The sequence below is a fragment of the Sinohyriopsis cumingii genome, chromosome 7 (genome assembly GCF_028554795.1).
Source record: "Sinohyriopsis cumingii isolate HCF-2022 chromosome 7, ASM2855479v2, whole genome shotgun sequence".
NCBI lineage: Eukaryota > Metazoa > Mollusca > Bivalvia > Unionida > Unionidae > Sinohyriopsis > Sinohyriopsis cumingii.
In genome coordinates, this window is record NC_142967.1 from 74696385 (window position 1) to 74984742 (window position 288358).

A 288358-nucleotide genomic window follows, 5' to 3' on the forward strand; every position below is an offset into this window, starting at 1 on the left:
AGGAACTATTTTGTAATTATGTTGCCGGCCTCAAATGCGTCGAAGATGTGTTACAGTGGAACACATGACATATCTGACGGGAGCTGAAGGAAATCTAGGAAACGTTACCGAATCCAGTGAAAGATTTACAGAATTTATGGATCTAGCAGGCGCAGAATAACACCATTGTAGGTCGCGAGCACAGCCTGAAGAGGAGAAACAGGATGACCCAACATTTACGAGAAAAGAAAACCATGCCACGTTACTAGAATCATTCAGGTAGTAAAGCCATTACTCAAAAAAGTGCATGTGAACCCGGTGATATAGCTGCATCCAAATCCTACATGGGCACAAATACATGCACTCACACAGAAAAAAACAATATGAATCCGAAGAGTTTCTTTTAGGCTATGGAATAACAAACGAAGATACGAAAGGGGTCTTGGTCATGGTAGACTGTGTGTGGTCTTGAAAACACTTGTGGGGTCCGTTCGCGCGTGAAACAATGCACCAGAAGTTATTTGCTAGGCCCCATTAATTTTATCAGCGGTTGCTCACCGACACCATCTGGTTTCATGCGCTGATTCCTGAATATATTGAGGACATCGATGATGAATATACGATACCGATAATGAATTCTGAAGCGATTCATCTTTGTTATGATACAGTGCGCTGTTGTAAATACAACTCTTAGCGTTATCTCCATGATTACAATTTCATCAACGCAATATAATTCAATATAATTTGTCGACAAAAATTGCCGTGGAAGTATGTCGCACAATCGAGATTACTTTGGCGTCATTTTGCGTTTATTACTCACCCTAATCACAAATCACGGCCGTTTCGTAATCTTTTCCCAAATAACTATTTTGTGTTTTGGAAAACAGTGAAGCTACCTGAAATACTATTCGACTTTACCTGGAATTGATCAATGAAAAGATTTGACGGTGAACAACAATGGTGATCGGCAAGGACTCTAAACTTTATACGTGATTACGAACCCAAACTCATCTTTGCGATTTCAATCGAATCTGCACCGTACGCGGTTAATATACCGGTAACACGGACGTAAAAAACCATTATCAGTTGGACCGATGATATTAACGAAAATCCAGAGGATAAATTACCTTTACCCATGGGATACCATTATAAGCCAGACGTTATTGGCATTACATCAACAACTCTCATCAATCTAACCTGTACAACTATTAGCGGAAGCTATGAATGCGGACCTCCATGCGTGTCACTGTTAAAGATTACATACTATTTCGGTTTTCACCAATTGCAGTACCAGGTGATTTGGTATCGATTACTCCTGTTCTCTCTCATGTATATTCCAAGATTTAATGGCTGGTTGGCACATATTCGTTTTACACGTATTTACCAAGTCTAGCAAATGGTAGATCTTTGTGGAGAGACCTTTAAAAGACAACTGTACATTAAAGATCGATCTGATCCTTAAATATCAAGAGAGTCATACTTGGACATGTGATACCAGTGCATGTGGTTAATTGGTGATAACGTACAGTGATTACTGACAAAAGTTGTAGTGCGACTTGATAATATAATTAAAGACATTGCTGGGAATCAACATAAACGTTTTGGTATGCAGGCAATTCAATCGATACTATCTTACAGGTTAGAGAATTGTTAATTCGTACTCTACGGAGATTCGAATCCAGGTCCGCGGGTAAACAACACCCATCGCCTTGCCTGCACACACGAGCCCATATTCCCTCACGACTAAGCACACATCACCAAAATATGATGTTACTCAATCGGCATTATATGCACTCGTGTGTAGTATACACACTCGCATGACGACCTAGTAATTGTATATACACAGTCGTTCCGGATTCCTATGAAAGAAATCAAGCTATATAGAATTAATTATAGAGAGTTATAAATATACACCAGACAGTTAGGAAAGTGTTATCCATGGATTCCTGTTGACGAATGCTTGATAATAGTAGGCAGAATACAAATTTTTATACAAATAATACTACCATACAGGATAGAGAATTTTTAATTCGTTCTCTATTTTAGTTAGAGCCTATAACATTACATTATCAGACTAACAACAAACTTAATGCATGAATTATTCCATGTTAGGAACGAACCATTCAATGATTCATGAGACCAGCATTCCATGTTACAAACAACATATATCAACCATGTAAAGATCCACGACAACAGCATTCCATATATTATTGTGTATATAACATTAAAACTTTAGATGTATGACAATGATATTTCGCATGCTAATAAATGAATTATTCGAAAAACATTTAATGGAATCGTAAAATGTTCTGCCAGTATCATATTTACTTCAATACAGCAACGTTTGATTGAATCGAATTCATTCTACATCTCAGGTATTTCCTCTCGCTTCTGGAGATCAGAATCTCAATTTGCTCTAAGAAGGTAAAATCCCTGAAATATCTATCCTCTAGGCTTTCAGTCGAACACAATGACAGGTGGATGCTCGATTCTATGGTTTGAAGCCCACATAAATGAAGGATTTTCTCTAAGCTGGACAGGGCGTTATTGACAGCAATCTTTAGATTGTTCAATATCTCGATGTAAAATCGATCTGTTTCTGACCTCCTCATCTCATCGATGACCCACCTAACGGCTAGAAGTGTGGTCATGTCCTCTTTGACGGACTTCGCCTGAAAAGAAGCACATTAAGTCAAATCCTTCTATCTGTATTTATTAGTTCAAATAACATTTACACACATACAGATTCTGCATAATTGTACGATTGAAAGGTGACAATAAATCATAAATAAAACCACGCTACTGTTTTGTGCTTGTTAAGAGATCATTTCCAGCAGATGTTAATCTTCCTCATCTGTACAATTTAACATATTTGAAGCCTACATGAAGCGAGCTCGTATTTCACGAAGGTATCTTGAACCTTGCGATGATGGATTTGACCGTTCGCCCTGTCAACCTTATAGCTGAGAACCGCATTTGCTCAGTAGTTAGCGTGTAGGTCTTGCGGCATAAGGCTGTGTGTTCTAATCCTACTACTGAGTCAGTCGTGTCCGATGTATTAGTGTGTCTGGCTCTAAAGCCAAACTCCAAATTATAGCCAACAAAAGATAAAGATCCTCATCGTTTTAAATTCTTCAACTCTTCTACAATTTCGTGTTGACCGCTAGTTCTTGATAGTCTTAGCCGTTATGTCTTAATGGACGTAACCGTTATGTCCTTATAGCCTTAATCCTTACGACTTTATTGTCTTAACTGTATTTTTGTCTTATCCGTTATATCATTATAATCATAACCATTTTATCTTTATTGTCTTTACCGGTTCTTTTTACAATTTTAACCATTATGTGTTTCTGTGGTAAATAACAATGACGGAATTTTCTTTGCTTGCCCCTCTTGTTGTATGCCAAGCATCTTCGGACCGTTCAGTCGTTGGTCAAGCCTGAATATAACGAAGGTCATGAGCCAAGTAGACTTCCCAAGCATTGACTAAGAAAGAAATTTACAAACAGTTTCACTGAAAACAAACACATCGACAGCAAAAACTCGCTCTCGCATATGATAATCGAATGGGGCGGTTCCCTAATGCAATTTCAAAAGAAAACGCGTGACCTTATTCACAGACAAATGTCTACTTAGTAAATAGTTGTATAAGTATGGATGAGTTTATTATTATGCATATGCTTATCATTGTACACATAACTATACACTTGCGTTGACTTTATTTTCTAGGATAAAGTTTAGTGTATTCCTTGCACACTCTACAACAGGGTACTGGGAAGACTGCACTCGACTGGACCACTGGAAAAAGTAGGAAAACATTACCTACGTGACATTTATTACGCCAAGAAATAATAAAATTATTAAAGCCTATGTTTATTTTTATATGCTTGAAGAGTTTATGAAAAAAAGACTTTTCCTTGATTGTCTTTAAATACTTGTAAGGGAATACCAAAGGATGATTACCTCAAATTAAAGAGCATCTATTTCAAAAACAAAGCTTTCATAGTGATTGGGATCAAAGTGTTTAAGCTAGTTTCTTTGTCTAGCCACTTATTTAAAACAAATTCAACCACGAACATCTAAATGGGATTAAAGTAAGATTATCTTGTTTACATTATGCGCATTATTTTCTCATCGTTACAAGCAAATTAGAATTTTTGTTTGTCTTGTTTGACTCGTATTTCTAATGGTGAAAATTCAATAGAAATTGGAATGCTAAAAGTCAGGACACAGACTACATGGTTTTTCATTCTGTGTTTCTTTGTTGTTTTTGCTTTGTTTTGTTTTGCTTTTCTTGTTTTTGATTTCTTTACATATGCAGTGTTTAGGACTTTTTGCTTAAAAGGTTCCTTTAAAATATTGCTTTCTTGCCATTAAAAAAAGAACATTTTAACAAATCTTTTCTAGTGGTCTTTCGTTTACCACCTGTATACTTACAGTCAGAATTTAGATGTAAAAATTGTATTTAGCTTGTTAAGTATAGTATATGATCACCCCTCCCCCCTCCAGTGAGCAATGCTGGCATCTCAGTCAATGCTCACCAGGTGTAGAATCATGCTAAACCAAGTGTGTGTGTGTATATATATATATATATATATATATATATATATATATATATATATATATATATATATATATATATATATATATATATATAAACATAATGTAAGAAAGTCACATATATACATACATAGTGTTCAATTAGCTTTATTTAAGATAGTATAGTATAAGTACCTACAAATTTTTCTTTTATATCTGTGACGTAGTATTTGGCCAACTTCAAACTCTGCACGAGATGAAACAAAGGCTTTTCCAATGGATTTTCGTCGGTCTTTCGTGCATCCAAATGTCCGCACATGTTTGTATTCTCGATCGATCTGGCTTTTGATTGACTGGCACCCAAGATGAGCAGGCACATTGTTGGCAAAAATAAATATTCTACAAAGAAATTACAACATGTATCGTTTAATAGAAAATGTAACAAATAAATAAACTTGATAAACTATACATGTATAGTACAGACCATAGATGTGTGATGAATAACATACCTCAATAATAAAGATCATAGATCGGTCACGAATACCATACCTCTGTAACACAGATCAGAGATCTGTGATGAATACCATACCTCTGTAACACAGATCAGAGATCTGTGATGAATATCATTCATCTACAGCACAGATCACAGAGCTGCCATGAATACCATATAACTATAACACAGATCATAGATCTGTGATGAATACCATACCTCTATACTAAAGATCATAGAGGTCTTTGTGGAATACCTCACCCCTGCAACACAGATCAGAGATCTGTGATGAATATCATTCAGCTATAATACAGATCACGGAGCTGTCATGAATACCAAAGCATCTGAAGAAGTGGCAGCAGTACAGAAAAAATTGAAAATTCTTTGTTGTTAATGCGAAACCAGTTTTTGGAAACTAGTTACCAAGCCAGATTTTTTTCTCCGGTTGCCAGGTAAATTATTGCCATTGCCCAACAATATATATATATATATATATATATATATATATATATATATATATATATATATATATATATATATATATATGTTTCTTGCCAATACTTTTAATCGTCTATCCTACCATAACAAAGAACACATGTATGACTATGGGTACATCTAGTTCATCAATAGTACTAAAAGAAAAGTAGACAGTTTTTTCTTTATAAAAATACAAGGTATAGGAACAATATATAGAATAAGTTGTTACCTACCTCAACTGTTTATGAACAAAAATATATTTTTAAAAATTAATCAACAATTCTTCTGCTTTGAAAACTATTAATATAATTAACAGGCTAGAATAATGCTAGATGGTCCATCAAATCAACCAATGCTGAGAGACAATGTTGACAAGACAAACAGACGCAAAACGTTTACCTCTTCAGATTGAAAACAATGCATATAATCTTTACAAATGATACAATATATTTTCAAATAACAATAACTTACTTTGAGTCATTTTCTTGTACAACAGTAATGAAATAAACTTTTAAAAGAAAATAAATTAATAGATGAATCGCACAATATTGTAAATAAATTTAAATCTTTTGGAGTAATGGAAATAAACCCTATCAAGAAAATGAAATAATTTTGTTTTATTTATACATACTCGCACGGGAAAATTCCAACCAACATCGGCTAGGAGATTCAGAGATTGGAAAGAAGAGATCCTACTCCAATTCTAAAGTTAATCCTGACATCCAATGATACATGGTAGTGACTGGAAAATAAGAGATTCCCAAGAACGCAGAGTTTATTTTCTTCCTGCCATTCCCCTTCGGCCCCAGCCCTTTTCCCGGAAAAAATATCAACGTAATGAGTGTATTAAATTATCCCTGCAGCACTACGTTTAATTTAGAATCCATGAAGAATATTAATCGGGTAATCCGAAACTAGGTCCGTGTCGAAGCAAGGTACGTACCTTTCTTTCCAGTTATGTACTCCACGTCAAAGTATCTTGAACCAGTGCTGTCATTGTCTTTAGACAAAAGGCCTATGTGAAAGAAACTTTATGTCAAGTGTGATCTGTAATGTGTTTTAAATATCGCTTTTTAACACGGACATTAATTAGGTCTCATTAAGTGCATCCTTGTCGTTTTATTCCACAGAAGTGGGCGATTAATTCCAGGTGTTATCCGTTATTTTATATATATTTTTGCCGATATTATTTTAGTCCTAACTATCACAGCGGATTTATATAAAAAGAAATTACAATGTAAATAAACATTTAACATATGTGCTGGTTCGTGATGCGTGAAGACTAATTTCTTTCTCAATTAAATCCTCCAGGTAAAATATGTGAGTGACTTTTAAATAGTCTGCAATACTGTAAACTATGATAATGTGAACATTATCATTCGTGTTTAACCAGGTAAGCTTAGCACGCTTTAGCGGAAGATAGGGTAATACTACTGCCAGGATATTAATATTTCGATAAAGACAATGGCTGGATCGGAAATTCTGACATGAACTGGCTTATTCCCGTTTGTTTGACATCTCAACATCTTTTTTGCACATTCAACTCTTTTTGAACATTGGAATTTCACACACTGTTTGAGTATAGCTTTGTGTGTTTAAAAATAGTTATCGTAAGTATTTGAAAGTTGAATGTAATTTCTTTCTTTGTCGTGGCATCAAGATCATGATGTAAGCTATCTGATTCGGCAGCAAAAAGTGTTTATCACAATAAGCAAAGAAAAAAGCCCATTGATCTCTTAAAATTGAAACAATAAATTATTAAACTTTTGTCCTCGATTCTGTTGGTGGTTTTTATTTTCTTTTTCTGATTTTTAAACCCAATTTCACAAGAATGTCCTCCTATTTTGAATTATTTATATTTAACATCGACTGGCTATTTACATAGGTAAATAAGTTTCATTCTTAAAACAAAATTAAAAATATGAAAATCATGAAACTGGTGTTTTTAATCTAGCTGTTTCTTCAAAATTCAGCTCGTAATAATTCTCGTTAATTGCCATCTCGTTTACAACATAAACATATATCTAAATAAAACTGTCGGGGTAACTTGTAGAGGTAACATTGAATATTGACCCGCGTAGAAAATGTTGTAGAGTGTACGGGTCAGTATTCTGTATTACGTCGTCTCCGTATATTGCAGAGAGAGAGAGAGAGAGAGAATCAGATTTTCTCTGATGTTTCAGTCAGTGTCACTAGACTAAACGACGGTCACAAATGAAATTTAACTTTAAATATTCTTGTTTAATATTTAATGTTTGCTTCCTTCAGCAGCCAGCAATGATTATATTTGAGACTTTTTTTTAACGTTAAGCTAAATATCAATCACATAACCCCTTTATCATAATGGATAAGGCCTAATAGTTCGTATAGATCAAAAACAAGGGGCGTGAAACTGCAAACAAAGTGAATTATTGCATTTTCTCGAAAATGGGTTGTTTGTACCTTTAACTGCATACGGAAAATTATCGAGAAGACTGGATATTCATGAATGAAGGTCGGTTTGTCTTATTGTCAACTAAACTTGAACCGCATTTAGTTTCTCTCTCCCCGTCTGTATCCAAATACACACACACACACACACACACACACACACATACACACACGTCATCATCATCATCATCATCATCATCATCATCATCACTGCATTCAAAGTCTGAGCGAGGAATGATCTCTTTGTAGACGTTGTGATATTGATAGATTTCACATCCTGCACCGTTGTACATGAATGCTTCGTAAAGCGTTCCTTGTGTCCCGATTCAGATATATTTAAGAGAAATGTGCAATGTCTTTCCCTCAATGCACGATCGATATGATTTACTTAAAAAAGTGGGAATTACCGACTTAAAGTTTACATTGTAATCATCTATAATATGGAAAATAAGACAAATTTACATGTTTGAAACGTAAATTAAGATGGTCGCTATCTTTGTCAAGAGTCAAGGCCCGGATCCTATCCATTCTGAAAGGTATTTCAGCAACTTTTATGTAAATTTACCCAAATCCTCTGTCATAAGCCATATGTGATAATACGCCGGATTGGAAAAAGTCATATGCGATAATACACCTGATTGAAAAAAGCTTTGTGTGTGGTTTTCCACTTAGCAGTGTGGAAATGTAAGGGAATCGGGATGCAAATCTTCTACATACACCAAGCTTGTCCTGAATCTTGAGACGAACAATAACTATTTAGTACAATTACAAAACCTGCAGTTGAATTTACGATTTAGAATGCGTGTACGTAAATTACATCGGGTGCTTGGATTTCGCAAACAAGCTCGGATGGCTCGTTATATACAAATGAATCCGAATCAGTGAACAGATGAAAAGAATGGGTTTGAGCAATGCTTTTTTTAAGCTTCTGAATAATTCCGTAATCGGCAAAGCGATGGAGAATTTGCGAAAGAGAATTCGAGTCGACCTTGTTCGGACTGCGATATAACGTAAGCTTCTAAGGCTAACTGGTGATACACCGTTTTGAATTCCAGAAGATCTTTGTCGGTGGACACCTTGTCGTACATAAGAGACACATCGACACTGAAGCTGACAAAAACTTCTGTGGCGCGTCAGTGGTTGACTTGTCAAAGTTGCTGAAATACGTTTTATTACGGCGATATAAAACCGCTTTACCAGGATTATGTCAAGTTCTTTATGCAGACACCGATGTTTATCTGGATATTGCATCAGATATTTGCGAACGACACACATCCAAAAGATCATCCATTTGTATGTAAAAAGAAGATCTGAGATATTCTTTACCTGGATCGAGTAGTAATAACCTTGGCCATGCTAAAGGTCCGAGTGGGTAAATACGTTAAAGTGCATCTGCGACATTTGCTGAATATTTAAACGTCAACGGCTCCACTTCCTATTATTGACTGGATAAATCTACAATGGTTAACGCGTGCTTTCATGCCGCGTTCCCGCAAAGGATCACGAAGAAGAAAGAAATGGTTAACATCTTTTGGTATTTTCACTTCAAACCAAGGACGGAGAAATCTTTATTTAAGTAGGTAGGTAAATATGCCACGGGTCTTGTTTCTATTCGAACAAGTTAATATCTTTCGAGATTAAATTAGAGACATCGATGCTCTGTCCTTATCTGTGCAGGAGAGACGGCTCCATGATCAAAAGATATTTCGTGCTTCTTTCTTGGAAACAGAAAAGCTCAGTAAGGGTAATATAAGTTGTGAGATCTAATAAAGAAATGATTTTTCTTAAAAATATACTTTATAACTATGCCTATGTAGAAGTTTGCTGCAACAAATATGTTGGAGACACCTCTGTTGTGGTTGAAATTTCGGCCTTTGGATATGTGTCTTATGAGCCAAAGACCCTATCGTCATAATCGCATGAGAAAAGACGCGAATAGTTTTCGAATACATGAAAAAGACAACGTCTTTTGATCTATCAAGGTGTCAGGCAGTTCCCATCTGACTCTGCTTGACATCTTTATATAAGGCTTAGTGTTTCTTTTCACTTCATAAGGGCGTCTTCAGTCAAGGAAACATGTCTGCTGATAATAGCATATAACTTCACAATGAACATTGTACACGCATTATCCTAAATTCTACCATTGCACTCTTAAGACATTTTTCAGCTCATATCCAGTGCCACATTGGACCAATGTCCTCTTTTTTATTCGACCATCATTTCCCGCTGACAGATCCGATTAAACTAACGAAAAATGCGCATATACGGGAATCTGTGGGTTACATGGAGGGATCTAAAAGCCTTTTACGAGAGGGCAATTAAAAAATTTCAAAATTCCTGAATTGGGAATAATCTGTTGAAACGCGATTTCAAGCAAAAGGAGCAATTCCTGAAGTAAGCATGATATTGCAACACTGGCAGGCGACTAACTGTCTTTCACACAGTTTACAAGCGCTATAGTGTGTATGTATTATACCTGTGATTGACACCTGATATTTAAACTCACTTTCTCAGTCTGAGTATCCAATTATTAAATGACATTTTCTATTCAATCTTAGGTATATGGTGCATACATTGGCAAATTGCACTTTCATCCGCATGGAGACTTTCAAATCTTCTGTCTCTCGGCGAATATTTGACACCATAATTCAGCCCAATATCATTTGGAGCTGCATCAGGGATATATGGAGGATGCGGCAGTTTTTGGATGAAGCTCTTCTTCGGTACGTCTCTCAGGACAGCGGATGTATGCCCCAGTGCATTGTCATGGAGTGGTGGTCCACGGACAGATGATTTAGTAGCGTATTACAACTTTTGGCAACACTTCTGATGCACAAAAATATGCATTGACACTAGCAGATTTAAGCACAGGTACCTGGACGACCTGGCCTTTTGAATCGAACAAAATGCGCTTAAAACTCGTGACAGTCTAACTACGAGGAGCGATTTGTGGTCCCTGTTCTACTATGTTGACATCTCTTAGTCTCATCCCAACACATTTAATTGTTAAGACTTAGAAGTCACACGCTGGTTTTCTAATGATGTTTTATGCTTTGTGTATCCCTGTCTACCCATAAGGTGTTATAAGTTTGTTTGTCTCCAAGAAGAATAAAGATAAAAATTTGGTCAGGGTTAGTCTAAGTTTTGTTCATCATATGATAGAACTTAAATTATCCCATTCAAGTTTGGTCGATTGTACTCCCTTCCCTATACCTGGGCTGGCATTGGGCCTGGTTTCTATCCTTCCTTCCTTTGAACCTAGGGGAGTACTATCCACCCTGGGGACTATTTGAGTCTGGTTCAATAAGTGCATTCATTTTTAATTATCTGTGACAATCTCATTCAAACGTCTTTGGCCACTCTTTTCATATATGGCGTGTAAACTGTTTGGCGATTTCAACCAGAACCTGATTTTGATCTGGCTTCAATAAATGAGGTATCCACTTTGACAAACGTTCCTGAGCTTTAAGTGATTCTTCGGATAGTTACAAAACTGACGAATTGATGCCCGTGATAACAAAATTATTTTCCAATGTGTATCAAGGATCTTCAGCAACTGCCCCTTCAATGCAGTCACATACCGCTCACGAACTGCATACACCGGCCTTCCAGAACGTATGTAATCTTCCATGGATTCGCGACCATCTTTACAACGATGAAATTACCTTAAAATTGTAGGATATGACAGAGAATTGCATCAGCAAACTTTAGCTTTATGTCAGTACCTAAGATCACCCGTAATTTTCAGAGTGTTTTCTGACCAGCAATATAAGTGTTGTCCATCTTCGACATTTGTACATCACTGTCATTAACCTATGTTGCGTCACACGTAGGTGTTTGGCGTGATGCATGTGCAGATGTAAAATATGTTATAGAGCGTTAGTTAGTTTCTCTATCGATCGGCATTAATGGTATTGACATATATAAAGAACCAAATAATTCTAACAAAATATTCAGAACTTTCAAATTCCCCTAATATTTCTAACTTTATTACTATTTTTAATTTACTTATTTTACTTTTTACATTTAATCTGCAGCTGGTAAATGGTTCCTTTACGAGCACAAAACCTCTGGCAAGCGAGATGAATGAGGTATTTGCTTTCTTCACCGATGTTTCTAGTAAATACAATTAGTGCTCCGAAATTTAAAAAAAGTAAGAAGCAAGCATAAATATCATGATCACCCAAAAAGCACGGATCTAATTCATTATGGTATTTCTTTCTTTGATTTCTTTAGCAGATTGACACTGGACACCGTTCGATTCGGGTTTTTTTCTTTTCTTTCTAATCCCTCACCGGTGCCATTGCCACAACCAACATTTCATATTAAGTCAATGTATCACTCTTTGGTTTTTTTATCCGTCATTGGAATTACGGGGAACGCGGTAACAGTAATGAATGACGCATTGGTGTTTAAGCGGAAATGATCATGGATTGGTATAGATCTGTCAAACATGACACGTTAATGAACCAGTAATTGACACGTTACAATGCCATAAAGGCATAAGTTCAGTAAGTGTGTACTATTTCGCGTGCATTTTTGAATTCATAATAGCAGCAGCATTATATATCATCCGTAGAAAGACTGTTGTAATATCCCCCTTCTGTCTTTCAGTTACCTCATCTCCTCCTATATCACTTCATGTAAATTCATGAAAATAATGACCTTCTTCATATTCCAGCTATGTGCAAGCGAAGTAATTTTCTTGTCTTCCTTAGGGAGTGTGTTTTAAAGATCAAATTTGCAAATCTATCAGCTACAATAATGTTTTCAAATATTCTTTGAGAAACGTTTGTTTATGCACTTAAAGTTGGAACGATAATAATTAATGAGTTTTGGAGTTAGGACCCTTGGTTCACAGTCCTGTATAAACCCGATGTCATGCCAAGCCATGGGAGAAACTATTGTTTTCAACTTGGCACTTCCTCCATCAGTAATACTGGCTGCTATATATAGCCTATAGTGTGCTGAAAATGGCTTTAAACTCACAACAACAACGTATGTAAAAGTAATCAAGTTTATTTAGTGTTAGTCGGACAAAATGTGTTTTATTAACAGAAATGAATGATTTATTTATTCAAGGTCGGTATAATCGACTAGTATCTTCCTACCATCTGTGTAAATCTGTTACTGCGGTCACGGGTAGTTTAACATACTCTAGTCATTAGTCTAACCTAACACCCCCCAACATATGAGAAATGTCAAAGCATTCAAGGAAAAATGAATAGCTTTCAAATTCAAGGATATCTGTATTGACGACGAAAGAAAATTTAATTGTGGCATATATAAAGAGGATCTTCCAGCGAAACGTAAGCTTTAATCGTAATGAATGAATCAGGAAATTAAAATAGAAATTCTGTTTACAGTATGATATCAACTTTTTGCAAGGGAAACAGTGGGAAATAAAATAGTTAATCTGTTCTTAACACCATGATTCAAAACCAAAAACATTAAAATTGTTCCTTGATGAAATAAATTGGTTTGCACTTCAAATGAGTTATGTTATAAACAGCTGTTATCAATTATTAGTAAATGAATTAAAATATATGGACCGCATGCATTTTTTACTAAGTCACCTTTGATATATTCAATATTTAGGTTTATACATATTCGACTAAGGCATTGTAACACCGCACACATTTTGTCGTTTTAACTAAACAAAAAAGAAGACAAGATAGAATTGGTTCGTTTGTTGTTAACCAGTAACTGGAACTCTTCCGGGGAACATTCTATAATTTTTCTATCAGCATTGTGTAGCATTTCGAAGCGGATGTCAAATATCGAGCGAAAGAGATCTTATAAAAAAATGCGCATACCCGACATGGAATATTTGAAATAAGCAAGCGGATTTGCTTTTTTGCATTTTAGATACACACAAGATTTTATTTTCCTAAAACGTTTGCCTACATTTAGAGAACTAATCTGATGACGTTTCAAAATCCATGAATGTATGAGGTAATACACCCGGAATGTTACTAAGGAAGATCTGATATACCTTTGAACATGTCAGGATGGCATGTATTTGCAATATGAAAAATAACGAAAGACACGACAAAGTGCCTCAAATATGTCTTTTCAAATGTTAATTGAACTTGAAGAACATTTAAAACAAAGCAAAACTTATTTATTGCAAAAACAAACTGGGATCAAAATGAATTTGTTTTACTCAATTAGGCCTGCTCAAATCTATTCAACGTGATCAAGGGCCAAGTTTCATATCTGGAATTTTCCAGCAAATTATGTAAGAATTAGGCATCCAACAATTAAATTCTTCTGCCTATCACCCTGAGAGTCAAAGAGCATTTTAAATATTGCATCAGACTTTGAAAAAGAATATGATTTGATCATATTGTTTTGATACGGGTAAAGATTGGGATGAAGGCATTCATTTACTATTGTTTGCTGTTAGGGAATCAGTTCAATAATCTTTAGGATTCAGTCCCTTTGAATTGGTGTTTGGACACACTGTGCGTGGACCATTGAAGTTGTTAAACGAGAAACATCTTTCTAATGAAGATACTGAAATTAATCTTCTCGATTATGTTTTATAATTTTAAGTAAAAGTTGTCAAAGGCTTTTGAGATTGCAAGAGCAAATCTGCACTCTACTCAATCAAAAATGCAATTAAGGTATGATAAAAACTCAACGGAAATGAGTTTTCAGTCTGGTGATAGAGTTCTGGCTCTCTTGCCAATACCACAAATTCCTCTTCAGGCCAAGTATTATAGTCCCTACACGGTTGAAAAGAAAGTAAACGATTTAAATTATATCACAAATACTCGTGGGAATCGAAAACAAAAAGAACTTTGCCACATAAACATGTTAATGGAGTATAGCCAGGATAAACATGCAATTAATTTAGTTGTACCTGTCCCACTCAGTGAATATTTAAGTGAAAGAATACCATTGGACTCTACTGATTTTGGAGTGACAAATCTTCAGAATTCAGAAATTATGAATGATCTGGACCAGAAACTTTCATATTTGCAACAACAAGAAAAGAATTCCATGCGCATGTTAGTAAAAAGTAACTGATGCGATTTTTATGTATGGCTGGATACTGCCGGACATTTATTTCCAATTTTTCCATAATTGCTGAACCCCTGACAAATTTACTGAGCAAGAAAACAAAGTTTCATTGGACTGAGAAATGTCAGGACCTTTTGGCAAGTTAAAAGCCATACTTTAATGCGCGCCAGTTCTTACAGCTTTAAATTTCAGCCAATCATTAAAACGGTTGATCCAAGTGTAGTTGGGTTTGGAGCAGTAATGATTCAAAGCAGTAAAAATGGTGTTGATCATCCAGTGTGCTATGTTTTTAAAAAACTAAATAAGCACCAAAGAAATTATTCAACAATCGAGAAGGAATGTTCGGCTTTGATATTACTATTACAAAATTTTGAAGTTTATATTAGTTCAGCTCCTTCTTCGATTATTGTGTTTAGTGATCACAACCCCCGTACTTTCATCGGCAAGATGAAAAAAAAAAACAAATAATACTAAGGTGGATTTTGTTGTTAAAGGAATATAATATTGACACCAGGCACATCAAGGGAAAAGAAAATTTAATAGCAGATACGCTTTCCCTTGTATAGAAATGTATTATTTCATATACACTTTGTATAATTGATAAGAGTTCTTATGTTATTCTTTTTAAACCTCATATAATTAATCTATAGTAAAAAGAAAGCTTTATTATATAAATCTTTCATTTTCTTTTATATGGTGAGTTTACGTATATTTGATTTAATTTATTTTTTATTTAATTTAATTGTTTGTTAGTTTTATTTTTTTAAATTCCATTACATGTTATTGTAGTATAATTTTATTTACTGGATTTTACATTGTCCAGAAATTTAATTCGGTAGCAAACGTCTAATGATAAAAACTTTGTATATAATGATGACCTAGTTCCTGACCTTGATTCAGAACCAGTAAGAGTTGTGCTAAACAACTTTTTTAAAAATATTTTTAATTCTTTATCAGAGTAAGATTCATAAAATGAGATCAAGCCATATCTGGTGTACGTGACAAAAAAGGTTTTTCCAGAGGACTGACCCACATCCGGGCATCTGATTAGCATTGTAGCTAGATTTATTAGTGATGTTTTGAGAATGCTTAGTTATTAGTGCCTTAACACTTGAGAAGTTAAAGTGTTTTATGTTGTGACCAGTTTTGGGGCTAATTATTTTTCCATGGAAATACTTGTGCTCTAAATTAATTCTTGGACAAGGATAGTTATCGACATTTACACAGAATTCAAACACTGGAACATTATTTTCTGTGATTCAGCAAACAACTGTTGACACATCAGTGCGAAGCTTACCACAGAATACATCAACTTCCATTTTGGATTTCATCAGGATTCAAATTCAGTTTCATTAGGACTTGTTATTACTTCTATTTTTTATTCTTGGAATATTTTTGGGTTTGATTTATAGAACCGTAAGGTTTTTTCTCATTATCACCTTGCTTCTCTAGGGAAAATAATAATTTTTAAATTTTACAGAGCTTGTTGTCTTCATTTATTTTTTGCTACGTTTTGTAAGAGCCTAAACACGTAATATATATATATATATATATATATATATATATATATATATATATATATATATATATATATATATATATATACACATGTTTGTGACTGCATTTAACGAAACTTAAAAGTCTGGATAAGCAGCATATGGCAGGTAAAGCTTTCCCAAGGTAATGCAAAATTTACATTAACTACGCTATTTTCTATTGCAGAACTGTTCTTGTGATTAGCAATTGTATAAGTGGTTTCCTTTATATTTCCTAGTAATGGACAGAAGTCGCAACCAACTCATTTTACGTACAGTCTATCCTAGAGTTCATAGGGATATGATACAACTAAGTAAAAAGTAATGTAATATTAACGAATTCATGATGTAATGAAAAACATTATTTTTAGCTGAGAAGCAAATGTTTTAATTACAAAAGCGGAATACCTTGAGCAACTGTACTTTATTTATGTTACAAGATTTTGTTAATTCATTTACTTTACATCTTAAAAAGAATAAATCACCAACAATTTGAAGTTGTATCCAGACAATGAACAATATTCAGGCTTAACTCTTTACAAATACATAGAGCTCAAACCTATTTCATAAAAAAAAACAGCTGGATATCATTCCGGAAAAAAAACACAGACTACATCCTATCTAACTAGTACACATTTTTTAAATCACCCATACAAGGAAATACTGTGCTCGTATGTATATATGTATGTATGTATGTATCAATGTATGCATGTATGTATGTATGTATGTATGTATGTATGGTGATTACAATTAATTTTTACAATAAGCTCCTGTAAAGATCTGACGTTAGACTCACTAATATATTTAAGAATTTAATGTTGTTTTTCAGAGTGTATCGTGGTATAAACTGTCATTTGCTGAATCATACAGCAAATAACGCCCGAACATTAAACTCTTATATTGCAATTCTGGATAGTTTTATTTATTTTTATTGTTATTTTGTTGGGGTGTTTTTTCTTCAAAAAAGATATGCATTATCAGTTTTAGCATATGAATTTTTTTGAGTGCGTCTGTTACGTAGCTATTCATAAAACAGGGGATTCTCCATCTGCAAGGTAATAGCTACGTCAACATCAAACAAAATAATTTACCAATGGTAGGCGCTCTAAGTTTTAAACATTCTACAGCATGGTCTAATCTTTTACCTAAATTGGCGTATATGATATGAGTTGAAATTCATTGTGACTTGGCCGAATTGTTATTGTCCAGACAAGTGACCAACCAATTTTCGCTTCTTTAAATCTATTTTCCTGTTAATAAACAGTTTAGGCTAACTACATGGGGCTACTTGTAAATGAAAGTAAGACTATCGATAAATGGTTATAGTAATGGAGGTCCAATAGTCAAACAGTGCAAGACATAGACACTGACAGTTATGATGGGAGTGTACAAACAGTGCAAGACATAGACACTGACAGTTATGATGGGAGTGTACAAACAGTGCAAGACATAGACACTGACAGTTATGATGGGAGTGTAGCGGATCTCCCACCCACCTCACATCTTAACTATCAACATCAGCGTCTTACATTGTAATGTCTTGGACTGTGAATCCAATTGATGTAAGTAATGTTAGTCTTTGAACACCCCACCCTCCCAATCCCTATATCCATTTACCTCTAGTTTTAAATTCATTTGTAACAAGCTGCAGTGAAAGTACTGTAGTCCTAATGTTCTTAGCAGATTTTGAATTTCCCGCTTTTCTTTGTCAAATGTAGTCAAAGAAACAATTATTTATATTCAGATAAGTAGCAAAGGTGTGTTATTTGATTATATCAGATCAATTTTCTAAATAAGATAAACACCAACCGATTTTAATTTGATTTAAAGGCATGCAATGTGTATGCCTTCGAATTCAGTTACTTTGCAAGTCTCTTTTTTTTAGACGTTAGTATAATGTAGTTCTCTGTACAATTTATGCAGAAATAAACACAACTGTGTCTGATCAAATGGTTATGTTCTGACCATTGGAAAACTTCACTACATTTATCAACTTATGCAACTGCAATTATAATATGAAATATATTAGTGAATCTCATGACAAATCTTTTCAGAAGTTTATAATAAATGCTTGTGTAATCACTGTTAAGATCTGATAATGTTTCTTCACTACCAAACAAAACGAATGAACGAATCATTACATATTCATTGCGAGGTCAATGTTGTAGGCCCTGCTGAAAATGAAAGTATTATTGGATAAATTGAACCTTATTATTGGATAAATTGAACCTTATTAAGTTTTTATTTCTATGCATACTTAATATGCTATAAATAAGAATGAAGCTAAAGAACTGTGTTAGTTCCACACCCGGCGAACTGACAAGACATACTGCTATTGGTTTATAACTGTGTAGAATTCAATGGTAGAATTTCGGATTCGACACTTGAATATCTTTTTTCAAAACTTTTACATTTGGGTACAGAATTAACAAGTTGTCTACCACTGACATTAAGTATTTAGTACCTCGGAGATTTTACATCGCTGGTTTAAGAAAATGTGATGTACTACTTTATTCAGTGTTTAAATTTTGAATCGTGACATCACGTGATTTCCTAATGTTGAGGTCATGTAGCCTATTACATTTGCCATCCCATGATGCTCCTTGCACAAGGTCAGGCTCACAACATTGGATAACTGATGCCAGTTGAGAAATTCACGAAGGCAGAAATAACACTGAAATGTATTGGCAATAAAGAAACAGCATTAAAATAATTACTTCCAGTTGTGTCACCGACAGCTTTTTTTTATCATATTAGCCAAAACAATGTCAATTAAAGAAGTATTTGATGTTGTTATAAGTATCGATATGCATTACAATAATTTTCAGCCATCATGTGTGAGCTGGGTGTGAGGGAGAGGGTAAGATGTGTGTGTGTGTGTGTGTGTGTGTGTGTGTGTGTGTGTGTGTGTGAGAGAGAGAGAGAGAGAGAGATTCTGTATGTATGTGTGTGTCTTTTTGTGTACGTGTCAGTGTGTGAAACATGATTTTTTTCAATGAAAGTTTGATTGATTGTGTTTTACCGTTATTGTACATTAAGTTTTGACATTTTATAAATAACCTGTTATGTCACTAAAAATAAATGTGTAATAGAATTCATTAATAGTACAGATAACCGTTTCAAGTAGGTGGAATTAAGCCGGTAATAGACATATATTTATACAATGCAATTTTTGAAGGCTTGGTCAAAATCCTTGATGGCAAGCATTAACAAGTATATACGTAATTATAAGAAGTAAGATTAATGCTTTAAAACATCAAACGCATGTTTAGTTTCAAAATAATTTATTCCTATTTGATATGCTCTGAAGAGAAAACATCATATACAATTGGTAGTAACAATTGTATATCAGTTACACTTTGGTGATATATAGGTATATATCTCAATTCTTTTTTGCATGATATATGTGTTTATATAGGTAAATTGTCACACCTGCAAACTGTGCAGTTGACTCATGTAATTTGATTTTGATAACCGTAAACTATAAACTTGAATATCATTATGATGAAAAAAATACTCCATTTGGCTGAAATGATGCACTGATAGTACATCTTTTAGAGGTAGTTCCATATAGACAAGCTACAGTCTTTCACAACAAGCAATATCTGAGCCAGTGAACTGGGCATTAGATACAGTTTAAAATTCTCAGAACTGCATGAGTAGTATTTTGATATACTCATGTACTGTCACACTTTAAGCAGCAGTTCTAATAAGTCATAGACAACCCTAGGATTCATGTATATATGGTCAGTAGTAGTGAATGGGGACGATTCAGCGACAGTGGGAATTAGCATTCCAGACCCCACCCCCCGGGACTGTTTAGCGACTATGTAAATTTAACATTACGAAAAACCCTGGGACTGTTTAGCGACAAGGGAAATTAACATGGAACATAGATTTTGGGACTGTTGAGCGTCAAGGGGAATTGAACATGGGACTGTATACCGTCAAGGGAATTTAAACAGGGTGGGACTGTATAGTGTCAAGGGAAATTTAACATGGGATTTTTTTTTTAAATTAAAAAAATAAAAAATAAAAATAGGGTAGGCAATGGAAAGTCAATCTCTTTTCGAGACCTATGAGTGGCCCTGAAAAGGACCTTTGGGTTTATGTTAATGTATTCATTAACATAAAGGGCACCGCATTGGTCTTCTTCTTGTCCTTAGGCTGCGTCTCACTGTAGGACCGTAAATCTGGACTCTTTTGAGGCATCCTTGTCTTTCTACGTAGATCCTACGTATCCACAGACTGGTGTCTGTCCTGTGGACAAGTGTCCACTTGGATCGGACATACATGGGTATGTCCGTCCGGAACATCATTGAAGACACAAGCGTAGAAGATTGCACATCGGTCCACATCTTGAGGCGCCGAGAACAGGTGAATCAATGCAGTGAACTGCGCTTATTTATAGGTAGAGGTAGGATTGAAACGGATTGAGTTTGTTGACCAATTCAAACACGCGTTACAGAATTCAGTCAGGCCGCATCCAATCCGAAGAGAGCAGTGTGTGACGTCACGTGGTCTATATAGATTTGCTAGCGCCTGTGTGCAGTCAATCTATGCGACAGTGATTGAACATGACGGAAACTCAGAAAACGATTTACTTGGTGCACCAGCAGTGGAGACCGCCCAAGGGAACCCGGGCTTACTTTCAGAAGAGGTAAATTGGGATTTTGTGGATTTTCTTACCTCGCAAAAATTTGTTCCGGAACCTTCGTCACCTTCATTACCGCAAGTGGAGAATTTTAGACAGAGACAGAAAGAAGAATTGGAGAAATTTATACAACGACAAAAGGAAGCGGAACAAGCTTTTCTCCTACAGCAACAGCAGCAAGAAGAAGAGGTAAGAAAAAAACAACAACAAGAAGAAGTAGCAGCAAAGAAACAAGAGGGTGAAAATCAAACGGTCACGGTACTGTTGGACATTTTAGCGGAGTTAATAAGTCTGAAACAAATGTATCAGACTTCTTTATTACGACCGAAGAGAATACGACCTTCCCGAGCTAAACACGTCAACCCTGTGACTAAGCCTGCCGTACCACCCTTAGTGATTTCAACCAAATCATCATCAACAGTACTCAGTCCAGAAGTAGGCCTTGGCCGTGGCAAAGGCATAAGGCAGTTAAAGTTGATTGCTTAAACTCATCCCTGCACCAAAAAAAGGCCCTTTTCAGGGCCACCCACGTCTCTCGAAAAGAGATCGACTTTCAATTGCCAATAACTCAAAAAAAGAAAAAGAACCATTTTACCCCTATAGTACGTGTCTGTGTATGAGTGCGTGAGTGTACGTTCTTATTTTAAAATCAAAAGCCAAAGACACTTACCTTATATAATTAATTTATTCTTTTATCAATAGTTACAATCCAATTCACAATTCACAACATAGTACTTCAAAAAGTTCATTCACTTCTTCTGTCTCATTGTTTAGTCTCTCTGTTTTTTAAATTTCTTCACAGTCACATTCTTTTCCTCCTCTTCCTTTTCACTTTCTTCCCTTCTTCTTTTCTTCTCCTGTTTCTTTTTCTTTACCTGGCTGCTTTCTTCCTCTGAAGAATCCCTCTCTTCTGAAGAAGAATCCCTCTTTTCTTCTGACTCCTCTTGTTTCTTTTTTGGGCAATCTGGAGACCAATGTCCTTTTTCTTGACAATAATAACAGGTATCTTGACTTTTGTCTTTTCTAACCCCTTTTTTCCATTTTGACGGTCTGGACACTCTGAAGACCAATGCCCTTTCTTCTGACAGATATAGCAAGTATCTTGACTTTTATCTCGAAAGGAAGGAGAGTAGTCCGTCGGCTGGTCTGAAGAGAATTTTCTAATGACCCCTCGCAAAGCTCTGATGAAACGTTCGATTTGGCTAGTCTCTTCCGTCGTTGTGCTCGGTTAGAGAGTGAAATGAATAGTGAAAAGACAAGACACACACCCTTTTATATACGCTGGTCTGCCATGACTATAAATTAGCCCATGGTGTTTAAACTTTAGTCATTTGACGTTTTTCACTCAAGATGAAACGATCCTATTCATTCGAGAAGAAAGAAGAAGAAAGTAAGGGGCAGAAACGTGATCTATCGCCTCGTACCAGGGCTGAAGTCTTGGCACAAATTCATGCCAGTGATTTTGAAGAGGACATGAGTGAACCAGAATCCGAACCCTCTAAACAAAGTTCACCACCCTTAGTCAACCCTGAAAAGTACTATTTCATTCGAGAGACGGAAAAGCGCTCCTCTAGAACATTTAGAACCACGGCTTACAAATACACAGTGAAGTTTAAAGATTTCAAGGCTGAAGTACCTTTAGAGAAAGCAGAAGGGTTCATCACTGGGGTGTGGGATTCTTTGCTCACCACACTCAAGCGACAATGTCAACCCAAAGAAGACGATCGCTTGAGACTTTCCATACAACACGACGGTTTGAAATCCCGTTTGGATCGAGTTTAGCAGACCCGCAGAACTAACTGCTTCCAAAGTCATGGACAAGATTCAACACGTGCAACAATCTAATGACCAGTTTGACATCACCGATGGAAAAGCCACACTGGACATGACCCACGTCTCTCCTCCTCAAGGGACCGGACAACGCAATAAGGTGTTACTGGTGAACTACCTTTGCAGCACCAAAAAGAGTATCGTCCAAATTCACAATTCTCAAGACCAGATGTGTTTAGCCCGAGCCATCGTGGTGGGACGAACCTATGCCAACAAGAACGACACGGTAGAATGGAAAAGAACCTGGAAAACTATTCAACGATCGGAACGAGCCAAACAACGAAACGAAGCAGAACTCCTGTTGCAACAAGCTGACCTATCCAAAGACACACCCTGCGGCATTCCTGAAATGCAAAAATTGCAAGATGTCCTAGCTCCACGCTACACCTTGAAAGTGCACCCTCAGGAAGTGCGTGGGCCTCTGTTGTTTCGAGGCCAAGACTTTAAGGACGGAAAATACATTCATGTCTATTATCACGATGACCATTTCGATACCATTACCAGTATCACTGCATTCCTGGGATACGGTTATTACTGTGAGAAATGTGACCATGGTTATAATAATCGAGAGCAACACAAACATTGCGGATTGAAATGCTCAGGATGTTTGGCCTCTCCACCCTGTCTGAGCGAAGGACAAGAAAGAGTACATTGTCCTGCTTGTCTGCGCACGTTTGTCAGCCCTGCCTGTTACCAACAACATCTGAAGACGCAAGGTTCACAGCAGAAATGTGCTTGTCAGCTCCTGAGATTGTGCCCTACCTGTGGACAAGGCATACGTACCAATACTGTCAAGGCACACGTATGTCGAGGAAAGAAAAAATGTCACATTTGTCATCACATCGTGGACTTGGAACACCAGTGCTACCAAAATACCAACCTCCACCAGAGAAAGAGGATGGTCACAAGAAGAAGAAAGGCAATTTCATCTTTTTCGATTTCGAATGCATGCAAGAGACCGGCATTCACATTCCTAATTTCTGCGTGGCTCATCGAGCGTGCGAGAAGTGCATTCAAGAACCTATCTTCAGTCGTTGCCCTCAATGCAGCAAGATTCCTGGAGGGAGTGAAAAAATCTTTCGAGGACCGAACACGCTAGCCGATTTCGCTCGATGGGTCTTAGACCCCATCGACAAGACGTGGAGTCAAGAGGACATCGAATGTTACGGAGATTGTCATCGTCATGCCACAGTGATGGCTCACAATTTCTCCGGATACGATGGACAGTTTCTTTTGAGGTACTATACGGAACATGGCACCGAACGTCCTAAAGTCACTTTGAACGAAGCCAAAATCATTTTCATGCAAGTGGGACAAGTGCAGTTTAAAGATTCGATGAGCTATTTGGCCATGCCTTTGAGTCGAATACCTAAAACGTTTGGAATGACAGAAATGGCTAAAGGGTACTTTCCACACTTTTTCAATACGGAAGCCAATCAACACGCCGTTCTACCCCATTTGCCTGAGGCTCACTATTACGATCCCGACAGCATGCGTACCGACCAACGAGAAGCTTTCTACGCTTGGTACCAGGCTCACGCCTCGGACCCTTTCGACTTTCAGGAAGAAATGCTAAAGTATTGTCGTTCTAACGTGGACATTTTACGGCGATGCTGTGGAAAATTTCGAGAACTGTTCATGGAACACGGAGGGGTCGATCCTTTGAAAGAAGCTTGCACCATTGCCAAAGCGTGTTCCTTAGTGTATCAACAACGATTCATGCCTGAAAACACCGTGGCTGTCATCAGTGCTCAAACGACCCACTATGTCTAACGTCAATACTCGGTCAAAGCCCTACGCTGGTTACATTACTTGTGCGACAAGGAAGACAAATGGATTCAGCATGCCCGCAACGGAGGAGGTGAAAAGACCATCGGAACGTATTCGGTCGATGGCTGAGACTTAGAAAACCCCAAGATCGTGTACGAGTTTAACGGTTGCTTATTTCACGGATGTCCCGTCTGTTACCCTGACCGTAGCACTGAAAATCAGTTTTTACAACGAACCATGGAAGACTTGTACCTGGACACTTGTCAGCGACGCCTAAAGTTAGAACAGCAAGGATACCAAGTGGTGGAAATGTGGGAACACGAGTACGATCACCGTTTGAAAATCGATCCCGAGTTTAAACGCCTCGTGGAAAGTTACCAGTTCATGGACCCCCTGAACCCGAGGATAGTTTGTACGGAGGAAGGACCAATGCCACCTGTTTGCTGTACCAAGCCGACGAAGAGAAAGGAGAAGAAATGAAATACTTGGACGTGTGTTCGCTGTATCCCTACGTGTGCTAATATTGTCGCTTTCCTGTAGGGCACCCACAATTGTTGACGGAACACATCGACCTGAAAAACATTCGACAATACGAAGGCTTGATCAAGTGCAAAGTTTTGCCTCCCACGGACTTGTACCATCCTCTGTTACCTCACCATTGCCAAGGCAAACTGATGTTTCCTTTGTGCCGTACTTGTGCCGAAACGTGCAACCAAGATCAGCCTTGTCAGCACACCCAGGAAGAACGCACCTTGACGGGAACCTGGGTCAGCGTAGAATTGTTCAAAGCTCTGGACATGGTATACCAACTGTTAGAAGTGTACGAAATTTGTCACTTTCCCAAGACACAACAATACCACAACGGTGACCCCAGTACGAAAGGCATTTTCGCCGACTACATGGATGCCTTTTTGAAACTGAAGCAAGAAGTCAGCGGCTATCCGTCCTGGTGTCACACTCCCGAAGACCAAATACATTTCAAAGAGAAATACTACGAACAAGAAGGCATCTCTTTAGACCACATCGAGAAAAACGAAGGCAGGCGATCGTTTGCCAAAGTGATGTTAAATTGCTTGTGGGGTAAAATGGCACAACGCCCGTGTTTACCCAAGACGGAGTATTTGACCGAACCTTCCCGCTACTTCCAGATGATTCACGACAAAACCGAATACATGAAAGACGTGGACGTCGTTCGTGAGGATTTGATCTTGGTCAATTACGAATAAGATCTGGACTTTGTACAAGACGACCCTTTTGGAAATGTCATCATTGCGGCTTACGTGACAGCCCATGCTCGCTTAAAATTGTACGAAGCTTTAGAACTGTTAGGGGAACGCGTCCTGTACTTTGACACGGACAGTTGCATTTACATCCATCACCCGAGTCAACAGCACCCTGACATCGAAGGAGACCGTTTAGGAGCCTGGACAGAGAAGCATCCCGACGACAAGATTCTAAGTTTCGTCAGTGGCGGTCCCAAAAATTACGGCTACGAATACCGGGACAAACAAGGAGAAGTGCACACGAAGTGCAAAGTGAAAGGACTGACTCTGAATTATCGTACCAGTCGTGTGGTCAACTTTGGGGTATTGAAAGAAGCCTTGCAATCTGGAGAGGATGAACACTTTAAAGTGACCACCTATCAACCGAACAAGATTGTACGTTTACCGACTCACCACATCATCAGTCGACCCTTGGAAAAAGTCTATCAAATCGTGTACCAGAAGCGAGTGCGACTGCCCAACCACTTTACTTTGCCGTATGGACATGTTGGTATAAAACATTGGTTGTAAGCGGATAGCCACCCACCAGAAGGATGACTTTGCCACAGCAATAATCGAGTGAGAAACCCGATTAGAACTCCAAGTTCAAAGCCTACCATTTTCCGGTTTTCTTGCCTGACTATTGTGATTGTGCCCGTCGATTGGACACGTTTCAAGCATGGCCTACGGATAGGAAAGGATTACCTTCTTTGCATATTTTAGCTAGAACAGGATTTGTCTACTTGGGACCTGAGTCAGGATTGGGATACGAAGTACAGTGTTTCGCTTGCGGACTGAAGTTACGAATGGATCTGTGTATCTACAAAGATTCAGGTATTCTGGAACATACTCGATGGTCTCCGCACTGTCCTTACCTTTCTATGGCCTTTCCACCCATGACACTACGGTATAATGATGACGGCACCTTAGAGACGGTACCTTCCAAAACTAGATATAAAAAACATAAAAAAGGAACGATGTACAAGCTTGAGACTGCATTGAGACTAGTATAATAAGGGACTATGGTCAAGATCGATAGTTCATTGTGACTACCAAGACCAAGCGAACAAGATGAATACTTTCAGAGAAACACAAAACAAGTTTAGAAAGGCACAATTCAAGTGTGGGGCTTCTGAAGTTGAATGCGATTGTGAGCCTTGCGATGGGTACGATGCTGTACCTTGTGACCTTAGCGATGCCGTAAAGAATCATGGGAACTTTGTTCTCACTACCCCTATCATGGAAAGTGATGCTGTGCGTGCCAAACCTGAGGGATGCGAAAGCGATGCCGCTCGTCCTCTTGGACACTTTACTGGGTTTCATTTTAAATGTGGATGTCAACCTTCACGTCTACCCCCCTACGGATGTCATCCAGCTCTGAGCAAACTCCTGTCCATGTCACCCAACCCTCATCGAAACGAACCTGTGAAAGACGAATATTCGTTTCCTGTGCGTTTGTCGGAATACTGCGACTTTGAAAATCGTCGTCAATCGTTCAAAGGAAAATGGCCTAAGTATCTGGGAGGACCGACCCCCGAAGAATTAGCCAGAGCCGGATTGTTCTACTTGGGCGAAGGAGATAAAGTCAAGTGCTTCAGTTGCGGTGTGTCACTTCACCACTGGGAACCACAAGATTCGGCCTACGTAGAACATGCTCGATGGTCACCGAATTGTCATTACTTACCCTTAGTGGGACCGAGACATTGAAGTAACTTACCATGTCGTTGACGAAGAAGAAACCAGATTGGTTAGGAGTCAAATGTTGGACATCACCGAGACCAGTATTTAAACTTCATTTCAAAAACGATATTGAATCATTACCTAAAGAACTGCAAGAGAAGATTTACAAAGAAGTTTGGCAGGGGTTTGCCAGAGTGAAATCTCAATGGGTCACTGTAGAACTTTTGTGTCGAGAAATTCATAAGAGGAAAGTGAAGAAAGTCAACCAGCGTGTTAGATTTATTTGGGTGAAGTGTGCATTCGTCCTATTATATCACTCTAGACCGTTTACATCAAAAGAGTTCAATGACATTCTTGGACGTTACCCTGAACGGAAGTGGCCAGAAATTACTCACTATGTGGACTACTTTTGCTCTAGGAGAAGATTGTGAATTGTACGGACTGACCTATTCATGGATACTTTACAAGAGAACATTCGTGCTTTGCCTGTGGAGTTAAGAGAACGCATTTACCGAGAGCTGGTCAAAATACAAGACAAACGTAAAGAACAGTTGCATCCGTTACGTCACCAGATCTTTAACCACTGGTACCTGAATGGTATAAAAGAACTGATTCATCAGAAATTGTTTCAGTGGTCAGACATTGTTCAAAATTTTGAGGTCGCCAATGATCGACATGTTCATAATTTTGGTTACTTCGAGATTCACCTAGTGCAACGCATTGAGGAAGACAAGTTAAAGGATTACCAACATATTTTATGTGGAATCTACTTAGAGGAAGAGGAAACTTCTAAACAAACTCTGACGTTTAGGTTACAGTATGCAAGATTTAGATTCCCTACTGGAGAACGAAGACGTCTGGCTAGAAAGTACGTGTATTGCATCCGAAAAAAAAGAGAGTATAAAAACAGGCTGTCATGCCACGACTTATGTCACATGTAATTGAACAGATTCCGTGGAAGGAACTCAATGACCATATTCAAACCGTGGATCATTACCATCGATTATTACAAGAACTGTATTCATTCAATTTGGGACGACGCATAGTGTGTGTCTTAGTGACTTGTTTTCTGGGATTTCGTTTACCAGCCGATTCTTTGTGGACTCTTTACGAACAGTATTTACCACCCCATTCAACATGAAACTGGTGCCTTTAAATGTTCACGAGAGACTCATTTTGCTCAAAGCCTTACGTTTTCATCTGGATACTTCTCGACCTCTACGGGAGGACACTTGTGTGACCTTACCCCCTATAGAACTGGTCAGAACATTACCCAAAACATGTTGTACAGACACTTGTCTCTATTCCACGTTGATGGTTCTCATGTGCCTTTTATCGTTGTACTTAAGCCTTTGGCTTTTATGTATTTTTGTCTTTCGTGTTCATGTTTAAAACATTCAATGAACGTGTCCTGAAAAAAAGTATATAAACTCTCGTCTTGTTTGTTTTCGTGTCACAAGTGACATTCCTAACACTATGGCTACCTCTGCTGTCTCTGCTCCCTCTTCCTCTACTGTCAAAGTCATCGACGAACACTTAGATCGTGCCAGTTGGGAGGCTTTGTATCTTCGCCATCCCTTTAACATGCTCATTGCTGGACCTAGCGGTTCAGGCAAAACCGAATTCGTCAAACATTTGATCGAACATAAACATCATTTGATCGATCGGCCACCTCAGCGGATCGTGTGGTGTTACAAAGAGTGGCAATCGGCGTACAGCCTCTTGCGAGAAAGTCAAGGCGATTCCAATGTGTTTGTGGAAGGCATTCCTAAAGAAGACGACGGCATCGTCTCTGACTCCCGTCAAACCCATTTGGTCATTTTTGACGACATGTTAGGAGAAGACGAAGAAGAAATTAAACTGTGGTTCACGCGCAAAGGGCATCACCGTAATGCCAGTGTCGTTTACATCACCCAAAATTTGTTTCAACAAAGTAAAGCCCATCGCACCATCAGTCTCAATGCGCATTACGTGGTCTTGTTTAAAAGCCCTCGAGATAAATCGCAAGTGCAAGTCTTAGCCAAACAGTTAGGAACGCCTTGGTTGACTCAGGCGTACGACGATGCCACTCAAACTCCACACGCCTATTTACTCGTCGATTTGAAACCTACGACTCCCGAGGATTTGCGATTTCGTACCCACTTGTTTCACCACTGGTGCCAAGACGGAGGGCCTGTCCTGTACACGTCTCCGTCCTCGACTTCATTTCACTCCCCATAAAAAAATCTATAAAAACCTCAGACCCTTTTTCGTCTGTCTCACTCTCAGTGCGAACATGACGTCCCTTCAGTCGCATCTTCCCGTCAAATTGATTCGTGCCTTGTATGGCATCAGTCGAGAAAAAGATCCACAAACACGAGCTCGTGTCTTAGAAGCTAGTCTCAAAGAAGTCTTACGATGGTTCACGGTGACGGCACGTCAATTACTCCAAGGAATCATTCAGATTCCTCATCAAACCAAACGCTTTTTCGATCGAAACAAAGTCGCTTTGGTCCAACTGGCCGATCCCCGCATCGACACTCAAACCAAAAAACAAATCATTTTGAAACCTGGAGGGAGCGGTACTCTAGGAGGGGTCATCATTCCCTCACTCTTAAGATGGGATCCTAATGCCCCCAAAGTTATACCCAAGACAAAAGTCCAACGAAGCCCCAAGAAGAAAAAGAAAAAGACCAGGTCCCCAAGGAGAACTTCTCCAGTGGCAGGACCCTCCTCTGACCAGACACCACCCCGGAAAAAGAAAAGAAGCCCCCAGAAAAAGAAACAGAAAAAAAGTCCCCAGAAAAAGAAAAGTCCACAGAAGAAAACTAGTCGCAAGAGAGGTACTTGGGCCAGGACGCAACCTTACACTCGCAAACCACTACCTGCCACGACGGTGACTGCGTCTCCGGCAGCCTCACGTTCATCCACTTCTCCGTTGATGACACCAAGAACTGAAGAGTGCTTGGAGACGTTGATCACACCAAGAACTTCTCCGTTGATGACCCCAAGAACTTCCCCAGTGGCAGGACCCTCCAATTTAGTGGCAGTGGCTGCTGCTCACAAAGTACCTTCTCCCAAAATCAAAGTCCAAGAAAGATCGGGCATTTTACAAAGTTTACTGGATTTGTCCAAGCAAGAACTGGCTCGATTTAGTCCGTTACGTACCCCTGCACGACGTGTCATGCCTGTCCTGAAGTTGATACGACGTAAAGACAATCAGTGGAGACGCGTTCCAGTATAGAAAAGGCCTGTGACCAAGTCGGGGGTATCAGTGTTTTTGGTGCTGAAGACTCAAAGATGTCACCCTCCAGAAAACATCCCTCTTCTAAACAGCCCCAAGGAAAGAAAAGAAAAGGACTGCCTCCTCGTTTAGTCAAACATGGGGACATGTTATCTGTCCTGTCCAAAGCTTCTCCACCTCTACGAAAAAAACTCATTCAATCAGCCTCCAAAGAGGTCATCGATACCGTGTGCGAATGTTGTTTGAACGTGTTGAAAGGCACGACCCTTTTGTCCAAACACCAGAAGCAATGCTTAGGCAAACATCGTCACGTTCTGCGCCAAATGATTCAAAAGAAAATTCCCATTCGTCAAAAGAAGAAGATGTTGGTCCAACGTGGAGGCATTTTACCCCTCTTGTTTGGCTCCTTACTGAAAGGAGTCTTGGGAACCATGTTGGGAGGACTGGTGGGAGCAAGATAAAAAGGCCCTCGGAAGTCCCAAGATCTCAGAATCGACCCCTGACAACCCCATAGAAGGACGAAAACTAGCTTTAGTGCCTTACAAACGATGGATGGAATAACATCGTTGGCAAGAACAACGCACCCCGCATTTACCTCCCAATCCCAATTTGAGCGAGATGTCCCAGTTACAACACGAATTGCAGTCCTTGATGGATCGCCAAGATTTGTCCGAAACAGAAAAATCGCAAAAGTACGGTCAACTCTTGCAACGACTGCAACTCTTTCACCAAAAAGCCTCAGACGAAACAGCTCTTCCCACTCTGAAAGATTTTAAGACCTTGATGAAAAGTTCAGCACCATCACAAGTACCACCACCACTACTACCAGTGACCAAGACAGAAAAAGGAGAAGAAGAAGAAGGGTTTCAAACTCCACCAGAAAAAGTACGCAAGTTAACAACACCACCTACCTCCAGAATTGGATGGATTAAAAAGATGATGACCACCCCTTCTTCATCACAAGAGAAAATGAAAGTGAAGACAGAAGTGAAGACAGAAGTGAAACAAGAACCGATATCCTCCGCTCAGACATCCTCCTCTTCAACACCTATTGCCGGTCGCACACGCAAAGCATTGCAATCCAAGAAAGTACCCCAAGAGAAAAAGAGTAGCATCCTCCAAGAGTGGGTGCATTATTAACACACCAACCAACAAATGGAAAAAGTCTTAGCCAGCATTTACTACGATCCCTCCCATCCTGCAGGTTACGCAGGAGTTCAAAAATTGTATCGTGCTGCCAAAACTCGACTGAAAAGTCTCCGTTTACCTCAAGTGCAACGATGGTTACAAGAACAAGCTACCTACACTTTACACAAACCCATTCGACGCAAGTTTTCCAGAAGTCGCACCCGAGTGGAAGGCATCGATCATCAACGGCAAGCCGATTTAGCCGATGTCTCTCATTTGGCCAGCTACAATCGTGGCTACAAATATTTGTTTTGTGTTATCGACGTCTTTTCCAAATTTTCCTGGGTCGTGCCCTTGACTTCCAAATCGAGCAGCTAGTTAGTGCGAGCCCTGCAACGGGTGTTGAAACAAAGTGGTCGTCACCCTCTTCGATGGCAAACGGACAAAGGTACCGAATTTCTGAACCAAGCTTTCCAAAAAGAATTAAAGAAACGTGACATTCATTTTTTTACCACCGAGAATCCTGAAACCAAAGCCAGCATCGTGGAACGTTTTCAACGCACTTTGAAAGAACGCATGTGGAAATATTTTACGCATCACCACACTCTGAAGTACATCGACATCTTACCGCACCTGGTGCAAGCGCACAACCAATCTTACCATCGAAGCATCGGACGTGCACCGCAAGAAGTGACTCCCGAGAACGAAGTGTTGGTGTTTGAGCGCCTGTTTGGTACGTCCCCGACGAGGGCTGTCCCCAAGAAAAGTGGAATGTTGGCCGTAGGAGATTGGGTGCGCATTGGCAAAACCAAACGCACTTTCGACAAAGGTTACTTACCTAACTGGACGACCGAATTGTTTCGTGTCACTGGACGAGTGCATGGCCGTCATCCTGCCGTCTATAAATTGGAAGACATGAACGGAGAAGTGCTCAAAGGAACGTTTTATTTGCCCGAGTTACAACGTGTCACCAAAAAAGAAGACGACGTGTACGACATCGAAAACATTCTCGAACGCAGAACCCGTAAAGTAGGCAAACGACGTGTCAAAGAAGTCAAAGTACGTTGGAAAGGATATCCACCAGTTTTGATTCTTGGATCGACGCTTCGCAAGTCATCGACTATAAAAAGAAGTGACCATCATGCCCTTTCACACAGACGCAGCTACTACGGCTACCAATCCTTCACCCAGTTCTTCTCTACAAGATTTGCAAAAACAACCCTTGTGGGTGTGGTGCGGAGAACGTGTGCCTAAAACGCAAATCGTCTTTTTCTGCCAAATCTTCGTGGTGTATTGTGTCATCGGGGAAGCCATTGCCAATTTGAGTTTGCAACAAGGAGACAAATATTGTGGACCATTTTATTGAGCAGTTGCATCGGTTACCTGCTTCCCAATCCCTCCATGAAATTCTCTTCGAACGGGAACCACGGGAACCTTGTGTCCAGTGCCAGTGCCAGTCACCACTCCAATAACAACAACAACGACCCCATTTTAGGCGGAGACACGCGTCTGACGTCCAGTAACCCCTCGGACAGCCACAGAACTCTGGAATTATGAGTCACCAAAACCAATTTTACTTAACCTTACCCAGTGACAGTTCCATGGAGGTGTTTCCCAACAACACGTTGTGCTGTTACACGGCCAAATTACCTCAGGCCATCCCATTAGATCACGAAGCCCATTGGGAAGTGGCTTTAGTAGAAATCATTCACCTGACCCAAGTCCTCAATGTCCTTCCCAATCAAAATTTTTTTGATGTGGAAGTTCATGACGAACCATTGCAACAGTACTTGGATACCTATGGCAAATATGACAAGAAAACCCCTGGCACAAAAAATCAAAAGTACACCACCTATCACTTGTTCATTCCTCCAGGCTATTATTTTAGTGGTCAACATTTGGTCAGCACCATAGCCTCCAGGTTTAATGTCGTGTTTCTTAAAGCTTTGGAAAGTGTCAAAAAAAGTGTCACCATGGAATACCACAAAGCAGCTCGTCGCTTCTTGATGAAATTTGACGGGAGTAAAATCCTGTCCATTTTATTTTGTCCTGAATTGTATGACATGTTGGGCGGAGACATGGACATGAGAATGGCCATGATCAAGAAAAAGGAATTACCAATCATTTACGACAACGAGTCTTTTAGCAAGTTATTTCGTGCCCCGGTAGAACTGAACCAAGGACTGAATTTGATGTTCGTGTATTCCGATGTGGTGGAGTACAACGTGGTGGGACACACCTCCGTGCCGTTACTGCGTGTCATTCCTTTCAAAGTGGATTCTGCCATGAACGCTGACGAGGAAGGTGGAAACACTTATCACGTCCACCGCGAATTTGTACATCCTCACTATTTGCCTGTCAGCAAGTCGTATTTGAACACGGTCAACATTGCTATAAAAGGAGATCTGGGACAAAATATTTCATTCACCAAAGGAAAAGTCACGGTGAAACTCCATTTTCGAAAACGGTTCTCTCACGACTCGTAAGTCATGTATCCAGTGTACCGAGGGGTTGCTCGACAGCGAGGACACGGTTTAGGAGATATGTTAAAATCGGCCTTTCGTTCGGTGGCCCCGGTGTTGAAACCGATGGTGACACGAGGATTGCACGCCTTGAAAGATGCGGCACTGACACAAGGCAAAGAATTTCTCCAAAATGTCATCATCGACAAACAAAACCCTAAAGAAGCCTTCATGAGGGCAGGCAAAAATGTCTTGCTGCAAACGGGCAAAGACCTTTTGGGCCGACGAGACACACCTATAAATACCCTGCACGCTACCGAGTCAAGCATTCAGCAAGGACAAGGCAGAAAGAGACGACGAAGAAAACACCCTTTCACCAGACTTCACACGTCTAAAGCTAGAAAGGCAAAGAAAAGAAGAACCGTTCGAGACTTAGACGTTTTCGATTATTGAAAAAACAGACAAAATGATGCACCGAGAGTCTTGCGCCTGTTCCAAGTCGGAACTGGATCTGTTTGCCATGCCCCCCACCATGATGACCATGCAAGAATCCCAGTGGGTGGAATTTCATCCCGTCTCCTCTTTGACGGATTCCGCTCCCATCGAGTTTGAAATCAAAGGACAACCCGAAGATTACATCGATCTGAATAGCATTTACCTGTATTTGAAAGTGAAAGTGATCGAACCACCCAACGCTAACATAGACAATGATGATGTAGTAGCTCCCGTCAATAATTTCATGCATTCCTTGTTTAGCGAAGAGGACTTGTACTTGAATAACAAACTGGTCAGCAGCAGCATGGATACTTACCCTTACCGAGCGTACCTGGAAAATCTCTTGACGTACGGAAAAGAAGCCAGGAACACTCACCTGGATGCCTGCGTGGTATGGAAACCTGACAAAGCGACTAAGTTCAACAGCCTTACAGTTGCTGGGGTTGCTCAAAATACAACGGGATTTGTAGAACGACGAACGAAAATTCATCTAAGTCGTAATTTAGAACTGATGGATCGCTTGCATCTAGACATGTGGTTACAAGAGAAGTATTTGCTGAACGGGGTGGATATCCGCTTGAGACTGAATCGCAGCAGTGCCGCTTTCCATTTGATGGCTGCTGCTCATGCCACTTACAAAACCATCATCCAAGAAGCCAGACTCTACGTGCGTCGTATGGAAGTGTTACCTAAAGTGGGAAACGACGTTAGTCAGACGTTGAGCAGAACGACTGCCAAGTATCCGATACGAAGAGTGGAAGTGAAATCGTTCACCATTCCTGCTGGACAGCGATCCATGATCGAAGATCATCTGTTCCAAGGACAGTTACCCAAGCGTTTGATTGTTGGTATCGTCAAGAATTCAGCCTTCAACGGAGCCTACCATGAAAATCCTTTTGACTTTCAACATTACAATGTGTCCAAGATTGAAGTCAGTCGCGATGGCAAGACCTTGTGTACCCGACCCTTTAAGCCTAACTTTGGTGCCACGAAGAATTATTTGAGGTCGTACCTGTACGTACGACGATTACGCAGGAGGCTACGCTTTGTGGGCTTTCGATTTCACTCCAGACCAAGGCAGCGACGAGGGACATTTCCACTCTATAAAATCCGGCCAGATTCGTGTGGAAATTCAGTTTGCGAGTGCACTACCCCCAGAGAACACAGTCAACGTCATCCTGTATGCCGAATTTGACAATACCATAGAAATCAACAGTTTGAGAGAAGTCATTCTAGATTATTAGAAGCTATGGAAGACTGTTATCCCTCTTTACCTAGTGGAGAAGCTTTGAAGATGGAATGTGAGGAGACTGTGGAAGAAGAATGCCAAGACAAAGACGAAGAAGTTATCATGATGAAGTCAAGATGGCCAGAACAAGAAGCCCATTTAGTTTCCTGTTTTGCTACAGTCCTGGCAGATATAATGAAAGAATTGATCAAGAAAGAGTGCTATGGATGTCACAACGATCATCCCAGTCAAATTCAACACGACAAATGTCTGATGTTGAGTCAAGAAGAAAAGTTGGACGAATATCTGGACAAAGCTTGGGGTCACATTGAGATAGAATTCGTGTTGAACGAGTGGTATAAAGGCTTGGATAAACATTCTTCTCCTCCATTAACGTCTCTGGAGTGCCGTCGCATCGAATCTCTCTTGGACCAGAGTAAGAAGTCGGATCTAAACGCCTTTTACTTGTCAGACATTTTCAAGCAAAAAGTCAGGATCGAATTGATGACTTATCATTACCTGTGAAGAAAAAAAAACAACACACAAATGGATACCTGGGAGCTTTATTACCTTTTGAACCACAGTTCGTACACTGCTTCTTGGAATCCTGTCGTCTGTGCTAAAGATGAACTCCCTCATCGCAAACCTCAAGACCATCTAGCTTATGTGATCAACACGGACGACAGTCATCTCCCAGGAACCCACTGGGTAGCCGTCTACTTTCCTCAGGAAGGATGTGTGGAATATTTCGATTCGTATGGATTGCCTCCTTTGGAAGACGATATCATCGACTTTATGAGAAGAAATGCTCAGACCACCCGATTCAATAATGTGAAATTACAAGGCACAGATTCCTTGGTGTGTGGACAATATTGTGTGTATTTTCTGCATCATTGCAGCCTGGGCTATTCCTTAGAACATTTAGTGACTCATTTTGATCCTCGTTCTTCTTCAAGAAACGATGTGAAAGTAAATCAATGGTTTTGTGACCATTATGCTTATCTTTTGTCTCTAGCTAGGAAACGTAGTGTCCATCAATGGCCTAATGACTTCCAACAGTGGAAATCACAATTTCATTCACAACGTTGCCAACCCTGTCCAAAGTAATGTGTGAATTGAAAAAAAAAATATTTGTGATTTGAAAAAAAATGTTTGATGTTATATTGTTGGATTATTGTTAAAAATGTTAGAGTTGTTTGTTAGTGTTAAGTGATTTTTGAATTAAAAAAATGTTGTGTTTTGAAAAAAATGCGTTTGTCGTTTGTTTGGGTATAAGAATGTTGATTCATGCTCTTTGACTTCTTACTATCCCTCTCATAACACTCATTGAACGTTGCAGCTCGAAAACCGTGGAGGGATGTTTTCCTTCACGTCCGCGCTTTGACTTTAAGAACCGGGGTAGTTTCCAGTCTAACCATCCATTGTCGACTCATCCTCCTGCGAAGATGTGCTCCAAACTAGCTAAGCTAAACGAAGCCTACGTGAATTTGCATAGGGTCAGACACAGTCTGATACCGAAGCCAGAAGAGATAGAGAATGTGAGAATGTTAAAAGTCACTGAAGACCTGATAGAAGAGCTCTTCAGAGAAGAAGTGAACAGGGAGAAAGAAGAATGGACAGAGAAGTACAGACTTCAGAGACAGCAGGAACAGCAACAACAACAGCAGCAGCAGCAGCAACCTGAACCTGACAGAGGCTTTGTCGATTGTCGTATCGACACCAAAGAGTTCTTCTCTTTCCGAAGAAGCAGACCTATCGTCAGAAAGTCTATCCTCAGAGGACGTCGTATTCTTAGATACTAAAAGATTGCCATAGCAAACAAAAAGAAAACAGCCCTTTTCAGGGCTACCCAATACTCTAGAAAAGAAATAACAATCGATTTGCCAATGTGTGTATGTAGAGTAATGTGAATATAAACACTGACTCTTTTTTATAGTGTGAGTGTATGTGTTTGTGTATATGATTGTGTGTTTGTAAGTGCTCACGTACGTTTGTGTGGATAGTAGATTAAGATCATGTTTTTTGCTGTTTGAGGTGTGGGGAGAGTAGATTTGGGGTTTGATTGGATTGCTTTGCGTATGTGAATAGTATATTATTTGTTTAATAAAATTTTTTAGATTAGTGATGGGCAGTATAAAAAAGTGAGTGTTTCTTTTAGGTCCGCGCGTTGTTTGGTTATGATCTAGGTAAGATCAATTTTGTTTTAGGGGGATGTTTTCCATCACGTCCGCGCTTTCAGTATAAATTGAAACTCGCTGGGCAGTCTAGCTACCATTGATATATTTAACGTCCATTAGTACAACTGGACTCGATTTGAACAATAGGCTTTGGCGTTTCTAACAACATGGACCTGTGACGTCGGGCTCCTCCTGGACTCATGCCTTCCCTCCCTTGCCACGGACAGACATTGTAATTAAGTAATGCGGTCATCGCATATAAACACGGGGATGTAGTGGCACCATTCCTACAAACCCGATCAAATAAATAGCCTGGTCATCAGGCATTAACAAGACGCAAAAGTAATATTACGTAAGCGTCTATAATTCAATATTCATTCATTCAGTCTAGCTACCCTGTTCATTCGTTAACAAGACAATGAATACCAGAATAAGCAAACTTCTTGAACTCCAGACACATCTGGAATATGTCAGGCGCCTGTTAAATGAACTGGCCGCGGAGGCCATAGTAGAAGAGGAAAGAATAAAGAAGGAAGAGGAGGAGAGAAGACAGAGGAAAGAGGAGGAAAAGAAAATAGGAGAGAGGATGGCTTACAAGATACCAGAGACAGAGGATTGGGGTGCTGAAGCCAATCATCCTCCCTCTGCGCTTTCAAGAAAAAAGATAAAAGGAGACTGGGGAAGAAGATGTGTGTGTGGTGCCAGGCCTGGAAGGTGCTATCATTAACCAGGTGTCACTGGAGTTCAAAAACAAACAGCCCTTTTCAGGGCTACCCAATACTCTAGAAAAGAAATAACAATCGATTTGCCAATGCGTGTATGTAGAGTAGTGTGAATATAAACACTGACTCTTTTTCATAGTGTGAGTGTATAAGTTAATGTATATGATTGTGTGTTAATAAGGGCTAGCATAGGTTAGTGTGAATAGTAGATTAGGATTTCATTTTAATGCTTTGCGTGTGTGGATAGTAGATTCGGGGTTTGAATAGGATTTGATTTTGATGCTTGGTTTGTGTGAATGGTAGATTTTGGATTGTTTATTGCTGCTTCACGTATGTGGATAGTAGATCATACGAAATGAGAAAAGTAGGGGATGTTTTCCTTCACGTCCGCGCGTTGTTTGGTCATGATCTAGGTAATATCAATTTTACCAATATTTTACCAATATCAATAATACCAATCGTGGCTGGAGTCACATACTGCTTGGTTTGACACCTGGGGCATTTCAATCCAACTAAGAAACACGAGTGTGTGGTGTGACTATTCCCACTCATGTCTATTAGCCTTTCAGTCAGGTTGTTAAGGACTAGTTAGTCCAACACCTGAGTGGCTAAATTAAAAAGTACTCTTTGAGTACATAAAAGCCTGGGGGATGAGGCTCCTTTTCCTTCCCCCAGGAGTAATTAAAAATCACGCAGTGCGTGAATAAAAAAGTGGTACATGTTCAAAAGAACGAAAACCACTATAATCCAACTAACTAACTAACTAACTCAATTTTATGTCTTAGGGGGATGTTTTCCGTCACGTCCGCGCTTTCACTATAAGAGCCCACAGTATTCGTCGTTCAAACCATTCTACAAAGAATTCAAAAAGAAGATGGCTTCGAACCAGCTTGATAAAATGAAAACATTGCAAGACGTCCTGGACAATTTGGGTATGATGGAGCAAATGTTAGTGAGGTTAAACGAGGATCACTATTCTTATAGCCCACATCGAGTGAAGATGAAGATTAACAACTTAAGAAAAGTAAAGGAAATGATAAGTGCTGTGATGAAAGAAATAAAGGAGGAGAAGGAGGATGAAGAGGAAAGGATAAGGATAAGAGAATGGAATGAAAAAATTGAAAAAGAAGAAGAAAAATGATAAGAGGAAGAAAGAAGAGGAGGAGAAGAAGAAAGAAGAGAAAAAAAGGAAGAAAAGAAAGAAAAGAAGAGAAAGAGTGTAGGACAGAAAATAAGAAGTTGGTGGAGAAATAGAAGAAATTAGAAGAAGAAACCCAAAGGCCCTTTTCAGGGCTACCCACATTTCTCGAAAAGAGATTGACTTTCCATTGCTTACCCCATTTTTATTTTTTATTTTTTTAATTTTTTTTTAAAAAAAATCCCATGTTAAATTTCCCTTGATGCTATACAGTCCCACCCTGTTTAAATTCCCTTGACGGTATACAGTCCCATGTTCAATTCCCCTTGACGCTCAACAGTCCCAAAATCTATTTCCCATGTTAATTTCCCTTGTCGCTAAACAGTCCCAGGGTTTTTCGTAATGTTAAATTTACACAGTCGCTAAACAGTCCCGGGGGGGGGGGGGGTGTCTGTAATGCTAATTTCCATTGTCGCTGAATCGTCCCCATTCACTACTGTCAGTTATATATTTAAAGTTCTCTGTAAACATAAGGTTAAAATATGGAAACTTCTTTAAAGATTGCACCAGTAGTCTCTGCATGCTGGATTACTTTAATTGATATGGTAATGTTCTAACTTAAATGGTAGCAGTTTATAAATTTGCATTTCAAAGAGCATATATTCATTTATGTTTCACGTAGGTGCGACTGTATTGGCGAATTTTACATATTAGTGGTCTCTCTTCAACATTTGCAATCGACAAAAATGCATACAAATATACAAATGTTAATATTGTTTTACATCAGGTAAGATCTATCATGAAGTCAACAAAACTTTCTTATCTATTGTAATAGAAAAAATCTTTTTAGGTCATCAACGTTTAATAGCAGCCAGGTAAACCTAGCACCTAACTTATAGCAGATAAAAAAAATTTCATGTCAACATTGCCCTGTTAACAGCTACATACCGATAATAATTCCTGGCAAAACGAATCAGTGATTTAAGCATACATTTTTTGTAGTACTCATATCTATACTTGACCTATCCAGATTTCCTTTCATGGCTATCACATTGTAACTAACAAAATATTATTTTTTTAAAAGACAAGATAGGCAGAAACGGCAAGATGAAAAGCTTCAAAATTTGCATCGCATAAATAGGAATCAATCGAATTCCTACCACCCCGACCGCATTACATGTTCCATTAATGCGTGTTAAAATACAAGTACGCTGCATGACAGTAAAGTCGGTATTTTCGAAAATATTTAAACAACGGTAAAACACAATCTATAAGACTTTCATTTAACTAAAATCGTCTCTTACATAATGTCTGAAAACGATATATTGACACTTTAAACAAGCGCGTTGTACTTCTTTAATGAACAGTGTTGCGACAACGGAAAACCCGGTGATGACACGGCTGGAAATAAGTGACTTAATGTTTTTTCTTCATTGACAACTCTTTTCTGTTCCACCATTTTGAATTTCTCTTTCGGTACCGGTTCTGACCTCGTGTGCAGAGCATAATATTGGCGCTCTATAGTTTCGTATTTTCTATTAGAATTTTAAAGAGAAAGAATTTCCCCGGATTTGCTCACTGTTTATACTTGCTACTTAAAAAATACCTTGTTTATCTTAGATATTGTTTAAAGAAACTTTAATTCCCTTTAGTTTTGTGTATGATTGATGGGTGTAATATGGGTTATAGAGTATACAGCTTGACTGACCTTACTCCAGATGTGCATCTATCAAAAACTGCTAGCTCCGCTTTGTCATTTTCACTTCCTGGACTTCAGCGGTAGATTGTAAAAAAAAAAAAAAAAAAAAAAAAAAAAAAAAAAATGCACGATAACTTTTTTTTACATTTTATATATGTAGTAATTCATCCATTGCACTTTCAAAAGCTAATTGGGCAAAATTCATTTTCACTATTTTAATAGGTGCTAAATATAGTGTACTTTCGACTAATTCAGGCTACAATTTTTTAGCATGAGGGATCAGTCATATTAGTTACCAGTGTGCTTAGATCAAATACAATTTCCATAAGTACATTATCCAAAGAAATTTCAGCAAAATTATATCAAAACAGAATAGAGGTATGTCATCATTTTCTTCACTGTGCATGTTTCAAATGCAAACAACTTCACCTTACATACGTCACTCTCTCAAAAGTATATAAAAATTGGTGAGCTCCCCCAGTCGCAAAGCAATGTAGGCTAACAGATTTCTTGAGGTATTTTTGAAATGAATTGATGTTAGGTACTGTTATGTTGAGGGAGAAAAAAAAGGAAAGAATCAAGATAAAGTTGGATTTTACTTTACTTATTTTCAATAAAAAAGTAAATTTATTACTTGAATTATTCCATATTTTCAAAATTTTAAATAATTAATACTTTTTATTTTTGTTAGATTTAATTCGTTTAAAAATAATTCCATATAGTATATGTAACCAATCATACATGGTAACGTACACAATATGGCGCTAATTTGTAGCATATATTGGTTTGGAATTATTTTTTTGTTGTTGAAATAATTGAAGAAAATTAAGTATTATTGTTGGCACTGTTTTTCGATTGCATGTGTTCTGTAGGTAAGTAAAGTTTTATGAAATGTGTGATAATGAATAATGTACATGTATTTGTAGTAAACGTGCGAATATGAGACATGCAACAACACGAATTCAAAATAGAATATTGATAGTTGGGTAAGGCCCCAGTTGTAGCTCGAGAAAATACAAAGTCAATCTGTCGCGGTCTGCAATCCTTTATTAACATTTCCTCTCTAAATTGACTACCCGTGAGTCAAACAGCTATTGATCTCCTAAACAGACCTATATTACAATTCACTTGGGTATGGGCATTTAATCATTTTAAATTAAATATAAATTATTCTTGTAAAATTTAACACTAATTTTCTTTCACCAAAGTCTATTAAATACTGGTTATTGAATGCTGTGCACCATTACTGTTAGCAATAAACTTCCAGGCGAAAATTATCAATCGCTATGGACTTTTACAATGGTGTCCATGTACTTAACTTGGGTCAAAATAAGAGCGCATCGAGTGGAATCGTCACAGTCGAGGGTAGTATGAATTTGTTTATCAATATGAGTAGCTTTCAGTGTGAAATCATAGTATGTGACATTTAATCCGGATTGTACTGGATCACACCTTTAGGTTCATTTTGTTAAAAAAAATGTCATTAACATTGATTTTGTCATATGCACCTCTTGGGGCATATAAATAATGACTTTCCGAAGGAATATGGATGTATACGAATCCAAATGAAGTGAATACTTGTCACTTAAAGGTATGCTGAATCAAATTCTAAAAGATTACCACCATTAATAGTCGGTGTTGAATGCCTACATGACCCACGTGACTTGTACTATAATGCCTGCATGCAGATTGTTCACCCCTGTATTGCATTTTTTACAGCTTTCTTTCAGCTTCAGTCATTAATATTGGAAAATAAGATGGCAAGCCAGACATTTTCTTTTGGGAAATTACTTGCTTTGTACAAAGGGTTTTATCTGGTTTTATGGTGTTTGTACTTTTTATGCAGTGATATCAGTTTATAAAAATAGCCATTCAGACAAGGCAAACAGGCATAATGGCGTTAAGTGATCTTTTCCGTGTTATTGTTCTTATTATTATTCTTACTGAAAACCATGTACCAGGCATTAAATTTGTTCATCGATGTGAATTCCAATATTTAGTAACAGTGGTGCTTAAGCCTGCAGACTGTATAAAACACATAATCAGTTTTGGTGAATCCTTCTAGAACAGTATAATACACAAATTGTATTTCATCACCAATAGATATACCCAAAATATTTTGAGATAAAAATTCCAAGGGAACTGCCACCTCCTGCCCAATTAAATAATGTTGATGAAGTATTCATATATGTGATTAATGTTTGAACATATAAACATATAAACAGAGAGGGATGTATGAAGGAAAGTGACTATTTCTTTTTTTTAGCACATGAAATTACACTGGGCTTAGTTGATGTGATATTATGCAAGTAGAATCTAGAAATGTTGCATATATATTCCATCAATTTAAAAACAATATGGTTATTTTGTTTGTTTATTTTTTGTTTCATTTTTGTTTTTATTTTTCTATTATGCATTAGTGATTTTATTAACCTTTTCTGAATCTGATGTGTTAATTGGTAACAAAGTTAAGAAAAGAAGAGAGAAAATTTATGTGTTTATTTCAATGTCCATTTTACAAACAAATCATAATTTCGAATGACAGTTTAGAACATATAAGAATGTTCATTAGAGTTATGGTGTTGAAAAGAGCAGCACTGGTTGATTATATTTATACTACATGGATAATACATTTCCTTAACTAAAAGATATATACAATTACATTTTGTTGGGACGTATAACTGGATGCATGTATTGATGGAAACGCAAATACAAAAACGCTATCCCTAATGACAATCACCACCCTTAAAATTATATACATTTTACACACAAAAACTAACCGAAGGAAACAAAATAGATATAAATGATTTCTTTAATATGTAGATAAAAGAGTAGATTTGAAACCAATACAAAACGATGACAAAGAAATAAAATGTGCATAATTATTACTGTACACACTCATATATTATAGTAAAATATATCAAAACATTATATAGTGAAGGAAGTGCAAATAAACACAACATTATTTTTACCTATATGTCATGAATTACTGCATGTTACTAAGCATCTCTGTGCTTTTAACCGCTCCAGTGGCCTTGTGGTTAGAATGTTAGCCTGGATGCGGGAGGTTGTGGGTTCGATCCCTGGCCGGGTCATACCAAAGACTTACAAAAATGGTACTAACAGCTGCCTCGCTTTGTGTTCAGCTTCAACAGGTTAGTGTTAGGACTGGTCGTCCAGGTGTCAGGATAATGCGACTGGGTGGGACATCATGCTACATGTCTGCGGCATGATGCCCCACTGCTAGACATCACTATAAACTACCACATTGCAGACATCGTAGTGATATGACTGAAAAATTGTTAAAGCTATGTTAAAAATCGAAATCACATCACATCACATCACTCTGTGCTTTTTCCGAAAGCAATATGGCGGCAGCCAGGCACAGTGATGTCATGGTCTGTTTTTAGGAAAAAGTAGAATTCAGTACAAGCACCATTCTACACTGTATCTTACATGGGATTTTATTCTACAATGTAGCTTACATGAGATTTTATCCTACACTATATCTTATATGGGATTTTATCCTACAGTGTATCTTACATGGGATTTTATTCTACAATGTATCTTACATGGGATTTTGTCCTACAGTGTATCTTACATGAGACTGCAAGAGAAAACTATTTAATCCAGTAAAGTTACAAGAGACTAATATAAGGCCTGCTTATTTCCACTTGCAACCAAAAATGTGAAAGTATCTTCAGTTAGCAGAAAAATATTAGTAATACAGGGTACTGGTAGAGCATGGCCCAGCACACTCAACCCAAATCGAAATATACTTGGCCCAAATTAATAGGCCAATTGCCCAAATGTTTGGTACGTGCAACCCAAGGGAAAGTATTCTCATCCAAAATTTTGTTCCACTTGAGTCAAGTTCATAGATTGACTTGACTGGCTTGTAATTACCTGTCCAAATGCAGTATATCTAACGTAATGTTATAATGATGTGCATTTTAATGTGGTTCCCATGTGCAGTCAAACCTATCATAGCAGACATCTCTGGAAAATGAGCATAGTGGCTTACTAGGACAGGTAGTTGATGAATAAATGTTGAAGTCTACAATAGTTTGGTATTGGAAGTCCTCAAAAGTTGATCGTGACAGAAAGTTGCCTCATAGGAGTGTTCATGAAGAATAGTTTGAATATATTGTGTTACAGCTTACTACATTGATCACTTGACCCAAGGGAAATTCTGCTTGGCTTACAAATTTCTGCACTTGGCCCAAGTTGGTAGATTGACTTGACTGACTTGTAATCATATGTCCAAATGCAGTATATCTAAATTCATGTTATAATGATGTGTATTATAGTGAGGTTCCCATGTACAGTCAAACCTTTCAAAGCAGACATGTCTGCAGGAGTCACGCTATCAGGTGAAGTGGGCAACTAAGTTGCCTAAGAAATGAAAACTTCAACTTTTTCTGTTAGGAAAGCAAAAATAACCTTACCCTGTGATTTTTTACATGTACATTCATTGAACGTAGCTTTTGAGATGCTCCCTTGCCTTAGCCTGTTATTTCCATTGTTGTATTGTAATTCAAGGCAAAACGTAGGCATCAAGCCATCAAATAGCTGATGTTAATTTTGAATGCACCAATAGACAAACTCCTGCACATTCACAGGCATGTGTTTTAATAGCTAATTAACCATTAACCCTTTCCCAACTAAGTTATAACAGATATGTGTTATATATGTCTCTAGTTATCGCAACGATCATTTGCCAATTTACACCACAGGGACCTGTATCATTGCTTACAACTGTTCCTGTTATACATGTACTAATATAATAAATATTATTCTATGTACACGTATAACTGTTAGTTCAATTTTAAGCAATGATATGACACCCTGTGATTTATGCAAGTTATCAATTGATGATAAAAGCATACAGATTTTTGTTTCAAAACTTAAACAATAGTATGTAAATAGCAATTTGTATTTTAAGAACAACTGCCACATGTGCATTATTTTCTTCATAAAATCAGTTTGAAACCGTAAGTTACCTTGTCAGAGGGAAATAATGGTGGACATCGCTGAGTCAGATTGTCTGTTTCATAAATATTTGGGCAGATATATTAAGGAAAATATTCAATTCATAGAAAGCTAAGTCTAAATATTATTCTATTGAAGATTAAGCATATATTGCAATTATGTAGGTCCCAAATATATGGGACACTGCTATGTTGTGGAATTCAAGAAGTGCTGTAAAGTCAAAGTTATTTTCACTCATTTTTGGGGAAAATACAGTATAAAAAAAACAGTGAAGCAAACACTAATTAACTATTGCCTGATGTTACTGCACATATATAGACAAAAAATAAAATGGTAAATCTGCAATCCTATCAATGGACTGTTTTAACGAAGCTAGAATGTGATTGCTATGTTAAGAAAGTCCCTCTTTCTAAAACCATATGCACTTGCATGTTGGATGTTTCAGTTCAGTTGCAAGAAATGATTCAGTTCATTCATATATACCGTGTGTGGCTTACTAAGGCAGGTAGTTGATGAATAAATATCTACAATAGTTTGGTGTCAGGAATCCTAAAAGAGTGATTGTGACAGGTAATTGCCTCATAGGAGTGACCTTGAATATTTGTGCAGTAGCTTACTACATTGATTTTTTTTTAGTATAACAGATGAAAATATATAGCTTTGGTTTAAGAAAGGTATGACTCTCCTTATCAGTTTTTAAAATAGGTGCTATATTTTTTGCGTTTTTAAAAAACAAACAGATCAAACAGCAACTTTTTCTTCAGGTAACACTCAATACTGTTCAGTTATTTTGTATGTATACATATTATTAATTACTTGTTTAATCTAACTATTTGATCACTGTTACAGTGACCTTTCATGAAAACTTTAAAATGTACAGATAGCTTCACTCAGTGGTCCATATACAGATATATTTTTCATTATGCTCGTCCAACGTATTGGTATGACATAAACCTGGTAACACAAACCAAATTTAAAAATACTTCCCTTTTGCTGTAATTTCCTCTGTTTCTTTTTTTAAAGTAAACCATGGATGAAGTTGATGCCCCACTTAACGTCCGTCGACAAAAGCCAAAAAACCGGTTTCAGGTGGAGTTAGATGCAAAGATGCGTGAAAGACGTTCAAAAGGATTGGCAGCAGATATCAGCGAAGAAAGTGAGCCCATTGATGAAGATGATGATGAGGAAGACGAAAGCGATGAGGGTTATTTGTTATTTTTATTATCCCTATACCTAAGTGTCTAGACTGGAGATTTTGTGATACCTTCTCTTTCTGTCCACTCATCAATTAGTCCATTACTATATCTTAAATTACTACGTGCAAATGGATACTGACCATGGTAACCTTCATGCTTTTGTTTGCTTAATATATGGAAGGAGTTTGGTCACATTTACTGGATTTGAGTAATATGTCTAGAGTTATGGACAAATTCTTTAAACCTAACTCTTCATTACTGACCACTACTTAATTACATTCTGATAATGAGTCAATTTACAGCTTCTTCATTACTGACCATTACTTAATTACATTTTGATAATGAGTCAATTTACAGCTTCTTCAAGCCTACCTTGGCGGATAGTAAACATTGCAGCCACTTTTGTGTCCATATATATCCATATGTCTGTCTAAAATTTGTTCATACCCTAGATTAAGCTCAGTGTTAAAGGTATTATGTTCATACCCTAGATTAAGCTCAGTGTTAAAGGTATTATGTTGTCAGGTTTTTCAAGTACTGTTGGCTACACTGTCTTGTTACTCATTATGTGGATCTAGTTGTGTGTACATCAGCAGTTTACCAAAAGCTTGTGGTCAAGCTAAACGTACATGCCATGGTCATCTTGTTGGTATCCTTGCATATGAAGGTCTTGAGTTTCATTACATTAGTTTTTCCCTGCCAGTTTTGAGTTATGCACTGTTTCCTATTTCAGACTTCTTGTCACAGTACCGCAGCACACTCAAGGCTAGACCAGATCGTCCGTCTTCAGCAAAGCGGCGACAAGAGCCACCATCTCTTGGGGATACACTTCGGCCAGGTGAAGCAGCCAAATGGTTGAAGAAGACAGATGACAAGAAACAGAAGACCATTAAGGAGAATGTTCCGCCTGTAAAGGTAGCCTCACCTAAATCATCATTGACTGAAAAGCCTATGACAAAAGAGGAACTTCTCTTTGGGAGAAAAACGCCAACAAATGAACCGTAAGTAGGCACATTAATAATTTATGGAATCTGTTTTGCTGTGTGAAAGTTAGGGGGTTTTTAAAGTGAAAAGCTTGACATTAATGATTCAGTCTTGTAGCATGCACCCTGTGAATCAAATAGAATGCCATACTGTATTCTGAAATGCTTCAGGCCTTTATTCTTAAATGCTTCAGGCCTGTATTCTGAAATGCTTCAGGCCTTTATTATGAAATGCATCAGACCTTTATTTTGAAATGCTTCAGGCCTTTATTCTGAAATGCTTCAGGCCTGTATTCTCAAAAAAAACATTAACCTCTAACTTTTTATTTGTGTGCTTTAGGCTTGTATTCTCCGATGTTATAACACTAAACTACATAATTCCATGCTGCAGGCCTGTATTATCAAATGTTTTAATACTAAATACTAATATATGCTTCATGCCAGTATTTTCCAATGTTATAACACTAAACTCTAACTTAATTATGTTCTTTAGGCCTATATTTTCAAATGTTATAACACCAAAGTCTAATTCAAGGTCAGAGTCCTGTGAACTCTGACCTTCTGTAAATTTGTTCAGAACAAAGCTCAATGAAAAGAAGTGTTCTGATTTTTTTTTAAAACTTTGGTTTCATTTCATACTTGCACTAATTCTGTCATAAGTAGGGCTTGAAAAACCCACTCTGCTTATGAGTCATGGGTGGGTAAGGTAGAGCAGCTCTTTTTGAAACAAAATCAAATAGATATAGTCACATTATAATGTCTTATCATGACGGATAAGTGGCAATTTAAAAGTGTTTCTAGGCCTAATGTAAATAACTTTTGCTATAGACGTTCAAATTTATAACTTGAACTGAAGTTTTGTGCTCAAACATTGAAGAGACTATAACAGTAGGACTGAGAGTCTATTACGGGACATGTAATTAAAATGTTAACATAATTTCCAAATACTGCACCAAAATATTAACTAAATGTGTCAAAATTCTGCTTTATGTTTTCTAGCTCTACTTTTACTTGTTCCTTAAAGCCTTCCTATATTCAGAAATTGCCTCCATGCTTTCAAATAGAGGGGGGATATTCCCCATCAGTATTTAGATCTAGAACAGACTCTGAGAGCCACAAAATTAAATCCACTTCCTAATCACTGTCATTTTAGGCCAGTTATTAGTTGTACTGGTCATAGACCAAAAAACTATGGTGATGGTCTGTTGTTCTGTTGTCTATCCATCTATTAGCAAAAGTTTGTTTTGACTATTTCCTCTAAACTACTTGGAGGATTGCCCTGAAACTTGCTTTCATCCCTTGGAGTAGATGGTCCTAAATTAAACTGGTGCCTCTTGGACATTTAATATATCCTCCACAGTGGTCATCTTTGTTATCACTACTTCTGAATTGATGGTGATAACATCATGGGGTTTTCAGAAACAATTTCTTATGATGTTTAGTCCTAAATGAAAATGCCATTCAGACTTTCAGTGGCCATTTTGAAAGTCTTGTTATAATTATTTCTCATGAATTAATTGTTAAGTCAAAATTGGGTATTCACTTATAATAAAGACTTTTTATTATGTCTGGTTGGTCATAAATGAAAATCGTTCTAATCTGACTAAAATAGGCTGCTACATTGCCAATCTTCAAAATCTGATCAATACTTCTCAAAGATGGCTGGTCATATTAATATTGTGCTTTACCAAAAGATATCTTATGGTGTCTGTTTGTTACTAAATCAAAATGGTGCCAGTCTGGTATCAAATAAGGTCACCATGACACCCATCCTGAAAATCATTTTAACAGCACCTCTCCAAAATGGAAACTTGTATCAACATGGGGTTTCCACCAAAAGACTTCGTATGAGGCCTTGTTGATAATAATAATAATAATGATGCTGAGCTAAGGTCCACTACAGCAGCTAATTTTAAAATATTATTATAACTGCTGAATATTAGAGATGTTTTCAACACTCAGCAGTTAAAAAGAAGAAATGATCTTATCTTAAACTTTGGGAAATTCTTTCCAGCCAGTTGAGTGTCAGTCCCTTCAAGGGACTCTTGATTTTTACATTAATTTTGTTTCAGAAGTATATGCTATGAAATAAGAGCAACACCTAGTTGAGACCATGTTTTTAATACCAATCTCATCTTTTAATAGGGAGGTTTTCCTGTAAACAGTCACCACTGATATCAGTACAAATGAATTTTATCCTGACTTATGACTGTTTGATAGGGTTATAAGTATACTAAATTCACCAGATTTTCTTCTCTATTGTAAAAGGAAAAACAAAGACCAAAGCTGGCTGCCTCCTTCCTTCCAAAGAAGTAGTCCTACACTAGAGCAGATTACTACACCAGGAAACAGGGCCCAGTCCCCAGGTGCTAGATCCCAGTCTCCTTATGGTAACACTACATTTAGCTGAAATTACTTTTTTTAATCATTGAGCTTCCCATGTTGTGTTTAAAATGATCAGTATGACCTCTGACAAGTATACTACACATCTCTCTTGATAACTCGCGCACATCGGGGTCCACAAACATAGACTGCACTATAAATGAGGAGCGAGTTATCGAGAGACCTCCAAAAATTGAAAAAAATCGCTTTGACATGGAGAAAAGTGGGGGAGGGGGCAGCGTTAGGTAACTGGGCTGTTTAATGACTGAATCCTCATTTTACAATCACGTTGATAATAATTTTTAATAATGCGCTTTTTCTAATGAAGTTGTTCATTATTCTGTTTAAATAACATTTTTTTCCTCAAAATATCCAACATATGAAAGATCATTCCAACTGATTTGAACAACCATCATGTGTACGCGAAAAATCTGTGTATTACGTCATTGCTTTTTGTTTTCTTGATAAGTCTGGTTCCCATAGTGGTATTTAATCGGTAGTCCACAATTTGGGAAGTAGACTAACTGCTGATACACCACCAAACAAGATTCCTTTTTTTCCCAAAACATGTGACATTTATTTCGTGACACGTCTACGTCGAAACTCAATTTTGTATTGTTCAATTAGTACAGTGTTAATGTCATGATTTCCCTGAGGATATCTCTAAATGCCAGTTCAAGAATTCTCTGAAACTCGCTTGCCCACAATGGTCCGTATCTGTGAAATCAAGCTCTTTTTATTATGAAGTATTCTTTTCGCTTTGCTGCCTTGTTATCTTTGATCACAGTTATGAAAGAGTCGGATAATTTAAGGTAGTTTCTGTTACTTACACAATAACATTTATTACAGTGTTCGATTGATCAAAAGAAGTGAGTTCACCCGACATACGACCAAGGCCGCTAGATTTTAAGTTAGTCCGGTATTTGTGTGTTTTAACATTTCTTTTATTCCACCTCCTTTTCTTAATATTCAAATGACATAATTAACGTGATAATATAAAAAAGGCCAGTTTTTAATTCAGTGCAACAATACAACAAATACTTCTGCAAGTTAGTTATCAAAACATGGTCGACACTTAATTAGGTTCTCAGAGAAACGCTTGCGGACATAGCTGTTATGGTAGATAGATGCATTTTACGTTTAATTACAAGAGGACACATTGCACTTATGACAATTACACTTAAAAGGAAATAAAAGATGGAACTAGAACACAAATTTCAATTGATAAAAAAATTATTTAATTTGTATTTATTTATTAAAGTACTGCCTCCACTCGACGTAAGTGACATTTTCTTTGATCGAAATTTCCTTACATATCATTAATTGCAGTGTACTAGGAATGTCGTTTGGAAAGGAAATGTAAAATATTATATGAGTTATTTTTAAATTTGATATTTCATAGTGTTGATTAAAATTTCCAGGGCCTATCTATCATTTTCAACGATAAAATGAGTGATACATCAAAGTTTCCATTACCAATTTTGATCACGATTTTCTTCAAGTTCAACAAATATGGATAATTTTGGGGGGTATTTTCGGGTTTAAAATATGGGATCCATGCCTGGCACCGCGTTATAAGTGGGTTCGCGAGTTATCAGGGCACGAGTTACTGAGGGAGTGGTGTATTACTATTACTGTCTCTGACAAGTATAATATTACCTATGACAAGTATATATTACTAATAATATCTTGGACAAGTATATGTTACTAATATTATCTCTCACAAGTATACTGTTACAAATATAATCTTTTAATGTATATGTCTTTGTTGCATAAGTTGTCTGCATTTTTTGTGGACAAAAATTAAATTTGATCCTTTATGGAGAAATGGACCTAATAATCATTTGTATTGTATTCTGTTTTAAAAGTTGTTAATATTGCTAATTATTTTATATTATTAAAGTAATATGGTTATCAGTGATATACTAATGAATATATTAGTATTTGATATAATAATATAGTAGTAAGATTGTTTTGAAAGCTAATAAACCACTCCTGCCAGATATGTATTGTTCATACTTTGCTAAATGTCTTGCTTCCACATTTTCTTGGTTCATTTTTTACCAAATGAGGTTCAGTCTTTAGCAACAGTTTGGATAGGGTGATGGTGAGCAGATTTTGTTAATATTTCTTAATTACAGTATGTACTTGCTTTTAAGTCAAGTCAAACAGCAAACAACAAAAGATCCTGATCTGCCATGGCATAATGCACATGCAGAGCAGGGTCTGTGTTGTTTATTCCACCAAATACTCCTTACAAATTGCACAGACCCAGATCTGCTGGTGCATTATGTGATGGGAGATCTGGGTCTGTGCAGCCTGCATTTTGGGCTCATCCTTTTAGTGAGTATATTTGTTACTGTTCCTTGGCAATTTACCATATACATCCCAATGGTCTGTGGATACTATTGTTGACTTTCTTTGTGATTAGATGTTTTCTGTATGACAAATATGCTTGACTGGGGACCTTTAACCTAATGTTTAATTGATTTTTTTTGCTTGGGGACTTTTAACCTAATACTTTATTACTGTTTGACTGGGGACATTCAGTTTAATACTTCATTAATGTTGAAAGATTTTCACATATAGTGGATTTTAATAACATTTGGTGTGAAGTTTTATTCCAGCAAGACTTCTGATTACCATATATACTTGCTTATACGTTGAGTCTAACTGCATACAATATAGACCCTGCTTTGGCATTACACCATGCTCTGGGACATGAGGTTCTGTGTTGTTGGAGGGGCCCTGAGTGGCCGAGTGGTCTAAAGCGTTCTCCATTACGGATCACTGCCATCTCACCTCTGTCTGCATGGGTTCAAGTCCAGGATTCGGCAAATGTGGATATGTGAGAAAGCATGCCAGTAGCTTCTCGTGGGTCAGTGGTTCTTCCCTGGGTTTTCCCGGGTTCTTCCTCCACCATTAATACTGGCCGCCATGCATAGCCTATCGTGTGCTGAAAAATAGCATTAAACCCACAACAACAACAATAACTGTGTTGTTGGTTGTAGTGATTACTCCAAACAAACTATGTAAACCCAGATCTACCAGCATATAATGTGATGGCAGATCTGGATCTGTGCTGTTTGTACTTGGACTCAATATTTAACTGAATATATACAATATTATGGATGATATGCAGTTTTACCAGTTTTGTAAGTACCATAACCTTTGACTTAAACCAATTGTGAACACACTAACAGCCACATTTTTCATTGACATGAATTGTATTTAGCACAAAGCTTTATTCTTTCACGAATTTTGATACTGTTTATGTATGTGTGTGATTTGGATTTTTAACATAGCTTTAACAATTTGTCAGTCATATTGCTTCAGTATCTGCATTGTGACAGTTTATAGTGATGTCTAGCACTGGGGCATTGTGCCGCAGACATGTACCATGATGTCCCACCCAGTCACATTATCTTGACACCAGGTTGACCAGTCTTAACACTAACTTCTTAATGCTGAGCACCAAGTGAGACAGCTGTTAGTACCATTTTTTGTAAGTGTTTGGCATGACTCGTTCAGGGATTGAACCACAACCTCCTGCATCCGAGGCAGATGCTCTAACCACTAGGCCACCAGAGCAGTAATTTTGATGCTGCATATAAAGAGTGGAATTTGTAGATTTTTTTATGACTAGTATTTAATGATTCCATTTAAAATTTTCATTAACTTAATGAGCTTATTTTGGTCAATAATGAATTACTTCAAAGTTCTCAAAGTATTTCAGTCATTGTGAATCATTTACAGAGTTATAGCCTGTCAGGTACTAAGAATACTTTTCAGAATGATATACTAATAATACATATCATATTGATATACTAAGAATACTTATCACAGTGATATGCTGTGAATACATATCACAGTGATATACTAAGAATACATATTCCAGTGATATACTAAGAATACATATTACGGTGACATACTATGAATGTTTATTAAAGTGGGGGCCCTGAGTAGCCGAGTGGTCTAAAGTGCAGACCATTATGGATCACTGCCATCTCACCTCTGTTGACATGGGTTTGAGTCTTGAGCTCAGCCATTAATGGTATGTGAGAAAGCTTGCCAGTAGTTTCTCGTGGGTTGGTGGTTCTTTTCAGGGTTTTCATGGGTTCTTCCTCCACTATTTATACTGGATGCCATGTATAGCCTATCTTGTGCTGAAAAATGACATTTAGCGCTACAACAACAACAACTTATCACAGTGATATGTGAAGCTTATATACCTAGATATCGACTGCTCCAATGGTCTAGTGGTTAGAGCATCCACCTCATGCGGGAGGTTGTGGGATCAATCCCTGGCCAAGTTATACCAAAGACTTACAAAAATGGTACTAACAGCTGCCTCGCTTGGCGCTCAGCATTAAGAGCTTAGTGTTAGGACTGGTTGGCCTGGTGTCAGGATAATGTGACTGGGTGAGACATCATGCTACATGTCTGTGGCATGATGCAATGGTGCTAGACATCACTATAAACTGTCACACTGCAGACATCATAGCAATATGACTTCAAAATTGCTAAAGCTACATTAAAAATTCAAATCACACACACACTACACCTAGATATCAGTAGCCATTAACAATTTAGTTGCAACTAATATAATATTTGCATGTACAGGATATTCAGAACATGAATGTGTTTTATCTTAACATGACTGTTGTTTTTATTATGACCATTTTCTTCTCCAGATTTTATAGGTTCTAAAGGAGGCAGGAAGACCCCTCAGGATCAGCTGCAAACTATTTCAGAGGGTCTTACCCCAGCCCCCAGACCAAGATTTCCAAGTCCATCAGATAAAACACATTCTAGGGAGTCCACTCCAAGGTTACCCATAATCACCTTTTATGTTATAGCTCAGTAGAGTGCTTACTATGCAACCTTGATAGTTTGGTTTCATTTCTGTTAGCGATTTATGTTATGATTACGATCACCTTACACTCTGTTCAATAAAGTTCACTCAGCATGTAAGATCTAAAGGCATCACCATAAAAAGATGCAGGTTACCCTTTGTATACAGTCACAGTTGAGTTGTCATGGAGGAAAGTTGCTCTCTATCGTGAACCGACTGGCTTATAAGACACTGCATGGCACAATATTGTTACAAAATCTGTGAACAAAAAAAAAAAACATAATGCAGAATGAATGCAAAGTAAATAGTGGATGAACTCAAATGAAATTTTGATTGGAATTTGAAGGAAATGCAGAATTATGACTGATAAATGTAATGTGAATGCATTCATTAATGGATCTAAAGGTCTATTTACACATAGTTCAGGCTGCCACTAAATTTCCATGGTTGAAAGTCCTTTTGCTTGATAATTTTGCATCAGAGTCTGTGTAATTAATGATTTTTGTGAAATTGCACTGACAGCCCCATTGAAGTAATGAGACATCATCACCAGTAGTGATATTGGTACAGTTTTTTTTTTAATGAAATCAATTTAGAAATAAAATTTGGTGACTAATACTGTACAACTAAACTTTTACATTTCTTGCTGTTATGGTTATGTTTGATTTATTGTAAATTAAATGCTTTTTTTTTTTTTACATTTTATGCATTTTTTATATGTTGAAGCAAACATAGAACAAGACAAACTATGAGAGCAATAGTTCTCTCCCTTTAACACTATCATAATTGGAAATCTCAACTTTGGTAAATATATTCCAAGTGGAGAACAATGAAAGGAAATGGTGAGCTAATGTGATAGCTGCAAAATTAGAATACATTTATGAGAACTTAGACAAAAGAAATATGACAAGATGACAGCTGGAATGTAGACATGAATGGTATGCAAACTAAAATGCCAATGAAGTGCAGTGAAGCACATGTAAAATGTGAACAAATGCAGACTTGATCATATTGGCATTTTGAGGATCTTTAATTATCTGCTGTTCCTTTTATCTCATTATTGTCTTACATTTTTTGTTATTCACACCTTATTTGAAACATTTCGGTGACTTATTTCCATCTACTTAATCAATCAAAGTTCATACAAAGTTTTGCTTTGATCTTTAAAGTTATAAGTTATCATTTTATCACATCTCACCACATTTTGGCTACAATACAAACCAACAAACAAAATATCTAAACTCACATTGCTTTCCACATGAACCAAGTATTTATGAACGACTCTGGCAAGTTTCTATCCTGGAGATGGTGGTGGGATGCATTTAAAAAAGAGAACAGCAATATAATCTGCAATAATTCATGAGTTTAATTTGCGGTGCTTACTTGCTCTAAAGAAGAAGGATGGGGAGGGTATCAATAACTTGCTTGTTAAAATTTTAATAATCCATGTAATATCAGATATATTAAGGCCTTGTAAAATAATCTTGACCGAAGTAAACAAACATTTCACATTCACTGTGAAAAACTGATGAAAGCTTGATCAGGTATGTTTCCATTTGCTGCCATTGTTTCCTATCTTGATAAATTTAGATTGGTAACCTGAATAATATTTCTTGACAATGAATACTCAGAATACACTGAAGTTTCTGGTTTGAAATGCACAGCCTAAAAACATGAGGTGACACACGCAGGTCACAAAATCACTCTCTTTAAAGCCTCTTTTGCTATGTATTTTGTGTGGATTTGTGTTTTTTTGATGAGTTATCAATATTTGTCTGAAAGTGTTCAGAATTTATGAATTACTCACTTTCAATATTGCAGGACACTTTCTGTAAGTTCTTCACCCAGATCTGACCAGCAAACACCCAGAATAACTCCAAGAATCAAGCCAAAAACTGATTTGTTTGGTAAAACAGAACAAGTTGAAGTCAGCCTTGAAAGTGATGATGAGAAAAAGAACACAGCTGCCAGAAATCGGCGTAGATTTCCTGATTCGAAAGCATCAGAGAAGAAGGACCCTTTTTCCAAAGAGCCATCTCCATTTGTTGGGAGAAAGACACCCATTGATCAAAAGACACTTCCAGGACGACAATCACCTACTGGGCGACAAACACCTACTGGACGACAAACACCTACTGGGCGACAAACACCTACAGAGCAACAGACACCCATTAGGCAACAAACACCATCTGGGAGACTTACACCAGGGCAAAAATTTGTAATGGGTAGGAAAACACCAGACATTGAGACAAATAAAGAAAAAGAGGTTGAAAAGAAAAGGTTTACAAAAGAGCCATCTGTTCTTGATTTTCTACAAGAGGACATACAATCACAAAAAAAGAAAACACCATCTCGGTTTGATAAGAAAGAAAGAGAGAAACCTCTACAGAAATCTGAATCCAATGATTCTATTACAGAGGAGCTTGCGCCCTCCAAGTTGCGCAAACAGCAGAAAAGCCCATCCTTTGACAGAACAGGATCGGAGAGTTCTCTTTGTGATGAGATAGAGAAGGATCCTATCATAGCCAGAGAACCTGAGAAGCCAACAAGTCAAAAGTCAGTTCTCGTTTTTTTATTTATTTTCATATATACATATATGTATGTACAAACATGAAACATTTATAAGCTATGCAGATGCATTTCTTTGGCATTTGTGTTTTAAGCTGAAATGTCACTGTTTATTATTTATCATCTTAGTGTGGACGATTCATAGATTTATCTAGTGCCAGCCTTTAAGCTAGGATACTCATCATTTATCATTTATCTCATTCTTTACCTTTTTCATATTTCTTTAGGATTTGCATGTAACTACTTGTGTATTCATTAGCATCTCATCATTATCTCCACAGACCTTTTTTTTTTAAAGTCATACATTTCGTTGTCTAAAGTCATCTATGAATACACAGAACATGAAAGTTATGAGAGAGCCTGACAAGTAGTTATTTCTCCAGTTGTTATTAAATCTGAGGGACAGTTGTTTCAATTTCCAAATTTGTTTTGCATTGAAATTTCAATAATGTAAAATGAAACAAGCAGAATACATGCTTTATATTTGTGTAATTTATTCACAGTGAATGTCATCTGCTTTGTTGTTGTTCTTGTTGTTGTTGTAGGGTTTAATGCCATTTTTCAGCACAAGATAGGCTATACATGGCATCCAGTATTGATGGTGGAGGAAGAACCCGGGGGAAAGCCCCCGGAAAGTACCACCAACCCACAAGAAGCTACTGGCAAGCCTTCTGTTTTGTGGGCAGGTGAGAGAGAGAGCATGTGGAAAGCAGGTTAGGGCTGTTCCAGTAAAATATGCATGGGACCCAGGGAAGGCACTTTTAATATAGAATATTCACCTACTTATGCAATTCAGAATTTTTGAACTCTTCAGGTGCTCTAAGTACCCTAGCATATATTTTTGTTTTAAAAAGTGCCTTCCCTGAGTACCATGTTTGTTTTAAAAAGTGCCTTCCCTGAGTACCATGTTTGTTTTAAAAAGTGCCTTCCCTGAGGACCATGTTTGTTTAAATGGAATAGCCATTATAAAAAAATTTAAGTTTCAAGTCAGAAAATAAATGTATTTTTAGTGTGTTATTTTGGCTATTTAAATGTATTACGCAAGATATATTTATAGCAGATGTATTCAGATATCACTAAATATGCATTTTGACACGTTACAAATTTTTAAAGTGAAAAAAAAATGGTGAAAATGTATCATGCAGATGAATGTTGAAAAAAGAACAAAAAGGGACAAAGTTGCCAAAACAGATGTTCCACACTGTCCAGTCTCACCTGCATCGATGTACTGATTTAAGCTCCTGCCAAAACTTTTGCAAAAGAGAATCACACAAACTTTGACACTGTCACCATCGTCAAAGCTGGAAAGCTGATAACTTTATCTCAGTCGGTTGTGGAGACAACTGGACTTCTAAGGCATCATTGAAAGTGATATAAGTGTGTATGTTTGTGAGAGAGAGTTGCTTTAAACCCACAACAACAACACCATTGAACTAAGAAGTACATATGCTTTTTCAAAATTCACTTCCAGGTGAATGTTTTTCATGAAAAGTTTGAACAGTACTTATTTTCGTCATAACTTTTAGTTTCAAAATCAACAAGATTAATTAATTAATTTATTATTAATTAGGATTTCAATGTCAGAATGAAAGATAGAGTGCTTGTTGAAAACTCAGTTAAAATTGGTTGAAATTATGAAACTACCCGGCTTTTTCTGATATTTCAGGAGAGCCATTCACTAATCTGTCAAATTAATATGTTAACATCCCAAGAAAATGGATGTATGCTTGCAAAAAAATAAATACAACCTCGCTTGAATCTTTTATGTAATTTTCATAAAATAAGTAAGATTAAATTCATTATATCTATGAGATAGAGTTGTATGGACAGAAGTCTGATCTCAGTGGCTATAAACTTATGTGCCAAAAGTCTGTTATTTCATGCTCAGAAATGAGAATGCAAGTATTTATGAAAACACTCTGCTGTGTGTGTGGTTTTCAAGTATTCATGAAAACACTCTGTTGTGTGTGTTATTTTCAAGAAAACCACAGTTAACAATTTTTTGGGTTAACTGCTTTAGCCACACAATCATAGCACTAAATGACAGTTCTGTTTTGAGAGAAAGAGATGTTAACTTGAAGAGCCCAACTTGTGTTCATGTGTTTCAGTCTTTCTTTTATATAATAAAAGCCCAATCAGTTACAGAATGACAAGTAAGGAAGCTTTATTTATATCCAGAGTTGCTTTAGTGTTACTCTCTGACATCAAAAGTTTATCTCTGTGCAGACATCTTTAATGTGTTTTGAACAGCATGGGTTTTTTATATTCACCATCACAATTATTAAAAGCATAAACACCTCTACTTAAGTACCAGAAGAATGAAGTTTATTGGTACAATATTTTACCTGATTTTATTTAAATGAAATTCAAACATAATGCATGTGCTGTCTTTACAATAGGTGCTGCTTCCAGCTTGAAAGTGAGAAGTTTAGATTGATCTCTATTGGGAAAAGGAATAATTGATGAAATGTGCCTAATTTACAGCCAGCACAAATACATAAGAAAAGAATATACAAAGAGTTCTTATATTTTACCACTGAATTTCCAATTATGTGCTAACCCTCAAGAAATAATGGTGGTACATGTATATGGTATCAACAGTAGCAGTTTTGTAGTACTCAGTCCTGGATGAAATTCTGATGCATTGGGGTCTTCTGTAAAATTTGTCAAGGACCTGACATCAGAAAGTTTTCTGTGCAGAGGCTCTCGATGCTAATAGTCAACCTGGGGAAAGGTGTCATTTATTGTATGTGAGGCTATGGAACTGAAATATTACTTGCTGGTGTATAACCAAACAGTTGATTGCAGAACTGTTATGACTTTCACATATGAAACTTAATTATGGTTCAAAAGTAAAAACAAAATGGGGCATAGGCATAGAAAATTTCATGTACTGAAACTCATTTACTCACATAGAAAACTGCATGTACATAAAACATAAATACTCACAGAGAACTGTATGTACATAAAACATAAATACTCACCGAGAGAACTGCATGTACCCCTCAAAGATCAATACTCACTTAAAAAACTGCATGTTCCTCAGTCATAAATATTCACATAGAGAACTGCATGAATCTGAGACAAATATTCACACAGAGAACTGCAGGCACTGAAACATAAATATTGAACATCGAGAACTGTATTTCAAAACAAATACTCACATGGAGAACTGTATATACTTCAAACATAAATATTCACATGGAGAACTGCATATACTTCAAACATAAATACTCACATGGAGAACTGCATATACTTCAAACATGAATACTGACATAGAGAACTGCATATACTTCAAACATAAATATTCACATGGAGAACTGCATATACTTCAAACATAAATACTCATGTGGAGAACTGCATATACTTCAAACATGAATACTGACATGGAGAACTGTATATACTTCAAACATAAATACTGACATAGAGAACTGCATATACTTCAAACATAAATACATGGAGAACTGCATATACTTCAAACATAAATACTGACATAGAGAACTGCATATACTTCAAACATAAATACATGGAGAACTGCATATACTTCAGACATAAATACTCGTGGAGAACTGCATATAATTCAAACATAAATACTCACATGGAGAACTGCATGCTCCTCAGACATAAATACTCACATAGAGAAATACATCTTAAATGGGAAGATTCTATCATGTGTATTTGTAATTTACTGCTTGCAAAACTTGTGTTCCTTTGGTAAGTATTTTTAAATGTACAATGTACACACAAGGACAAAGTTTTCTATTTTTGGCAGTCATGCACTCAAGTCTTGTGACCCTACCCCCTTGATGTAAACTGACTCTAACTATAAACAAAATCAATTATATATGGTAAACAGAGTTACCATACTGTAGCTTTCAGATATATAATCATTTTCTCACTACCATGGCCAAGAATGTGCTGGTGTGCCATATGAACCTTTACAGACTTATTGCAAAACACCTCTTAAACCATATGACCATTTTCAAGCTGTATCTAGGATAAAACTTTGTCATGCCAATAATGATTATATAATGCAAATAGTTTGTTTGGTTCAGTTTATTAGCAACTATATTTAGAATTTTTCCTGGGGCCCTGAGAGGCCATGTGATCTATAGTGCTAACCATATGAATCACTGCCATCTCACCTCTGTTTATGTGGGTTTCAATCTCTTGCTCAACAATTGTGGGTATGTGAGAAAGCTTACCAGTAGCTTCCCATCGATCAGTGGTTCTTCCTGGGGTTTTCCCCATGTTTTTCCTCCACCAGTTATACTGGTTGCTATGTATAGCCTATTTTGTGCTGAAAAACAGCATTAAACCCCATAACAACAACAAAACATTCCCTTCCTAACTACAGTGGAATTTAATTTTGTCAAATATTAAAGTCTAAATGTCTAAGACACTAGCTTTTGCAATCATGCAAAAACGTTTCTTTTTCATTTGATACATTTGATACTGATAATTTTTTCCCCCCAGTTGTGTGAAAGTGAGTAGTTTCTCAAATAAGGGAAGTATCTCATTTCAGTCCGAGAGAAACCGATATATCTTTATTAGAATAGCAACTTTACTGTATGAAATACATATTGGCACCAGTTTTTTTACCTGCTTTGGTCACTAATAAGTTCACTCAGTAATGTGTACTTGACCCATTATATGGTCTCTTACTGGATGAAAAAAGTTGTTTAATTTCCACAGAAAATTTACTGGTTTACTAGTTCCCACTTTATGGTAAGTTTATGCAATGCTTTTTGCTCATTGTATATTATTACAGACCAGGAAGACTTAGCTAATTTCAATAAATATTAATGTTGTTACTGGTGTTTCTTTCAGATCAAGGTTTTTGTGATGCAAGACTGATTTCACCTGCTCTGTTGCTAAAATGTTCATATAAATAACATGTACCTGACCTATTTGTGAATTCTGTGACTCACTGTCTAATATTACAGGCTAATAGTCACAAAATGTAGCTATTTGCATTGTTTATTAATATCAACTTGACAGTAAGTTTATGTGATACTGGATGTATTCACTATCAGAGACTATGGTTTTGCTGTGCATTTACAGGTGTCAACACTATGGGCAGAATTTACGGTTTTGCTGTGCATTTACAGGTGTCAACACTATGGGTAGAATTTACAGTTTTGCTGTGCATTTACAGGTGTCAACACTATGGGCAGACCTTATGGTTTTGCTGTGCGTTTACAGGTGTCAACACTATGGGCAGACCTTATGGTTTTGCTGTGCGTTTACAGGTGTCAACACTATGGGCAGACCTTATGGTTTTCCTTTGCGTTTACAGGTGTCAACACTATGGGAAGACCTTACAGTTTTGCTGTGCGTTTACAGGTGTCAACACTATGGGCAGACCTTACGGTTTTGCTGGGCTATAGCGTTGACTAGACATAGAATATAGTTTAAGGGAAAGTGAATAAGCACACCTGCAGAGAGGAGATTATCATTAGTATTGCCTTTGATACTTCCTTAATGTCTTCTGGCAGAACTGAAAGTGGCGATTTCACTGGTGCAGCAAGTCACACGTAGCTCTGCCTTTACCTCTTCAACTGGAACAAACAGTTTTGGTGGTACTGTTAGAGCTAATTCTGCCTTGATATGATGGCCCCATCTATGAGATTTGATACAGACTGACATCAGTCAACACCAGCTCAGATGATGCCTCAGCTTGTATTGACTGGTTACAGGGATCACCTAACCCATTCCAGCATCATGATCTTGGCATCGGAAGGAAAGAAATGACAGCCATGTTCCGTCATGAGCAGGCTTTTTATAAGATATGGGTCATTTATAGTGTACACCAAATCCAATCAAACCTACATCTGTGCCTGAGGGGACTGCTTACATGATGCAATTTGTATGCATCCCATCACGGCAGACCTTCACAGAGAACAGTCCATCCAGTATAGTGCCATTGTATAGCTATGTCAATCCATGACCAGTTTCTACCCTGCTCCCCTGTTGATATTATGCAATTGCTGACCTACATCAAATGCTTCCAGGACTGCCCATTATGACTTACTATTATTGTACTGGTTATTGTAACTTTTCATTCCCAGTACCCCAGACCAAGGACAGTAAGGTCAGCAATTGGTATTATGACCAGGGCACCAAAAGAACAGAAACGGTGGCTCTATTCTTGCAGGACTGCACTCTGACACCAGATGTGGCTCAGAACCTGGCAACACCAATTCCACCTTTGTATTGTCAAGAGGACAGGTCATGGTGATCTAAATATCATGTGTTATGTCTATCATAACAATGACTTCAGAATTGCAGATCACATGGTCTCAGTTCAGTGTGAAACACATATCAGTCCATGGCAAAATAGTACTACAGTGCCTAGGTACCACTACAGCCTAAAATAGTACTACATTGCCTAGGTACCACTACAGGCCAGAATAGTACTACAGTGCCTAGGTACCACTACAGGCCAGAATAGTACTACAGTGCCTAGGTACCACTACAGGCCAGAATAGCACTACAATACCAAGGTACCATTACAGCCTAAAATAGTACTACATTACCTAGGTACCACTACAGGCCAGAATAGTACTACAGTGCCTAAGTACCACTACAGGCCCGAAAAGCACTACAGTACCTAGGTAACATTACAGCCTAAAAAAGTACAATAGTGCTAAGGTACCACTACAGGCCAAAATAGTACTACAGTGCCTAAGTACCACTACAGGCCAGAAAAGCACTACAGTACCTAGGTACCATCACAGCCTAAAATAGTACAACAGTGGCTAAGTACCACTACAGACCAGAATAGTACTAAGGTGCCTAAGTACCACTACAAGCCCATGTTTTTGTATTTACAACTGATGGTTCTTGTCTCCATAAAGTCATAATTATTGTCTGATACATGTATATATGTGAACATTTTACTCAAGCCTTTAGTGGTCCAGACAAGTACATACACACAGCGTTCATTATTCATGCCGTAATGTTGAAGTTTGTAGAGAAGTTAAAGCTACTAAAATCATATTGCTCTTTTGTGTAAGAACCGTATGAAAATGGGTAACAGGATAGGGCGTACTTATTTTATTGTACATGCAGTCACATTAGTCTTTTAATCTCCACCATGATACCTGATAAAACTTAATTTCAGACATTTTTTTAATTAAAATTTGTAAAAAATATTAGAGGAAAAGACTTCATTTTTGAGACTTTATTTTATACCCCAAACAGGTTTCATTCAATTTCAGATCTAATTAAATTGCAAATACACACAAAAGAAATACCACAATGAAATTTTTGTCTCTGTTTTCATTAATTTCATTCCTTATCTTTGGTTGTTCAGTCATTTATTGCTAATTGTTTATCATTATGGTTTTATTACATACCATTTATGGATTATTGTATATCATTTATCATTTATTATCTGTTGTTTGGCATTTAATTTTTTTGCTCTGCAATGTTTTACACATAACTCTTGTAATTTATTCTATGTTCATTTGTTATTTGTTTAATGTTTATTTTCTGTTTGTTCTTGATTCCATTTGGAATTTAAAGGGTACAAAATATTTCAGGCTCTGTTCTGTATAATATATAGTACGTCAGTCTATGTATATATATATATATATATATATATATATATAGAGAGAGAGAGAGAGAGAGAGAGAGAGAGAGCATCAGCTTTCTGTGGAATTAAAATTCACTTCTGGGAGTGCAAGACAAATTTATGAATTTTTTTACTGACTATTAAAGATGAATTAAACGAATACTTAAAACAAATCTCAACAGCACAGTTCACATTTTGACAATATGCTGGGCAGCAAAACTAAACTATCAAGGTACTGCTTTTGTAGTTGCAGTGATACACACACACACACACACACACACACACAAAACTGTTCAGTATTAGGGCTAATATGGCAGAAAGGTGGACATTTAAATTTTGAATGACTCATGAGCCCCTAGTCAGCAATGCCAACAGATGAAATACATAAACAGCTCACTGTAAACTATGTAACAATTAATTGCTATTAATAATAAATAAACTTTTCAAGTAATTTCTGGATATACATTTTTCAATTACACTTCATTCATAAATTAATAAATTAATTTGGCCTGTCAACAAATGCCTTCTTTATTTCATTGTATGAGAGCTAATGTCTAAATATGAGAGTCTCTTTTCAGTGAGTAGTCCCTTGTACTCATTTTTATTCATTTCTCTCTTCTTCTATTCCTCCTTCCTCTTCCCTCCTGCACCCTTCCTCTGCTGCTCCTTGTACTCCTCCTTTCTGCACCCCTTCAATACCAATTCTTGTTCTTCCTCCTTCCCTCTCTTGAGAGTTTATTGCTGTCTTTTATGTGCATCCTGGGAGCTTCCTCTAGAAGCTGTCTATTTCATTCCCAGTTCAATTCCTTTTCACCCTTTTTTATGAGTCTTGTTCGTTCAGAGTGGGCTTTTCTCCCAGAATTCTTTCTGATACTTCACTGTGTCCTCCACTCCTTTCAAATGTCAGGAAACCACTGATTAATTTTACACAGGTACGACTAGATATTTCATTGTCCCCTTTACTGACTGAGACACTAGCTCCTATTACTGGTAGATTTTTTAATTCCAATTGGCTAGTATGCCTTGTTTGATAGTTGGCAGCGCTTAGCACAAATCTTCTTACATGTAACTGTGAGCACAGTAATTTTGCCATCTTTGCGACACAAGAGCTTAAATCCCTTTGAAGCAACTAGCCAACTCAATTATCTAATTACTAAATAAACACATAGCTGGCCATCTGTTGTTGGCCTCACACCCTTTAGCCAACTGTCATAAACTTATGAAACCCTTTAGCCAGCAAGAAAATTAAAACCATGACCATAAAGATCGAACATGCTGAAGTTGTGTTCTTTCCCATTATTCAAGCTAAACGTCAATCATCCTTAATTTAAATATATTTCTCTTTTCTAAATCTGTGTCTATAGTATGATGTTTTAAAGGTGATGACTTTCCAAGTTGAAGTAGGATATACCAAGCTTTAATTGATAAGTAATGCATTATTCTTAATACAGTTATAAGAAAAGATATAAGAAACTTAAATATTTATACTCATTGCCTGTCCTGGTCTTATATAAAATTGAACTGTGGATCACTGATGCAGGAATCAAAAGTTTTCTGGATATCTTTTCAGGCCTGCTAAGCAGAGGTCAGAGACCGGAGCTAATGAAAATGCAATCAGAACTGTGGAGGAAGCACAGAATAAAGAAACATTGTTGAAACTAATTCAACCTGAGGAGAAGAAGAAAAAAAGGCATGTTCTGAAAAATTCTGATTACATTGTTAGATTATGATTGCTTAGGATTACAGTAAACTTAAGGTGATATTTTGGGGTTATTTATTTGTGATTTGTTCCATGTTTTCACAATATAAATGTAATGTTCAAAAGGAATGTAAGAAATTCAGGCTTCTAAAGAGAAGTATTAATAACTAAATTTAAATGTGATTTAGTTTTAATGAAGTGGATTAGCAGAAGTAAAACACTTTTAGTTTCACTTTTTGCATAAAATAACCAGACCTGTATGAATTGATAAAACATTCTGCATGATCTTTGGTGTAAAATAACCAGGCTTGTATGAATCGATAAAACACTCTGTATGATCTTTCGGCGTAGGATGATCAGGCCTGTATTAATCGATGAAACACTCTGTATGATCTTTTGGTATAGAATGATCAGGCCTGTATGAATCGATAAAACACTCTGCATGATCTCTTGCTGTAGAATAATCAGGCCTGTATGAACTGATAAAATGCTTAGCATGATCTCTTGGTGTAGAATGATCAGGCCTGTATTAATCAATAAAACACTCTGGATGATCTTTTGGTGTAGAATGATCAGGCCTGTATGAATCAATAAAACACTCTGTATGATCTTTTTGAGTAGAATGATCAGGCCTGTATGAATCGATAAAACATTCTGTATGATCTTTTTGAGTAGAATGATCAGGCCTGTATGAATCGATAAAACACACTGCATGATCTTTTGGTGTAAAATAATCAGGCCTGTATGAACTGATAAAACACTCTGCATGATCTCTTGGTGTAGAATGATCAGGCCTGTATTAATCGATAAAACACTCTGTATGATCTTTTGGTGTACAATAATCAGGCCTGTATGAATCGATAAAACACTCTGTATGATCTTTTGGTGTAGAATGATCAGGCCTGTATGAATCGATAAAACATTCTGTATGATCTTTTTTAGTAGAATGATCAGGCCTGTATGAATCGATAAAACACACTGCATGATCTTTTGGTGTAAAATAATCAGGCCTGTATGAATCAATAAAACATTCTGTATGATCTTTTGATGTAGAATGATCAGGCCTGTATGAATCGATAAAACACACTGCATGATCTTTTGGTGTAAAATAATCAGGCCTGTATAAATTGATAAAACATTCTGTATGATCTTTTGATGTAGAATGATCAGGCCTGTATGAATCGATAAAACACACTGCATGATCTTTTGGTGTAAAATAATCAGGCCTGTATGAATCGATAAAACATTCTGTATGATCTTTTGATGTAGAATGATCAGGCCTGTATGAATTGATAAAACACACTGCATGATCTTTTGGTGTAAAATAATCAGGCCTGTATGAATTGATAAAACACTCTGTATGATCTTTTGGTGTAGAATAATCAGGCCTGTATGAATCGATAAAACACTCTGCATGATCTTTTGGTGTAAAATAATCAGGCCTGTATGAATCAATAAAACATTCTGTATGATCTTTTGGTGTAGAATAATCAGACCTGTATGAATTGATAAAACACTCTGTATGATCTTTTGGCGTAGAATAATCAGGCCTGTATGAATTGATAAAACGTTCTGTATGATCTTTTGGTGTAGAATGATCAGGCCTGTATGAATCAATAAAACACTCTGCATAATCTTTTGGTGTAAAATAATCAGGCCTGTATGAATCAATAAAAGACACTGCATGATCTTTTGGTGTAGAATAATCAGGCCTGTATGAATCAATAAAACATTCTGCATGATCTTTTGGTGTAGAATGATCAGGCCTGTATGAATCGATAAAACATTCTGTATGATCTTTTGGTATAAAATAATCAGGCCTGTATGAATCGATAAAACATTCTGTATGATCTTTTGATGTAGAATGATCAGGCCTGTATGAATTGATAAAACACACTGCATGATCTTTTGGTGTAAAATAATCAGGCCTGTATGAATCGATAAAACACTCTGTATGATCTTTTGGCGTAGAATAATCAGGCCTGTATGAATCAATAAAACACTCTGTATGATCTTTTGATGTAGAATGATCAGGCCTGTATGAATCGATAAAACATTCTGTATGATCTTTTTGAGTAGAATGATCAGGCCTGTATGAATCGATAAAACACACTGCATGATCTTTTGGTGTAAAATAATCAGGCCTGTATGAATCGATAAAACATTCTGTATGATCTTTTGATGTAGAATGATCAGGCCTGTATGAATTGATAAAACACACTGCATGGTCTTTTGGTGTAAAATAATCAGGCCTGTATGAATCGATAAAACACTGTATGATCTTTTGGCGTAGAATAATCAGGCCTGTATGAATCGATAAAACACTCTGCATGATCTTTTGGTGTAAAATAATCAGGCCTGTATGAATCAATAAAACATTCTGTATGATCTTTTGGTGTAGAATAATCAGACCTGTATGAATTGATAAAACACTCTGTATGATCTTTTGGCGTAGAATAATCAGGCCTGTATGAATTGATAAAACGTTCTGTATGATCTTTTGGTGTAGAATGATCAGGCCTGTATGAATCAATAAAACACTCTGCATAATCTTTTGGTATAAAATAATCAGGCCTGTATGAATCAATAAAAGACACTGCATGATCTTTTGGTGTAGAATAATCAGGCCTGTATGAATCAATAAAACATTCTGCATGATCTTTTGGTGTAGAATGATCAGGCCTGTATGAATCGATAAAACATTCTGTATGATCTTTTGGTATAAAATAATCAGGCCTGTATGAATCGATAAAACATTCTGTATGATCTTTTGATGTAGAATGATCAGGCCTGTATGAATTGATAAAACACACTGCATGATCTTTTGGTGTAAAATAATCAGGCCTGTATGAATCGATAAAAGACTCTGTATGATCTTTTGGCATAGAATAATCAGGCCTGTATGAATCGATAAAACACTCTGTATGATCTTTTGATGTAGAATGATCAGGCCTGTATGAATCGATAAAACATTCTGTATGATCTTTTTGAGTAGAATGATCAGGCCTGTGTGAATCGATAAAACACACTGCATGATCTTTTGGTGTAAAATAATCAGGCCTGTATGAATCGATAAAACATTCTGTATGATCTTTTGATGTAGAATGATCAGGCCTGTATGAATTGATAAAACACACTGCATGATCTTTTGGTGTAAAATAATCAGGCCTGTATAAATTGATAAAACATTCTGTATGATCTTTTGATGTAGAATGATCAGGCCTGTATGAATCGATAAAACACACTGCATGATCTTTTGGTGTAAAATAATCAGGCCTGTATGAATCGATAAAACATTCTGTATGATCTTTTGATGTAGAATGATCAGGCCTGTATGAATCGATAAAACACACTGCATGATCTTTTGGTGTAAAATAATCAGGCCTGTATGAATCGATAAAACACTCTGTATGATCTTTTGGCATAGAATAATCAGGCCTGTATGAATCGATAAAACACTCTGCATGATCTTTTGGTGTAAAATAATCAGGCCTGTATGAATCAATAAAACATTCTGTATGATCTTTTGGTGTAGAATAATCAGGCCTGTATGAATTGATAAAACACTCTGTATGATCTTTTGGCGTAGAATAATCAGGCCTGTATGAATCAATAAAACACTCTGCATAATCTTTTGGTGTAAAATAATCAGGCCTGTATAAATCAATAAAACATTCTGTATGATCTTTTGGTGTAGAATAATCAGGCCTGTATGAATTGATAAAACACTCTGTATGATCTTTTGGCGTAGAATAATCAGGCCTGTATGAATTGATAAAACGTTCTGTATGATCTTTTGGTGTAGAATGATCAGGCCTGTATGAATCAATAAAACACTCTGCATAATCTTTTGGTGTAAAATAATCAGGCCTGTATGAATCAATAAAAGACACTGCATGATCTTTTGGTGTAGAATAATCAGGCCTGTATGAATCAATAAAACATTCTGCATGATCTTTTGGTGTAGAATGATCAGGCCTGTATGAATCGATAAAACATTCTGTATGATCTTTTGGTGTAAAATAATCAGGCCTGTATGAATTGATAAAACATTCTGTATGATCTTTTGGTGTAAAATAATCAGGCCTGTATGAATCAATAAAACATTCTGTATGATATTTTGGTGTAGAATGATCAGGCCTGAATGAATCGATAAACACACTGCATGATCTTTTTGTGTAGAATAATCAGGCCTGTATAAATTGATAAAACATTCTGTATGATCTTCTGGTGTAGAATGATCAGGCCTGTAACATTCTGTATGATATTTTGGTGTACAATGATCAGGCCTGTATGAATCAATAAATCACACTGCATGATCTTTCGGTGTAAAATAATCAGGCCTGTATGAATCAATAAAACATTCTGCATGATCTTTTGGTGTAGAATAATCAGGCCTGTATTAATTAATACAAAACATATGTTATAACAGTATTTTTCACCAAATGCAAATTATAGCATATTTTAGCAATTTTTAAAACCTTACAAATATAAAATTTCACATATTTTTCTCTCCGACTTGGATATCTTCAACAAAGTAAGGAGGAATGTTAACAAGAATTTCAAGATATTCACATGCAAACTTTGCCAACAACTTATGAACACTCCATTAAATATCATCAAAGAACTTTGCCAACAACATATGAATATTCAATTAAATAGCATCATATAATTTTATGATGTCTTATGAAATCTAAAGTATTGAAATTCAGAAATATATGTAAGAATTTGGCAGTGTAGACAGACTTGTTTCTACCTTGAACCTTTAAAACTCTGGTATAAGTACAAAACTGCTGTAATTGTGATCTTTTCAGTGTAGACAGAATAGTTTGTACCTAGAGCTCTTAAACTATCATGCAAGTACAAAATCTTCTGTAACAGGGATCTTTGCTGTGTAGACAGTCTAGTTTCTTCATAGAGCTTTAAAACTATGGTGTTAGCTAGATCTGAATTGGTGTCAGCACAAAATCTGCTGTAACAATGATAATAGAGTGTGACCCTGCTATAACACAGTAGTTGGGAGCCATAGAACCCGACCGTGTTATAGACTGAACCGTGTTATAAGCAACCAGGTAAGTTAGCAGAAGAAAATGTACCCAAAAAATTGGGGGTGGGGATTTGGGTAATAAATGCGGGCAGTAAAATACATGCTTCATCGGCAGAGTTACCATCTTAATTTGATGTATATTAAATGAGAAATACACCTGTAGTGAGAACAAAGACATTTATAATAGTTTACTTTATTTAGAGAACCATGAATTGGTACATATGTGTGAATCCTGTTTATATATAAATGTCTAATGTATAGCATGAATAGAGTATCAAACACCGTGTACTCGCCCGCGAACCTCATCATATACATTGAATCCAAAATACAAGTGATTCCATCTAAAATATGCATACACACAGCTTTGAAATATTCATTATTTTTGTAACAGGTCATATTGGTCTGAATTCAGTGGAAAAGCTTAGCACAATCACATAACAAGTGATGAAGCACATTTACTTTTCAGTACGTTCCAAGTTGGTGAAAGTTAGCTTGCGTTTCAAGCTGCTGTTTGTAGCGTTTAGTAAGCATAACATTTTTCCATACAAAAAGGAAACTCTCACAGCACAGTTAACATGTTCCAGTCATGTTGGAAATTACAAAAATCCATCAGATTCCATCACTTTTATTTAAGTTTGGTACTGACTTCCCTTGAAGAAAAGTTCTTTGCTGTTATTGAAAGATTGTAGTCTGCTTTCTTTGATGAAGGGTGCATGCGCTATTGAAGTCACTGCTAAAGGACATGTTTGGAGAACCAAACAAATGCCCATTTCTTATTGTGGCGGCAACATCAAATAATTGTATTGCATGACTGAGGCTGATTTTTTTTCTTCCATTTACTGAGTATGTTTTCATAACAATCAGTGCTTCAAAGGTAATCTGTTTCCTTTGAAATTTCAGCAAACTATTTTATCTGGGTACATTTTTAAAAAGGAATTGGCCATCGTTTGGACTATTCTAGTTACTGTCATTCCATGCCTATTGAATAAACCAATAAGTAAGATGTAATTTTTTTTTTACATTTGTGGTAACAGCGTGATGCTGCCTTCCACACATGCGTCTGAAAATTAAGAAAGGTTCAACAGACGATAGAGATGCAGGTGTTCCGATGACAGGGATTATTACAGAAAATGTGCGTGTTCTGAAGGATTTAATTCTGAGTGAAAAGAAGAGGAATTTTACTTACCATCCACATACAAATGTCAGTCTTTGTAAATATATTAATTACCAGCGAGTAGCCGAAAATCCGATGAAAGATAGATTATGAGATAATACTTCACCTGGTTGATCTCCGTTACCAGAAATGTCAACAACAAAAAAGTGGATATTTCACAACACACAGAACTCATGCTAGATGTCAAGATAAGCGGATTATGATATAACAATGCGCTGTTTAGATGGTTTGTCAATATGAACAAAGAATTTTTGTATGTAACAGTAGATAAATTTCAGTGCATTTTATATCCAGTTTGCAGCTAACTTTCATGGGGCCTCTGAATTTCTGCACTCCAAGCCAATGGTTGCATATAAAAGTTTAAACAGCCAACAATGTCGCCAATAAAAAAAGACACATGGTATGTTTTGCAGCCAATAAGGACAAACAATCCAAGTTTGCAACACTGGTGAAGACCTACGCGATCCCAGAATAAACATTTTATGCATTTTTTTCCGTACTTTTAAGAAGAAAAAAATACTTTTTCATGTATGAGAAAAATACATATAAAATTTCAGGAGCCAAGCCATGATCTTCTTCTATTATTCATATGTGATCTCTTCCCCAAAATGATAAACTTTTTAGGTTTTGTTTTTTTACTTTTTAAGAAAGAATTTTGTATGCACAAGAAAAATACATGTATAAGAAATTTCAGGAGCCACGCCATGACCGTGTTATATCCGAATTCGTGTTATAATGGAGCGCGCTATAGCAGGGTCACATTGTATATGCAGTATTCTAAGCCAAATTCTGATGTCAGAAGATATGTAAAAGTTTCAGATGGCTAATGCAGTCTGTTACCTCGAAGGTTTTGATTTGATCCTACTCAAAACTTACAATTGCAAAAATTATGGCTACACAGTGATGAAAATCTTAAGTCTAACAATACTATATTTTTGACATGTATACCAATTACTATTATAGACATGTATACCAATTACTATTATAGATCTCAGGATGACAGTGACATAAAGCGCCCAAAGCCACGACATTCTCTTCCTGGATCGGCAAAATCTTCTCAAATAAATCTTGACACAGAGGCATTTAACAGTACCATGTCCATCAGGCAGGCAATTTATGAAGAATGGAGGAGAGAAAAGAAGAAAAAGACATTGAAGGAGCTTGAAGAGAAAAGAAAGAAAGAGGCTGAATTGGAGATGAAAAAGAAAAAGGTATTAGTAGTGGTAGTAAACATTTATCTGGGCAATTACAAAACATCATGAGTTTTTTCCTTGGCCATTACAAAAAATGTTCATAGGCTGTTACAAAACTTTCCTGGGCCTTTGCAATACTGTCTTAACACAAAAATTGAACTCCATGCTAAACTTTTAACAAGTTGTGATCTTTTACAACTTCTTAGAGCCAGGTTAGAGTCATGACAGTTTCAGACATATCTTATTTTTCCAATTTCTACATGCTTGCCATGATATTGTGAACCCAGAGGATTAGTTTTTAAAGTTTGTACTGGACATTTTGATTCAAGGTACATTATTTTTATTAGATGGGTTTGTGGCATGGTTTTTTCATAACCAGTCTTGTCATATTTTTGTTTATTTCCAGTGTTTCCTCAACTGGAACACAGAGAATGAGGTCTTGAAATTGTCACAAAAGTACTGATTCTTATTTTATCCTAAAGTTGGTTATTCTCAATTTCTTATTCAGTACTGGTCTCAAAGTTGGTCATATTCAGTATCTCTCTTAAGTTGGTAATACTCATCATCTATCTTAAAGCTGGTAATGCACAATACTTGTCATAAAACTGGTACTTTTCAGTACCTGTCTTAAAGTTGGTAATATCTAGTATATATCTTCAAGTTGGCAATACCTAGCATCTATCTTAAAGTTGGTAATGCTTAGGATCTGTCTTAAACTTTGTAATACTCAGTATTTGTCTTATAATCTGATAATACTCAATATCTGTCATAAACTTGGTAATATTCAGTGTAAGTCTTAAACTTGGTAATATTCAATATAAGCCTTATAAACTTGATGATACTCAGTATCTGTCTTAAACTTAGTAATACTCAGAATCTGTCTTAAACTTGGTAATACTCAGTATATGTCTTAAACTTGATAATACTCAGTATATGTCTTAAACTTAGTAATACTCAGTATATGTCTTAAACTTGATAATACTCAGTATATGTCTTAAACTTATAATACTCAGTATATGTCTTAAACTTATAATACTCAGTATATGTCTTAAACTTGATAATACTCAGTATATGTCTTAAACTTGATAATACTCAGTATCTGTCTTAAACTTGGTAATATTCAGTATAAGTTTTAAAACGTTGATAATACTCAGAATGTGTTTTAAAGTTGGTGTGTGTGTGTGTGTTTTGGGTTTTTAACTTAGCTTTAACAATTTTCCAGTTATATCATTATGGTGTCTGCATTGTCAGTTTATAGTGATGTCTAGCACTTTGGCATCGTGCCACAGGCAGACATGTAGCATGATGTCTCCCACCCAGTCACATTATCTTGACACCAGGCTGACCAGTCCTAACACATCCCTCTTAATGCTGAGTGCCAAGCAAGGCATCTGTTAGTAACATTTTTAAAAGCCTTTGGTATGACTTGGCTGGGGTTCAGACCTGTACCTCCACACCAAAGGCATGTGCTCTAACCAGTTAGACCACCAGAATCTGTCCTATAGTTGGTAACACTCAGTATCTGTCTTAAAATTGGTAATACTCTGCATCTGTCTTAAAGCTAGTAGTATTCATCATCTATCTCAAAGTTGGCAATATTCAGTATCTCTCTTAAATTTGGTAATACTCAGTACCTGTAGTATACTTGTATCCTTAATTGACATTATCCTTAATCTTAAAATTGTATCCTTAATTGACAACTATCATTTATATAGTGATTAATTTACATGTGAGTAAATAGATTTTATAAATGTTGTCTTTTATGAACAGGTTCACTTATAAAGAATTGTCTGCTAATACAGGTTTCACTTTAATTAAAAAGTCTGTTTTAGTCTCCTGGATTTTCCTCTTTATCCATTGTAAAATCCAGGCATGTGTTGTGATTTCCAACAAAATTGAGATTGTTAGTGTAATTTTGGCAACAACTGGATTGTCAGTTATGAAGAATATGATTGTGTATATGATACAATATTGTCATACTAATTTCAATATATTATTTATGGCTGATTATACCATGGTTCATGTTTCATGAAGGAGAAGGAAGAAAAGATTAAAGAAAACCAGGATACATTTAAGACTTGGATGGAACAGAAAGAGGAATTATTAAAACAACAAGCAAAGGAGAAAAGGAAAAAAGAGAAAGAGGCAGAAGATAAAAAGAAGAAAGAAGAAGAAGAAAAGATAAATGAAGCAAAGAAGGTATAAATATTTTTGTCATTCTGGATTTTCCCTTGAGCACAAAACCTGCATCGCTGACTCAAGTTTCTCTTTTGTGACTCTTTTTGAAAAATGTTTGCAGTTACAGTTTGGACATTACCTTTGACAAATTTCTTGCTATGTATTGCACAGAAAGTCCTTATAACTTATTGCTATGTATTGCACAGAAAGTCCTTATAACTTATTGATATGTATTACAGAGAACGTTCTCATAACTTATTGCTATGTAATTGCACAGAAAGTCCTCATAACTTATTGTTATGCATTGCACAGAAAGTCCTCATAACTTATTGCTATTTATTGTACAGAAAGTCCTCATAACTTATTGCTATGTATTGCACAGAAAGTCCTCATAACTTATTGCTATGTAATTGCACAGAAAGTCCTCATAACTTATTGCTATGTATTACACAGAAAGTCCTCATAACTTATTGCTATGTATTGCACAGAAAGTCCTCATAACTTATTGCTATGTATTACACAGAAAGTCCTTATAACTTATTGTTATGTAATTGCACAGAAAGTCCTTATAACTTATTGCTATGTATTGCACAGAAAGTCCTCATAAGTTATTGCTATGTAATTGCACAGAAAGTCCTCATAACTTATTGCTATGTATTGCACAGAAAGTCCTCATAACTTATTGCTATGTATTGCACAGAAAGTCCTTATAACTTAGTGTTATGTATTGCACAGAAAGCCCTCATAACTTAATGTTATGTAATTGCACAGAAAGTCCTTATAACTTATTGCTATGTATTGCACAGAAAGTCCTCATAACTTATTGCTATGTATTGACAGAAAGTCCTTATAACTTATTGTTATGTATTGCACAGAAAGCCCTCATAACTTATTGTTATGTAATTGCACAGAAAGTCCTTATAACTTATTGCTATGTATTGCACAGAAAGTCCTCATAACTTAATGTTATGTATTGCACAGAATGTCCTCATAAGTTGTTGCTAGGTATTGCGCAGAAAGTCATTGTAACTTATTGCTACTTATTGCACAGAAAGTCCTCATAATTTATTTCTCCAGGACTCTCATTTAGAAAATTAAATTCACTAGGACTCAAAAACCTTTTTTACTTTATGAAATATGGTTACTGTCTTTGGAAAATTACAGATTACTGTGATTATAATTGATGGTTGAATGATCATGATGAACTAGTTATCGATCTTTAAATTTTATTTGGTTCCAATTAGATTCGTCGGAAAGCCAAAATTCTAGAGATCTAATTATTTCTGGAGATATTAATTCAGTTAAGTCTCATTTCTGCACTTTGTAGAATTTGCATTGAAAGCACATGGTTATAACTGACATGAACGAAAGTATATTCATCAACAGAGACTTGATACCAGTAAAGGAACATTCTGTATTTGCTCCATGGTTGCATACGGATTAAAACGCCATCAAGCATCACCAAGCTTCACATAAAAACAGTAATCGGTCATTGCACATATTAATATCTTGCTATTTAATATATTTGTTTTAAGTATTATTCTGTACACTATCACATCCATGTTTTTGTAGAACTTTTTAATTTGGAAAGAGAGGAAAGATGAAGTAATTCAAGAAAATAACAAGAAACAACAAGAGGAACAAAAGGAAAAAGAAAAGGATAAGGCGTCAAAAAAAAAGGAAAAAGAAAAAGAGAATGAAACTGCATTTAAAACATGGTAAGCCATTCAATAAATAATACAGAGCTTGAAAATCTGTATGCTTTGTTTCTATAGCAGCCATTTGCCATCTTTGAACTGTTATTTGCTGAACAAAAATATCTGTTTTATATGGTCAGGGAATTTCTCACATGCTTCCATGAAAAATCCATACACTCTCTACTTCTTTGATTGGCAAATCATAGTCAGGTAATGAACACTTATGTTCTTTGATTGGCAAATCATAGTCAGGTAATGAACACTTATGTTCTTTGATTGGCAAATCATAGTCAGGTAATGAACACTTATGTTCTTTGATTGGCAAATCATAGTCAGGTAATGAACACTTGTGTTCTTTGATTGGCAAATCATAGTCAGGTAATGAACACTTATGTTCTTTGATTGGCAAATCATAGTCAGGTAATGAACACTTATGTTCTTTGATTGGCAAATCATAGTCAGGTAATGAACACTTATGTTCTTTGATTGGCAAATCATAGTCAGGTAATGAACACTTATGTTCTTTGATTGGCAATTCATAGTCAGGTAATGAACACTTATGTTCTTTGATTGGCAATTCATAGTCAGGTAATGAACACTTATGTTCTTTGATTGGCAAATCATAGTCAGGTAATGAACACTTATGTTCTTTGATTGGCAAATCATAGTCAGGTAATGAACACTTATGTTCTTTGATTGGCAAATCATAGTCAGGTGATGAACACTTATGTTCTTTGATTGGCAAATCATAGTCAGGTAATGAACACTTATGTTCTTTGATTGGCAAATCATAGTCAGGTAATGAACACTTGTGTTCTTCCATCCCTTTGAAGTGACTGCAGTTATGCATGACTTTAAAAATCTAATTGCATAGGGGCTCAAAATAGGATTTATCTCCAAAGTATATGGCATCCAGTAACACCAAATTTGATTGTTGGGATTTCCTCTGAGCAGCTTGATATAATGATACCGGTATTTGAGATATTCTCTGACCAGTTTGATATAATGATATTTGGGACGTCCTGTGACCAGTGTCTATTTGCTACAAGTATGTGCAAGGATATATATATATATATATATATATATATATATATATATATATATATATATATAAAACTTACAAAGACAAAACAAACACTAAACACAAAATCTAAGAAACATTCTGTATTCCTACTTGTTAGAATCATTACAGGGCAGTTACAACAAGGGATATACAAATGAAAAGCTATGTAGCAATAATAAATGAGCAAGTTATTGTGTCTGTCAAACACAGAACCAACATGTTTTGACCTAATTTGAGGCTGTGGACAAAGGACACAAAATCATGGTCATTCACAAAATTTGCTAAAGAAATTATATCACGGTAAAGTTATGCATGAAGGTACTAAAAGATGTTAAGAGAATGGTGTAGCAAGATAATGGACAAGAACAAGAATAAGAATAATAATAATAATAATTGTCGCAGAATAGAGACCAACATTTTACTAAATGAATGAGACAAACACAATGTGAGAAAGATGGAAATTTATGAAATGAATTAATAAAGAAAAAAATATGTGATGTAAAAATATAATGATTCTCTCATGCTGTCAACATACGACTGACTCAAATCACTCTACACAACATTCACACATTGAAAATAAACCAAAAATATTAAATCAATATAAAGTACAGATCCAAAAAACCTCATGGACTGCAGATATGCTTCAAACAGTATTTTACACTACAAGAGAGATTCACATAATCTCGAATATGAACTCCTATTAAGATTCAAAATAATTTTATGAACACAACTAAGATTCAGAATAATCTTATGAACATAAAAATGCAATTGGAACAATAATTGAACCAAACATATGCTTCTAGACCCCTTGTACAGTCGCACAATTCCTTGGGTTGGCCCACACTCTTATCGGCCGCTCGCACCCTTATGGATCCACCACATATACAGTCATACATGTACACATACAGACAACATACAGCACCCTTTTGAATTTGCTATGTCTACGTCCATGGCACAGACATACGTACATACATACATATCGAGAGCACGCAGCCTTAAATACTCTGGAAACTCCAGACAGCTCTAAACAGCTTCAGACAGCTTCAGACATCTCTAGTCATATTCACAGTCACAATCACAGTGACAGTCACAATCAGCTACAATAAAACCAAATTGGTCATTATAATAGTTTCTGTAAAATCTCTAGATATATGATAATACTTTAACCTCTAATAGTGACTTGTAATTGAAAGTTCAAATCTGCGTTGTAATAAATGCATTATTACGCGATAAGACATTACAAACCGAATAAGCTTCACATATCAAATGAAATCTAAATTTAACACTTACCCCTATGGCTGGAGAATAATGGAGAGTGTACACTCCTTGACGTGATCCAAAACAACCAGTGTCGGTTTTAGAAATTGATCTTACTTAAATCCATAGGAGAGTGAGCAAAAGTCAGGGTAAAATACCCGTGCATATCATGTTATTAATGTTCCTTTGTCACAAGTAATTTCTGGTGAAGTACATGTTAATACAGTCGCTTACCAGGAAAAAACACGTATTCACCCTAGATAATGTTGTACGCATGTACAATAAGAAATAGTCAAATAGTTCTAAGGCAAAACCAAGTTAATTTTTTCTTCCTAATTCTGTGACAATAATAATAATAATATATGTAATTGATTGGATAAATATTATTTCAAAACTGTTGTATATTTGAAAAACTGATGACTGGCAGTAATTTTGATAAGACATCATGATTGTTAGATTTTTCTTTAAGGCCAAACTCCCCATCAGCCTTCAGTTGTGTGTCAAGTATCGTTCCTTACATGTGTGTTCTATGTCTGTCCACCCCAGGATTGGTATGTTTCGATTGGTAACATCTCAAGGGCCTTGACTGAATATCCAATCAAGTTCTGATGGTTAGTGACTTACACACTGATTGTGTTGTGAATTTGATCCAGTGAAGTTCTAATGGTTAGTGACTTACACACTGATTGTGTTATGAATTTGATCCAATCAAGTTCTAATGGTTAGTGACTTACACACTGACTGTGTTGTGAATTTGATCCAATCAAGTTCTAATGGTTAGTGACTTACACACTGATTGTGTTATGAATTTGATCCAATTAAGTTCTAATGGTTAGTGACTTACACACTGATTGTGTTATGAATATGGCTTTTGTGATTTTTCATTTACTTTCTCAGGTTTCGTCAACATAGTGAGTTGCACAAATTGTGCATGTCAGTAAACAGATTGAATTTTTGGCTCTTCATCCTAACTTTTGATTGATTGGGTAGCTAGGTCCTGAACGATTTGGTTTCAGGCATATGTTTGCAAATTAGGCAACTGTTGTCTTTGCAACATAATGCTGTCATGTGAAGTCACCTTGGAATGTAGCAGATGGTCATTGAGATGTTTTTAGGTCTACAGAAAGCAATCAGATAAACTTTGTGAGATACACCTTTCAGATGTTTAGACGATTCAGCATGATTCCAATGCTAATAAATGACATGCTGTAGGTTTGGGATGGAAAGTTACTATGAAGAGGACATGCTTGTCAATTTTTGGGGTTTTATTTTTCAGGAAGCTCCTCTATCAAGGAGCCTAGTATTTGTGAATAATCTTTCAAATACAGCTCCTTCTGTATCCAAAATATAAACAGCTTTAGACTGTTTCATAATCCATTATAAAGTTGGTCCTTAAAAATGTTTCTATGTATTTTGAAAATCAGTTTTAAAAAATCATTCATTTTTATACTACAAAGGTATATGAAACCTAAAGTTAGATCACTTTTATATTTCTTTCATTTCTGCATATCAGACCAATTTATTATTATTGTTATTAGAGTTCAGTCAAATGTTTGACGTTCAGTTTTCCTTTGTGAAAGTCCTGAATGAGTTTGATTTTCAACATTCATTGTCATCATTTGGGGGGAGATTTGTGGTCCCTTTTGGTTTGAACTTGCTTTCATTTCTGGGGAACTTTGGTCTCTTATTGTCTGATTGACTTACTTTCATTTCTGGAGAGTTGTGGTCCTGTATTGTTTGGCAGACATGCATTCATTTCTGGGGAATTGTGGTACCAAATTTTCTGGCAAACTAGGAGTAGTGGTCCCTTTTTGTTTGACAAATTTACTTTCATTTCTGGTGATTTGTGGTCCCTTATCGTCTGACAGACTTATTTTCATTTTTTTGCATTAGGGTTAGGGACTACATTTTTACAACATTTTTGGAAGTAATGTCCCCTGACGGTCTGGCACATTAAGCTTTGTTAACACAGTAACTCTGTTCCCAATAAATTTCAACCAAATTTGGTATGCATGTTAATAATAAGCAGATCTCAAATGAAATTGGCTGTCAGCATCTAGAATTGTCATTTGGTGGCATTATAGATCAGACTGTTTAAGGCAGCTATCTCTGACCAGTTTGGTTACTGGTAATCAAGATCATCATTTGCTGGAGTTATGGTTCCTCATTCCCAGACATACTCAATTTCATTTCCATGCAAGAATTTTGTTTAATATGATGGTATCTCAACCAAATTTGGAGCATTTTCCATTATAATGTTTCAACCAATTTGGAGTGCAGCTTTATATAGGCAAATATGCGAATTACAGATTGTTATATTCTTTGACATTATTTTGTTATCTTATGATCCTGATTATCTAGTGTACTTCGTGTGATTTCTGCACAATAAATTGGTTTATGCGTATGCAGTCTCAATCAAATTTGGTGTGCTGCTTTTCATTTGTAATGAATTTGCAGGTTTGTATGAGTTCCTGAATTTTACACCACTTCATGCTATTATGGCTTCTCAACTTAAAAAACACTTTTTTTATTAATTTCTTGATGAGATTTCAACCAGTTTTTATATCAACCTTTGTTTTAAGTTGGTCCCTTTGTCATCTATTGCTATACACAAAACTTAACAATGTGTCCTGCCTTCTTACTATACACTAGACTTTACACTGTGTCCTGCCTTCTTACTATACACTAAACACTGTGTCCTGCCTTCTTACTATACACAGACTTTACACTGTGTCCTGCCTTCTTACTATACACTAGACTTAACACTGTGTCCTGCCTTCTTACTGTATACTAGACTTAACACTGTGTCCTACCTTCTTACTATACACTTTACACTGTGTCCTGCCTTCTTACTATACACAAGACTTTACACTGTGTCCTGCCTTCTTACTATACACAAGACTTAAAAATGTGTCCTGCCTTATTACTGTATACTAGACTTAACACTGTGTCCTGCCTTCTTACTGTACACAAGACTTAACACTGTGTCCTGCCTTCTTACTATACACAAGACTTAACACTGTGTCCTGCCTTCTTACTATACACAAGACTTAACACTGTGTCCTGCCTTCTTACTATACACAAGACTTAACACTGTGTCCTGCCTTCTTACTATACACAAGACTTAACACTGTGTCCTGCCTTCTTACTATACACAAGATTTAACACTGTCCTGTCCTCTTACTATACACTAGACTTAACACTGTGTCCTGCCTTCTTACTAGACACAATACTTAACACTGTGTCCTGCCTTCTTACTATACTCAAAACTTTACACTGTGTCCTGCCTTCTTACTATACTCAAAACTTTACTCTGTGTCCTGCCTTCTTACTATACTCAAAACTTTACTCTGTGTCCTGCCTTCTTACTATACTCAAAACTTTACACAATATCCTGCTTTCTACTACAGAACACAAGACTTTACACTGTTTGCTTACTATTATACTCATGATTTTACACTGTGTCCTGCTTTCTACTGTACACAAGACTTTACACTGTGTCCAGCTTTTTACTACACAAAGACTTTACACTGTGTTTTGAAAAAGGCATCCTATGAAAATACTGCAGACAAAATCTCCTCCCCCCACCTGGGTGGTTTCCAAACATGGAAGTTGCTTCAGTTTCACATGATTTCATGCTTGCATATAAATATTTGTTTATAACCTTTCAAGCTATGATGAAAAAGTACTAATACAGGTATCAAGAATGATGCAGGTCAACTGTTAAAATGATCATAAGGCAGTACTAGGTAAGATGTCATTGGAAGAGCATGTCCTTATATGTATGAAAGAGATAAATAAAAAATTCAGAAGACAATATGCAAATGTATTAGGTTATAAAGGTGGTATTAGAGTTATTTGCCTTGACCAGTATCTTGAACTTTATAAAGGTATTTCTCAATTTTAAGATATAACTATGTCAAATACATTGAACTTACTGTATTTCATGGAAGTTTTAACTGTCAAAGATTTCATTTTTACTAAAACCATGAATTTAAAATACCACTGAACACTGATATTTTTTCCGGAAAATATAGGACCCTCCACAATTTTAAAGTTGTAAGGGCCAATAAAAATTCAATTTTTCACAGAAACATGATAGTGATTCCCATGAAAGTAATCAAATTGACAGCCTTATAAATAATGTGGTGGTTGGCAAACCATTCCTTTCGAAGCTAGATCAGTTGAACAAAACCTGATGTATCATAGAAAGTCCACCAAAAACAGAGCTAGTTTCAATATACATCCCAACTTACTTTAGCATACACCCACGCTACTACAGTATATGTACCACAAAGAACAATCATCTTTGTCAGAGCTGAAAAACCATTTCAGAGTTTTACTTATCACTGGTGAGTTGGTTAAGACTTTGAGTTGTTATATTTTCTTGTATATTGATAAATTTCTTTAAACATATTATTGCTCCTCAGGCTTTGCAAAAGATGATTTATTCAACTGTACTCAAAGTGCCATATTATGTGCCATCAGAGTGAAAGTGTCATCTTATAGGCCTGCAAAGTTAAAGTGTCATTTTATATGCCTGCAAAGTTTAAGTGTCATTTTTTATGCCTGCAAAGTTAAAGTGTCATTTTATGTGCCTGCAAAGTAAAAGTTTCATTTTATGTGCCTGCAAAGTTAAAGTTTCATTTTATGTGCCTGCAAAGATAAAGTGTCATTTTATATGCCTGCAAAGTTAAAAGTGTCATTTTATATGCCTGCAAAGATAAAGTGTCATTTTATATGCCTGCAAAGTTAAAGTGTCATTTTTTTATGTCTGCAAAGTTAAAAGTGTCATTTTATATGCCTACAAAGTTAAAGTGTCATCTTATAAGCCTGCAAAGTTAAAGTGTCATTTTATATGCCTGCAAAGTTAAAGTGTCATTTTATATGCCTGCAAAGTTTAAGTGTCATTTTTTATGCCTGCAAAGTTAAAGTGTCATTTTATGTGCCTGCAAAGATAAAGTGTCATTTTATATGCCTGCAAAGTAAAAGTATCATTTTATATGCCTGCAAAGTTAAGGTGTTATCTTATAGGCCTACAAAGATAAAGTGTCATTTTATATGCCTGCAAAGTTAAGGTGTTATCTTATAGGCCTGCAAAGTTAAAGTGTCGTTTTATGTGCCTGCAAAGATAAAGTGTCATTTTTGTGCCTGAAAAGATAAATTGTCATTTTTGTGCCTGCAAAGTTAAGGTGTCATTTTATGTGCCCATGGAAAAAAAGTTTCATCTTATGTGTCTTTGTAAGTTAAAGTGTCATTTTATTTGCCTGGAAAGTTGACTGCCATTGTGTGTGCCTGCAAAGTTGCGTGCCATTTTGTGATTATTGCCTACAAAGATAAAGTGCCATTTTATGTGTCTGGAAAGTTGAGTACCATTTTATATACATGCAAAGATGAAATGTCAGTTTATTTGCCAGCAAAGATAAAGTGTCATTTTATGTGCCTGCAATGTTAAAGTGTCATTTTATGTGTCTACAATAATAAAGTGTCATCATATGTGCCTGCAGAATTAAAGTTTCATCTTATGTATCTGCAAAGTTAAAGTATCATTTTCTTTGCATGGAAAGTTAACTACCATTTTATGTGCCTGCAGAGATAAAGCATAATTTTATGTGCCTGCCACATTGAGTGCCATTTTATGTGCCTACAAAAAGAAAGTGACATTGTATGTGCCTGGCAAGTTGAGTACCATTTTATATGCCTGCAAAGATAAAGTTTCATTTTATGTGCTTGCAAAGTTGTGTCATTGTATGTGCCTGCAATGTTAAGTGTTAACCCCCCATATTGCAATGAATCTCAGTTTCTTGTATTCCATGGTCACTACAAACTAAGAATTAAAAACTTGATATACTGTAGCTTGGACTTTCCCCAATCCACAAAATGAATTGCCAGTTAATTGTCCTTTTCTCGATACCATAACTCTTACTGTTGTACAGTAGAATGGCCTCATAAAAGAAGTGTTCTCTATTGAGGAGGACAAAATGGTAAAAATTTACTACAATAAAACCTGTCTTGTAAAATCTTCCCCTTCTGCCAAAAAAAATTATGCTCCTCTAGTTTTGTGGTCACTCATGACATATCATAACATTATATAATCATGAAATCTGTGCATTGAGAATCTGTTCTTTCAAGACAGATGGTCTCTCATAACAGTGATCTTGCAAGACATGTGCATTATTTTGGTGTTAGGCATGGTGGCCTATTAACAGAGATGGCCTTTCTTGACAGTAACATCTATGGAGGGGGATCACACTATTTGGTAGTGGCTGTTCCCACATCTTTCATTTGCTGAGGTAGTGAATATTACACTGTTAATTGGAATCTAATTTCCATTTTTTCTTAGTCATTATTAATACAATCTTCTCAGAGACAAAGATGGTATTAAAAAGACTGATTTAATAGGCAAAAAAGCTATGTACCAAGAAATCTATAGTGGCTTGTCTGCTGGCATAAACTATGCCATCAAATTTTATTTCCATATTATGGCCAAACTCACAGACACACACACATGCATATACACATGCATGTACACAAACTCACATCTGACCTGTGAATTTAGTTTTGATGTTGGCATTCTTTTCCAGGAAAGAAAGAAAAGATAAAAAGTTAATTGAAGAGCACACACAAAAATACCAGAAAAACAAAGAGGTAAAACAGAAAGTTGCAATAACAGAGGAAAAGAAAGAAACCGATGCCAACCAAAGTTATGAGGAATGGATGAAGAAAAAGGTATGACCTGTTGAAATGCTTGGCACATTACCTGACTTCTGTGGTATGAGTTTCTCTTCAAGTCTGTCTCTCTTTCAAATCTCACCAACCTGTATCTCAGACATTTTCACTCATTCGGGGATTTTCTACGCTAGCTTTTAATTTTGGCTAGTTGAAACAATTGGTTGGAGTGTTTACAAAGTTCTGAACAGATCAGACAAAAAAACAGCTGAGATAAACAGCTGCTACTCTATTGATTTTGGATATGATGCTTTATTTTTACAGCATGTAACTTAGAGAAAATTAGTAGCAATAACTTACCTTGAATCGGCATGTGTTTTGACATGGTGGCTCCTATTAAAAGCAAGTATTTGCCCATAATTGTACTACTTGGTGTTTTGCAAAATTACTTATTTAACTTTCATGTTTTTTATTTATTTTTAGCTGCTCTGATTTCTTCAAAAACACTTTGACTAGTTGTTGTGATTGGTTTGTTTAAAGCCATTGTCAAAAAGCCTGAGGGGCCTGAAGTGGCTGAGTGGTCTAAAGCGCTCTCTGTTATGGATCACTGCCATCTCACCTCTGTCTATCTATAAATTACTGTTACAGCTAACAAGTAGTTTCTATGCTGCCCCATCCCCCTCCTTCAGAAAAAATGGGGTAGGCGGAATAAGTCTAGTTTCCATGGTATTCCAGAAGACTTTTTAGTCTTGTTTTGTGTGATTGTTAATTTTTCCACTACTCTATTAAATATATATTAATGCTGTGCTCATTTTCTTATTTTAAAAGTAATGATGTACCGGTATGTACATAAATATAAATTTATGCTCAATTCCCATGAAAGTTGCAAGACCAGAGATGATCAATAATTTCTTACTGTTTTTTAACACTGTCAAGAAAAACATGAAATTCTTTCCCAAATTCTATGCAGTTAATGTGCAATGAGCACTTGAGCTTTTCTCAGCTAACACCATAAGAAATTAAAACATCATGTATGAAAGTAAAGGTTTGAAAGTATAACCACAGATGTACATCTGCAATCTGATGACATGATAAAGTAATCACCATTTCTTATGTTTGTTAGCATTCAGGTGGGTAGGCATTATATCCAAGATCATAAAGATGTAGTGGGTTTCTATATTGCTAGAGAACACTGCCCCTTCTTCCTCTCCACTAAATTTTGATAACATCAGTTGAATCAATTTTGTATATTCTGTAGTTATGTGTTTATTTAAATGGAAGTTATCCCTAATTATTTTTTGGGGTGTGTGGGGTGGATGAATTAAAACTAGACAAGATTAAGAGGTCATCTGTAAAAGAGACTTTTTTAACTGACATTCAAGAAGAAAGTTATTTGGTATTTGTGACCATATGTACCTTAAAGTATCTTATGTACATTTCGTATACAGCTCCATTAATTTTGAATATATTTTATGTCCTTTAGGAAGAACAAGAAGCTAAAGAAAGGGAAAGAAAACGGAAGCAGAAAAAACTGCAAGAAATGGGAGAACTATATATTCCTGCATGGAGCCCTCCCAATCGCACAATTCCCTTTGGAAGATAGTCTGTTCTGACTGGGAAATGACCCCTGACTTTCAAACTGATGTAACTTTTGGCTGCAGATTATTCAATTCCAGTTATAAGAATGAAAATATATCCCTTCCTAGAATTTAAATCTATGTAATGTGTACAAATGATCAGATATAACAAGTGTGAAGTAAGCTACTGCCAAATTTCATGTGCAGTTGTCCATTTTGAGATTGATACTTTTAAGTTGAAAAGAATTACTGGTAGCCAAATTTCATTATTTTTTTATTGTGGATTTTATTGATGGGCATGTATGAGGAAAATTTTCTACTTTAATACTTTTTTCCAGCATTTTTAACTTCAGTTTTGGGCACTGACTCATCCTATTAAGCAAACGGTCAGTCGGGTCAAAACCAATTTTATGATCACACTAGATTAAGTAACACCATCAGATTGTAGTTTTGTATACAAAAATTCTTATTAATTCTGTTGACAAGGCCATTGATATATTAAATATTATTATGTAAAATAATTTGTATTCAAAACTATAAAACCCCAGATTTTGGTATTTTTGTAACAGTTGTCATTAAAACCAGTGATCATGAATTTTTACCAGTAGCTCATGGTAGATACATTGGATGGTTCTATAATTACAGAAGTGATTTTACCAGAATAAATGCTATAAATTATTTTCTGAAATTTTAAGTTATGGATCCTGTATTCAGTTTAACTGAAGTTCTGTTCTTTTTCTTAATGTTTTTTTCTTTTCATTATTCTAGTGTCTTACCATGGTATTCAGATGTCTTCATTGACGGTTCCATAATTTTAAACAATGTACTAGATTTTATTTTAAGGAATTTTAGGTAATTGTTACATAATTATACTGCTTGAATATCTTAACGTCCTTGGGATGTAATGGGTATATGGTATACACTACGGATGTAATGGGTATATGGTATACAATACGGATGTAATAGGTATATGGTATACACTACGGATGTAATGGGTATATGGTATACACTATGGATGTAATGGGTATATGGTATACACTACAGATGTAATGGGTATATGGTATACAATACGGATGTAATAGGTATATGGTATACACTACGGATGTAATGGGTATATGGTATACACTATGGATGTAATGGGTATATGGTATACACTATGGATGTAATGGGTATATGGTATACACTACGGATGTAATGGGTATATGGTATACAATACGGATGTAATAGGTATATGGTATACACTACGGATGTAATGGGTATATGGTATACACTATGGATGTAATGGGTATATGGTATACACTACGGATGTAATGGGTATATGGTATACACTACGGATGTAATGGGTATATGGTATACACTACGGATGTAATGGGTATATGGTATACACTATGGATGTAATGGGTATATGGTATACACTACGGATGTAATGGGTATATGGTATACACTACGGATGTAATGGGTATATGGTATACACTACGCATGTAATGTGTATATGGTATACACTACGGATGTAATGTATATATTGTATACACTACGGATGTAATGGGTATATGGTATACACTACGGATGTAATGTGTATATGGTATACAATACGGATGTAATGTATATATTGTATACACTACGGATGTAATGGGTATATGGTATACACTACAGATGTAATGGGTATATGGTATACACTATGCATGTAATGGGTATATGGTATACACTACAGATGTAATGGGTATATGGTATACACTATGGACGTAATGGGTATATGGTATACACTACGGATGTAATGTATATATTGTATACACTACGGATGTAATGGGTATATGGTATACACTACGGATGTAATGGGTATATGGTATACACTATGCATGTAATGGGTATATGGTATACACTACAGATGTAATGTGTATATGGTATACACTACGGATGTAATGTATATATGGTATACACTACGGATGTAATGGGTATATGGTATACACTACGGATGTAATGGGTATATGGTATACACTACGGATGTAATGTGTATATGGTATACACTACGCATGTAATGTGTATATGGTATACACTACGGATGTAATGTATATATGGTATACACTACGGATGTAATAGGTATATGGTATACACTACGGATGTAATGGGTATATGGTATACACTACGGATGTAATGGGTATATGGTATACACTACGGATGTAATGGGTATATGGTATACAATACTGATGTAATGTATATATGGTATACACTACAGATGTAATGGGTATATGGTATACACTACGGATGTAATGGGTATGTGGTATACAATACTGATGTAATGGGTATATGGTATACACTACAGATGTAATGTATATATGGTATACACTACGGATGTAATGGGTATATGGTATACACTACGGATGTAATGGGTATGTGGTATACACTACGGAGGATCAGCGATGGCCCACACATGCAAGAGAGTGACCTAACATGCAATGATTCCATTTTAGGACCATGACATTTTTATGGAATTAAGCCTAACTAACAATGGATGTACTTCTTCATAGTGTACATACACATTTTACATGATAAAACTTAATACAAACTCATTCTTAGTATAGTCTGTTGATTTTGGAAAACAATATCATCTAAAGTGTGCATGATATCAGTGGATCTCATGAGACTTGAAGCAATTAGTGAAATCTTGTCATGTCACAGACTTATGAGAGATGATACAACTTTCCTGATCATCTTACTGTATTGATGATGGTCTTTGTATAGCTTTAATGAAAGCGTATTCATTTTAATTAATCGTTGGGATCAAGTATTAAAGTATAAGAAGATAATTTATATGGGGTGCTGCATAATGCATTATGATATTCTGTCCTATTTTGGATACACAAAATGAACATGACTGTTTACATTAGATTTACTCATCAGTATAAATAATAAAAATCATCCTTCATTATGGAGAACACTGTGGATACACCAGGTTCCAATAGTCTGGTCTTACAGCCACATTAAAGACTTTATCCATCTCAGTCTATAAACGCAATGTAGGTCAAAATGGCATCAGACAATATGGTCAGCCATATCAATACAGTCAGTACACTTTGGGATGTGATTACTGTGGTGAGACCAAACATTCAGCAATGGAATGCAGGCACAGAGAAGCCAATACAGTGCCATCAGTGTGGTAGCTTTGGACATAAAGCCAAAACTCACACTAAATTTATGGAATAGGAAAAGGGCAATGAGGCCATCTCAACTCCACAGGAAGACACTATTCAAGGGGAGGACCAATCTATCTATCAAGGACTGTCATATACACCATGCATCCCTTGTCAAAACAGATTTGATCCCCTTGCTGATGGATGTTCTGAATGTGGAAACTTACCAGCTACTTGTACATATTGAAATGTGACTGATAGTTCAGATTTATACAATGATTATAAAAGTAGAAAATGCAGTTGTAGAAAAACTAATTTTTTATACAGTAATGACAGTTGTAATAATGATCATTGTGAACATAGTTTTAATACTTTTAATGACTCCTTGAGTGCCTCTTATAGCATTGATGTTAGTCTCATGAATTTAGGAGTTTCTAGTATGGGTTTACACATAGGTCATTTAAATATTCAGGGTTTTTGTGGAAAGATTGATCAAGTGAAGTTACTGCTAACCTCTCCAAATAATAATATCCATTTATTTGGACTCTCTGAAACAATTTTGACAGAAAATCAGGGTGAAAATTTCTTGTATATCAATGGCTATGACAAACCTTATCAAAGGGATAGGAAAGCAGGCGGTGGTGGGCTCCTTGTGTATGTTAGAACTGGTACTATTTCTAAAAGACAGAAAGACCTAGAAATACAAATAGAATCCATTTGGCTACAGATCACTCTAGAAAAAGCTAAGCCCTATTTAATAGGTTTTGTGTACATCATCACATACTGATTGGTGTGAATATTTTGAACTTTAAGTAGATAAAATTTTAAATGAAGAAAAAGAATTTACATTCTAGGCAATATAAATAGAGACCTTCTCAGTGATCAAATAAAAGTGAATTGGATGGATTTTATTACTTCGTTAGGTATATAGCAACTAGTAAATGAACCACCAGAGTTATATCTATCTCTGAAACACTTTTAGATCATATTTATACCAAGACGAAGATTGGCATAAGTGACCACTTTGCAATTTTTCTAATACGTAACGTCAGTGGCAAATCAGAAACAAAATAATATCCATAAATCCATTACTTATAGATCTTTTCAAAACTTTGATACTGTTAAATTCCTGTAAGATCTGAAACAGATTCTATGGAATACAGTCCAAATCTTTGAAGATATTGATGATGTTTTAGATACATGGACAGATCTGTTCATCAGAATAGTGAACAAACATGCCCCTTTAAAAACACACAGGATAAAGAAAGACCACCAGCCAGGCTGGATCTCCCCAGAAATTTTAGACGCAATAAAGCAAAGAGACTAACTAAAATAAGTAGGAAATCAAGTTGAATATAGATTTCGGAGGAATAAAGTTAATAAAATGATACGTCAAGCCAAACAAGCGCACTACAAAAAAGTGCTGGATGAAAACCAAAATAACCCGAAAGCTATCTGGAAAGTGTTTACAGAGTTTGGTGCAGGGAAATGTAAGAGTAAAACTGAAATTTTATGCCTCAATCATGATGGCATTTATACCGATATTCCAACGGACATCTAAAATATTTTTAATGACTTTTTCATTCAAATTGCTGAAAAGCTTAAAGAACCCAGAACTTCATCTGATCATCTGGAACTCAAACATTTTTGTGCTAAAAAACTACCAAACAATATAAAGTTTGAAATTCATGAAATGAGTCCAGTTTTTGTGTTGAAATATGTTAAAAGCATGGATGATTGCAAAGCTACAGGACATGATATGATTGGACCGAGGCTACTAACGGTAGGTGCACCTGCATTTGTAGAAAGTATAGCTTTCATTTGCATAAAGCTGGAACAAAAGATGATGTAAATAACAACAGACCCATCTCTATCCTTCCTTGTCTCTCCAGATTACTAGAAAAATATGTACATGATTCTTTTCTCAACTATTTGAATACTTATGATCTTATTCATGATAATCAGTCTGGCTTTCGCCATAATCGCTCCTGTGAAACTGCACTTGTATCTTTGATTGATAAATGGCTTAAAGCATTAGATCAAGGAGAAATGGTAGTCACTATTATAGTTGATTTTCATAAAGCTTTTGATCTTGTAGACCATGAAATTTTGCTTGAAAAACTAAAAATCTATCTATGCAGTGAAAACTCCCTAAACTGGTTTACTTCTTTTTTAACCAATAGCATCCAAAAAGTATCTTTAAATGGTCAACTTTATCAAAGTAAAAATATTAATTGTGGAGTTCCACAGAGCTCTATTGTTGGACCTCTTTTATTAATTCTATTTATAAGTGACTTACCTCTTAAGATTGGAACTTCAGTTTCTTTCATTGACTTCTATGCAGATGATACTACACTGTCTGAGATGGGTAAAACCAAAACGGTACTTAAAATAACTTACAAGATGCTCTCAATTGTGCAGGGAAAACAGTATGATCATAAATACAGAAAAAAACAAAAGCCCTACTAGCTACAATGCAACAAAAACGAGCAAGCTGGATAGTGACATACTCCAGGTTCTGTTTGACAATGTGAGCCTTAATATGACCTCTCATGATAAAATTCTTGGTGTATTTGTAGATAACAATCTTATTTGATCTATTCACATTAAACATGTTTCAAAAAAGGTTAATTCTTTTCTTTGGCTACTGATGAATATCAAAATGTACATTCCTCTTCAGTATAGGGTCATCTTTTATAAAACTTATATATATATATATATATATATATATATATATATATATATATATATATATATATATATATATCTGGACTACTGTAATGTAATTTGGGGTAATAGCTCTAATTCAAACATAACAACATCTTTAAGACGCCAGAAGAGCGCTTGTCATTTAATTCTAGATCAATGTATAGACAATGTCCAGGATGCAATGAATAATATAAAGATTTTAACAATACATGAAAGAATATTTCTTAGAAAGGCCAAATTGATGTATAAAGTATCCAGTAATGCCATTACTGTCTATCTAAGCAATATCTTTCACCAAAGAGATGCTGATGGTACTCCAAATTTAAGGTTCATAAGAAGTAAAAATTACATTATATATAGCAAGGCCAAAGAAGGAATTGTTTAAAAAGGTTTTCAATATACTGGTCCACTGGTATGGAACAACATCCCCAGTGACATAATGCAGGCTCCTAGTATTTCTTGTCATAATCAGTGTCTCAAATGGATGAAATCTTTAGACAATTGAACAGTTCTAGTACAATAAATACTGGCTGATTTTCTGTAATTTTGCATCATTTTCAAGTTGAATTTTTCAATGCAGGATGATATTTTATATTTTATGTTTATGTGTTCACAGATGCCTGTGCATATGCTCCAGGCTTGATACTTTGATTTTTAAAATCACTTAATTACCTAGTGTCAAGCCCAATTTTTCACATCATGTTGTTTATACTGTGTATATTGTACATAACAGAGAGAAGCCTCAAGGTAGATCAGTTCTGTAACTAATTAAGTTACCTTCTCTAAATAAAGTCTTTATGATTAATAATTATTATTATTACTATTCAACACTTTTGCTGACCAAAGCATTTTACAAATTACACTTTACAAACTGGATGATTGGAAATTAAAGATGGCCTGCAATTTCAATGTAACAACTGATAGGTAGTTAGTATGCTTGTGAATATTGCTGAGAAGGCTGTTAAAAATTTGTTGTACGAATTTGAAACAATGTGTAATTATTTGAATAATGCAATTGTTTTAATCCTAAAACTAATGTTAACTTCTTAAGAATTGGGGTGGGTGGGGGACATTAATGTGATGCAATAAAGTAGTTCCAGTTTTTTGGACTGTCATAACATGGAATTGGAAAATGCTACAAGGTGATATAGATGTCCTTATCAGACTATTGGAAAATGATTTGTTGAAGCTAAATAGCAATTAGTGGTAAAATATACAAAATATATATACAAATAAAGAATGCTTTTCATTTTAATAGATTGTAAATTTAAACATTTTAAACATTAAATGCTTGTGAATGTACTGAATTCCACATGTTAGCAAGATACAATTTTACAAGTATGTAGTTCTGAAAACTTTATCACGTCAGTTTTGTGAAAAAGTTTTTTTAGAATATACAGGTTCCTTGTTAATTTGCAAAAATGTTGTGCCATCTCAAATTTTGGCATTTACAGTGTGTTATTGATGGATCTTATAGGAGGATATGCTATGTTTAACTTTATTATACATTGATGAATCAACTTTGAACTATTAAATCGATGTAAGTGTAAATTTGTATTCATCTTCAAACCGGACATAAAAACTTGATTCAAGTTCTGCGTTTAACTTTATTATATGTTGATGAACAGACGTTAAACTATTAAATCGATGTAAGTGTAAATTTTTATTCAACTTGAAATCGGACATATAAACTTTGAACTATTGAATCGATGTAAGTGTAAATTTTTATTCAACTTAAAACCAGACTTAAAAACTTGATACAAGTTATGCGTTTAGCTTTATTACATGTTGCTGAATAAACTTTGAATTATTAAATCGATATAAGTGTAAATTTTTATTTCATTTTGAAACCGGACATAAAAACTTGACACAAGGTATATGAGTAGATTTCTTGCTGTAAAACATATCTTTTAATTGTATCATTTAGTTTTATTTGCATTGACATAAGAGGATTGATAAGAACACTGTGATTGACTATGTACTGTAGTTTTTTTCTATACATTGTAGTGTCTTAAATGTTCACACCATGTATATTATCATAAATACTCAAAGCATGATAGGCAAAATAAATTTGAAGACAAAATTATGCCATTCTTTTTTGTTTTGATTATGAATGGCAGGTTAATCAGCAATTTGAACATTGCTGCCAATTGACTGGTTGTTGTTTTAACACAATAACCCCTGGAGCTTTTTGTCTTTTTTGCCTAAAAATCGAGTAGGAAACACATTTTGAAAGCTATTTCTGAATAGACTCAAAAACACCAAATCCCTGGTCATCTTTCAATAACATACTGCCTAGTGGTGTTAGAAACATCGATTTTCATTGGCTGTTTGACTCGCACATGAGCAGAAGGGTAAAAGTTGGACTTTTTTTTTTTTTTTTTTTTTTTGGCTAAACAGAGCCATTATTTTTGTATGGAGACCACTCTTTATTCCAAATGCCCATCTTATCCTACTGTTTGCAAAGGCTCATCTGTCTGTTTGCAGTTCATACTGGTTTGCCTTAGATCTGAGACCAAAAAGTCTAAAATCCGGACACAAAATCAGATTCTGACCACGGGCAAATTTTGGGTAAAAAAAAGTCAGGTCCAGAAAATGAGGTTTTTCTATCTGTATTTTGTAGTGCAACTAGATATTTCAGATTATTTGGTATCATTGTAGAGCTACATCTGTCTACCTTTCTATAATACCACCCATTTTAGTGTATCATGCATGACCATGACGCTACAGAGCTCGGCAGTAGGCTACTACCTCCTGCCCCGTAAAGTCGTCGCTAGGGGTTAATGTGTTAATTAGTAAAGAATATTAATAAGTCACTAAAAGAGAAAAAAATGCTAACTTATTTTCACAAAATAACGCAAAGTGTAAAGTCAAGATGACATCATATTAAAAGGTAAGCAGAGTGAAAGGTAAGCAGAGTGGGAGAGAGTTTCAACAGTTCTCACCAACAAATTGTATAAATTTGTTTCCAGATTACAATCAACTGATGAGTGCCTCAGTATTGGTATAGTGATACCAAGTCTGTTTAGAGTTGTTTCAATGGATTTGACTTGCAGTAGCTAATTTTAGTGAGGCATAACTTACATTTTTGGGTTTTTGAAGTTACAAAATAAATAGACAATTCAGTTAATCATTTTTGTAGGATTTAAATTTAGGCAATAAATTTAAGCAAAGTTAATGCAATATATGTCATGGAAAATAGCAGGTGGCACTCAACAGGTATTATGTATTTCTGACAGTGACAGGTGTAAGGGGAAGTTTTTAGCATACTGAGGCAGAAATTTCTTTACATATTGTAATTGTGGAAATAGGACATGATCTAAGCACACATATACAACCAAAATGGCTAATAATCTGTGCTTGAAAATTCAGCTTCATCTAGTCCAGAGTACACTTACTTCAGCAGTTATTAAAACGGAAAATTAATTTTGCCAGATTATGCAATACCATCTCCTGAAAGTGCAATGAATGAATTACAAAATGTGTACAAAGTTTAAAAATGTCATCTGGTCTATTTTTACCTTTTGAAATCCATTAAGTGAAAATGACCAAGCAGCGCTAGCAGTTTTTGACAAATGCACATCTAAAGGCCAAGTTTATACTCTTATAATCCAAAATACACATATCAGCCATACACCAAAATAAACAGAATTAAATGGTCTTTTAGCAATATGTCAGTGAGAAAAGGTCTTTTTTAAATGACCAGGATTACCGTTGAGGAAAGTCCCAGGAAATTCTTTATCTTAAAAACTAAACCCTATTCAAAGTATGAAGCTTTCAAGTGCAATCAAGTCAGATTAAGAAATGTAGAACTCAGGATCAGCCATTTTATCTCAGCCGTTTATTCATGTTGATTCCTGAAATTCGTAGCCTAGCAGTTTCCAGTGTTTTTCTCTCTCTCACATGAGCATATATACATAAAGGTGCACATGCCAGTACAAATACATATTTTTGATCATGATTGCTGGTTCATTTTGGAAAGACAGTAATAACTGATGTGACTTGAACCAATATGCTTGCTTCATTACTATTTAGGTGTTGTGGATTATGCACTTTATTTCTGCCACTTTAAAATTCCTTTATTCACAGTCTGCAATCCTTTTTCCTTTTCGTAATATAAAACTTGTTTTCAAATCTTATCAAGGCAGATATCTGCCATATAATTGGGGATATTAGCAGGATTATTTTCACACTGGAGTAAACAGAATTAGCATAATTTTGTCACTAAATATCTTTTACCTATGATGCTTTGAAAATTTTAAATAATGTCCATTATGTGAAATGTCAGCACATGTAAACTTTATATTTTTTTCTTCTAATTTTATTTCATAATTGCTCAAGGTGTCTGTGAATAATTTTTATATGTTTATTTGATAGTTATATTTTGTCATTCAGGACTAATATTCCATTCTTCACATGACAGCTGTTACTTTGTATATTTAAAAATACATTTATCACCTGTTCCCCTGTCATGTAATGTGCATCTCATTGCAAGTTAAGTAAAACTGGTCTTTAAAAATTTGTCAGTATACCTTGTTTTGATTTAATACTTTCAGTCCATACAAAGTACACACCTGCCTTTTTGGTCAAAACTTTTATAAAAATAGCCACTCCTTAGCAAAAATGCCTTTTTCATAATCTCATGGAAGAAAGGCAGCTGCTGGAATCTGTGTAGATCATCCAGATTTTCTCAGAACTTATCACCATGCCTGCCTGACAAACTGTTATGGCTTTGTGGATTAAATAAGTCTCAAAAATGGATCTTGCATCAGCCCTTTTGGATGCAGCCATTTTGGGAAGGAAAGGTGTAACCATCAGCAAGAGAGTGCCAACATTGACAAATCGAGCCAGCTCTTCCAGTCTATATATATATATGTATGCAGTTCATCACATTTTCAGTGTGTGCTAATGATGCAGACTGTATCCTCATTAAATTTATCCAGAGTACAGTTTCTTAGTACAATGATGGTATGACTGATACAAATTGATGAACATGAAATATCTCTACACATTTCACATTTTTAGGTGAATTATCAAAATTATTGTTTTTGCAACATAATTTCTGTTGGAGTATCATTTTAATGCAAGTAGTATTTATTGTATACCTGTATGTGTAGTTGTCTGTGTGTAGTCACTCCAAGTAAAAAGTTAGCACATGTAAGTGCACTTCATTATATTCTGTGTATGGTTTGATTATTCTAAAAGATGTTGGTAAACATATTAATGAGAAATTAAAAGTCTTTTTGAAGACCTAATACTTTTCTTTTGTAGTAAATTAACAGTAATTAATAGATTTTTTATTCTCAGCTGCAGTTTCCATATTTAGTCTTTAAAAAGTCTATATCTAGTAAATGTGATTGGTTTGTTGTTTACTGCATGCCAAGACAGGTAGGTTATTTAATGCCAATGCTTTCAGAGTGAAGTCCCTTGACCAAAGAGACACCATGGTTACCAACCTTGGCTTATGTTTGGATTTCAGCCTGCATCCTTCCAATTGCAGTCTGGCATGCTGATCAGTGAGTCACCATGGCGTCTGCCTCCATTAGTCACATCAATATGGCATGCAAGAAGGTGTATCAAGCCAATTTTATACCTCAGCCCACAGGGTGTGTAAAAGATGGGCAACATAGCTACACAGATTAGTTTAATTGACTCAGTCATTGGCTTTCATTGACTTATTTAGAGATAAGACTGTTTATGTAGAGGTTAAAGTATTATGCTTAGCAAAATAAAGACAAATATTATTTAAAATTTACAAGATCAGCCACAGCAATATGGGCCAGGTGACCTACTTCAAGCTCACTTGGTCTAGTTTATTGTATTTATCCCTTTTAGCCTACATTTACTGAAACCTCTTTAGACGAGAATCTCATTAAGGAGAAATCCCCTTATAACTGAATTATGTTTCTTCTCCTAATAGTGTCCTTGTTTTATTTCAGTAAGTTCTGTAGTTGTTGTTGTTGTTATAGGGTTTAACGCCATTTTTCAGCACAAGATAAGCTATACACGGTGGCCAGTATTAACGGTGGAGGAAGAACCCGGGAAAACCCTAGAAAGAACCACCGACCCACGAGAAGCTACCGGCAAGCTTTCTCACATATCCACATTGGCCAAGCCCGAGACTTGAACCTACGCAGATAGAGGTAAGACGGCAGTGATCCGTGACGGAGAGCGCTTTAGACCACTCGGGGCCCCCAGTAAGTTCTGTAAACTGAAACAGTATTACTCTGAAATCTAGTGCTGGGTTACAATGAAAAAGTTTTTTACCACTGTATATATCTGAACATACCATGGGTTCATTCCATGGTATACCGTAATTATATTAGGGACCAACAATTTAATGTTCTGGGGCAGGTGTGTGGCACTATTTTTCATTTTGGTCCGTCAGTAGCTAGATAAAACAGCTTACTTTCATTTTTAGCAAAATACAATCATATTGAATCCATTAAATTATTATTCAGGAAAAATAATTATCCGAGACAAAAGAAAAGATGTCTCATCTCAAAAGAAAACCCACCCCCTCCCATGGGTCAGTACTTTACAGTAGATGAATTTGATATGTGTTAATTGTTGTAAATGTTGTAATAAATAAAAAACTTAGTAAAGAGATATAATTAAGCTTGTGCAACAGTGGACACTGATACAAATGTGTTATGATTTGGATTTTTAACGTAGCTTTAACAATTCTTCAGCCATATCACTATGATGTCTGCAATGATGCTGTTTATAGTGATGTCTAGCACTGGGACATCATGCCGCAGACATGTAGCATGATGTCCCACCCAGTCACGTTATCCTGACACCAGGCCAACCAGTCCTAACACAAACCTTTTAATGCTGAGCGCCTAGCGAGGCAGCTGTTAGTGCCATTTTTGTAAGTCTTTGGTATGGCTTGGCAGGGGATCAAACCCATGACCTCACAGTAGCAGGTAAACAGATCTGTGTGATGTTACTGGAAAATAATGAAGCTCTGTAACTATCTAGCGTTTAGATCACAGTCTAGAACAATGAGTAGCTCTTCAATGATTCAAAGGCAAGCCTATCAAAACATGACAGACAGACACGACTCATTCCCTCAAACTTATGAACAAATATCTCGGGTGAAAAATGACTGCATCCATACAGTTTCACGAATCCATATCGACTTTTGATGTTACATGCAGAATGCAAAAAGGATTGTTCACCTTTTGCATGAAAGTTATGAAACTTTAAAATTTCTATCTCTTGCAAAGCTTGGGAGTGCAAGATCAAAATTATTTAAATAGTCGTTATGACTTTAATTTGAAATATGCACAAATGTAAGATTTGTTTTACCAGATGACAAAAACACTGTTCACCAAATCGCAAAATATTGTTATGAACGATTTTCAAATACATTCAAATGCCTTGGTGGTTGTGATGTCTTTGCCTTGTATGGCATGGGTTATAAGGTGTTATTATAAATGTTACATAAAAAAGATAATGGATAGTATAGTATATACATGGTATGCACAAAACCTGTGGTCATAATACTCAAAAATAAAACTCAAGTATTATGTGAAAAGTAGGTCTCAGGCCTTTTTTGTGTTGGTGTGGTACCAGCAATGTATACAACCATCTCACTTAATGAATCTAACATGAATAGTTAAAACACAAACTGAGCCAAAGATGGTAGAGCACAGTGACCTACTTTTGTGATAAGGGTGTATTGGTCATCTCACATCTGTCTGCACAAGTTCAGGTCTCACCTCAACCAACATGGGTATGTGAGAAAGTTTGCAAGTAGGTTCAAATTGGTTAGTGGTCTCCTTCTAACCAATACACTTGGCTGCCATGTGACTATCATGTACTGAAAAATGGCATTTATGCCCATAAACCAACAAACCAATGACCAAGTTTTTGTTTTTTCCAGATATAAATATGCAGCATAAAACAACCGTGTGAAATGCAAAAAACTTCCGCCAAGAATGTAGAGTACAACCAACATAAATCTCAGACTGCCAATCCTAACAAAACCTTTTCTGTTAGGCAATCAATATTTTTCCTCAAGTTATACCAATTTTTCAGTAAGGGGTAACAAAATATCATATACTGTAATTGTCAAGTTGGAAAAAATGCATTAAAAGGTTAAAAAGTGTAACTGGAATCTGGTGTAGTGACAGTAAATATTTTGTTCAACTAAAAAGATTTTACTGTACACTTCAACCTTAATTACCTCCAGTACAGTTTCAACAATCTGCAGTTTCAAACCCCTTGGAGTGGTTTCTTGGTCCCAACTTGAATTTTCCTTTTTACTTTTTCAATTTCACATGGCAACAGTAATCTCTCTTGCCAGAAGACATACTCAAAATAAAACATATCCAATCAACGTAACTGTTGCCCTTCCAGTTATTCCTTTTAATTCATTTGTGCTATTCAACTTTTTAAGAGGTTATTGTCCCTTTCGTCTTGAACCTGTATTGTTTGTTGGATGCCATTTTGGAAAATTCTAAAAGCTAGGTGATCATGCAGACATTTCACATGAAATGTATGCCCACTTTAAAGCAGTCTGGTTCTCTGACAAACACCACTGATTCTAATTTGAAACAGATCAGTATAAAACATGGGCAAGCCAGTATTGGGATTTTACTGCAATTATATTTCAGTAATTTCTGCTATTATTCCACCAGTCCATATTTTAAGGGTCATTACAATAGGACTTGTGGTCAAGTCATAAGGGTTAACAGGACTGACAGGAATAAAGTTAGCCACCATAATTCCCTCCAGTGGGGTTAGGTGTTATGAATTCCACTCTAAACTGTTGCATAGGACCTTGCAAAAACAATAGTTGAGATGGAGTTAAGACTACGTATGTATAAGCTTTGATATGCATGGAAGCCAACAGCTTCACAAGGGTGGTACAATAGTTCTCAACTCTGTAGTTATAAACCAGAGATTAGGACAGGCGATAAAGCTGTTCTCATGACTGGGGGCAAAATTTTCCGTACTGTTGTGCAAGTAAACCAAAAATTGATCAAGAGTCTGCCAACAAGAAGGGTTAAAAAATAAAACGGGGGTAAAACAATATAAGTTGTAAATATTTTACTCTTCATTTATCACAACAAAATTTATGTTTAAAGTCACTGGAAATAGGATGCATTTTACAGCCTTTTTTGAATCCACATTTTGCAAAAACATTTACTACTCCCTACCTTTGAATATTGTGAAATACCTATTCAGAGAATCACCAGCATAATACAAAATATTCTTCAAAAGCATCTATAAGATAAAAGTAAATGACAAACATCAAGCACAAGTTATGCTAAACTTAAGTGCTTCACTCATACTCTGGTCACAGTCTCGGTAGTGAATATTTAATTTCTCTTTTGTTTTGATTGTTCATTCAAAATTGCATGTCTGTGACATCCTTGTATTCTTATGCAAGAGAATGCTTTCAAAACCATCTGGAAAGAAAGCTGTCCACATGTGAATCAATATCAACAGAAAAACTGTTTTTTGAGCTTTAAGTCCTTTAGGTACAAAAACGATTCATGGCCATTTTTATTTGAAGACAAAAATTTACTTCATCTACCTAACATTTACACCTGTCACTTGCATGATGAGAGCTTAAATTATTAGGTCTATTAATTCATGAAAACAGTCTTCTGACCTGAGTTTGTGAACATATGGAATCTGCACTATTAATATCACTGATGTGTATGCAGTAGTATTTTATTCGTCTTTTTATTATCAACTGCACAAATAATTGTAAATTACAGCAATCATTCATCAAACAATATTAATATAAGAATTAAAATAAATTGTATGGTTGTAAACTTTATGCAAATGAATAACGAACTGTCAATTACTGCTATCATTCATTTAGATAAAGGTTAAATGTATGCTGTTATATGATTATTTTATGAAACATGGCAACTGTTTATCAAAATTTGGAATGGATGTTTAAAGGCATTACTGTTTTGCAAGACAATTTTTCATTTCATTAAGTGGCGAGTTCCAGTATACCCTCTACATAACCAATACACCAGATTTCTATTAAATTTCTTAATTGATTTAATATGAAAACTCTATCAACGTCTTGTTTAAAATATTGTTCCAAGACCTCTGGCTGAAGCAAATGCCATTAGGGTCATTGCAGCTTGTCTTGCCTCTAGATATAGCTTTGCTTCTTCAATCCAATCTGCAGCCACACGTCGTGGAGCTCCTTGCAACTGGTTCATCAGGCGGACAGCATTCTCAAACTCCCCCCTTTCTAGCCAAAACTTTGCACTAGCTAAGATCGAAAATGTATTAAGATCATCTACATCCACTTCTGTGTCTTTACATTTTGTATAAATAGAGTCAAAAATGAAAACTGACTGAAGGTAAGACAGAAAATATCTCAGCAATGACCCTCCAGTTTCATCGACCATTGACACTCTCCTGCAAATTTTCTGCACTTTTGGGAATCTGGCTCTCAGATTATCCTCTGTCCACACACCTTTTGTCAAAATCTGCTCAGGGATTTTCTCTACAACATTCATAACAAATGGATGGTTTCCAGAAGCCTCAGAAATTGCCTTCACCTCGTTACTCAGAGGTCTCAGCTGCTCTTCCATTTTAGCACCTTCTGGGTTTCCCAGTCGGATAGCACCATTCAGGGCAACACAGGCAAGCCATAGTGTTTGAGCCTGCTGGGCCATTTTTTCACTCTCAGCACGCACTAATGGAAAAAGGAAAAAAAATTAAAATGTCAGAACTGTGAAAAAATATGTTGAAAAATTTGTAAATGAACAAACGATATATTTTGGTAGCAACAAAATAAAATGTATATTGACATCTGTATTGTTTTTCAGCACAAGTAACGTCCAGATCTTATAAGCTATTGTGCATAGTCCAATTGATTTCAAAATTCTTTTTGTGGTGAGCTTATAATTTATTTTTATACAAGTGTATGCATAGGAACTACACAGATTTTAGATTATCCCTCTATTATTGTATACATACTTTCATTGTTAAATGAAAATTGGCTGAGAATTTATTATAATGAAATAAGAATATTTTTTTCTGGATGACTGTAATTAGTTTTGTTTGATGATAGGGCAAAAAAACAGATCAATGAAAGTCTTGATCTCTTACCAAGTAATGATGACACAAAAACAATAATACAAAGTTGCAATATAAAATCCCCACTATATAAATCATAACAGTGGCTTGATCTAATAAATCACCAACAGAATGATTGACAGATTTTAACTATACTCAATCTGATGCTGTTCATTCAAGCCAGAATTCAGTGTGTACCCTTATTTTATAAACATGAACTGCTTTACTTTGAAAATGTTGACGATGACTTGTTGTCACAACATGCCCTGTCATTAATGTCTATGTAGATTATAGTCCTACAATGTGAGACATCAACTCTGGTACGTGTGACGGGGATGGAAGAGGGGCAAAGCCTTCCTGTCAAACTAATCAATGTAGCTTGTTTGTACCCTGTCCACAGTGCAACTGGAGGCAAAATAAGCTCATACAGTTGGCAGCCAATACTGACACTGTCTCACAGTTTAGAGCCTAGCTGCCTTACCTGTACTAAGGTTCCTCTGACGCCTTTTTTTTACTGAGGCAAACCCATTCAAAATCATCGTTGCATTTTTCAAGCTCAATTCATCACTATTTCAGTTATTTGATGAGCAACTATAGCAGGGGAAGGTCAAAGTTGGTTGACTATATTTTTCTTTATCAAAATGAATATGTCTGATCACAATGAGCAGAATTTTGTTTAAGAAACTCGAAAGCTTGTTAACACAATTCACATTTCCTACTATGGATTTTCAACCAAATGAAATGGTGGAAAAAGATATCAGAGAAAGTATAGTATAAATAAAGCAATTAGATTTGAAACTCTGCATTATCTACTCAGAACACACTGGAACCAAAGATGTAATTCAGTTCACAACAGCAACACTATAAAGGAGCAATACAGGTCATTTCTACATCTCTTAAAAAATAGAACATGCATTATTCATTAAAATTGTGCCTAATCTTTACTCAGTGTGTGATTTTATCTGCACTGATTCACAATTTGTGTGTGAAATTTACATTTTAGCAGGATTTTCACAAACATCCTGGAGGCAACCCTGCAGATGGGATCAACAAGTTTCCTAATGCACCAATTACAAAAAATTCACCACTTGGCATCGTAAATCTTGGAGGATGATTGCCTTCTAAAGTCTGACTGTTCATCCCGGTTAGTTTGTACCCCCCTAACGATTTCAAAAATGAGAACATTTAATGTGATAAAAAGTGCACAGAACTAAGTCAATTTAATCATTGATTTATGATTTCTAACCTGACTCTGACCAGAATGGCATTAATGCTGGCATCCCCTGCACCATTTCATGCTTAATGGACTTTCCATACTAACATGGCACCATATTGCATACACTATAGGCTAGTTTATTTCCCTCAGACAACATAATGACGTAGTTCATCCTGTTCGGTAACTGTTGAATAATTGCGTAAATTACATAATGTTGAGAGTTTGGAATTATATCCCTCTGCATACATGGACATAGAAATTAAACTGCTTGTTAAATCCACATGAAAAGAAAATTTGTAGTTGTCATTATTTTCCTTTGCTTGATTCCACATTGTAAATATCGGAAGCAGACGACTTATGTATGTACATATATAGTCGTGATACACCCCTTTGCTGGAAATGGACTTGTCCAGAAACTGGAAATGGATCTGAGCATGTCCGTCTATTACACCGAAAACTTCCATTAAGCATGAAACACGCATATGATGCCTGTGTTAGGGCCACTCAACTCAAAGTCAGTTAGAAACTATAAATCAATGATTTGATTGACTGAGTTCCTTGCACTTTTTATCACCTTAAATGTTTTCATTATTTAAATCGGTAGGGGGTTACAAACAAACGGGTTTGTATTATCAGACTATAGCTTGAACAATGTATTTGGCAACCTGGCATGAAAACTGGTTCTGGAGGATAAATCATTTGATCTTAGCAAGGCATGAAGGTCAAGGATTTGAGGAGTGTTGTGCACAAGGGACCCTCTGTGCTGCAAAAAAACAAAAACAGATCACTCGTGGAATACCCAACCGACAGATCATTGAACTTTGATCTCTGAGGTCAGGATAAGCCATGACTTGGAAGTATTTATCTGTGAAGAACCTGAGGGATTACTGTGAAAGGTGGAATGAATAAGTGTACAGTAGATCTCATTTTAGACTGAAGGCATCCACTACATATGCCCTCCGGTTTGACAGTGGAGCCTCCCACTGGCTTTCTCTGCAAATGAAAAGGTGTCTCTGCTTAAAACTGCTGTAGAGACCATTCCATGAGCACAGTTTGGACAAGCTATCCACCAAAACATTCCTCTGACCTTGAATATGGCAGAATATAAGCGTAATCTCCCCTTAAAGCTTTCCAATGAAGGTTCCAAATTTCCAAGCAGAGTTTTAAAGAAACAGAATTTCCCAGGATTTCTTCACCGGTTATGCTGGCTATATAATAAAGACTTTGTCTATCTTAGGTGTTGTTACAAGAATTTTTAATTCCCTTTATTTTGATGTATGACTGATGGGTATAATTTAGGTTCTATAGTATACAGCCTGGGCTCAAGATGTGCTCGTATAAAAAAACTGCTAGCTCCACATGGTCATTTTCACATCCTGGACTTCAGAGGTAAATTGAAGAAAAAAGAGCCAATAATGTTTTCTACTTTTTAGATATTTTGTAATTCGTTCATTACACATTCAGAAGCTGCTATTGCCTACTTCAGCAAAATTCGTTTTCCCATTATAATAACTACTAAAGTTAGTGTACTTTTGATAAACTATGTTAATTTGTCAAGCACATGGGAGCATCCATTTTGTTATACTGTGTGCTTAGATCGTGTAATTTCCACAAGTACAGTATCCAAAGAAATATCAGCCACATTACATAAAATTAGCATAGAGGTATGCTAACATTATCTCTACTGTGCATGTTACAAATGCAAACAACTTCACCTTATGTACGTCACTCTCTGAAAAGTACATAATAACTGGTGAGCACCCCCTAAGGAGCATCACTGCCTCCTCAGCAGCTCAGGTACACCATGACTGACATGTCTGCAGTGACCATGATACTAATGCTTTATGCTGATAATGTACCCATTCAGTGCAACAAAAAAACAGCTCATAGAAAATCAATCTGGGAGGGGTATCAACCTGATCCCTTCTCTCAGACTGGTTATCAACATTCAAACACCATTCCCCATACTGAAAGGAAATAAAAAGAAAGGGTAGCTATAAAATCGTGCTCTTCCTCCTGCTGTCAGGCACTTACACCAGTGGTCAAAACTCTGTACATGGTCCAAAAACTATTGACTAACGCACAAAATATGTTGCCCAGATATCCATGCCCGATGCACAATGCTCTGTAAACAAAACCAAAAACAAGATTGCTACTATACACCATGCCTAGTGATTGATACCTATCAATGTCCAGTGCTAAGTGATCAGAACCCAGTGACAGGTTGTTGCTGCCCATTGCCTGATTAAAGACTTCCTTACACTAGAAAATACCAAACAGCCCTTACCATGAGATCACCTTTAGTGAATGTAGAAAGCCTCCTACCTCCAAACACCTCTCTCACTGAATCATTAACCTTCCATATATTGGAAAGTGCCATCATTAAACCAGGTGATTTCTGTACAGTGGGAAGTGCCATAGGCACAAGCAATTTTCATATACTGGGATGTGCCATAGCCAAATTTCTCACAAAGTCAGGTGACTTCTGCATAATGGGAAAGGCCACCATTAAAATAGGCAGTATCTGTACACCAAGAATAACTGAAGCCATAGCCACCTCCTGTGAATAGAGGGGATCCTCCTCAAAACATGACGAAGTGGGTGTCTTTTCTCCCTAGCCATACAAGCCCAGTGACTTCCACCATGTCCCAAACCTCACTGAGCCGCAAACTAACAAATGGGGCAATGGTCAATGTATACAAATGCTATGAATGCAAGGCAGGTGGTGTGAGTATCCCTTACTGCCTTTTATGCCCGTATTTGCCAAAATCTTCGGGAAATATATAAATATAACAAGAACTGGAACAATATAAGGGTAGGCAGTACTTACCCTGACACCAGTTACTACTGAGGTGTAACACAAGAAGCACAACTTCACTAGCACTAGCAATGTACTCAGAATCCTCAAATCAACAAAATTAGATACTGATACAGAGAAATAAAGCAAAGACTGGAGAGAAATAAATACAACACAAAAAAGGACACAACTGACAGTACAAATGCCAGAAAATATCTGCATTGACAAAGTGTTGTGCATACGATACACTTATATTTATTAAATGCATGAACTCCAAAGAAGATGTCCCAATGATAAGTGGACAAAAGTATCAGACTGTGATCATGTTGCATTTTATTCTACACCTCCAATTACTAAATGAAGGAGAGAATAATGTCCCTGGTCTGAGTCCATCATAAGGACAACAACTGCAATAACTGTATATCATGCATTACTGCTATTAAAAAATAAACATATTGGACAAAATGCAATGAAATCAATAACTCAATAACTACTTGAAAAGACTTAACGAAGTACCTTTAAACCCTATAAAGTCATTATTTCTGGAATAGTCATAACTTTTTAACTGATATCTCCATTATTATTCAATGCCAGTTTGCTATGATAGCATAAGCCAAGTAAAAACAAAGACAAAGCTTTAGCCTAATATAGCTTACTGTCTACAGCTGCCTCAATGCCTTTAAGCCGGGCAATCCAGCCGACCATCTCAGTGTGGAAAGAGGACCGTTCCTCAAGAAGCTTAGTGTGAAGCACTCTCTCAAACTGTGCCTCCAGCTCTTTTTCACGAACACGCAGCACTTCTTGCAAGTGCTCACTGTGTGCAGCTGCCTGTCGAGCTAGGTGGTGACGTAGGTCCTCCTCAAACTGAACTTGTGCTGCAGCATCCTGAACAAAGGAAATGACAAAAATTTCAGATAGATAGAAAACTGGTATTGTAAAGTGCTGACCAAAGCTGATTCATTCCACTTATAACGAGATGGCAGCATGGCTCCCTTTTTTTTTTAAATTTAAGGTGACCTAAATACATGCTCTTGGTAAAGCCAATGATTCATATCCCAAGCTGATTTTTAATCCCAGCACTGTGTTTAATGTTGCCTTAACTTCCAAAATTATCTAAAACATACTGCAGTGTTATATTTGTTAACAAAAATAAAGAAAAGCTATCAAGTTCAGACAAGTTAAAAGATTTTTTAACACAGTCAGAATTGTTTAATGTCTGGAGGAAGTAACATGTAGCTAGTTTGACATTTTCCGAGAATTTGTTAATGTGATCCTGCTTTTATCGCTATGTTATTCGTTGGACCCAGAGCATTGCTTTATAGCAGGTTTAACCTGTACGTGAATATGAACTGATGGTTGGGCCTTCTGAAAAGTAAGTGTGCCAGATATGGCTGCATTACAGCCCTTCATAGTAGAAACTCTCTTAAAAAAAAGAAGAGAAAATCAGCCACTGTTCTCATAGAGGAACAGTTGGGATTAAAGTGTTTTCTACTGTAGCAAACACAAAGGATTCTCCACCTGGCATCATATACAATGGACATGCAGCATCTCCTGGCCTGAATAATAAACTTTGCAACTGCTCTAAAACTTGTTCCTGCAGATAGATCATAGAGATAAACCAAGGACACTTAGTGGACTATTTATTGTGTAGGAGAATTCCTGTGTTGTAACAAAAGGTCCCTCTCTTGAATCAACATCTTGGGCTGGTCTACCAGCAGGTTGAGAATATAACTGAACCATGAACGTTGAGGCCAAAGAAGGCCTATCAAAATGAACAGGGTAGTGGAGGTCCTGACTTAAAAGATGCTTGAAGGTTGGGAAAATGCAAGCCAACAGTGATCCCACTTCATCCATTGTCCAGTCTCTTTGGTCTGGGACAGGGAAGATATAAAAGATCTTGTTGTTTAGTCTTGTCACAAACAGCTACGGTCTGGTGCAGAGACCATGAGGGCTGCCTACCTCTCCTCAACAGACTCTGCCAAAAATATCTTTATTGTCAGGGATGTAATGAACTCATAGGGAAATACTTTCTGAGTTGCCAGTGATGTGAACAGAATGTCTCCTCTCCCGAGGTACATTACCATTGACATGTTATTGGAGACCGCACAGTGACTCCTTATTGTGTCCATGCATCCCTGTAGTGATAGAAATAACCCCTCATTTCCAAATGTTTATGAGGAAGGTAGTTTCTTTCCAAGACAATGAACTCTGAAGAACTAGGCCTTCTGGCTCCAAGTGAGCACCCTATCCTGAATCTGATGTGTCTGTGAACAGATAGGTTTGGGTGTGTGTTACATATATTTGATTTATTTATATTTAATTTTTTGTAAGTTTTAAAATATTTTTATTTTTAACTTCATTACATGTCAAAATAATGTAGTTTTGTTTACTAGGAATTGATATTTTGACCGAAAATAGTTTGACCTTGACTCTTCAGTTGTGAACACCTAAAGCTGACCTATATTTAGAAATCAGTGAAAGAAGTAAACAACTTTTTATTTTTATCCTATTTTTAGAGTAAACTGATTGTTTGTCAAGGTCATACTGGGACTAAGTGCTTTTATATGTAAATACTTCTCCAAGGTTTTGGAAAGTTGACCCTCCTCTGGGAATTTGTTTCACATTTCGAGTTACTGTATAATCATTGTTTATAGAGATTTTTCTCAGTCAGGGCTTTTACTTTACACTGGGAAGTGTCTGTTGTGTCAGTTGGGAGTTACAATTTAATTTTTATTCGACTTATTTGGATTCTAAGGATAATTATTTTTCCTGGTGCTCATCAGAATTAGCGCTCATCCAGAATTCTTGGATAAAGACATTTCATTAATTCAAACACTGGATTATTGTTTGTGAATAACACAGAACTGTAGACCTTGCAACACCACAAAGGATACAGTATACATCATCGCCTTCCATCTTGGATTTTTCGTTGGGACTCGAACTTGAATTCATTAGAACATTTCATTATTAGGACTTCTAAAATTTGATTCATGGATTAGTCTTGCATTATTTTGGATTTGATTCTTAAAACCATAAGTTTTTATTTTTCTATTTTTACAGTATTTTTCCAGAGAAATAAATTATTTGTTAAATTTTTCAAATCTTGTTGTTTTCACTCTTTCTTGTGTTACCGTTTATTTGAGCCTAAACATGTAACATAAGAATTGGGGGCTCATCCGTAATCTGAACCCGGGACCTCTTGCAATCGAGCCTAAACACGTAACAAGTGTGTGCTTGGGGGCTCCAGTTTGTCCACCAGCTCATGTGGTCGTGAAAAATCCAATCCTAGAGAAATCTGAGCTGTCAGGGGTTCCTGGTATAGTTTCCAATTTGCCAAAAGGAAGAACTGGAAGGGAGCACAAAAGGCAGTCTTCCACGTCACTGTGGAGTTCAAGGTCACAAGAAAAGATAGATATGGGCAAACCACCAAGGTCTTGCTCCCAGTATTTCCAACAGGGCCAGGATCCTATCTGCTCGGTCCCATGAGACACAGACTAATCCCCCATTTGTGAGGAAATTCATCCCCATGTATCCAAGGGTCAAACAAATTCCAATCGCTCTGGACTGGGTTAAGAAAGGACCAGTTGTGTATCGATGGACCAGCATTGGGACTGAATTTGTCTGACTATGAAAGGCAACTGTGGATCAATCTGTCATCAGAATATTACAGGATAGGAAACCTGAGTGACCTTTGGTGGATGGTGGCTAATCCCATTATTCTGGTAAAATCTCTGGGCATGGTGGCAAGAATGAATGGCAGAGTGTGGAAATGGAAAACATATGAGTCCAAGCGAAATTGGAGGTATTTCCTGCAAGGAAGAAAACAAGGATGTGAAGGATCTCATCCTGGAGGTTGATGGAGACCATTCAGTTGCAAGGTCTTATGGTATACCTGAATGAGATTGTGGTCCTTGCCTGGAATGGTTCCTTGTACACAAACTTTTGTAGGCAAGGAAGACTGATAAAAGCCAAAGATTTCCCCTCTTTTTAGGGGGCTACTAGGAAATATCTGGGAGTGGAATCTTGGAGACTGGTTATTTAGCAACCTCTCTACTGTTCCCTTCTGCAGTAACAGAGTCCTCCTATTCCTTTAGCTGCACTAGATTCTGACTAGTGGAATTCATAGGGGTCCTTGCCAAAGAAGCATGTTCACAAAACTGAAGCCAGTATGCTTGTTTATACAAAGAGGAGACCCATATATCGGCCATTATGCTTAACTAAAACAAGGTTATTCAAGCACCTAGGAATTGATGGAATAGGAATGCAATGCAGGAAAGGGAACAAGTCCCTTGCAGTGCACCCACCACCTTGTTTTAAAAGGTCATGCAAACATAATTCCTGTGCCTTTCTGGTGACCCCATCTACCACCTGATGAGCGAGAGGAGATTTAAATTGGGGTCGTGTCTTGGACTGGGGATGCATAGCTTTAAATAACTTTCTGATGGCCCCTGGGGTGATTTGGATGATAACTCTTCTTGTCTGGTTTTTATGAGTCAAGAGCAGATGCGAGGGAAGAGTACTGTGTGTCCATCAATTCTTAGGAAGCTATGGAAGGAAGATCTCTCCTATCAGGGAAGAAACCAAAGGTTTTTACTTATTACAGTAATGACCTTCAAAGTGTCCAAAGTAAAGGTCCCTGCTGAGGTGAAGCAGCTCTGTTGAGTGTCCACAGATATGAACACATGCTTAGATCTTTCGCAACTGTCTCCAACATGAACCCATTTTCAGATGAAGGGCAATAACTCTTGCTCATTACCTCCCTTTGATACCAGCAGGTGTCGCCAGTATTTAGCTGAGCGAGACACTAAATTTGCTTTCTCCTTCAAATAAGTTCCCCAATCACATTACGTTAGGAGAATAAGTAACAGTTGGAGGGGATCCGGCCTCTACCTTGGGTATCCTTCTGGAGACCGGATTCCCCCACATGAAAGATAACCCGTCCTCCTTGATAGTGAAGCGTGATATCCTGTGTTCTGCCTCACAGAGATTGCTTGAATCTTCAGAGCAGTAAGCCATGTGAGAAGAGACATTGCTCATGCCATGACTTGTCTCTTTGTGTCTCAAGTAGTGCTTTGAGGGTGCAGACAGGATCTTGCATGACTGCCGCTCTAGACTTGTCTATGGAAAAGAGAGGACGAATGATGACTCGGTTACCTATGGACAGCAACCGATTCTTGGCAACTGGCCTGGTTGTGTAAAGAAGACTACCAAACAATCAGAACTGAACAGAAGATAGTCTGTGTCAACTGAAAGAGCATGTACCTGACCCTGCATGCGAAAGCTAAAGCTATCAGGAAGCATGTCTTGTATGATAGAACTTTAATGAAGTATAAGCGAGCGGTTCAAACTTGCTTGAGTTGAGCCAAGTTAGAACATAAGACAAATTCCATTTGGAAACAATGTTATGGATTTTGGTTGCTGGAGATAAAAATTGTCTAACAGATCTGAGAAATCTTTATCATGCCCAATGTCACATCTACCATGATGTTGGAATGTGTCCAAGGTCATAGATCCCTGAGAGTGCAAACAGAATCTTGCATGTCTGGTGTTCTCGAACTGGCTATGGCAGAAAGCAAGCAGGGACACCGGTTGACTACCAACAGATGGTAATCTGTTTTGGGCTATGAATCCCGATGGTATCACGAGAACCACCGAACCTTCCGATCTGAACTGAAGAGAATTCCAGTGAACAAAGGGTGATACAGCCCTCTTACCCTGCATGCTGGATTATGAGTACACCCAACCAAATGAACTACAGTGGCATAATGTAAAGTGAAGACCTTTAAAAAACTATTCCTCTTTTAGGAGGCAATAATAATTAAATTAATAAAAAGGAAAAAAATTGCATATGTACATCTAATCACATAGTTTTTTTTGTACAGTACAAAGAAATATGCATACTGTTTCTTATCATCTGTATAAGAAATATGTATGCCATTCTCTGTCAACATATAAATACATATTAAGGTGGAAAGGCACACATTTATGCATCTTAAAAATGTTGTTCATAAAACACTAGCACACATTAATTTCACCAGTAACATGACAATAAGTACCCAGTAACATGACTGACCCATTTCTCTTTCTCTATGGCAAACTCATTTTGCAGCCTCTCTGCCTCTTGTGCCAAGTGTTGCTTTTCAATTTTCTCATCCTCCTTCTGCTGATCCTCTAGTGCCCTCTGCACACGCTGCTGTTCCAGTGCTATCTGTTCTGCCAACTGCTTCTGAAGTTGCTCAATACGACGGTGAGCATGGGCAATCATGGAGTTTAATTCATCTTCTGTAAGCTTCACACCTGTAAGTTTCAACAGACAGATCTCAGTTTCCACAAAAATGAAATACACATAAATAGCAATACATATCATTACACGAAATTTCTAATTCTTTTCAAATTTAAACCAAAATATGTCCATTCTAACTGTACTTCTTGATGAAACCAAAGCTTATCAAGAGAAAATCACTGATGGACTTTTATAAAGCCTGGCATGCTCCAGCACAAGAAAAATAAATTAGGCCCCCATTTCACTCAATTTGTAAACTTTCTCCATCTTCCTTATAATACTTAAGAAAATATTAGTATTTTAATTAGATTCACCTTTCAAATTTGGTTCTTGAACAAATATCATGTATATTATACAATAATAAATGTTATTGTTGTTATTATTATTATTAGTAGTAGTATTGCTGCTTTCTGGATATGCAGTGATTGAACAATTCAACAGGATTTGACCTGCGTAAGAAGGAAGAATTCCAGTTACAAGTACATTCTGCTGGGTGTATACTTGTCTCTTTATACATTTTAAACAGGATGGGACATTGTCGTAGCATTCTTCTCTCTGTAGATAAATAACAAAACAGCAGCAGCAGCACCACCACCACCAATAATAATAATAATAAAAGGTACACCACTCCCTCATTTTAGCATGATGGAATAACTCATGAAATTTCTCAGATACAAGTGTTGATTCTAAAGTTTGCTTATAGTAAAGACAAAAACATTGGCTCCAATTTGTTTAACAAGAATAAAATACAATAAACATTGGTAAATTAAAGCCAATATATCACTCATTTTTTGTCATCAAAAAAACCATTCAGTGCACAGAAATCTGAAATTACAAGATTTGCATAATTGAGAATTTTTTTTATTTTGTACGATTTTCCTCAACAAATGAACTATTGAACTAAACTTAATGTTTAAAAATCATTATTTTTATTAGATTTACCATACCCTTGACCTTTAAACCTCCAAATCAACCAACTTCTTTATGCAACCTTAAATGCAAGTCATCCATCCATATAATTTGTTTACTGAACTTACTGTAGAACAAGAGTTACTGTGCAAACCCACTGATCCATACCAAAAACATTTTAACCTAAACCCAACAAGTCCCTTCTATACCAAAAATACATGCCCTAACCAAACTTTAGTTAATGTATGTGGTCTAGAACCCAAAGTTTTTATGCAAAACCAATTTGTTGGTTCCGTCAAAAAGACTGATGTGTTACCGTTTATGATACAGAACTAACATTATTGTGCAGAAACCATTTTTCTTCTTCCAGTCAATGTCAGCTTGCCTTTTTAACCTTTTGAACTCCAAAATATTTATTCCTTATCCATGAGCAAGCCCTCCATAAAGTTTGGTCCAGGTCTGTGATACATCAAGATGGTAGAGTGCAGAAACCATTTTTCTACTTAAAGTCACAGCTGGTATGAACTTGACCTTTTACCCCCAAAACTGACTGGTATCTTCCCTTAATCCAAATGCAAGATATTTACACAGTTTGGTAATGGTAGATAGTGGAGCACCAAGGTTCAGGTATTCTCCCCCCCCCCCACCAAGTGCACAATGGACAAGTGAGTTGTGGCAGTTACACTGTCTTCTTTGTACTCAACACAGTATGCTTCACCACTTACACTTTTACAAAAGAACCAGGGTTACCTGATGCAAGCCTGAATTGGTCAAAAGAATTTAAAAAATTTGTTCTGATACATGGCCCCTTAGACAAACATATAATGAGACAAAATCTATTAACTTGAGAAACTATGGTTGCACACGTAGCACTTGATTTTGGAGTGGTATTCATGTTTACAGTAATCTAGGTATAATTTTTATGTCAATAAATTTTCTTTTTTGACATGGTATCAAATAACTTGAAGAGCTAGTTGAGTTAATAGACTGTCAAAATGTTAAGATTTTTTCATCTGGTCTGAAAGTGTCATGCTTGTCCCAGATAACCAGCATTATCAGGACACAGCAGAGTTATTAATACATTGTCAAGCCAAAGAAAAGATACCAACACATATGTATATTGCATCTAATTACATTTTACAAGATAACTGTCAGTAACTTGCATTTGAAAACATAATTCCATCTATCTCAATTTGCATCAACTTTTGAACTAAATGATACATTTTAGTCAAACCTCCATTCTATAGATCACTTTAGTATGCCATAAAAGGAAGATTGCTCATTGGACTAAAGAAATGATGTTTCTTTGTCATGATCCAAATTAAATTTCCACCAAATGGCTGGTGTCTCAATATTATTTGTTTTATGAATAATATTACAATTTTATGTATTGTGTGAAAGTTGGTGAAAATCAGCTGACCAACTAAAATACTTCTTCTGAATTGAGTTCTTAACATTTTGCTTACAAAAAGTAATTACACATTTATGGAACTAACAGATGATGACAACTCACAGGAGTGCCAATGTATTACTAAAACTTCAGTTTTCAAAATACTGGTGACCTGGGGTAACTGTAATGTCTGACCAGACAAATAAGAGTCACAAAACTGTGAAATTCTGTCTCTTACCTGCTCACAGGTATAACTTAATTAAGATGTGTAACATCTTGCTGAAAGAGAAAATTTCTCCATATGCAAATTATGCCTAAATTACTGCAAAGTGTCAGTGTAAATATGAAGTCAGCTTTTTCTCATACCCACAATGTCTAATCTGCAACATTTCCCAAGTTTACTTCATTAAGTGTCTTTAATTACAAAGAAGACAAAACCATATCTGTGATATTTATTTCTTTCAGCAACACAACCTTGGTCAGGTCTAACTTTACGTACTTCTTACACTACAGCAAAAGACTGGTAAGGGAAGTATCTCTCATGGTACTCCCTCTGGTTACTTTAATGCATAAACCTGACCCTCTCATTCTAGAATTCTGGTTGTATCTGAAAAATTGTCATGCCTTAAAAAGATAAAAATGTAGGTTTCACCTTTCCTGTCCCCTAGTTTCACAGCAGGCATAATGCTCTCCAGCTCCTTTCTGAATTGCTGTCTCCCCTTATCTATCAGGTCCTTATATTTCAGCATCACTTTGGCCTCACCCTCCATCTTGTCAACCTGGCAATACCAAATAAAGTAGTCACGAAATAGTCCCTCGGTATAATGCAAGTATGGTCATGGCTCTACTTTAACTCATGATAACCAATAATAATTGATTTTACACAATTAATAATTGATTTCACACAATTAATAATTTGATTTCACCCAATTAATAATTTCATTTAACACAATAATTTGATTTCACAATTAATCATTTGATTTCGCACAATTAATCATTTAATTTCACACAATTAATCATTTGATTTCACACACTACCGGTAATCTGATTTCACACAATTAATAATTTGATTTCATAAAATAAATAATTTGATTTCACACAATTAATAATTTGATTTCACACAATCATTAATTTGATTTCACACAATTAATAATTTGATTTCACACAATTAATAATTTGACTTCACACAATTAATAATCTGATTTCACACAATAATTTGATTTCACATAATTAATCATTTGATTTCACACAATTACTAATTTGATTTCACCCAATTAATCATTTGATTTTACCCAATTAATAATCTGATTTCATACAATTAATAATTTGATTTCACCCAATTAATAATTTCATTTAACACAATAATTTGATTTCAAAATTAATCATTTGATTTCACACAATTAATCATTTAGTTTCACACAATTAATCATTTGATTTCTCACACTACCGGTAACCTGATTTCACACAATTAATAATTTGATTTCACACAATAAATAATTTGATTTCACATAATTAATAATCTGATTTCACACAATAATTTGATTTCACATAATTAATCATTTGATTTCACACAATTAATAATTTGATTTCACCCAATTAATCATTTGATTTAACCCAATTAATAATTTGATTTCATACAATTAATAATTTGATTTCACCCACTTAATAATTTCATTTAACACAATAATTTGATTTCACAATTAATCATTTGATTTCACACAATTAATCATTTAGTTTCACACAATTAATCATTTGATTTCACACACTACCGGTAATCTGATTTCACACAATTAATAATTTGATTTCACACAATAAATAATTTGATTTCACACAATTATTAATTTGATTTCACACAATCATTTGATTTCAAACAATAATTTGATTTTACACAATCATTTGATTTCACACAATCATTTGATTTCACACAATTAATAATTTGATTTCACACAATTAATAAGTTGATTTCACACAATTAACAATTTGATTTCACACAATTAACAATTTGATGTTTTCACGCAATTAATAATCTGATCTCACACAATTAATAATTTGATTTCACCCAATTAATAATCTGATTTCACACAATTAATAATTTGATTTCACACAATCATTTGATTTCACACAATAATTTGATTTCACAAAATTAATCATTTGCTTTCACACAATCATTTGATTTAACACAATAATTTGATTTCACACAATAATTTAATTTTACGCAATTAATCATTCGATTTCACACAATTAACAATGTGATTTCACACAATTAACAATTTGATTTCACACAATTAATAATCTTATTCAACATAATTAATAATTTGATTTCATACAATTAGTAATTTTATTTCACAAATTAATTTGATTTTACATAATTAATAATTTGATTTCATACAATTAATTTGATTTCACACAATTAATAATTTGATTTCATGCAATTATCTACTCTAGATTTGCCTTTTCAATGCATCATTAACACATTGGAACATTTCTGAGTCTATGGCTCCCTCTCTTATGAATCAGGTTACTTTACTTTTATATACAGGCAAACACAAAGAAGTGCCTGTAAAATTACCAATACAGACACAAAATAAAAGAAAAATTAAATACTCTGAACTTTTTAAGCAGTAAGCTATATCCTCTTAACAAATTTTCTGGCAATTTCACATATAAGCAAGTCCACTAAGATTTTTAAATCAATATAGTATTTTAGTAAATTAGTCATTACTGCTGAAATACTAATTTGTCAATTATGTTTATGCAACATGGTAAACCAGTCATAACAATGATATGCCCTAATGAACTTCAAAAGTAAAAAAAATATTCATCAAACCAGAACTGCTTCAAAGCTATAAATGCATTTTTTTGGTTACTGATAACATTATTTCTAAGTGACTTCTCAGTCATATGCCAGGCCAAAGCCAGGAAAAAACATTCAATCCTAATATAAATGCATGCATACATAGGACCTAACTAAAAGAGCAGGGGGCAATACATGTTTACAGAAAAAGTACAATAAGACAATCTCTCTTTCCCCAATTCTTCTGTTATCTTTACCTGTGACTGCATTTTGTTAAGCTCTGAGCTCATCTTGTTCAACGTTTCTTTTGCTGGTAATATCATCTTATTCTTGCTGGTAACCTTATTATTCTTGCCGTCTTCAATTGTACGCTTCAACTTTTCAAGAACCTCCCTGCATGCAGAAAATCCAAAAATTTGTTTCTTTTTTCCGAGAATTTTTTCTCCAACAAAGGTGTTACAGCTATATGGAAGAAAATTCCCCATTTCGCTACTATGAATATCAAATACATATCCTTGCTTTTTTTAATATTCCCTGAAAATGTTCCCAAATGTTAAAAAATAAAAGCAACACCAACCTCAGACTGAATTTAAATTATTGTTTATGTCATTAAATACAAGTGGTTTCTGAAAGATCATGGTTAGAAACAAAATGACATAAACAAGGTGACATTTAATCCTGAATCATTCTGAGACATTCTAGCTAATGTCTTAAATGCATAAATACCATGGAAAATGACATCTTAATAGATACATAAAACAAGATCACTCAAATGCATATATCTCAATTGAAAACTATAACCGTAGAACACATAGAAAGAAAAAGTGATAAACAGCTATATTTGCCTTTAAATGTACATAATTTATTATTTATTAAATTTGTTGTTGTTGTGGTGGTGGTGGTGGGTTTAATGCAAGTTTTCAGCATATAATAGGCTGTATGTGGCAGCCACTATAACTGGTTGAGTAAGATTCCAGGAAAACCTCAATAAGAATTCCTGACCCTTAGAAAACTACTTTAAACCTTCTTACATACCCACGCTGTCCGAGCCAGAGACTCAAACCCAAGAGGACAGATGTGAGATGGCAGTGATTGGTAAAGATTGGGAACCTGGGAAGTCACTTTTAATACAGAATAGTAACCCATTGATGCATTTTGAATTTTGTATTGTTTTCATATGAACTCTTTGGGTAATGTGAGTACCCTAGCAATTTTTTTTTAAAGTGCCTTCCTGAGATAACATTTATGCTTAAAAAGGAATAGCCCTAATGAAATATTGTTAATAATAAAAAAATAACCAAACATGACTATACATAGTAATATACATTTTCAAGTTGGATAATAATTTGTATTTAAATTATTGTCAGTATTATACAGATAATAAATAGAATTATAATAGTTTAATTTTATAATAATAGGCTAGGCAAGTCTCATCATATATAATGACAATGACAATGACAACAGTTTAGTGGTAATGTATGCCAAAGGCCCATAATACTATTAAAGTTGCACAACAATATTGCAATGATGTAGAATGCAATATTACAAATAAATTTAATACAGTGAGGTGAAAAAGAAAAGGGAAGATCACACAACAGAAATATGTAAGACAAAACAGGACTACCGTATTTACGGCATGTTTTTGGATGGCAACAAATACTTACTTTTTTTGTCATCTGAAGACATATTATATTCTTTAATCTGATGTCCGAAAACAAATGGGAAGATAAATTTGTGCTCCCCCCCACCTGTAACGAAGTTACCATTAGCTCACATGACAACGTGCTGCCATGAAGTAAAACATGTATTGTGTCTAACACCACAGAAAGGATACTGAATGAAAAACAGGCATTACTTGCTATTTTGTCTATTTGATACATATCCATCGACCAGAAAATGCAGCCATACATGTATTAGAGCCACGATTGTGTGCGTATTTTCCAAAAGAGCTGCCATGTTAGTAATCATCCAATTGACAGTTTAACCCTCTGCTAATCAGTGATCATTAAAATCTACCTTACAAACACAAACAAGCTTTATTTGTGTGTAATTAAGATATTAATACAAACTAAATAAAAGGATTTTGGAATTATAATTCTAAAGATATTTATGACAGAAACATTTTAGTATCGCGAGTAGAAATACTGATACATGTATGATGGCTAATCTTAGAGCACCAAGGGTGAGAGGCTATATATGGAGTGAGTGTTGTACACATGCCTAGGAAGGGTAAAAATAACAAGCAAGTTGCAATATACGAGTCAGAGTGATTAATATGATGGTATTTTTAAAAATAGAGGTACTCTATTTGTTGTGATTCTCTCTGCTTCTTTTTCTCCACTAGCCGAGGGTAGCTTCAAAATGAGCAGAGCTTGCCGACTCAAAACAATCAACTGCTCAAAGATTGTTTTGATGCATGTTGGAGAGTTCAAGGTGTCCAGGTGATAATTGTTAATAGCTTATGGGATTTTCTTTGACAGGTGTTGTTCGGAAATAAAAGGCAGCCATCTGGATTGCATTAAAAGAGCACATGATGTACAGAACATATAGCACCCACAATCAATATTTATCATCTACAAAGAGATTTATTACCTGTAGAACGATAACTATGTTTAAACTGTGGTAAATAATGCCTCAGGGATAAAGGGTTTGTTTTGTTGCACAATGCCAATGAATTTTACTCATCCATACGGACTCTCTGATGTATTGTTAAATAATATAAAGCAGGGGTCATGGTTTCTAATCACAGCCATAACTGTCGCACCTGTCTGAAGTGGTTTCATGTGTAACGAAGTATACACTGAATACCAATCATATTTTTGTTAGCTGAATCAAGCTAGTAAAATATAAAGAATAAATAGGATACCCACCACTATCAAAAGTTATTTAAAGGAGACCAGAAACCAATGGAAATATAGAATAATAATAAAAGCACTACAGAAGAAAACCTTATTCTGAAGTATCATCTGCGACCGTAATGCCAGTATTTAAATACTGGCATATCTTCTAGGAGCTGAATTTCCGTGACCTTGTATGCAAAATTTCCGCACTTATTCGGTTACTTTCGGGAATGCGATGTCATAGTAGCGACTCCAGCATCCCATGTATGAGTTGCCAGAGTAAAAGACAATGCCATTTTGCATTACTTATGGTTGTAATAGCACATTCAGAAAAGCCTGTGGATAACATTTTTTCTTTCTTTTCCAAATGATAAAGGCATAAAGAAAGTATGGATACATACTAAAAGCGGGTTGATTTCAAAGCAACACCAAACAGCACTCTGTGCTAATTAGATTTCTCAAAGGAATGTTACAAAAGGGATCCTGAAAAATGACAGCTCTAGGATACACAAATGATAGGCCTAGACTAAAAGTTGGCACTGTTCCAGACATACCACTGGATAGCCCGACACCTGGAGCCCGTCTGATTTTAGTTCGGGCCCATCCTGTATTTAAAGTACCAGTCGGGCAAGTCAAAACAAAAATTATCTGTCTAAGGAAACTTATCTCGCTGGTGAAATGAGTAAATGTATTTTCAAGATGCTGACATACATGCCTTAACAATGCACAATCTAAATCAAATGACCACTGTCGAAGGTGAAATTGAGATCTGATTTTTAATCAAATGGAAGCTTTGCTAAAAATAAGATTCTAACCTGTCATGTTTCAAGAAAACACAATTTTCAGCAATCTTAAAAAAAATGTTTTATAAATAAAATAAAAATACCTTTCAGTCTTTGCCTGTTACATGTAGTATGTATAAACAGCAATCTGTAATGATTGGAACTGATGTAAAACTATCCCTCGGGCAGTTTAAAATAGCAGCAATTAAAAGAAAAGAGGTCAAAGTTTCACATTAACTAGCTGACATTAGAAATTGGGGGAAGGAGACTACTGACCCCAACCCCTTACCCCAATGTGCTAGCACCATTGGGACATGCCATTTCTCCCTGTGATAAGCCTTATTTTTCCCTCAGGACAAGCCTTTTCTTCATATTCTGGTCAGCTCTGGCTAAACTGCAAAATAGCTAAAGTTTGGATTTAAGTACACAAGCAATAAAGCCAGTGTGACTTATTAACAGTTAATCCTTATCCTTGCATTTATCTTGTGAAAAGGACTGCCCTTCGGACATACTTCAAAGAAACCATGTTCGACAGTGTGTGTATGTAAGCACCAGCAATTGATTGCCAAATAAACAATGCCTATTTTGTTGTAACTTACGATGCCTAGGACTTCATTTTAACAGTTCGAATCTTCAGTTACAAGTTACTGTACATGTGGCGACTGTTTTTCCCAAGTTTTATGCCCCACCTCATTTCCTTAGGTTTAAGTCTTCATGCATGTAACACTGTTTACTAAATAAAATATTTATTCTGAATTAGTTCTTTAGGGGCACATATACTGCATGGTATACTTTGTTTTTATTGGCAGAAATGGAGATGTGATTTTGTTTGCAGAGAAAATTTCACAGCATCCACAGTGATCATTCATGTACGCTAATTGGTGACATTTTTATTATTTAAATTTTTTATATATACTATAGTACTGTTGTAATTGTTTAAAAACATCTGAAATTTACGTGAATAATGTTTAATCTTAACATTCCATTTCCTGAAGAAGAAAAAAACTGTCGTGTGATATTAATTATTTCCTCCAGTGCTGGATTTAGATGTGTGAGTGTGTGTGTGTGTGTGGGTAGGGGGGTGATTTAGATTTTTAACGTAGCTTTTATGATTTTTCAGTCATATCGATGTCTGCAGTGTGGCAGTTTAGACATAGCCTCCCCATAAACTATGGGAAGCTGTAGAGGCCCTATTTGGTATGAAATAAAACTGAGAATGCCCTTCAGACTGAGTTCAAACTGTGAGGCCCTAAGCTGAAGCTTGTTTAGCTTATGACTAATTCCTGCACTGAATTCATCACTACAATATTCAAATGTGATAAAATAGAATATGGCATCTGTGGACTGCATACATTATACCTATTTATGTACGGTTTGGTTGTTTTTCTTCTGAGAAATGAAAACTGACAGACATAATGTAATAATCAGGACTTCTCTGTGAAAAACTGGGAGATAATACAAGACTGGGATTACATTAAATAATTGGTGAACAAATGAAGCAAACTTTGTATCAGTTAAATTAACGGCAAACATGATGTGACTTTTACTTTAAAACAACGCAGCAGATCTTCTTAGATTGTGTCTGAAAACATAAGTTGTAGAAAATTTATAGTGGAGCAATGTCAAAAAATTACAAGGCATTTAAATATTATATTTGAGAAGAAAAAAAAACAGTGTTCGAAAACAAACCATTTCCAAAAACGTACCGTAAATACAATAGGATTGCATAATTATATAGCTCTGATCTTCCTTAAAGGTAGAAAAAAATAATAAAGTTACTCTTCTGTGGAATACTGAAAAGATGTATTTTGAAAGGAGTTTTTAATGAGACTTCACCGAACAGTAGACTTCTTCACATGGGTGTGTTTTGCAAAACATTTCTGGTCTGAATCTGCTTCTAAGTTCTGCATAAATAAGCCATTGTACAACAAAGTGATATTCATCTTCTATTTTGCTTTTGTCACATAACAAACATACACATACATTTGGAGGATGCATTTATGCCATCCTTCCTCTGTAGTTAAATTATGAGTGGAACTCACTGCTCCAGTGGCCTAGTGGTTAGAACGTCCACCTTGGATGCAGAAGGTTGTGGGTTTGAACCCTGACTGAGTCATACCAAAGACTTACAAAAATGATACTAACAGCTGCCTTGCTAGGCGCTCAGCATTAAGAGGTTAGTGTTAAGACTGGTCGGCCTGGTGTCAGGATAATGTGACTGGGTGGGACATCATGCTACATGTCTGCAGCATGATACCCCAGTGCTAGCCATTACTATAAACTGCCACACTACAGACATCATAGCAATATGACTGAAAAATTGTTAAAGCTACGTTAAAAATCCAAAAATGCAATGCACGAGTGGAAGAACGGAGTCTGCTTCATGCAATTTGTAGACAGGCAGGAAAACTGATGGTTGTACACAACTGAATGGAAAAAGTATCAAAAATTTATTATAGTGATAAGCCTTTAGTGATTTATTTATAGCTGAATTCCAATCCTAGATTAAATTGTCCTTAAGACATCTGAAACAGAACAAAATACTTTTCTCTTCTACATCCTGTGTAAACCAAAAATATAGCCAAATCCATATCTGAGTAGTCTTTTACTTTTAAACTCCATATAATTTTACTGGATTCATCCTCGTTTTTTTTGTTCAGCATAAAATGGTACTGTCTTGGATACCAGTTATCAACCAATCTAATCAACCTAATCCAATACTTAAGGTAATCTTCCACATTATCCTCATGGTAACAGGGTGTATGTATATCTTTAAAGGTTTAGTAACCTAGTGCAGAACCTATCATTTTTCAATTGTAGGTGAATATTTATACCCCTAAATTTCGGTTGCACATGTCAGGAAAGGTGTGATCATAGCATCAAATAGTTTGAAAGCTTATGTTGCCAAAAATTTGCCTTGCTTACAGTGGTCCCTCTCTTGAACGGACCATCTAACCCAGAAATGACAACCCTGATGAGTCCGTCTCAGTAAGGCAGTTGATTTTTTTCCGTAAGTTTGACCAGTTTTCAGTAAGGTGTAACAAAACATCATAAACTGCTATTGTAAAACTGGAAAACGTAATAAAGAGTTCGGTATTCGGAACGTGCAGTGACGATAAACATTATGTGCAACTGAAAAGTTTGTAAAGTACACATGGACTTTATTTACCACTAGTACAGTGCACAAATTTTAGTTCTAAACCCTATGCAGCTCAATGGCTTGTTGCTGTCTCTCAACGTGATTAATTCCTGGAAATTCTTTTTCCATTTCACATGATGACAGCAATCATATTTCCCACCACGAATCATCCTCAAATTGGCATGTGATGTCCAATAAACATAACTGTGTCCCATCCAGCTTTTATTCACAAGAATCTAAATATCCCTTTTTATTTTTCCTGTGTTGATTATTAACACTTTTTTAGAGGCATATTTTCCCTTTCGTCTTAAACATGCATTTTTAAAAAAATTCTATGTTCAACAGTTTGATCATGCATATGCTTCGCGTGAACAAATAGGTGCAGTTAGTTTAAAGTGTCTGATGTGCTACTGTAAAGTTAGTCTGGTTCCCTGACCAATTTCACTACTTCTAATATGAAACCTAGATCCAAATTAAACACGGATAAACAAATTTTCCAGATTTTTCAGCAATGATCATTTTTTCGTAGTTTTTGCTTTTATGCCGCAAATCTGCATTTTAAGGGTAATTCTTTTAAGATTTATGGCAAAATCATAAGAGCTGGCAAGTCTGCTGACCAGTGGCCACCTGCTTCTAACGACCAGAATCCCTTGGCACTGACGAGCTTGTGTTAAAAAATACCCCTCAAGAACGCCCACCCCTCTAATGCGACCAGCATATTTGTGACAAAAATGGAAAATGTTCCCCCACAAGTGGCCACTTTTTATTTCAAAAGTGTCCAAAACCAATAATTCATGTCATTAGGTAAGTAATCAGATTATCTCTACCGTTGATACCTGTCCCCAGTGCCAGAACTACCAAACAATCAGCCTCATCAGTCAACAAAGCAAGTGTATACTTAAGATCCTCCTCAACAGACTGAAACTCTACGAGGAGCACATCATTGCTGAAGAACAGGTTGCACATTAGAACAAATCTTCAGCATTAGAATCCTCTGTGAAAAATAGCATCAACATGACCTTTAACATGTCTCCACTTACTTGAAGAAGGCTTTGACAAGATATGGCATGCTGCCTTGTGGGCCACCATGCAGATATGACATAAATGCAGTAATAATCAGCACCATAGAAAACCTGTATGAGAAGGCAACTAGTGCAGTTCTCATCAATGGCAATATAGGAAATTGGTTCAGAACTGTCGGAGTCAGACAGGTGCCTCCTCTCACCTATTCTCTTCAGCATCTACCTGGAAAGAATCATGTCTGATATTTTGGAAGACCACAAAGACAGTGTCAGTATTGGTCCCATGATCCATGACTGCTCTATCAGGTTAAAAAAAGGAATACTGAAATATTTTTACTGTCAAAATTTATTTGTGAATAATTCATCATATCTGGTTGTCTCCAGAGAAATTCCTGCTGTGAGCCAATCAGGGCTGTGCCAGTGACACAGGAATGATCATATTTCATTTGTGTTATTGACATTCTGGGCAAGTAAACTGCAAAAGGGGCCCCTTTGTATCAGTCCAATTGTCTATCATGGGCACATATAAATGTGGCCAAAAGTGATCAGATCCAATGCCACAATGAGTAACCTGAGGAGTTGCAAGAACTCTTTCTGAAATCATTGTCCTGCTGGAAACAGACTCCATGAGTTTGATGACCTGCAGAATGTAGACATGAGGGAGATATGAAAGATGAGACTGGTTAAAACTCTATTCAAGTTGACAGAACACTGTGATGGGTGAAGGTCAGATTATTTCCAGTTCACTATAAAACTGAAATGATTCAAAAGGGACAGAAGATCATTTCTGCTCCAGGGGAAAATAGCACTTACCATATGCTTTTGGAGGAGACTGTTGTGACATGTTTCCACTGTTGCCAGGGAGTATGTTAACTGGAACTGGGTGACTAAACAACCTATAATTCTGATGAAGTCCCAGGGGTTGATATTTAGACTTAAGAGAATTTCTCAAAATTGGCCAAATTTGTTGTGGTAAACAAACCAAAGAAACTCCTGATGCTGGGTGAACAAAGATATGAAAGTAGGCATCTGTGAGATCCAGAGTGATTGCACACTTGTCCCTTGAGATGAAGAGTCTGATACACTGCACCATCTACATCTTGAACTTTGGCAGAAGAATGAATTTGCTGAAACAACTCGGGTTTTGTGGAGGTCTCAACTTGCTGTTAAACCTTTTTGATAAGGAATAGCCATTAAAAGAACCACAGAAATTGTTGATTTTGCACCATCTCCAGTGCCTATTTATCGATAAGTGAAAGTAACTATTGCTGAAGAATATGTTCCTTCTCTTGATCTGATGGCACATCCAATGGAAGGGGACAGGAAGAAAGAAGAGGAAGTCGGATAAACAAAATGTGAAGCCCCTCCATCCACTTTGTACAAATAGGCTTATCCACTGCAACTGGAACTGCAGGAGTCTGGCACCTACTACTAGGTTGTCTGCAGATGGTGTCAGTGTTAAGTCAGCATAGGGATGCTGGAGGGTAGAGAAACTTGGTTTCTTATCTCCACCATACAACTGTCTCCTAGACTAATTTTACTGTTGTCTGCTGGTATTAGGTTGAAATCTTAATGACCATTCCAGTGTAAAAGATCCCTTTTGCCTGGCTTGCCTGTTGTCCCTCCCTTGTGGCAAGAACACTGCCATCTCACCTCTGTCTGCGTGTGTTCAAGTCCAATGCTCGGCTAGCGTGGGTACATGGGAAAGCCTGCCAGTAGCTTCTCGTGGGTCGGTGGTTCTTCCCTGGGTTTTCCAGGGTTCTTCCTCCACCAGTTATACTGGCCGCCATGTATAGCCTATCTTGTGCTGAAAAATGGCGTTAAACCCTAGAACAACAACAACAACCACCAAACAGCAATGGTGACTCAAAATGTAGTCATCCTTAAAGTCATGGCATGATGCAGTTTTAGCAACATGGCATGTAAACAAGCATGATGATGCATCAAGCCTAGATTGGCAGATACAGTCAATGCATTAGCCATTGTTGTGAGCTGCTCTGTCAATGACTGGAGCTATTTGGGCTGTCCACTCCCAGACATGTTGGCTGGCTGAATTTTCCACCAGTTACAATATTTTTTATTGAGACCAGATCGAGCATAAAAAACATGGCAACAACATTTCGACCAGCTACAATATGGCAAGAAACATATTTTTATCCACCTAATAAAATGGCAGGGTGGACATGTTAACCACCATTTCAATCTCATCCAATGCTTGGAGTTCGGTATGGTAGGAAGTGGAATGTATTCTGGACCAGCACAATGAATACCAGACTGGTACATTGCTTTCTCAAAAATTTTTAGCATTCCTTGGGATGAAAACCTAGTACAGCCATAGTGGTCTTGTGTGCTTTTGCCCTCTTCTCTTTGCCTGTTCTTGATTCTTGCCATATGGCCAACCAGGAGTCATCAGACCACAAACTGTACATGCTGCATGAGCAAGAAGAGGTACATCTGGTACACATCAGGAAAAATGCATGTCTTCCCTTGCTTTGAATTTCTTGCATTTATAGCATTGAAAAGATATATTTCTGAAATGATACAATAACAGAAACAATTCTTGCACATCATTCCATTTACTGATTGGCGATATCAGTGGGAATTTTCTTTACTCCAACTTCTGGAACTTTGTTTTTACTGTTAAAATCAACATTTTGGCAGCCGTTTTTTCAAACTGATTGACCGGGGACACTGGGGAAAAAAGGTCACATCTATAGGAATATGGCCAATTTACCCAACAGGGGCCGATTATAAATTAAATTAAGGGTATCAGTTAAGGGGGTGAGTGTACCACTAACATGGAATTCACCCTATAACAAGCATGGTCAGTTTAGAGAAGAATGTGGGCATATGATGGGTCTACCAACTGACAGAAACTTCTCTAACCACAGCATTTTTTACACAATAAAATAGTTCCAATGAGCTGTTTTTTAATTTTGTGATGCAATTCAAATTTTCTATGTCTAGAGCTCTGATCAAAATCAAATAATGTAAAAACATCCAGTCAAAATACATTAAATCTTTAATTTCTGCAACCAGTAATTATCCCTTCACATGAATATATCTAATAACTGGAATGCATGGAAATAGAAATGACACACTTTCAGGGAAACACTGTAAACATTCTCAATGATATCGATGTATACTGCATGGCTTGTCAAACCTAATACAAGTCAACTATGGGATATTGTACTGAACATGAGCTGAAAAATGATGTGTGTGCTAAATGTTATATTGATTTGGAAGGACAGTTGCTCTTTGATTTATAGTTTGTACAAAAATCAGCTTTCAAATTTTACTGGTTACAGAACTGCTCAGTATTAGTTCCACTAGCACTTGGGACTATTTAAGTGCAACAAATTAAAGGAACTGCATCTTTGTCAGAATGAATAAAATTACACCTTTCTCTCTAAACTATATCCATTAAAACAAAAACTATCTGATAAACAGAATCTCGGATGGGTATGATTTAATATTAAATTTATGAAACTCGTTGAATAATGTCCAAGGATCACGAAAGCTGGACATTATTCAACTCGTTTCATAAAATCAATATTATTTCATTGCCCATTCACGATCCTCTGTAAATATACATATTTAAAGGGAATAAATATGGTTTACCTCTGTTTCTTCATATATGTTCTATTGACAATGTTTCTGGATTCTTTCTGAAGGCTATTTAATGGAATTAGTCCAATTTTCAAGTGTACTGACTTTGGCAACAATAAACTGAGCAAGTTACAGACTGAAAAGCCAATTTTATTATCATTGCATTGTCCTATTCAAGATCTAACTCTGTAAATGACGTGACTATAAACCAGCCCAGGTTAAATGAATTATTATCCCTTTCTGATACATTTCCAGATATAAGATGAAATTTAATTAAACTGAAGAAAAAAACAACTAAAAGAAGGCCAGGGCCTGAATGTTGAACCCAAATCAAAGCATTTCCATAAAATGTGTAACCATGACCCCATATTCAAAAGGCTGGTTCAAACAAGATAAAACAAAATCAACCAAAAGGTTTAGGAACTATAAGCATATGAAAGATGTTAACCAAAACTAATAAAAATTTATCTGACTGTGACTTTAGCCCAATGTCAAACAAGTAAATGAAATGCAGAATGAGCTGTCATACCTTCATAATCCATCAACAGGTTTCAGAAACATATGCTAACAAACAACTTGAACCAAAATCGGAGATACTCTTGCTACCACTGCCACCAACAAACAAAATTTCTATGTCTTGCTTCCCATTATAAAATGTAGGCACAAGAATAAAGTGTCAGAAATTTGACATTAAATTACTCATTGTAACAAATTTCTACCAAGACTGACATTCTAATTTCAACTTGTACACATTTTTTAATTTGTTTGAGAGTGGATAGAAATTCTGTATGAGAATTTAGTGGTTTTATTTCCACATAAGGGAATGCATCCAAAATATATTCTGTCATAGTAACAGTCACTTCTATTTTTAAACACAAAAATTATTTTGTATGAATATAAACCATACCACAACAAGTTAAAAAATTTCACATGCAAAAAGTTGTTATACCCTGAGAAAAAAAAAACCCACCCAATTTCACAAAAAGCAGGAATACCTGGCTGCAGTGACATCCTTCTGAGCGGCCTGCACAGCTTCCTGCCTAGCCTCAAATGCAGTAGCTACTGCTTCCCACTGAGCATCCTTGTCCAAAATCTGTGCAAAAATGAGAGCAAAAATGGTGTATTCAAACAATGATTTTGCATATTCTTTACATTAAAGAAAATAAATCAATTATTCAGCCAAATTCTGCATTTCTTCACTTCCAATGCTATTCAACCAACAGAAATGGTTGTCAAAATAATTTGAGAAACATAACCACTTGATTGTGCTGCAAAAAACATGGTAAAAGGCATCAGAGCAAAATACTGGCAACCAAAAAATCATTACATTTTACAATGTAGTACTAGACAGATGATGACTGATCATGAATCAGCCAAAACCAGCTAAAGACTGCCAGTCACGAAGGAATCTAGCCCTTGCCTTTCTTGCAAGATGGTGCTAAATGAACTATGTAAGCAAGCAAATACAAGGTTACTAAACAATTTGGTCTGCAAAGGTAAGTTACTCTAATTCTTTGCTGGCTTTCATTACTTTACTCTTAGGCTACTGGATCTTTTTTAAATCTTTATCCTGGCTATACAAACTGAGCTTTCAGAGAACATTAATAGTATGATTCAAAGTAGTATAAGCCAGTTTTGAGCGGTTTTAAACCAACCCAAAATTTCTTTTGAAAGGAATTTAAGCTGATTTAAACACAGCACTTGTTTTTCTTAGGAAATGGAGATGCCTTTTAATCATAATACTTTATTCAGTAATTTAGGCTACTGGCACATACAGTATAGCTCACATGTATTTTTGGAAGCTCATGCAATGTGGTGGTGGTGGAGAGAGAGTGGAGAGGATTAAGAAGAAAAAAAAATCCACCATCTTTCTACATGTCCTGAGGGAGTTGCCATAGCAGCTTCTGGAGAATTGCTCTTCACACCACACTTTCTCGCTGAGTCATTGAGGATTACCACCGCACAGTGGACATGGTCTCTATCAAATGGGTGTGGCTTACTGGGTATGACCCCTGCAAAGCATGCTCTTAATAAGAGAGATGCCAATTTATCTACATTGTTATCAGACGATTAGACACATTTCCTAGTTTTATAGATAATATTAATATCGCCATAATGCCTCAAAAACTGTATTAATACTACTGTATTTTTTATTTACTAAAGGCTGATTAACCCTTTACCTCATAGAGCAAAGTTACCCAGTGCAGCATGCTATAAATAGAACACCTGTTACCTATTCGACTCCATATGCATAGGCCTGCATGTTAACTGTTAAGCAATGCAGTGTATGTTACGCTTAACAGCAATTTTAACCATTTTACATGTTTGGTATTATTATTTGGTATTATTCACTTAATTCTCCACATCTATTATGATTTGTGATTTGGATTTTTAACGTAGCTTTAACAATTTTTCAGTCATATTGCTACGATGTCTGCAGCGTGGCAGTTTATAGTGATGTCCAGCACTGGGGCATCATGCCTCAGACATGTAGCACGACCACATTTATTATGTGTGGAAAAATTTAAAAGTCTGATTGTTATAGCTGTGTAATTATTTTTCACGGAAGAATTTTTTATGTGCTTTATTATCTTGAGAGAACTTGTTCACTGTCAATTCAGTGAGACCACGTGACCAACCATAGCTGCCATTTCTCATACTCGAAATTTACAAGTTTTTTTATCCGCGTCTACATCACTAAGTCATCTGAATTTGATAATTTATAAAAACTAATTGCTGCCTATATCAATATCAGAGCCTTTACCTAAGTTATTGAATCTTTCATAGTTGTGATTCTGTGAAAACTTAGTAAGTACTGAATGAAATCCGCGACCTCCATTTTGGAGAGTGGAGATTACGAACCAGTTACTTTAAATAGCAGTTATTGACCAGACCATAAACAGTGACCATGTGATCGGACGTAATTGTCTTTCACAGAAATGAATTTAGTATTTAATAAGGGGTTTTCCCGAAGGTGGCGCTATGAAAACCAGCTTAAAATGGCTGATGTTTACAGAAGACATCAAAAGGCGCTTCCATGCGAATGAGTTGAGACGTCCAAAGGTGCTTCCATATGAATGGAGTAGAGGCATCCAAAAGCGCTTGCATGAGGTAACGGGTTAACACATTAGGCAACAGGTTTATGCTTTTATCTTTACTCAAATTTTTTTTAACAAACTTGTGCACAGACCTGACAAGACCTTGTTGATCTTCTCTTTAACAGTGTAAAGTTATGCTACTGTTAAAACATGAAAAGTAATCCTCTGAGGTCAGTCCATTTAAATTCCTGATGTCAGCTGCTTCTGTTTAAAAATTTTATAAAAAAACTACACTGAATTTACACTTAAATGTGAACCATGTGTTTAGTCCATGAAACGTAATGACCAAGTCATAAGGCTGAATATACATGTACACAGCTACGAACATCAGTTCAATTCTGACTGCATTTATACTGTATGGGACTTGTCATTTAATGTATGGTTCTTTCCGACTGGGAAAGTCTTTTTAATTCTTTCATTCATCACAAGATAAAATTGTTTCAAATAATATAACCCTTTGGAAACTAAAATGGACTCTCTCTAATAAAGAATTAGCTTGAGCAGATGTTCTTTAGAAATAAAGATAGTGACCATTATAAACACTGTTATAAAACTAGCATCAGAGGATGATGTAAATTACAGCATAGGAAAGGAGCATTTATAACATGAAGCTATCTGACACTGCGCATTGTAGTTTACAGCTCAAATTATGGTTCCGTCATTAACTGAGGAAGTTTGGTAATTGTTTCTAATTAATCTGATTTCAGCAAATTGTCTTAATGAATAATAATTTGGAAAATTGTCAAATCTGTAATGTTTAAGAAATGTAAGGCATTCTGTGTGGTTGTATCCACATGTCCTCTTAATTGATCATTCTTGTAAGGTAAAATATAAAAACAACATTTTTATCATGATGGAAAATATAATCAAGTCATATGGAAATGACGCATCAATAAACTAATTGTAATACAGATCTAAGACCATTAATTATTTCAATGCAGCTTCCTGTTTGTGACTATTGGAGCATTTGGCTATTTGGCTATTGTGACACACAAAAAATATAAAATTCAAACCAATTTCTTTCAATAGTATTTAACCAATTTCATATTTGGTATACTGCTTTGCAGCTAAAATGGATTCAGTGGGAGACATAGGATTGATTGCTTTCTCTCTTGATAAAATGATAGAAGCCAAATTCACATTTCTCTAACATGGCTTTAAACAAATAAAAGACCTATTAGTAGCAGTAATACCAAGTTTGTCTCTACATGTATCTCAAATTGGTTTAATGGTTTCTACTGCTTATTAACGAACCATCTAATTGGAAAAATAATTTTGTCAACAACTGGTGTTTAAATAGATCTGCAAGTTAAATGGTATTAAGCTTAACAAAATACTCACCAAACTTTATGAAAATATTGTAAATTTGAAATCTTGAATAAGTCAATGTTGTTGAAAATCAGAAGCAATACTCATGAAAAGCAAATCTGCTCAACCCACCAAGTTTTCAGGTAAAATATAGAAAAATTTATTAATCTTTTCATACTGTTTAATCTAGAAACTTCTTAAATCTGATAAAATTCAGATCTTCACAGTTGTATACACCAATAAAAGTTTACTGTGTCTTTCTGAATTTTTAGTCCACATATTTCTAGTACCCTATCAAATAAAATACTGCAAAGTTATGTCTGAAAGAGTTATCATTAATAACTATATTTTCCAAATGGCATATGTCACTTTCTGACATTTGAAAATTGTGACCTGATTTGTGAAACCCAACGTCTAAAGAAAATGACCCGTTACTGGTGTATATCAGATCTCCACATAGGTCTGTCTTTTGGTCAAAAAAAAGCTTCAATTTCACCTACTTCAATGATTTTCATATTTGTATGGCAGGTGGTAAAACTGAAGTTATTCAAGTTTTAAAACTAAAGCCCATGCAAGATTTACTATGGTAGGCCGATCATTGATTCGAAATATTAGGATTGGTAGTTTTTAATCTGAGACAAGATGAAATCAACTTCACTTTCCTGGCATGATCCAGTGAATTTTTTGTATGATAATGATCTTTTTGCCACTCTTTATGATTACATTATCACATTGTCGTATGCTAGGAGGGTGAATGGGGCGAGGGGTAAATTTAAATGGACTAACCTGAACTGACTGACTACTATTTCAGCTGTTACTGTGTTCAGTGTAAACTGACAGCGGGAGAAGTGTAAGTAGCTTTAAATGCAAGCCACATCGTGATATGCAATATCACTTACATTGGCGGTGTCATCCATGGCTTTCTTCAGCAACTGGACATGGCTTTTGGTGCTTTCTAACACTCGATTCTGGACTTCAATGGCCTGCTTACTCTTGTTTGTGCAGGACAACACTAGATTTTCCAAGTTCACCTCCAGGGCTGAAAAACAGTTAAAATATAAACAAACGGTTCAAATGTGAAACAAGAGATGGTTGCCATCATATGTATCTATTTTTGTTTATTTACTTTTTTAAGCCTACCCTGTCCCATCCCAGGACCTGCATCCAAAATGAACATTCATTTCAGGTTCACATCCTGGTAAATCATTATACCAAATAAAATCATTCTCCTGCAAATGAAGTAGACAAATTCGGGTTAAAATGAGAAATAACTGACTGATGGTGCATATATGATACAGAATTTGATATTACAACATTTATATTACATCCCAGACAAACTTTTTTAACAATTTTAAAGTCACCACATATTGCAAGTATTACTCAATTCTAAAACACCTTAAACAAGCTATTTTTTTTCTATATCAAAGGAGATAGTTCCTCATTTATATTATAAATAAAACTTTTGAGGTTTACCAAACATGCAACACCAATTACAAATTTATCCTTCAATTTTTTCATCATTGAAAATATCCAACTGATATTGTGATTGTGTAATTACTGATAAAGCATTGAACAAATCTTATTTCCTACATTTAGGTTAGTGTACAAAAATTCATTATTATTTTGCCCATGTAACAGGACACCACATTTGCTTTTTCACAAATGATAATGAAGTTATGTTCAATGGTCTTCTAAATGAAATCATCAATAAGAAATACTCTACTAGACATACAATGTTCACATCTGTATTTTGCTGCTGATAGAATTATTATAACTTAAATTAGGAAGGTCGTATTTTGTCCACACTTAATATCAATGACAAGAATTTTTAATTCAATGTTTATCATCAGAAGCACTCGCATCTCATTACATAATTTTCGCTGACGGAATTAAAGTTTGTAAATGGGGTCTATTTTAACTATTTTTTTCTTCTGTTCTTCCTGCCCATCACATTACCAAACATAAGGTTTTGGACTAGAAATGTAATGTAAAACTCACTTAACCAGCGGGTAATACATTATAAGGAAAATAAAGCCAACCCATTTTGAGGATCTGCAGTCACCAGGAATAAAAAAAATACACAGTGCTTGGATCAAACATTATACTTTTATATGAATTTTACAATGTTGTTGTTTACTTGAACAAGTGACCTTTGGGTAGTGACACAATCATACTCGTCACACAACTATTGCAATTAATATGCACAGATACAACACTCAAAATATCCCATGTTTTCCTGTTTTAAACAGAGGACCCTGACTAAAAAAATCAAAATGTTTCTATTTTAATTTCTGAGGTTTAATCTGTTTATAACTGTTCAACTTGCAGAATATCAACCGATAGCTTCACATTTGTTCTGTTGCATTATCTACGGTATTTTTCTCCTTGAATTTTCATACTGTGTTGAATTTTCAATTAGCAAAAGCACTCTCAAGCTTATTTATGCCTGTGTGTAGTGCAAAAGAATAACTTATAAAATGGTGTTACTTAACCATATTGGAATGAAGCATAGGTTATCTTGTATCACTGTCAACTAAATGATTTAGCTTATCCAGATCTGCACTAATACCAAATGCCTGGATTATCTTACTTTCAACACAACTTTGTCATTCTCACAGGCACTCTCTTTGTTTGTCACAAATATTCAATTAGTTACTCCATACCAACTGTTTACAAAAATTAAAGTTGTACAAAATTCACAGAAGCAAGATAATCCAAGTACCTAGGTTCCAGCATCGCTATATTCGAGGTCAAATTTTATTATACTAGATCTGTATTATTTTGTACCAGTTACCCCTTTTGATTTATCCCCCACAAAAATAATACAGTGTCTTTACACTAGACTAAACGGTTATTCTGAGATTATCCATACTACTGGATTATCAGCATTAAAATTATTCAAGTATGACCGTACAACAGTCAACTTGGCAAAATTCTGACCATAGCATGACATTCATCTGAACTATGCATGTTGCAGAGTCATATGACTAAGTGGGAAGAAATTTCACTGCACAGCATTGGCATAATTCTGAATATGTCATGATATTCATCTGAACTATGCATACTGCAGAGTCACATGACTAAGTGGGAAGAAATTTCACTTAAGTATGACTATAAAGCTCTGGCATAATTCTGAATGTCATGACATTCATCTGAACTATGCATACTGCAGAGTCACATGACTAAGTGGGAAGAAACTCCAATGAAGTATGACCGCACAACATTGGCATAATTCTGAATATGTCATGACATTCATCTGAACTTTGCATACTGCAGAATCAGATGACCATGTGGGAAGAAACTCCAATAAGGTATGACTGCACAGCATTGGCATAATTCTGAATATGTCATGACATTCATCTGAACTATGCATACTGCAGAATCACATGACCAAGTGGGAAGAAACTCCAATGAAGTATGACTGCACAGCATTGGCATAATTCTGAATATGTCATGACATTCATTACAAGATTCTTCTAAGTGGGTGGGAGTTAAACTGAAGTATGTCTGTACGGCAGTGAACTTAACTTAATTATAACTATGACATGATACTCATCTGAACTATGCTTGATGCAGAGACACAAGACTAAGTGGAAGGAAGCTTCAATGAAATATGACTGTACAGTATCAAACTTTACTTAATTCTGACAATGACATAACTTGTCTGATAATGCAGAGCCAAAAGCCTCTTCTAAGTGGGAGAAAGCTCAAATCATTTCTCTCAGTTGTTACCAAAAGAAAAATACACTGTTTAATAACAATCTTTGCCTTAGATTCTTGAGATGATTGGTGAATCTTGACCAGAAAGGATTCATTTCCAGTAATACATTCATACTTCTGTACGCCTGTTAAATCATAATGAGGGTATAAAATCCCCCAAACAAGAATACTGACACTCAAAAACACTTTCTACTTTATAACATAATTTTATTTACATCCTTATTGTAAACTAAAACATGTCATATGGACAAATGGTTTCATTTAGATCATGACAGATTCAAGTTCTTCAAAATGCAAGTAACTTAGTCCACTTCTCTAGGGTTTTCAAAAAGTTTGGTTGTTTTAGTTAAAAGATAATATCATTTTATATTGTGCTTCATCATCCCAAGCCAAAACACTTTTTTGTCTGAAAAGGCTGTCAAGTAGGTGACCAGGGGCCCTTCAACAGATGGATCTTCTGGTACACTAATCACCTGCAAAAAAGTTAACTATAAGAACATGTCTATACAGTGAAAATGTTAACTGTCAGAACATGTTTATCAGCAAAAAAGCAAACAACAAAAAAGATTCAATGCAGTTAAAAAGTATCAATGAAAATATGTCTTTACAGTAGAAAAAAGTTAAATATAAAAATATGTTCATTTATACAGCAAAAATGATAACAATCTGGACATGTCTATACAATAAAAAATGTAACCAGCTGCACTGATCTATTCAATAAAAAAGTTAACAATCAACCAGGCCTGTACAATAAAGAAGTTAGTTATCAGACCATGTCTATACATTAGAAAGGTTAACTACCAACACTATCTATACAATAAAAATAACAGACCACAAGAACACATCTATACACTGAAAAAAGCTAACATAAAATGTCTACACAGTAATTTAATTATCAAAAAATGTCTAGTGTGCAAAAATTAACTATCAGAAATGTATAATAACAATCTTGGTGCTTAGTATCTCGCTTTTTTCAATCATCCGCAAGTCAATGACAAAAGCATGTTATTTACATTTGTAAAAAGCTGATGAGACATAACAATGGGCCCAAAACCAGACACTGTGGACTCGAGTATGTGTTACATCTTGTCTATCTAATAAAAAATTGATCTTTGACTATTAGTGGTTAAATATGACACTTATCTCTTCTTAATTTCCTGTAATAAAAATAACTTTTACTTATTCATCACTAAATAAATATCAAAGACTGTTTTAAATTTAAAAAAATCTGACAAATCACAATACACAAAATCAGGTACTGTGGATTTGGATAAATGTTACAACTCAGCTATCTAATATAAAAATAACAGGATATTTGATTCAACATGACAGCTATCTCATCTTTTTTCCTGAAATAATTGCTTATGAAATCATTCCCACTTAAAAATCCGATGAACACGTTTACAAAGGACACTAAATGAAACTTGATCCAGCATTAACAGTGGCTTGATTACATCAAGTTTTTGGAATCTAACCAAAATTCAAACCATTTTGAAATGCATTTCTGTATAAATACCAAGCAATTAAAATCCCCACCATTTAGTCACTAACAGCGCTATTATATTTGTCTTGAACTACAATCTGACACAGACACAGGTAGTAACAGATGTAACACTGCTAAAAAAATATACTTACATGCTATTCATCAGCTGCTCTCAGAAAGAATGTGCTTTATTTGACATCAGACGATCAAAAAGTGGTTGTATATACATGTTGTAAAAAACATCAGCCTTTCTTCCAGATGCTTTTCAATATTTCATCAGATTCACATATGTAATATCTAACACCAAACTGATATACGTAATTAGAAAAATGCTTACTAGGTAAATTCAGTACAATGTTAATTTTATGACTTGTGTCAGGAGTAGAGCATCAAGTGTCATTTCTGTTGGGGGTTGAACATGATCAGAAGCTTGAGCTTTTGGCATAAAATTGTTCCAATTTTTAGACATAACATATAATACAGCTGTTAAATACCAGACATGACAAAAAATATACTTTCAATAAACTTAATGTAAACGATTCCTGCTCACATGCTCAGAAACAATGTATTATGACACAAATCACGCTAAGTTCACTGTGGACCCAATATACCTTAATAATGCTGTTGCAGAGTATATTCTAAAAATTAAAAATATGGGGGAAAATTTCTGACCTATGTTAAAAGGGGTGTGTGTAGCATATAGGTGGGATTTATTGAAAAATAATAGTAACGTTTGAAAACATGATGCAAAATTTTCATGCAATATGTCGATTTTGCAATGATTTTTTAAAAATAGAAATCAGAACATAATGGTGAGGTTTGAAAACATGCAAGATTTTCATGCAATGTGTTGATTTTGCACCATCATTTTTTAATAAATCAGCACAATAGTGTGGTTTGAAAACATCATGTGAGATTTTCATGCAATGTGTTGATTTTGCACCAACATTTTTTAATAAATCAGCACAATAGTGTGGTTTGAAAACATCATGTGAGATTTTCATGCAATGTGTTGATTTTGCACAATGATTTCATTTAGAAATCAGCACATAAAAAATGGTAGGGTCTGAAGACATGATAAGAGATTTTCATGCAATGTGTTGATTTTGCACTTGCTTTTTTTAGAAATCAGCACATAATGGTAGGGATTGAAGACATGATGAGTGATTTTAATGCAATGCATTATTCTGCAACATGATTATTTTTAGAAATCAGCACAAATCCCACAATGGCACTGCCTATAATATAATACATCCTGTCCTTGACATTTTGCAAACAAAAAATTACTCATTTCATGAGATCAAATTCTGTATCGTGTATGTTTATTGGGCATTCCATTTTTATTCCTGTTAAAATATTAGAATACATTAAGGCCTTCTGTGTGATAAGTCAGAGCATGGATGACATTTTAACAAGAGTCCCTTGAAGGGACTGACACTTTACTTGCTGAAAAGAACTTCCAGGAATTTAAGACAAAACCATTTCTTCCTTTTAAGTGCCGAGTGTTGAAACCATCTCCAATATTCTTCAGCAACAAAATTTCCAAATTCACCACTCTGGTGCAAATATTGGTTGTCAGAGTGGCATCAATTTCATTTAGGATGTAGTAGACATTATTACAAACTTTTGTGAAAACTCATGTCAATATGATCATCCATTCAGAGGAAGTAGCAGTTTTCAATATGGTGGTCATGGCAACTATATTGTATGTACAACTGGTACCATTTTCACTTATGAACAACTTAATAATAAGTCTTTCTAGTAAAACCTTTGTTGATATGGCAATCCATTTCATCGGAGAACAGAATATATTTTCAAGATGGCCATCATGGTGGCCACTGGGGGTTAGTTTGCATCCATTTTATGTAGAACCAACTTGACACCATAAAAATTCTTCTGATGAAAACCCGATTTCAAAAATGACTTCTCAACAAGATTTTCAGGAAGGTGCTATGGTGGTCAAATTGGTGCCATGTTCATAGAGGACCAACAGTATAAAAAATATTTTGATGAAAGCATAATGTTAATAAGACCAACCATCAAGGAGGAATAGCAAAAAGAAAACCCTGTGTTGGTATGACATTGTATTTTGAAGGAGCAAAGATAATAAAATTGTCAAGATGGTTTCCATGGTGGCTTAATGGAGATCGGACTGGAACCATTTGCATTTAGGACCATCTCTACACAATAAATATTATGCTGATAGTAGAACATTAATATGACCAGCCATCTAGGAGAAATAGCAAAAACAAGATTTGCAAACTAGCCATCATAGTTGTCTAATAGGAGGCCAGATTAAACCCATTTTCCTTTACATCCAGCTAGACATCATAAGATCAAAAAAAGTAGTCCATTGAAAACCCCATGTTGATAAGACCACTCATTCAAGAGAAGGAAGCACTGATTGTAAGATTTTCAACATGGCTCCTACGGACATCATATTCATTCAGGACCAAGACATCAAAGAAGTTTTAGTTACAAAATCCATGCTGATATGACTATCTGTCCCTTTTGAGTAGTCAAAAAAAGATTCAAAGTGCAAGCAATAACATTTTCATTCAGAACAAATTAAACATAAGAAATCATCAGGTAAAAAAACCACATGTCAATATGATTCTTCATTCTGAAAGAGCAACAATAACAAGATTGTCAAGATAGCTACTGTGACAGCCATACTGGATATCCAAGTGGTACCTTTTTCATTTCAATCTAAGCACATAAAGTCTTTCAGTGAGAACTTCATGTTAATCTGACTATCAATTCAGGAGAAGTAGCAACTAGATTTTCAAGACGGCCACTGTGGCAACCATTCTGGATGTCTGAATGGAATCATTTTCATTTTGGATCAACCCGACCGTGGGATGAATGCGTGTGGTAAAGCTTCATGGTTATCTTTCTACAATATTAGGACAGTGACAACAGACCAACTGACAATATAAAATCAACCATACCATAACCAGCAAAGCTGAAAGTTTGATAGTTCAATAGAAAATGTGTCAGTTTTAAACACAAAGGATAAAGCTAAGAACTGTGTCAATTACACATTAATAAACTCCATCATAGCAATGATATCACTCTTAAGATTATAAATGTACTCGTATAGAACAAAAAGGTGACGCAGAGTGTTGACCTGTACAAATACTAATTTTGCACTGAAAGAAAAGGATTAACTGGCGCAAAAGTTTATATCATGTGAATATTTCTGGCAAAGGGAAAATGAGTATGCTGCACAATTTTTTCTGTTTACTTGCATATTTTTGAGGCACTATGTTGTATGTTCTCCATTTATTTAACACTTACTACATTCAATAATTACAGTAAAAGTCACACAGGTCATATATGCGCATTTACTCAAATTAAATATAAATTGTTCTTAATTCTGATCAACAAATGTCAATTTAATCCTCATTATTAAATATTCTATACCTTAACTGTCATCAAGAAATATCCAGAAAAAAATGATCACTTAGGACTTTTACAATGATGGCCAGGTACTAAACTGGGTCAAGTGGTCAAGAAAAGAGCACATCGAATTTAATTGTCATGATATAGGATAGTTAAAATTTGTTTATCAACATGTGTTAACATTCACTGTGGCATCACAACAAGTGATATTCAATCTGGATTGTACTGGATCACACCTTTCGGTTGATCTTATCCAAAAATGTCCACTTACTTTAATACTGATTTGACATATGTATTTCTCAAGGCATGTAAATGACATTCCAAAGGAATACAGCTGTATGACTACCCTAATAAAGTGAATAATTGCCATTTAAGGGTATATAGAATCAAATTCTAAAATATAACACTTATTACTGAAATAGTCAGTGCTGAATGCCTACATGACCTGTACAACTTTTACAATAAATCTTTTCACCAAGAAAATTCTTTTATTAGGCAGACACTGTCAGATGGCAATCTCAGTGTGAACTCATGTTAATTACTCAAGTCTTACCTGTGCTTTTCTATGTTAAACAATCAGCATCCTCTACAATGTATTATAAAAAATCTGCTAATGTGGTTTTTGTCTTCAATAAATGTCACCATCTATGACGAATTTATGGCTTACCATATAGGAGACTTTTGGTGCTCAGATAAATTAATACCTTCTTTATTTACATTCCATTAAATGTCTCGGCAACATGTAAAAGCAGCAACTAAAAATAATTTATTTTTTAATAAATTAATTTTTGTATTTTCTTATAGGCAAGTCTTCATTTAAAAATTCAAACATGAATTAATAATTGGTTTTGCTAACAAATATTCAGAATATTAGTTTAAGCAACACAGCTGATGTCTATGAATACTTAAACCTGGAATATCTTATAAAATCAAAATCAACATCCTGAAACAACCTTATTTATTTTCCAATTCCAGACACTATTTTAATCTCATTTTTACAGTCAAAATTTTAAAATTATGGATCTAATTGCAGTGAAACAAAAAATATAATTTGCAAACGATATTTAATTATGTTGCAACTACTACAATAGTAAATAACTGTATAAAACTGAAAGAACTGCTTCAAAATGTGTACTTTTGAAAAGATACACAAAAAATATTTTTCGCGATAGTTTTTATTTTTAAGCCCATTTCTCTATATAAGAAAAAGGATGCTATCTTGAGCCAAATAAACAAAAAGGATGCTATCTAAGTGAAATTATCTCTGACAAAGTACCAACCCCCAGTTGTAGTAAACTGCCTTAAAAGCAACATAATCCATAAAACAATTTAGGGGAACAAAAGTTTTCAGAGGAAATATGGCCAAGTGGGAAACAAAACAATGCCTGGAATAAGTTTCCAATCACAAGCCCTCTAACATTATTCTTCAACTTGTGGCTAATGTAAATGTTAATGCATTCACATTTGTGTCGGGAAACTCAGAATAACATCAATAAGACCAATGTGCATCATGTGTAGCCATGACAACAATTGAGTTGAGCAGATTTCTATATACCATATGTTCTATGTAATATCTTCAAAACCAGTCAGAAAAATATACATGATGATTAAATTTTGTTCACCCAGCATTCAAATATCCATTTTCTTCCAGGAAATCACATATACTCACTTGCTTCTGACATCTAGTAAACTCTAATATCATTGTTTACAATAATATATATGTTGATTTGTTGAGTTTGGCCTTTATCTCAACTGCACCCAGAGCAACCATGCATGCAGGAACATTAAAATTTTAATCCCAGTCCAGATCTGACAAGTTTCTTGAATCTTTTTGAACAATGACTTTTGCTATAGTGACTTAATATGCATATAATTAAACAAAGCCCACAATTTCATATGATGCATGGAAAGGTCCATCCTGTCAGATATAATATATATACTTTTCTTCAAAATTCAATAAAATATGCAGACAGTCCCTATACAACTATTACAGTACAATAGAGCCATCAACGTACATAGTCAAAGCATGAAATAAATTCAAACAGCTTAATTCCCTTCCCATACTCCACCTATGAGTGACCTGAGGTATACTTTCATTAATAAAAGTTTCTTCTGTTTATTAAAATAAAATAGCAATGTGTCCCACATGTAAAAGATGTTCTACACAACATCAATCTTTGACATGTTGGCCCATTGCTACTTTGGCATTTTTGACATGTTGGCCCATTGCTACTTTGGCATCTTTTATTTTTCCTTGTAATATAATATGCAATGCTCAATGAACATTTACTGCTACATAAATGTACAGTGGAACCCTGCTATAATGCAATAATTGGGGCCCAAAAAATTGGATCGCGTTAATTTTGGGGTTTGTGTTAATGTGGGTTTTTTAAAAGTATTTTACCTTTTTCTGAGAAAAAAATCTTTGGCATATATACGTTTGCTCATGTCTAATGTATATGATGAATAGGGTATCAACACCGTTTACTATCGTGCTGATGTGGCATGCAGTTCATCCATAATGTACGTAATTCCATCGAAAAACTGCACACAGATTTACAATATTCAATAATTTTGTCCCAGATCATTGTGTCTGAATTCAACGTCTAATATACAGCATGAACAGAGTATTAACACCATTTACTTGCCTTCTGATATTGTACCATCAGAGCTTAAAATTAATCCATAATACATGTAATTCCATTGCAAAAATTTCATACCTATTTAAACTGTTCAATAATTTTGTCACAGATCATTATGTGTCTGAATTCAATGGGAAAAATTAACAGCAAAAATAGGTTAAGAAAGACAAAGCACATGTATGGTTCATTAGGTTCCAGGGTCTATGAACAGTGTCTGTACAAATTTCATACTGCTAACATTTTCTCATATGCATTTCCGTGTACATTTATCTACTGCAAATTTCCAATAATTAACACCTGTATGCCTATTCGTTTGAATGACTACAGCAAGAATAATTAACAGTCAACACATGCTTTGAGCGTGCATAAAAAAATTAATAACAAATTCATAAACAAACACCACACACATGTAAAACAAGAGAACTAAGTGCAGTAGGCCTGCAGTGGTCACGAGTCATTTTGATAAATTTTAAGCTGAACGCATGTACAATTTCATACCCTTTCAATTTCCAGCTAATTAAGCGGACATTATTTACTGGTCAACTAATTGCCTCTAATTGCATCGCCCAGCCCAGCAAACATGTTGGCGGCTTTTGATTTTTTGATGTTTATTAAATTGTGAGAATTTTTTTATCAACCACCGCATTGTCTGCTGCTTGGTTGTGCATGCAGTTAAAGAAGAAACACATGTTGGCTATTGTTTGAGCAACGATTGTATACAGAATTAGACAATCACAAAAACGACTTGCTGGCTTTACTCATGGATCAGTAATAAGTAACATTTCCGATAATGTTCATTTTGGCATAACACTTCAAGAAATTGTTAATTTCAGAAGCTATGCCATGAATGTATTATATTAAAATTCATACGCGAACTCTTCCTCAAAATGATAATAAACATTGTACACACTATTTCTCAGTATGAGAAAAATACATGTACATGTATTTCAAATTTCAGGCCACACCACGATCTTATTATATTCTAATTCATAAGCGATTTCTTCCCCAAAAAGATAATAAATTTTTTATATTCTATTTCACATACTTGGAACAAAAAATATTTTTTCATGTGAGCCACACCACAACCACGTTATATCCGAATTCGTGTTATTGCAGGGCATGTTATGGTGGGGACGCACTGTACTAATCTAAAAACTTTGAAGAAATTTTTTTTAAAAGTATTTACCAGATTTCTCATAAAATACTTCTTAAAAGCTGTTTATAAAAGCCAATTCAAGATAATTCCACAATTTGTTGTTTACAACAAGACATTGTTTTTACTGTATAACTCCTTAACCTTCTCCATAGTTTATAATAATAATAATAATAATAATGAGGACATTGTATAGCGCCTAATCTTTAGAAGCTCTAAGCGCTTTACAACATTAGACAACACCTATAACATAAAAAACATATATAATGATATGATTACAAAAAAAACACCATAAAATTAGAAAACATAAAAAAGATGCTAAAAATATTTAAGGCAGGAAACATTATTAGGTCTTTAAGTTTGTTCTTGTTCCCCAAATTTGGCCTTAACCACCTCAATATAATACCTGCATTCTCTGCAGCTTCCTCTTCCTCTCGCTCTTTCTTCTTTCTTGCTGCTTCAGCTCTTTCCCTCTGCCTTCTCTCTTCTACTGTATCTGTCATTTAAATAATTTAATGTGGTCATTTCAAACGTGAAACGAGATATGCTTGCCATCATATATATCCATTTTTATTTATTTCCTTTTAAGCCTACCCTGTCCCATCCCAGGACCTGCATCCAGAATGAAACTTCATGTAAATAATATCTCCTGAACAAATTGCATTCATGTCCCACCTTAAAATGATTGCTAAATTCATCATGGTGGCAATATTCTAAGTTATATGATTCTTGGTGAGTAGTAAATATGTGTTATAAATTCCAGAGCTCTTTATCAATGTTAGTTAAATATCAATGATGTATGTATTACCACACTGAGCAATAGTCCATAGGCAATCTTCCTTCACAAGAACTTAGCCCATAATTATGTTTAAAGGGAAATAGTTAAAACAATCCAATGAATGAGAAATAAATGGTTCACTACAACTCAAACAGCAATTAAATAATAAAGTTAGGTAAAGTATACATATCAGAAAACAAACCTTCTTTGACAGGTTGTACAGGCACCTCCTTTTCTTTCTTTGTTTCAGCAACCTGGAAACACAGAAAGTTTTGCTAAGCACTCTATGTTTGTCCTCAATATTATGCAGCATTTTAAAATATAACGTGTCACATCAATTCAATGATAAACAAGTATGCACATTATTTGCATCAGAAAATACTTTTATCCCATTACAAACAAATAAAACATCGCCTTACAGATCTGTATCTCCTGACGATCTTTACCAGTAGTTTACAAAAATCTGTCAGTAATTTTGACCATCTTTCAGTAATTTGTCATCTTAAAAACTTATAACAACTTTTTTAATGTCAATAATTTTGAAGAACCTCTCAAAGTATTAATTTGTCTGTTTTAGTGTAGCTGACTATTCAAGTAAAACACATCCCCATACTAACCAAAGCCTGCATGAACTGGCTGATGTGAGGTCACAATGCAAATCCTAATTAGGACCGAATTATGTCACTCAGTGATCGTAAAACACACTGCTTTATATTACTCATCAACAGTTAATCATATTTGCAAGCTTTAACTCACTCATTACCCTACTGATGCCTGAATTTTGTGCCATAATGCATTCTCAGGAATATAGTGATACAACTGAAAAGCCTAATAAATAAATAAACCTCGAGAGGAAATACTGTATTGTCACAAGTAAACTTCACAACATACAAAGTGTTTCCACTCCATGAAAGAAATATCAATACTTCCATGTATCAACAAAAAAAATGTAGGTTTTCTTCTGATTATATATTTTTAAAGGCAAAGTCATCAATTTGCATGAGTTTTCTCCATTCTGTGCCAATGCAATTAACATTTTACAATAACTTTGGGACAACATTGTTTTTACAAACTTAGCTTGTATATATCATTCTTCAAATTGTGTTGTCAAAATAATGACTGTATTCATACGAAAATGGTGTATTTTTATTTTTCTTAACACATTTCATGCACAGATTGATACTTTTGGGGCATGGTAACTAAATATATAACTGTGCAGTTGTATATGACAGACTTCAGAGCATAACATCTTTAAATAAAATATCTGAATGATTGTCAAATTTACTTGCAAGGATTTTCTTCATTTTGTTTATTTCTATATTCCAACATAAATTATTTTGTGGCCTTGTCAAGCTTGCAGTAATGCTCATCAACAGATACATACAATTTCTGATTGTCACATTTCAGTTTGCAATCAGCACTAATCAATGTCTTGATTTATCCATCGTTTTCAAACACAAATGTCCTATGTGTTAAAACCGGTAATTACAAAATTGTACTACTAAATTTTTTCCGGAGTTTTGGTTCTAAAAAGGTTATAGAGTATTACAGGTATACAATAGTGTATGGGTGAAACACTGGAACAGGTTATGGAAAGTTCTGGTTCATGTAGAAAACTTAATCATAAAATGGTAATATTGGAAGTCAACCTTTTGCTGTCAGGAATTTGTTTTTTGGCATTTCTGGATTATAACTGATGATAACTGATTGAAGGCTTACAGCTGACACATTTTAACATCTGGCCATTCTAATTTGGAGGGAGAGAGAAAAAGAGATCAAAGGAGCAGGTGAAAAAATTAAATGGCCTAAATATGGAAGTGTGGGGTCTAAATACTACACAAAAGGGCAGATACACTTCCCAAATGGAGAAAAAAAGTAGTTCCAAATGTGATTCAGACACTGTGGCGATATTGTTTTTAGCCTACTGATATATTTTAATTTAAAACATGTGTATACATTTATTTTCCAGATCTACAGTATACCTTTGGTTTGGTTTCTGGAAGAGCCAGTGGGATAGACTCGGGTTCAGAATCTGGGGATGTTTCTCTCCTCTTCCATCTGCCTTCTTCCTTTGTGTTCTTCACGTCACTTCCAAAGGGGTTATACTGGGAAGTCGACGGCAGTGGCGGTATCCTGAAAATATAAGAATCAGCAACATCTTCATGGAATATGAATGCACCACAAGATAACTTAAGTTTGGAAGTTCAGTGCTGTAATCATCAAAATGTATCAACACAAAGAGTTGTACAACTCCCCAGCCAACAATACCTAAAGCAGCTGTGATCTAAATTGCCCACAAAACTAACAGAACTTGAGTGAATTTACTAAAGTGTTAAATATAGTTCCAAGTTATTTGGCCACAGTTCTTCCCAAAATTACGTCCAAATGCCAAATCAATCTGTAGACAACAATAACTAAGAAACAGACCAAACTCAAAACTTACTGAGGTGTGAATTAAAGATAACAGTGACCAAACTTTGGTGGGACAGTTTTCTGTAACCAATATATATATATATATATATATATATATATATATATATATATATATATATATATATATATATATATATATTCATGTGTTCTTCTTTCTCCTCCTTGCTTGCCTGTCTAAGAAAAAAGGGGCATACAACTGCCTACAATTTGCCTGGCCAGGAGAATAAAGAAAATAACCTGCAATTGGCATAGTGAATTCTTTGGTGACAATTGTTCCATCTCTTGTATGTTCCCTAACTGGGTGGTGCAGAGATAGGAGATTGCACTGAAACTTAAAGAGTAACTCTTGTGTTTCTCTCTTTCTCTCCTTTCCAAAAATATATCCCAACAGAAGTGGAGAACCAAAAGGGAAGGAGCACGATGAAAACAGCAAGGAATGTTAACTGGAATTTTTGCCTAGACTGAAACAAACATCAGATGCACAAACTCAAGAAGGAAAGAACAGGGTTAGAAGTTATATTAAATTTTAAAATTTATGTGGCGGGGGGAGGGGAGGCAAGATCTGTCAAGGTATTTTAAAAAAATTGACATTCAAGACCCAAAGCAGTCACATCATTATCTCCATGGTGAGTAAAAAATTTGACAAAGAAAGCTTCTAAATAAAATGAAAATAAAGAAGTGTGCGTGTGATTTGGATTTTTAACATAGTTTTAACAATTTTTCAGTCATAACACTACGCTGTCTGCAGTGTGCCAGTTTATAGTGATGTCTAGCACTGGGGTATCATGCTGCAGACATGTAGCATGATGTCCCACCCAGTCACATAATCCTGATACCAGGCCGACCAGTCCTAACACTAACCTCTTAATGCTGAGCGCCAAGCGAGGCTGCTGTTAGTACCATTTTTGTAAGTCTTTGGTATGACTCAGCCGGCCATCGAATCCATGACCTCCCGCATCCGAGGTGGATGCTCTAATCACTAGGCCACCGGAGCGGTTCAGAAATAAAGATAGAATGAAAATTAATAAACAATTAAAAAAACGAATACCTGCAAGTGCTAAGAAATATGTAAGCTTTCTCAACTGCTAGGCTAGCCTAATGAAAAACCATGTGCAAGAAAACAATTTTTGTGATACCAGAGTAGAAACGTTCATTTTTTTCAAATTTGTCAGGCTTTTAATATTCATTTAGGTTTCATTTAGATTTATATGGCTTCTTTTAATTTAATAAGGTCAAATGAAATTTTAGGGCATTTTTGTTGTTTTTGAGGTCTGTATCTAACCCTGAAAGAAGTCAACACAATGTTCCTGACTAACTCTGACATGGCATTAAAGACTTGTTTGTGCACTTTATCAACATCTAGACAAGGTACATGCAGATAAATTATTGCATAATGGGACTATTTACTAGAATGGCGAGAAAGCTGCATGCAAGTCAACATAAGGAAGTTCTTCATTACCGGGATCATGTATCCTCCATGAGAAGCCTGGTAAGTTTTGAAATCCTTAACAATTATTGCAAGATTCTCAGAGGTGTTGCTCGGATTTGCAACTAGGAGTCTCAGCAGCAAAAGATGTAGTCCACTCCCATAAGCATATTGGACATATCTGAAGTGGCTAAATGCCCATATGAAAAGAACCAGTGGTTGTCATAGAGTTTAATTTTCCAAATTCTTTACACCACTGACATAGCTCTTGTTTGTACATCAGAGTGAGATTGAATTTTGTCAATTCAAGGAAAGGTCTTATTCCAAACAATAAGCCAGGCATCACACACTTTCTTACACTTGGCTACTGTTCTATCTAAGCTATCAGTTTAATAACTCTTCTGAATCTCATTGCAATCTTTGTCAATTTGCCCTTTAACCCCAAGATACTCATCCAAATTTGCGAATGGCATTTTGTCTAAGTCTTGATTTCGAGGTCATATGCACTACTTATCAGCTACACCAGGAAATGAACAAGCTACTCTAAGTCTTTGAACTTGCTGCCCAGCTATTGGGTCATGTTCTTTTGATGTACTCTTATAATGACAACATGTACATCTGGGGGCCTTTCAGCCTCTGAATTATGTCATTGTAAATATCAGCACACCTAATACCATCACTTGATCAACACATTTTCCAACTAAGCAGGTGCTTTTAGAAGGACTGGCAATCCACTGAATTTGCTGCCCAGCTATTGCATGCATATGGAGGACTCCTGTGTAAGTGATTTTCTGCATCCCAGATAAAAATAAGCTGCATCCAAATAAGCGTGATTAAGCGTTTCCACGACCTCTGATTCTAAACAGCAAACTATCATCATCTTCATCTACATCCACCAAGGCATTGACCTTATACATAGAACTGATTGAAGGTGGAGAAAGACATATTAATGGATACCAAATCCTCTGATTTCCTTTATTTCTGTATTTAAATAAATTCAGGCCTTTCCACTGTCAGACTGTCATGTTCCGACATTTCTATTTCTTCACTTTCATCAACAAGTGCCGATTGGATATGCCAACAGTAATTGTATAATAGAATGCTGATCGAGTAGCTCTGTAACTAATATCAGTTTGATATGAATTTCATAGGAATGGTCAGTCCAGTCAATCATCCAACCAACTCACCAGTTCATTCATATAGAGCCGGACTAATTAGTTAGCAGTTGAAACAGCATACCAAATACATTATATGACTTGTGGTCGGGCCAGCTGGTGCAGTATGGTCAGTACAGTCAACTGGCTGTGTGATCTGTATGGAAGGCTGGCTTGCCAGACAGCCATCAAGTGACTCTTGACCACTGTGGTCACATATAGGTCATTCATATGGCTGAACCACTTGGTTGGCAGTCCAATGGACTACCAAAGACAATATATGACTTGCAGTCCGGTTGGCTGGAACATTATGAATCAGTATGGACCATCTGTCTGTACTGTATTGGCCATTGCAAAACTTCACACCCAGAACATTTTCTTAATATTTTCATGCACTGACCGGGTAAATGATACAAGCTAACACCTCTATGGCTGGGGACAAAATTAACTGTAAAACCACCATGCCTCATTGGTGGGGTGATACTGACTGCAAGCCCATATGCCTTATGGGTGTGGTCCTATTTGTTTGTGAGCTCTCACAACTCATTGATGGGGTCCTAGGCTTATCCCCTGTGGAATTACACTATATGAATGTCATTTCTACTCATCAACATATCAACAACAAAGCCTTTTGAGACATACTGATTATATGCAATTACAATGTTTTCCATTGTATTCATTGGTACAATATATTCTGGTGCTATTTTGTATGTCAATGGGAGGTGCACCCATGAGACTAAGCAAAGATTCTACTGTATTTCAGGTACAGTATCTTCTGGATATATATTTGCATCTGCATGGGGTAGAGAGGGCATCATGTCAGCCCCCATGAAACTAATCAATGATTTGGACATAAAATGTATGTTAACAGTCATACAGTGATGTACTAAAGTATGCTCATATTTGCAGCCCTTAGCTGCTTTTCAAAGCAATTACAACAAATAAGCAACTGTATGTGTGTCCATTTATGGCTGACAAACGTAAATCATTTATACTTCTAGCAACTGGTTGCCATCCTTGTAATGAAGAAGAGAAACAAACAAATTTATATAAATAAATGACTTAGAAGTTTAACAGTTTAAAAGTACAGTGCAAGATAATGTCTCGAAGGAAATTAAATTTACTGATCAAAATCATTTTGTAATAAAAACGATTGGTATGATAATTGCAAAAATATGAATAAATTTACCAGAGTTCACAAAAATACTGGATGCACCATTTAAACAACATTGTGACTTACTAAGGCTGCCATGTTTACCAAATATGTCAAAACATGTACATAGTTTACACTAACCAAAATGATCCAGTTTAATCAAAATGATTAGAAACTGATCTCCCCATAAACCATCTACCTGCTAGGTTTACTGACTTGCTGACAGCTATTATAATGTGCATTTAGTACCTGACTCAAGTTACAATTGTTTCAATTGATGTTATGTCTATGTCTTTGTTGAGTATATAGAACAATTACAGTGTAACATCCCTGTGACTGTAGTTATGTTTTTGAGTGTTACATGCATATGTACAATAGTCCCCCTCTTGAATGGCCCTCCTGACCAGTGGCCACCCACTCCTTACGGCCAGAATCCATCGGTACCAACGAGTTTGTGTTCAAAAATACCCCTCACAAAAAGGCACCCAGCTAAGGGCTGTTCCAGTAAAACATATACCCCCGGGGGGAAGGCACTTTCAAATTCAACCAACCCACAACAGACGCAATTTTAAAAAATTATGATCAACCGTCAGATGTGTTTTAATCGAGAAACAGTGCCCCCTACAGAAGTATAATTTTTTAACATAATTTCTGGCTATGAGTTAGTGGGTGGTAGAAGCGATTTTAATATTGGGTTGGAGACAGAAGCGATTTAAATGACAGCTGGCAGGAGGTAATCTACTGAATTCTTATAGATCATATAATCTACTGAATATTTTTATTTGCAGTCATTCATTATAATCAGTCTTTTGTCCTTTTGTTTGTTTGTCTGTCAACCAAGTATGTCTCTGATACTGTGAAATCACAAATTTTTGTGGTGGCTTATTATTTGTAGATGTCATTTATCAGTCCCTTAATACCTACTAATTTAACATCCATGAATACAGATTTTATAATAGATATTTCTATTCTAATACAGAAATCATGAATTTGTATCCTTAGTAAACTCTGTGTTTACTAAAGTGATCACTACGTCTTGCTATTTTTCTTTGTTCTCAGGCATGCTGCTTTTGATTAGAATAACAGTAAAACTGGCTGCCATATATAGATTCCCTTCATCTGAAAATGGTGTAATGGCCATAATGATCTGCTGAAACCCCAAAATCTCGTGTCTAAATGACTTCAGCTGTTGGAGATAAATGTCAAATCAACACAGGCTCCATGTGCCCAAGTGTACTAAGGTGCTTGCTTTTACATCACTTGCACATCTCACAGAGCGAGTTTGTGTCACAGATCAACCAATTTTGGTTGGTGGTCTTTCGGGGTTCTACCTCCACCTAATATATTGTTAAAAAATCACCAAAAAAACCCCAAATCAAACCACACTAAATCAACCAACTAATCAACTGTGGCCACAGCAGCAAAGGTACTAGTCAATCATTTTTGCCACAGCTGAATGAGTTTATAACTTTTGACTCAAGTAATTTTTGTAGACCTTAGAATATCGTCAATTATGCCTTTCTGACAGTTACCTAAAAGTCATCATCATCAGTTGGTGCAAATAGATTTTTCATGGTGAGCATATGAGATGGAAAAGACTCGAGCAATCCTGCATCACACACTGCCGAAAAGTTTACATTTTAGCTCACTTAAATTTTCTCTTAACAATGTTCATTGTTCCAACTAGAACTGTTGTAACTTATTCAAGCTATATTCATCAATATCTGGAGATATGCATCTGTAATAAATATTTCTAACAAAGTATGAGAATGCATCAATGTTTTTCAATGATGCATTTGAATTGAGCAACAACCACAATCAACAAACCAAGAAATAAAATTATTCACATCTCTCAGGCAAAAGTAGGGTACAATCATAATCTGCCAAAAGATTTATAAATTTTTAAATTTGCCAAATATTTTTTCCAACAATACTGATTCAGTGGACATATCACCAGAATGGACAGAAACAGACCAGAAGGTTAAAATTGATTTGATACAGCTTTTAAGTAGCTAAACTCATATTGGTTTAGTTAACTGTACACCCTTTATTGTCTTCTTTTGATGAAATTTCTTACTGAAGCTAAGAAAATAATGTTACACACATAAAAAAGAGGCACACTTCAACTCATTATTGTTTTTATTATACTTCTCCATTCCAGCCTGTTCTTATGATATTGTCCCCCCACATAGTGTTTGTCTTGTTTATGATATGTATCTAAATTTCTCACTTACTTATCCTACTACTATACAAATGTTCTGTGAATATGCATATCAGTGTGAAACACAATGGGGAGACTAAATCCAAGATTGAAAACCTCTACATTTCTGGATGTATTCTGCTTGGATTCCATATTTATGCACAAAACTCAAGAGTTCAGGACTCTCTGTACTAATTCAGTTCCCACTGTAAACCTGTGCAAACACCATGATATTAAAATTCAGTAACTTAACATTTTGAGTGCTCATGATCAAATTTGTATCAGTATAGACACATGACGACAGGTTTTGTGAAAAGAAAACCATAAGCCGCCGCACTATTTTCTGGATCTATACAAATCTGAAATGTCTGCTTTCAATACTGCACCAAAGTGTCAGCTGCTGATTTCAGTAATGAGTCGTCCAAACTCGGGTCTGTAAAGGGACAGAAATTATGTTAATAGGACGGAAATTACGTTAATAAAACAATGTCCCTCACTTTTTTCAGTTACAAGTAGGACAAGCTCTCAACAGATTGTTTTTACTAAAATCTTACTTTCATTATGAACCAATCAGAGACAGTCAAACCCATATATACTCTATTTTAAATAATATTCACTGATTTATAGTATGGTTCTCGTTCTTTCACATCTGTAGTAATGCGAGTCCTTTGACAACTCTCAATGGTTGTAAGCCTTTTTTGACCATGCTGAATGGACACACTTTAAGATAATGTTCAAGTAACAGAAATACCATGGGATAACCAGAGACCAATAAAATCAAATAGTCAAGTTATCTCCCCTGCAGGGATGCTGCCAGGATTTCAGGATGTATTCTTAAGTTTTGTGTGTGTATGATCTCCAATGAGGAAGTGGTGGCCGTGGGAATAGCCTAAATATCTGTCACTCTTTCTTACTGTTCCACTCTGTTACGGCTCTACTGTTATCAAAATTCTTGAGGAGATGTCATCTCTAGTTGTATAGCTATTATTACTGTGATGTCATTGGGCATGGTCACATGGTTGTGGTGGGGTCTTGGTTGGGATGGCATAAAGGCCATAGGCTTACTCAATATTTGACAGCTAATTATGATGTTGTCAAAAGAATTTAAAAATTTCTAACAATTCAATTGGACTCGGATACTTGATTCATAGTCAATGAACAGGTTCTAAAACTGATGTGTTTATTCTGGAGCTATGTTCCTCCACCACATTCCAAATTTGGCTATACCAAAGCTGAAATTGGTATAGTTGCATCCTAAACTACTATCATGGCTACTTCAAATGTTATTTAATGTGAGACTCATAGCTTCAGTGATTTTGGGTTTAAAAAAATTAATTTCTTCTCAAACAACTCAAATTTTGTGCAGATTACATTGTTTTTTAATGATACAGTGAGAATTCTTGATGTGTAAAAATTGCGCAAGAAATGAACAACATCAGATCAGAAAATTACTACCACTGGGAAAATAATGATAGGAATATACAGAAATAATGATATAATTATTCAAGTAGAATATGTGGTGAAAATATGAGTGCTAGTTCTACAACTTTGTGCAAAATACACCTTGTACAACTATTCTGTTGTTTCTAACAACACTGTAATATGGCAATAATTTCTGTCCACTTTTTACTTTAGTCCTCTGCTAATTAAGTTTTAGATTTTACAACATTAAGCACATTTTACTTTTTGACAATAACACATCATTATAAATATTTAGATTGCAAGAAAATAGAAGTTACAATTTTATTAAAAGCACGGGTACCAGTAGGACTAAAGGAGATGGTAAGAAAAAGAATCAGAATGAACAGATTAGTAGTGTAGTAAAGAATCCATATATCAGAATGACATCAAGTATTTTTTTCATCAATTTCATCATCAGTTAATGATACTGCTTAAAAATGTATTGTACTAGATAATAGACTTTTTTTTAGTTATCCATTCTGCAATACAAATACCAAATGATGGCTTGGAACTAAGTGCCAAAAGGTCTGCAGAAAATACCACCATGATCAAAATATACACAGGAAGAACCAAACACAAACAGGACAAATTGTATCCATCTTGCTTTGAGTTTACACAGATCAGTCAGTCTCTTATGTTTAATGTAATTTAAGTTTTGTACAAAGAGAGCATGTACATCATTTGGTCATACATCTGCATGATATAAAAGTTTGTCTCTTTATTCTTTTGTTGCCATAGCGGTTCTGCCAACTAGAGATCTACACACACTTAATTATGCTGTATGGAGATTCTCTGATGTTCCCTATGAGCATTAAACTGTTAATTGTTTCTGAATTTAATATGATCCTCCTCCTCTGTGTATGAATATTATTCTGTGCTGTGAACTCGTTTCATTGCCTGCTGTCTGAAACGCATATGCATAACTAGCTTGAACAAGTTACTGTTCTTTATGGTTGTGCAATTTTCAACATCTCATATGTATGGCCCCATGGGTATTCTCTCTTGGATATCTCTGTTCCAAGAAGAACATTTTTGAACCAGAGGTGAAAATATGAGTCCCACTAGGAAAAGTTGCAGTCCCCTCTCAGAAAACTATGCAAATTATAAGAACTATTGGTTGCCATAGTTTAATTTCTACATTCTTTATAACACTGACATAGCTCTTTCTTGTTCATCTTTTTTCGATCCAAGGAAGGTCGTATTCAAAGCACTAAGCTAGGCATCACACACTTTCTTACACTTGGCTACTGTCCCTTCCAAACTATCAGTTCTAGCAACTTCAGCACTCTCCTGAATCTCATTACAATCTTCATCAGTTTGCCGTTGAACCCCAAAATATTCATTCAAGTCTAAGTCTCAACATGTCATGATTCTGAGGTCACGTGCACTGCTTATTCCGTTACACTTGAAAATAAACACAATAATGAAAGCTAAAGTTGTTTATTTGATGTACTGTTATAAATGACCACAAGTACATCTCTGGGTATTTCTGCCTCTGAATTCAAGCACTGTAAATATCAGTAGATTTTCCCGCCCAGTTGCCAGTCAAAGCCTTTGATCTTGCCGGTTAGCTATTGCAGCATATTCTTTTGATGTACTCTTATAAAGGTGACAACTGGAAAGGGGGGGGGGGTGGCTTTCAGCCACTAAATTCTGTCATTGTAAATATCAGCACAGCTAACTGATCAACACATTTTCCCACTATGCAGGTGACTGAAGCAGGACTGGCAAGTCTTTGAATCTTACCGCCCACCTAAGCGTGATTATAAGTGTTTCCGAGACCTCTGTCAGTTTTCACTAACATGAACTCTGCCAAAGATTCACTTCCTTGAATCAGTGTTTTGCTGCCTCTTATGCCAGATTTTTCTCTTCCATAATGCTGTATTAGGGTTTTAAGTCCAACATTTCCATAATCTGCTTGTTTAGACATGGGTATCTTGAATAAATATAACCGGCATATTGTCCATCCAACACGTACATCGTACTTGCACTCAACATCAATTTTGGGAACAAAATCACACAATGGTATTTCCAGTGACATTTTCCCAATGTCCAACAGACCGATATACATGAAATTCATTGTCATCATATCTATCACCAGCCAGTATTTGCCGTCTGCAGACAAACCATGTTGTCATTCAACCATTTTGGTTTCTTGTGTGGCCCTTATTAGAAACGCGCATTTGTAAAACTTCCACGATAAAAATTAAGGCTAAAACTCCATAAAAGGCTTGTTCCAGGGCCAATGAACCAATCAAATTTAGTTTAACAGCCATTCATGTCGAACCGAAGTATCCAGATATCTGGATGTCGCATCAAGCGCTGTGAGATAGCTGCGGCAGCGCGAATTGCGTCGCGTAATGCACTTTTAAAGTTAAAAGTTTAATAAAAATTGCATACTGCGCAAAGCACATTTTTTATATCTGCGACGTTGACTTATTTGCTGAACGCGTATCACTGCTTTAAAAGTACACGAATTCATACAAATTACGTGCACTCTCGTGTACAGGCATCATTTTCTAACCCAATGTTTTATTCACGTTAGAGAGGGTTAGATGCGATTTTAAATATATATATGGGGTTTTTTTTCCTTCTTTCTGACAACCCCACCAGCGATTTCTCATTTTGTCAACACAACCCACAACAGAAGTGATTTTCCTAACCAACCTTCCACTGTCAGAATCAAAATAGTTTGAAACACAACCTCCTACAGAAGTTTTTTTGAAGTGCCGTCCCCGGAGGGGATATATGTTTTACTGGAACAGCCCTAATGCGACCAGCATATTAGTGCAATAATATAAAATTTACCCCTCACAAGCAGCCGTATTTTATTTTAATATGTATCCAGAACCAGTATTTTATTCATAACGTGTGTTAAGTAATCCGATTTCTGTTTCCTGATGTCAGGTTTTCATTACTGAAAGAAGTGTTGACAAAAGTACATGTACCACTAAGGTTAATATTATATCATTTACACCTCACGAGAAGCCACATTTATTCCATAAAGCCAAGAAAGACTCAAATTTTAATCCATACAAAAGGGTAAGTACATGTAATCCAATGAGCCCTACTGCTGTGTTATCATAAGATGTCGGTTTAGTCACTCTGATAATTGTTAAGATTACAATTATTGAACAGTAGTAACAGCTGAGAAGTGGCAGTATCGATGTGCAATACACAAGTCAGCAGGAAAATGGTTTGATAGCCTTTATGGCTTCCCTTAGTAAGATGTTGAGCTTGTTCACTTTGATAATTAGTGGCTATTATTACTGACAATAATTGGCAGTGAGGTCAAATCTGCGTGATGTTAATGTTACATATCGAAACCGTTTTAGCTTCTCTCACTTAGTGTAAAGAAATGTATAAAAACAATAGGGTACCAGACTGCGACTAACGAATCATGTGACAAGATCACTTCCTTTAAAAACACACGACAATTTGTTTAGATGCATACAAAATTGTTTTATCAGTATTGTAGTTGGCAACATGAATAACTTAATGCAAAAAAATCAACATGTCATGGAGGAAAAGAAAATTTTGCAGTTTAGAAGAGAAAGTGAAAGAAATTCAACCGACCGTGAGGTGTGTGGGGGTTGCAGAAAACTAATGTCGGAAAGACTCAGATAAACAATATCGTGAAAGAAAAGGAAACAATTCTGCAAAAGTGGGAAGGTGAAATGGACAGAAAAAGGAAGATTGTTTGAGCCAGGAGATGTTTGTATCCTGTTCTGAATGACAAGAAAAAGCAGCAATTTTGTCAGTTGAATTGGGATATGACGACTTTACCGCAAGTAATGGAAGGTTGCACAGATTTCAAGTGCGACACAATATTAAGTGTTCTGTCCTCAGTGGAGAATCAGCTCATGTTAATAATGAAGTTGTCAAAGATTGGAACAAAAGACTAAACGATATATTCAGGAGATATGACAGCAAGGATAGTTTTAATAGTGACAAGACTGGTTTGTTTTAACAGATGACGTGATCTGTAACATAATTATAAAGACAGTTTAAAAATTATATTAATGGTTATTCATAACATTCTTTTGAAAATGATGAAACAGTTTGTTTTACATTTATTTCACAACATGCATGTGATTTTTTAATGAAAATATTAAATGTTTTAGAATTAAATGTATTTATGACTTTCTTCATATGTATTTACTATTCGCATTTGCCATCCCCTCTAGAAAGGCCACACTCATTATAAGGCCAATTCCCTGCTGCAATAGGGGTGGCCTTATAAGAGGGGGACTACTGTACATGATAGAAAAATAGATAATGGAACCAGACATGATGCTTGGGCATTTATAATGGATGCCTCTGTATGATTTAAAATGACTAAGAAACTCTGCAAACTTTACACTGTTTCTTTAAAATAAAATTGTAGCTCATCAAAGGTTCTGTTAATAAACATGTTGTTTAAAGGTTTTTATGTGTAACTATATTATTTTAACTCCTGGTACATGACTATCTTTACTGTTTGTAATTTTTGTCCATGACAGTAAATTGTAGTGATCATACATAATCCAGATATTAGATAACTAAATTTTGTACATTGGTATAAAATTCTATTTCAAGATATTAAGAGTCTAGATTGCAGAGGATCAATAAACAGGTGTTTACAATCATTATTAATACTATTAATAATAAAACCTGTTTACAAGTTATGGGTTGTTTCCCATTGGATAAGTCAGACATGTGGGTTCTTAGAAGAATCAAGTTACTTCCCACTGGTTAGGTAAGGTCAGGTGGCTTCTTTTATGATGTGGGATTTTGCAAAATGTCACATAGTGAGTAGGAGCCAAAGGCATCTTCTCCCCTTATACTTGTATATAATTAGATAGGGCTGGATAATTTTTTCATTCTTATTTCCTATGTAACACACATCTGCAGTTGTATTTAATGTTGTTCTTTAGATATTATTTGAGAGAAGAAAAAAATTGCTTGGATTATTGAATTACAAAGTGTTACTGGACTAAAATATTATTCTGGGACTATTGAAAACTTGTTCAAAAAGGGGTTCCAGACAATGCCATTATGATACGTCAGGGATGTTGCCAGACCTGTGCATTCGAGGATCTGAAATTCATTTAGTATATTCTGTTCTTTTGTAGTTGAATAGAGTATTAAGTTCCTTTTATATTTTCATTTTATAACTTCGATAACTAAATTATTTGTCAAGTTTTACAAAACTTGTTGATTTTGCTTCTTTTCTGTTACAAAGTTGATGACCACAGAGCAGTAACAAGGTAAATACTGTATAGAAAATTATTATCATTAATAACAGTAAATCAATCCAATTGTAATGTTGCATAATCAACCAATTCTTGTCAAGATCTACTTGTTTCTAAGTGATGCCACATTCAATGTGACAATCTTGGATACTTAAGGAAATAATTAACATAAAAATCCTACTAAACAGTTCTTTGAAGCAAAGTCATGAAAATATATCATTTAACTGGAATATGTGGATCCTGTTTGAACAAGTCATATGCATACAAGTTTACACACTTACTGATTTTGTAAATATTTACAGGCAGTAAATGAAACTAAGCCATTTACATATGCAAACACTAAAAGCATGTATCAAACAGCTGTAACCCCAACTGATCATTCTATAATTTATACCTTGATTTGGCTGCTGCAAAACTTTCAGGCAGGTAAGAGAACAAAAAGTCAAAAGCATCCTTGCTGTAAGGAACATTGTCTTCAATCTGCTTCTTAAAGTTTGGATCATACCAGGCATAACCAATGGTCCCACCAACTCCAATAAATGTTAGGCCAAGCAGCTTCCCAAATATTCCTCTCTTCCTGTAGGGAATATAAGGTAATGTACTTCAGTATTAGAAAATTCACTGCAATACAATAAAATTTACCCAGCAGACATATTACGCCACCCCAATCCATTGTGCTGCAAAATTTTGCTTCATTAGAAACCATAAATCCAATAACCTGTTCCCTTGGAAATGACTGGAAGCTTTTCTACAGGAGACTGGTTATCTGTATTATATTCAGCTTTGCCCTGAGGCATGAAAAACTTCAAACTATCTTCCAAGAATTATGATTATGAATGTTGTCCATAGTCAATATAAAACATAAATAGATACAAAATTATCAAATCAAACAATATGTGCATTCAATATAATTAGCAAACTGGCAGAAATTGTAATGATGTCAAGAATACATACATAACACATGCTAATATTTATAATACAGTGGATCCCCCCTGGTATAGGGCCGCCCCTTCTGCGCTGGGAAAGTGGCCACATAAGATGGGTGGCCTTTCTAGTCGGGGACATTATTTGTGAGATGTACATGTTTAATGAATGTAGTATAAAGCAATAAGTAACTTCAAAACATTTAATATCTTCATGAATACCGCAAAAATATCTTCGCAAAACAAGAGAATTTACTCAATCTAATTCAATTCAGATCTCAATCGCTATATGTGGAGATCTGACAGATACTGATAAAAGTTCATGTTCTGGTCACCTTTAGAATTTCCAGTCCACTTATATTAGTATCCAATCAGATAAAGCTTTGGAAATTGTATCACGAAGATTTACCATTAATAACAACATGTTCTGAATGAAGTGTGTCGCCTTCAGAAATTTGAAAGTTGTGATTTGATTGGTTAATCACAAGGTCAACAGAACATGGCCGCTTATCGGCGTCCATCAGATCTCTACATACGACTGTTTAGATCTGATTTTTAAACAGACTGAGAATTAGCTTTGCCTTTTGATACTGTTTCCTTTCATGGCCTCAATTATATAACACTGCTCTTCAATGTTTTGTCTATTTTTAATACAACAAGTGGGTAGCTGCAGTATAGCAGCTGCACTGTACTCCATGGGTTGTGGGATCCAGACTCAACTAGTATTAATGTAGAAAAGGAAAATTTTCTTTTTATTATGTAGTAAACTTGCTCCAGAAGCGAAGTTTAGAAGATTAAACCCACTCTTCAGCACAACATGCCCCCCACCCCACCCCCTTTGTAAACTGACCTCACATTCATAGCCTGATCATATAAACATATGTGACTTAAAAAAGCAGTATGATTGGGTTGACATAATCTGTCACATTTTTGTCACTCTGTAAACTTTTTTACCCTATTGGATGATATCTGATTCAGCAATGCATCACAATGGGTTTGTCATTGTTGTCAAGGAAGAATGGGAAATAACTTCAGTGAGACACCAATGGCGTGATCAAATATCATTATCAAAAATAAAGTTCCATGTCTGAAATGGAAGGCAACATCTATATATGTGTTCTAGCTCACAAGATACTCAATTTGTTTTGTTGCAGGTACAACTTTTGTAAGCAGACACAATCAAGCATCAAATAGCGCAAAGGGAAATCTTATATTTTCATGTGAAAAATATAACGATATATTTTTCACATGTGAAATATAGGAGAGGAAAAAAAAAATAAAAATTATTTTCCAGCAAGTCTCTATATTTCACACAAGTATATAATAGTCATTTTCTAAAGGTTTGTGAGCACACAATTTATTCTTATTACTGCACCACTTCATTTATTTGGCTTAGGCACAGACCTCCTCTTTTGGGACCACAAAACACTTTACGAATTTCAAATACACAAATCCCACCCCCATACCGGCACTGTCTGGAATGTTGGCAGATATGTCTCTAGCATAACACATCGGTTTCTGATCGACAATATTCCCTAACAAGTTTGTCCTCAGCATTATAATATCAATAGACAAGCAAGATTAAACTAACAGTAGCAAAGATTTTCAGTAAATCATTCCTTCTAAATGTTTTTTTTTTTAATGAAGGGGAGTTTGTTAAAGAGAGGTCAAACAAAATCTACCTGAATTCACATCGAATACCAAAATGTATCAAGAGTTTTGATAAAGCGAATCCACCCTGATTTATCTTCACTTCAATTTAGCACTTAAAACATATATATAAAATTTCCAACAAAGTATGCTAGCAAGATCTATTTGAAATAAGATTTAAACAATAGCTTAATAAAGTCATAATGAAAGTCATAAACATTTAAGCATAAATACCATGCTCACTGGCAAAGAGATTTCCAAACATGGATATCAATCTTATTTCATCTTAAACCCTTGTACACACCCTGAAATATAGTCTAAAAGAGATAGAATACTTACTTTGGGGGAGGAAAATCTTCCTTAGGAGGAGGTGGTGGTGAAGCATTTGGTTTTGCACTTGCCTGAGCCTCTGTAGACAACCTCATCCCATAGTAACTCTTGATTTTTCTACAGCATCCCCGCTAAATGACAAGAAAGAGCTGGATTTAGGGATATATATTACATATACATGCCACATCAAAATCCTTTTTGGCTGCATGAAAACCATGGATAAAAAGATCTGGTGCTCAAAGGAATCAGTCTTGTTACAAATATCCAACTGTATAACATGTACATCCTACCAGATAGGTTGTATGGTGAATAAACATGGATGCTTACAGCCACAACGGCTAAAAAGCTTATGGTCAGTGCACCCTCCCAATACGAATCACAAATGTGCACTTTAAGCTGCAAAGCTAGCAAATCAGGAAGGGAGTCAAAGTGCCCAAGGAAAAGTCACATGTGCACCTTCGCATGAATGGTGAAGCAGGACCTCAAGGAGTTCAACTTCAAACTGCACCTCAAATGGCAAAAGACACGATGATGTACTAAGACCAAAGTATACAATCTCATAGTTTAATGAGTACAGCATAAACAGTAAATGAATTCAACTGAAAGTAAAGTCGGTAAAAGTTAAATATTTGTCACAGACTCTCAGGACCTACTTTTATGAAGAGGGTATAGTACTCACCAAGACAGATATTTTTGCCAGGTTTTATGATTCCATATGTAAAATTATCGTACTGTGGATAAAAAAAACTAATGTGATCAATAATCAGGAGCTAAATGCCAAAAATTGTCATAAACCGAGAAAATGTGAAATGCAGGTCAAAATGACCTTTTGTTGTAAGAGTGTGCTACTAAAAGAAATGCGTACAATCACCTAATTTAATGATTCTGGCAGGAACAGGACTCAAGATAAAAAAAAAAGGAAACATGGGTTACAGTGACCTACTTTTGTGATGAGAGTGTAGTACTCTACAGATTTATCCCATCACCAAGTTTCATGAATCTAGGTAAAACTATATATATATATATATATATATATATATATATATATATATAACACTCTTTGGACATAAGGTAAATGCACAGAACCTAAGCCAGTAAAATGTGAAATGCGCATCACCATGACCTTTTGTTGTAAAGGTATGGTACCTAATGAGATGCATATGGTTATTATAATGCTGTTGTTGCTGTTGTAGGGTTTAATGCCATTTTTCAGCACACGACAGGCTATACATGGCGGCCAGTATTAATGGTGGAGGAAGAACCCAGGAAAACCCTGGAAAGAACCACCGACCCATGAGAAGCTACTGGCAAGCTTTCTCACATACCCACATTGGCCGAATTCGAGACTTGAACCAACGCAGACAGAGGTGAGATGGCAGTGACGGAAAGCACTTTAGACCACTTGGGGCCCTGGTTATTATACGGTACGACAATTCTTATATGAACTGAACTTGAGCAATATACTGAAACTATATGCACACAATTTAAAGCCACAATGCCACTATTTATCATAAATTTCACCGTTCATCCAGTATAGCTAAAGTTTGGAATGAAGGAAATGATTTGTTATAAAAAAAATCTATCAGATATCAACCATTTTTCGCAATAATCAAGATGTTAGGTGCATGCTATGTTCAAAAATTCAATTTAGAATTAAAAGTTGTCAACCCTTAATTCAGTCAATGAAGTTGCTCATAATTCTAATCATTTTCTGGATTTCTTCAAAAGAAGTGATGTGATACATTTGACAAATTCTGTTAGTGACTAATCTAATAACAATATTCACACTTTGTGCACAAACTGATTCAAGATGGAATGAAGAGAGGCATGCCCACTTTTTTAAACTGGATCTGAGGAGAAAAAGGGTGCATTAAATAAAAAAAACAACCCGGATGAATATTGGTGATCAGCTGGGTCAATGGAATATAAACTGACGGGCGAGTTCAGGCTGGAGACAATTTGACATGGCGTGGTGTTAACTCATTGTGCTTACAACAATGACATCATCAAATCTTGTGTATAAGTATGCTAAGTCATATGTCTATCATGTACAATGTGCTCTATGAACTGCACAGATAGTATCCAAAAAAAGCTTGCTGTGTATGGTTGCATACACATTTGTAACCTTCAAAGTCAACCACTAATAATTTCATTATTAATATTTCATTAAAACAAACAATATCTTAAAAACCAATATTCTGGCTTACTTTTACATTAAAACAGAGAGTGCCAGGTTAGTATTAAAGAATTAGATTTAACACCAAGTTAAGCTTCATGAACAACGATCATTATCATTCATGTGTGCACTATGTTAAACTTGTTTTATCCAAATTTCTATGTCATTGAAGAGTTTTTCATGGCTTTTCAAAAGATCTTGAAATGAATTGAATCCAAGTCCCAGCAATTATCTTAGTCTGGATTCTGTGCAAAGATAGTCTAAACCATTTTCATTCTGGACAAATTTTGATGTCCTCTTATCTACAATTGGATATTGAGGGTTCAGTTCATATACTATAGCCATGTACTACAGCATAATGGAAACTTTCAAAATGTCTCCTTAAACAAACAGCTTTTTTTCGATTGCATGGTGCTGCCTACTGCAGATTTAGCATCTAAATGCACTTTTACTGGACAAAGATATCCAAATATATGTATAAGATTTATAGGTTCTGCGGCATCCCAATATATATACATGTGTATTTTCATATAAACAACATGCATCCTGATACATACCTGAGCTAATAATAGTAATAATATTAAAAATTATATGAGGACTTAGCACAGTATTTGATCTTCAGAAGCTCTAAGCACTTTACAGTATTAGTTACACAATATGGACATTTACATACATATAGACAAGATTGCAAAAAATGAACATCATGAAATTATAAACAAAAGCATGCTGAAATTAACTCGGGGTAAACAAACACTGGTAAGTCTTGAGTCTGCTCCTACAGTCAAAATGGGTAGGTTTTTAGGCACTCTCGAATGAGTCATTGTGTCCAAGTTTAAGAGGCAATTTGTTCCAGGCAGCTGGGCCCTAGAACGCAGAAGAGTTGTCTATAAGACTGGCTTTGATAGACAAAGTAATGAGAATACAAGTGTCAAAAGAGGTGCCAAAGTATTTAGATGGGGTATCCACATTGGTGAGGTCAAATAGGTATTTTGGACTGGAGGCAATCAATGAAACATAACATAGATAACTGCATGATTTTGTTTCCAGTTCTGGAGTGAATGGGTAGCAAGTGGAGGTGCAAAATGGGGAAGGAGTAACCAGTTCTTGGTACTCTAAGGATGATCCAAGCAGGGGTGTTTTGAATTTACTTGGTTGTTTCTATAGTAGATATCGAGACAAATCTGACTGAATCGAATTACAGCAATTGACAGCTGCTGTCAATTCTAAAAATTATTAAGGAACTAATGTTTTAGTGGCCTCAACAGAAGGAGAACAGTGAATAGAGCTAATGCATCTTAGACTATCCCTTCCAATGAAAAATAGTAAAGTGATGCAAGTGATATAGTACAGAAGCTGCTTTAAAGAGTAAGGTGATTAAATATACTCAAAAATAAAGAAACTTCATTTAAAATAACTTTGTTACTGAATAATATGTCCACTCCTTCATCAATGACGCATTCTTCTGGCTATACAATAAATCTGAGTTCAAATGTCAACATTCAACTGCTTTTTATGTACACACACACACACACACACACACACATATATATATATATATATATATATATATATATATATATATATATATATATATATATATATATATATATAATATATATATATATATAGCATGAATCTGTATGTGGCTCCCGAAATTTCATATACATGTATTTTTCTTGTACATGAAAACAACTTTCTTAAAAGTAAAAAAAAAAAGGTTTATTATCATTTTGGGGAGGAGACTATGTATGAATAATGCAAGATGATCATGGAGTGGCTCCTGAAATTTTATATATATTTTTCTTGTACATGAAAAAGTAGTTTTTTCTTCTTAAAATGATGAAAAATAACTTGTAAAAAGTTTATTATGGAATCGAATAGAGCTTCGCCAATGTCGCAAACTTGGACTTTTCTTCCTTATTAGAGACAAAATATACTTTCTGGCAATTATTTTTATTAGCAAATTTGTTGGCTGTTTAAACTTGTATATACAACCATTGGTTTGGAGTGGAGAAATTCACAGGCCCCATGAAAGGAAGACGTAAACTGGATATAAAATGCACTGAAATTTATCTATTGTTACATAAACAAATTCTTTGTCCATATTAACAAACTATCTTAAAAGTGCACTGCTATATCATAATCCGTTTATCTTGACATGCAACCTGTATGTTGTGAGATATCTACTTTTGTTGTTGTTGACATTTCTGGTAACAGAGATCAACCGGACTAGGCATTATCTTGTAATCTATCTTTTGTTGGATTTTTGGCCGCTTGCTAGTAATTAATACATTTACACAGGCTGACATTTGTGTGTGGATGGTATGTAAAATTCCTCTTCTTTTCACTCAGAATTAAATCCTTCAGAACACTCACATTTTCTGTAATAATCCCTTTCATCAGACCAGAACAAATGTGTCTGTTGTCCGTTGACCCTTTGTTAAATTTCTGACGCATGCGTAAAAGGCAGCATCATGCTGCTACCACAAATGTTATAAAAAAAAAAAAAAAATCTTACTTACTGGTTTATTCAATAGACAGGGAGAAACAGTAACTAGAATAGACCAAACACCTGCCAATTCCTTTGTATAAATATACCCAGATAAAATAGTTTGTTAAAATTTCAAAGGAAACAGATTACCTTGGAAACATCAATTGTTATGAAAACGTACTCAGCAAATGGAAACAAAAATTAGTCTCAAACATGAAATGCAATTATTTGATGTTGCCACCACAATAAGAAATGGACATTTGTTTGGTTCTCCAAAGCTGTCCTTTAGCAGTGACTTCAATAACGCATGCACCCTTCATTAAAGAAAGCTATCTACAATCTTCAATAAAAACAATGAACTTTTCTTCAAAGGATGTCAGTACCAAACTGAAATACAAGAAATGGAATCTGATGGAGTTTTGCATTTTCCAACGTGACTGGAACACATTAACTGTGCCGTGAAAGTTTCACTTTTGCAGGGAAAAGGTTTATGCTTACACACACTAACAAGGGCAGCTTAAAAGTAAATGCGATTCATCATTCGTTATATGATTGTTCTATGTTTTTCCACTGAATTCAGACCAATATGACCTGTGACAAATTTATTAATATTTTAAATCTGTTATATTTTTGATAGAATCACTTGTATTGTGGATTCAATGTATATGATGAGATTCCTGGGTGAGTACACGGTGTTGAAACTCTTTTCATGCCATACATCAGACATGTATATATAAAAAGTATTCACGTATATGTACCAATTTGTGGTTCTCTAAATAAAGTAAACTATTAGATATGCCTTCTCTGTTTAAACTACAGGTGTATTTCTCATTTAATAAGCATCGCTTTAAGATGGTAATTGTGCCAATGAAGCATATATTTTATCGCCCATTTATTACCAACAACCCCCCACGCAATTTTTTGGGGGGTACATGTATTTTCTTCAGCTAACTGTCTTGGTTGCTTTTAACATGGTTCGGTCTATAACACAGTTGGGTCCTATGGCTCCCAACTACCATCTCATAGTGGGGTCACACTGCGTGTGTGTGTATATATATATATATATATATATATATATATATATATATATATATATATATATATATATATACATACACACACACACACACTGTGACACCTCTCCCTCGATAACTCGCACACAACGGGGTCCATAAAAACATAGACCATACTATAAGCGAGGCACAAGTTAATGAGGGACCTCCAAAAATTGAAAAACAAAATCGCTTTGACACTGAGAAAACCGTGGGAATAAGCAGCGTTAAGAAACTGGGCTATTTATTGAATGAATCCTCATTTTACAATAACGTCGATAATAATTTTTAATAACTCACTTTCTCTAATGAAGTTTTCATTATTCTGTTTAAATAACATTTATTTTCAAAATGTCCAACATACCAAAGATCGTTCCAACTGGATTGAACAACCATCACATGTGCAAAAATCTGTATTACGTCACTTCTTTTTGTTTTCTTGATGAGTCTGGTTCCCGTAGTGGTGTTTAATATTATCCTGCCAAATCGTGAGTCCCAAGAGCAGGGAACTAGACTAACTGTTGATACTCCACCAAACAAGATTCCTTTTTTTTCTTCAAAAACATGCGACATTTATTTCATAAGACAATCATCTGCATCAAAACTCAATTTTTTGTTTTCTTCAATTAGTACAGTGTTGATATCTGTAAGTACCAGTTCAAGACTTCTCTGAAACTTGCTTGCCCACAATGATTGTATCTCTGAAATCAAGCTCTTTATTTTACAAAGTATTTATTTCGCTTTACTGCCTTGTTATCTTTGATCACACTGATAAAGAGTCAGTTAATTTATGGTAGTTTAAATTACATACACAATAGCATTTATAAGTGTTCGATTGATCAAATGAATTGAGTTCACCCGACATAAGACCGGGGCCGCTAGATTTTAAGATTGTAGGATTTTCATGCCTTTTAACTTTTCTTTTATTCCACCTCCTACATTTGATTCAAAAGACATTATTAATGTGGTAATATAAAGGAGGCCAGTGCAACAATACAACAAATACTTCGGAAGTCAGTTATCAAAACATGGTCGGCACTTAATTATGTTTTCTGAGAAACACCCGCAGACACAGCTGTTACGGTAGATTGACACATTTTACGTTTAATTACAAGAGGATACATTGGATTATAAGTAGGTTTGCAAGTTATCAAGGGAGTGGTGTGTATAATATATATATATATATATATATATATATATATATATATATATATATATATATATATATAGTGTATCCCCAAGGAGTGTAAAATTGAGGATAAAAAAAAAACACCTTGGTGTCAGAACTAGGGGTCAAACAAAAAATGTAGGGGTCAAAAATGTACTTACAAATTTTTATCTGATTGGTACTTTTTCAACTTGAAATAGGATATTGCAACTTGCACAACATACAATCTCTCTCTCTCTCTAAACATACAAATAAACTAACATGCACAATTAACAAACAAATGCATTGTCCATTCAAAGAATAGTTTATTTGTTCATTTCTCTTTTAGTTTAAAGTCATACTTTTAAGTCTCCTTATAATCTTTTTGTAGCATTACAGACCAACACACTACACATAAGCCAATGCGAAAAGTAAAAAAAAATCTTTTTAACCAAATGACCGTTAATTTACTGCCTGTCATAAAATATATACTATTATAGGTTTCAATGTACTTCATCTTAGAACACATTTATCCAAAAATCAAGGAGGCTAATGATTCATCTTCTTTATAATAAGTTACACTTGAACTTTAAAGATCTTTCTTTTATTGCAGTAAAGTTAAAAACAAAATCTGCAATGACCCTGACATGGTTCATATGGTCTTTGAAGGTTTGGGAAAAAATCAGGTAGCATTTTCAAGGCCTTGAAAGTTTGGGAAAATCAAGCAGATTACCCTGAGGTCTTTAAAAATTGAAATAAACCCAAACATTTTAATTTCTTAACATAATCACAAATAAAATTGTCCAAGGTTGTTAGAGTCAGATGAAGTAGAGTTTTTCTGGTTTCTTTATTTCATTTCCTCATCATGGTGTTGGTGTTGTTGTGTTTAACACCATTTTTCAGCACAAGATAGGCTATACATGGTGGCCAGTATTAATGGTGGAGGAAGAACCCAAGAAAACCCAGGAAAGAACCACAAACCCACCATAAGCTACTGGCAAGCTTTCTCACATACCCACATTGGCCGAACCCGCGACTCAAACCCACGCAGACAGAGGTGAGATGGCAGTGATCCATAACGGTGAGCGCTTTAGACCACTTGGCCACTCTGGGCCCCCACTTCCTCATTAAACAATATTGTAGTATTTTGCATTCATTGTTTTTGTCATATAACATAACTTCTATACTAAATGCTGATGAAAATAGGTCTTGGAAATATATGTTTGTGGTCTTTGAAAGTTTGGGAAATGTCTTTGAATTTATTATTCTGAATTCTGTATGAACCCTGTCTGACTCTGTAATCCAAATAACGCATTTGTCTCTGCAAGTTTAATGATTTCTTTGTTGTGAAAGAATGTTTTGGATTATACTGTGTATTCATGATATATTGAGGAAAATGAAAGCAGATTTTTTAAAATTCTTAAAGACTGTCACAAAAGGATTATTCACTTTTGCAGTTCACACGATCAGAAGTCACACTGGTAATCCTAATGGATGTGCCATATTCCAGCCAAGGGAATTATTTCCTCCATTTTACATTAAAGTTTAGATCCACAGTTACTCTTTTGTGTTCTGCTTCTTTCACTTTCTAGTGCAACAAGCATTAAGGTTAAACATCTTGACGACATCTTGATAAACTCGATGGAAATCAAATGAGAGCTCACGAGATTTGTGGAAGCCATTCCGTCATAACATTACCTATGCTAGTCTGGGTCCCTGTTTCTTATACTCCCTGCATTGCACTCTGCTACACGAATAGAGGAGTGCAAGGCAGGGAGCAAACAAAGCAGGGAACAAGTCTATGCACAATGCCATCCCTCATCCAAAGCATTGGATATTAAAAAAATCCTGATCTGAGTATGCAATTCCTTTGCATATAAAAAAAGCATGGCAACAAAATGTCAATTTTCTCTAGTGTGCATATCTGATTCCTCACGAATTTGGCGTGAATTTCACGACTTTTTCAGCGATTCCCGGATTCATGCCACAAGCCAAATATTCACGAATTCTCCAATTCTCAATTATTTCAAATCTTTGATAAAATAACCGATTTCCTGTTAAACGCTAGATGTGATATTTGCAGTTGCCGAAACGGTCCGGTACTGCTGGTCGTGATATTGGTAAAACTATAGCCGATTAGTACAGTTGGCCTGGTAGCAAGCATTTTAGCCTATTTTAATCTACATGTATAAGAATAGTTTTACAAATGCTTTCAAGAGAAACTGGGGTCTAACCGGAATTTTGCTCCGCGCATGCGTCACCAACACTGATTTGAGTATCCGTTCAGCATCGCATATAAGATCTTGAAAATGTCTTCCCCACCAAGGAAAAAGAAATGTATTGCTCAAAAAGTGAAGTTTAATTTCTAATATATCAAACATTGGCCGCGCATTCTGCCATTAAACATTCACACATCATGCTTTTTGCACACAGTGTGCCACACATTTTAGTATTGGGCATGGTGGCAGAGACGATGTGAGGACGCACATCGGTTGCAAAAAACACACAGAACTTGGGAAAATTAAGAATTCGCAGATTTCAGCTCTGGAATATTTTAAGCCATCGGCGGAAGACCTGCAAGCTACCAATGCTGAAGCATTATTTGTGAGTTTTATTGTTGAACACAATCTACCTTTATCAGCTGGAGACCATGCTAAACATTTGTTCCGACAAATGTTCACGGACTCGAAAATCGCTTCCAAATTTTCCTGTGGAAGAACCAAAAGTACTGCAGCTCCTGTGCATTCTTCACAGCAACAGTGACAGCGAAAGAGTATTTCTCTAGTGAGGAAAAATAAGACAGACTTTAGGGCCTCCTTAGCTGCAGAAAATATGTCAGCAAATTTAGTCACCAAGATCAACCAGCAGGCAAGAAGTCTGAACTGTTTAGAAAACAAATTTACGACCAAGCAGGTGAGAAAGTTTAAGTCTGCCATAGTATCATGTCTTGATAAATAACCACAAGAACAAGTGAAGTTTATGAATACCATAATATATAGAAATGCAGATATATTTCTGCATATATTAATGTTTTAGTTTTATATTGCGATCTTGATATAGTGTATTACTGACGGTCAGAGTGGATGGAGTTATTGTCATGGTATTTTTCACTACTTTTTATCCCTATTTTCACTAATTGCGAGCCTGGAAGGTTGGCAGCTATGTGTGTGTATATATATATATATATATATATATATATATATATATATATATATACACACACACACACAACTTAGCTTTAGTTGAAATGAACATATCTATCATATATTTTACATATTTCTGCATTCATAATGGCAACATCTTGGTTGGTGAATTCCTTTATGGGCTCAAGAAACATATTTCTTTGATGAACTTTGCAGCAACAAAATCCTTGTGTTTCTCCAAGGAAACGAGTTTCTTTTTTATAAATACAATCATCAGAGTATGAAAAGTCCGACTAAAATATTAGGACTTTAATTTGTAGAAAAGCGACGATATGGACTGCCAAGTGTTGTATTCCTAAAAATTTTACTTATCGTTCCGATTTTAATTGACATCGGAACATACTACAGAGCGCCGTTCAGACCTCGACCCCAAAACATAAATATCAGGCTCGATGTTTTACACTGTCGGACTAGTCAGGTGTAGAATGAGAGTACCAGGTTTCAAGGTCGTGGGATAAAATCATAAACACACCTTAAAAATAAAGTGCACCACGCTTTCACTGCAAAGGTGAATCGCACATACACAACATGTATCTGAGACAATTTAAACGATTAAATGACTTTGATGAGATACCCTTATTCTTGCAGAAACGCCCGTTGATGTAGTCTTCCACATTACGGTAGGTAACCGGCAACTTTCCCTACTTCCTACACAGGCATTCTGGGAAGGACATCGTAATGAACCTATCGCAGCCTGATCATGAACCATGAACTGAAATTATTATAATAAAATTGATATCCCATATTTATTTATTTATTTATTTATTTATTTATTGTATACAAGATATATGCTTACGTTCGGTAGTCTCAGCAAGAAAAAAAAAAAACAACAACAAGAAAACAACAATAAGAGCATTTTAACCGACATCAAAAACCAAAATATGTTGTTTCAAGATTCGTCATTTATTATTACCGACGATTGGAAACCAACTGAAGTCGGAATTCATCTATATTACTAGTAGATTGAATGGAAATTACTAATTGTGGGCTTTAACACTTTGATACCATAAACGGTGAATAAAGTGTCGTGTGTGGAGTATTAATCCAGACAAATGTCACATTATACAAAAACAAAGATATATTTTATTTAGTAAGTTGTCATTTACATAATAAGAAACATTAGTTTATCTGAGCTATTTTACCAACTATACGCAATAACAACAAACTGTAAAAATCATACACACACACACGCACATACATACATACATACATACATACACACACACGCACGCACGCACGCATCCATCCATCCATCCATCCATGCATGCATGCATACATACATACATACATACATACGAAAGGTTATATTATGCAGAGGGAAGCAGAATAAAGTATCTTACCCAAGGACATCCAGAATGAACCATAAAGTGTAATTAAATTACTATGGTCAAGATTTCTGACATAAGATTTGCGACACGATCTGAATAAAGTGGTCAGTGCTTATATTTCAGAAATGTTAGCTTAGAAAAGAAGGAAAAAAGAAGCATTTTTCTTTTGCAAATCTAAGTATTAGTGTCAACAATTATTTTGATATTCACGTTAGTAATGCTAATGCTAAAATTGTGAATTCGATCTTTTTACATATGTTCCCAGTCTTAATATAATTGTGCTAAGATTTTTCATCTTCATTTTCTTCATGTCATAATAATTCATCTATCTCAGAGTTTATCTTTCGTTCAATCGGTTGTAAGGTACTATTGAAATGTTATTTTTTCTCTTTTTTTTTTCTCGTACCGTTAAAACATTTTGTACAGAATTTGACAAAGTAATTAATCTCAGTTTAAACAAGTAATGTGCCTCTAAAAATAGTTTGTATATTTTTTGTCGTTAATTAGTTATACAACTTTTGTATTGTTTACCGTTTTCACAAGCACTCTGCTCAATAACCGCTAATTTGTTCTCTATCGGTACTTTCCATGTTATAATATCTTTTAAAATAATTATCTTAAAAATAGATCTTATGTATTTAAGTATCAACACGTCTTTGCTCAAACTGTCTCGTTGCTTGGATTACTTATTTTTGAATAAGCTCTTTATTAAAAGTTGAAGCCATTTTTTATTTAACCTAGTGATATATCGTTCTCCGTTTTAAAACTAAGATTACTAAGTCGTTTTAAAAGACATCTCTCCCATTTATGTAACGTGAAAAGAATGTTATAGACATAATGTTTAATCTATCACTTTAATGTTTTCACCCTTAATGTCAATATTTATTACGTTTATGGCACCTCCTTTGTAATTGAGTGTAATGACTTAAAACATCGAACGCAACAAGGTCATCATAAAAATAAACCTTTTTGAGAGGTAGACGCTATAGCAAAGACGAATTATCGTCATTAGAGTAATTTTTGGTCTTACTGATAGGATCGAGGAAAATATTTCAGATGATGCAGAAACAGTATCAGATTAGGCAAATGTCCGTATAGCTCTTTGGCTATAGAATCCAGACAATTTAGAGTTGTATTTGGTTATATATACACTGTTGTTTAGAATGCTGAGAACGTTAGCGTTGTATTTAAAGCACTATGTATCAATACTTTAAGAAATGTCGTTATTTTCTACGAAGAAATGAAACTGAGAGCTCTTGCATACTATCAGAAAGTGAAGTATTACCCCATATCCGTTGACGTTTAAATAATGTAGTCACTCGCAATTACAGGCTAAAATTCTACTTAATCGTCATTTAATCTCTCAGCATTGGTCTTGTGGAACACTCTTGAACTGGAAACTCAATGTAGCAACCCTTTCTGTGCCTTGAAAATGTATTTCTGTCCAAATAGAAAGTCCAGTAAACTGCGTCATAATTAAAGACATTAAAGGCTGATCTTTTTCGTACTAAACTTGCTGACACCCGGTTTTCTTTTTTCCTGTTTGGGATAGAAACTAACCTGCATTTCTACTTGAACTGCAATAAGATAGTAAGCAACGACGAGTTTATTAGTTTATATTAGGATGGACTCTTGAGGGTAGCCGAAGGGCCTCAAACCCTCTATGATCTAGGAGCTTGCCTATCCTTGCATGCAAAGCCAGCTTCGACAGACTGGGAGAAGAGATCAACTGAGTGATCCAACGGCCACGAAGGCGAATGTACGCAGGGCACGACAAGACACTGAAGACGTCATGGTCATCCAATGCAGTCGAAGTAGTCCCCAGCCGTGATGAATCTTCGTGGCACTGAGTTCCAACTAAGAAAGCCGAGAGAGTGAGGATGTCATCATCACCAAGGCCATGCGAGGAGCGGAATGCTGCCAGACCACATACTTGTCCGAACTACCCTAAAGTTGCGTATTGCCCCACATCACCCAAGGCGTCATAAACCTGTGCACACAGCCATCAACATTAACAAACTTCAGCGGCCTTCCACCCAGCTCAATTTCCAGAAGAGCCTAGATGACAAGCTGTCCACCAACGGACCTACACCTGGAAATGCCTCCGAGAAATCGAACAAGCCCAGGAACATGATAAGAGAAACAGCTATGGCGACTCTGGGCCCCAAGAAGCGAACCCATGAAGACTGGTTTGACGGGAACAACGGTGCCATTGAAGATCTGCTTGCCAGAAAGAACAAAGCATCCATGAACAGGCAGAATGACACAAACTCCATCCCCCAAAACGACCGATTCAGATCCTAACAAGCTGAGGATCAGAGAGAAATCCGCAAGATGCATGACCATTGGCGGGAAAGGAAAGCTGACGAAGTGCAAATCTATGCCGACACTAACAACTACAAAGAGTTCTACAATGCAATCACATTAATCTTCAGCCCTTCAAAGTCTGTCACTTTGCTTGATGCAGATGGTAGTACACCAATAAAGGACAAGGCTGGCATTAAGGACAGATGGAAAGAATACTTAGGTCAGCTCCTAAACCTGCCCGCATCGGTCAGTCAATCTGTTCTTGACAAAATACAAAAACAGCCAACGCACGACCAACTGGATGTTCCTCCAAAAATAGAGGAGTTGAGGACGGCCATTACACAAATGAACTGTGGCAGGGCACCTGGAAAGGATTTTATCGCAGCGGAGGTGTACAAGGCTCTCAGTGAACAGACTATGGAGACATTCCACGACGTGCTAATCAGCATCAGGACGGAAGAGGAGATGACAGACGACCTCCGCGACGCATCATTTGTGACCCTCTATAAGAATAAAGGTACACGTGTGGACTGCAGTACCTAAATAGGCGTCTCCTTGCTCTCCATAGCTGGCAAAATACGTGCTTGCATCATTCTCAACAGGCTTATTGCGGCAGTGTCAGAAGATAACCTCTCCGAGTCTCAGTGTCATATTCTCTCAGACCGCAGTACCGTTGACGTGATCTTCGAAGTGAGACAAGTCTAATAGAAGTGCCTTGAGCAGAACACGAATCAATACGCCGTTTTCGTGGACCTGACAAAGGCTTTCGATGCAATCAACAGAGATGCACTGTGGGTAGTACTCAAGAATCTTGGTTGTTCTTGGTTGTTCTCAGACGTTTACCGACCTCATCAGGCTCTTCCACGATGCCATGACTGGAAAAATTTCTCAGACGGTGAACCCTTCGAGAAATTCACCATTTCTAACAGTGTCAAATAGGTCTGTGTACTCGCTCCGGTCCTCTTCAACCTCTTCTTCAATCAGGTACTGCTACATGCCATCCGTGACCTTGACCATGGTATCTACATTAGATATCGCCTGGATGGATCTGTGTTTGATCTCAGTCGACTAGCTGCAAAAACCAAGACGCTAGAAAGACTCATCACTGAAGCACTTTGCAAAAGAATGTGCCCTCATGGTCCATGAATAGACTTACCCACAACCAATCGTGGATAGGTTCTCTGAAGCTTCCAACCCATTTGGACTCACGATTATCCCAGGAAAGAGAGACGTCCTCTGCCAGCCTGCCCCGAACACTGTCCCTTCACAAGCCTGCATCATCACTGGCAACACGCAGCTGAAGAATGTGGACAGTTTCAAATACCTTATGCAGCACAATATACAGTGATGGCTCCATGGACAAAGAGATCACTAAGAGGATCCAAAAAGCCAGTCAAATCAAGGTTTTGCAGCACAAGGACATACGCCTATCAAAAAATATCAAAGTGTACAATGCAGTTGTCCTCACGTCTCTGTTGTATGGCTGTGAAACGTGGACTATCTACCGAAGGCATATCAATCAGTATGAACTATTCCACCAGCTCTCCCTGAGATCCATAATGTGGATTAAGTGGCAGGACCGAATTACCAACAAGGAAATCCTTGACAGAGCCAACACAATAAGCATCGAACCCAAACTAATCCAAGCCAAGCTTCTTTGGACTGGCCATGTCATCCGCATGGATCAAAACAAAATCCCAAAGCAGCTGTTCTTTGGCGAGCTAGCCCAGGGCAACTGAAACCAAGTCCGTCCTCGCAAGAGATACAAAGACAATCTCAAGACGCACATCAAATGAACAGACCATCAGCTCGAGCTCGCTGCCTCAGACAGAAGAAACTGGCGAGCCCTGACCAGAAAAGCATGCTCCACCTTCGAGGATGACCGCCACCAGCGTCTTGCTGAAGCTCGTGAGAGACGTCACAGAGCTGTATCCCAGCCACTCCCAACCACCGGTGTCCCATTTCCCACCTTCAGCTCCCTGTGTCCATCGGAATTTGGACTCCGGAGCCACATGCGTGTCCACCGTCAATGAGATCACTCAACTTGTCTTCCTCGGCTCGAGAGACTACGAAGAAGAAGAAGAAGAAGAAGGACTCTTAGAGAGTATGCATACTAGACTGACGCATAATTAAGGACATTAAAGGCTGATCTTTATCGTGCTGAACTTGTTGACACCCGTTGTTATTTCTGTTTGGGAGAGAAAACCAACCTACATTTATATGTGTTCTTTATAAGGAATAGTCAACAAAGACGAGTTTATGGATTTATATTAGCCTAGATTTACTACTTTGTGAAAAAATCGATGAAAATGAAACGTTTAATTCTTAGAATTATGTGATTCATTGTCTGATTATTGGAATTCGTTACAATGGAAATACTCCTTAGCCCGAAATAATTAGCTAATTACTAGGAGCAAACGTCACGGAAAGAAGTGTTATTGAGTTTCCGTGATGACATGGTTCACTAGTAGTGTGTTCAGGTCAAAACCGAATGAGTGTCCCTTTCGTACCATAGTCCCTATTAAAATCTAGTGGTGTACATTGGTGATGTGACTGCAGTGGCAGCATTTACGGTAGAAACCGATAAATCACACAAATGAATAAAATAAGAAGGCACTCGGCAGATACCATTTTATGTCGCCACGATGATAAATGTGATGCAGATGTACTGGCGAAATGTGCCTGGAAACCATGGATTGACTAGCATAAGGTGGCGTACATTCAATAGTTCTCTGTGTTAGGGGATAGTTATAAAGTTTCAACGGCGTGAACTGCTGTCGGTGTGGAAACCTTACGAAGAGAAATCATGCATATGTGCGGTTGATAGATGTTTGGCAGGTTGTGAGATCTGTGGTCTGGCATTGATTAGAGTAAAATTTATGTATAGAACGGACACGTCGGGCTTTCTAATTTACAACCAAAGTTGTATGTTAGTCTTTGGAAATTTGGGGTAAACTTGTGACTTCTAGCGGAAATCGCGCCAAGGTTTGACACCGTTCGGTCAAGAAAATACCCCTGTCTTGCAACAATATTATGCAACATGTATGCAAATATATAAATGGTACCTAATGCTTTCAATCACTTTCAAAACATAAACAATGTCATTATGACCCTCTCCCTAAACTCATGAACAGACACAAATCATTTCATATTTCTTATAGTGACACATTCACTTCTGGGTATCGTGTATTCAAATTGTTTATCTTCTTTTCTTTGTCGATTTTTTTGGCCTAATTTTTCAATCCAAACAATTCACTTGCTTTTTCTACAAACAGATTTGATTCTTTTGATATGTTTCTTAGTTCAGTCAAGCTAATATTTCATCGTGCACAGCTGATCTTAATACTTAGGCCCAAAACGTCACAGTAGTATAGTGGGGCACCCTAGCCTCAATGGGAATTAGCATTACAGGACCCCTTGGGCAAACTTAGCCTCAAGGGAAATTTAACATGGGGAAAAATCGTGGGCAAACCTAGCCTCAAGGGGAATTTAACATGGGAAAAAGTCCTGGCCCACTCTAGCCTCAAGGGGAATTGAACATGGGAAAAAGTCTTGGGCCACACTAGCCTCAAGGGGAATTGAACATGGGAAAAAGTCTTGGGCCACTCTAGCCTCAAGGGGAATTGAACATGGGAAAGAACCCTATTTTAATGTGGTTCCGACCTGATGGGTCTATGGAAAGGGAACAGGGGAGAGGGATATAACACACACACACACACACACACAAATGGGATTTAAAAAAAACAAAACAAAAAATTAAAAAAATAGGGTAGGCAATTGAAAGTAGATCTCTTTTCGAGAAATGTGGGTGGCCCTGAAAAGGGCCTTTGGGTTTCTTCTTCTTCTAACTCCTTAACTTTTTTATCCATCCCCTTATTTTTTCCATCATTCCTTTCTTCTTCTTTTCTGTTTCCGGTATCCAGTCCGGGTGACCCATGGCTCGGAACTTCTGTTGGATTTTCATCCAGTTAGCGTTTAGTTTCTCAAGTTCTTACTTTTTCTTTCTATTTTCTTCTTCTTTTCTATCTTTTGCCCACCTGACCTTTATTTTCTCCACTTCTTCATCTATCACCTTTCTCATCTTTTCTTCCCCTTTTTTCAATTGTTCAACACTCCTTTTGACAAAAGGCCACTCTGACCTTTGTTCTATCTCTTCCAAGAACCTTCTTACTTCTTTTACCTTCTCCATGGCCTCTTTTATTGTCCCCACTCTGACATAAGGGGGATTTATCAGCCCTCTCAATATCTTTACTTCTTCCTCAATTAATCCCTCTATCATCTCCCTGGCTAATTTTAGTTCGTTCACCTAGTGCAGACTTGTTCTTAACTTCCAATCTCTTTCAATCCTTTCAACTCCATATTGACCATCCACCATCCAAAAATAAACATGCCTTAAATCATTAAACAGTTGGGACACTTCCATCTTCCTTTTTTATTCCTTAGAATGGTGCGAACGACGAACGACGAACTTTGTGGGTTCTTATAGTAAAAGCGCGGACGTGATGGAAAACATCCCCCTAAAACAAACTTGATATTACCTAGATCATAACCAAACAACGCTCGGACGTGAAGGAAAACATCCCCTACTTTTCTCATTTCATATGATCTACTATTCACATACCTGAAGCAACAATAAATAAACCCTAAATCTACTATCCACACACGCAAAGCATTAAAATGAAACCCCAAATTTACTATCCACACAAACATACGTGATCACTTACAAAGCCCAATAATCTACTATCCACACAAACGTATGTCAGCTCTTACAAACACATACACTCACACCACATAAGAGTCAGTGTTTATATTCACACTACTCTGCATACACACACTGGCAAATCGATTACTATTTCTTTTCTAGAGTATTGGGTAGCCCTGAAAAGGGCTGTTTGTTTTTTGAACTCCATGACACCTGGTTAATGATGGCTCCTTCCACGCCTGGCACCACACACACATCTTCTTCCCCAGTCTCCTTTCACTCTTTTTGGGGGGAGAGCAGAGGCGGGATAAGTGGCTTCAGAATCCCAATCTTCTGTCTCTGGGATTCTGAATTTCCTCTCTCCTTTTCCTCCTCTTCTTTGTTTCTTCTCTCCTCCTCTTTCGTTCTTCCCTCTTCTACTATGGCCTCTGCAGCCAGCTCATTCACTATACGCCTGGCATATTCCAGGTGTACATGAAGTTCAGGCAGTTTTGCTAGTCTGGTGTTCATTCTCTCGATCAATCAACAAGGGTAGCTAGACTGCCGAGCGAGTTTCAATTTATACTAAAAGCGCGGACGTGAAGGAAAACATCCCCCTAAAACAAAATTGATCTTACCTAGATCATGACCAAACAAAACGCGGACCTAAAAGAAACACTCATTCACTTTTTTATACTACCCATTACTATTCTTAAAAATTTTTTTTAATTTTATTAAACAAATAATATACTATCCACATACGCAAAGCAATCTAATCAAACCCCAAATCTACTCTCCACGCACGCCAAACAGCAAAAAAAATATGATCATTATCTACTATCCACACAAACACATACAATCACACCAGAAAAGAGTTAGTGTTTATATTCACACTACTCTACATACGCACATTGGCAAATCGATTGTTATTTCTTTTCTAAAGTATTGGGTAGCCCTGAAAAGGGCTGTTTTTTGTTTGCTATGATAATCTTTTCGTTTCTAAGAATGCGACATCCTCTGACGATAGACTTTCTGACGATAGGTCTGCTTCTTCGGAAAGAGAAGAAGAACTCTTTGGTGTCGATACGACAATCGACAAAGCCTCTGTCAGGTTCAGGTTCCTGCTGCTGTTGTTGCTGTTGCTGCTCTCTCTGCTGTTTCTGAAGTCTGTACTTCTCTGTCCATTCTTCTTTCTCCCTGTTCACTTCTTCTCTGAAGAGCTCTTCTATCAGGTCTTCAGTGACTTTTAACATTCTCACATTCTCTATCTCTTCAGGCTTCGGTATCAGACTGTGTCTGACCCTGTGCAAATTCACGTAGGCTTCGTTTAGCTTAGCTAGTTTGGAGCACATCTTCGTAGGAGGATGAGTCGACAATGGATGGTTAGACTGGAGGCTACCCCGGTTTTTTTTAAAGTCAAAGCGCGGACGTGAAGGAAAACATCCCTCCACGTTCAATGAGTGTCATGAGAGGGATAGTAAGAAGTCAAAGAGCATGAATCAAGATTCCTATAGTCAAAAAAAGACAAAGGCATTTCTTTTTCTTCAAAACAACATTTTTTTTAATTCAAAATCACTTAATACTAACAAACAACTCTAACATTTTTGATAATGATCAAACAATATAACATCAAACATTTTTTTTCAAATCACAGACATTTTTTCAATTAACACTCTTCTTTAAACAGGGCTGACAACGTTGTGAATTGTGATTTCCACTGTTGGAAGTCATTAGGCCATTGATGGACACTAAGTTTCCTAGCTTGAGACAAAAGATAAGCATAATGGTCACAGAACCATTGATCTACTTTCACATCGTTTCTAGAAGAAGAACGAGGATCAAAATGAGTTACTAAATGTTCTAAGGAATAGCCCAGGCTGCGATGATGCAGAAAATACACACAATATTGTCCACACACCAAGGAATCCGTGCCTTGTAATTTCACATTATTGAATCGGGTGGTCTGAGCATTTCTTCTCATAAAGTCAATGATATCGTCTTCCAAAGGAGGCAATCCGTACGAATCGAAATATTCCACACATCCTTCTTGAGGAAAGTAGACGGCTACCCAGTGGGTTCCTGGGAGATGACTGTCGTCCGTGTTGATCACATAAGCTTGATTGTCTTGAGGTTTGCGATCAGGGAGTTCATCTTTAGCACAGACGACAGGATTCCAAGAAGCCGTATAAGAACTGCGGTTCAAAAGATAATAAAGTTCTCAGGTATCCATTGATTGATGTGTTTTTTTCTTCTTCTTCTTCACAGGTAATAATAAGTGATCAATTCGATCCTGACTTTTTGCTTGAAAATGTCTGACAAATAACCGTTTCTTCGCTTCGTCTCCCCACTCTGATTCAGGACAGCTTCGATACGATGGATCTCTTGAGTGGTTAATGGTGGACAAGAATGTTCACGCAAGTCTTTATACCACTGATGCAACACGACTTCGTCCGAGATGAGACTCCAAGCTTCGTCCAGATACTCGTCCAATTTTTCTTCTTGACTCAGCATCAGGCATTTATCGTGTTGAATTTGACTGGGATGATTATTTTGACATCCATAGCAATCTTTCTTGATCAATTCCGTCATTTTTTCGACCAAGTGTTTGGCAAAACAGGAGACTAAATGCGCTTCTTGTTCTGGCCATCTTGACTTCATCATAACTTCATCGTCTTTGTCTTGAGATTCTCCTTCCACAGTCTCCTCACATTCCATGTCCAAAGTTTCTCCACTAGGTAAAGAGGGATAACAGTCTTCCATGGCTTCTAATAATCTAGAATGACTTCTCTCACACTGTTGATTTCTACGGTATTGTCAAATTCTGCATACAGGATGACGTTCACCGTTTCATCAGGTTCTCGTTTTGCAAACTGAATTTCCACACGAATCTGGCCAGATTTTATAGGGTGCAAATGTCCCTCGTCGCTGCCTTGGTCTGGAGTGAAATCAAAAGCCCACAAAGCATAGCCTCCTGCATAATCTTCGTACGTAATGCCGTGACTGATATTGGTTCCTAACTGTCCGGTGGCTTCGTACAGGGACAAGTACGATCTCAAGTAATTCTTCTTCTCAAAGTCAGGTTCGAAAGGTCGGGTACACAAGGTTTTGCAATCGCGACTGACTTCGATCTTGGACACGCCAAAGTGTCGAAAGTAGAAAGGATTTTATCGACAGCTCCGTTGAAGGCTGTATTCTCGACGATACCAACGATTAAACGTTTGGGTAGCTGTCCTTGGAACAGATGATCTTCGATCATGGATCGTTGTCCCTTGGGAATGGTGAAGGTTTTCACTTCCACGCGACGTATCGGATACTTTCGGTCGTTCTGCTCGACGTCTAACTGCATCTTTCTAGGCGTGCAATCCGCACGTCACTATCGGTTTCAGCACCGGGGCCACCAAACGACAGGCCGATTTTAACATATCTCCTAAACCGTGTCCTCCCTGTCGAGCAACCCCTCGGTACACTGGATACATGACTTACGAGTCATGAGAGAAACGTTTTCGAAAATGGAGTTTCACCGTGACTTTTCCTTTGGTGAATGGAATATTTTGACCACTAAAATAATAGCCTGGGGAAATGGGCAACTGATAGTTGTGTACTTTTGATTTTGTGTGCCAGGGGGTTTTATGTTATATTTGCCATGGGTATCCAAGTACTGTTGTATTTGCTCGTCATGAACTTCCACATCAAATTTGTTTTGATTGGGAAGGACATTGAGGACTTGGGTCGGGTGAATGATTTCTACTAAAGCCACTTCCCAATGGGCTTCGTGTTCTAAAGGTATGACCTGAGGTAATTTGCCAGTGTAACAGCACAAAGTTTTGTGGGGAAACACCTCCATGGAACTGTCACTGGGTAAGGTTAAGTAAAATTGGTTAGTGTGACTCATAATTCCAGAGTTCTGTGGCTGTCCGAGGGGTTACTGGACGTCAGAGGCGTGTCTCCGCCCAAAATGGGATTGTTGTTATTGGAGTGGTGACTGACACTGGCACTGGACACAAGGTTCCCGTGGTTCCCGTTCGAGGAGAATTTCAGGGAGGGATTGGGAAGCAGGTAACCGATGCAGCTGCTCAATAAAATGGTCCACAATTGTTTGTCTCCTTGTTGCAAACTCAAATTGGCAATGGCTGCCCCGATGACACAATACACCACGAAAATTTGTCAGAAAAAGACGATTTGCGTTTTAGGCACACGTTCTCCACACCACACCCACAAGGGTTGTTTTTGCAAATCTTGCAGAGAAGAATTGGGTGAAGGAGCGGTCGACGTAGCTGCGTCTGTGTGAAAGGGCATGATGGTCACTTCTTTTTGTAGTCGATGACTTGCGAAGCGTCGATCCAAGAATTAAAACTGGGTGGATATCCTTTCCAACGTACTTTGACTTCATTGGCACGTCATTGGCCCACTTTATGGGTTCTGCGTTCGAGAATACTTTCGATGTCGTACACGTCGTCTTCTTTTTCGGTGACACGTTGTAACTCGGGTAAGTAAAACGTTCCTTTGAGCACTTCTCCGTTCATGTCTTCCAATTTATAGACGGCAGGATCACGACCATGCACTCATCCAGTGACACGAAACAATTCGGTCGTCCAGTTAGGTAAGTAACCTTTGTCGAAAGTGCGTTTGGTTTTGCCAATGCGTACCCGATCTCCTACGGCCAACGCTCCGGTTTTCTTGGGGACAGCCCTCGTCGGGGACGTACCAAACAGGCGCTCAAACACCAACACTTCGTTCTCGGGAGTCACTTCTTGCGGGGCACGTCCGATGCTTCGATGGTAAGATTGGTTGTACGCTTGCACCAGGTGCGGTAAGATGTCGATGTACTTCAGAGTGTGGTGATGCGTAAAATATTTCCACATGCGTTCTTTCAAAGTGCGTTGAAAACGTTTCACGATGCTGGCTTTGGTTTCGGGATTCTCGGTGGTAAAAAAATGAATGTCACGTTTCTTTAATTCTTTTTGGAAAGCTTGGTTCAGAAATTCGGTACCTTTGTCCGTTTGCCATCGAAGAGGGTGACGACCGCTTTGTTTCAACACCCGTTGCAAGGCTCGCACTAACTCGCTGCTCGATTTGGAAGTCAAGGGTACGACCCATGCAAATTTGGAAAAGACGTCGATGACACAAAACAAATATTTGTAGCCACGATTGTAGCTGGTCAAATGAGAGACATCGGCTAAATCGGCTTGCCATTGATGATCGATGCCTTCCACTCGGGTGCGACTTCTGGAAAACTTGCGTCGAATGGGTTTGTGTAAAGTGTAAGTAGCATGTTCTTGTAACCATCGTTGCACTTGAGGTAAACGGAGACTTTTCATTCGAGTTTTAGCAGCACGATACAATTTTTGAACTCCTGCGTAACCTGCAGGATGGGAGGGATAGTAGTAAATGCTGGCTAACACCTTCTCCATTTTTTTGGTGTGTTAATAAGTCACCCACTCTTCGGTGATGCTACTTTGGGTGGGACGAAAGGGTGGTTTAGAAACGGATTTTCGTGTCCGCTGGGCTACGGGAGTAGAAGTCGAAGGTAGTGGTGGTGGAGGTGACAATGGAATGGCTTTGGACTTCTTTTCTTTTTTCACTTCTGCTTTCCCTTCTTTCTTTTTCACTTCTGTTGAAGGAGGAGTGGACATCATCTTTTTAACCCAAGCTTTCATTTCTTCTCTTTAGGGTGTGGGGGACGGGGTCAACAAGGATGCTGCAATCTTACTTGACATGGGAGTTGCTGACGGTGTTCGAAACACTTCGCGCATCTCTTCTTCCTCAGGTCTTCGTGGGGTAGCATCTCTGGTGACCCCTGGGGATGGTAGTGGTGGTGGTGGTAGTGATGATGGTGCTGGACTTTTCATCAGGGTCTTAAAATCTTTCAGAGTGGTTAGAGCAGTTTCGTCTAAAGCTTTCTGGTGAAAGAGTTGCAGTCGTTGTAAGAGTTGACCGTACTTTTGCGATTTTTCTGTTTCGGACAAATCTTGGCGATCCATCAAGGACTGCAGTTCGTGTTGTAACTGGGACATCTCGCTCAAATGGGGATTGGGAGGTAAATGCGGGGTGTGTTGTTCTTGCCAACGATGGTATTCCATCCATCGTTTGTAAGGCACTAAAGCTAGTTTTCGTCCTTCCATGGGGTTGTCAGGGGTCGATTCTGAGATCTTGGGACTTCAGAGGGCCTTTTTATCTTGCTCCCACCAGTCCTCCCAACATGGTTCCCAAGACTCCTTTCAGTAAGGGACCTAACAAGAGGGGTAAAATGCCTCCACGTTGGACCAACATCTTCTTCTTTTGGCGAAGGGGAATTTTCTTTTGAACCATTTGGCGAAGGACGTGACGATGTTTGCCTAAGCATTGTTTCTGGTGTTTGGACAAAGGGATCGTGCCTTTCAAGACGTTCAAACAACATTCGCACACAGTATCGATGACCTCTTTGGAGGCTGACTGAATGAGTTGGGTGGAGAAGCTTTGGACAGGACAGATAACATGTCCCCATGTTTGACTAAACGAGGAGGCAGTCCTTTCCTTTTCTTTCCTTGGATTTTAGAAGAGGGATGTTTTCTGGAGGGTGACATCTTTGAGTCTTCAGCACCAAAAACACTGATACCCCTACTTAGTCACAGGTCTTTTTTATACTGGAACGCGTCGCCACTGGTTGTCTTTACAGCGTATCAACTTCAGGACAGGCATGACACGTCGTGCAGGGGTGCGCAACGGACTAAATCGAGCCAGTTCTTGCTTCGACAAATCCAGTAAACTTTGTAACATGCCCGATCTCTCTTGGACTTTGATTTTGGGAGAAGGTACTTTGTGAGCAGCGGCCACTGCTACTAAATTGGAGGGTCCTGCCAATGGGGAAGTTCTTGGGGTTATCAACGGAGACGTTCTTGGTGTGATCAACGTCTCCAAGTACTCTTCAGTTCTTGGTGACATCAACGGGGAAGTGAATGAAAATGAGGCTTCCGGAGACGCGGTCAACGCCTTTGCAGGTCGTGGTTTGCGAGTGTAAGGTTGCGTCCTGGCCGAAGTGCCTCTCTTGCGACTAGTTTTCTTCTGTGGGCTTTTCTTTTTCTGGTGACTTTTTCTTTGTTTCTTTTTCTGGGGGCTTGTTTTCTTTTTTTGGGGTGGTGTCTGGTAAGAGGAGGGTCCCGCCACTGGAGAAGTTCTTGGAGACACGGGTCTCCTTGGGGACTTGGTCTTGACACCGTGGCTCTTTTTCTTCTTCTTGGAGCTTGGTTTGACTTTTTTCTTGGGGAGAAGTTTGGGGGCATTAGGATCCCATCTTAAAAGAGAGCGAATGATGACCCCTCCTAGAGTACCGCTCCCTCCAGGTTTCAAAATGATTTTTTTTTTTGGTTTGAGTGTCGATGCGAGGATCAGCCAGTTGGGTCAAAGCGACATTGTTTCGATCAAAAAAGCGTTTGGTTTGATGAGGAATCTGAATGATCCCTTGTAGTAATTGACGTGCAGTCACCGTGAACCATCGTAAGACTTCTTTGAGACTACTTCTAAGACACGAGCCCGTATTTGCGGATTTTTTTCTCGGCTGATGCCATACAAGGCACGAATCAATTTGACGGGAAGATGCGACTGAAGGGACGTCATATTCAAACTGTGTGTGAGACAGACGAAAAGGGTCTGAGGTTTTTATAAATTTTTTTGTGGAGTGAAATTAAGTCGAGGACGGAGACGTGTACAGGACAGGCCCTCCGTCTTGACACCAGTGGTGAAACAAGTGGGTACGAAATCGCAAATCATCGGGGGTCGTAGGTTTCAAATCGACGAGTAAATAGGCGCGTGGAGTTTGAGTGGCATCGTCGTACGCCTGAGTCAGCAAAGGCGTCCCTAACTGTTTGGCTAAGACTTGCACTTGCGATTTATCTCGAGGCCTGTTAAACAAGACCAAGTAATGAGCATTGAGACTGATGGTGCGATGGGCTTTACTTTGTTGAAACAAATTTTGGGTGATGTAAACGACACTGGCATTACGGTGATGCCCTTTGCGCGTGAACCACAGTTTAATTTCTTCTTCGTCTTCTCCTAACGTGTCGTCAAAAATGACCAAATGGGTTTGACGGGAGTCAGAGACGATGCCGTCGTCTTCTTTAGGAATGCATTCCACAAACACAATGGAATCGCCTTGAGTTTCTCGCAAGAGGCTGTACGCCGATTGCCACTCTTTGTAACACCACACGATCAGCTGAGGTGGCCGATCAATCAAATGATGTTTATGTTCGATCAAACGTTTGACGAATTCGGTTTTGCCTGAACCGCTAGGTCCAGCAATGAGCATGTTAAAGGGATGGCGAAGATACAAAGCCTCCCAACTGGCACGATCTAAGTGTTCGTCGATGACTTTGACAGTAGAGGAAGAGGGAGCAGAGACAGCAGAGGTAGCCATAGTGTCAGGAATGTCACTTGTGACACGAAAACAAACAAGACAAGAGTTTATATACTTTTTCAGAACACGTTTATTGAATGTTTTAAACATGAACACGAAAGACAAAAATACATAAAAGCCAAAGGCTTAAGTACAAGGATAAGAGGCACATGAAAACCATTAACGTGGAATAAACACAAGTGTCTGTATAACACGTTTTGGGTAAGGTTCTGACCAGTTCTATAGGGGGTAAGGTCACACAAGTGTCCTCCCGAAAGGGTCTTTCAGGCCTGTCCACGACAGTCCTGTCCTGGGTGACGGGTTCTTCTGGCACTGTCACTAACACAGGTTGAAAAGTAACTTTTTTTTACTTGAACAACTCTCGTGCATGCTGGACCACTTCTTGGGTCCAAGCCTCAAAATCCCATTTTTCCAGTCACGAACATCTGTCCCATGGGGGTGTAAGTCACAAGCTACACACACATCGTCATACACGTCTTCGGTAGCTAAAAGTTGACGAATCTTTTCTTCCCGTAGAGGTCGAGAAGTATCCAGATGAAAACGCAAGGCTTTGAGCAAAAGGAGTCTTTCGTGAACATTTAAAGGTACCACTTTCATGTTAAATGGCGTGGTAAGTACTGTTCGTAAAGAGTCCACAAAGAATCGGCTGGTAAACGAAATCCCAGAAAACAAGTCTCTAAGACACACACTATGCGTCGTCCCAAATTGATTGGATACAGTTCTTGTAATAATTGATGGTAATGATCCACGTTTTGAATATGGTCATTGAGTTCCTTCCACGGAATCCGTTCAATCACATGTGATAAAAGTCGTGGCATGGATTCCTGTTTTTATAGTCTCTTTGTTTCGGAAGCAATACACGTACTTTCTGGCCAGAGATCTTCGTTCTTCAGTGGGGAATCTAAATCTTGCATACTGTAACCTAAACTTCAAAGTTTGTTTAGAAGTTTCCTCTTCCTCTAAGTAGATTCCACGTAAAATATGTTGGTAATCCTTTAACTTGTCCTCCTCAATGCGTTGCACTAGGTGAATCTCGAAGTAACCAAAATGATCAACAGGTGGATCATCGGGGGCTTGGAATGATTGAACAAGATCTGAACAATGAAAGAATTTCTGACGAATCAGTTCTTTTATACCATTCAGGTACCAATGGTTAAAGATCTGGTGACGTAACGGATGCAGCTGTTCTTTACGTTTGACTTGTATTTTGACCAGCTCTCGGTAAATGCGTTATCTCAACTCCACAGGCAAAGCACGAATGTTCTCTTGTAAAGTATCCATTTAAATATATTGTCCTACTAAGGGTAAGTAATGACAACGGGGAGACCTTCGAGCATGTTCCAGGTAGGCTGAATCTTGCGGTTCCCGGTGATGAAGTGACACACCGCAACTGAAGCACTTGACTTTATCCCCTTCGCCCAAGTAGAAAAATCCGGCTCTGGCTAATTCTTTGGGGGCTGGTCCTCCCAGATACTTAGGCCATTTTCCTTTGAACGATCGAAAACGATTTTCAAAGTTGCAGTATTCCGACAAACGCACAGGGAACGAATATTCGTCTTTCACAGCTTCGTTTCGATGAGGGGTGTGTGACATGGACAGGAGTTTGCTCAGGGCTGGATGACATCCGTAAGGGGGTAGACGTGAAGGTGAACATCCACATCGACCATGAAACCCAGTAAAGTGTCCAAGAGGACAAGTGGCATCGCTTTCGCATCCCTCAGGTTTGACACGCACAACATTACTTTCCATGATAGGGGTAGTGACACTAAACTTCCCAGGATGCTTTACGGCATCGCTAAGGTCACAGCGTACAGCATCGTTCATCGCAAGGCTCACAATCGCATGACACTTCAGAAGCCCCACACTTGAAGTGTGTCTGTCTCAACTTGTTTTGTGTTTCACTGAAAGTATTCATCTTGTTCGCTTGGTCTTGGTAGTCACAATGAACTATCGATCTTGATCATAGCCCCTTTTCATACTAGTCGCAATGCAGTCTCAAGCTTGTACATCGCTCCTTTTTTATGTTTAGTTTTGGAAGGTACGGTCTCTAAGGTGGCGTCATCATTGTACCGTAATGTCATGGGTGGAAAGGCCATAGAAAGGTAAGGGCAGTGTGGAGACCATCGAGTATGTTCCAGAATAGCTGAATCTTTATAGATACATAGATCCATTCGTAACTTCAGTCCATAAGCGAGACACTGTACTTCGTATCCCAATCCTGACTCAGGTCCCAAGTAGACAAATCCTGTTCTAGCTAAAACATGCCAAGTAGGTAATCCTTTCCTATCCGTAGGCCATTTTTGAAACGTGTCTAATCGACGGGCACAATCACAATAGTCAGGCAAGAAAACCGGAAAATGGTAGGGTTTGAACTTTGAGTTCTCCTCGGGTTTCTCACTCGATTCTTGCTGTCGTGAAGTCATCCATCTGGTGGGTGGCTATCCTCTTACAACCAATGTTTAATACCGACATGTCCATACGGCAAAGTAAAGTGGTTGGGAAGTCGCACTCGCTTCTGGTACACCATTTCATAGACTTTTTCCAAGGGTCGACTGATGATGTGTGTTGCGTTGATAGGTGATCACTTTAAAGTGTTCATCTTCTCTAGACTGCAAGGCTTCTTTCAATACCCCAAAGTTGACCACACGACTGGTACGATAATTCAGAGTCAATCCTTTCACTTTACACGTCGTGTGCACTTCTCCTTGTTTGTCACGGTATTCGTAGCCGTAATTTTTGGGACCGCCACTGACGAAACTTAGAATCTTGTCGTCGGGGTGCTCGTCCGTCCAGTCTCCAAAACGGTCTCCTTCGATGTCAGAGTGCTGTTGACTCGGGTGATGGATGTAAATGCAACTGTCCATGTCAAGGTACAGGACGCGTTCCCCTAACAGTTCTAAAGCTGCGTACAATTTTAAGCGAGCATGAGCTGTCACGTAAGCCGCAATGATGACATTTCCAAAAGGGTCGTCTTGTACAAAGTCCAGATCTTCTTCGTAATTCACTAAGATCAAATTTTCGCGAACGACGTCCACGTGTTTCATGAATTTGGTTTTCTCGTGAATCATCTGGAAGTAGCGGGAAGGTTCGGTCAAATATTCCGTCTTGGGTAAACACGGTCGTTGTGCCATTTTGCCCCACAAGCAATTTAACATCACTTTGGCAAACGATCGCATGCCTTCGTTTTTCTCGATGTGATCTAAAGTGATGCCTTCTTGTACCCGGTATTTCTCTTTGAATGTCTTTTGGTCTTCGGGAGTGCGACACCAGGAAGGATAGCCACTGGCTTCTTGCTTCAGTTTCAAAAAGGCATCCACGTAGTCTGCGAAAATGCCTTTCTGCGTGGGGTCCCCCTTGTGGTATTATTGTGTCTTGGGAAAGTGACAAAGTTCGTACACTTCTAACAGTTGGTATCCCATGTCCAAAGCTTTGAACAATTCTACGCTGACCCACGTCCCCGTCAAGGCCCGTTCTTCCTGGGTGTGATGACAAGGCTGATCTTGGTTGCACGTTTCGGCACAAGTACGACACAAAGGAAACATCAGTTTGCCTTGGCAATGATGAGGTAAGACGAGATGGTACAAGTCCGTGGGATGCAAAACTTTGCACTTGATCAAGCCTTCGTATTGTCGAATGTTTATCAGGTCGATGTGTTCCGTTAGCAATTACGGGTGTCCTGCAGGAAAGTGACAATATTTGCACACGTAGGGATACAGCGAACACACGTCCAAGTATTTGATTTCTTCTCCTTTCTCTTCATCGGCTTGGTACAGCAAACAGGTGGCATTGGTCCTTCCTCCGTACAAACTATCCCTCGGGTTCAGGGTGTCCATGAACTGGTAACTTTCCACGAGGCGTTTAAACTCGGGATCGGTTTTGAAACGGTGATCGTATTCGTGTTCCCAAATTTCCACCACTTGGTATCCTTGCTGTTCTAACTTTAGGCGTCGCTGACAAGTGTCCTGGTACAAGTCTTCCATGGTTCGTTGTAAAAACTGATTTTTAGTGCCACGGACAGGGTAACAGACGGGACATCCGTGAAATAAGCAACCGTTAAACTCGTACACGATCTTGGGGGTTTCTAAGTCCCAGCCATCGACCGAATGCGTTCCGATGGTCTTTTCGCCTCCTCCGTTGCGGGCATGCTGAATCCATTTGTCTTCCTTGTCGCACAAGTAATGTAACCAGCGTAGGGCTTTGACCGAGTATTGACGTTTGACATAGTTGGTCGTTTGAGGACTGATGACAGACACGGTGTTTTCAGGCATGAATCGTTGCCGATACACTAAGGAAAACGCTTTGGCAATGGTGCAAGCTTCTTTCAAAGGATCGACCCCTCCGCGTTCCATGAACAGTTCTCGAAATTTTCCACAGCATCGACGTAAAATGTCCACGTCGGAACGACAATACTTTAACATTTCTTCCTGAAAGTCGAAAGGGTCTGAGGCGTGAGCCTGGTACCAAGCGTAGAAAGCTTCTCGTTGTTCGGTACGCATGTTGTCGGGGTCGTAATAGTGAGCCTCAGGCAAATGGGGTAGAACGGCATGTTGATTGGCTTCCGTACTGAAAAAGTGAGGAAAATAACCTTTAGCCATTTCTGTCATTCCAAACGTTTTAGGCATTCGACTCAAAGGCATGGCCAAGTAACTCATCGAATCTTAAAACTGCACTTGTCCCACTTGCATGAAAATGACTGTGGCTCCGTTCAAAGTGACTTTAGGATGTTCGGTACCATGTTCCGTATAGTACCTCAAAAGAAACTGTCCATCATATCCGGAGAAATTGTGAGCCATCACCGTGGCATGACGATGACAGTCTCCGTAACGTTCAATGTCCTCTTGGCTCCATGTCTATCTATGGGGTCTAAGGCCCATTGTGCGAAATCGGCTAGCGTGTTCGGTCCCCGAAAGATTTGTTCACGCCCTCCAGGAATCTTGCTGCAGTGAGAGCAATGACTCACGATAGGTTCTTGAATGCACTTTTCGCACGCTCGATGAGCTACGCAGAAATTAGGAATGTGAATACCCGTCTCTTGCATGCATTCGAAATCGAAAAAGATGAAATTGCCTTTTTTATTCTTGTGACCGTCCTCTTTCTCTGGTTGGGGTTGGTATTTTTGCACGTAGCATTGGTGTTCCAAGTCCACGATGTGATGACAAATGTGACATTTTTTCTTTCCTGAACATACGTGTCCCTTGGCATTGTTGGTACGTGTGCCTTGTCCACAGGTAGGGCACAATCTCGGCAGTTGACAAGCGCATTTATTCTGTGAACCTTGCGTCTTTAGATGTTGTTGGTAACAGGCAGGGCTGATAAACGTGCTCAGACAAGCTGGGTAATGCACTGGTTCTTGTCCTTCGCTCTGACAGGGTGGAGAGGCCAAACATCCTGAGCATTTCCATCCACAATGCTTGTGTTGCTCTCGATTGTTATAACCATAGTCACATTTCTCACAGTAATAACTGTATCCCAGGAATCCGGTGATACTGGTAATGGTATCGAAATGGTCATCGTGATGATAGACATGAATGTATTTTCCATCCTTAAAGTCTTTCCCTCGAAACAACAGAGGCTCACGCTTTTCTTGAGGATGCACTTTCAAGGTGTATCGTGGAGCTAGGGCATCTTGCAAGTTTTGCATTTCAGGAATGCCACAGGGTGTGTCTTTGGGCAAGCTAGCTTGTTGTAACAGGAGTTGTGCTTCGTTTCCTTGTTTGGCTCGGTCCGATTGTCGAATAGTTTTCCAGGCTCTTTTCCATTCTGCCGTGTCGTTCTTGTTGGCATAGGTTCGTCACACCACGATAGCCCTGGCTAAACACATCTGGTCTTGAGAATTGTGAATTCGGACGAGACTTGTTTTGGTGTTGCGAAGTTTGTCCGCCAATAACATCTTTTTGTGTCCAGTCCCTTGAGGAGGAGAGACGTGGGTCATGTCCAGTGTGGCTTTTCCATCGGTGATGTCAAACTGGTCATTGGATTGTTGTACGTGTTGAATCTTGTCCATGACTTTGCAAGCGGTCAATTCTGCAGGGCTGCTAAACTCGATCCAAACAGGGGATTTCAAATCGCCGTGTTGTATAGAAGGTCTCAAGCGATCGTCTTCTTTGGGTTGACATTGTCGCTTAAGTGTGGTGAGTAAAGAATCCCACACCCCAGTGATGAACCCTTCTGCTTTCTCCATAGGTACTTCGGACTTGAAATCTTTAAACTTCACTGTGTACTTGTAAGCCGTGGTTCTAAATTTTCTAGAGGAGCGCTTTTCTGTCTCCCGAATATCATAGTACTTTTCAGGGTTAACTAAGGGTGGTGAACTTTGTTTAGAGGGTTTGGATTCTGGTTCACTCATCTCCTCTTCAAAATCACTGACATGAATTTGTACCAAGACTTCAGCTCTGGTACGAGGCGATAGATCACGTTTCTGCCTCTTACTTCTTCTTTCTTCTCAAATGAATTCGTTTCATTTGGATAGAAAAACGTCAGATGACTAAAGTTTAAACACCATGGACTAATTTATAGTCCTAGCAGACAAGCGTGTATAAAAGGGTGTGTGTCTTGTCCTTTCACTATTCATTTCACTCTCTAACCGAGCACAACGATGGAAGAGACTAGACAGATCGAACATTTCATCAGAGCTTTGCGAGGGGTCATTAGAAAATTCTCTTCAGACCAGCCGACGGACTACTCTCCTTCCTTTCGAGATAAAAGTCAAGATACTTGCTATATCTGTCAGAAGAAAGGGCATTGGTCTTCAGAGTGTCCAGACCGTCAAAAAAGGGGTTAGAAAAGACAAAAGTCAAGATACCTGTTATTATTGTCAAGAAAAAGGACATTGGTCTCCAGATTTCCCAAAAAAAACAAAAAAAACAAGAGGAGTCAGAAGAAAAGAGGCAATCTTCAGAAGAGAGGGATTCTTCAGAGGAAGAAAGCAGCCAGGTAAAGAAAAAGAAAGAGAAGAAGAAAAGAAGAAGGGAAGAAAGTGAGGAGGAAGAGGAGGAAAAGAATGTGGCGGTGAAAAAATTGAAAAAACAGAGAGACTAAACAATGAGACAGAAGAAGAGTATGAACTTTTTAAAGTGCTCTGTTGTGAATTGTGAATTGGATTGTTAATATTTATAAAAGAATAAATTAAATATTAAAAGGTAAGTGTCTTTCGGTTTTGATTTTAAAATAAGAACGTACACTCACACACTCATAGACAGACACGTACTACAGGGGTAAAATGGTTATTTTTTTTTTTTTGAGTTATTGGCAATTGAAAGTCTATCTCTTTTCGAGAGATGTGGGTGGCCCTGAAAAGGGCCTTTGGTTCTTGGTGTAGGGGTGAGTTTAAGCAATCAACTTTAACTGTCTTAACCCTTTGCCACGGCCAAGGCCTACTTCTGGACTGCGTACTGTTGATGATGATGATTTGGTTGAAATCACTAAGGGTAGCACGGTAGGATTAGTCACAGGGTTGGAGTGTTTAGCTCGGGAAGGTCGTATTCTCTTCGGTCGTGACAAAGAAGTCTGATATATTTGTTTCAGACTTCTTAACTCCCCTAAAATGTCTAACAGTACCGTGACCGTTTAATTTTCTTCCTCTTGTTTCTTTGCTACTGCTACTTCTTCTTGTTGTTATTTTTTTCTTACCTCTTCTTCTTGCTGCTGTTGCTGTAGGAGAAAAGCTTGTTCCGCTTCCTTTTGCTGTTGTATAAATTTCTCCAATTCTTCTTTCTGTCTCTGTCTAAAATTCACCACGTGTGGTAATGAAGGTGGCGAAAGTTCCGGAACAAATTCTTGCGAGGAAAGAAAATGCACATAATCCCAATTTACCTCTTCTGGAAGTAAGTCCGGGTTCCCTTGGTTGGTCTCCACTGCTGGTGCACCCCAATTGATCGTTTTCTGAGTTCCGGTCATGTTGAATAACTGTCGCATAGATTGACTGCACACAGGCGCTGGCGAATCTACATAGACCACGTGACGTCACAGACTGCTCTCTTCGGATTGGATGCCGGCTGACTGAATTTTGTAACGCGTGTTTGGATTGGTCAACAAACTCAATCCGTTTCAATCCTACCTCTACCGATAAATAAGCGCAGTTCACTGCATTGATTCACCTGTTCTCGGCGCCTCAAGATGTGGACCAATGTGCACTCTTCTACGCTTGTGTCAACGATGATGTTCCGGACGGACATACCCATGTATGTCCGATCCAAGTGGACAGTTGTCCACAGGACAGACACCAGTCTGTGGATATGTAGGATCTACGTAGAAAGACAAGGATGCCTCAAAAGAGTCCTAATTTACGGTCATGCAGTGAGACGCAGCCTAAGGACAAGAAGAAGACCAATGCGGTGCCCCTTATGTTAATGCATACATTAACATAAACCCAAAGGCCCTTTTCAGGGCCACCCACATTTCTCGAAAAGAGATCTACTTTCAATTGCCTACCCTATTTTTTTTTAAATCCCATTTGTGTGTGTGTGTGTGTGTGTGTGTGTTATATCCCTCTCCCCTGTTCCCTTTCCATGGACCCATCAGGTCGGAACCATATTAAAATAGGGTCCTTTCCCATGTTCAATTCCCCTTGAGGCTGGAGTGGCCCAAGACTTTTTCCCATGTTCAATTCCCCTTGAGGCTAGAGTGGCCCAAGACTTTTTCCCATGTTCAATTCCCCTTGAGGCTAGAGTGGCCCAAGACTTTTTTCCATGTTCAATTCCCCTTGAGGCTAGAGTGGCCCAAGACTTTTTTCCATGTTCTATTCCCCTTGAGGCTAGAGTGGCCCAAGACTTTTTCCCATGTTAAATTCCCCTTGAGGCTAGGTTTGCCCACGATTTTTCCCCATGTTAAATTTCCCTTGAGGCTAGGTTTGCCCAAGGGGTCCTGTAATGCTAATTCCCATTGAGGCTAGGGTGCCCCACTATACTACTCGTCACACGTATGACTGTAGAATGAATCTTTGCAAACCAATATAAAATATATTTCAGTTATGTTCTCAGTAGCAGTTAAGTTAGCTGTGAAAAAGTTTAGTAAACATTTCCAGTTTTGAACCGGATATAATATTAGTTACTTATTGTTAAACGGCACAGGCTTAACGGATATTCATTTCATTACCTGCAGTTTTATAAAAAGATGTTTATCCAAATCTGTTTCTTTTAACACTGGAGCTAGGTCTGTGTGTAACCTGTTTACATATTTTTGAAGGTTTTTTATCTTTCCCTCACCACCTAAGGTGAGGTGCATCTTTGGTGCGAAACCATCTCTAATATTTTTCACTATTTATTTTATGTGCAATTCTTTCTAGTCAGCTGCCTTACCATCTACTGATTATTTGTCTACTTTGTTTTGTTTTCTTTCTTTTCTTGTGGAGTTGTCTAATTTAAAGGTTAATTACCTTGAGAATTTGCCACGTGCCTCCTACGATAATATTTCTAATACCGGATAAGGTGGACAATTCAAATTTAAATAGCGCCGAGTAACCAGTCAGGAATGCCGACTGTCTGGGTGTATAAAAAAGCTCAAGGCGAAAGGTATAACAATTTAATAAAATTTAGCAAATGTATTCAATAATTTTTATCGAGAAATTTATTAATCACAATTTCTTTCGAAGAAATGCAATCATTGACCTATTCACAGTTGCCAATTACTATTTCATCATATGAAATCAAAGGTCTTAAGTGAGAATGTTTCCATTCAGTGTTGTCTCTGTTACTCATCTGTCAATGCTTGTCCGCCTCTTATTTCTCTTTGGTACTTGCGGTACCCTTGACTACGTGCTCTCCTGGTACTTCCGGATCCATCCTTCCGACGCTTCCGGTACTCTATATCACGTGCTTCTTCCGGCTCTGCGCCTATATACAAACTGCTGACATCACACTTAACGCATACCACGTGCTCTCCACGTATCTTTCCTCGTCTGCGATATTCGTATGTCGCCTCTAACACCGACCCAGAAAGCTTCATCAAGAAGCCTTTGTTCGCAAATCCAAACCTAGAATTCCCCCTCCCCACCCCTCACCCCCGCTTCTAACGAGCGCACAACTTAGGCTACTCGTAGTACATTCTAATGCCTCTCAACTTCTCTATAATCCGCCCCTGGCGCGGTTAACACATGCACTATTTCTAAAATGGATTTAGTTCGAACATAAACGGTTGCTTATTGAGACTCTGTCCTAGATTTCAATCTCTCAGTTTTGATTGGATACGGTGTGGTCTCTTTGAAAACTGGCCCGGGGAATTTATCACTTACTTGTGAATCTCGGATTTCCTGTCCCCCAAAAGCCTAAATGTGCCTCCAAGCCGGTCGTGACAATACTGACTGATTACAAAACAAGCACATGAGTCTCTACTTGATGGGCCTCGTGGTATAATTCCCTTTGAATTTACCGCGGTCAGGTCGTTGAATATGGTTAAACAACATACAGGCAGTTTCTTGTGTCTTCAATCGGGTATATTGTCGTAATCTTACATATTACGTATTGACATTATCCCAGGTGTTCTGAACTACGAATTAACTATAAGAATATATGTGTATACATGAAGCATGAAGCATCAGCAAATTTTTCCACACAACGTGACAAAATTGTTATCATCTCCTGCAGCTAGATCGGTTGAAGATGCAACAGTCATATCGAATACCATCTTTATTTTTTTAAGAACATTTTTGTGGGACGGGGTATCTAAACAGAGAGAGAGAGAGTATACTGAACTCATTCACGAATTTGTAATATGTATTACATGGCATCCCATACCTTTTTATCAGTCATTCTACCCTAACTCATTAAACGTTCAAAATGAAGGAAAGTTTATAGCTTTTTATAATTATTAGCATATTTAGGTGACATAATTCCATCCCAATGCAACTCTTTTGAAACAAAAAGGACCGTTTCACAACGCAGATTACTCTTTTAAAAGTTTTATTGATTGTGAAAATATGTCATGTTAAATAGCCATGAGTAGTAAAATTAATACCTTGGATCATTTGGACAGTTCTAATAAGTAAGATAGGTTGTAGGTTGGGTTTATTTGTTTAATGGTCTTTGTTACTGAAGAATAAATTCAGAAAGCGATCTATACCTTTTGTTAAATACAAGACTTCAATACAGTTAGAAAGAGGAGGCAAAACTGCCCTCAAAGTATTTTTCCCATGGATCTTAAACTCTAGTGAATATATAATGTAAACCAGCTGATGTCTGTATATCAGTTCTAGTCCAGTGTGGAAAGTCTGATTACTTTTATTGTCAAGTGATATTTTAAAGCCAATTAGATTAAGACTTACATTGCAATTTGGTTTAATTCTTGCTCATGCTTCCTAAAACAATATAGGCAGCTGTTGTCGTTGTCCTTGAAAGTTGTCGATCTTTTCAAAAACTTTTATATTTCTTTTTAATCATACATATTGACAAAATTGTTAGTTTAATGATATTTTCTATCTGTTTGCAAAGCAATGAGTCATTCATCAATTTAACATAAAAAAAAATTGAAGCGCGATTATTGATGGGACCACTATATTAATTGTTTTTCAGCTTCAAACCTTATTGCAAGTACATCTTTAGGTTTCTACAGCGAGTTACGTATTTGTCTTTGCCAGTCATTCTACAGAATAATTTCGACACTGTTCGTTTCGTCGTTTTTAATTGTTGCATGAGTTATTATTTTGTTTTTATGGTTGTTTGTTTTTGTTTTTGTTTTTGTTGTATTTATTTTGCTGTGCTTGTTGTTTTAAAATAAAATGTTATTTTTATTTTTTTGTTTATTTTGTTTCTTTTTTAAAAATATTTTTACTGTTAATGTACTGACAGATTACTTACACTCTCAGGTGCAATAGTATGGTCCTTGAAAGACTTAAGGTAATAATTCAGTTCCCATATCAAACATATGGAAACACCGTGATATTCAATAACTTTAAATTTCTGAGCGCTCATGATCAAACCTATTTTTATAAGTATAGATGAAACCTGGATGGCAGCTTCTGTGTAGAGAAAAGGATATGAGCCGAGGCATTTTCTGGACCTACCTGAGTTTGAAACATGTGCTTTCAATTCCAAAGAGTCAGGTGCTAATTTTAGTAATGAGTGTTCCAAACTCAAGACTGTTAAAGGACTGAAATTCCATCAAGAAAACAATATCCCTATTTGTTTAAGTTGCTAAAAATAATGAGGACTTTGTATAGCGCCTAATCTTTAGAAGCTCTAAGCGCTTTACAACATTAGACAACACCTATAAGATAAAAAACATATAATAATATTATTACAAAAACAAACACCATGAAATTAGAAAAATATTAAAAAATAAAAAACATGCTGAGAATATTTCAGGTAGGAAACATTATTAGGTCTTTAAGTTTGTTCTTGCAGTTGAAATAAGTGAGTTTTGAGAGCCCTCTAGAATGTGATCACTGTGTCTTTGTGTCTAAGTTCAGTGGGCAATTCATTCCACGTTGCTGGGCCCTGGTATGCAAAAGAACGCTGTCCATATGACTTTGTTTTCATAGTGGGAATAATGAGTATCGATTGTCAGAAGAGGAGCGTAAGTATCTTGCTCGTGTGTACACATGGGTGAGCTCAGATAGGTATGTTGGACTAGAGTCCGACAGTGAAATGTAGCATAGAGAACAAATTTTGTGTTTGATTCTGGATCGAATGGATAGCCAGTGTAGGATACAGAACAGCGGGGAGGTGTGCTCTTATCGTGGTACTCTAAGTATGATCCGAGCAGCTGTGTTTTGAACTTTTTGAAGTTTCTGGAGTAGATATTGAGATGAACCAGACAGAATTGAGTTACAATAGTCCAGTCTTGAAAGTACTAATGAACACACAAGTGTTTTAGTGGCATCATCTGAAAGATATTTGCGAATTGAGCTGATGCGTCTCAGCTTAAGATATGCAGCCTTGCATATGTTGGTGCAATGTGAGAATACTGTCCAGAGTAACACCTAGGTTTTGTACTAATTGTGTGAATTTAATGTTGGTGTTGCTGATATTTATTGTTTGAGGTAAAGGATGTGAATGAGAAAGTCTTTTTGTTGTGATCAGAATGGCCTCAGTTTTATCATCATTCATCTGCAGCTTGTTACATGTCATCCATGATTTCACATCAGAAATGTACCTCTCTACACCTTGGATGGTAGCATCAACTTCAGTTGGGTGGCTAGATTTGTATATTTGGGTATCATCAGCGTACAATTGGTGAGGGAACTGAGTTACAATAGTCCAGTCTTGAAAGAACTAATGAACACACAAGTGTTTTAGTGGCATCAGCTGAAAGATATTTGCGAATTGAGCTGATGCGTCTCAGCTCAAGATATGCAGCCTTGCATATGTTCATGACATTTTGGTGCAATGTGAGAGTACTGTCCAGAGTAACACCTAGGTTTCGTACTGATTGTGTGAAGTTAATGTTGGCGTTGCTGATATTTATTGTTTGAGGTAAAGGATGTGAATGAGAAAGTCTTTTTGTTGTGATCAGAATGGCCTCCGTTTTATCATCATTCATCTGCAGCTTGTTACATGTCATCCATGATTTCGCATCAGAAATGCACCTTTCTACACCTTGGATGGTAGCATCAACTTCAGTTGGGTGGCTAGATTTGTATATTTGTATATACTACTATAATAAGTACTCAAAAAGATTCTTTTTGCTGCAAAATAACTTTCATTATCGACCAATCATGGCCACCCAAACCCATATATATTTTATCTTTGCATATTTCCAGGCTTGTTCCCATTTGTCCATACAATTAGTACCGTGTGTTCTGAAGGTAGCTATGCCACTCTCTCGGAATCATTTAAGCTACTCCAGAAATATAGGGTATTTCATTGCTGACAGGAATGTTTGACACTTTTTCTCGGCCCATTCCGTTCCTCATCGTTCGCCCATCTGACGCTGTTCACTCAAACGTATTTAAACATTGCAAAATATATATATCGTTAACGTTTCGATTCATCATCAATGGCTTAGATATTTATTTGCAATACTTTTCATCATCTGTATTATTTCCCTTTTCATACACGGATATGCATGATTTGGTTTAGGATATCTTAGTGTTATCATTACTCCTTCGACTAATACAGTTCCCTATCATTAGAAACATGTCAGGGTTAATATTCATGATTTAATATAGGATACATGAGTGATAGCATGCCAATCCTTCGCATAATAACGATCTCGATCGCCAGAAACATGTCAGAGTTAATATTCATGATTTTCTTTAGGATATTTGCGTGGTAACATGCCAGTCCTTCACATAATACTGACTCGATCGCCAGAAACATGTCAGATGCTATAAATAGTTAAGTTATATACGTTATATATTTAATGAGGTTTCAACAGGTAAATCAGACACGCTGCAGTAATGCTCCATACAAACATTTCTTAACCTCTCGGAAATGTCACACAACACAAGTGTATCTTCTTCAAATTAGCAATCGTTGAGTCACCTAATGTATTCGAGTTAACATATTAAATATTAAACAGCATCGTTTATGTATTGGCAAGCGTCATTGGATATGCAGTAGTTGAACAATAAAGAATAAATTCATCAATATGTGGTAAAGTTGACTCATTGAACTTATAGAAATTAAAGAAGTTTTGATCAGGATAGATAGTCTTGCTAGAAATGTTGGCTGCATTTGTGAAAATGATTAATTGTTTGAACAAACTTGTTGCCGTTTAAATACTTATCAATGATTCATTGATAACCCGATAGCTGTCAACATACCTGATCATTCTATTAATAGTTATTTGTTCTCCGATTTTCATAAAATATCTTATACAATGTCATTGCTAAATAAAATATATTTTCGTCGTATTTATGTATGATCATTATCATTTATTTTTATTTATCGTGTGCAGTGCATGCCCAACCATTTAACAGCACCATCATCAGCAAGGTGCAGAGCCTGCAGTCCACCGGGGAACTTTGTCAGTAGACAGTTGTTCACAATGTGTGACATGGTCTGCAGAGCTCCACAGCTACAGGAAGAGTCAGTGGCCTAACCCTATCGTACAAGGTTGACTGCCCAATGCCCATATTATGTCCGAAAACGGGTCAGCGTGGTTCACAGACGTCGTGGCAGATTGAAGCCATGAGGGCAGACAGATGGCTCAGATACGAGGGAGTAGTTTACAACATCTGTTGAAGAACACTCATCACTCCATGGCGAAATAGCTGTGATATCCTCAGACAATGGACCTAACCATATTGGATGTCTCGAAGCCAAGCGGACTGCTGCATGTAAAGTGATGTCCACGTACAGTGGAAGTTTCTTACTGGCATAGATCTTAGCTAGCAATTTTGTAGTTGCTTCCTGGCGACGGAGATATGGGGGAGGAATGTTGCTGAATATAGCATCCATGGCAAAGGAGTAGGACGAAGTGTTCCAGAGATTATGCGCATTGTTGTGTTAAAGGGAAGTTAATTAATTGGGTATGGAACAATCGAGCCAAGACAGGAGCGCAATACTCGGCTGTTGAATAACAGAAGGCCAGTGCTGATGTCTTGAGTGTCTGAGCACTAGCGCCCCAGGTTGAGCCAGCCAGTTTGCGGAGTAGGTTGTTACGAGTGCTCAGTTTTGCTGAAGTTTGCTTCAGATGCTAGTAGAATGTCAGTGATCTGTCCAAAGTCACACGAAGGTATGTTGGTATTGGGTCGTGTTTTATGTACAGCAAATTGAGGAGGATGTAAAGCTCAAGGTTCACATTTGCATTGTTAAAATGGAAGATGCTGGATACTGTCTTTGTTGTGCTCGGCTGTAGGCACCATTTCTTGAAGAAGTCCGTCATTTCCTCCAGATCCTTGTTCACTACCTCTTCAAGCTCAGTAAATGAGCGACTTTGGATCCCGAGAGTAAGGTCATCTGCGCACATAAACTTGTGCGACTGTTTGTTTAGGCCAGTCATTGAAATAACTATTGAACAAACATGGCGAAAGAACATACTCCTTTGGGAGTCCATTGGTCTGAAGTCTCCACGAGCTGAAACTCTCTCGGATTTACACTCTGAAACACCTGTCGTGAAGGAACAGTTCGATAGTCTCAACTATCCAGCGAGGCAGTACTCTGAAAATTTTCAATACCAGCCCTGCATGCCAGACCGTGTCATATGCCGCTGTTAGATCAAGGAAAACAACTGTACCTTTTAGGTTCCTCTGAAAACCGTTTTCAACAAACGTAGTCAGGGCAAGCTCTTGATCGCAAGTGCTGGGACCATGCCTGAAGCCTGCTTGCTCAACAGTAATGATGTTCTCCAAGTCCCGAACACTTTCTTTGGATAATCAGACGCTGAAGTACCTTAAAGCAGACTGAAAGCAAAGAGATCTGCCGATAGCTTGCCGCATTATGGGATCTTGGCCAGGCTTTGGGATCGCAAAAAATCTTTGCCTGGTGCCACAAAGTCGGCATGCGCTTTTCCTTAACAATCCTGGTGTATAAAGCAGCGAGACATTCCTTTCCCTTTTGGCCAAGAAGCTTCAGGAACTCAGGCAAGATATTGTCATATCCTGCTGCTTTGCCTGATTTGATGTTGCACAGCACCTTTTCAAGTTCTGCCGATGTAAAAGCCCCTGGAGTATTTTGATATAGTTCATCTAACTTCCAACGGCAGTACTGTCATCTCGTACTTGACGCTGGTGCTGTTTGTCCAGGGGTGCTTTTGCCACTTGTAGTAAATGGCTACAACATCATTTGGTTTGACAACAGGATGGAATTGAACTGGTGGCTGCTAATTGGTACCAAGTCGGCGAATCAAGCTCCATCATTTGCGGCTGGAGCGCGTGAAGTTGAGTGACACTGTAGTTTTCTTCCATCGAGTGCGCTTGGCAGTGTCCAGGGATTCAATCATGACCGCTGCATGTGAAGTGATGTCCACGTACAGTGTCTTACTAGCACGGACTGTCATAAGTTATGGAGGAAATAAATACTGCAAATAATTTGGAATACTTTAAAATTAAATTGCATACGTTATGAACTGGGCCAATGAAGTATTAGGTTAAATGATCATAGTCTCTATGTCAGTAGGAAAGTCGAAAGCGCGAACTTCGTTGTCAGACACTTATTTGCGTGAGATTCGCCTCTCTTGCGCTGTTTTCAGGTACGAGTTTGTCAGATATATCGAAAATATTTGTTGAGTTATAATGTTTTCATCTTACATGCATAATCGTGAGAGAATGTTTATTTATTATCGCTGCATCATTGGTACATTGTCTATTGGAGTCTACGTCCAACTTTCATGAGTGTACATGATCTTCAGTAGTTTATTTCTCAATAGATTTTCAGAGTAACAGAAAGTAACAAAATGTAAGCATATATTTAAATTTGGAAATTTAATGATTGGTCCTTCTTCAGGCATGATATTTATTGTGATGCCCACATTATAATATAATCTTTTATGTTCGGTTAAGTTTTCATGTGTATGAAAATTGTAAGAATTTTTGCATGTTTTTGCTGTCCATATTTTAATCTCGAATGTGTGTCAATAGATCTCTAATACCTAATGACACATTCCTTTTTTCTACTTACCATTACCAAGGTGATTGGTTTTCCTTCTATTTCAGCTATTCTACATTACTTTCTCATGTTCTTTTAACACAGATCATTCTCCCACTTTCAGTATGTCAAATACATTTACGGAGAAAAGAAATCGAATTCGTTTTCGAATTATTAATGTTCTTTATTTATACCAGATATATTTGAAACGGATTCACGTATTTATTTAAATTGTACTACTTGGTTGGCCTTTGAGGATTTGTAAAAAACTTTGTTAAACTCAACGAATAAAGGCCTAAATCTAGAATATAAACTATAATTAGGCAGACACATGATAGCAATAATTAAATCGTTGACTATAACTTTACTGGAAAAGCAAACAAATCATTTAACATTATAGCAAAGGCAGTACCGTCAACCAATAAGACAATGCATAAAACATTTATTAAATAAATAAGAGACCATATATACAAAAGCATACCATTCTTAACTAGATGAAAATTTTGTATATGTTTAACAATTCATCATTGTAAAATAAATTTTCAGTGGATTGTGTATTTCCTTAGTGTGCCAGAACTCTCATTTTGTACACTACTAAAACATATATTGTTGCTAATGTGTATAATTTTTAGCAAGTGTACGAAATCCTTTAGTGGGTCAGATTTCACACTATATGTACTACTAAAATCCGCCTAATTTTTTCCTACTGCTAATGTTGGATGAAGTGTAAGCACTCCCTGCAGTTGGCATAATCGAGTCAAATATCAAAAGAAGAAACAGGCAATATGATGTAGCAAAAATACCTAAATATCTAAAAGTTAAATCAACTTTATTGAACGTTTGTAATTGTATCACGTAAACCAAGACCACTTAGTATTTCTGAACGGTGATCCAATATTCACTGAATTGCACTTATACATAGTCACTACACAGCATCTGACTCAGCGATATAGGTTTATATTGAGTATAAATCTATACATACTCATGATGCTGATTCAGGGCCACGAGTCTACACTCAATATGAATTCAAATATACAGCATGCTGACTCAATGACTTGGATTCACATTTAATATTAATCAATACATACACAGCAAGCTGACTCGGACTTGGATTCACATTTAATATTAATCAATACATACACAGCAAGCTCACTCAGTGACTTGGATTCACATTTAATATTAATCAATACATACACAGCAAACTCACTCAGGGACTTGGATTCACATTTAATATTAATCAATACATACACAGCAAGCTGACTCATACACGGGTCTATATTTACTATGAATCCATACTTACACAGTATGCTGATTCAGGGACACGAGTCAACACTCAGCATGAATCCATAGGTTCTGAGCATGTTGACTCGGGAATACAGGTTTATATTCAATACGAGTCCATACACACGTGAATACACTAAAGTTGCATAGCCTTGGAATGTGTCATGCAAAACACTTATAAGATATATGTAAGAACATACGTCTCCAACGAGACTTAACACACGGTCCGTAACGGAAAACCTATATTTTAAACTGTCCATAAGGTGATCCTGTTTTATGAAAGAAGTAAAAATTGTTCGGTGGAAAATGTTTCGAATTCTAAAAGAAATTAAAATTGCACAAAAGATAAAACTACCCAATAGTCAAGAAATTGTTAAAATTGTAAAGAATCACCATGTTCAGGTTGAAGTTCTGGTCCTACATATTTACTTCGTGTGTTTTGTGCTAACACGTTTCGATGACATGAATAAAATATTGTAAAAAATAGAAAATGCTTTTTATACTTATAGCTGTCTTCTCACAAAGCATAAATTATGGCAAGAATCGTTGCCCAGTTTCTTTATAATGCAAGTATTTGAGCAACAATATTTAAAGTTTAGCCACAACAGCATCACAGTTGGGCAAAATCTCAAATTTTATACGATTGGACAAAAGTTAGAACTTTAAATTGTTACAAGGTTTTCTTAATTCCGTTTCTCCCTATTGTATGTTTTTAAATTGGCCTAAATATACTTAAAGAGTAATACTTGAGTTTTTATCAGTTGGGTTTCGAGTTTCATTGCTCAGACAGTTTCTCATCTGTTCATTTCTAGAAATCACAAGATGATACCAATCACTTGTAAGAACAAGTCATTATCACCCCGTTTGTAATTCTTGATTGTCCTCTTTCCTTTTTCTGAGACAAATTATAAGTATTGTTGTCAATATGAAAATAATAACGAATCCTGCACAAGAACATACCAGAGCAGCTAAAAAAGATGTGTTAGTTAAATTTAATGGATTATATTTCTCATTTTTTGTCAATAAGATCAACTTGGTACTGTTATCAGTTCGGTTGGATTGCTTTGATTCTGTGGATTGGAAGTTAGAGGTGTCTTTAACTGATGATGAAATCATATCAGTCAAAGTGTTAACACACGAAGCATTTGATTTGACTTTAATCCACGAATTGGAAGTCGATACAATTGATGATGACAATGCGATCGCTTCGAACGGTGATTCCCTTTGTAACGTTTTGGATGGCGATAGCTGTGAATCATATGTGAAAGTCATGGACTGGGGTGAACTTTTCAAAATTAACCCATTGGACGGTCCACCTGTCTCGAAAGTGACTGCTTGTGAAGACGAATGTTGTAATATCATTGCTGAATACAACGTTTCGGAGATTCCCAACAAAGAATATGTGTCCATCGCTGGTGTTCCGGACTCCTGAAGTAACGCTTGGAAAGTCTTAAGGGTTACAGGAATAAAAGATGACTGTATCAGTTCCGATGTCATGAGTTCACTTAACTTTAACATTGTTTTTGATGGTAATATGAGTGGTTCAGACGATGCCTTCTTGGCTTTATCCGTATTCAGCTTTTGTTTTGATCCTTCTGTAGGTTTCAAAGACAATGGCGCAGACTTTGACGCCGGTTGTGCCATTGTGGGTTGAATATAATCTGTGATCTTTATCGGCATGCTGATGGCCGATATGAATTTAGCAACCAAATTCATTTTTGAAATTGTGGTCTTCGGATGTTCGAATTTCGGTGAAAATTTTAGAGATGAATAACCAAACTGATCCAGTGATGATACACCATCAAATAAATGTTTGGTATGGAAACCACCTGCCATCTTTGACTCCATATTTTCATCGCTGGTAGCTTTCATTTCAAGTATTCCCAATTCTTGATTTGATACTTCCCTAATGATGGATGATTGGTTGTCAGTTGCAGGAAGAGTGGATTCAAATATCACCCAAGGAAGCAAATTCATTTGAGAAGTCAAGATTTTAGAAGGCGTGATAATGGTTGATGTATTAGTTGAAATACTAAAAATGTTTCGATTACTGCTTTTTGGTAGCTGAGATGAATGCTTGCTTCTAAACTGGTTTGAAACCCTCAACTCTGTGTCACTCAGGCGAATTGAAATCATATTGCTAAGACCGTACTGATATCCAGTGTTAGATGCAAGAAGACCTATCTCAATGTCAGTTAAATCAGATGGCATGAATAGATCCAGGTCATCTGGTCTGGATATCCCACTGTTTGCAATTGCTTCGGAACTTAAAATATGCATTCGACTTGGATATCTAAGCGACATTTGGTCAAGGTCAGTTTCAGTGGTTGTTAAGAATGTTCTGGTCAAAATAAAAGGGTTATCGTCTATTTCCTCTGAATGAGTTGTTGTGAAATATGTATTTGTATTTGCAGCTGACAGGGGATCATTTGCGGACGTGTAGGAAAGTTGGATAATTTTGGAAGGTATTATGTCGAAATCTCCTTGTATTTGTTCGCTCAGTTCTAGATACAGAACATGTCTTGTGTAAGCCTCATTGAGGGACCATCGTAAATCACTGTAACTTAGATACTTACTTTGATAGTATGTTTCATGTGGTAATTCGAGAAACTTTGCTTTTATGTGTCCCCAAATTTCGGATGATGGGTATGATGTATTTTGGGGTTCGAAGAAATATTTGTTTACCGCAATAGAATTTCTTTCAAAATCGGACGGGAAAATTATTTCTGGTTCGGAGATTTGTCCAACACTTAAATGTGTTTCGTAATTTATAGTGTTCAGTTCCGAAATTTCAGAGGAGATACTCTCCTCATTTTGATCTATGAATGGAGTTCTGACTGCTTCGAACAAAGATAAATCGGCTCTGTTTTCACTATTTAAGTTCCAAGTAGAACTGTCGGCAAAATAGTTATGTTTCAAAGGGAAGTTCAGTGAAGAAGCTGTAACTTTTCCAGTTGAGGTCAAATTTTGGGTCATTCTATTTGGCGTGGTTCTGACATTGTCAATTGAATACCTATTCTGCATGTATATGCTCGTATAGAAAGAAGCAATTCTAAAGAAAAATGACTGTGTTAATGTGTTTGAAATTGGAAATAATGCCTCAAATGCAGAAGCAGGTTTATAGTTGGTTACATAACTGGAAACACCACTTGGGTCGATTTCGGAAGTTGATTTAAAGATATCGAAGACAAGATCTGAAGAAGGTTTAAGGATTATGGTACTGTCCCTGAGTTGAAGCAAAGTATACCTATTTGGAACAAATTGTGTCACTGTCATGTCTGCGTTAATTGCTTGAGCAGAACCTGCCTTAGATGACTGTAGAACAGTGAGCGACGCCTCATGCTGTAGTGTTTTGGCACTGGTCACAACGAATGACGAAGGTTGTTGAATCAATAAAGATCCATTAGGGACTAAATTCGTTTTTGTGACGTCCCCACCGGTCAATACAGCATATATTGTCCGTGAAAATGATGTCAATAAATTAAAAAACAAACCTGGTTTAGTTTGTTGAAGCGGAACAGATATGTCTTGAACAAATTGTGTCTCCGCCGCGTCTACGTAGAGTGAAGGTTCAGGAACTAACACAGAATCTGCTAGAGGAACTGTATTATTATACATCTTGCTTACTTTGTCGTACACCAAAGAACAGCGCCTTTCTTGGATATCAAACACCACAGATGAACCCTCGCACTCCATTGGCAAAGTTCTTCCCACTAAGCAGTGGATGTAGTACTTGGACAGTTTCCGTGAAGGCCACGTATAGAACCCGTCTGGCAGACCGACGCACATATTAAAATTGAGGTCCATTGTATTGACACATTGACAGATAGTGCGTTCAGGTATATAACTACACCCGTCATTGGATCCGCCTGTGTACATACCTGGAAGAAAAACAATTGATATTATTGGCAGAAAAATCTTGCTGATGATGCTAATTATGTTTTCTTCAGGGCTTTCAAAATACAAGACAATACCTTCGACTTGTGATGAAAGCCAATAATCAGATCTGTATCTTAAACCCTTTGTTCCTTTCCTAGTGGTTCATCATACATGATTTTAATTTTATAACAAATTCATCGTAAATTCGTGCACAGATATAAATGCTTTTCAACTCAAATATTTATAGAATATGTCTATTATAAAATGCGTGCCACTCTGATCATGTAAGCAAGACACAATATTTAAACGCACGATGTCGATCGAATATCCACCCTGCAATATGTGTCATGTATCCATCACATCAAATAAATCTCCGTCCAGTCAACATCCCAGTATAACCCCCAAAAGTGAAGACAGATGACAAGATTGAAATATAACGACGTAATTAACTGATTCGCTGCACAACTAACTGTACTTATTTGACACTTTGATTGTTAACATTGATAGTAAATTGAATATTACGTTAACAGAAGATTGGAAACAGAGATCGCATTGAATAAAAATATTTTTTGTTGACGTATTGTTATTCATAATCAGTTTACAAGAAATAGCTGATATGATTTACAATATTCTCCCAAGTCATTTCCCCTGTAATAAAAACTCTAATTTAGAGAAGAAAAAAAAATGTGCAATCAGTTTAGATAGAAGTAGCATGAGATTTTCCCCCTAACCAAACAGGTTACGATGACAACATAAGCCAAATATCGCTAAATGAAACATTTTTGGCTGTAAAGATTACTTTCATTGAAGAAGAACAAACAAATAACACCCCCAAAATATAAATAATAGCTTTGCAAAGATACAGTCTGAAAGATTTTGTCATAAACCTATAATAAAAATACTAATATGAAATCTGTCGATTTATTTAGATATTTACCAACCTTCATTAATTCGTTTTGCTAATAGACTCAGCAAAATGATAATGGCATGCGCATAGTGCCCACTTACACGGTGATCTTGGCTCAAATCGCACTCCGCAGCTGACATTAATGAAATGTTCACACCTCTTCTCAGTTTCGGAAAAGAGCAAGGGGAAGGAGCAGCTCTCTCGAGACCATGTTTCATCGATGTTACAGGTGAAATAAATTGCACAGTCTTCCTTATCATCGATGATTTCATTGATTTTATTGCATGGCTGGCCCGCTAATGTCCAGTTGCCCGCTGATGTCCAGTTGCCTGCCAGAATTGAATTTACTGAAATGGTAGAAAACGCACATAAATAGCACAATACCACTAATGGCACTAAATTAATACTGCTATTATTGCTAACACATCTAAACAACTACTAAAACTGCTGCTACTACTGCAACAATATCACATGATCATGATGTTTACGATGATGATCACGACAATTGTTATGATTATTATTATTATTATTATTATTATTATTATTATTATCATTGTTATTATTATTTCTCTAGGCGGATTTTAATTTTGTCTTAAACATAACCATTCTGTTCGTTGTTAAGATGCCGATTTGGGAGAGGATATGGAGTCATACTCCAACAAACGTAACCAGAAGACGGGTATAATAGCACTAAAAAGAGCGAAGGGGTTTATAACAGATTGTTTAGATGAGGAAGTGGATAAGATACTGGAGAGGGTGAAAAAAAGGGAAAGGGAATTTCCGCAATTCATTGGAAGATGGGAAAGGATGCAATATTGACTGTCATAAATGGAAGAAGGAGGCTATCGGGTGTAGCAGCGGTAACAGCAGCAACAACAGCCATTACAACCCCTGATTTTCGAAGAGGAGAATTGAGAGTTGAAAGCAAATGAGTCATGTTTAAGGCCGTATGTCTCCGTCCGTAGAACAACGGACTAACTGAATCAGACATGTCCTAGAGAAGAGCATGGCCGGGGAGGTGTAGTTGTTGTCCTGGATTTGCGTAAACATCAACGATGAATGACAGCACGCAATTCTCTAAGAAACATATATACTACCCAATCATTTTCAATATAAGTATTTGTATGTTTATGTATGTCTTTGTCTGTTCACCAAAACTAAAACATAAACCCCTTACCCCGTGTGTGTGTTTGTGTGTGTGTGTGTGTGTGTGTGTGTGTGTGTGTGTGTGTGTGTAGTGTAGATATAAACACTCCTACCTTTGATTTTGCCAGATAGTTTGATTTCATCCGTTGTTTTAACATTCTATCCCTTTTGTGTGATAGTATGTATATGTATGCTTGTTAGTATAATATATGTACGCACTCCTACCCTACTCGTTAGTTAGTGTAGGGTCTTGGACGCTCATTTAGTGTGTTGATAGTGTATTGTCAATCGTTGGATAGTAGATGACAAAGTGTTGTTCACTACAAACACTATGCTGGATACTATAGTGTGGGATACTGGATAGTTGATAACGAAGTGTTGGATAGTAAATGACAAAGTGTAGGATAGTAGATAACGTAGTGTTAGATGGTAGAAAGCAAACGGTAGGACAGTAGATGTAGATTTAACATTGTATTTCCCGTATTATACCATACCGACCTACAATGTTAAACCATCAGATATTTGAAATGTTGCATTTTTCCGTTTGACATCATACCGTCCCATATGTGCTGCGGCATAATGTTAATTAGAAGCCATATCATTCCACATTGATTATTCGGTGTGTCCTTAGCGAAGACACTTAACGCCCAATTCGTCGGCATAATATATCCAAGAAAGTGTTGAAAGTGCCATTAAAACCAACAAACCGTTCAACCAATTATTTTAACAACTCCACCAAACCTTGTTCAGGAAACAGCGTGATATCATGTGCGATTATTTAAAGCACTGTATTTACCCGAGCTAATTGAGAAACGTAAATCTGCTGTAGCTCAGCAAGATTTCAAAATTGTTCACTCAACCTCAACATGATGGAGAATATATATATATATATATATATATATATATATATATATATATATATATATATATATATATATATATATATATATATATATATATATATATTTATTTATTTATTTATTTATTTATTTATTTATATGTGTGTGTTGTATGTATGTATGTATGTTTTATTTATGGTGTGTCACTTAACACGTACTTTGAGTTCGGTTTCTTTCATTTAGTTCCTTATCAAGAGCAAAACACCTGTCAATTATAGGCAAACAGATATAATTTACGTTTCTTTTCCTTAACAAAAGAAGAAATTTGATTGATGGAAAATTAATAACTTTGATTGAAACTATAACACACGTGATAAATATCAAGGCCCATTCACTTAGTTATAAATCAATATAAATAATGTATTGGCTGTTTTCTTGTTATCATCGTGAGATAACGAATATCAAGATGAAACTTATGTAAAAGGAAACTCTCTCTCTCTCTCTCTCTCTCTCTCTTTCGGCATGGTGTTGACTAAATCAAAATAAATTTCCATTAAGTTCCAACTAATTACAAAACTTCTCATTTCATTATCATATACATATTTATTTTCTTTTTAAATATTTTTTATTTCAGGCTTTTGCTCAAATTAATAATTCTTACGAACTTTAGAAAAAAAAAGTGATTTTCCCATGTAGTAGAAATGCTTTAAAAATGTAATTTCTTCTATTTCTATTATTTTCAAAACCGAAAAATTAAAACAGATGGACTGTGTATATGTTCATGTCCTTTCTGTGTGTATGTCCGTCCATACCCTATATTTCCATCACTGATATAGTTGTTTACTTAAATACATTATAAGCAGGCTTGGTAAAAAAAATCAACATGAATATTGCGGATGATATATACACACTTTTGCAAAAAATGAAAAAGGAAAGAAAGCACAAGTAGTTCAGGCATATAAACAAATCTTTTTGCATACCTGTATTTAAAACAAAATACCTCTGAAAATAATTTAAATTTATAGTTGTTGGAAATACTTTATGATAATTTGACTGATAATAGTTTTAAATCTTGAACGATGACATAAAAAGCGGAGAGAAGGTTTATTGGAAACAATAATCTCTTAAGATTTGACACGATTTTGAACAAATATTCCTTTATAGTACTATTACTACTACTACTGCTACTACTATACCTGCTACTGCTGCTGCTGCTTCTACTACTGGCCACAACAGCTATAAGCTATCATTTCTGCTATTACAGCAACAAAGCCACCACCACCACAACCACAACATGCTACTAGTAGTATAACTACTGTATTTCTTACCTATAAGTTTACATAAAAAGACAACAAAAATGAACTGTGCTTTCCTCATGTTGCTGCAAAGCATCCAAAGATTCCGGTCTATTTCCAACGTTTATGCCTATCAGCCGCAATGTCGATTATGTGAACCATGTAGATTTTCTTTTTCGTCTCACTAACTTCTGACGTAACGACAATGACTCTTAGCCTCTTATGATAGTTATCTAGATCCCAAAGAATGTGACTGAATAACGTACTGAATGAATTCTTCGTGCGGGGAACGACCTGTAGACTCCAGAGCGGAGCTAAAGATGTCGTATCTTTTCATTAGTTTTATATTTATCAAACGGGACCCAAAACATATGCTCCCTTTTAGTTCCAACTTACAAATCAATTTTTTTTATTTCCAGAAGTATGTTAAATATTCACCATTTTCCACCTTCTTGAAGAAAGAAACAAGGCTTTCAGAAAGGAATATGCTATAAACTTCTTCAACATTCTGTAATACCTAAAATTTATGAGCAGGGGATTCCTTATTATTATTATTATTATCAACGAAAAGACTCCGTAACTATTATAAAAGTACATGTGTAGTGGCATGTAAATTTTAATAAAATTACATGCATTTCCTATTTGGATTGCATTTATTATCTATCCTATCTGACATATTTGATTATTACCCAGAGAAACAAGCAACACTATAATTATTTCATTTTAAAATTCTCAGTCCCCTGCCAGTACGAATTGTTACCAGGCATGGAATGAGACAGCGAAGTCTGGTACACTGATCTTCATTCCACTTGTACATCTTTCATGAAATAAACGATTTGAATAAAACTAAGGGTACTAGATTATCCATGGGTACTCCTAATTAAGTTCTCTGTCTCTTTAAAGTACACTGCGGCCTATTACATTTTGTGGTTTTTCTGTTAAACAAATTTCAACTATATTGCTTCTTCATCTCGGTGGTAGTTAACAAAGAAACAATTTAACATTTTACTCATTGCTTCCTAAACTTCAGTCATCACTTTTCACGATAAAAATTCATACTTTCTGGTACTGACTATTATTTCTACAACTAATATGAAACTTCTGCTTGCTCTCGTAGCAGAAAATGTAAAATGGTTTAACTAATGGAGGTTAAAACAACCACCGCTTTTCTGGCTGTCATAATTTCATGCATCATCCCATACAAATTCGATCAAGTTAGTTTTGTGGAAACAAAGCGTCCAATTGTAATTTAATGTAATAGGTGGGCGCAGGACATCAAATGGTGCTTTTTGATTGATTTTATTTGGAAAATAATTCACACGGTTTTATCATTATTATATATGTACATGTTTACGTTTATTATGCATGCAAAAAAAAATGTTTATTTTAATCTTTTCTCTCAATCATTGTTCATTTTGTTATTCAATCATCTAATTATAACCAATTATCACACGTGATTTAACATGCTACATCACCATTAAGACAATTACAATACTATCTGCGTATTTAATGAAAACATGTACATATACTTAAAGGAAATTTAAGACAAACAAGCAGAGGGAACAGAGGGAACAGAAAGACGGACAGACATAGATAAAACCAGACCGATGATCATTGATAGGGCAGAGGACAGTAAGACTTAAAAATACTTTTGGACATTAGGTTTATGGTTCATAATGGATAAAATGACGATTACTGAGACAAGGGCAATTATCAGATGGTGGTGATTGACAAAAGAACGAATACATACTTTACAAACAGCAAGTCCAAATGATATGAAATCTGACATGTGCATGCCTTTAGATCAAAACTGACATAATGTAGAAATAAACGTGTGGACTAAATCATCTTAATATAAAATCAAAATTTAGAAAATATATATTATCACATCATTAAAGGTAATAATTTCTAAAATGAAGACAAAATGCATAAAAAGAACATTTTAAACACAAAATAGAAAAATAGTAATTACTTCATGTTAAAATCAAGGCCAAATGCTGGCCATCGAATGAGCTAATTGTGTATCCTTGCACTCTGAACGAAGGTTCACTACTTGTAAAGATTAAATGCCAAGTTTCAAGAAAGGAATAGAACAAACACCCATTACTACTTTATTTTCCGGAACCAATACTTTTAGCAGCTCTGAACTTAATTCACCACAACTAATCACAAAGCCTTTCTGACTGTATTCATCGTAAAGGCATTCCACTGTTTCCATTAACTTCCTATAATTATCAAAAGAGGCATTCGATGAATAAAGCCACAAAAGGAACATGAATAGTTTACAAGAGTGCAAACTAATTTCAGCAAAGGGCAGATCTGTAGCGACTTTTGATCAAAAATCCCCATTCTTCCTAAGCCAGGAAAACATTTTCTTTCCCAAGGAGACTTCTGAATTCTGTTATCTGGTCGCACTCAAGCAATACATTCTCTGTGTATGCTCTGTATGAAGTACAGTTGTTCTGGAGGTAGCCAATGCTCTTGTATGCACACAATGTTAAAATTTTGGAGTAAAGAATAAATATAGGGCTATCGTGACATAATGTACTTCGTGGTCCTCGCCAACATGTTTGAAAAAGTCGTGCAAATTATGACCAAAAGCTCCACGATGTGTGGACTGCGTATACGGATTAATATCTATCATACCTTTCTGCGGCTAATGCAAACTTGGGTAAAAGCCCTTATTGAAAGGTTCTGCCCGGTAGGTTTTCTATATTGCTTGGGGTCTTTAATATCCGAGATCACGACACAGCTGAACTACTATTCTCTGCTGTGGAATGCCTAACGTTATTTAAGATGATATTTTAATAATATATTTGGTCGGACATAATTCCATTACGAAACTCTTGATGTTTGTTATCGATTACAGCTTTATTTAGTGTTGTATTTGATGAGTAAAACACGTGTATAACGTTTGTAAGGTGAAATTTGCGCACTTGCAGTCTCTATTTAAGACTTGCATCTAGGTCTGCTTCCTTGCTTTGTTTGTGCCAGACTCGGGTCTGATCATTATCTTGTCTTCATTATAGATTATCCCATTAAACGACCAATATTTCTTCTCATTGTTCTCATTTCTTCAGCATTAGCTGCACGATTGACATTTTGTTCATCATTTACAAATTGTTGTAGATCAATAAATATTTCCTGTTGCAGTATGGGAATGTGGATTTAATTTTGTTCGTCTTAGCTATTATTCCACAAATCACCTGACAATGCATTCGTCTTACACTTATCAAGATCACAAGATTTTCCATTTTCTTGCACATTGTTTATAGCCCAGACTGTTGGTTCTACCCGTTTGTTTATATCACACATAGAGATACATGCCCTCACTTCACTAGTTTTACCAGAGAGTGAAATACTGCGTATCTAGTATCTGCTGATGTTTTCCTTCATGAGAACACTAATGGAACGCGATGTCCTCTCTACCAGCCCACCGAAGAGATAGTTCGGGTTTATGAGCCTACTGATATCGTGCAATTAACTACGAATATAGCTTAAATGATTGTCCGTCTAATTTGTCATGTTTTCCTCATGCTTCTTCCAGAATGTTTTGTTCTAAACGAGAAGTGCAAGGTTGGTAGCTGTCAGAATCAAGGTATCCGTTATTGTCGCTATTGTCTTTGTTTTACATCTAAATGGCGCAAACGAAACACTCGAGGATAATTGTATTTCTCCTTGAAAATTTATATATATAAGTACATTACTCATTTCAGTTGCCAAAACATTTTCATAACAATATTTGAGCTAGGGACTGCAAAGCACACCATAGTAGCCGTAAAACTCGTCACATTTCAGGATACCTTATACACACCATGTCCATCATTTTGTATACATCTACTGTATCATTGATTCCAAGAAATGCATTTCAATATTTGCAAACAGAACCGTACGAAATAGAAAAAGAACATTGTTGTATGAAATTAAAATTTAATATTTCTCACCTGGCCTAGTAGGGTGTGAGAAGCTAACTGGCTATATTGGTTTAATTGGGTTTGGTGGTCGTCTGGGACGCAGCCACGGGACCCACAAGATTCAGGATTTGTGTCTGCGATGCTAAATCCCGAGATAAAAGTTCGAGACGGATGACTCTGCTAGCCCGGCAAAAGCTTCTGTGATGTCCGGATCGAAACGTAGCGTTCAAAACGCGATGTTCATATGGTGAAATCCAAGACTGTCCGAATGATAATGGCAACTTCCAAGCGTGTACTTTATCAGCCTTTGAAATCCCTCAACAAGTCTCGAAAGTTCTCCAAATTCTTATGAACTCAGAGAGGTCTGTCAAGGTGTTATAAAATATTTAATCCATTTTTATTGCAGCTGATTCAAGTTTTACGTTAGAAGACGAAAACATGACAAGCTAGCTGGGTTGGAAATACGGAGGGGTGAGTAATCGTGTCTTCCGTTGTTTTTTATTGTTACAGGCCTGGATTCCCAAGCCCTCTATGCTTTGACCGATAGTCTTAAATTAATTTGTACTAATCTAACACAAACAGTGTCAAAATCGGTCGCTGTCATTTCATTTTCTCAACAGTGTTTTAAAAAGCCATGAAATACGAACCCTGAATTCGCTAAAGTTTTTTGTTCGTATTCAGTCTTACATTATAAAATATTTTGCGATAAGCCAGTGCGATCAAGTTATATACACTTACACACCTAGATATGAAATGAAATAAAATTACCTTTGTTTTCAAGGAAGACCTATAAGCGATACAATGTTATAGAACAACACTTACATATCGGAAAACAAAGTCGCTATCATCTATGTTCGGGTCGGGTCAAATACATAATCTTTTTCTTATTACTTGAACACATACGCCTATTACCACAGTCTGTTGCACGTATTATATCAAATTTGTACTATTTGTTTGAGACGAAATTAATTCAAATTACAAGTGTCGCGAACTTCCGTACACCATAATGCCTAAGGGGTATTGAGTGCAATCACGGTAGCTTGACTCACTTCTGGAGATCCCAGCCTTTCGTTAGATGTCTTAAATACAACTGATTGTTCGCTTCTGCCTTTGCTATAATTTGATTGAAGACTTGATGTTATGCATTTAATACTATTTAAGTTTATGACCGTCGATATTTATCAATATCCATCTGTTCACCTTGTCAGTTCGCTAGGACAAACAAATGTAATACAATATGGCACCTAGGCGTCCGCGGGGACAGGATCAGTTTTGTTTTCTTACGTCAGACTGGAGGATACATTTACATGGTCCCCAATGCCACCCCATCCCACCCCCACTGACGACTCTGCTGTTTTCAAAATCATTAATCAGCTGTGGGAAAATATGAAACGTTACAGGATTACATATGAAAGAACATGGCGAAGAAAATGAAATATTCTGAACTTAAAGACTGCATAACTGGAAAACATACATACATGTTGCACAAGCAAAGTAGAATAAAGATTTCCACATAGAGAAGGAGTTATCTTTATGCGACAAAGAAGACCATGTATTCAAGAATAACCAATTTCGAAATCTAAAATAATTAATGGTAGAAACTATGTCCTAGACAATATACAGAATATCATGACTCTTAATAGCTGATGTGCAGAAGTGAATATTGCGTTACATACAGAGCATCGTCAGATTCACATGTAAAAAGGTGACTAATGAACGGAATCAATTACATGTCGTAACTATGGTGACGGTTAATACATTCATCGAATGGAATAAGTAACTTCACATTACAAATGCTGTACAAAATGAGTAAAGAAAATGTATTCTGATTTGTTTCGTAGTGGAGGAAATGAGAAAATCAGAAAATAAAATATTTATCAAATTACCTGTGAATGTAGAAAAACTGTAACAATAGGCACTGTGTTTAATCATAAAAGTTAGATTTGACACGAAATGTTCATCTGGAAAAAGTGCTATAAACAGGAGAAATGTGTTGAACTGAAGTTTGAATTGATAATTGTATTACCATAGTAAGTAGTGAAATATCATCTTGATATAAATATCTAACAGAGGGACTTTGCTGTCTCCAGTGAGAAGAGAAATAAAAGATTTATTATTCAAACTAGAAATTGACTTATTGTATATATCTATAAATTTAAACCTTTAATGAAAAATTTATACACATATGAACAGACTGGACAAAACATGGAAAAAGGTTGCCTTAATGTGCAAAATAGTGGCCACTTTTTATCCAATAATATTTAATAAAAACCCACTGTGATATCTTCTGTATAGGCCACAGAAATATAACATTGCTAAATTAAAACGGTTTAATAAGTGCTCAATAAGTGTAAGACTAAACACTTGAATATATATATATATATATATATATATATATATATATATATATATATATATATATATATATATATATATATATATATATAGTAAAATGTCTTTAAGATAGCATGAAAACAACACTTTTATGATATTCTAGGACCAGTTAGACTCAGTCATGAGAAAGAGGCAGTCATGTTATCTATTTCATGTAAACAAACCAGACCAGGACAACTATTATCGTTGTCGAATAAAGGACACTTTGAAATTAATATCATTTGAAGTGAACAAAGACACAATAAAAAATACTTTAGTCAGTAGTGTCTGGATTTTTTAAACTGGAGTCAGTATTGCAAGAACACCAAATGCTATGCAACCAATTCGGTCACTCAATAGACATTATGCTGGAAAAGGTTCCGTAGTGAAATTTATAAACTGCCAACACCAGCCAAAGTTGTCTTTGGTTTTGGATTGTGATTTTGAAAATAGTACAGAGCCAATAAGTAATTGCGAGTAAACCTCAAATACACTATGGTCAATAGCAACAGCAAAACTCATACAATCAGGATTTTACTTTTACCTTTAATCGGACTGCAAGGATTATGAGCTTACATGCAAATATACATTTTACAAAAAATGGACATCAATTGCATATGCTGTTTATGAAGAAGTAAGACAATTAAATGCCGCTGAAAAGATAATAACTAATAATGATATAATTCCACCAATACATGTCAAAGAAAACAGATTACCACAAAAGACAATAATTTACCACAAAAGAAAAAAAAAAACTCAAACTAACAACAAAGTTACTGCCACCAATAGTAACAAACAAAGTGATCATAATGTCGCAACTAGAAAATACAAAGAGTATGCACAGATTAATACAAACTAAATTATAATTTTACAAAATATATTTCACATAAAACATAATAACTGAAAATGAAACTAGAGTAGGAATCAGCAAGTTACCAAACAAAAAAGCGAACCATGAGTATTATAACAATGTAAAGGTCAATTCTTCCAAAAACCGCAAAATAAATGATAGAGAATACGATACCTCAGGGTCAGGGACATAGGTTATGCATCAAAACATAAAAAATCTGTATAGTTGGGCCTTGTTCCAGCACATGCCCGTTAACAGATTTAAATGTGCAGGAAAGTAGCCAAAAAAACATCAGCTGACGAAGATTTAAGGTCCTAGATGAACGTTTTGGCGGAATTCTGGAAGCAAATTTGGAAATACCAACGAAATGAAACAACTATTTAAAATACTACACTTTAAAAACTGAAAACTAATTCCTAATGAGATTGTTTTATCATCATTGCATAATAAATTAACTGCAGATAAAAAAGGTACCAGACCTTGAGTAGCTAAGTTAATGTGCACTTTAAAAATGATAGATCCGTTTTTCACTATTGTCATTTTTTTGCTGTGTGTTAAGTTCGCATTCAGTCCAAAAATACGATACTCAGAGCAGTGTAGTTCGATCCATTGACATCGTTCACATCACACAGAGAACAGAAAATATCTTTTAGAGGAAAAGCAACCAATGAATTTGAAAATTATTTATTTTTATTGATGAATAATGCCGTCCTCAGAAAACATGGACACTTTATGAAAGAGAACGAATATACAAATATTTCCTGACGCAAATGTATTATAAATTTCAAAAGCATATATCATTTGCATGAACAATAACAATTGACAAAGATATGGTATTAGCTACTTTAAGGAACTAGTAACTAAAATTATTTATGGGGATTTTACTGTGCTGCAAGTAACTTGCTTATACTTGACTTCTATTACAACAACCTCAACCAATACGGTGATACAATAAAACATTTATTAACTGTAGAAAAAATGTTATGAATTTATGTTGCCACAGATAATTTGAACAATGACATGAAAGAAAATATTCAGTTTTCTAACACAAGTGACTACAAAGGAGATACTATTTTTGGTGCTCCTCCGATTACTAAAATGATAACAGGACTTTGGAAGATGAATTAAATGGCTTTGCAAGACAAGCGTTTTGTGGACTTAGAAGTATGCTGTATGCTTTTAATAACGACATAGGAAAAATATTAAAGGGTATTTTCTTTTAAAAATCCATAGCCAGAAAGAATCTAAGACTAGACATGTGAAAAGATTTCTTAATAAAACAAGATATAAATCATCAAGTGATAAATCTATTTCAATACTACCATAACGAGGTATACAAAATTAAGTTAGATGAGGATTAGTCTTTCAACCCTATGATGATACATGTTGTTTAGTGTATAACAAAATACCTTGCCTTATGGTAACTGTAAATGCCCCTAGCGTCGTAGTTTAACTCTTTCAGGTCTAATCTATTCTATAAACTTGTAATCATAACGATATACTCTATACGCATTTATAACATATCCTATTTACTGTCTATAATGTTAGCAATTTTTACTTTCGCTTCTTTCTTTTATATTATTATCGTAACCCGACTTGATAAACATAACAATGAACCTAGCATTTTGACGGAAATAATGTCTTCTGGAAACTTTATATCTTTAAAATTATATAACCTCAAATACTTATATGCGAGTAAATTCATTTTTATACAGAGCTTTAATGGTTATGTCAGATTATTTTGTCGGAATAGCTTAACTTGTAATACTGCTGTTGTTCACATTAAGTTATTGTTTAGAGACTGACATAGTGAATCATCTTTCTGCGACAATTTAAAACTAAAATCAATTTGAACTATTAATGATACTTCTCCCTTTTACTTAACGTGAAGTATAGTCACATGACGATCAATCGCTAGGCTAATTATTTCCGAGCTAAGCGACTTTCAAAGGAGTATGGGGAACGATTTTCACCACCCAGTCAAACTGAATTGTATAGAGCACAGCCGAAAGAGAGAAGACAAAGAGCTGGCTAAACGCACCCCGACGATGGACAAAGTATCAGGAGACTTGCTCACTTAGCCCATCCAACAGCAACATGTGATTTAGCTGAAGCTCTGGTCTAATAAAATTATTTTGTCGCACTGGTATATTCGGATAGGCGACTAGCATGTAGGACAAGTTGCCAAAAAATGATCAAATGATTCAAACACTGTTTCGAGTCTATGCTCTTAAAATAAGTAACAGAAAATAGTGAAGACACCAAGCTTTGTCAAATTTAACAAATAATTTATTTCCCTAGAATACAAAGTGAAAAATGAGGCAAAGGAACTTACAGTACTGCGAATTAAATCCAAATTATAATCAAAGTCCTAGTAATAAAATGTCCTCAGTGAAACTCATTTCGAGTCCCGAAGAGATACGAAATTAAAGGCGATGACGTCTGTAATAACGTACGAAGTGCAGATGTGTCAGTAGTCTCTCGTTGAATCACAGAAAATACTATTCCAGTTTTGAATTCAGCATAAATTCCAGTGAATGGCTTTGTCCAAGAAGTTTGTCAGAGCAATTGTGTCTTTCCAGGGAAAAAAATCACTTGAGTTAAATAATTTGACTAAAGTAAAATTCATCTCAAACTGGACACAACATAAGACAACTTAACGTATCAAGTGTTTTAAGCCCAACTGACAATACTTTATCAAAACTTCAGTTATATGACTATTAAAGACTCAAAACAGTTTCCCGGATGAGGGTCAAAAGAAGAAGTTTTTTACCAATTGGCACATGATAAATATCACGTAGTCCAGGTATGACCTTGACTCAACTTAATGTTTCTTACTCTGAGAAAGATATATACAAAATTTACGAAAACTGTCACTGATTTTGGAACAAGGTCAGGAACTAGATACAATGTTTCATTATCCATAGCATATAACAAAAATTTAAAAAAAAATAATAATTTTTTTTTTAAAAAACTAACGAACAAATTAAATTAAATTAAATATTCATAACAACACGAAGCCGTGAAATTAGATGCATTGGACCGCGCAGAGAAATAGCTCATGGGTGATCGTAGATACTAACGTCAGCTAGAAGCCGCTGAAAAAGAACGGAATAAATCAGTAACAATGGGGCATACGATGGTTCCGCTGAAACAACAGATGATCGGAGAGCTCCATAACGAATAACTATGCTGTAAAAGTCTTCTAAGCGCAATAGTCACAAGTACTCTGGTGACTGCGCTGGCGCCAGAGCTGGCGTCCCTTAAGTTATCGAAACTGACACTGGGGAAAATCGGCGGCAATCGGTTGGACTCCAATCTATAATTACTGAGGCAGGAATGTGTGTAACAGATGTCATCCAATGTGCCGATACCAAGCTGTTGATTGATACCGTAGCGACCGTCACACTGGTATCTGAAAAATTTCATTGGCAAAGTCCTATCCCAAACCGGTCTCCGCTCGTCAAAGCTAAGCAAGATGACGTCTCTGCATGAAGCATCAGGCTGACGCTTTTAGGATGAACAAGTTTTACTTTTGCTTTTGCAGTTGTAGATAAGATTAATGTAGCCAGGATCATTGATTTGGATTTTATGAAGAACAACCATGCGTATTTAAGATTACTTGTTGCTGCCCGTCTGGTTCGAAGGAACGTTGGAGTGTTACAGAATAACTTTGGCAGCACTTGTAACTTGCCGCCTAGAAGTGAAATTGTCAGAGCCACAATATGTTGTGTCCCTGAAGAGAAAACAAACACATTCCCAGTTCGAATAGTTGATAGAGCCATCGGCATCATTTTTGAAGAAAGGCTATGCATTAGTGGCAGAACATTAATTAAAGTGGATATACGGTTTGGCTACGGATTATCAATCCGTCAAATGAACCGCAAATGATATATCCAGGAATTGTAGTAAGCGAATTTTGCGCAGCTGAGCTTATCTCCTGTTCAATAGGTGAAACCAATATGCAGGGAGGAACGCAGAGAAAGTGCGATAATTGCTCTGTAAGCACTTCGTTATCTTTTGCATCTTCAAGATTTTGGGCGCGCGGGTATAGTGAAGCATGCCATAAACACAAGAGATGCCAAGCCCATCAATTAGCCACTGCGTTGTCTGCCAGTACATGTAAACGAAGAGATTGAAAGGCAAGTCAATGATATGATCGTCAGCGGTATGATGGTACCCTCTGAATATGGCTTCCGATACAGTAGCTAGAGTCATGGTTGATGAGATTATTGTTCCATTCGTCGTGCCGTCAGTAACTCACCCAGACCAAGGACAACAGCCATTTTGTTACGGTACTGAAATAAAACCGAATCTGTTCAAAAAGTACGCGTATTTCCTTTAAAAAAAGAGGGTATAAAACTGGCTACCATACCACAACGTTTATCATTAGTGATACAACTATTGATGTGGAAGGAAATCAATGACAATATTCAGACTGTGGTGGATTACCAACTCTTTTTACAAGAAATGTCTCTAATGAGTTTGGGTCGACGTGGCGTGTTGTGTGTGTCTTAGTGACTTCCTTTCTGGGATTTCGTTTACCATCCGATTCCTTGAGGGTTCTTTACCATCTGTTCTGTGAGGCACCGCCAAAAAAACATGAACAATGAACCTTTAAATGTCCACGAGAGACTCATTCTGTTAAAAGCCTTGCGCTTTTATCTTGATACTTATCCACCTCTACCGAAATAAAATCGTCAACTTTTAGGCACGGAAGGTGTGTACGACGATGTATGTGTAGCTTGTGACCTACACCCTCATTGATCAGATGCACGTGACTGGAAATATCTTGGTTTCGAGGCTTGGACAAAAGAAGTGGCACACTATGCCCAAGATATGTGATCATCAAGTTAAACATTCAGTGAAAAAAATAACTTTTAAACCTGTGTTAGCTAAGTGTCAGAATAACCCGACACCAAGAAAAACCACTCCATTCAAGACAGGCCTGTCATCGACATGGACATCCCCAAAATGTCATTCCGGCAGGACCCCTGTGTGTTTGTGTCAAGGGATGTAGAGACTCTAAGAACATTGCTTTGTGTCCCTTGGGCAACATACTTTCGTTCCAAAATATGTTGTATAGTGACTTGTTTATATTCCACTTTAATAGTTTTGATGTGCATTTTATCCCTGTAATAACCGTTTTTTTTTTCTTTTATTCAATTTTAAAATTCTTTTGAACTAAACGTGTTCTAAAAAAATTATATAACAAATCTTGTCTTGTCTGACTACGTTTCAGACGTGACATTCCCTGCATTATGGCTACCTCTGTGTCTCTGATCCCTCTTTCTCCACTTTCAAAGTCATCACGAAAACTTAGATCGTGCAAGTTGGGAAGCCTTGTATCTTCGCCATATCTTTAACATCTTAATTGCTGGATCGAGTGATTCAGGAAAAGCGAATTTGTCAAACATTTGATCGAAAATAAAAGTAATTTGATGGATCGTCATCCTCAACGTATTGTATGGTGTCACAAAGAGTGGAAATCGGCGTACAGCCTCCTGCGAGAAAGTCAAGTCGATTCCATCGTGTTTGTGGAAGGCATTCCTGGCGAAGACGACGGGGTCGTTTCTCAGCCCAGTCAACCCCATCTTGTCCTCTTCGATGACATGTTAGTAGAAGACGAAGAAGAAATTAAACTGTACTTTACGCTCAAAGGGCATCATCGTAATGCCAGTGTCATCTACATTACCCAAGATATGTTTCCGCAAAGTAAAGCCCATGGCGCCATCAGTCTCAATGCTCATTACGTGGTCTTGTTTAAAAGCCCAAAATATAAATCACAAATGCAAATGTTAACCAAGAATTTAAGAACTAATTAGCTGACTCATGCGTACGACGATGCTACTCAAACCCCTCAGCCTATTTACTCTTGGACTTAAAGCCCATTATTCCCCATTATTTGCGATTTCGTAGCCATCTGTTTCACTGCTCTTGCCAAGACAGATGGCTTGTAGCCTACACGTCCCCGTCGACTTAAGAAAAAAATCTATAAAAACCTCAGACACTTTTGGTCTGCCTTACACATCGTCAATATTACGTCCCTTCAGTGTCATTTCCCCATCAAATTGATTCGTGTCTTGTACGGCATCAGTCGCGAAAAACATCCACAAATACGCGCTCGTGTCTTAGAAGCCAGTCTCGGAGAAGTCTTTCGATGGTTTACAGTAACAGGACGTCAACTACTGCAAGGCATCATTCACGTCCCTCATCAATCCAAACACTCTTTTTGAGAGAAACAAAGCAGCCTTGACACAACTGGCCGATCCCCGAATCGACACTTAAACCAAAAAGCAAATCATTTTGAAACCTGGAGGTAGCGGTTCTCTAGGAGGTGTAATCATTCTCTCCTGTTAAAATGGGATCCCAATGCTCCCAACGTCATCCCCAAGATATAAGCTACTCCCCGACCCTAACGTACCCAGAAAAAAAGAGCATTGGTCTCAAGACCAGGTCACAATCGCAGCAAAAGAAAAGTCCACAGAAAAAGAAACCAAAAAGCCCCCTGAAAAAGAAAAGTCCAAGAAAATACCACAGAAAATAGCTTTTACGCACAAAAGAGGTACTGCAGTGGTGACCGTGTCTCCAGTAGCCTCAAGTTCTTCCACATCAACGTTGCTAGTGATGCCAGCCGAACCCAATTTGACACCCGTCTTTCCCCGGTTGATGAAAAAATGGAAACCCGTGTCTCCAGAGACTTCAGTTTCAGCGGAGACACCCTCCTCCTTCTCTTTAACCACTGCGTCAGCTGCTAACAAAGTACCTGCCCCCAAAATCAAAGTCCAAGAGAGATCGATTAAGGTACAGAGTTTACTGGATTTATCCAAGCAATAGCTGTCCCGATTTAGTCCGTTGTGAACCCTTTCACGACGCGTGATGCCTGTCATCAAGTTGATACGACGTAAAGACAATCAGTAACGCGGAGCATTCCACTATAAAAAGACTTGAGGTAAACTATGGGTATCAGTGTTTTGTGCTCCGTAACAAACAAAGAAGTCGCCTAAAATAAGTGCACACCACCATCGTCGTTCCCCTGGTCAAAAAGGAAAAGGAAAAGGAAAAAGAAAAGGACAGTCTCGTCGTTTGACATCCCAAAATACGTCTAGCCAAGCATCGACGTCTTCCCCATAAAAGACTCCATCGATCAAAACAGAGAAGCAACCAAAGGGGAGGATTGTTTGGCAATATAGAAAAAGTCATCATATTTTGATGAAGCGATGGTCAAAGAGGTTGTCAAAACGACTAGTCACGCACGCATGCACACACACACACACACACACATATATACACACACACACAGCTCACTCCTCCAAAAATACTCCACACAAAAATAAGATAACATGACGTGTGCTAAGTCATCGACGTCAGTATATTTATTGTGTATGCCTCAGAACAAACAAATATGTCACCCACCCCAAGAAGTCATCCCCCTTCTAAACACAAATGCAAGAAAACAAAAAGGACTTCCTCCTCGTTTAGCCAAATATTGGGACGTGTTGTCCGTTCTGTCCAAAGCCCCTCCACCCATGCGAAAACATCTCATTCAAACCGCTTCCAAAGATGTCGATACCGTGTGCGAATGCTGCCTGAATATCTTGAAAGGAATGATGCCTTTGCCTCAACAAGAGAAGGAATGCTTAGCCAAGCATCGACACTTTCATCGCCAAATGGTCCACGAAAAAATACAAAATCGTAAAAAGAAATAGATGCTAGTACAACGCGGAGGATTTTTGCACCTGATGTTAGCACCCATACTAAAAGTCACATTGGCATCCCTGATTACAGGACTCATGACGGGAGGTATTTCACAAAGAGTAGGTAAAAGTATGTAGGATCAAGAAGATAAAAGGGACCTTTGGATGTAGTTCCATTGTTTACAAGAACAATGGACCCCGCATTTACCTGCCAATTGACCGAGATATCCAAGTTACAACACGAATTGCAAGTGTTGTTGGATCTCAGCGATTTGTCAGAAACGGAAAAATCCCAACGGTACGGTCAAATGTTGCAACGACTTCAACTCATTCACCAGAAAGCTTCATATGAAACAGCTTCACCGACTCTGATTTTAAGACCCTGATGAAAAGTTCATCACCACTACCCTCAGTGACCAAGACAGAAAATGGAGAAGAAGAGTTTCAATCTCCATCAGAAAAAGTACGCAAGTTAACAACACCGCCAGAGAAAGTACGCAAGTTAACAACACCACCTACATCAAGAATTTGTTGGATTAAAAAGATGATGGCAACCCATTCTTCATCGAACGAGAAAATGAATGAAGTGTAGACAGAAATTAAACAAAAACTGATTACATCTGTTCGACATCCTCCTCGACACCTATTGCTCGTCGGACACGTAATGCCTTACAAACCAAGACATACCACGAAAAGAAAAGAGTAGCATCAGTGAAGAGTACGTGTCTTATTAAAAAAGTCCTGATGGAGAATGTGTTACCCAGCATTTACTATGATCTATCCAATAATGCGTGATACGGAGAGTTCAGAAATCGTATCGTGCTGCCAAAACCCGACTCGAAAGTGTCCATCTACCTCAAGTGCAACGACGGTAACAAGAACAAGCCACGTACACCTTACACAAACCCATTCGACGAAATGTTTCCAGAAGTCGCAGCCAAGTGGAAGGCATTGATCGTAAATGGCTAGCCGATTTAGCCGATGTATCTCACTTGGCCACCTACAATCCTTGCACCAAATATTTGTTTTGTGTCATCGACGTCTTTTCTAAATGTGCCTGGTTCGTGTCATTGACTTCCAAATCGAGCACTGAGTTAGTGCAAGCCCTAAAACTTGTGTTGAATCAAAGTGATCGTCACCCTCTTCGATGGCAAACCAATAAAGGCACCGAATTTCGGAGGCAAGTTTCCCAAAAAGAATTAAAATAAACCAGACGTTCATTGTTTTACCACCGAGAATCCCGAAGCCAAAACCGGCATCGTAGAACGTTTTCAACGCATATAGAAAGAACGCACGTGAGAATATTTTACGCATCAACACAAGTACATCTATGTCTTACCACACCTGGTCCAAGCGTACAACCAATCTTACCATCGGAGCATCGGATGTACTCCCCAAGAAGAGACTCCTGACAACGAAGTGACCATCTTTGAATGTCTGTTTGGTAAGTCCCTGACTGTGACTGTCCCCAAGAAAGGTGATGTGTTGACTACGGCAGATTGGGTGCGCATTGGCAAAACCAAACGCACTTTCAACAAAGGTTACGTACTCAACTGGACCAACAAATTGTTTCGTGTCATTGAACGCGTGCGTGGTCGTCATCCTGTCGTCTATAAATTGGAAGACATGAACGGGGAAGTATTAAAAGGAATGTTTTTCTTGCTTGAGTTACAACGCGTGTCTAAAAGGAAGACGAAATGTACGACATTGAAAGCATTCTCGAACAAAAAACTCAAAAAGTGGGACAACGTCGTGTCAAAGAAGTCAAAGTACGTTGGAAAGGATATCCTCCCAGAATTTACTCTTGGATAGACGCTTAGCAAGTCATTGACTATAAAAACAAGTGACTATCGTGTCCTTCAACACAGCCTCAACTACCACAGTAACCACTCCTTCTCCGAGTTCTTCTCTGCAAGATCTACAAATGTAACCCTAATGGGTATGGTGTGTAGAACGTGTACATAAAACGCAAATCGTCTTTTTCTCCCAAATATTTGTGGTGTATTGTGTCATCGGTAGTGTAATTGCCAATTTGTGTTTGCAACAAGGAGACAAACAATTGTGGACCATTTTACTGAGCAGTTGCGTATGTTACCTTACTCCCCAATCCTTCCCTGAAATACTCTAACCGTAACAACGGGAGTCTTGCGACCAACGTCAGTCACCCTCCTAACAATCACCACGAAAACAACCACAATAACCCTCTTTTGGGCACTCCTCTGACCTCCAGCAACCCCTAAGACAACATGACTCTGGACTTATGAGCAATCAGTTTTACGTAACGTTATCCAGCGAGTTTCATGGAGGTGTTTCCCCACAATACCTTGTGCTGTTTCACGGCCAAATTACCACAGGTCATCCAACTGGATCGTCAAGCACATTTGGAAGTGGCTTTGGGCGAAATCATTCATCTCACACAAATAAAAAACATCACTAAAATTCAAAACACGTTCGATGTCGAAATCCTGAACGAACAAGGTCAACAAGCCATGAATGATACAGGGTTTTCAGATATCAAAATTTTATCAAGCAATCCGTCATTCACCATCTATGCAGTGTAAATTTCGGCAGCCTATTACCTTTGCGGCCAACATTTGGTGAACACGATTGCTTCCACTTGTGAGGACTTATTTGGCAAAGCCATAGACAAAGCTTAACGAAGGATCACCATCAAGTACCATAAAGTGGCTTGTCGCTTGGTGATTACATTTAAGGATGCCCAAACGTTGCCCATCAATTTTAATGGTAGTTTGTTTGAAAGGCTGGGTGGAGACACAAAAATGACACCAACCATCAACCCAAAGATCAACAGCAATACGGAATTTTACAAGTATTTTCGATCCTTTTGGAACGGATTTTTGTGTACTCCGATGTTGCGGAGTACAACGTGGTGGGATACATAGCCGCACCGTTACTGAGAGTCATTCATTTCAAAGTGGATTCTGTCACAACGAATGACGAGGAAGGTGGAAACACGTAACAAGTTCTCCGCGAGTTTGTACATCCTCATTATGTACCCGTCAGTAAGTCGTATTTCGATAGTTTCACTAGTAGTATAAAAGGAGCTCTGGGACAAAATATTCCATTCTCCAAAGGGTACGTCACACTCCATTTTCGAAAAAGATTATCTAACAAATTGTACGTCGTGTATCTAGTGTAAAGAGGATACATTCGACAGCAAGGACATGGCTTGGAACATATGCTGAAATCTGCCTTTCGTTTGGTGGCCCCCGTTTTTAAACCAATGGTGACACGAGGATTGCACGCCTTGAAAGATGCCGCTTTGACGCCACGCAAAGATTTTCTCCGAAATGTCATCATCGACAAACAAAACCCCAAAGAAGCCTTCTTGAGAGTAGGCATAAATGTCTTCCTTCAAACAGGAAAAGACGTTTTGGGACGACGAGAAGTCATTCTAACTATTAGAAGCTATGGAAGACATTTATTCCTCTTTGAATGGTGGAGAATCTTTGTAAATAGAATGGGATGATATCTTGGAAGCAGAACCCAAGGACAAAGACAAAGACGGGATGGACATGTCCTGATGGTCAGAACAAGAAGGACATTTAGTGTCCTATTTTGCTAAACACCTGGCGGAAACCATAACAGGGTTGGACAAGAAAGATTGCTATGTATGTCAAAACGATCATCCCAGTCAAATTCAACATGACAAATGGCTGAGTATAAGTCAAGAAGAAAAATTGGACAAGTATCTGGAAGACGCTTGGGGTCTCATCTTGGAAGAAGCAGTGCTGCATCAGTGGTATAAAGACTTGCGTGATTGTTCCTCTCTTCCAGTGACTGATCAAGAGATCCATTTCATCGAAGCTCTCTTGGCCCAGAATGTGGAGACGAAGCGAAGAAACGGTTACTTGTCAGAGGGTTTCGAGCAAAAAGTCAGGATTGAATTGATGACTTATCATTACCTATGAAAGAAGAAAAAAAAAATGGGTCCCTGGGAACTGTATTACCTTTTGAAAAACAGTTCGTACACCGCTTCCTGGAATCATGTCGCGTGCGCTAAAGATTACTACCTCATCTTAAACCTCAAGACCATCAAGTCTTTGTCACCAACACGGACGACAGTCATCTGCCCCGGGGCCCAATGGGTAGCCGTCTACTTTCCAAAAAGATGGATGTGTGGAGTATTTTGTTTCGTATGGATTACCACCTTTGGAAAACGACATCATGGACTTTATGAGAAGAAATGCCCAGACGACGCGATTCAATAATTAGAAATTACAAGATACAGATTCCATGGTCTGTGGACAATATTGTGTGTATTTTCTTCATCAACGCAGTCTTGGATATCCCTTATAACATTTAGTGACTTATTTTGATCATGGCTCTTCTAGAAACGATGAAAAAGTAGATATATGGTTTTGTGACCGTTATGGATATCTCTTGTCTCTAGAAAGGAAATGTAGTGTCCATCAATGACCAAATAACTTCCATCAATGGAAGTCTAACTTGACTTCACAACCTTGTCAACCTTGTCAAAAATAGTTTGTTTGAAAAAAATGAGTTGATGTTATATTATTGATTAATTATGGGTTGAATGAAAAATGTTCTCTATTGACAAAAAGTATTGGTGATTTGTTTTAAAAAAGAATACTCTTACCATATGCTGGTTGACTTCTCTCTATCCCTCACCATCAGATAAGCTATAGCGTTCATATCCTAAAGCCGTAGAGATGTTTTCTATCGCGTCCGCGCTTGAGCCATATAAAGCGGGACTATCTCCTGGATTGTCTCCAGTCTGACCAACATTCATTCCATTCAGTCAGCGGTGAACATAGCAGCACGCAGTAATGCAAACAGTAATGGAACTAGCGATGGAGATAATTTCCGCCCAAGGGTTGAGCTCACTAAGAGGCCTTGGCATTTTAGTAGCCTCCGGTCGGAATTAACGAGCACAGGAAAGAAGAACAACATTGCTCTTAATATGGGACAAACAAACTGAAGTAAGGAAAAGGCCCAAGAGTCGAACAGGTGGAAAAGAGCAGCAACGACAGTGAGAGCAACATATGCCGACCCAGTCAGTGTGCATCCCGCCATTAACGATTCAGCAACAAAATAAACCGCAGCAGCCGACCGAGCCAAACAGAATAACCTCCCCAATCAAAGGAGTAGAAGTTCATTAGGGGCCAGGAAAAAAGGTCTTGACTGCCCAGGAAAAGCCGGACCACGTTTCCGGAAAACAACAAATAGTATTACTACCACCACCACAATTACAACAAAAACATCAACCATTGGAGACGTTTGCGAGTATAGTATCCCTACCTCCTAAAAACAAAACACCACCAAAAAGGAAGAATACCGACCGTGAGATTCAAACGGACATTAGTATGGTTACCATCAGAGAACACCGCCAACAACAAAAAGCCGTAATAACAACTGAATCAACGGTTGAAGCAGACCTGGAAGTCTCGTCTTCCTCAAATGAGGAAGATATTGAAGAGCAAACGAATGAGGAGAGATGGCAAAAACGATGAATAAATAGACCCCGAGATATTAGAAGAGGAACTGGACCCAATGAGACAAAGGCTCTTAATCTTGGGACTAGGAGAAACAGGCAATTTCGTCAATGCTTCAAATACCTGGCTTGGAGAACAAAAAACCAGGAAGCAAAGACCCCAGCAATGGCAGCATGGAGTCAGAATCATCACCCAGCTCTATCATCTGGCTTGGCAACAACATTACCTTTCCAGTCCGGTAGAAGCTGCTGACTATTTGTCAGAATTACACGAATATGAGGCACTCCATGTACAGGCCAGCTAAGAAACACGAAGTGCTGCAGAATGCAGAACAGAAGAAGACCGCCGTGTAACTTTCAAGAAGCCTTTATAAAACCAGCCCTTATAAGGGTTATCAAAAATACCTTATTATTTTAAGGATTCCATTTTGGCTTGAAATCCCAAGTCGATTAAACCACAAATACTGGTATGATCCTTTATACACCGTTCAAAATTGAAACCGATACCTGATATTGACGAAACTCTTATTGTGTCGCTTAGACAAATTTTATAAGTAAAGGTAGGATATTATATTATGTACACTATGTACTAGTTAAGTCGGTCAGGAAAATTTTCTATTTTTTTTACTTAATACTGCGTGACTAATTACAATTGTGGCTAACACAGAATTGGCTTTAGGAAATTCCAACATTTATAAAACTGGAAAGAATTTGACATAAAGTAGGTCATGGCGTTTCGGGTACGTTCCGGCGACTTTTGGACCTCTCCCCCGAGTCCTTTACCTCCCTGCCTACTCGGACATTTAAAGACGCGTGTGTGGGCCGATTCCCACTCGTTTATAATCATGTGCCCCGATTAGCGTGTAAGCACGGAACCGGGGTAACGTCATAAGATCAATGCCAAATCCTGTGAGAGGTCTTATCCTGTTATATCTTCTAGCACAGGCATTTATTTATTTAACTTGAGTGCGTGTTATGTCCAATCCAACTCTAGTTAGCCTTACATACAGGTCGAAGGGGACTTATTGTCCCACGATCTGTCGGCTAATCAATCAGCACTCGAAGAGTGCATTAATGCTTTGGGGGAAGTGGCACTATTCCATCCCCCCTTGAAAAAATCTATCATTCCCAAATAGGAAATAAACCGGTCGTACATGCCAGAAAGGGTGATAAACGACCTTAATTCATCCAGTCAGTCAGTCAGTCTGACCATCCATTCTCGACCAGCAAAGAAAGAAGCAACATACAAGTAACACAGAGTTAGAGATGGAAGTGCTGATACCAGAGCAAGCCAAGAATGCCATCCTAGCCCCCGGTCTACGATTGGGAACGGGCTGGAACATTAGGGCTCAGGTAAAAAGAACAACGCTTTTACTAATCTGGTAAGCACACGAAACTCATTGCAGAGTTAACAGAAGACCAGTAAATTAAAGGAGAATACAGAAACCCCGGAGTCCGCAGACGAGGGGTAGTACAGCTACAACTTCTCCAGTTATAATTCCTGCTCCCATATTGTCAACACTGGCTACAAAACCCAGTATGGTTACGGGGTACCAACTAACCTCGCCTAATGAGACTAGAGGAAGTATTGGAGCTGCGTTAAATACTTTAAGAAGGGAGCAAACTGAGATACTTGCAAAGGAAAATCCAAAAGAAACAACAACATCACCACCAGTGGAAAAGCCAAACACTACCATCAAAGAAATAATTATAACGACTACATCAACAAGCAGAGACAAACGGGAAAACAAAAAGAAAATTTAACAACTTCAACTTCAGTAATTACAGCAAAACCTGAATTACAACAACAACAAGCCGCAATTAGCACAGTGGTACAACAGCAAACGACCACGCCTCAATCCAAATTAACAAGTTATGTAGCGGCAACTAAACACGGGACTGACTCCTGTTCCTCTCCTAGTGACAAGGATAGTGAAACTCAAGAAATTATAGAGGAAGAAGAAATGGTTCCTGACCGACAGAAACTTCTGGACCTAGGATTAGAAATTACGCTTGAGGATGAGAAAAAAGCTAACCATTTCAAATAAATACCTGGGATGGAGATCTCTGAAAACACGTAAACCAAGGCCTCAGCAATGGTAGTTCTGAAACAGGATCCTGACTCAGTATTACCGGGATGCATACGAAAACCACCCACTAGCCAGTTTAATTGAGGCATCAACAAAACTCACGGAGCTGTATGAGCTTGAAACATTCCCGGCACAACATTATGAAGAACAACTTAATACGGCTGACTTGTGCAAAGATGAAGTAACCCTCAGTACATTCTAACCGCTGAAATTAAAACAGCCCTTTTTAGGGATCCATTCTAGTGCCTATCATCACAGGAGTTCCATTTTGGCTTGGAAACCCATTTCAACTTACCAAGATACTATGCTTGATTCTTTATTCACCGTTCTAAATTAAAACCCAATTGACCCAATACGGCTGCATAAAAAGCAATTTGTCTCTTAGACCTAATTATTTATTTATCAATTCTAACTTGAAGAAAATACGTGCACTATGTATCTTTGGATTTAAATTTAAGTAACGTATAGGAAAATTATAACTAAATTACGTGACTCTAATTACAATTTGGCTTACACAAAATTAGCAGTAGGATTTATCCCATTATATAGACAATTGGGTATAATATGATATTGATTATTACATGGCGTTTATGGTACGTTCCGGTTGGCGTTTGGTGTCTCCCTCCGGGTCCTTCTCCTCCCTGTCTATTCGGACATGTAAAGACGAGTGTGTGGGCGAATTCCCACTCGTCCAAAAATTAGGTGGACATATAACACAATTAATTTTTACTATATGCTCTCTACATTTCTTTCTCAGAACTGGCCTTTCCACTGTGTGACAATCAATGCATATCATATGTTAATCTAAAATACCTTCAAAGATGACTTCACGGTGAAGTTCTTGTCAAAGGTTGACCTGTTCTTTTTTTAAATGCTAGACTGTCAACAGAACAGCATGTAAACAGAACAGATTTCACTTCCGGATCATCACCAAGGCCTTATTACTCACTGTGCGCTGTTGCCAAAATACACACAGACCACAACACCCTAAGCTCATATTATCAAGAATAAACAATTCCCTTTAAATCCCTACCAAAAATGCATAAATAAAACTCTTCTATCACCAACAAAATGAGAGAGGAAAATATGTTCTTAAAATAGAACAGAACTACTACTAATTGTGACCCGATTCCAGGTGCCCCAAAGAGCATCCATGCACGGAACTGGGGTGACGTCATATGAGAATTGCCCAATCAAATTCGACGTCTCATACTGCAGTAAACAGGCACTTCAACTGCATTAGTGTGTGTTGGGTCCATTCCCACCCATGACAGCCCTTCACGCAGGTGGATTGGGACTCTATCGATTGGGACTTTATTGTCTCACGATCTGTTGGCTGAATTAAAAAGCACGTACTCTTTGAGTGCATTAAAGCGTTGGGGGATGAGGCTCTTGTTCCGTCCCCCTCAAACAATTAATTAGTTCGCCTCTGCGGAATTTAAATCATCGCACTTACACTATGTGAGGAAACGACGATAATAAAATCTCATCATCATCATTCTGACTATCCATTGTTGACTCGTCAATCTATGAAGATGCCTTTTAATTTAGCTAAACTGAACGAAGCCTACGTGAATTTACATCGTATCAGGCAAAAACCTGATACCAAAGCCTGGTGAGATAGAGAATGTCGGGACGTTAAAGTGGTCGAAAACCCGATAGAAGAGGTTTTCAGAGATGAAATCAAGAAGGAGCAAGAAGAATGGACCGATACGTATAGACTTCAGAAGCAGAGAGAACAGTAGCAGCAGCAACATCAACAGCAGGAGCCTGAGAGAGGTTTTGTCTTATATTCTTAACTACCGTAACTAACTTAAAACATTTCAGCATCGGATCATGTAATTGATAGTACATCAGACATGTCCTTTGTAATTCTATTGGCAGTACCAAAAATGTGATCCGACAAGCAATGCATTATAAGTACAGGTAATACATTAAATAGATAAAGGTTTTATGACCTTATAACTCGTATGCTTATTATCTATCTCAATCACCAACCCATCCCGTTTCGAGCATATACAACTTGACAAAACCCCTTACATAATCGAATCATGTAATTGATGCCGCAATCATACAGGCTACTATGAATCTAAATAGACGTCTTCTATGTGGACGTGCTGGAGGGGGAAGTGGGTGCGGAGGTGGAATACGGTTAATCACACACATAGAGGTGGTACTTGCCAGTTCGCGGGCCGATGCTACACCTGCACCTACTACCCTCTGTGGCAAGGCAGGCGGCATCATGAAATGATCCGTTGGGCAATGCAATGTAAGTACAGGTATCCAAAAGTGGCTGGCAGTCAAATCATCCCTATGACCAAGGCAGCATGCGGGGCCTCAAGACAGCAAGCGATGAGCGGGGTCCCAAGGAAAACAAATTGCATAGCGGAGTTGATTTCCTAAAAAAAACGCGGGGCTTAAGGCGGTTGCCTTGTTCGCCTTACCCTTGGGCCGGTGTAGTGTTAAATTTTGACCCTCGTTGAATTCTGACCCTCCGGGTCTGCTTTTAACGTTGAAAGTTGACCCAGGGTCAGTTCTTAACGTTGAATTTTGATTTTCACAGTCGTTGAAAACTGATCGCAGCGTTGAATTTTGATCAGATTTCCGGGTCATTTTTAACGGATATTGTTTTAAGTTATGCATACATGGGTTTATGAATCGTCAATAAGGAAATGCTTAGTATGTATAAAATCAACAAAAGCAATGTAATGCAGTACATGTAGTAATGAAATTATGAATATAGTTATCTTCCATATTTGAAATGGATATAATGTAATTTTGTTTGTACTTCACCTGCTGCGTTCCATCAAACAATCAATAACCCTCTTCGAGCCTTAACCAAACAAAATCAACCATGGGAATGGAGTGAAAAACGATAAAGCGTTTGAAAAACTCAAAACAGAATTTAATAAAATAACGCAATAATAGCGTAATTCGATCCTAATAAGGAAACGCAATTACTTGTACATGCAATTCCTGTCGGTCTAGGCACATTATTCACCAACAATGGAAAGATTATTGCCTACGCCTGTAGAGCACTTTCAGATGTAGACCAACATTTAAAGAAAGACATCAGAGTAGTATATTGGGAATATAGGGCGATAATGGGAATTAGCATTACAAACCACCCTGGGACGATATGGCGACAAGATTTATAGCGACAATGGGAATTAGCATTACAAACCACCCTGGGACGATATGGCGACAAGAGTTATAGCGACAATGGGAATTACCATTACAAGGTCCCGTGGGACGATATAGCGACAAGTACTTTGAAGTACAACCTGGGCCTGTATAGAGTCAAGGGAAAATTAACAAAGGAATATAGCATGGGCCTGCCTAGCGTCAAGGGGAAATAAACATGGGAATATATCGTGGATTATAAACACTGACATCACATTTAAAAAATAATTATTTTTTTGGAGGGTTAGGCATGAAAGTCATTTGGTTCTTCTGCTTTTTCTTCTTCTACTTTCTCCATTTCTTTATCCATCTCCTAAATTTTCCCAATATTCCTTTCTTTTTGTGTTCCGACTCAGTAACCCAGTCTGAATGACCTATCGCTCTACAATTCTCCTGGACATTCATCCAGTTTTTGTTCATTCTCTCAAATGCTTCTTTTTTATTTCTGTTCTCTTGTTCTTTCCTCTCTTTTGCCCATGTGTATTTAACGTTCTTGACTTCTTCTTCCAAGACCCTTTTCATAATTTCTTCTGCTTTATGGACTTGGTCCCGTCCCGTTTTGACAAAAGCCCACTCTGTCAAATTGAAGATATCGTCCAAAAACACCCTGACCTTGATAACAATTTCAAGAGACTGCTTCAATGTTCCGACTCTTACATATTCAGGCGAGATGAAACCTCTCAACTTCTTTACCTCTTCTTTTATCATCCCTTCAATGTTCTTCCTGGCTATTTTCAGATTGTTTGCAAAGTCCAAGCTGCCTGGGAACTTCCATTCTCTTTCAAGTCTTTCCACTACATACTCCGGATCTATCATCCAATACCAACTCTCCTTCAACTGGTTAAACAAGTCAGATACTGCTACCATCTTCTTTTCGCTTATTCCGTAGAATGGCGCGAATGACGGGCCTTTTTTACATTTATATCTAAAGCACGGACGTGAAGGAAAACATCCCCTACTTTTGTCTTCTCATATTATCTACTATTCACACAAAGGTAATGAGACAAAAACCTAACCACATTATATACTATCCACACACGCAGAAATGCCAAATCAAACCCCAAAATTTACCATCCACACACGGAAGAAACTAACAACATAACCACAATCTACTATCCACACACGCTGAGAAGCAGAAACATAACCAAAATATTCTGTCCACACACGTTGAGAAGCCAAATCAAACCCAAAATGTACCATTCACACACGTCAAGAAGCAGAAACAAACGCACCATTTACTATCCACACACACAGAGATGCCAAATTAAACACAAAATCTACTATCCACATACGCGGAGAAGTCAAATCAAACCCAAACTATACTATCCACACACGGGGAGAAGACAACTTAAACCCTAACTATGCTATTCACACACACTGGGAAGCAAAAACAAAACCCAATTATACTATTAACACAAAGGAAAGTTAAACAACCACACACTCTGCTATCCACACAAACCTACGTGAGCGCTTACAAACCCCAATAATCTACTATGCACACACGAAGAAGCAGAAATATAACCATAATATACTATCCACACACGCTGAGAAGCCAAAACATAACCACAGTCTACTATCCACACACGAGAAGAAGGCAAATCAAACCCAAAATTTACCATTCACACACGTCAAGAAGCAGAAACAAACCCACCATTTACTATCCACACAGGCAGAGATGCCAAATCAAACCCCAAAATCTACCATCCACACACGCCAAGAAGCAGAAACAAACCCACCATTTACTACCCACACACGCAGAGATGCCAAATCAAACCCCAAAATCTACCATCCACACACGGGAGAAGCTAACAGCATAACCATAATCTACTATCCACACACGGAGAAGCAGAAACATAACCATAATACACTATCCGCACACGCTGAGAAGCCAAAACATAACCACAATATACTATTCACACATGAGAAGAAGCCAAATCAAACCCAAAATTTACCATTCACACACGTCAAGAAGCAGAAACAAGCCCACCATTTATTACCCACACACGCAGAGATGCCAAATCAAACCCCCAAATCTACCATCCACATACGGGAGAAGCTAAAAACATAACCACAATCTACTATCCACACACGGAAAAGCAGAAACATAACCATAATATACTATCCATACACGTGAAGGTCTAAAAAAACATACTCTCTACTATCTACACAAACGTACTTCAGCGCATACAAAACTCAATAATCTATCATTCACACAAACGTACTTGAGCGCTTACAAACACATAAACACACACACACACACACAATTACACCTGGAAAGGAGGGAGTGTTTATATAAACACTACTCCACATTCTCACATTGGCAAATTGAATAGTGTTTCTTTTCTAGAGTTTTTGGTTAGCCCTGAAAAGGGCTGTTTTTTGGAACTCCACATACACCTGTTAGTGAAGGCATCTTCCAGGTCTTGCTCACAAACACATCTTCTGATCCAGTAATTATCCCAGTTGACTGTAGTAGATGGGAGTGCAGAGGCTTGATGATTAGCCTCAGCACCACAATCTTCTGTCTCTGGGATAATATAAACTTCCCTCTCTCTTCTTCTATGTCGCAGTCTAGGATGTTGTGGCCTCCTTATTTCTTCTTCCCAGCTTTCAGTTGGGAGAATCACAGGTAATTGTACTACTGGTGGAAGAGTCTGTGGCTGTGGTTGACGTTGTGGTACTGTTACTGTTGTTTGTGGAGGCGTCCTTGCCTCAGGTTTCACCTCACACTTAGGTCTCATCATAGGGTGAGACCTGATCCCTCTCTTCTTTTCCTCCACTTCTTTCTTTCTTCTCTGCTCCTCCTCCTCTTTCATTCTTCCTTCTTCTACAATGGCCTCCGCTGCCAGCTCATTCAGGAGGCGCCTGGCATATTACAGGTGCATCTGGAGTTCCAACACTTTGCTTATTCTGCTACTCATTCTTCACTGATGTCTCGTCGACAATGGGTAGCCAGACTGACGAGTGTTTCCGTATGTATACTTGAAGCATGGACGTGAAGGAAAACATCCCCTAAGACCCAAATCTTACATTACCTATATGATTACCGAAGAAGAAAAAAACAAGAAAAAAAAAAGCTCGGACCTGAAAGAAACACTCACTTTTTTCTACTAATAATTAATTATTCAACATTCCAAAAGAAAATCAGATAGGAACCTCATAGCGGTATGCATAGACTTTGAAAAGGCATTCGACCTAGTGTGGACTTAATGCTTATTAGCCAAATTAATTCACTACGCCATAACAGGCCGAATGTACAACTTCATCGAATACTTTCTAACGAACCACAAGATAATAATCAGAGTCGGTGACACTCACTCTGATTTACAACCCTTAGAAAACGGAACTCCACAAGGGATTGTACTCAGTCCCACTCTGTTCAACCTCATGATCAATGACCTAGATAAGAACTTGGCATCTAACCTAACTGAAAGATCGCAATTTGCGGACGATAGTGGAATATGGAGAGCAGGAAACCCCTCCAACCACAAAATAATTAAAGACTTACAAGATAGCTTAAACAACATAGGAAAGTGGGCTGACAAACGGGGTTTCAAACTAGCACACGAAAAAACTATAGCCGTAATATTTACCTCAAAACGTAAAATAAACAAGCATCTCCCTACTCTGACAATACAAAATCATGATATTAAGTACAAAAATTTGCACGATTCCTGGGAATGTATTAAGCTGGGGACATCACATCAAATAATTAATTAAAAGATGTAATAGGGACCTAAACCTCTGCAAAAACCGTAAAGGAACCGACTGGGGATCCAATCAAGAGACATTGCTAACCCTATACAGGGCACTGATTAGATCCAAACTAGACTACGGATGCCAAATATATAACTCAGCATCTTAAAAAACTAGACAATATACAAAGAAAAGCCCTCATTAAAATCACTGGCGCGCTACCATCAACATCTCTAGCAGAACTCCTAGTACTAACCAGAGAACTCCCGCTCGGTCTCCGACGACAAGAACTGATTCTAAGATACGCAGCCAGATTAACATCCCACTCAAATTCCCACCCCACTAGAATAGCGATAGAAAAATGTGACAAACCATTTAGCAATAAACTGCAACACCTAACCCCTACAGGGAAATTAGTGAACGAACTTATAGAACAACTCTACACTGGAAACCTCAAACATAAAACAAACAAGCACTTCGGAACCGAACCTTGGACCAACGAAGAGCCAAAAATCAATATCTCCCTCACCAAATATGGCAATAAAAAGGATCAAGAACATCAATTACACACCATCGCAACAGAAGAAATTAACACCAACTAATCAAATTTCCTTAAGATATACACTGATGGATCAAAACTAAAGGACCAGACAAAACGGCAGCCGCATTTGTCATCCCTGAATTAAACATCAAAGTAGGACATAGACTACCCGACCACTGCTCAGTATATACGGCAGAATTTTGGGCCATAAAAGAAGCACTTTAATGGGTCGAGACTAACAACACTCGGATGACAGTAATTATAAACGTCATCTCCTCATTACTTAACAACAATACCAAATACGGAGAAAATTTTCTGAAACAAACCAACTTAAAGCTAAAAAGCTTAAACAACAATAAACAGCACATAGAAGTCCTATGGATTCCATTCCATATAAATATACCAGGCAATGACCTAGCAGATTCAATAGCTAAACAAAAACTTAACGAACCCAGCCACGTCCAATTAGACTACAGTGTTAGCGAAATATACAGCCTAACAACATCATTATTGACAAAAAATGGCAGCAAAAAATGGAATGACAGTACCCAAGGTAGGAAACTTTACAACATCATTAATGAAGTCAAAAGAAATAGGAAACCACCCGTACTCCAAAGTAAAGATCAAAAGATAATTAATAGAATATATACAGGTCAAACCAAACTGGCTACCAGTTATGACAAGCACATAGGACCCTTCCCACACAATCCTAATTGCTATTACTGCCGGGTCCCGGAGGACCTACATCACATATTCAATGTATGCCTTAAATTTAAAAAAGAAAGAAAATATTCAAAACAGATAAAAATAAAATAGGATCCCCAGTTACCTTCCCAGAAATCCTAAACAAATCCAACCCTAACCAGAACAGTACCTATACAAATATAATAACCTACTTACGTAAAACAGGTTTAGATAAAAAAAAAATATAATAGCCAATCATCGATATATCAATAACTAGTAAAATAAGGAAAACTCAATAGGGACCAACCAGATTAGACATCCTTGAACTCTCTTAGAAGGTTCGAGTAATCGACAAGGATATCTATCTGGGACTAAAATAATTCTGATCATTTAACTTCCCATAGGGCACAATTAAACTATATATCAAAACCTATTTATTTATTTTTTAAATAAAAAAACAATTTTATCATACAAAAATACTATAAAAATACTATAAAAAAATAAAATTAATAACTATTCTTATCCATTGACATAACAATACAAAACAAAATAAGGAAAACGCAATAGGGACCAACCAGATCAGATGTCCTTGATCCCTCTTAGAAGGTTCGAGTAATCGACAAGGATAACAATCTGGGACTAAACGTAATCTGACCAATTAACCACAAATAGGGAAAACACATATTAATACCTAAAAATAAAAGCATCATAATAATAAACAACATAAATAGGAATCAGGATAAATAGATAGAGGCTACCCAGATTTAAAGATAGGGAACCAACTTATATATATATATATATATATATATATATATATATATATATATATATATATATATATGTGTGTGTGTGTGTAAGTTGGTTCCCTATCTTTATATATATATATATATATATATATATATATATATATATATATATATATATATATATATATATATATATTGATCACGTTGAAGAATTACCGACCGGGTCAGAATTCAGCGAGGGTCAAAATGTGATACTACATCTGGGTCGTTATTTAACAGGACATTTAAAATAGGGTCAGATTTTAACGTGAAATTTTGATCACGGTCGTTAAAAAATGACCCGGCGGGTCAGAATTCAACGAGGGTCAAAATTTAACACTACACCGGACCTGTATGTACAGCCCCGCTAAGCGTTATAGCTTTTTTTTTCTTCTCCATCTGTCCCTGTTTAGCCCGATTGATGTCAGCCCCTTGCAGAATTGTTGCCAGTGTCCAGTACTGTGACGTCACCCCTGTGCCTTTCCACTTGACGCTAAACAGGCCCAATCCTTTGTCGATAGTCCCAATCTGTATATAGTCCCATCCATGTTAATATTCCCCATGTTAAATTCTCCTTGACGCCAGGGTACATCCACCCCAATTTAACACTAAAGTCCCCTTGACGCTATGGTGACTCACTATACGACTCATAGTTGCCATGCTTTATGTCTTACTTATAGATAGGAATTTCAGAGTTGGAAAGAAACAGCTAAGATTTCTTGGGACAAATAATGTATATATCTGAGTTTCGAGAGTGTCTGCACGTTCTAGTGCCGTAGATGAACGGATACCAAAACATCATTTTTTGGTGATGTGGAGGTGGCCGTGGTAGTATGGGTACTGGAACGTGTAGGCAGGCGATATTTGTCTTATCTCGCATAAAGAGGTCCTAGGTTCGAAACAAAGCAGAAACCTAGTATGGAGCGAATTATTGAAATTGCTTGTTTTGCGCTAGGGTGTCAATATTTGTAGTAATCAATGTCCCTAGATTCGTCAACCATAAGGATTTTAATATGCATCCCCTTATATATATATATATATATATATATATATATATATATATATATATATATATATATATATGCTACATTACTCCCTTATATAAATACCCACCCACCACAGAAGAAGAAAAAAAAATCAGCTACAAAATAGGCAGCGGGAAATATGCAACTCTGAATATATATCGAACGTAAAAGAACGTTAAGACAAAGAATAATGCAAATTAGATTATACGTATTACAATAATTGAACATATGCACATATAATAATAGTGGTAATTATAGGTGCACAGTTTTACCGGCCTTTGATCACATGTTTGACACGTGTTACGTATGCCAACGCGGTGGTGAAATAGAATGTTCAGAAACATTCTGGCGAAATTCAAGTTGGAAAAATTTCGGATTAAAAAAAAAAAAAACACAAACAAACAAAACCCGCATATCATGTTTTAGTTATTTACTAGCGTATATGAAAGTGTTAAGTATGTGTGTTCTTTTGTAAGACTGCAAATCATCCTTCGATTTTCAGGAGCACACTTGTTTTCTGTCTAATCTTTACATAAATTCTTAAGTCCACTAAATATTTTCTCTTTTGTTGAGTAAGTGTGTTTTATGATTACTGGCTATCTCTGATAAATATCTTGCCCTGGTTTTAGTATTCCTAACATAGTTTCCCCGCCTATTTTATCAATAGTGTAGCTAAAACATTGTACGCTTAGTATAGACAATTCCTATTTTGATCAATAGGCTCCCCAATGTCAGCACGATGTCCTTCATTGTATCAGTTATATTGTAAGCTTAATCATCCTGCTCTAGTTACAGTTTATTAATTTCAATTTATACAATAATTAGCATATAAGTACCAAATTCTTCTGCTGTAAGATACTAGCATTTGTTTATTTTTTTATTTTTTTTGTGTGTGGTGGTGGGGGCTGTGATTTTCTTCTGAGCCGAACTATTTTCGTTTCTTTTATCTCAAAATAAATAATATTTTTCCAGATAATACCATGGATATAATATGGTATTACTTTGCTATAAATCAGGGCAAGATAATTTTGCAGCTATTGACAAACGGAAATTAACCCCAAAAGTGTTAGGTCCCTGCCTCAGAACATTGAATTGTTGGTCCCCGATATAACTGCAGTGTACCGTGGTACGTATCGCGGTACATTCAGAAATACCACGGTATAATATGTTTCGTGGTACCCAGGTAGTTACTAGAGCTGCGTGCCATGAAAAATTTTGTACTGCGGTATGTAATAGGCAGAAAAAAATTGTTTATCAGAGAGGACCAATAGACATACTCAACAAACAATAAAATATATATTTAACATGACAAATTACAAAAGAATCGAAAAAAAAAACAACTGCTCTCCTGAAAATCATAGGCTGGGTCACAGCCTTACAAAGGACTACATGTGACTGACACATTAATATACGCAATAAATAACTACAAAATGTCGGGGAATTTTTGTTTTGTCTGTTTAATCACAATTTTTTCCAAAAGTTGGATTTGACCCGCGTATCATTCATTTGTAAAGAAAAAATGATCATGTATATGCCGCTAAATTATTTCCGAAGTGTGTTCCGATCATAATAAGCGGAAAAGCCCGAGTTTGTTCTGATTGGACAGGAACCGGACATGACTTATCTCCCTTAACGGATGTATTGCTCTCGTGATTTTTGCTGTACATCACCTGATCGGCAAAAACCCTGAAAATGAGCAAAGGAAAGACAGATAATGGTCCTCTAAATGAAAAAGGAGCTTTATTAACACACAAGCTAGCTGTTACACGAAATTACATATCTCAACCAAGAATAAGTAAGTATATTTGTGTTTTATGTTGTAAACTTGATTGTAGCTTCCTCTGGTATTCACACATCTAGTGCGCCCAGAATTCGATTTTTTTTTTTTGGTCTGTTGTGCTAAGTTATTTACATCTGCTTTATGACGCTCGGATTGTGTCAATTGATTTTTCAGAAGTCTTCTTTGGTTTAGATTAACTGCTGTCTAGAGTAGCGTACCATGATATTGTTATTGGACCGGAAGGAATTTGAATTTGTAAAAAGGAAAAGATGGGGTTATGCGTTAGAGATTCGGCCGGGTCCACGTTCATCGTATCAGATAGTTCTAAAATATGTTTGCTAAAACAGTTTTAATAGAATTAGGAGGATGGTTTTCCTTAGTTTCATGCTTTTTAAAATTAAAGTGAACATTTTGAATGAGCGCTCACAGCATGTGTCCTTTAAAATAATGACCTTGATCTTGCTTAGTTGGAGCTGCACAGTGAGGATAATGCACAGCACAGCGTCAACATTAAATAAAGGAAATATTTCTGAAACATATTATTGTAATATTTTCCAGTGTATGTATTGCTATAATTGCTTCCAAGACCATATATTTAGTATTGATGTCATACTTCCTGGAGTATAGTTGTAATTGTATATAAAACATTTGGCTGCATTTTTTTTTATATTGTTTTCAGGTAAATTCTTTAATACTTGGGATTAGGGTTCCAACTGTTCAGGCGTATTCAAAAGTATGTTTAACCTTTGGAAGTTGATTCTTTAAGACTATAGGATGCACCTGAATAGGCAATTGGTAAAATTTGCCTAATTGCATTTTTTTTTCCAACTTAGATGTTCCATTTTCGATCACTAATAACTTTGTAACAAAAGTATTTTATTTGATTGAGATTGTCTAAAGTTTCTTATAAGGGATATGATATCCTGATAGGATGAAACATTTTTCTTGTCATTTCCATTGTATTGCATCTCTGTTACTTGTATACATGCCAGCCATTCTGCTTTTGACATATTTGCTACAATTATTTTTAATTTATATCTTATGCTTATCTGTATATGATTACACTTTTCAGGTACATTAAAAAATAAAATTAAAGCAACAAAAAGTTGTGTTTGTTATTTATATTATCATCTTTTTAATCCACTCGTCAGAAGGAGCTAATTTTCCAGTCATAGATCTACATATACTTTCCTAATTTTCTATTTATAGAAACTGTTGATGACCCATTTCTAAGAACAGAGATGGGTTTCTTTAATTTGAAACTTTGCCATACAGATTCATTATTAGTGATGAGAATCAAAAGTTCATACTCAACCATATGTTCCACACAACTTGCTAATAATAGATTATGAACGCTTACTACGAGTAAATTTTAGTTTTGTGTCTTATACAGTTATATTTTTGTTCAAAAGTTCAGAATGTTAATAATTGACTATTTACAGTTTATACATGCTACATGTAATGGGTATATAGTGAAAGTGGTGTTTTGTGGATTGTATTTTTTATTTTTATTTTGAAGATTACCAAAAATTGTGTTTTCATGAAACCATGACAGGGGTTTGGGAGTACAGAATCATAATTTTAGCATGACACACCATGCTTCAATCGGATAAAAATCAGGTCTCAGTTTCAAGTAGGATGTTGGTGATCTGATTTATATTGCCTCGTGTTATGGCAGGTATGTCACCATCTTGAAAATATATTTACACATTTCATCAGCTTGTTCATATTTTCCTCAGGCAAATTAAAAAAAAAATGTTGACAAGCCTGATGGGCACCTCACTTAGAATACAGGATGAGTCCAGCTTCGGGCTATCTGATTTTTGTAGCACTGTAGTAATATATCGATCATACTTTTTATGGTTAAATTAGGCTTTTTTACCACTTATATTAGCCAAAATTATGCTTATAGCTCACATTCTGTTGGCACTTTTGGGTTGGAATTGAATAACCCATTTTTGAGCTTATTGTTCTAGATTATTAAATTAAAATGTAATTTTGTTTGATATTAGTATTTCACATATGAGTAGTTTGAATTAGATCTTTAGCATACACGGTTATCTGCAAAGAGACAAATTTCTCAGTCATTTCCAATTCTGATGTTATTGATTTATGTACAAGAAGGAAAGCAGTGAGCCAAGTACTGTACTGTGCCTTTGAAACTCCAAAATCTGCCTAAACTAACTAGATTTGGAATCATTTATCAAATAGATTCTTTTATTAAATATTCTCAGCATGTTTTTTAATGTTTTCTAATTTCATGGTGTTTGTTTTTGTAATCATATCATTATATGTTTTTTATCTTATAGGTGTTGTATAATGTTGTAAAGCGCTTAGAGCTTCTAAAGATTAGGCACTATACAAAGTCCTCATTATTATTATTATTATTATTATTATTATTATTATTATTATTTTACCAAAGGCATAAAAAATAAGTCTGTCTTCGTTTTTACTGCTGGTCCATGATGAAATAATATCCTTTTTAACAATTCATTGGAAACTGTTAAAAGCTTTCTCAAAATCTATACAAAATACGTGTATGTACATGGTCACCCATGTCTAAATGTTTAGTGCAGTCATATTTAACAGAAAACGGTTGTTTTTCAGTGCTGTGAAAATTTGGATGACAAATAGTTTGTCAGATATACAAAATTTCCTTAATGATCCATGATGTTAAAACAGATAATATGGGGAGGACTACTCTATTAATCTTTCTTGTGGCTTTTGGTACATTTCCAAAATGTATACTCTATTCAAAACGGGGGAGAGGGGCAGGGCTGGGAGAGATTCCCCTCCATTTGTAATTGATGGAGAAAATATATGTATATAGGAGGAATTGAATAAAGAAATGAAGTTAGGATTTGAACGTTTTTTAATCGATTTTAGCTTATTCCATTGATTTTTGGTGCAGCTTTTGAGAAATCTGTGCAAATTTCACACATTTTTCCAATCATGCTTATGGGGTGAAATACCTACAAATCACCACCCTGACATGGCAGGCACATTTTGTGCAACTGTGTCATGGATATTATGCTACAAGTAAGATGACTTGGTGGAGTCTAAATTCCCAAGTCCAGATCTGAAATTAATGTTCTCTTTTGCTAATTAGGCAGGGCTTTACAAGTCCACTTGCCAGTCTCCTGGAAAGAGCTGAAATTCAGCTTGAGCAATCTCATGTTTTAAAAATACTTGCCTACAGCCATGTCCATAAAGCTTAGAGGGCTTGTGTTCAGTATGTAAATCCTTTATATTCTGCAGATTGTAAGCTCTGTGGTATGGCCGCAGAACATATATTGGCACCTTTATTTGGCATTTGTATTTACCACGTTCTTTAATTACATAACTGTCTGGAACATGTTGAAACATTAAAACATGATTAAAATGTAGTTTACATTGATCTGTTTTTGGCTGTTTAATCTTTTAGTGCAATGTCTTTTACCTAAAGATCTCTCTCTCTCTCAAATTCTATCCCATATCCAAAATCTTATGTACCTATCCATTTATTCAGGCTATTTTTATACATATATGTTCCCTTTGTATATACTTGTGATACTTTGTTGTAATTGTTTGATGCAAGCTCGAATCCCCAAAGGCAAGTTCATATTTCTAGTCAGCTTGCCCTGGACCAGCTGACTTTTATAAAATTACTAAACAGTTGACAATGACTACATAAGCACTAATTTCTGTATATAATCCATTGAAGTCTGCACTCTTTTTCATTATACAGGGTGTAAAAAAATCTCGCATTGAAACAAAGTTTGTTCAGCCGTGTATTAAGCAACAACCGAAACATTCATAACAGTATATACACTTACCAATATTACTAGGGGTGAAACAATTAATCAGGAGGTGAAGAAATTGATACTTACACTATACAGCTTGCTTTAATCTTCAGTGGACATAAATAATTATTAGTCAGTTGCATAAAGAAGAATGCTGCACTTTACCATTTAGCTTGAGCTGTGTCATTGTGAATTAGATCTCATGCTCCATGATTTTGTTTCATGAATGCTATTGCATACATTGATATTTATTCATCATGATGAACATTATACAATTTTGACAACTAAATGTTTGCAGTGACGCTGCTATTTGCAGTTTCCCTGTTAAATTCTTTATATAAAGCTTATGTGTAACCATTTATGGCCCTTATAGGGATTCCCTATGACATTATTTAATTTCAAGCGCCTCCCCCCACCCCACCTGTCATTTTATTGAAGACTATTATCATTAATAAGGGGGTTCGGCCCCTTTGTCAAATATGAACACTAGTAAAGAGGTTTGCCACCTAGTTTAATTGCGATGAACAGTAGATGGTTCTATTTTTAAAAATTACAATGTTTACATTAAAGGTAAATAAAAGTTTAAAGACCATTTTTAATCAACAGTCTTTACAACATGGTGACAGACCAGACAGTGTCATTTTACATTAAACAAGTGAATACAATTATTAAAGCTTTACTTTGCAAAATCCTGATGGCCCTTCGAGAGATGACCAGTGAAGAACAAACATTGAATGTTAACATTTTTTGTCCTGAACTTTGGTTCACATACATAACCACATTAAATAATTTTCAAAAGTAAACAGAATCACATTAGTATCTCAATTTTGTCACAATACAAAGAAAGAAAACAGTAGTCATGGTTATTATTTCTTTCAATTAAATAGTCGTCAAGGAAAATTCATTCATAACTAGTGGCTATTTTGACTACCACCAAATACAGTGGTTTTAAGTGGAGCATTTGGCAACTGATTACCCTAAGCAACCATATTGCTATATGACCTAATTTTTATGGACTCCTTTGAATAGAATGGATCAGAGAGTCACAAATTGTGTATGTCATATTATTCTTGACTTGCATTCAATTATCCTTTGTATCACATGTTTACTGTAAGCATTGAATTTAGATCAATCAAATGTGACTTGTTTCCTGTGAGCTGGATGCTAGATGATTCTATTTGAAAGGAAACTGATGGGAGCAGTTAATTTAAAATTGTTATTGAATGTAGGCAGCCTCTTTGCATTTGATGTAGTTAATGCCTATAGTGTTATGTAAGCTGTGTGAGTTGGCAGCTGGCAGTTTATACCACAATAAACTCATTAAACTTTTTAATTGCAGTTCTTTATAGTTTTAGATCCTTATTCAAGCATATGATTTCTTGTTATGGGCATAGAACAGTGGATTCTCCATCAGTAACGTAATAGCTACCTCACCATCAAACAAATAATTCTACCAATGGTAGGCAATCTAATGTGTCCCTTCCGATTCATTGTTTACAATTATTACTTAATTCATGACTCTATTTGTAGAAGTTAGTATACAGTAGTTATTCATACAGTTTATACAGAAATAACTGCAACTCGACCTGTTCACATGGTTGTGTTCTGACAATGGAAATCTTCCCTTCATTTATCAACTTATGCAATTGCAATTATTCCCATATCCTTTTCAGACTATTCTCAAAATTACACCACTCCCTCGATAACTCGCAAATACGCTTATAACCCAAAAATGCCAAATAAGTTGATCCCTTTTTGTTGAACTTGAAGAAAATCGTGATCAAAATTGGTAATGGAAAGTTTGATATATCACTCATTTTATCGTAAAAAATGGTAGATAGGACCTGTAAATTTTAATCAACAATATGAAATGTCATCTTTTAATAAATCATATATAATTTGTTACATTTTCTTTTCAAACAACATTCTTTGTACACCACAATTAATGATATTCAAGGACGTCTCGATAAATAAAAATGTCACACCTAATGGAGGTAGTACTTTAATAAATAAATATCAATTAAATTTTTTAAAATTATCAATTGAAATTTGTGTTCTAGTTCTATCTTTTAGTTCCTTTTAAGTATAATAATCATAAATGCAATGTTTCCTCTTGTAATTAAGCATAAAATGTATCAATCTACTGTTACAGCTGTGTCCGCTAGCGTTTCTCTGAAAACCTAATTAAGTGCATACCATGTTTTGATGTTGGACTAACGGAAGCATTTGTTGTATTGTTGCACTAAAATGCCATCCTCCTTTTCTGTTATCACGTTAATTATGCCTTTTGAATCAAATAAAGGAGGTGGAATTTAAAAAAAAAAAGATAAAAGACATACAAATCCTAACTGCTTAAGAACCAGCAGCCCCAGTTGTATGTTGGGTAACTCATTTCAGTTGATCAGTCTAACACTATTATAAATTTTATTGTTTATATGATCTAATTAAACTACCTTAAATTAACCCACTCAGTAATAACTGATTAAAGATAGCAAGGCATCCAGGTGAAATGAGATCTTTTGTAAAATAAAGAGCTTTGTTTCACAGAAATGGACCATTGTGGGACAAACGAGTTTCAGAGAAGTGCTGAATTCACACATAGAGATATCCTCAAGGTTGATAAGAAGTTTAACTATTAATTGCATTGAAATTACAGCATTAATATTTTACTAATTGAAAGATACAGAAATTGAGTTTTGATGTTGACGAGTGTCTCAACAGTTAGTCTGGCTCCCCGTTTTTGCAAAATAGTATTATACATCACTCCGGAAACCAGACTAATCAACAAAACAAGAAGCTATGATGTAATACACGAATGTTTTCTCATACCTTGTTTGGTTTTTGAAACCAGTTGGAATCATGTTATTGATCTTTCAGATGTTTGACATTTTGTTGTTGTTGTAGGGTTTAATGCCTTTTTTTCAGCATAAGATAGGCTATACATGGCAGTCAATATAAATGGTGGAGGAAGAACCTGGGAAAACCCCGGAAAGAACCACCGTCCCACAAGGAGCTACTGGCAAGCTTTCTCACATATACACATTGTCAGATTCCAAGACTCAAACCCGCATAGACAGAGGAGAGATGGCAGTGATCTGTAACAGTGAGCACTTTAGACCACTCGACCACTGGTGGCCCCTTAGACATTGTGAAAGTAAATGTAATTTTTAGAAAATAACAATTAACTTACTCAGGAAAAGTGCTTTATTGAAAAATTGTCTTGACTTGATTATAAAATGAGGATTCAGCCATTAACTCCTTTGGCCCTGATCCCGACTGTAGGCATGATCCAGTTTCTGCAGTCATTGGCCGATCCCGCCGGTAGTCGTGAATTGTTTACTGCATTCAATGGCCGATCCTGTCTCCAGGCGTGATGAATATGTGTTAGATACGTCTCTGATTGGTTAGAAATGGGTTTATTCCAAGAACTAAACAACTATTAAACCAATCAGAAATGATTTTACTTTCATTTGTGGAAATTTGAATTGTTCAGAAGCCAAGGGATACTGTTTAAGAGCGGTTTCACTACATGTGTTCTATTCATGAAAAATCGTAAATGATGGCGGACGTAAGAGTGATTTTTGATGAGAGCAAAAATGAGGAGTTTCTCGGGTTTGATCTTGAAAATATTGATCAAACTGAGGAAAGATATTTTTGGCAGTTGGGTATTTTGTGAGATTTAGATTCAGACATAGAAGTTTCTGAGATTGAATCGTCAGAAGATGAGGATGCTGACATCGATGATGATAGAGTTCGTGCGGATAAACGTTGCACATAATTTTGTAAATACTGTATAAATAAGTTGTGAACGACTTGGACAAATAGGGGAAAAAATACATCACTGGTAGACAAATTCATTTGGAAAAAATGGTGAAAATTTCGTAGATTTTAATTGGATATAAGAAGAGAAATTAAGGTAAAAATGAATGCATGTGCACGATGTTTTCAGAATTTTTCAAGCAGGTAAAACCTCTGAGGCACAAGCAGCTAGACACAGCTTAGTGCTTCTGGGGCATAGCAGCAGAGATACTGATAACAGTGCTGGGGCCGAATGAGTTAAACTGCTCAGTCTCCCCCCCCCCCCCCAACCCCACAGTTTTCTGGATGTCTAGCAGGGTTTTTTAAGGTCCCTTGGTAATGCGTGCCCCTGTGTATAGTGCAGTCTGTGTTTCTGGACCCCAGTGTGCACGAGTTACCGAGGGAGAGGTGTAGTGTAAAATGACTCCACTGCAGCAGAGTTCCTTACAATCAAATAGTGGATAAATTAAACAGGATAATGGAGGAGCATTAAGTCAAAGAACACGGAAAAAGTAAAGAAACTAGAAACTAGTTTGCAGATGGTAGAGTGCAGTATGATCAAATGTTTTTGGGGCATTTACTAAAACATAGTTTGTGTTGAAACTCTTTTGAGATGACAGTTCATCCTCAGAACTAATAAAAATAAAATAAGCCACTGACAGCTGTGTTTCTGGTAAAGAGGCCTTCTTCTAAGAATTCAGTAGCGGGTATGTTCTTTACATGAATATTTGTAGTATGCACATACAGAAATAAGTTGAATTAATAATAAATTCTAAAAGTGTGCATACATGTAAGCATGTGAAGTTCGTTTTAAGTCAGATCCAGCTTCAGTCTCCATGGACACAGATCTGCAGTAACACAGCATGAATTCAGATCTGGGTCTGTGCAATTTGTTAGGACTAATTAGTAAAACAAAATAGCATCTATTATGATCTGCCATTGCGTTTTATGTCAGCAGATCTATATGTTGTTTGCAATTATAAACTGCATAATCACTTGGGAGCTTTGGCATTGGTGAAGCTAGTTTTTATAGGAATGTGCATGAAGCACAGAACGACTGAATTGATCTGCTCCATACAAAAAGAGAAAGAGTATAATTGTCCTTTACTGCTGTGAATTTTGTTCAGCTCAGAGTTGAGGAAGATTATTGGAAATCAATAGCAGAAAATTTGCTCTCAGACGGAAATAATCCCTGCCTCCAAGAGGGGAAGAAAAGTTTCCCTTTCACTATCTAAAGCTAGAAGGATTTCCATTGTTTGGAAAACAAAGAATTTGTTGTTTAATTGATCAGTTCTAGTTTTGTTTCCTTGAGGGTAGCCTCCAAATGGCAGTGGTTTCTGGCAGAATATATTTGTTTCTTTTGCTGGGGATTATTATAAGCATTTACATGCATATTATAATTATATGGTTTACTTTTTCCCTACCAAATGGTCTCCAGGTACACTGTTCCACTTGTCACTTGCCTCTCAGTCCTGCCTAGCTTGTATAATGCAAAATTTGCAAAATTTAAAGCTGTCATGCATCCACAGTGTTTCTTAAATTGTATCCCAAAGCTTGGTATCTCCAACTTTTGAATATGGAAAGATGGATGCATTGAATAGATACACACTGGACTTTCTTATGGAATATTTTGCTAATTTATATTCTCATTAGACTCTCTACCTCTGTTCAACCCATGTCACTGTTTATTGTAACCATATTTGATCCAGGCTTTCCCTAAATAAAATGTGTCATCCCATGTCAGTGTGGAAATACTTAACTCTTTTGCTGAGGTTGTATAAATATCATATTTGCTGTTTATAAATTTACTCCATGTGTTTTATTAGTAATGGAAATGAAAAACTTCCATAATATTGTAGCACTATTGTCTCTATTAACAAGTCATTTTAACCTTTCCTCCTTTGCAGCTTATAAAACAGTGTCAGGTGTAAATGGCCCTCTGGTGATTTTGGATGAAGTCAAGGTATGTGTATAAATTCATTTGTTTATTTATCAATACATCTTTGTTCAGACTCATAAATTCCTATGTCTAAAAATTATCTTCCACTAAAAAAAACCAGAGCTGTAAGTACTGATCCTGAAATTGTTTTATCCAATATTATTTTCTTTTTTATTTTATAACTTTAAAGCCATTTATATTAGTCGTTGCATTTAACAAGTCTTTAAAATTGTCTGTGAAATACTCACTGGGGAACCCAACTGTATTATGACACTTGTGGTATATAACTGCTGACCATGTTGTGTCATGAACTACAGTAGATCAGAAATGAGAATAAATGAGATGAATGGTTTAAAAAACTAAATGCCATTCATGCTTACAGTAAAATAATACTCTGAAAATTAACCAGTGCTGTGCAAGAACATTATGAGTTGTAAACTATGCATTCCTGAAAATGAATTACTTTTATCTGTTTATCAACTTTGCTGATGTTTTGTGTAGTGTCAAAAAAATAAGGGACATCTAAGAAAAGAAATTGACAGCCACAATGCAACTGTTATATCCAGATTCATGTTGTAATGATGTACATTATTGTGGGGTTTTCCTTGTATTTCTAAATATAGAATTTGAGATGGTATATTGTGACAAGAATGTCAGTGGAAGTGTGTACATTTCAAAATATTTAGGAGAATTTATTAATTGTATGGCCTCAATGTAGGTCTTATTCAGGTGTTTCAGACAATACCCTGGTCAGTCTTATTTCTTCAGTGTCTGATATTTAATTAATATTTCGTGTTATTTCAGTTTCCAAAGTTTGCAGAGATTGTGAACCTGACTTTAGCAGATGGCAGCACCAGAAGTGGTCAAGTCCTGGAGGTTAGCGGCTCTAAAGCCGTTGTACAGGTCAGTATCCAACCACTCCGTGACTTTTTATGCTTGATGTGTTCACAGCCTTTTGTTGTTATTGTTTTTATGTTGCCATAACAAAACATTCACTGTTAAGAAACTTCAAATTAAGACCATAATGAGTCTAGATAAATGTAGTCTATTTTAGTAGATAGGGAATTACCAGGTTTGGTTGCTTGTAATATGGTTTTGATTTGGAAAGTGTGTGGTAGGAGTGGATTGATTTAGTAGATGGCTGGTTGGATAATCTGGTTTGACTTGGGAGGTTGTTGGTTGGAGTGGCTTAATTTTGGGAGGTGATGATAAGAGTGATTTGATTTGGGTGATGGGTGGTAGGTATGAATTGATTTGGAAGATGGTGTCTGTGGTTTGATTTGTAAGGTGGTTGTTAGGAAAGATTTTACTCTACTAGATATTTGCCAACTCAGTTCTCATAGTTATCTAAGTTGTTTTAGGATTCAGCATATAAAAGAAATTGTTTTATCCAGATGACATGTCCAAAAACATCACAGTTACTGATGATCATTAGTGATTTCAGAGCATTGATATATTAAGAGTTCCTTTTAAGTATAATAATCATGAAGGCATTGTGGTATTGCCAAAAATTTTGAACTCTTTTAGATATTTATTCTCTGAGAATTGGCAATCACTAATAATCATGAATTATCCAGAGCAAGGAAGCAACCTTTTTAGTTATCAGGGTTACTGTTATTATCATCATCCATCCATCCATCCTTACCACATGTCCTTTTAAATTGCTGGGTGGAAACCATGCCAGTGGTTACTGGTAGAGTATGAAAGGCAAGAGGTACAAAAATGTAAATTATTATGACACTTTCAAAGGTTTTGAGACCAGATTTTAACTTAAATGCAGCCATTGCATTATGACTCTTTTAATGTAGTTGAAGTTGCAGTGTGTGTGAGGTGGATGGGTGGATATGTAATGGAGTTCAGACATAAATGCACCCCACATAGAAATATGGCAGGGGTGTATACTGGAGTTGGCTTATCACCTCTATCCAGTGAAACAGAAGTATTGGACATAAAACTGCAAGAAATTTTGATGGTATACCAGTTGAGAAAATATTGCACTTTTGGAGGGAATATAGTTTATATATAAAAAGAATGATCATATCTTTTAAGGATTCTATGCTTCTTAACATTTATCTTTTGCTGTCTATGCATCTTACAGAATTTTAATATCTTTGTTTTAAATTTTATCTTGTACTTGATGTTTTCATTTTTCATAAGGGTTTGTCTTCCTAAATTTGTATGCACTTCATGTTTACATTCTTATTCTTTTACATTACCTTTAGTTGGCACCATATAGCCATTATTGTGCTGATGGGCAGTACAATGGTACTACTTGAACCTTTTTGAGATATCTTCATGCAATTTGACATTCTTTTATATCATGGCTAGACATTGTATTCTGTAAAAGCTTAGTTCATATGATTGGCATTTTAAGTTATCCCCATTTTATTACACATATTTTTCTGCGATTTACACTCTTATTCATTTAGTATCTCCAAAAGCATTTGATATTTTTTAAACTTGGTAAGCACTGGTGTCATGACAAGAGTTTTTGTCCCAAAGCTTGGCTTTGTCAGATCAGTACTTTAAGCGTTATCTTTACATTTGGGGTTGGAATAATTTCATCATGCTCCTAACAGTGGGTTACCTCCCATGGTTAGGATAATGCCAGTAACTACAATGAAAATTTGGTGGCAATGTGCCATTGGAGCAAACCATACACTTGATAACTATATGACACTCAATTTAGATCGCATTTTCTGTGATCTTTTCTCTACAATGGCTTTAGTGCAGAATGGGAGGATATTGTCCAATACATAGGATATGTTGAATGTCAAGATAAGCGGATTATGACATAACAATGCACTGTTTTAGATAGGTTTGTCAAAATCGACAAAGAATTTGTTTATGTAAGAAAGATAAATTTCAGTGCATGTTATATCACTTTGCAGCTTCCTTTCATGGGGCATCTGAATTTCTCCACTCCAAACCAATGATTGTATATACAAGTTTAAACAACCAAACATTGTCGCCAATAAAAATAAAATTGCCAGATGGTATATTTTGCTGCTGATAAGGAAAAAAGTCAAAGTTTGCGACATTGGCAAAGCCTGCTCGATCCCAGAATAAACTTTTTATACATTATTTTTTGTACTTTTAAGAAGAAAAAATACTTTTTCATGTACGAGAAAAATACATTTAAAATTTCAGGAGCCTCGCCACGATTGCCTTGTAATATTCATTTGCAATCTCTTCCCCAAAATGATAATAAACTTTTTATGATTTTTTTCCCGTGCTTTTAAGAAAGACCTTTTTCGTGTACAAGAAACGTACATGTATATGAAATTTCAGGAGCCACACCACGACCATGTTGTATCAGAATTTGCATTATAACAGAGCGTGCTATAGTGGGGTCACACTGTATTTATAATCTAAAGATGGAACATAATTACTTATCAACATCTCACAAGTTATTTTCATCACTTTGATCCTAAACTTTCCAAGCCAATTTTCTCTACAAAATGTTATTTACACTTACTGACAGATCTAGTTACTCCTGGAAAAAATGACAAGTGATAACAGTATCAGGAAACAGTCAAGACACAGATTTTGTACAATCTTCAAAATTTTCAAAATGTAAGGTGTCAAATTTCCTCAGTGCCTTATTTTTCAGAAATAATAGAACAAAGGACACATTGTGCTGAATGTAACACATGATCACAATGTAACACTTTATAAATGATATTACATTAATAAAATAGCCCATTATGAATTTTTTTTATTCATTCTGTTAAATTAGATTATGTAAAATTTCAAACTGTTGTTGTTTCCAGGTGTTTGAAGGAACCTCAGGTATTGATGCCAAACACACAACATGTGAATTCACGGGGGACATTCTCAGAATGCCAGTGTCAGAGGACATGTTAGGTAAGAAATATAAATAGACATGCATATCAGTGCTCAGGCAATAAAAGATGTCATGTCAGACGTTAATCTTAGGGCTGCCGAAGTAGAATGAGCTCATTTGTCTCTACATCCTCCTTGTTTACTCTCCAATTATTACATACCATTTTTGGGCTGAGCTCCAAACCTATGCTCCCTTTGTTGGTATAATAGGTCTGATCCATGACCTGCTCTCTATCTGGGGTAATAGACGTAATCCAAAACCCAAATTCCCTTTGTGAGTCTAATAGAGCAGATCCAAACCCCAAATCAACAACATTATAACATTAATTTCTTGCAGCCTCATGTATATTTCTTCCAAGCAAAAAGTTGGTTATGGAACATAATTGTTCAATTTATTGCACCATATTTTCTTCAGATTATATTGTAGAATCAGTGTTAATATAAAATGTACGTGTCCACCATAAAACAGCATATTTTGTTATGATGTTGGTTATCTCTCTGCCATCTTTGGTTACCAGGCTTTATGGATGGTTTGCAGTTGTGGTAAGGAAGAATTCTATCGATTCTGGGATAAAAAGAATTCAAATATGAAGGTCAGTGTGCCTGAAAAAAGTGAGGTGTCCATAACTTGTCAAATCTAAGAGTCACATTCCTTTGTTTAAGAGTTGGTGCTGATGGTTGATGCTAATTACATCAATATAATACCAATATAATACACAGTACCTTATTCCCAAGGGTAGTAAAACACAGTTGCAGTCTGTGCAGTTCAGTCAATCATCAGAATAAAAAAGAAAGGGTCAGAGATCCTGATTTGCATGAAATTCTTGTAAATGGTATAATAATTTTAGGTCATGTAAAGGATACAATACATTTATGGCTGTAAGAAGTTACCAGATGAAAGATTGTATCATATAGCTGATTATAATTAACAAATTTTACACCTTTGTTCTTTCAAGAGGTTTTGACACATTTCACAGATTTCATCAGTTTACACATCCATCGGGGCTCATTAATTCATTGATTAAAGTTTTATGGTATACCAGCTCATTTATAATAAGGCATAAAGAACCATGCATAATTTTGTAGATTGGATCAGTATACGGTGACCTTGTCTATCGCATTTTTCATCTCCTACAAACAGTAGTAGGGAGTGGTTGTAGAATAGCATTTACGGCAGAGGAGTGACTATCCATGCTAATAGCATTTCACATGTGCTAAATGTTATGGAAAAAGACAACAGTACAGTAGAATGTAGACACTGTAGCAATCCTGTATGCATGTCATGGTTTTGCAATATACACCTAGGCATGTTGAATACTCTTTACATAGCTCTGACAACTTTTATAAGCACCAGTCATCACTCAAATGTGCCAGTTTTTGACTCTCAGCCAGATATTCACACTTAACAAAGCCTAATGCTGCAACCAAATTTCCATTTAACATGCTGACCAGAAATGTTGACTTGGTCTGACAGCCAGGTTTAAGTTCTTTTTTTTATATATTGAAACACTTTGGCTACATGTCATCTGGCAACGGACCCAGTCCATGTACACTATGACTAACATAAACATGATGACTCGACTGGAGCTGGTCTGCAAGAGATAGTTCTACAGAAATGCATATTAGATTTAAAACGATAATCTTGAATACAATCTTTACCAGAGTAATATAAGTGCAATTTATAAACTTTAATTACAGTTACTTATATATACACATTAGGGTTTTCATCATTTTCTGGCATAAGGGTCCACACATCACATGATAATTGATAAAAATTTATAGGAATCAAAGGTACAACCATTTCTTGTATTTCACTGCAGAGTGCTGAAACTGTTTGGTTATTTAGTGATTTAGCACCAGGGCATTGTAATAAAGTGCCTTGCCCATGTTGGCATTGATTGTGTGGGAGGGGGGGTTAAGTACTTTTGTGTGTGTGTGTGCTAGAGATATAACAGCTTGATGCAAGGACCTGTCCAGTGATTAAATAAGTACTGCAAGGGATTACTCATTATCAAATTTCTATGTTTAAAAATGGTGCAAATTTCCTTTTCAGTTTCTGACAGTAACATTTTGTACCATCTAAAATAAAATAAGCTCTATAATAATTTTGAAAAATATTGATTAAAATTTCATGCAGCCATTCAGATCTTAACATTAATAAAAAATTCAAAAAATGACTAAAACTGTTTTGTCTCATCATCACTGCTGGCCTAATAAGAGTTATTATTCCAGATGAGGATAAGAGGCTGTCCATTTAGTACATTTGAAAACAGCCATTTTATTTATCTCTTCCACCCACCCACCCCATTTGCAGGGTGTACTTTTTTCTAACCCCTCCCCAGTGCGAATGTTTACATTTGCTAAGTACCCCCACTTAAAACACTGTCAATTTGTTTGCATTTCGAATCAATCAAGAGTTTCTTTAGTAACACAGTCTCTTTATTTGCATGATCAAGTCCCTGTTTTTTGATCATTCACTGTGATTGATAATCTCACTAATTCTATAAATTTTGGAGTTAAATTTTTATTTGTCCATTATTTCTAAAAAAAATAGTGAAACTGTACATTGCAAGTACTTGGTGCAGATGGCACAGTTCTGACTGCCATGCATCATCCATCCTGGAAACTAGAAAAGGGCTAAGGGTCTAAACAAGTTGCTTATAATTAACTTGTCAGTTTTATATGAACTATAAAAAATATACTAGGGAAGACACATCTATCCCTTTTCACACAACTTGTATGGCCATGATCAGACCAGCTTAATATGCAACTGTTGTACGCTGAATGGTTGACCGCCCTCTCACTGGCCAATTGAAAATGATGTACTTTACTTACTTATAATTTCTTTTTTTCATGTTTTTTATTTTTAAAATTGGTAAGGATCTACAAACAAATTGGAAAGTTTTCAAATACTATCAGTTTGTTGCTGGCTATGGCAAATAGGTTTTATTATAATTTTAATAAAGTTTTTGTTATTAGGTGTGTATGTACTACTTGGTCTTAACCCCACCAACACATATTCAAACTTCATACCACCCTTCAATGTGTACGTACAAAATCGACAGTCCTCAACAAAAAGTTCAATCCAAAGCCAACATAAGACTCCCATTGAAACTAACACGTGAACTTAAAAATGACCACTCGTGCATTCATTATGAAACTTATTCAAGTGAATAAACAGTAGGCATGGAATGTAAGGCAGCAATTATGTTATATGCTATATATATTTTGGAGATGATAAACATACCCAAAAATGGTGTACTGTCCAAATGTTTAGCAACTTGACATGCACATAGAAAAATCCAAACATAAAGTCAACAGTGTTTAATTTAACTTGCAACTATGGTATCATTGTGCTTATATTTGTTGGAGAAAATGAGATGACTGGATACAAAGCAGAAAGTTGTAATCATATACTTGTATACAAGCCACAACCGAGCACATTGTTAATAAATACTTGCATGGTTATGACCACCACCAATAAAAAAAAAAGAACTGCTTCCTATCAAGTATCAGTGACTTAGATTACCAAAAATTAACATTTTAATTAGGTATGGACAGTATATTTTCTATGTAGAAATAACTCGAAGATTGGGTGAATAATGATCTATTGATCACCAACTAATCGGTTTTGAGATAATTTTCTCATTTTTTTTATACAACTTTAAACTTTTTGATATATTGCCATTTATTACAATAGTTCTGAGATTTCTTTTAAACTATCACAGTAACTTTAAAAAATGCAACTGAATCCATGAAACTAGTTCATATAAAGTGTCACATAAGATACTTCATACAGACATACAACAGTAATGCAGTGGTATTATGCTCTGCACTTCTTTCATTCTGACTTTAAAGTGCCATCAATCAGAATCAGATTTTTCCTCTGATAACCATTAAATAGTCAAATTTTGCTAAGCTACAGGCAGAAACATCAGAATTATCTATGGGAACTGGACTTGGATCGATTACATGTTGAAGTTAAAATCTCCAAAGGAGACTCCATTACACACAAGCATTAGTTTATGCCCCTTCAATCAATTAACACAAGGTAACTAACTTGAAATCTGCCCCTCGCTGATTCTCTGTGTGTCAGTCATCTTGAGTTAATTTGATAAAGACAAGTACATGTTTCAATGGCTTTTGACTGACAGAAATGAGTCTATGACAACAACATTCATAATGATTGAATAAACATAATTTTGCTATTCTTTTAACACTTTCTGATTAGCTTGCTGAAAAAATAACAACTTACCTCTAAGGCTGTCAATTACTTCTCAAGGCTTTGCTTTCTCAGCCAAATACTGACTTCTTCCCCGGTCAAAAACATGTTTTACTGCCATTACTATCACAATATGGCTACATTCAGTTCATTTCACAGCACGCATCGGATCTGAATGATACAGACTAAGTCTCATGAGACTAAAATTAATGTGGCCGCAGAATGTATAATTTAATTTTATAAGGACAAGTATTAAAAAATCTACAAATGCATATCATGTGGTAGGCTTTCCCTGACCTATTTATAGCTGACCAATGACGTTTTATGGTCTGTTGTCTGTTAGAATGAAATATGCCAACTCTTTATGGGAATAAATATGGTGTGCATAACATAAAATACGAATTTAATGACTGGATATCTAAAGTGGAAGTGTTTGATTATGTTTAGCTCTAACTTTTAGGCAGACCTACCAAACCAGCTATTTTAACCACCAATATAAGCAATTTTATTGAATAAACAACCAGGGACAGAAGCAATTTTGAATCCAAACCACCCTGACATTGCTTTTAAAAGTGCCATCCCCGGGTCCCATGTATGTTTTAATGGAACAGCCTTGAAATAAAAGAACAATGAGATAGTGAGGATGATACATGTAGGTTCCCCATCACGGGTAATTTAATGGTATATATGATGGCTAATTTGATAATCAGAGATAATTGGGGTGATTTTTGGTTAAAAATAATCAAGAGAAATATGTTGCACACAAGCTATATTGTAGAATGTTAACTTTCTTCACGAAATTTAAATTACAACACACATTTACTGTATCAGAAAGCTTCTTCAGGTGCTGAACATTCTAGTAACAATCATGTGTATGTTGAAAATCAAAACAATTTTTTTATTTCAAAGTGTTCCACACCTCTCAGATGATAATATTCAAAAAAACTTTCCTCAGATATAGTATTTTTAATATGTGGAGACTATTAAAAAAAATCTGGTCCAGTTCTTAATGGTCTTTTGTGTTTTATTTGGATTGAAGCTCCTGCATCGCTTGCGTGTATTTATTAAGTTGCTGATTTCATCGACACTAACTTGTTTCAAAAATAATTCTGACCCCAAACGCATGTAACTTATTATTGGGTGTCCTATCCTTAAGTAACACACATTTTTTTATACCACTTTTGCTCAAGAAAGCCATTCTCATATAGAAACATATCTTTTAGTAAACGCTTGAAAAGTCATGAACTTAGCAGCCATATTATCACGTACTAGCACACCATAAACCACACTGTACAAAGACAACTTTCTGATCCAGAAATGGCACTGTTCCAGAAAAAGAACTTGGCAGTGCCTTCATTAATAGAAAAAGTCAACATCAGGTTGTTACATTGAACTCTTCTGAAATAATGCCGTCATACCATTAGATGTTTATGTCACATGACTACCCTTTATACTGCAGTGATTACATCAAGTATATCATATTGAGCTTCATTTTTCTGACTTTTTCTTGTATTGTTACAAACCTTGACTGGTACATATATTTTGAGGATTAATGTTAACATTTGTTAAATGTTGGCTACAGTGAATTGATTTTCTTGCTTAGTTTGTTTTTACTGACCAGGGTTTAGTAATTCATTAGGGATACAACATATAACTCTTGTTCCATTTCATATTTCACTTTTTTATTTTCTTCTCCAGGTCGTGTTTTCAATGGGTCAGGAAAGCCTATTGATAAAGGTCCACCAGTTCTTGCAGAGGATTTCTTGGATATCCAGGGTAATGTCTGCATGATGGTACAATTTCCAGATCATTAGAAAAAACATAAATTTCTAAAATGTTGTGCACTACTAGGATTGTGGTTGGACATTTAGCATTATGCAGTGTTTCCCTTTACAAACATTTAATGCATCAGGGATGCATGCTTGAGAAAACTGACGCACACGTTTTGTTGCTGTGCATTTTCTTTTTACGTAAAGGATTCGCATAAATCAATTAGGATTTATTTAATATCCAGTGCTTTGGATAAGGGATGGCATCGTGTATACTTCGAGCATATGCATAGTCTGGTTCCCTCCTGCGTTGCTGTCCGCTATTCATATAGCGGAGTGCAATGCAGGGAGCATACGAAACAGGGAACCAGACTAGCATAGGCATTGTTATGACAGAGTAGCTTCTCCATATCTCGCAAGCTCTTACATGATTTCCGTCGAGCTCAACAAGATGTCATCCAGATGTTTGACGTCAATGCTTGTTGCACTAGAAAGTGATCACCAGATTAATACAGCTTGGACTAAGAATGATTAGCGAAGAAGGTGAAAGAAGCAGAACACAAAAGAGTAACTGGATCCAACTTTAATGAAAAATGGAGAAAATAATTCCCTTGACTTGAATATGGCACATCCATTAGGATTACCGGTGTGACTTCTGATTGCATGATTGCGAAGACTGCAAAAGTGAATAATCCTTTTGTAACAGGGTGTAAGAATTTTAAAAAAATCGGCCCTTGTTCACCACAAGATATCTGGAAAACACATTATTGCCCAAGACATTCTTTCACAACAAAGAAATCAGTATTACAAAGTCAGGGGTCATTGCAGATTTTGTTGGTTTTTAATTTGCTGCAATTAAAGAAAGATCTTAAAGTTCAAGTTTAACTTATTAGAAAGAAACTAATGAGAGTACACATTTTATGAAAGAAAGTAAATTAACTGCCATTTGGTTAAAAAGTTTTAATTAGCTTTTTGTATTGGCTTATATGTAATGTGTTGGTCTATAATATTGCTACAAAAAGATTATAAGGAGACTGTTAAAAGTATGACTTTAAACTAAAAGAAAAGTGAACTAATTAAATTATTCATTGAATAGACAATGCATATGTTTGTCAATTGTGCATGTTGGTTTATTTGTATTTTAGAGAGAGAGAGAGAGAGAGAGTGTTATGCAAGTTGCAATATCCTATTTCAGGTTGAAAAAGTAAAGGGTGAGATGAAAATTTGTCTACATTTTTGACCCCCACATTTTTTATTTGACCCCCAGTTCTGACACCAAGATTTTTTTTTTTAACCCTCAACTTTACACCCCAGGGGGATACACTGGACATTACTCTTTTCTGTCTATAGATATGTATATTTGACTTAATGTTAAGTTTAGCATTCATGTTACTGTGTTTAAACATTTTTGTTTACATGAACTTATTTCCTTGAACACTGTGGAATGGATGATTGAAATCAAAATAAAAGTGCCATTGCATGATTTGTATGCCCATCATTTCTGTGAAGGTGTCATATAGTGTTGCCCTTGTCTGTCCATCATGTCATATCATGTTGCATCCTACAAATTTCATTTTTGCTCACTAACTTTTGAGGGACATAATGGTTTGGAAAAAAAAATTGGTATGAGGCTTGTTATTAAGAATATCTAGGGCAATTTGAGTTTTCGCCATTTCCAACAAAAATAATGACATCCCATGGTAGACTTGGAACATCATGTCATGCATGACATTTTTAGGGCTAACAAAACAAATCATCCAACAGAAGTATTGTATCAAGCAATAATTGGATAACACCTGATGGATAACCAAGATTAGATTTGTATATGAGTTGTGTGCAATTACAAAGAACATGAACCCTGATCAGCCATTGCATGATGAGCTGGCAGATATGGGTCTGTTTTATTAGTTCTGCTGGTTAATCCTATCAAACGACATAGATCAGATATGCTGATGCATTTTGCATTTGTAGATCTGGGTCTGTGCAGTTTGCAGTTGAATAATGTAAACTAAACTGTATTTCAACAGGTCAACCCATCAACCCATGGTCTCGTATTTACCCAGAGGAGATGATTCAGACAGGTATTTCAGCCATTGACACTATGAACAGTATTGCCAGAGGGCAGAAGATCCCCATCTTCTCTGCTGCTGGTCTGCCACACAATGAAGTATGTAACATACCAGAGACTTTCGTTGTAATTTGATGGCATGTGTTTGAGTCACTTTTAATTTGGATGGAACGTTCCAGATTTAAAATGCAAATCAGAAATGTACACTATAAGCTTTAAACTAAATTTAAAGTTTATGAAAAAACTAAACAAAAATAACCTGAATGGTAGAATGTTCTTGCATAGACTGAAGTAGTTTTTTTTATACAGTGGAACCTGTCTTGAAAGACCACCCCTTCTGCCAAAACATAACGGTCTCTCATGACAGGTGGTCTCACATAACAGGTTATAGCACTATATAATCTCTAAATTTGTACATGGAGAACCTGGTCTCTCAAGACAGGTGGTCTCTCATAGCAGTGGTCTCTCAAGACAGGTTTTACTGTATACATGTTTTAATGTTGATTAGGGTTAACCTAAAACTGGATGAAATTGAATGACATCTGTTGAGTTTCAGATGTTTCAACCATAGTAGAAGTCTTTAAAACTTCATGAATAGTTATTATGAAAGAATTATTACCGCTTACTTTAGGAATTAATGTTTGCCATTTTATGTCAGATTGCAGCCCAGATTTGCCGACAGGGTGGTTTGGTCAAATTGCCAGGAAGACATAAGGGTGTGACTGATGATCATGAGGATAACTTTGCCATTGTGTTTGCTGCTATGGGTGTAAGTACAGATAAACTTGCTACATCAGCCACGTCTATAAGACAGTCAAATTTTATAACATCCAACACAATACATTACATAACTGCCATACAACAGTTATTTATATTTTACAGTAAGTTTAAGTTAGTCCCAAAAGTTATTGTTTTGTTCAGGTTTCGCTGTAATTCTTTCTTGCTACGAATCGTGCAGATGAACTTAAGAATTATGCCAATTCAAATACAGTAGTTTTACGCCAAAATATGGTGTCCTAGAGCTGTAGTGAATATGTTATCCAAGATGGTTATAAAGTGGATCTGTTATGTAGATGAGATCAATTGTAGATAGAAGCTTGTTTTCCCATTATGAAAGACCCAAATCTTGCATCTGATTTTAATTGGATTTATCAATACAGAACATATGGGTTTGTTTGGATCATTCCACTGCCGCCCATATATAATTAAAAGTGTCATTCCTTAGCAGAAGTTTAAGTCTTGATATTTCTTGTATGGAGCAGAAATTATAAATTTAGCTTGTTAGCACCAAAAGGCAATAATTTCAGTACAGTAAACCCCATCTTCGCTAGCCAAGGTTCCAATAACCCTATCTACACCTTGGCGGATCGAACAGCTATATTGATTTCTTTGTCAAATGTTGCCTCCTTTAGTATGTAATACCAACTAACCAATAGCGTGGTGGATAGTACATCAGCCAAAAACTGTGGTGCCAGTTGATCTAAAAAGGATACTTTGTAAGTTTAACAATAAGTATGATTATGTACAAGAGCAAACCCATTACACGCTGGAGTATTTGAGTGAAAGGTATTTGTGCAAACATGGACCGGCACTGGAAAATTGTTTATTTATCAGTCCATTCAGGTTGTGTGCTCCCCTTTTCTCGATCACATAAGAACTGTGTTCTGATTTGAGCAACTTAATTTTGATTGTATGCAGTGGCTTGCCCCACATCCAAGGAAATTCACATAGCCAAAGCATAGAAATATCTGCTCGATATGCCAAGGTGTAGATAGGGTTATCAGAACTTTGGCTAGGGAAGATGAGTAAACCCTTGCTTTATCAATCCTGGCTAATATAATAAATTCCTTACTTGAAGATACTCCTACATAGGACACAAGAGATTACTTGTACCTTAAGATATGGGCCCAGGGTGGCCAAGTGGTCTAAGATTCTCACCTTTACAGATCACTCACATCTCACCTCTGTCCACATGGGTTTGAGTCTTTGGCTTAGACATGCATGGGAAAGCTTGATAGTAGCCACCCTTTTGGTTGTTGGTTCTTCCTGGGGGTTTGGAGGGTTCCTCCACCTGATTGTTGGCTGCCATTTATAGGACTTAATGGTAACAATTGCCTTGTTGAAATGAATGATTTTTATGGACCCAAATCATTTATTGTAGCAAGTGACTAATGTATTTTGTCAAAGAAAAAGTTAGACATTTATTCCACAAAGTCCTTTTAGAAATTAGCTTTAGGAAAATATTCTGACCATATTGTAAAATGATATACATTCAGCTAACCTTTGATGTATAAAACAAAAACCATTTTAATAAAGAGAATGTTTTACAGGTATTTTATAGGAGTAAATTCTCCAGAAATTTACTTGAAAAAGATGGGCCAAAACTCCTCATTTGAGTCACTGCCATTTTTAGGACATACATTTAGTGCATAGAATCAGCAAGAAGGTACATGCTTACAAGGCACAAGCTGTCATTGAGGTATACTATAGTAAACGTGGTCTACTGTCAAGCAGGGAACAAGCAGAATATATCTTAATCCCTCCACTGGCCTAGTGGTTAGAGCATCCACCTCGGATGTGGGAGATTGCGGGTTCGAACCCTGGCTGAGTCATACCAAAGAATTATAAAAATGGTACTAACAACTGCCTTTCTAGGCATTCAGCATTAAAAGGTTAGTGTTAGGAATGGTTGGATATTTTGACAGCGTGGGACATCATGTGACATGTCTGTGGCATGATGCTCTGGAAACTGCCATACTGCAGACATCGTAGCAATATGATTGAAATTTTTTTAAAGCTACATTAAAAATCTAAATCGCAGAGATCATTATCCTCCCTGAATATAATACTCAGAGATATAGCCATCACAAATATTTTCATTTCCAAAGCATAACTCTCAAATGATTCAAGATATTTTCAACGAAACTTGCTATACATTATCATAAAAAGTGCATATATGACGTGTATTTTGAAATTTAATTTTTTTTACATTCAGTGTTTTTATGTTAACATAGAAACAAGGTGTAGCATAAATAGTGTGTCATTTGAGAGTACTGCACCTTTGGATACTGTTATTATTTTATGCAGTATGTAAATTAGGATACTATCATATGAAGAGACCTGTGTCATGGGATACTATGAAATTGAGAGTCCTATGTCATAGGATACTATCATATTAAGAGTCCTGTGCAGTAGGATAATATCATATTGAGAGTCCTGTGCCATAGGAAACTATCATATTGATACTATTATCTTAAGTAGTAAGTAGTATGTAAATTGAGAGTCCTGTGTCATAGGATACTATCATATTGACAATCCTGTGCAGTAGGATAGAGCAATTCACAAATTGAGAGTATTGCACCTTAGGATAGTATCATATTGAGTAGTGTAAAAATTGAGAGTACTAAACTTGAGGCTACTATCCTATTGTGTAATGTGAAAAAAGAGAGTTCTATCATATTGAGTTTATGTAAAGAGTGCTGTATGATTGTGCACTATCATATTAAGTTGTGTGTGTGTCCATAGGATGCAGTCATATTAAGTTGTGTGTCCATAGGATGCAGTCATATTAAGTTGTGTGTTCCTAGGATGTTTTCATATTAAGTAGTATATAAATAGAGAGCGATGGACCTTAGGATACTGTAAATGGGAGTCTTTACATAAGTGGAAGATGTGGAGCTATATGATGTCTAGTTGATTCTTGTTTGTGTAAACATCTGTCTACCCTGTATTGCAAACATTCAGATTTGAGATACAATGCTCCCTTTATATAAGACCATGCACTATAGCATTGTTCCTATTGTAAGATTGGTGTGGTCACATATCCCTTTTAATAATGTAGTAAATTATATGTATCTACTTCATTATAAGGTAGTTTCACTATAAGGCAATATGCTCAGTGGCTGCCATGTAGTGTTATAATGAGGGAATTGTGAGAGCAGTTTTCAGGGCTTGCCTGTATAATGTTATAGAGAATGAGTACTGTAACCTATATGATGATTATTTTAAAGGGTACAGATCTGAAAATGTTAAAGATCTTTCTGATTTCTTTGTTGGATGAATACAAGTTTTCCACTTTTTTAGGTTAATATGGAAGCTGCCAGGTTCTTTAAACAAGATTTTGAAGAGAATGGTTCTATGGAAAATGTATGTCTGTTCTTGAACCTAGCCAATGATCCCACGTAAGTTCTGCTTGTAATACATTATATAGGATTTAATATTTGATGTCATTGGATGGTTGGGGCATGAATTGGTAATGTGTATAGCAGGAATATTTCAAATTGGTAACATTTTTACCATGTTGAAGGATTTTCCAGCATTAAATGTATGTAGCAGTTGGCTTGCACTTTCTTCAAAACTCAAACACCTTTCATATTTGAAAGTTTTGTTTATCTCACGTGGCCATAAGGCCAGTGGAACTTCTTGTATGGCTCTATTTGCCTCTATCCATCAGTAATTGCATGTTACCACTCTGGAGTATATACTTCTGGTAAGATATCTATCAAACTTGGACTGTGGTTTTTATCATCAAATTCTCTGACAAGTTCAATAATCAACAAGACCCATGTACCTTGTTACCACTCTGGGAGCCAACTTTTGTGATTTGGTTTTAGTCAAATTGGAGGGTACCTTACTAGTTTACTTGGTAGAAGTTTTCATAATCTGTGGGGTGCAGGTGCAATACCTGCCCTGGCTGGGACCTTGGAAAGGTTCAGTGATCCATTTCTTTGGCATGATATAGCCAATAATGTTGTTAATGGTGCCATTGAACCCAACAAAAACAACAAAAGTCAAACATGAAACCATCATGGAGTGTTTCAGTATGAGTAAAATGGGGGCATTTATTTAGGTGGTTTTGCATCTGATTGATCAGGCTTCTTATCAGTTTTGAAACCATATTTTTTATCTGTTTGGTTTATATTCATCAAAATCTATGATGACTTCAACTGTAAATAGATGTAATATATTATTTATTATGCCTTAATCTTTGGGGCTCCGAGTGGCCGAGTGGTCTAAAGTGCTCTCCGTTACGGATCACTGCCATCTCACCTCTGTCTGCGTGGGTTAGAGTCTAGGATTCGGCCAATGTGGGTATGTGAGAAAGCTTGCCAGTAGCTTCTCGTGGGTTGGTGGTTCTTTCCGGGTTTTCACGGGTTCTTCCTCCACCATTAATACTGACCGCCATGTATAGCCTATCGTGTGCTGAAAAATGGCGTTAAACTCCACAACAACAACAACAACAACAACATGCCTTAATCTTTAGAAAGAACTTGTGTCAGGAAATAGTACAATGGTTATTATCAGCTGGATATAAAGTATGGAAGATAGATTACACTATTACCTAAGCCTGCTTGGCAAAGCAATTAACTAATAAGTTATGTAAGTTAGGCAGCACCTCATATCTTTAACTCTGGAATAGCACTATAAAAAAAAACAACCCTAGAAAAACAAGGAAACCTCAAATATAAGATCTGGAAACACAGTTGCACTCAAGATAAAAGTAACTCCAAGTACCAATCATCAGTAACATATATCCAATACCTGATAAATATAGAAATCACATTGTGATCTTTCAGTGAAAAGTGAACCTATTCAAGAAGTGAAGTTTCAGTTTTGAATGGAAGGATGTATAAAAATGAAATTGCACAATATATAATTTGCTTGGTTAGCTAGAGGTGCCACATTTTGCCAAATTGGGTGTCAAACCTTTCGCTTCACATCCTGAATCAGAAAATGAACATTGTTTATGAGTCGGTGTAATAGTAATATGCAGATTATGTGTGAAAGACTATGACTTTTGCAAATATCAGTTGTTTTCATGACAGTTTTAAGTAATGACATATGTATTGAGTCATTTCAACTTGTTCAGTAATGCAATTGGAATATTAGAAGATCCAGTCTTTCTTCAATCTACATAACATGTATAATCAAATTTCAGAATTGAGCGTATCATCACACCTCGTATTGCCCTGACCACAGCAGAATTTTTGGCCTACCAGTGTGAGAAACACGTGCTTGTAATTTTGACAGATATGAGCTCCTATGCAGAAGCTTTGAGAGAGGTAATAAAATTGCTCACCAAAAACGTACTCTTATTATTTGAAATTAAGCCAACCTCAAAAGGTAACCCACAAAACATGGACCCATTTTTTAAAATTATGCCAACCATGAAAGAAAACATTTTTGAATGTAAGATGCACAGTTCCTATAAAGTTTTGCACTTGAAAGTAAATCATACTAACAGTAAGGTGTCTGATATGTTTTAATGCATAGCTTATCCATAGAAGTTGACATGCAGACAAGAGAAACCTTTAATTTTAAAATCATATATCCATTAACATAAAATAAACATATTCTGCAGCTGTCTATATTGAATTGGATTGATTTAAAAATTATTATGCATTCTTGTGATATACCTTTTGTATTTTAACTTACTTAGAAACCATTAAAAAAATCTATCTGCTGATACTTTTATTTGAAAAAGAGCTACCTCAAAAGCAAGCGGTTCTAGAAAGTAAGCAAGTCAAAAGATTGGTTTAAAGGAACTATTGTTGTTGAGTCCACTATAGTGGGGAAGCAAGACATAGCAGTGACGTTTCTGTCATTGATGGTGGCATAGGCAAATTCAGCAGTTTGTTATGGTGGTCATTAAAAATTTTTGATTTACATATTTCCTAAACCGCACAATGGATTTTCTTCATTACTGTGATAAGTGTTATGAATCTGCCTTATGCTGACTTACCCTTTGACGTTGGTATCAGGGTCACATGGTTTGATGGCAGTGCATTAAACATGGACTCAGCTTGCAATCCAAAGCCTACTTGTTATCAGTGAAAGATCATTTTTGTTTGGTTTTAAAATTTAATGGTTTGTCACATCCACAATTAAAAGAAATTGATGTCCCATGAAAAATATTGCATTCATAGAATTTTACTAATGTAACTAAGCAACAAATATCACACAAGTGTTGTATAAATCTGTAGGTATCTGCTGCCAGAGAAGAAGTGCCAGGTCGTCGTGGTTTCCCTGGTTACATGTACACAGATCTGGCCACCATCTATGAGAGGGCAGGTCGAGTTGAAGGACGTAATGGGTCCATTACCCAGATTCCAATCCTTACTATGCCAAACGATGGTAAATTATGTTTTAAATCAAATGTTTTGATTCTCAGATGTTATGTAAGGGATATACTTTCTCTTTTTTCTTGAGGATTACAAATCCATTTGCATGAAAGAGGCTAAAGAATATTAAAGACTACCAGATGCTGGAGAAACTGAGGCCTTGTTTTAGTTATTATGCTCTAAACCTGTTGGTCCTTGTATGACATAGTATTTAATCTTGATGCAGTTTGTTAGAAACAAAACTATTACCAGTAAGTTTATTTATCAAAACTATGTGCATTTTTATGAACCTTGTACTTCTGGTTTACATTGTACTGCTTGTGGAACTGTGCAATAACACGTTTCATATATATTTATATGCATTTACTAAGTGCTTGCCACTCCGGTTTATTTCCAGATATAACCCACCCAATCCCTGATCTGACAGGTTATATTACCGAAGGTCAAATTTATGTTGACAGGCAATTACACAACAGACAAGTAAGTTGAAATGCAGTGTTGCCTTTATTTTTTTAAGGTAATATTTAACCAGGACACTAATGTTGTGTACCCATCTTGACAGCAGTAGAGACAGAATGTTACCTTGCATATTCATTTGTCTACTCGTGCATCAATCACACACATGTGTGTAGGTAATTTCAAGCATGGTGTTCCATTTTCCATGAATACATTTCTAGTTTAACACCAGCACTAGTAGAGCAGGTGTCTTAGATATTATTGTTTAATATTTTGGGAGTCATGGTAACCTGGTTTGATAGAAAAATTTAGCATTTATGGAACCGTTTGTATCTATTGATGCAGAGCGATTTCAATCTGTCCATGTTTGTAACATAGGATCCATTCTCTTTTACATAATTTTGTTTGTAAGTACTAATAATAATAATAACATATGGCACTAAAACAAGGAGAAAAATGTATAGAGGTCAACGTTTTTATATCTCAAGGGAGGCAACTCAAATTTAGGAAATGTTTTGATCTTAAAGTACCTATTAACTTGTATAAAGTTGCACTGATGGTAATGACTGAAACTAAAGTAGAAAATGCTTTTTAAAGGAAAGCATCACAAAAATTCATTGAATAATATTTAAAATGGTAAAATATGTTATTGATTGATATATTTTCTGAAAATTTAGATTATACAAATTATTAGAGCACTTTCAGCACAGTAGTAAACATGACAATGAATATCATGTCAGTAGTTATTTTGATCCGTTGGAGCTTATACAAAAGTAGTACAGTTCACCCCTCCAAACTATCTGTTTGGGTTTTGGGAAGGGGTTGTACTGTGAACAAAATAAAATTTGTCATTGAAAAGAATTTATTTAGAAACATTAGTTCCAGTGTGAGAAGATGCAACCCATGAACACGTCATTGGTGCTGATGACTAATCTTGCCAAGTTTATTGTGAAACGCATCCCCACTTAGGATTGTAATGCTTTATGAACTTAGGATTGTAACGCGAACTTAGGATTGTAACGCTTTATGCTAACAAACTATTACAAAAAGACTATTATCATTAATTTTACATGTGATCATGAAATGCCAAACTTCTTCATGGCTGTTGGAAAGGTATCTTTATTATTGCTTGAGATAACTAATGGCCAAGAAATATTACTCTGATAAATGACATGTACTCTGGCCAATTACTTGACCATTCTTGTAGAGTTGAAACATTGCTGTGTCACTTGCACTAGCAGAGATGAGTCGTGTATCAAAGTGATGGCAGTGACAGTGGCAACCTAACATTCTGTGTTAAACCTTTTAACAAATATTATGTCTAGGGAGTTTTTGGGTGACATTTTGTTAAGACCATAGTTGGACTTCTGTTAATGTCATCAATGGTAAACTGTATTTATGACTCTTTCAGATCTATCCACCAATCAATGTGCTACCCTCCCTGTCCAGGTTGATGAAATCTGCTATTGGAGAGGGAATGACCAGAGAAGACCATGCTGATGTGTCCAATCAGCTGGTAAGTCTGTTATCTCACCTGGATAATCATGGTGAGATGCAGATATCAATTTTCATCTTACAGTGGCAGTGGTTGGATTAAAATTTGATATTTAGTCATTTGGATTGAGGGGAACATACCAATGCATTGACACAGAACAGTTGGGATTTCCTCATTTTTATGAGTATGCATAAACAGAAATGTATCATAATAGGTTATGTTGGGTGACAATGGCTAGATCATAGGCAACATGTGTTTAAAGATTCATAGCAGATTGTTACCTGTTGGCATTTTCACATTTGAAACGGGCTAAATTGCTAAGTTTTGCACAAAATCATTAAAGAAAACAATTATTGACATGTGCTTGGTATCATTCAAATATGAGATTTACTGGTTCATAAAACTTACTAATCACCTCAGCAGAGGACTGTTGCTATGTATTAATATGCCGTAACAATGAAACTTGTCTTAAGAAGCCACCTAAAGGGAAATTTTACTACATATATATATATATATATATATATATATATATATATATATATATATATATATATATATATATATATGTATGTATGTGTGTGTGTGTGTGTGTGTATATATAATTGATTTATGTCAATCCTTTTGTGGAACAGTGAAACTATTCAGATGATGACAGCATCACAAGTTTTTTTAGAGACTGGTTATAGTTTTTCATTTATTCATGTTTCTTTGATCAAAATTATGAATTCTTCTTGTATTTGATGTTTTTATTTTATAGCAGACACAATTTCCTCATTATACCATCCTCTCCATGTCAAAGGGTCATTACACCACTTTGTTCCACACTGACACTTAGTGCATGCAGCTAGCCAAAATAGTACATACCACTCCAGTCTAATTGGATGAAGCTGAAGGAG

General features: G+C 36.5%; 4 protein-coding genes across 4 annotated transcripts in view; 3 read left to right on the forward strand and 1 right to left on the reverse strand.

The window, feature by feature from the left end:
* Positions 1-42686: 42686 nt before the first annotated feature.
* On the forward strand, positions 42687-90734 carry LOC149795524 (uncharacterized). Its single transcript, XM_089965331.1, has 12 exons — positions 42687-42819; positions 47963-48143; positions 48869-49136; positions 51387-51508; positions 56195-56330; positions 58177-58911; positions 68073-68192; positions 75411-75633; positions 77650-77814; positions 79366-79511; positions 88395-88539; positions 89963-90734. Exons 2-12 carry the CDS (start codon positions 47969-47971, stop codon positions 90080-90082), a joined length of 2355 nt encoding a protein of 784 aa, XP_089821457.1. The 5' UTR covers positions 42687-42819; positions 47963-47968; the 3' UTR covers positions 90083-90734.
* Positions 90735-104938: 14204 nt separating this feature from the next.
* On the reverse strand, positions 104939-180016 carry LOC149795525 (MICOS complex subunit MIC60-like). The gene is made up of 13 exons (XM_089965332.1): positions 179933-180016; positions 169299-169420; positions 166781-166963; positions 153308-153458; positions 151528-151579; positions 150954-151043; positions 139044-139183; positions 134734-134831; positions 122604-122739; positions 120205-120331; positions 117044-117267; positions 111627-111855; positions 104939-106574 (listed from the first exon to the last, which is right to left on the reverse strand). Exons 1-13 carry the CDS (start codon positions 179972-179974, stop codon positions 105955-105957), a joined length of 2214 nt encoding a protein of 737 aa, XP_089821458.1. The 5' UTR covers positions 179975-180016; the 3' UTR covers positions 104939-105954.
* A 3004-nt stretch (positions 180017-183020) lies between these two features.
* On the forward strand, positions 183021-183536 carry LOC149795526 (uncharacterized). Its single transcript, XM_089963813.1, has one exon. The coding sequence runs from the start codon at positions 183021-183023 to the stop codon at positions 183534-183536; it is 516 nt and encodes a 171-aa protein (XP_089819939.1).
* A 73282-nt stretch (positions 183537-256818) lies between these two features.
* LOC149795527 (V-type proton ATPase subunit B) overlaps positions 256819-288358 on the forward strand; it is a 34673-nt gene continuing 3133 nt past the window's right edge. Inside the window, exons 1-12 of the mRNA XM_089965334.1 lie at positions 256819-256981; positions 266454-266509; positions 267290-267388; positions 270259-270352; positions 276252-276329; positions 278350-278489; positions 279049-279159; positions 282474-282571; positions 284329-284452; positions 285374-285524; positions 285909-285991; positions 287379-287483. Coding sequence (XP_089821460.1) covers positions 256879-256981; positions 266454-266509; positions 267290-267388; positions 270259-270352; positions 276252-276329; positions 278350-278489; positions 279049-279159; positions 282474-282571; positions 284329-284452; positions 285374-285524; positions 285909-285991; positions 287379-287483 — 1242 coding nt within the window. The 5' untranslated portion in view covers positions 256819-256878. The remainder of the gene's footprint in view (positions 256982-266453; positions 266510-267289; positions 267389-270258; positions 270353-276251; positions 276330-278349; positions 278490-279048; positions 279160-282473; positions 282572-284328; positions 284453-285373; positions 285525-285908; positions 285992-287378; positions 287484-288358) is intronic.

Coding starts and splice junctions, on each gene's coding strand:
- LOC149795524 (XM_089965331.1), top strand. CDS start 47,969: ATGGATGAAGTTGATGCCCCACTTAACGTCCGTCGACAAAAGCCAAAA. Junction 56,331..58,176: donor TCTAGGGAGTCCACTCCAAG/GTTACCCATAAT, acceptor TCAATATTGCAG/GACACTTTCTGTAAGTTCTT. Junction 68,193..75,410: donor GAGGAGAAGAAGAAAAAAAG/GCATGTTCTGAA, acceptor TTACTATTATAG/ATCTCAGGATGACAGTGACA.
- LOC149795525 (XM_089965332.1), bottom strand. CDS start 179,974: ATGTGGAAGACTACATCAACGGGCGTTTCTGCAAGAATAAGG. Junction 166,964..169,298: donor GAAGATTTTCCTCCCCCAAA/GTAAGTATTCTA, acceptor TATTCCCTACAG/GAAGAGAGGAATATTTGGGA. Junction 153,459..166,780: donor TTTGCAGCAGCCAAATCAAG/GTATAAATTATA, acceptor TTATATTTTCAG/GATACCGCCACTGCCGTCGA.
- LOC149795526 (XM_089963813.1), top strand. CDS start 183,021: ATGCATGACCATTGGCGGGAAAGGAAAGCTGACGAAGTGCAAATCTAT.